Here is a 255,277-nt window from a genome sequence, read left to right on the forward strand (position 1 = left end):
GAGATGCTGGTGCCTGCGGGTCCCCCCCCGTTCCCCCTGCCCTGGCTGAATCTGCTGCTCCAGGCAGTGATCCCTGCTGGGATGAGGAGGATTTAGGGAGGGTTTAATCAATGTTTGATCGATGCCAGCTTTTGCAGTGGCTGGTGGATCCCTTGGCACCCTCACCCACATCTTTATTTGAGAGCAGTGCAAGAGGGGCATGAACCCCCAGCCTTGGAATCCCGTGCAGGATGTGGGCTGAGGTTTGCAGGAATTTTGGCTGATGGTCTTCACTCACAGGGTGGGCAGGCCCTGGCACAGGGTGCCCAGAGCAGCTGGGGCTGCCCCTGGCTCCCTGGCAGTGTCCCAGGCCAGGCTGGGTGGGGATAATGGAAGGTGTCCCTGCCCAGGAAGGGGGTGGCACTGGATGGTGCAGTTCCCTGGAGCTCCCTTCCCACCTGAACCACCCTGGGGTTCTGGGCTGGCAGCATCAGCTGTTTCCCAGGATGCTGCCCCTTGGTGGCTCCAACAGGCACAGAGGCCCCAGGGCTGAGCACAGGTGCCACACTCCAGGTGTGCAGGGCAGGAGCCACATCCTGAATCTTGGCAGAACCCCCTCAAACCACGCCATCAACAGCAACAAAAATCCGAGGGAAAAATCCCCAAGCCTTGAACCAAGGCTTGGCAGTGATAACGAGCTTTGATATCCCTGGGGGCCGGCCCAACAGCTTTTATGACCCCTTTTTTTTTTTTCCTTAGCAATGCAAATCCAATCTGTATTTAGGGCCTCCCACCCAGAGCTGCCTCTCAGACAGTCAGGGGGAGCCCGGCAGCCTCCTGGGGTCCTGCACAGCCAGGCTCTGCCTCCAGCATCCCCAGCCGTGCCCTGGGCTGCCCCGCCCGCTGCAGGACGTGATGGACATCGAGGCCAAGCCCTCGGCGCCGCGGCCGCGCTGGTACGAGCGCCACGCGCAGCCCTGCGTGGCCGAGCTGCTGGGCACTGCCCTCTTCACCTTCATCGGCTGCCTGTCCGTGCTGGACGACTCGGGGGGCACGGGCCGGCTGCAGCCCGCCCTGGCACACGGGCTGGCCCTGGGCGTCACCGTCGCCGTGCTGGGGGACATCAGGTAAGGGACAGCGACCGCACCTGGGCTGCACGAGGGCAGGGGAGACGCTCCCACCCTTCCCTGCCCCAGCCCCGGCGCCCTCGGCGCCCCTGCCTCGCCGTGGAGCCCCTGGTGGGCAGCGTGGCCCATCGGGGGTGGTGGCATGGGTGGTGGCATCGTTGGTGGCACCCGTAACGCCGTGGGTTTGGGGCTGTTCACCTGGCTTTGCGTTGCAGTGCTTCGGTTTTTAGCTCCTTGTAATAAAAATGGTCAAGCTGAAACAGGAGCGTTCTCCTCTGGGAGTTGGAACTAGGAGATATTTAAGGGCCCTTCCAGCCCAAACCATTCCATGGTTTTATGATTCTCTGTGAAGCTGAGATGCTTCCTTTTACAAGGATGTCAGAGCAAAACATTTTGACCCAACTGTGCTCCTCGTCTGGGTATTTTCAGGTTAAAAATTTAAAAAAAAAAAAAAAAAAGGGTTTCAATTACTCAAAAGCAACATTTAAAAAGTCTGCTCATTGAAAAAGCTGTTGTGTGGTGCTGAGATATAGATTTATCCCCAAGGAAGATGCTGAAAGAGTCGCTGGGGAGTTTCATCCCCTTCCCTTGTGCCAGTTCCACACAGCCCAGGGATGGGATTCTCCAGGCTGTCCTGGGTGGCTTGGCCAGGATCATGGGCAAACCCCAGAGTCCAGAGCAAGGTTCACACTGAATCCTGAAATGGTTTGGATTAGAGAGGACCTTAAATCCCACCCAGTGCCACCCCTGCCATGGCAGGGACACCTCCCACTGTCCCAGGCTGCTCCAAGCCCTGCCCAGCCCGGCCTTGGGCACTGCCAGGGATGCAGGGGCAGCCACAGCTGCTCTGGGCACCTGTGCCAGGGCCTGCCCAGGGAAGGATTGAGCCCAGGGAGGCCGGAGAGGAGCCCTGCTCAGGAGAGCTTCCCCAGCCAGGCTGCTCCCCCAGGTGGGGTTTGTGTGCAGCCAGGTCTCCCCTCAGCCCAGGCTCCCTCCCAGCCCGGGGTGCTGGCACTGCAGCCCTGTCCCACCAAGGCCCCACCCTGAGCAGCTCCCCGCTCTCCTGGGGGCTGAGCAGTCAGATGTGGCTCTTGTTCCCAGACTCTCTGACTCATCTCCAGCAATTATCAGGCTGATCAGTTATGAAACCTGTTCATTAACCTGTGTCTCATGGTAATCAGGATTAATTAGAGGGTCTCTCTGTCTGACTTGCTTGTGCTTTTTGAGGTGAAGGATTTAGGTCTGGCACTGAGGGCCCTGCTCTGGTCCCTGCCTGCCTGGGGGACGTGTGTCCTGCCAGGCTGGTGCCAGCCCCACCACTGCGTTCCTGCAGCTCTGTGAGTCCCCTGCTGCCCTGGCAGTGCTGCAGCAGCTCCCGGCAGCACCTCAGTGGCACAGCCCCAAATCCCGTCCCTGAAACCGCCCCGGCTGGCACTGCAGGGGGGGCTGCGTGTCCAGCCTGCTGCTGCTGCTTTGCAGGGAGAGGAAACAGCTGGATCCTGCTGCTCTGCAGCGCGGAAGGACTGGAAAAGCATCTGTGGTTCCAGGCCATGGCGAGAGCCCGGGAGGGAGCCCCGCGCTGGGTGACCCCCCCGCTGATGCTCCTCTCTCCTCGGCAGCGGAGGCCACTTCAACCCCGCCGTGTCCCTGGGCGTGTGGCTGGTCGGGGGGCTCCACCTGACCATGCTCATCCCCTACTGGCTCTCCCAGCTCTGCGGAGGGGTGCTCGGAGCTGGCCTGGCAAAGGTAGGGACCCGGGGGTGTCCCTGGGCACTGGGACTGTCCCTGCCCTGCCGCAGCTGGCCTGGCATCCCCAGCCTGCTGCGGGCTCTGGGGCCGGGCTCTGCTCTCCGGAGCTTTGCTGTGCCCTCTATCTAAGGGGGCACAGCAGGACCGGGGTGCCTCTGCAGCGCTGCCGTGCTCAGCCGGGGCGTTTCCCCGCGCTCGTTCCCCCAGCGCTGCGCCCCGGGGGCCCTTCGGGTTCGGTGCTGCCCGTTCCAGCTCCACCAGCACCGTGTGCTTCGGCCAGCAGGGCAGCCGGGCTCTCACCCTGCCGGGGGCGGCACCTGCCCCGTTACCCCGGAGGTGCCCGGAGCCTCCTCCAGCGGCTCCGCGCTCGCCAGGCGCTCGGGGCTGCCCGTGCTCCCGCAAGTGCCCAGTTTAGCTCCTCTTTAAGCCGCCCGCCGCCCACGCTGCCCCGACGGCGAGCCCATCTGCTGGCACCGGGCACAGCCCGGAGCGCGGCGGGCACCGACGGCTCTCCCCGCAGGCCGTGGCACCGAGCGAGCGCTTCGGCAACGCCAGCGGAGGAGCCTTCGGCGGCATCGCGGCTGCCGAGCAGGTCCCCGCCGTCCTGGCGGCTGAGATTGCCCTGAGCTCCTTCCTGCTCCTGGTGGTCTGCATGGGAGCCATCAACGGCAGGACCAGCACCCCGCTGGCCCCGCTCTGCATCGGCCTCGCCGTCACCGCCGACATCCTGGCGGGGTGAGCTCGCTGTCCCCGCTGTCCCCGCGGGACTGACGGAGCCACCCGGGGCCACCGCTCCGGGGGCTGCTGGCACCGCGCGGGGCTCAGGAGGGACCTGCTGGGGGGCAGCTCCATCGGGGCACCCCAAATCCCACCCCGACCTCTGCACCGGGGAGGAGACAGCGCCCGGGGGAGCGGGATGGGATGGGATGGGATGGGATGGGATGGGATGGGATGGGATGGGATGGGATGGGATGGGATGGGATGGGATGGGAGGGGATGGGATGGGGATGGGACGGACCTGCCCTCCTGCAGCACAGCACGGACCCTGTGGCCCGGGACATGGAGGCAAGCAGAGGAAGGCCATCAGATGAGCCCATGGGCGCTCTGGCAGTTTGGGAGAGCTGATGGGCTGGGGCAGGAGCAGCCCGGGCTCAGCCTGGAGCAGGAGCAGCCTCAGCTCCTCCCTGCACGTGGCACCGCAGCCGGCGCAGCCCCCCGAGCCCCCGCCGTGGGTGATAAACCCCGGGCTGTGTTTGCCGTGGGAAGCCCTGAGCAAACAGCGGGGTTTGTGTCCCTCGTGTCCCCGCGGCTGCTGGCAGCGCTGCCAGGCTCGGCTGCTGGTGCCACCGTGACAGGATAACGAGCAATTAGCAATGTTAATGGAGCGCTGGGCTAAGGCAGCGCCCACCCACTCTGGCAGGACCCCGGGCCGTGTTTACACAGGGCACAAACCCCTCGGCAAATATTTACCCCTAAAGCTGTAATTGCTGCTGCCCCGCTCCCGTGTGTGAGCTGTGTGTGTGTGTGTGAGTGTGTGTGAGCTGTGTGTGAGCTGTGTGTGAGCTGTGTGTGAGCTGTGTCAGTGTGTGTGAGCTGTGTCAGTGTGTGAGCTGTGTCAGTGTGTGTGAGCTGTGTGAGTGTGTGTGAGTGTGTGTGAGCTCTATCAGTGTGTGTGAGCTGTGTGAGGTGTGTGTGAGCTGGGTGTGAGCTGTGTGTGAGCTGGGTGTGAGCTGTGTGAGCTCTATCAGTGTGTATGAGCTGTGTCAGTGTGTATGAGCTGTGTGAGCTGTGTGTGAGCTCTATCAGTGTGTGTGAGCTGTATCAGTGTGTATGAGCTGTGTGAGCTGTGTGTGAGCTCTATCAGTGTGTGTGAGCTGTATCAGTGTGTGTGTGAGCTGGGTGTGAGCTGTATCAGTGTGTATGAGCTGTGTGAGCTGTGTGTGAGCTGTATCAGTGTGTGTGAGCTGTGTCAGTGTGTGAGCTGTGTGAGCTGTGTGTGAGCTGTGTCAGTGTGTATGAGCTGTGTGAGCTGTGTGTGAGCTGTATCAGTGTGTGTGAGCTGTATCAGTGTGTGTGAGCTGTGTCAGTGTGTGTGGGTGGGTGTGAGCCCTGTGTGAGGGCTCGGTGTTCCCCTTGCAGGGGCGGCGTGTCCGGAGCCTGCATGAACCCAGCGCGAGCCTTCGGGCCGGCGCTGGTGGCAAACTGCTGGGACTACCACTGGGTGTACTGGGTGGGGCCCGTGGTGGCTGCGCTCCTCGTCGGGGCTCTGGTCAGGTACGTGACTCCTGCAGTGGCCCCGGGCCTGGCGCCCTGCAGGCTGACCCCCCCTTTGCCCTGTGCTGCTGCCTCCTCCACCGGGCAAGGCTCCAGCAGATGCTTTTCCAGAGGGGTGTCCGAGGGCTGGAGACTCCTTTCCCTTTTCCTTCCCACGAGGACTGGGTGACAGCAAAGGCCCAGCCTGTGTCCACACGTGCCTTTGCCTCACCCGTGTCTTGTGTGGCCTCGGGCCGGTGCTGTCCCCGCGTCCTTGTTGTGTCCTTGCCGCGGCAGAGACGCTGAGCTGAGCGGATTTCTGTCTCTCTTACCTCCCCAAAGGCTCCTGATGGGTGACCAGGCCACCCGCCTGCTCCTGAAGTGACAGCGGGCACAGGGCCCCGTCCGTGGGCAGCGGGCGCAGCCCAGCCCAGCCGGCGTGGAACCTCCTGCCCCTGCTCCTTCCCCTTCATCCCGCCCCCCTCGCATCTCCCTGGCACCCCTGGGCCAGCCACGGTCCCCGTGCTGCTGGAGGGAGGATGGAACCAGGCTCTGCCAGCCCTGCCACGGCAGCAACCCTCCGGGAGCATCCTCCGACAGCGCCGGGCTCTGCCAGGCTGCTCTGGCACCGCCCATGCGCCGTGTCTGACCCCCAGAGCTGTGCCCGGGCACCCACAGAGCCGGGGAGCCCTGTGCCCTCTGGGCGGGCACCACTGCCCCCACTCACACCCGCCAGGATGATGCCGAGCGGCTCCTGCCCCATGGGAGCTGCCTCAGAGGGGGACAGGAGGGAGCTCTGGGGACAGTCCTGTCCCCCGGCCCCTCAGCGGGACACGGGGGTGAGGCGCTCACCCCGCTGCCAGGGCTGGCCATCCCTGCCCTGCCAGGGGAGGAGTGCTGCGGGCCGGGGGGCTGGCGGGGGGCTGCTCGGAGAGGGGGCGCCGCCAGAGGCAGGAGAGTCAGCGGAAGGGGAGGATGGAGCTGTGTGGGCAGGGGGAGAGGAGCCAGCGCAGCAGCTCTGCGTCAGCCGGGCATCCGTCCCCTCCGGCAGCGCTGCCCTGACTCATCCTGCGGCCTCCAGCCTCCCCTGGGGGGGGTTCGTGGGGACCGTGCCCCGCCCGGGGGGCTGCACTGGCACACGGGTGGCACTGAGAGCACCCCCAGTGCCAGACAGGACCCCCCTCCGTGTTCCCTGGGCTGAGTCACTCGGGATTTTGTGAAGTGATACCTTGGGCAATACCTGTTGCTTCCCCAGCCCCAGCGTGGCTCGGAGGTGCCCGGGGCAGGGGCCGTGCTGGGAGAGCTGCGCCCCCGCGCCGGGCAGGAGCCGGGGCTGGGCTCGGGCTGTTCCCCCTCCGGCAGCAGCGGGCGTGGACACCCCCGGGTGAGGCGGCTGCCTCCTCCCTCCCTTCCTCACTGGTGGCTCTCGCAGCTGTGCCAGGGCAGTTCCCAGCTGTCCCCGCAGGGCTGGCAGGGCACTGCCAATGTCACCTCTCTATTTTCAGCTTGTTTTCTACTTTGCCGTGCCGGGAGGTGACCCGCACAGGGGCACAGGCACGCACAGAGATGTGCTTTTAGGGAAGGACAATGCTGCAGGGATGCTGGAGTGAGGGAAGGCCGGGAATGGAGCATCCCTCGGGGGTGAGGGGGGGCCGCGCACCCCTCCCTGGGCAGCTCCCGGGGCTGGGCAGGAGCCGAGAGCCCCGGGAGGCTCCGGGGGCTCCAGGTGAGCCGGGAACCCGGCAGCTGCTCATTCAGCGAGGAAAATGGTGCAACCCCCAGAAGGAGACAAATAGCATGAAGATGTCACCGGGACGGTTGTCATGGCAACGCCACAAAAAAATGCCGAACCAAACATGGAATCGCTGTTTCCTCCCCAAAGGGAGCCCGTGGGGAGCGAGCGGGTGCTGTGGGGACCCCAGCGCGTCCCCGCCCCTGCTCTCGGTGGGAGCGGGGCTGGGGTCCCTGGGGCGTGACGGGCTCCCACCTTCCCCTTTCGAGAGGATGCTCGGCCCCGCAGGAAACGCGCTCGGCTGCGGCTGCCTCTGCACCGGGCAGCCTCCTGCACCGCGGCTGCTGCCGGCATCCCGGAGCCCCTGCACCCCAAACCCATCCCGCACCCCAAACCCATCCCGCACCCCAAACCCATCCTGCACCCCAAACCCATCCCGCACCCCAAACGCATCCCGCACCCCAAACGCATCCCGCACCCCAAACCCATCCCGCACCCCAAACCCATCCCGCACCCCGGCTCCCTCCTGCATCCCCGATCCATCCCACCCCCACCTCCCTGCTGCACCCCGGTTTCAAGGCTCCTCTCCCCGGCGGTGCAGGGCAGGGGGCTCTGCAGGTGCCTCCAGGGCAGAGGTGCCCCTGCCTGTCCCGGGTGCAGGGGACAGCAGGGGACAGCCCGTGCACGGCCTCGTGTGCTGATGTGTTGGGCACATTCATCTTTCATTTGTCGGGGTGACTTCTGATAAAGCATCTGTAACACCACGTTGTTTTTCCTTGAGTATTATTAAAGTGCTTGATTTATGCTAATTAAATACCAATTAACTTCCAAGCACTTAATGTGCTTTAAGGACATAAAATACATCTCATTCCCATTCAATTAAATTTGCATCAGGCCTGGACATGGGTCTGCACCGTGTTTTTATCAGCACATGGATCTGCTGGGATGTTGCCTGGGGTTTTCCAGGTTCTTGGCGCCTGTTGGGATGGAAAGGCTCCCATAGGGGTGGAGATGGTGCTCGGACACGGGGTGGGTGAGGATCCTGCTGCCACGGGGTGGTCATTGCTGAGACGAGGGGCTGGAGAGGCACCGACACTCAGCCCCAGCGTGCTGGAAAGCTGGGATGAGCTCAGGGCACTTGGGAGAGGTGCCAAAGGCTGCGCAGACACCAGGCACATGCTGGCCCAGGTGCCACCAGCTGTGCCTGGTGCCAGCACTTTGGGAACACAGGGAAAACAATCAGCGTGTTGCAGAAGAACACCCAGCTCTTCCCAGTGCTGCTGCTCACCAGCCCTCACCCACAGTCAGGGAAAGGATCGGCTCCCAGTGTTTTCCCTTCCTAATCCTCCCTTCAGCAGGATTGGAGGCAGTGTGCTCCCCCAAAGCCTGGTGCTAAAATAGCAGCCCCTGGGCAAAGGCAGCACACTGAGGGGTGCCAGGAGCGTGTCTGGCGGGGGCAGGACGGATGAACCCTTTCAGAACGTGCCCCATGAGGGCATCTGGGAACTCTCCTGTTGCTCGGCTCCAAAGGTTTTCTGCAGCTGGAGAAATCTCAGCCTGAAAAGAAAGGGGTGAATGAATCCTCTCAGCTCCTTTTGCCCATCGGGCAGACCCGCCGTGGCTGCAGAGGGCGAACCCCGAGCTCCCATCTCTGGTGCCTGTGCCAGCCCTGGCAGCTCCCGGCCCGCGCCCGGTGCCGGTGCCGTGGGGGCTCCCGAGGGTGCTCCTCGGGCCGGGCGGGGCCGGGTGGCAGCGTGGGCACGGCATGGGGGACAGCGGAGGTGGGCGATGACGCGCGGAGCCAGCTCTGCGCGTGAGCTGGCATCTGCATGTAGGAGCTGGGAGCGGGGCGATGGAGGAGTGGGAGTGGGGATGGAATTCTGGGGAAGCTTCGGCAGCCGCGCCGGCGGCGGCCGCTGCGCCGCGGGCTGGGGATGGGCTCCCGCCCGCCCGGGCCCGGCTGTGCCCGCGGGGCTGGCCTGGGCCCCGGGGCTGGGCAGCATCCCCCGCCACTGTGCCACCTCCCCCGGTGATGTGCCATGGCCCTCAACGCCGTGATACGTCCCTCGCTGCTGTGCCACGGCCCTTGCTCCCGTGCCAAACCCCTCAGCACTGCCCTGAGTCCCCCAGCAGTGCCCCGTGTCCCCAGCAGTGCCCCGTGTCCCCCAGCACTGCCCCGTGTCCCCAGCAGTGCCCCGTGTCCCCCAGCAGTGCCCCATGTCCCCAGCACTGCCCAGTGTCCCCAGCAGTGCCCCGTGTCCCCCAGCAGTGCCCCATGTCCCCAGCACTGCCCAGTGTCCCCAGCAGTGCCCCGTGTCCCCAGCAGTGCCCCGTGTCCCCAGCAGTGCCCCGTGTGCCCAGCAATGCCCCATGTCCCCAGCAGTGCCCCGTGTCCCCCAGCACTGCCCCGTGTCCCCCAGCACTGCCCGGTGCCCCCAGCAGTGCCCCATGTCCCCCAGCACTGCCCCGTGTCCCCCAGCACTGTCCAGTGTCCCCAGCAGTGCCCCGTGCCCCCAGCAGTGCCCCGTGTCCCCAGCAGTGCCCCATGTCCCCAGCAGTGCCCCGTGTCCCCTGCAGTGCCCCATGTCCCCAGCAGTGCCCCGTGTCCCCAGCAATGCCCTGTGTCCCCCGGCACTGTCCAGTGTCCCCAGCAGTGCCCCGTGTGCCCAGCAGTGCCCCGTGTCCCCAGCACTGTCCAGTGTCCCCAGCAGTGCCCTGTGTCCCCAGCACTGCCCCGTGTCCCCCAGCACTGCCCAGTGTCCCCAGCAGTGCCCTGTGTCCCCAGCACTGCCCTGTGTCCCCAGCACTGCCCCGTGTCCCCCAGCACTGCCCAGTGTCCCCAGCAGTGCCCGCTGTGCTCCCCAGCAGTGCCCCGTGTCCCCAGCACTGCCCCGTGTCCCCCAGCACTGCCCCGTGTCCCCAGCAGTGCCCCATGTCCCCAGCAATGCCCCGTGTCCCCAGCAGTGCCCCATGTCCCCCAGCACTGCCCAGTGTCCTCCAACAGTGCCCCGTGCCCCCAGCAGTGCCCCATGTCCCCACCACTGTCCAGTGTCCCCAGCAGTGCCCCGTGTCCCCCAGCACTGCCCCGTGTCCTCCAACAGTGCCCCGTGTCCCCCCGCAGTGCCCCATGCCCCCAGCAGTGCCCCGTGTCCCCAGCAGTGCCCCGTGTCCCCAGCACTGTCCAGTGTCCCCCAGCACTGCCCCGTGCCCCCAGCAGTGCCCCGTGCCCCCAGCAGTGCCCCGTGCCCCCAGCACTGCCCCGTGCCCCCAGCAGTGCCCCGTGCCCCCAGCACTGCCCCGTGCCCCCAGCAGTGCCCCGTGTCCCCAGCAGTGCCCCGTGCCCCCAGCAGTGCCCCGTGCCCCCCAGCTCCATGCCCGCTGTGCTCCCCCAGGTCCAAGCCCCGGGCCGGGGCAGCCCCACCAGGCTGTGTCCCTGAGGAGCCTCCCCAGGTGTCTGGCGGTGTCCTGGGGGCGGTGGGGACATTCCCAGCTCAGTGCTGCGGGCCAGGCCGATCGGTGCCACCTGCCGCTCCCTGGGCAGAGCGGGAAGGGCCCTGGAGCCAGGCTGGTGGCAGGGAAATGTGGGAAGAGGGTTTTTCTCCCCCTCGCAACCCGTTCCACCCCACTTCTCCCTCTACTCACTCCATTGATCTTTCATTTCCTCCCATTGGTATCGGCCACCCTCCCTGGAGAGGGGCTGGCACGGAGGTGTCCCCTGGGGACCCCCGGATCCCTGGGGCCCCATTCCCCCCAGTGGAGGGGGAGCAGACCCCCCCTCCTCCCTGCTGACATCCAGCCTGGCTTCCCCCAGCACCGAAGGATTCCAGTGCCCAGCGCTGCTCGAGCTGGAGGATTTACATTTTAAAGGACTTTTAGAATGGATTTGCACAGACATTTATTTGCAAGTGTTATTTTTTTTTTTTTTTTTCAGCTTTTGCCACTTTGAATGTTTGTGGAGAAGAAATAACAGACAGAAACCACGGCAGGGAAAGCCTCAGAGAACTCGTTGGTGCTCATGCAAATGTGGTGAGAGCGGCAGTCCGGGGTCACCGCGGTGATCCTCAGCGACAGCCCGCGCTGCTGCCGCTCCTGGCCGCGTTCCTCAGCCTCGGGAGGGTGTCGGGCTCCCGCAGTTTGCCAGCAGCGAGCAGCGGGGCCGCAGGTGCGGGCAGCTCCGTGGCACGGCTGTGCCAGCGCCGGGGCCGTCTGGGGCCGCGGGCCGGCGGGAGGAGGGCTCGGAAGGGGAATGCTAATCGTGTTCCGTGCTGGCAGCAGCCAGAATGCTGCACAATAAATAGCCATTTTAATTACTGCACAATATTTACAAGATTGCTTCCTCATTTGGGAAATTAAAACAAATGCTCCATCCGAATGATCAACACTGCACGGAGACGCGCGGGGCTGATGGAGGAATCCTCGGGCTGCTGGTGGAGGCGGAGTTGGCACCTCGGCGCTGCCTCTGCTCCCGTGTGACCGCGGTGCCCAGCGGGACCAGCAGGCCCGGCCGAAAGGAGGCCCGGGGGGGCTGTGCGGGGATGCTGAGCTGCCCCCGCTCACCCCGCCCATGGGTCCCGCAGCGGGTGGCGCGGCTGGCGCCGTGCGGTGCCGGGGAGGTGGCTGTCCCCTGCCCCAGCAGCGGTGCTGCCGGTCTGACGGGGTCCCGGGCCCCTCCCGCCCGGGCCGGTGGCCGCAGGGTCCGCGTTAAGTCCCCGCCGTGCTTCACGCACCCTGAGCGTCCCCGGGATGTCCCTGTGGGCGGGGGTGGCCTCTGGGTACTGAACCCTCCAGGGCTGCTCTTCTCCCACCCCCCCCTCCGATTCCGAGCTCATCCCTCAGCTCCTTTCTTCCTTTTTTTGGGTTTTGTTTTTTTTTTTTTTTTTTTTTTTCCAGCCCTCCCGTTGCCATGGGAACGGTGACATCCCGAGCCGGGCGGAGCGGAGGGAGCGCGGCTGCCCGGGGCCACCCCGGACACGGGCGGGGGTCCCACGGGTGCGGGATCCCAGGGACTGGGGGCCCCCACGGGCAGGGAATTCCCCTGGGGCGCTCCTATTCCAGCGGAAAGAGCAGCGGGCTTTAATTACATTCGAGCACCTGCTGCCAGGCCAGCGAGTCCTTCAGGGGAGGGAATTCCATCATGAGTGAGCAGGGGTGGTGAGGGGGGAAAAGCAGGATGGCCCTTGGCATCCGAATGTTCGTTAATAAAGGGGCACGCAGGACGCGATGGATGCGATCCAGGAAAATTTGGGATTACGGAGAATTCACCCTCCTTGCTCCTGGAGCAGGGAGGACGCCAGGGGAGCCCAGGTGACATCTCGCGGGTTGTCCTGGGGGTGCAGGAGCAACTGGGTTTCATGGGGAGACTGGGAGAAGGAGCAGAGAGGGAGAGCAGGGGAGGCGGTGGGCTCCGAGCCCCTGCCGTGTGGCAGCGCCAGCGCGACCCCCGGGTGACAGGGCACAACCTGGGCACGGCTCAGCAGCCCCGGGCCGGGCACAGACAGGGGGTGGCCACGGCCTGATGGCCAAGGAAAACCCCACGGACACCATCACGGGAAAACCCCACGGACACAGGAGCTCCTCGGGGGCTGTGTGCCCCCGCAGGACCGCAGCACGGGCGGGGTCGGGCACTGCCCGCTCCCGGTGCTGCGGATCCCCGGCTCCACCAGGAGCAGGAAGGAGCTGCAGGAGCTGCAGCCGAGAGGGAAAAGCCAGAAAACAATTTACAGCTTCCTGCAGATGGCAACCGGTGCGATCTGGCTGACAAACACAGATGAGCAAGAGTGAGGGAGGGATAAATAAACCTCGCGGCTCGTGGAGTAAAACAACCTGCTGGGATTTGCTGCAGAAAATTCCCACTCGGCCAGCGCCGGGCTCCCCACCCCTGTGCCGGGGCGAGGCGCTGCGGCAGGACCGTGGCAGCCCGGGGACACCGCCAGGGGAGCGGGGACACGGCGTCCGCCCACCTGCTGCCCCGGGGGTGCCCCCGGGGCCAACGAACCCAGGAGCAGCCGAGGCAGGGCTGCAAAACCAACCCGAGCCATTTCATCAGAGACGAGGGAAAGCCTCATGCACATACATGTTTTCCATTCCAAAATTATTTTGGTTCCTAAACTGGTGAAGCCCCAAGTATTTCAGGAGGACTTCCTTTTTTTTTTTTTTTTTTTTTAATGAAACTTTTTCAAAATATTTCTGGAAATTCACGACAGGTAGGTTATCCTCTGCCTGCAGTGTTTTTTTCACAGTTTTTCCTCCCGGTGAGGAGCAGAAGGGAGGAGATGAAGGGACACGATGCGCTGTGGCACCGGGGAGGGTGACCAGGGGGGCACCAGGGGACAGCGAGGCAGGACTCTGGCACTCCCGGCCCGCAGCTCCCGCCTGCCCGCTCACCCTCCAGCCGGAATAATCTGCAGTGGAAAATAACACGAGATAAAGGCGGTGAGAAACAGCGAGCCCCGCCCGGCGCTCCCGGGGGCTGCGCTCCATCCCAGCCCCCTTTGTGCTGGGAAGTGACCGGGGCGGCCGGGCTGGGGAGGGGGAGCAGAGGGGCACAAACCCAGCGAGCCCCGATTTGCTGCGCAGCATCTGCGCGCAGGGATTTAAGCACCCAGGGCAGGCTCCCGGCCAGGCTGGATAAGCTGGGGGTGGCCAAAGGCCAAAGGCATCGCAGGAACATCCATCTGGGATTTCCGTATCCCAGGGCTCCCGAAGAAACGAGCACCCCGGCACATCCCTGCCCCAGAGCTGGACCCGATGGGCTCCGTGAGTGCGGAGCAGCAGAGAGCGGCTGTGAGGGAAGGGATTACTGGCTCGGCTGGGAGGAAAACCCTCCCAGGCAAAGCTTAATGAAGAAATCATTGTGCAGGGATCAGCCCTGCGCCGTTAATGAGCCTCGTTGTTATTTAAATGAGGCTCCTGGAAGGGCTGGGTGAAGAATTCATTATGAGATGATTTTTTCTGAGCAATGTGATGAATGATGGGTATAAAACCAGCCATCCCTCGGGAGAAGGAAGCTGCAGAGAAATTCAGCTCCCGGGGTAGAGCAGCTGGAGTTGGCCATGGCACAAGCAGAATTATCGTGCAGCCCGGAGGGGGCAGGTGCTGCAGCCCGCCCGGGGACAGCAGAGGCTTGGTGGCTCTGCTTTTCTCCTGCTTCCCCTTGGCTCTGCCTCCAGAGCTGGGCTGTGCCACCAGGCTGCTGCAAGCCCCAGTGTCCAACCTGGCCTCGGACAATTCCAGGGATCCAGGGGCAGCCACAGCTGCTCTGGGCACCCTGTGCCAGGGCCTGCCCACCCTGCCAGTCAGGAATTCCTTCCCAATATCCCATCCATCCCTGCCCTCTGGCAGTGGGAGCCATTCCCTGTGTCTGTCCCTCCACGTCTCCAGCTCTCCTGGAAATCCCACAGGCCCTGGAAGGGGCACTGAGGTGTCCCTGGAGCTTTCTCTTCATCTTGCACCAGCTCGACCCCATCACTCAACAACAGCTCGGTCTTGTTGCTGTTGACTTTGACTCTTGCTTTTTAATCCAGCATAAAAATTTAATGCTGTCCTTGACTCTTTGTGCTGTTGCCTGGCTGTCCCAAGCCCGAAGCTCCCCTGTGCACCCTGGTGAGAGGTGTGGAGGTGGCAGGGGCAGAGTGGCACTGCCACCACCCTGCCTCGTCGTGCACTAACCCAGTGTGGAGCACAGGGGGAAATCAAAAAGTTGGATCAACAGCAAGGAATAATCACAACTTCCCGTAGAGTTATAGGACATGGAAGCCAATTATCGATCAGATGGTTTGGGAACCAAGCAACAACACCCCAAGGATTTCACCACAAACTTTGCTTAACCAACTGTGCAGGAAGGCGGTTTGATGTGGGCCGTTTCTGGGTACATAAAACAGAATTAATTTGTTCTCCCTTCAAGCCAGCAGCCAGGAATATGAAATATTTAAATAGCCTAAGCATGTTTGGCATGTGCCGAGCCATGCGAGCACCGGGAGCGCCTGAGCCTGCCGTGCTCAGGGGTCGGAGCAGCTTTGGGCAGGTGCGGCGGCCGCGCCCCTCCCTGCAGGGAGCAGCGGGTGTGCAGCCCCGGGCAGGGAGCAGCGCCGGCTCCTCATCCCATTGATGCACCTGCGGCACGCCCTGCCGCGAGGAGGGATGGAGGAATGCCCTTGGCTCTGAGGAATGAGGATTTATTTACACAAACCCCCAGCACCAGGCGCGGCAGCGCTGAGCCGGGAAGGTTTCACTCCTCTGGCACGGCCCTGCCGCCCCTCACAGCCTGGGAACTGCACCCCCAGGCCACCCCTGCACCCTGGGGGTCCCGGGCAAGCCGCGAGCCTGGGGACGGGCGGGGGGATGGAGGGAGCGCTGTTTAACTCCTTCCTGCAGCCCCTCAGCGTGTGCCAGCTCCCTGCCAGCTGCTGCACCCCCTGCGCTCAGGGCACCCTCAGGGACGGCAGTTCCGTGTTTGCTTTGCCCGGCTTTCCTCCTCTCTGCCCAACACCCCTGGGTGTCTCTGCCCCCCGTGTTTGCCTTCCTGCCGGTGGGCAGAGGTGCTCTGTGCCCCCGGCAGCCCCGTCACCGCCGGCAGTGTCCTGATGTCCTCAGCGACAGCCCTGCCCGAGTCCTGCCCGTCACATCCCTGCATCCCGGAGCAGCCAGACATTCCACATCCGCACTGCCGGGCACGGCGAGGCTGCTGGAGAAGGCGGGAGGAGGCAAAGGAAATGATGGATTTTCACATCCAGGACGGGAGCAGGGGCTGTTCCAGCCGGGCGGCGCTGTGGCCGTGTCCCTGCGGCTGTCCCCGTGTCCCTGCGGCTGTCCCCGTGTCCCTGCGGCTGTCCCCGTGTCCCTGCGACTGTCCCCTCGCTGCGGCCACTCCGGAGCTTTATGTAAGCTCAGGCACCACCAACATTTGGGCTTTTTCTCGCCCAGCGGCGGCTGTGAAGGATCTCCTGCCGCCGGTGCGTGGGGAGCTGGGTCTCTCCTCACATGAACGCAGCATCTCTCTCCCCGCTCCATCCTCGCTGCACGGAGGACGTGGAACACGCGAAAACTGTGAAAGCAGAAAGGGAAAAACCAGAGCAGCTGATGCCACCCCGCTGCGGGGGGTGCCTGTCACCCCGCCCGTCCCCAGTGTCCCCACGGAACCCGGGGCAGTCCCCCCTCCCCAGCGCTGCCCCACCGGGGATGCCCCAGCCTGCGGCTCCAGCTGCGGCTCCAGCTGCGGTTCTGCCCCCGGGCCCTTTGTCCCGTGGGCTTTGACCGCGGCTGTGCTGCCCCCGGGGACCCCCCGAGCAGCCTCTGAGCGGGGGCTGAAGAACCAACTGCTGTGAGCAGCGACAAGATCCTCCAGAGTTTGGAGGGACCGGGATTTTCTGCCTAAGAAGATCCCTGTCCTTGCTCCAGGATCCCTGTCCCTGTTCCAGGATCCCTGTCCCTGCTCCAGGATCCCTGTTCCAAGATCCCTGTCCCTGCTCCAGGATCCCTCCTGGCATGCTGGGTGAGGGCAAGAGGACAAACGGATGTGGAGGCTGCCGAGTGCTGCTCAGGCACCTTTATATCTAATTAGAGCTGGACTTTTCCTCCACCTGTTTCCTGTGGCGGATTTGGGTCCCGAAGAAAAAAGAGATTAAAAAAAAGAGAGAAATGTGTTCTCCAGCTTTTTTTGACTCTTCAGAGGAGGCCGGTGTGGACAGCAGGGCAGCAGCATCCCCGCAGCAGCGCGGGCTGGAGGCTGCAGCGCCGGCAGGGTGCTCCCACGGGAGCTGCTGCTCCAGGACCGCAGCTCCCGCACACCCAGGGGCTCCCGCACGCGTGGGGCAGAGCTTTGGCTTTGGGGATCGTGACTCTGTCGGGATTTGGGGCTGGCTGTGGTGTGGGGTGGGGTGAGGGCTGGAGCTGTCCAGCACAGCGCGTCCCGCGGTGTGACCCGAGCCCCTGAGCCGCGGTGTTTGGGCTGCGGGATTTTCCTGGGAAGGTTCGTGTTCCCGGGCTCCTGGCCCCAGAGCCGCGGAGTTTGGGCTGCGGGATTTTCCTGGGAAGGTTCGTGTTCCCGACCCCGGAACTCACGCCGGGCCCGACCCCGCAGCTCACGCCGGGCTCGCCGCTCCCACATTTCCCAGCACGAGTCCTGTGGCCGCTCCGAGCTCCCCCTTCCCAGAGCAGCTCCTCGGCTGCCCGGGGGGAGGATGAGGAGCGGGAGGATGAGGTCCCTTCCTGAGGATGTGAATCACGGCTCCAGGGGAGGCTGCCTTGCTGTGCCCCGGCAGCCGGGGAGGCCGCGGAGCCGCGGCAGCGGAGCTCGGGCTTGGCAGCTCCATGGAGATCCCCGTGGCAGGCACTGAGACACCTCCTCCCGCAGCGCTGGGTGGCTTTTGGTGCCTTCTCTGCAGCAGGAACTGGTGGAGGGGAAAACAACATTAGAAGCCAGACTTTCATGGGAACAGGAATGAACTGGGCTGATTTCCCCTCTGCTCCACCACTGTGCTCCCCCGAGAGCGGCCGCCCAGGGTTGTTTTTTGTGTGTGAGTCCCTCTGCACACCTGGGCGACTGCATTAATAAATATAACAGTTTCCTCAGAGGAAGGAGCTGCTGGGATGTTCATCCCGGCATCTCAAAGTGCTGGGGGGATCTGGATCCTCAGCTTTTGTGAAAATTAACATGGCCATGTAGATCCTGCCTTTAATATGACGTGACTCAGAGTGCACTAAATAATGAAAAAAGTAAAATTAAGTAGAATTACGTAAACTAAGGAAAGAAGAAAGCAATCCCCTGAGAGCAAGAACTGTACCTGGCTTTTGTACTTCTGTAGCGTGGCCCAGCAGCGACAGAAGTTTGAGCATGATTATCATGATTATCAACACTCGTAGGGGGAAATGAAAGACATATTCTCTGAATTCCACATGCAGCAGTTATGGGGGCTGTCCTTGGAAAATGGGAACATACAGTAAAAAACAACAAGGCAGAAACAGGCAAAGCCCAGAGTTTACAGTTGAAATGAGCAGAATTCAGCCCGGTGTGGCTCCATGGGCAGTGCAGCAGCGCTGAGGGGAACACCCCTCTCCCCTCAAACAGTGCAGAGGGAAGGAGCCAAAATGCCCTGTAATTATTCCCATTATTGCTCCGTTCCTTTCTGAGCAGGAGGAGTTATTTCTGCTTCACAGCTCCCTGTGTGAGCCCGCACTGAGCGGGGCTCCCGGGGCAGGGGGGACCCGCCGCGTGGCCGGTGCTGCTGGGCACAGAAAGCCCCACGTGTGGCCCCCACAAACCCGGGGACGTTCCCTCATCCCCCCCCAGCCTGGCACAGCACGAGCAGGGACGGCTGCAATTGATTTCTCCTTCTTAGCAGGAAAATCAGACGGTGCTGAGAGATGGAACCAGCCTGCTGTTCCTGGGAGGGTGACATCAGCAGGACAGGTCAGCCCTGTTTTATTACTGCAGTGAACCTTTTCAAGCAGCTGCATAATAACAGCCCTGGGCCTATTTCGGGAAAGCCTCCTGGGTGTTTAATTCCATGGAGTGAGCGGGGCTTTCTTCAGAGAAAGAGCATGTAGGATGGAGGGTTGGATCACAGCGGAGCAGGGATGGTCCCGGGCCTCAAAAGGGGAAGGATCACGTGGATGCAGATCCAAAATTAAATCCCAGAAATGAGAATTTAGAAAGACTTGTTTGTGGAAATATGTTTACGTTTCACTTGGAGTTGTCTCATGTTTTGATTTGAATTCTCATCTCCTCAGCACCCAGAGCAGGACAATGCAGCACGAGGCGGGCCCAGGGAGACCTGGATGTCAGAGGAGGAGGCTGATGGATCTGATTTTCCGTGTCCGTGGGTGCTGTCAGGGAGTGAGAGATGAAAGCTGGATGTGGTTGGAAAACTCCTCTGTGCCAGCCAGCTGAGGTGCTCGCAGTGGGTTGGTAAAAGAAGATCATTATTCCAACTGCAAATTCCAAAAATCATTCCCAGAGGCCCACAGAGCTGCTGGTTTGTGCCCCTGTGTCTGTGTGCGAGCCCTGGGCGTGTTGGCCTTGCGTGGGCCACTCGTGGCCACGCTGCTGCTGCCCCAGGCACGGCCACCCCAGCGCCCAGCCTGGCACAGCTGCTGTGCCTGAGCTCCTGCCTGGATCCCCTCTGGACTCGACTCGTGTTCTGCAGAAAATCAGGGTAGAAAAAAAAAAAGATTGTGGTCTTAACAGTGGGAAGTCTGGGACTCACGAGGACCCAGCAGTGTCACTGCCAGCTCTGCCCAGAGCCCCACCTCACATGGGCTGCTGGCCGGGGTCTGTCTCTGCCCGTGCCCAGTGTCCATCCCTGCCTGTGTCCGGTGTCCATCCCTGCCCATTCCCAGTGTCCATCCCTGCCCGTGCCCAGTGTCCATCCCTGCCTGTGTCCGGTGTCCATCGCTGCCCATTCCTTGTGTCCATCCCTGCCCGAGCCCACTGTCCATCCCTGCTTGTGTCCAGTGTCCATCCCTGCCCATTCCCAGTGTCCATCTCTGCCCATTCCTTGTGTCCATCCCTGCCCATTCCCAGTGTCCATCCCTGCCCATTCCTGATGTCCATCCCTGCCCATTCCTGATGCCTATCCCTGCCCATTCCCAGTGTCCATCCCTGCCCATTCCTTGTGTCCATCCCTGCCCATTCCTGATGTCCATCCCTGCCCGTGCCCAGTGTCCATCCTTGTCCATTCCCAGTGTCCATCCCTGCCCATTCCCGATGTCCATCCCTGCCCGTGCCCGGTGGTCCCCGCACATCCCCGCGGGATGCAGCTGCTCTATGCAAATGAAGGGCGGGACAGGGCCCCATGCAAATCAACATGCAAATCGAGGGGGGCGCGGCCGTGTGGAGGCGCGCGGGGGGCGGGGCTTGCGGTGCCGCGAGACGCCGGGGGCGTGGCCGGCGATGCAGATGAGGGCGGGGCGGTGCCGCATGTAAATGAGGGGGCGTGGCCCGGCGGGCGGTGTCGGAGCCTCCCGCCAGCTGCGGGCAGCGGCCCCGAGCGCGGCCCCGGCAGCGCAGCCCGAGCAGCGGCAGCCCCGCCGGAGCAGCGGCACCGGAGCGGGCCGGGCCGGGCCCGCAGCCCCCCGCAGCATGGCCGAGCCGCCGGCGGCAGCGCCGGCCCCCGAGGGCGAGGAGGGCCCGGTGCGCTTCGCCCGCAAGGGCGCCCTGCGGCAGAAGAACGTGCACGAGGTGAAGAACCACAAGTTCACGGCGCGGTTCTTCAAGCAGCCCACCTTCTGCAGCCACTGCACCGACTTCATCTGGTGAGCCTTCCCCCGGACCGCCGCAGCCGCTCCGGGACACCGGCCCGCCGGGACATCCCTCCTGGGGCTCATCTCGCCATCCTCCGGGCCCCCCCCTCTCCTCCTGTCCCGGCTCCCCTCATCCCCCGCATCCCATCCCGGTCCCCCCGGTGCCCGCTCCCCTCCGGCCGGCGGCTCCGGGCAGGGTCGGGGCCGGGGCCGGTGTCTCACTCCGCCTCTCTCTCCGCAGGGGCTTCGGCAAGCAGGGCTTCCAGTGTCAAGGTGAGTGTGGCGCTGCCGGGGGGCTGAGGGGGTCCGCGCTCCGCGTCCGCCCGCCGGGACCGGCCCCGCATCCCCTGCGGGCAGCATCCCCGCGGCACCGGGAAGCAGCTTAGTCATTTTTTTAATCAACCCAGCAACTAGTCGGTGCCTTTAAGCCGGTCGGGTCTCGTTAGCAGAGATAAGCGCCCAGGACTTCAGCTAAATCCCCCGAAAAAGGCCGAGGGGAGTTTGTTTTTGATGTACTTAGCACCAAAACATGTGTTTGCCTGGCGAACGGGCTGGGCGAGGGCTGCTCCGCGGCTGGAACTGCGCAGCCGGCGAGGACTTGAATGGCTTAGTTGTGTTGCTGGGGGAAAAAAAATATGAGGCTTTTTAACCAAATATGTTGCAGTAGCCGGGTTACTACGACCACAATTCTTTGTTCTGATAATGCTGGGATTCTGGAGAGGCTCCTCAGGGGTTCGGGATGTCCCCCCGGGAAATTCGGCTGGATTACCCAGGCGTTATCTGGTTGCTGTTGTAGCCAGCCCAGCTGGGGGCTGCTCCTGCTCACAGCTCGCCCCGGCCTGCGAGTCCCACCTGTGTGGGCTTCAAACGGGGCTGGTGCTCGCAGCTGCTGGCAGCGAAATTTTGCTTCTGTGAATATTTGGGACAGAGTTTTATTTTGGTGGGTGGTTGACTCCCAAGCTGAGGCATTTGGCATGAAAACAAACGTGCTTTAGAGCTCTGAAAGGCTCCTCTTCACAGCTGTCCTTGGGGTTTTGGAGTGGCAGCCTCGGCGTGAGGTGCTGGGGTGGGTCTGGGTCTCGGGAGCATCCCTGCAGCTGCCTGTACGAGCAGTGTGAGGCTAATCCAATGGGAATGATGCTGCTACTCATCCTTAACACTTGCCACACGTATATAACCTTAAAATAACAAAACCATCTCCCAGCCACCTCCCAAACCCCAGCCTGAAGGCCTGGACAGGTGTTGGCAGGCAGAGGGAAGTGGATATGGAGATGAAAATGTATCCTAGGGCTGTTTCTCAAGGTCACAGCTTCCCCTGGTACCTGAGGTTTCACACATGGGCAGTTCAGTCACGTTACTGAGAGGAATTTTGTGCACCTTGGATCTCTGTTTTGGGTCTTCCCAGGCTTTCCTGGCTGTGAATTCCCTGACTTTGCTTACAGTGAGGTGTATTTGTGCAAACACCGTGTCTGTGAAATCCGGAGTGTGTTGTGGAGCAGGTGGGGACCACGTCTGGGCCCGGCAGGGTTTGCCTGCATTATTTCCAGAGCCCTGCTCAGTTCTACCTATAGCATCCAGTGTCGGGTAACTGGCGCCTTTCCAAGTCTCTTCCAGCTGTCAGGAGCTGTTCTCCAAACCTGAAACTGTGCTCTTGCGTCAAGGTTTATCCTCAGGTGTTTTTAGGCAGGGTTAAACCAGCAGGTGAGCCTGTGGAGGTGGGCTCGGAGGGGCTGAGCAGCGCAGCCCTGGCTCGTGGGGCAGGAGCCCTTGTGAGCTGCAGTGACAGCAGCAGCACTGCCAGGGTGTCAGTGCCACCCCCAGGGGTGTGTGACAGCTCTGTGACATCCCTTTCTGCCTTAAGAACCCCCTTTGCAGGTCACCCTGCCGTTACAGACGTGCATGTGCCATTGACTGTGCAACAGGGACTCCTGCAGATTGAGCTCTGCACACCAGCCCAATCTTTACTTTCCTAAAATCAGTGATCTGTGGCTTTTCCCAGAGCCCGCCTGTGAGGTGCTGGCGTGCCCAGGTGAAGGTGCTCCCGTGGGGGAGGCAGCTATGGGGTGATGCCCATCACGGCGAGGGCGCCCCAGCTGTGCCCCGGGGTGGAGGACACGCCGTGTCTCCCTGCAGGGCGCTCCCAGCTCGGGAAGCCAACACAGAGGTGCCACTGCCATCTGCTCGGGAATCACGGCTGCCCCGGGGCTTGTCCTGGTGGGAGGCAGAACGGGGAAGGGGTGCCAGGACTGGCACTGCCCTGCTCCAGCTGTGCCAGGGGAGCTGTGCTTGTGCAAGACTGTGCAGGGACCACCAGCTTTGGGTTTGTGCTGCAGCTGCTGTTGAACTTGGCAAACATTGACACGGAGGCAGAAAATCCCAGGGCTGGCTTTTGTGCTGGGGTTCTTCAGCTCCACAGGGCTGGCAGGAAGCTCTGGAGTGAGGGTCTGCCTCTCCCTTTACTGAGCACAGCTTTAATTCAACTTGAACGACTTCCCCGAGTGTTTCATCCCCTTGTGCTGTGGGATGGCTGGAAATGCAGCTGGGGCACACGCCTGTCTGCTCTCAGCTGCTCCTACTGCTGTGCCCGCTTTAAGTAGGTTTTCACCTGTGCCCTGATTTCTTTCTAGGGCATTTGCAATAATTAGTTTGTTAATTAGCTCATTACTTGTGACTTTTGGCAGGAAGTTAGCAGAAACCGACTCTTTGTAGCTTGAAATACTAATGGATAGCACAAAATGCCACTTAATTGCCTGCTAATCTGCTTCTTATCCTCGCACACAATCTCCTCCTTATCCTTGTGCGCATCTGAAGACTTCCTGGGCCAACGTCTCTCTGGTGAGCCAGAAAGCGTCTGGGTGTGGGCAGGGGAGGGCTGCGCACAGCCGCTCCAGGAGCAGGGCTGCTTCTGGCAGGTGAACAAAGAGAAATCAATATCTTGTGGGTGTTGGAAGCCGAAGGATGTGCCTGGAGCTGCCAGGAAGATGAACTCTTCCCGAGGGAGGCTCGGTGCCCCCTGGCTGCCTCTCAGCCCGTGCTACAGAGGGGCTCTCTGGCCCTGCTGCAGCTGCAAGGTGCAGAAACTTCTCCGGAGCAGAGAGGAAGGGGAGTGCGTGTTCTCCCGTTCCCGGCTGGGGATTCACGCAGGCAGTGCCAGCACCAGGAATGCGATGGGAGGGAGCAGCCCCTCGGTGCCTTCGGCTGGGGAAGGAACATGTGGCCAAGCCTTGGCTCTCCTGACGTAGGAAGTGCTGTAGGATGGTAAAGGAAAGGGAACTGGTTTGAAAGCTTTTGAGAGTGAAGTTCTTGGTCGCCTTCTGGGAATGTGCTGCTGCTGGGAACTGGCAGCTTTCTCCTTCCTGCTCGTGTTTCCCCCGCCTTGGCATCCCCGGGGGCTGTTTCTCCTGTTGTCCAGGCAGCTCGTGGTCCCTGTGTGGGTCAGGGTGCTGAGGGGGACGTGATCTCTGGAGCTGGGCTTGCTCAACCTGGATTCGTTGTGGCTGGGCAGAGGTGAGGAGCAGTGGAACATGATTCACACTTGGGAGCAAAAAATAACCTGCATCTGTCGCTGCTTTCATGTGTACAATGTAGAAAAGATCTTGGAAAGGAGAATCTTGATTCTTCCTGAAGAGAAAGGGGAAAAAAAAGCATATTTTGGTAATGTGTGCTTGGATGCCATGCAGTAACTTTTCTGGGGAGAATGTTTACTTCTTGTCCCTGCTTGTGACTCAGTAAGCAAAGACACTCTTCAGATTAGATCTCCTTCCAAACTTTATACCACACAGAATTCCTCCCTCCAGGTTTTCCCCTCCCCGCCCTCCAAGGCCAGTGCTCTGGTTCTGTTTTGTGTTTTCACGAGTCAACATCTGAGACCAGAAGTGAGCAGCTGGGAAATGTCACCCCGGCCTTACCTCTCGAGCAAGTATTTCTCTCTTGTTCGCAGCCTTCACAAGCCACCCTTCCTCCCCCCAGGCGGAAGTGAAACCCATCACACTTTGCTCTCCACTGCAGCTCAGCCACCCTGCGGGCTGCGCTCACACCGCTCAGTGCCGGCTCTTATTGACTGTATTAAACAAGTAAGAAACAAAAGCAAAACAAACTCCAATCATTCCGAGTTGCCACAAACCCAGTAATTTCGTGTCAACATATTATGCACACTGGAGAAATGTTAGTGTTCAAATAGACTAATTAAAAATGTTACTGCAATTACTTTTGCAACACAAACGATGCTAATTATATAATGCTGCAGAAATTGGAAACATGATTTCGGAGGGCTCTTTGTGCGTGGTAACGCAGCCCTGGGGGCTGGAGCCGTGTCCCCACCCGGGGCTGGGGCAGCAGGACAGCGCTGCAGAGCAGGTACAGCAGAAAAGGGAAGTGGGGCTGGCCCCGCTGCACGGATGGGCTGCGGTCCTGCACAGCCCAGTGCACACGGAGCTGGCGGAGATGGGAACGTGCGCCCCTCGCAGGGTCCTTGCCAGGCTGGCTTTAGAGCTGTCACCTGAGCTGGCCTGGCTAGTCCCGCCCTTCCCTGCGCTGTGTACCTGGGCTGCGAGGGAGCCGCGTTTTGGGGGAGCTGTTCTGGAGGCAGCCGGGCCGGGCAGCCCCGGGGCTGTGGGGCCGGGCAGGGACGGCTCGGTCCCGCACAAGGGCTCGCCCGGCTCTCGCAGTGGAAGTGGTTTCTCCTTCCTTCCCCCTTGCAGCTGCAGGGTGGATTTTTCTTTCTTATCACCGGAGATAGCTGTCATCCTAAAATGATCTGGGGCCCGGCTAATGAGGTGGTCTGTTTCCTTCCCGGGCTATCCGTTGCTGACTGGTGCCAGCCGTAAGATGCTGGCTGTGGGGTTTGGAGCTGGCCCGTGGGCATTTGGGTGCCTTGGGGTGGCAGGAGGCTTTGCAGCACGTCTGCCTGGTGCCTCTTGGCTCTGGCACCACTGCAGAGGTTAAAGCACCCCAGTCCTGAGCCTCTGCCATGATTATTCTCCAGCTATTGAGACTTCCTGGGGGATTTAGTGCCTGGGCTGTCTCTAAGGAGACTTCTCAGCAAACAGTGCTGGCATTTCTGCACGCCTGCTCGCTCACACACGTGTGATCCTACAGATTCCTGCAGCACACGGGGCCCTGGCAGGTGTGTGGGGCATCCTTCCCTGGCAGCGAGGTGTGGGTGGGCACTCGCTGTCTTGGCACCAGCAGAAGATGCTGTGAAACAGGGCAAGACCTTGAGGGTTTGGTGTCTGCTGAGGAACAGGAGGTGGGGTTGAACCTGCTCTCAAAACTTGGTGTGAATTCTGCTAACTGCTGGGCTTTCTGTAGGAACTGGAGGGAGGGGAGTTGTGCAAGCCCTCGCTGTGGGCTGCTGCCCTCCCTCCTTCCCAGGCAGCACAGCTCCTCCTCCTCCTCCTCCTGCAGCTCGACAGGCAAAAACCTGAAAAACGCCAGAGAGGCTCCTCAGTGCCACCCAGGCCCCCGTGGCTCTATCAGCCAATAAGTGGCACGTTCAGAGTGACTGAGAATTTAACTTCTGGCTGTGCCTGTAATCCAGCGAGGGCAGGATTGCCTGAAACACCTCCTTACAGGGGGTGTGATCAGAAGGGGAAGGTGGCAGTGCTCTCCCCTGGACTGCAGGTGTGTGGTAACGAGAGGGGATGTTTGCAGTGCTGCCTGGGGTGGGATTGTGCCCAGGTGAAGTGTTCGGGGGCCTTTTCCTGCAGCAGCCAGCTGTGAGAGGACTGGCTGCACAGGGACACAGCTGGCCAGAGCCCACCCTGGGCTGGTGGCCTTGGTGTGCCTGTGGTCCAGCTCAGGCCCCAGTGGCAGCACAGAGTGTGGTGGAGAGTGCTGGTGAGGTTAATCCCACCAGCTGGCTTCCTGAGTCACTGCTCTGCAAGTCCACGCATTAGAGGCACTCAGGGAAGGGTGAGTAAGGGGCTCCCTGTAGGGGAAGAGCGGCCCCAGGTGCTTGGGCAGCGTGTTCCTTGTGCTCTTGAGGGGCTGGAGATTGTCAAAAACGAGCTCTTTGGGGAAGGCAGTAACACAAAATCAGGAGTTCTGGTGTGGGGGCCCTGGGTGCAGCCCTGTGCTCTGGGGTTGCCCTGGGTGCTGCCCCACAGATGTGGGTGATGGGTGTCCTGTCCCACAGCTGGGTGAGGGCAGGGGACAGAGAGCACAGGGAGCTCCAGAGCCCCTCCAGACCTTCCAGGTGATGCTGTAGGAAATAAAGCCTGGCCAAGGACTTTTCCATTCCCTGGAATGACTCTGTCCCATACTTTGAGATCTAGCAGAAGCCACAGGTCCTGTGCTCCTTGGAGTGGGGCCCTGCAGGGGCTCCCTGGGGTGGCACAGTGCCCTCACACCTGGCACCTGAACAGAGACGTGGGGCTGGGGCATCTGGGCCAGGCTGGCAGAGACAAGGGCTGTCCCTTGGGCTTGCCTTTCTTTAGGGAAAGGACAGCTCTGGGCTGCTGTTCCCCAGCTCTGAGCCCATCCCTCCATCCCTCGCTGGTCTAGGCTGCTGTTGGTGGCCTCTGTGCCGTGGCCAGGAGTCCCTGGAGGCAGAAAGGTGCCATGAACACCAGGGATGTGAAGTGACACAGCAACTGCCTGAGTTTTGCACTGACCCGAGGGATGAAGGTGAAAATCCCTCTGGGTGTCAGGGGCTGCTGCCCAGCAGAGAAGGGGACAGAAGTGGCCCTGGCTGGCCTGTCCTGCCGGAGCCAGCACCAGGCAGTTTTTCCACCAGAGCCACAGAAGGGATGGGGGAGACAGGAAAAAGCTCTGGTGGTGGTTGGTAGCAGCCAAATCCTGCGTTAAGCAGAAGCAATTCCCAGAAGTAGCTGTGCTGGCTGGAGCTCTTCCTGGGAAGGGAAAGCACCTCTCCAATCCCAGCCTGCCCCTGCTGGGCTGCACCAGGGCCGGGCAGGGTGGGCTGGTTTCACCAGGAGATCGGGATCCCCACGGGGAGAAGCTGTGGGGTCTCTCCCAGGGAATGCTCTGCTCCCTCCTCCGTGTCTCATCCCAGGGAGGGCTGGGAAGGAAACGGCTCTGGCTGTGCTGTGGGGCTGCAGCTCCCGGGGTGCCTGTGGGGGGATGGAGCTGTGTCCTGGGAACTGCTTCTCTCAGCACCCCAGATGTGTCTCCCCTTTGGAGAGGCTCAGCTGGCCCAGCCAAAGGGATGGCTCTGGCCAGAGAGCTCCTGCTGGGTGCAGGTGGCTTGTGTGGCTTTGCCGTGGTCAGTCCTGGCCCTTGGGACCGCTTTGCTGCAGGCTCTGAGGGATTGATCCTGGTTTTAGGCTGGCCTCCACTGGAAAAATGAAACAAATGAAATGTTCTCCCTGTGAGAGGCACCTGAACCCTGTGTAATTCATAACTTGCCAGCAACACTCGCTTTTCCCCTGTTGAGGATGACTCCTGGTCATGGGTGGGGAGCTGGCTGAGCCCTCCCAGGGCCCCTCCTGGAGCCCTGGCCACGCTTTCTGACAGCTGAGGCCGGCTCCCTGTGACGGGAAATGCCTTTCATGAGACGTGACAGCTCCGCTCCCAGCGGCAGCATCGCGGGGCAGATGGAGCTCTGCTCCTGCTGCTCCTCCCTGGCAGCTGCCGGGCCCTGCTGGCCACTGGCCACTGTCCCTGGCCACTGTCTCTGGCCACATGCTGCTCCCCAGCACGGGATGGCCCCTGCAGCCGCGTGTCCCACACGGGGACAGGGCTCTGTGTCACCTCCTGCCAGCCAGGCCTCCCCTCTTGTGGCTCTGCTCAAGCTGTTTGCTTTTGAGGGATTTTGGGCTGCCTCCCTCAGCTGTTTGTCGCCATCCTGCTCTTCCCATCATGTGGAAAAACAAAATAAATCCCAGTGCAGCCTGATACTGGAATCAGTAGGCGTTTGGGGTGGGTAACCTCGTTAGCCTCTTGCTTTCAGAATTTAACTCCTGTGGCCCAGAGCAGGAGCCTTCCTGCCCCAGCTGATGGGCACTGACTGCCAGTGCTTAATGCTTGTGAGCTACGTCTTGTCAATTTAAATAATTTGCTTCCATATTTGGTCTTGCTTTTGTGCCAGATTTATACATCTTGTTTAAATCTGACAAGCAGAATATACTTGCTGCTAATCTGAGCTGGACAAGGCAGCGCCTGCCAAAAAATCCAATATTAATAAGCTCCAGTACATGGAAGTTACTGGATTTGCAAACTTGAGGCTTGTTATGGCACAGCTCCCTGAAAACTGGCTTTTTTGCATCTACTTAAATCTGGGTTTTTCCAAGGAGCCAGTCTGTGAGCTTCCCTCTTCGGGTGGGAGCTCCCTCCCCAGCTCAGTCTCCGGAACAAGGGAAGCTTTCCAGCTCTAAGCAGGAGATGAATTGCATATTTTTGGGGTGTGGTTGGGAAAATGGGGGATAACTGGTGTCTGTGCAGGGAGATCTGGGAGCAGCTGGTCTGGAGCAGGAGCTGTGAGCCGTGGCTCTGCCTGTGCTGTCACTCAGGGCTTGTGTTTGGGGACATGGGGCTGCTGGAGCGAGTCCAGGGCTACTCCCAGGGCTGGAGCCCCTCTGGAGCCAGGCTGGGAGAGCTGGGGGTGCTCACCTGGAGAGGAGAAGGTTACAGGGAGAGCTCAGAGCCCCTGGCAGGGCCTGAAGGGGCTCCAGGAGAGCTGGAGAGGGACTGGGGACAAGGCCTGGAGGGACAGGACCCAGGGAATGGCTCCCACTGCCAGAAGGCAGGGATGGATGGGATAATGGGAAGGAATTCCTCCCTGGCAGGGTGGGCAGGCCTGGCACAGGTGCCCAGAGCAGCTGTGGCTGCCCCTGGATCCCTGGCAGTGCCCAAGGCCAGGTTGGACACTGGGGCTTGGAGCAGCCTGGCACAGTGGAAGGTGTCCCTGCCCATGGCAAGGGTTGGAACAAGATGGGCTTTAAGGTCCCTTCCAACCCAAACCATTGCAGGATTCTCTGATTCCATGTTTAAAATCTTCAGTCTCTTGTGGTTCTGCTCTCATCTTCCTACATTTGATATTTAGTCAACAGCAGGGAAGCTAAAAAAGATTCAGATGTCTAAATCTCAGCCTTCAGCTGTTCTTCCTCTTCCTCGTGCTGTGTTGCCAGTGTGTTCCAGCTGATCCTGCTGGTGGATTCCTCCCTGTCTTTTGTTGCCATGTGAAAGGATGCAACAGGAATAGCTTCACCTTTGGGGGGAACAGTTAAATCCCTTTATTCTGACGGTCTGAACAGAGAGCACAAGCACATTGAATAGCTGACACTCGGAGCACATGAACAAATGCATTTTCATGATTTCCAATTATAGCAGAAGAATGAGAAAGTGAGGTGGTGAAGAGGAGTGAAAGTCGTCCTGGCTCCCCTGAAGGCTTCCTGCAGCCGCGGTGACATCGCGATGAAGTCAGGATTGTTTTATAATATCACTGAGGAGCCGGAGTGAGGGGGAAGTGGCCCATGAATTTCATTTGCATCACTGAGTGGATTAGCTCCTGACGCAGTGCAAAGTCATTATTTACTGTGTCTCCGGCTCCGGAGCCCTCCCAGCGCTGCGCTGCTGCCGAGAGGCTGAATCAGAGCGGGGAGCAGCCCTGCCTGCGGGCACAGGGATGATGGAGCCTGGCACGGCTCCGGGCGCTCTGCCTGAGGAGCGGGCATCGGGTCAGCCCGTGCTTTGCCTTCCTTGCACTTCAGTGCTTAACTTGAGCTCGGCTTAGGAGAAATCCCTGGCCGTGCTCCAGAGCCTGGCCTAAACCGAGAGCAGCCAAGAGCGGGGAGGCAGCCTAAGGGACAGAAGTGTGCCTGGGGCAGGTGCACTGTCCCTGTCATGCAGGAGCCGTGCCAGGCTGTGCCGTGCCAGGCTGTGCCATGCTGGCAGGGGCAGCTCTGGAGCCTCTCTGTCCTCAGCTGTTGCTCAGAAGATTTCTGCACAGCTGGAAATAACCCCCCAGTGATGATTTATGGTACCGATTTTGCCGTGGAGATGCCTTTGCTTGGTCGTGATGCTGGAGATGGGCTGTGGGAGAGGCTTTGGAGTTGTGGTGTGCCCCAGGGTTTGTTGGGCTCCTTGGGCAGGCAGCCGTGATGGGGGAGGCATCCACATCTCCATGTTCACTTGCTTTCTGAGGGGTTGGATGGAGTAACTTGCTTTTGGGGGTCTGACTGGAGCCGAGTGCCCTTTCATGCAACATCTGTAATTGCCAGGCGGTTTCTGAGGATGGCAGAGCTGCCAAGAGGGCCGTCCCTGTGTGCAAGGGGCAGGAAGGCTGGGCAGGACCTGTGTGTCCCCTCCCCAGCCTCTCAGGGCAGATTTCTGCCCCAGGGATGGCTCTGAAACTGGACTAATTTGCTTTTGTGCGATCGTGTGTCTGAGGACCGTCTCCAATAGCTCAGTCCATTAATTTCCAAATTTGTCTTGCTCGCTTGTCTTTGATGGAGAGGAGCCTCAGGGCCGGAGCCTTCTGGAAGGGGAGGCTTGTGGGTGTGTATGTGGGTTAACTTAGGACCATCCCCTCGTGAGGAGCAGCAGGGAGAGGAGCAGGGATCAGCCCGTGGTGGCTCTGCCTTCGGCAGGGAGGGCACAGCCACAGCGGTGACAAGGGCAGAGCTGCCGACCTGGTGTCTCCCAGGGCTTCTGAGGTGGAAAAAGTCTCACTTACTGGGTCATTTAGAGACTGAATCTGGGGTTTTGGCAGGAGGAAAGGCTTTAATTAGCTGCTGCTCAGTAGGGCTGCTATTAGATCTTCAGAGCAAGATGCTGCTGGACTGGAAAAAATGCAGCAATAGCTCATTTGCTCAGGAAGCCATGATGGTGATTTGCATTTTGGTCGGGTGCTGAACCCTTGTAGAGAATTCTTCTAAAACCAAACTATAGCTCGGATTCCTTCCCTCTCTGCAGCTGGGTGAATGTCTGCCTTGGTCCCAAACACCTGGGGCGTGAATTCCTTTGTTTGCAGCACTCGGCTCTGCGGGCTGGGCTGTGGACATGTCCTGTCAGCAAACGCTGCATGACAAATGGCTTTTGTCTCTCCACCTTGGAGGAGAATTCAATTGTACCTTATTATGTACCTATAAGGATTTTTTCTGCTCTACCAGCAGCCCCTCTGCTGACCTGAATACCCAAGAGATGTGTAGTAGGGTAGGAAGCTTTGCAGTGCATCTCCTGAAGCTCAGCTCTGCTGCTGCTGGAGGATAAGGGGTTTTGAAATGTGTTCCGAACACTTTGAAGTGTATTTTGGACACTTTTTTTTGTTTCTCCTGTGTTGTCAGCTTGCACAAGTGCAAAATGAGAACCAACCCCACAGCCTTGGGCTGGCTCCTGCCCCAGGCTCTGCCTCAGTGCTGCCCAGGAGTGTCACAGGCCGGGTGTTTGAGGTGACCAGGGTTTGTGCTGGGCAGGAGTGACCACGTCTCCGTGCTGTGCCAGGGCAGGGCCCTCCAGGCTGCCCTGGCCCCTGCTCACCTGGGCTGCCTCTCCTCAGAGCAGCTCCTGGCCCTGCCTGGGCCCTGCCCCTCCTGGTGGGAGGATTGCTGTGCTTTCATCTTTGGTTTGCTGGGAATGCTTGCTGCTCCTTTCCCAGCTGAGAGCTGGAAATTCCCAGCTGGTTTAGCCTCTGTGCCAGGCTTTGGAAGGTGACGTCCCTCTGCTGTCACCTGGCTGCAGTTTGGCCCAAGAGGTTACGAGGCAAGAGGCTGGTTTATCTTTTAGGTCATTTCAGCCATTTCCCCAGGGTGCTGTGGGTGGGAAAAGTGGGATAACGTGGGTGACACAACACAGCACATCCTGCCAGGATCCCTGCACGCTGTGCTGCCTGCTGGGATGGGGACAGGAGCCACAGCACCCCTGGCCAGCAGCAGATCCGATGCTCCCTGCTGCTGTGGAGTTCCCTCCAAAAGCACCTCCCCTCTTCTGGGCTTTGTAAATTTGGAATAAACTTAATTTCTCTGCTGTTACTATTAACTGAGTCCAAGAGGATGAAAATAAATGCCTGTTGGGAAGGGCAGGCTGACTCACTTTCTCATTCTCCTGTAAATTTCCATTTAAGTTTCAGTTTAAGCTCAGGTATGAGGGGAGTGAAAGCCAGTAATTTGTGACAAAAACTTCTATTTTAACTCGCAGTAGAAGAACTCCCTTTTTAATTGCAGAAATTATAAGGCCGGATTCTTGTAAGGCAATGCTGGCTGCAGCGGGTACCTGCTGGCTGCTGTGGGTGCTTCACTGCAGGGCCACCAAAGGGAATGTCACCCTGTGCCTGCACACCCCGGGCAGGGGCACCTGCACGAGGGAGGCTCCCCTGGACCATGCTCTGCTTTGCTCTCACTGCTCCTGCTGTGCCTTGTTGGGCTTGGAAGCAGCACCGTTGTGTGAAGGTCCTCACAACAGCCAATCCCCCCTCCAGCCAGGACTCTGGGGCTTTATGGTGTCCCCCACCATCCGTCCCACCCCCAGGCTGGGCTCTGCAGCCTGCTCCATCACCCTCCATACGCAGCCAACTGCACAGTTTTGGTCGCCTTGCCCTTTGCTGGACCTCTTCCTGCTCTGTGGGGTTTGGAGGCAGCAAACCTTTGCTGCTGTGGGTGGAGGGGCTGCCCTGCGTCCCCCAGGACAGGGGGCCCCTTCCTTGCTGTGGGGCCTGGCCACTTATCTCATTCCTGGATCAGGTGCCTCGGGCTCTGCAGCGAGTCCTTCCCTTATCACTCCTGCCTGGGCTGTGAATTTACTTCCACTGTGTCAGAGCGAAACAAGAAAACTTCTTTAAAAAGCAAGAGCAAAGTCATGTGAGGGAGCAGTGTTGTGTCAGCACTTACAGAGGGTTCAGAAGAACGTGGCCCATCTGGTGCCTTCCAAAAGGGGAAGCAAAGGGCTCCCAGCCAGGGCTGCCCTCCCTGCCCTGTGCTGGGCACTCAGGGAAGCTCTGTGGGACCAGCTGGGTGGTGGTGCTGGCTGGGTTGGAGGGACCTTGAAGCCCATCCAGTGCCACTCATGGCAGGGACACCTTCTCCTGTCCCAGGCTGCTCCAAGCTCCATCTAACCAGGCCTCGGGCACTCCCAGGGATGCAGGGACAGCCCCCTGGCATCCTCCCCTTTTGGAACCCCTTTAGGGAGAGGAAGGTGCTCCAAGTCCAACATCCCCCGGGGGTGGAAGCAGCATCCCCTCCCCGGCAGCCTGTGCCCTAAATTAGAGTTGCAAGATGCTGCAATGGGTCCAGATGGAGACTCCTAAAATAATAGCTGTCAGCTCCCTGCTGACTCGCACGGGGTGCTAAAGCTTTTGGCTTTAGGAGCGACGATTTAGGAAACAGAAATGCGGGTGGGCTGGAGCCAGACCGGAGGTGCCGGGGGCTTGGCCCCACCTGCGTTGGGATGGGCAGGCTCAGGACCATCATCTGCTGCTGTTGGAACATCCCACGGGTTTTGGGGAGCTGTTACCACCCGTCCATTTAGCACAAGGCTAAGGCTGGACTGGCAGGGTGGAGCACTTTGTTTTAGACATGGAACCTGGGCAGGTGTGTGACTGTGATGTGTGGCAGTGCTGCCAGGCACGTGTGGCGATGCTGGAGCTGTGGGATTGCTGCTGTTCCAGCAGCAGAGGTGTGTGTGGATGCTGCTGCTCACGTTCCAGTCCCACTCTGCTGCCCTTTGGCTTTGATGTCCTCCCCTGAAAGGAGCCGGTGGATGTCTAATAACGAGCTCGTATCTCATCTTCCTCCTGCAGGGCCTGTTGGGCTCCTCTAATTGCTCTGCAGTGGCCGTGGGAGGTGGCTGCCTGTCAGGACAGCTGTTCCTTTGATCGGGCTATTGCACATTCAGGTCTTGTCCTGCTCAGGTTTTATTTGCTGTCCGGGCCCTGCCAAGCCATTACCCTGAAACTAGCGGCTTAATTGCGAGGGCTCGTGGCTCAGCATCACCTTGTGGCTCAGCATCCCCGTGCTGGGAGTGGGAGCTGTGCTGCTCCCCCGGCACAGCCAGCTGGGAGCACTGCTGCTGCTGCTGCTGCTGCTGCTGCTGCTGCTGCTGCTCCAGGAGCGACGCTGCTGCCCGGGGACCGAGCACACCTGTGCTGGAAGAGCTCGGGAAAGCGGCGGTTTCTCGTGCCCTGCGTACAAACCTCTGCTTGCTGTTGAAGCTGTTGGGTGTGAGTGAGCAGCCCCTTCCCCGTGGCAGCGTGGGGAAGGGGCTGCTGGAGAGGATGAGCTGCAGGGGGAGTGAGCAGGGCAGCCCCTGGGGACAGCTGGGTCCAGTGGTGGATCTGATGGAATTAGACACAAAAATCCGCGTTTGTACTGGGCGATGGCGAGGTGTGGCAGGAGCCTTCGGCCTCTGCACGGCCCAGCTGCAGCTCCTTGGCAGTGCCAGGGCTGGCCCCAGCTGTGTCCCCTCCCGAGGGGCAGAGCCCAGCTGTGCTCTCTGTAACAGCCCACCAGGAGCACAGGGTGGGCAGGATGATTACCCTGCTCCCTGTGGCGTGCCTGGTGAGGATGCTGCTCCTCTCCTGCAGAGCCTCTGGCTCTGGGCTGCTGCCACGCTCTCTGTCCTTTGGGGACCAGCCCTGGTGTCCCCCAAACCCTGGGGAGATGGACAGGAGGAGGCACCTCCTGGCAGGACACTTCTGGTGGCCTCGGTGCCTTCCTGGGGCACATTGTGGAGTTTTGTAAGCAGGGCTGTGCTGAAATAACACGGAAACCATTCAGGAACTTCCTGTGAGTGACTCTCACTGGCAGAGGAATGGAAATTATACAGCCTTTAAAAAGGCTTAGGTGGAGAATCAAAGGGTGCATTTCAGGTCTTTGTGAAATGTGTGAAAAAGGGTAATTTTTTAAAGTTTATTTGCATCTACGTGCCAGGTGGGGAAGCCTGCTCTGCCAGGACATGGGGTAACTCAGCTGTGTGTCTGGGGGACGTGACACCCAGCCTCCCTGGTGTCACCATACCCAGATAGAAACTTCTCCTGCCTGCTTTAACTCACTGTCATGGGGGGCCCTGCCTTCCCGCAGGAATGCTGCTGGCAGCAGGCTGTGCCAGCTGGGTGTGAGCCTGGGCTGCCTTCACATGGCACTGCAAGGACCCTCCTAGAAGGGTGTAAGGCTGGATGGAGCTCTGGGCAGCCTGGGATAGTGGAAGGTGTCCCGGGGTGACATGGGATGGTCTTACAGGTCCTTTCCCACCCAAGCCCCTGTGTGATTCCTCGGGCTCAGCCTTCCCCTGTTCCCATGGGGCTGGAGGGCAGGTGTGCTGTGGCTGTGTGCAGGATTTGGGGTGAACCCAGGCTCTGTGGGGTTACAGCACCTGGGACGGGAGAGCCCAGGCACAGAACCCTCCTCATGCTCAGCAGCTGAGGCTGCAGCTCCTTGGTGTGAGAACGGGCTCTGGAAAGGGGCTGGGAACCAGCAAAGCCCAGGGGATGTGGGGGAGGCAGAGGGGGGTCCTGGAAGCCCCACGGGGTGCAGGCAGAGCCCCACTCGCCTGCACAGGCAGCCTGTCTGTGCTGCACAGCAGCCCCATGCACTGCAGATCATGGAGAACACCAGCCAGGGACCTTTGGGGGCTTCAGACTCGAATTTCTTCCCAGAGCTCCCCGTGAGCAGGCGGAGCTGCCTGGTGTGGTGTCCCGATGCCCGCTCCCTGCCACTGTGCCACCCCAGCCGGCTGCACCCCGGGCTCGCAGCCTTCCCCCACTGCTGCCGTGTTTGCCATCAATATCTGCCTCTGCTCTGCTGACACGTAGTGATTTTTCTCTCTGTGAAGGTTTCTGAGCAATCTAAATTGAGGAAGGGGAGGATCGCTTACAGACACGGCACTGGCTTGGCTCTATTTTGGGGGAGTATTTTGAGGTTTGACTCAACTGTAGCAGCTTCTCCGCAGGGAGGGCTGGATTGATAGTCAGGAGTGGTAGCAGGTCAGGTAGGCTATTTTTGGAAGGGCTGTTTAATTGTCTGGTGTGATTCTTGCAGAGCTTGTGGCTGGATGGTTACTTATCTCCTGTCAGAGTTTGTTAGCATGAGGCAGCTCTGGTTACACGCTGATATTAAATCAGAAATCCACGAGAGGGGCTCGCATCTGCTCTGTCTTACGTGGCTGGGAGGGTGGCAAGGGACAGAGCGCTCAGCATCTCTGTGCTTTCATGCCAGGAGCTGCTCCAGCATTGTTGTCAGTCTGTCCTCTCACCCACCACGCTGGGTCTGCCACTCAGGGGGCATCGCTGCCCACCCAGGACCTGCCCACAGCCGGGCTCTGCTGCCCTCCCTGCCCGCTGCACCGGCTGCATTTGGCTTCGAGCTCATTTTCCATCCCAGCTGCATGAAGGACACGCTCTCGGGGCAGGCAGGGTTTAACTAAACCCTTGTTAGCCATGTAAGCCAGTGGTTAAAGCGCTTCTGCTCTGCCAGGTTTGGGGTGTGAGGGGGGCAGGCAGAGAGCAGGCGGGTTTGGGGTGTGAGGGGGGCTCAGAGGGCTTTTCCAGCCCCAGGGGTTCTGTGGGTGTGGGGAGGGCTCTCCCTGTTGTGCTTGTCTGCTGGAGGAGGGCCAAGGCAGCCGTGTTCCAGCTGTGCCCGTGGATGCCCACGAACCCTGACACCAGCACCTCTCCTCTTGCAGCCTTCCAGCCCCATCCCCAGGGGTGTCACCCAGCAAATGGATGTCCCAGAATCTCTTGGTGCAGCATTTCCGTGACACCAGCAACAGCAGGCAGTGCCAGGGAAGTGTTTAGGTCCTGCCCAGGCCCTGGGAGTTGCTCAGACCTGGTTAAGGCATTGCTTTTGGATCTGTGGAATGCTGGGAGCTCAGAACCCTGTTTGACCTTGGGGTCTTTTGGTCTTGGTCAGGAAATTCCACTGTTACCCCTGGAAAAGAGAAGGGGAGGATGAGTACAGGGTAAGGGCAGGCAGGGTTTGCCTGACCTGCTCCTGCTGTGTGGCCTGGAGCTGTCCCAGCCCGTTTCTGTCACTGGTTTCACTCGCTGCCTCCAGTCACCAACCACCCCTTGGTGGGCTGGTGTGGCTTCAGGCGCAGCGTGACCTCTGCGGTCATCAGGCTGAAGGAAAGCTCCTCAAAGCCCCCCTGTGTCTGGTGAGGAGCACGTCCCCTGCCCTCTGTGCGATGGGGGAGCCATTCCCTGTGCAGTGTGCTGCGGGAGGTGGGAGCAAGGCTCTGGGGTTGTGTCCTGCCTCCCGCTGGCGCAGCTGGCTCTGTCTGGGGTCCTGGTGGGGTGGAACATGCGGCCTTGAATGAGTACTTTTAATTAGTTTCGTTCTTAGGCTGTCCTTGCTGTGCTGACTCACTTCCAGCTCTCTGGTAACTTTAACACACGACTTCACGTCGAGGCAGAGGGGCAGCAATCCAAAGGAGGGCCGGTGGCAGCGCCTGGGTGTGGGGCAGGCTGTGCTGGCGCCTTGGTTTGGGGGAAGCCAAAGGAAGTCGGAGGTCAGGCTGCACTCAGAGCAGCAAGGACTGGCTGGGGGGTGCAGGAGGTGCAGCAGCATCACCCCCAGCTTTCTCCAGGCTTTCCTGCAGCACTGCTGCTCGGAGGGGCTGTGGGCTCTGCTGCTGGGCCCGTGGGAGAGCAGGAAGGGGCAGCAGCAGAGCAGTGCCAGGCGCTGTGCCCTGAGAAGTCCCCGTGCGTGCCCCGGAGCCTTGTCTGTGGTATCACTTCCCCAAAGCTATTTCTGACACCGGGAGGTTCTCACTACTCAGCCTGAACTTGTCTTGTTTCGTGTCTGGCGGGGCTCGAGCGCCAATTCCTGCTGTGGCAGCCAGGCCTGGGCAGGGTCCTGCTCCTCCTGGCTCCAGGGAGGTTGTGGGGCAGGAGCAGTGGCTGTACTGGGGGTCACCCTCACGGTGCCCTCTGCACCCTCAGGAAGTCTTTGGCTGTCATCTCATGATGCCCAAAGGCCCAAGGCCTCCCAAGGGGGGTTGGCTGCAGGCTCTTGCCAGCGCTGGCAGTTTTGGGGGGCTGTCCCCCGGCGCTGCAGCACCGTGGAGGGGGTGTGAGTGGGAAGGCTGGAAGGGGGAGCAGCTCGTTGCTGTTCCTCCTAATTGCTCTCCCACTTCTGTACTCGAGTGAGCAAGGAGCTGTCTTGAGCTGCGTCCCTGGGGACGCTGCCTGGTTCTGTCATCCCTGGCAGCTGCACCGGCACCGTCCCCGCAGCGGGGCCCTTTCAAAGGAATCCTTCTCTGTTTTGACTCGGTCCATCTTCCCCTTGACGTGAGAATGATCCATCTGCCTCTTGATGTGGTGGAGGATGCAAGGGCTGTGGTGAAGCCTCCCGAGCGTGGGCGAGAGCTCCTGGGACGGTTCCCATGGGCCTGCGAGCCGCGGGAAGGTGTGGGAGCAGGGCTCAATCCCCAGCCTTTGCCTAAAGAATTCCTTGCTCCAGACTTGTTACTAGAAGCCGATAATAAAATTTGTAGGAGGTTTTTTTCTGATGGAAAGTGTGGGGGAGTGCAGGAGGAGCTCCCCTGATCTGCTCAGCATGGTCTGGCATTGTGTAAAGCACCAGCCCCGAGGCCGGGCTCTGGGGTGGGTGCCTGAGTTTGAGGAGATGGAGGTTCAGGGATTTCAGTGTGGGAGCTCCAGCAGGCCCTGCTGGGTTTGAGGAGATGGAGGTTCAGGGATTTCAGTGTGGGAGCCCCGGCAGGCCCTGCTGGGTTTGAGGAGATGGAGGTTCAGGGATTTCAGTGTGGGAGCCCCGGCAGGCCCTGCTGGGTTTGAGGAGATGGAGGTTCAGGGATTTCAGTGTGGGAGCCCCGGCAGGCCCTGCTGGGTTTGAGGAGATGGAGGTTCAGGGATTTCAGTGTGGGAGCTCCAGCAGGCCCTGCTGGGTTTGAGGAGAGGGAGGTTCAGGGATTTCAGTGTGGGAGCTCCAGCAGGCCCTGCTGGGTTTGAGGAGATGGAGGTTCAGGGATTTCAGGCCCTGCTGGGTTTGAGGAGATGGAGGTTCAGGGATTTCAGGCCCTGCTGGGTTTGAGGAGATGGAGGTTCAGGGATTTCAGGCCCTGCTGGGTTTGAGGAGATGGAGGTTCGGGGATTTCAGTGTGGGAGCCCAGGCAGGCCCTGCTGGGTTTGAGGAGATGGAGGTTCAGGGATTTCAGGCCCTGCTGGGTTTGAGGAGATGGAGGTTCAGGGATTTCAGTGTGTGAGCCCTGGCAGGCCCTGCTGGGTTTGAGGAGATGGAGGTTCCGGGATTTCAGGCCCTGCTGGGTTTGAGGAGATGGAGGTTCAGGGATTTCAGGCCCTGCTGGGTTTGAGGAGATGGAGGTTCAGGGATTTCAGTGTGTGAGCCCAGGGAGGCCCTGCTGGGGCTGTGGGGCTGGCAGATGCCAGAGATGGCCCGGGTGAGGCAGGGCTTTCCCCGGGCTGCCGGAGCCAGGGCTGGCCCTCAGCATGGCGCTGCTGCCGGAGGAGCTGCTCTGGAGGCTGTGCCAAATTGCTGTGATGTCCCTGAGGGCGGCTCGGTGCTTTCCAAAGCAGCAGCAGCACTGACCTGCCTGGAGCTCGGGCTGGCTGGCACTTCCCTGCCTCTGTGGGAGCCTGGGGTCTGCTGAGGCTGCTCCTCACAGCCAGCTTTCAGTGCCCTGTGGCAGCTGAAGGTGGGTGCTGAGGTGTTGCTCTCCCCAGGTGCCTTGGCAGAGCTCAGCAGAGCTGTGTTCCTGCCTCTCTGCAGTCAGACGTGCCCAATGACAAAAACTTTGGATCTTTCCATCCACGACTGTGTGGAAAGCGTTTGCAAGGAGCAGGAGTGCTGGGGGAAGGAAAGCTGCCAGCTCATCGAAGGTTTGGGTTGGGAGGGACCTCAAAGCCCATCCAGTGCCACCCAGTGCCACGGCAGGGACGCCTTCCACTGCCCAGGCTGCTCCAAGCCCTGTCCAGCCTGGCCTTGGGCACTGCCAGGGATGCAGGGGCAGCCACAGCTGCTCTGGGTACCTGTGCCAGGGCCTCAGTGTGCCAGCAGCTCTCTGGCCACAGAGAGAGGCACAACTTTGCCAGGCATTGTCCTGGGGAAGGCTGTGAGAAGATCAGAGAAAAGAATTCTTCACTTCTGCAGCTGTTGTTGTGAACTTGTGGAATGTATTGTGGAGATTTGTTTACCAAAGGGTGGTTTCCTAATTAGCCACTAATAATAGTGTTTGGATTCAAGGAGCAGTTGGGCCCAGGTGTATGGTGACTGTCTGTAAGGGCGATGGGTTTCTCAATAAGTGCAGTAAAATAAAGTGATTGATCAGCCTTCTGAGAATCATGGAGTCAGTGCTAATTATCACCTGGCTGGGGGCCTACAGCAACACCTCAGCACCCTCACAGGGAATAATTGAAAAGGAGCTTTTTCTGCTCCAAAATTACTTAGCAAATTTCTCCTGGAAGTTGACTTCAGGCTGATTCTGCTGAAGATTGATTGTAGTTTTTTTGGGGTTTTTCCCCCTGGTTGTTGTATTTGTAGAAATAATGATGTCTAAGCACTGTCTTACCAGCTGGTCAGAAATTCACTGGAGAGTTGCTAATTTCCAAAGGAAACATTCCTACAGCAGCAACTCCCAATTCGTGTGTGGCCACCTGGATGCTTTTTCCCTGGAGGCATTTCTGTTTCAGTGGTGGTTAAATACCTTCTCCTCCTTCCAGATGCCACTGGCCCTTCTGCTCTGAGCCATCAGAGCACATCTTTACAAACCAGCTGGTTTGGGCACTGGAATTCCTGGGATGTGCTTTATGTTGGGGACTTCTACACGGACAGGCAGCGATGGAGCAAGGGGGAACAGCTTCAGACTGCGAGGGGAGACTTAGGTTAGATATTGGGAAGGATTCCTTCCCTGTGAGGGTGCCCAGAGCAGCTGTGGCTGCCCCTGGATCCCTGGCAGTGCCCAAGGCCAGGACAGGGCTTGGAGCACCTGGGACAGTGGAAGGTGTCCCTGCCGTGGCAGGGGTGGCGCTGGTTGGGCTTTAAGGTCTCTCCCAAGCCAAACATTCTGGGATTTGGTGATTTCTGCTGCACCCCACGTGCCGCAGCCCAGGCTGGGGGTTCCTGTGCCTGGGGCCGGGCTGTGGCAGGCTCTGCACAGCATCCCCATCCCACGGCGTTCCCATCCCACCGCGCCAGCGCGGGGCTGCTGTTGCTACGGGAACGGGCGTTCTGGAGTTGGAAACCTCATTTGATTCCCTCTCCCTGCTAGTTAAGACACTCAGAAGGATTTGAAGTCACAAATACAATAGTTTTTGGGGTGGTGCAGGGAGTTCAAGGATCTTTCCCTGCTGAAGGAGCTGCCTGAACTCTCAAGGGGTTGAATGAGATTTTCCCCTCAATACCCACTCAAAAGCCCACTTTGCCAGCTCGGTGTGTGTGGGGCTGCTCGTTCTGCCACCTGCGGGGATAATTAAGACCTTTCAGGTTGCCATAGAGAGTATTTTGCCTTCTAATATTGCATCAATTTATATTTGGGATGTTTTTCTATAAAACTGCCAGTGCAGAGGCTGCTGTCTTTGTCAGGTGCACCAGTGGCAGGTACAGAAGGGGAGGCCTTAACCAGCCTGTAATTTGCAGGGTGGAGGAGATGCTCAGCGCTTGTGGTATTTCTTTACATTTGGTTTTTCTAACAAACACCATCCAGAACATTCCTTCCTCACTGAAGGGACGTCAGCAGCCTGCTGGAGGAATGATGGGATCTTATGTAGGCCAAATCCTGGACGTGGAGCAAGCAGCTCCAGAGGAATTGTTCTGCAGTCACATTAGCCCAGCTGAAATTCATCTTTGTGAGCCCAGCCCTCTTTTTCATTGCAGAATCAGAACAGCACCACGAGAAGTTGTGTCTGCTCCTGGGAGCTTGCTCACCCTCTCCTGCTCCTGGAAACCCCTTCCTGCTTTCCAAACCCCCACGGCAGTGGCTTGTTCAGGTGGGGATGGAACCAGGGGTGTGCTGGGGCCGCAGCTCCAGCCCTTCCTGAGCCCCCTGTGCTCCCCAGGGCCCCACCACTCACCCCTGCTCCTTCGGGAAGCTGCAGCTGAAAAGAGCAGCAAAAAGGTTTGTGTTGAGTTAGAACTTCATAGCAAAGAGCTGCTCTGAAGGGAGATGTGAATGCTTCCCTTGTACCCAGGATGGGAACTGGGACAGCAGTCAGGAGGAGGGGCTGTGGGTCTGCAAACACTCACCCCGGAGAGAAAAAGGCTGGGGCAGCAGCCAAGCCCTGCCTGGTCACCCCCTGACCACTCTGGGCATTTCTGGGTGTGGGTGAGCCTGCAGCTCTCCACAGCTGCAGCCTGCGTGCTGGGGCACCCAGGGGTGCTCTGAGAGCGATCCTGGCATGGCAGGAGGTTGCAGGTTGGGGTGAGAGCCCAGAGTGAGCTGGGCAGGGTGGCAATAGCTGCTCCTGAGCCAAGGCACAGCCCTGGAGCCCTGCAGCTCCTGCAGAGGGGACAGGGACAGGGCAGCTCCAGCAGCTCCTGCAGAGGGGACAGGGACAGGGCAGCTCCAGCAGCTCCCGCAGAGGGGACAGGGACAGGGCAGCTCCAGCAGCTCCTGCAGAGGGGACAGGGCAGCTCCAGCAGCTCCCACAGAGGGGACAGGGACAAGGCAGATCCAGCAGCTCCCACAGAGGGGACAGGGACAAGGCAGATCCAGCAGTTCCTGCAGAGGGGACAGGGACAGGGCAGCTCCAGCAGCTCCTGCAGAGGGGACAGGGACAGGGCAGCTCCAGCAGCTCCCACAGAGGGGACAGGGACAGGGCAGCTCCAGCAGCTCCCACAGAGGGGACAGGGACAGGGCAGCTCCAGCAGCTCCTGCAGAGGGGACAGGGACAGGGCAGCTCCAGCAGCTCCTGCAGAGGGGACAGGGCAGCTGCAGCCTCCCGAGCTGCCGCTCTGCCTCGCTCCCTGCCCGGGGCTGCGGAAGGAGCTGTAATTCCATTAACCAGCTGAATATGCTGGGGTCAGCCTTTGCCACCCAAAATAATACCATAATGAAAGAGAATTACGAGGTAATTGTTATTAATGGCCCCGAAGCTGGAAGAGAGCTGACGCAGGTGGGTGTCACACTGGGCCGTGGCCCAGCAGCGGTGCCCGGTGAGGGTGGGAGGCGAGGAAGGTCCTGGAGCTGCTGAAGGAGGAAGGATGATGTAAGGCAGGAGAAGGTGCAGTCCAGGAGGAGATTCAGCCACGTGAATGTAGTTTATTTGAGAACCAGTTTGCTGTGAATTAGCATCCTGGCAGGGTGCAAAACATGAATTTTTGGGGAGGCACCTTTTGGTGGGTGTTCGATGTTCCAGAGGCCAAAGGGCAGAGAGGGTGGCTGGCAAGTGAGTTTGAGTCCTGGGCTGAACCTGCTTCCTCTCCTTTAGCTCCAGCCTCCATAATTGTCGGGACAAGCTGTCTGTGGTGCAGGCAGTGATTTACAGAGGGACTGAGCTGATTCCAGCTCAGAGCTGCGTGGGGGCTCAGGAGCCTTTGGCAGGTTTGCCAGGCTGAGGGTGCTGGGGATGGCAGCAGCCAGGAGATGCAGGGGGAAGGGAAGATGAGCCCGAGGTTTTCCGTGTTCCAGCAGCCCCGTGGCAAGGGGAGGGCTGGAACAGGCTGCCCAGGCAGGGTGTGGAGTCTCCCTGCTTGGAGGTACTCAAAAGCCAGCTGGGCAGGTGGCCCTGGGTGAGCAGAGGGGTTGGACAAGGTGACCTCCAGAAATCCCTTCCAGCCTCAGCCGTTCTGTGATTTTATGGAAAGGGAGCTGGGAGAGCTGATGGAGCTGTGCTCCTGCAAAACTTTGGTGGGGCCGAGGAGATCCCGAGTGAGGCTCGGGAGGCTCTGCAGGCCGGGAGGAGCTCCCGCAGCCCTCGGAGCTCCCGCAGCCCTCGGAGCTCCCTCTCCGGGTGCCGGGCAGGCGGGAGGGGACAGCGGGGACCCGGGGCCGGCGGGGTCGGAGCAGCGCTCGGCAGCCAGGAGCCGGCTCTTTCCCCAGCCTCGGCAATGTGTTGTGACTGTTTATGTAAAAATAACAGATCTTTCCAAATATTTATTACTCGATCATGTGCTGAGGAGCGGGTGCCGTGCGCTCAGAAATGGAAAACCGCCCCCGAGCAGCTGCCAATCTGGGCTGAGGCTGGCGCTGGGATGCGGCTGCGAGGGAAGGGCAGGAGGCAGCAGCTGGGGGACCCTGGGGACGGTCAGTGGGGCCTGGCTGTGAGGGACAGGCGCCGTGAACCGGGCTGAAACGAGATCCGCTTGAACGGGCACCTCTTTTAGGGGTTGTCTCGCCCCAGACCCTTCCGACAGACACAAGTTTGCGTTGGCAACTTTTGAGTGGCTTTGGGGAAGCTCTGGAGGCAGCGTGGAGGGGGAGCATGCCCTCAGAGGAGCTGGGGTGCTGGGTACCTGCCTCCTTGTGCAAGCCCAGCAGCTCCAGGCAGCCTTTAACCTCCCAGGAGCGTTGTTCCTCCTGCAGGGACGGGCAGGGCAGGGCTGGGGCCATCCCTCAGCATTCCCTGCGCTCTGCAGGCGCTGCCAGGCACTCGGGGTGACTGGGGTGGTGCTGTGGGGATGCTGCCCTGTGACCCCTTCCAAAAGGAAGGGGAAACTCCAGGTGGGAAGATTGCTGGGAGCTGGGGTGGAACTTTTGATCCAGTTGCTGCAGCTGATTTTCCTGCCCTGCTGAGGTGGCCTAGGCCTGTAGTGTGTCACAGGTAAAGGGTGAGCGTCTCTTCTGCCGAAGATCGGGTTTTAATTCCAAAATTCAGACTGGTGGCATGGAAAAACTGGGCACACAGCTGGGGGCTGCTGCCTATGTGAGAGCTGGAGCTGCAGCTTCCGAGGAGTTACCAGGAGCTTCTGCTCCTTCTCATCCTGCCTGAGCTGCAGCTCCTCAGGCTCAGCAGAGAGGTTCCTCTCTTCTCACCTGCTCAGCAAAGGGGATGCGGCAAGAGGCTGGTGAGAACTGCAGACATGGCTGGGGACACCCAACTCAGTATTTCTGAAATCTGCCCTATTTTGTTCCTCTAAAGTGCTGCAGAACAGCTGGGAGACATTTTGGGTAAGCTCACAGATTTTTGTTGTCCCACTTAGTCTCTTATGTATGGAAATCTCCCCTTTATTGCTTTATTAAACCAGACTGGATGTAAAGCTGCCCTTGGGCACGATGGCTGGGGCGGGGTGGGTGCTGTGCCAGCACAGAATTGGGATGGAATGTCCCTTTTTGTGCCCAGGGCCACTCTGGGTGACACCAGGGCTGGCAGGAGCTCCGGGGCTGCGGTCCCTGGGTTTTGAGTGAGGGTTCTGGAGCCTGGCGAGCTGGGGATCTGCAAAATTGCTTATCCAAATTTCATTAAAAATGCAAATGGATTCTTTCAGCGGGACAGAGCCGCATTAAAGAAGTAGGGCATATCGTAAACATTAATAAAGTCGTGCTGGCCAGCAGGGACATGGATGGGCACAGTGAGCCAGGAGAGCCCTTTGCAGAGCTCCATGGAAATAAAGCAGCTCCTCTCTTTTCTCCTGCCCTCCTCCCCCTCGAGCTGCCAGCCCAGATAACGTTCTCCTTGAGCCCAGTGGTGTGTAATGGCACAGGACTGCTCCCCACCAACAGCAAACTCAGTCCCTGGCTTGATGGAGGTTTTTAGGACAGCAGAAGGCAAACGCTGCAGCCACTTTGTTGAAACAAAATTCACCCAAATGATCATTTCTTTTAAAATAAGGTAAAGCATGGAGCAGGTTTGACTTCCTCCTCCCCAGCAATGTTTTAAAACTCTTCCCTGAATGTGATCCTGCAGGTAGTGTCTGATTTCACCTTCCCTGCTGACCTTGGCCGAGGGCTGGTGCTCCTGTGTCCCAGCTCTCCATGGCCATCACCTTGAGCAGGTTGCTGAGCTCGTCCCACGCGCTGCTGCATCCCAGAGCTTCCCTGGGGATAGCTGGGGACAGGGACAGGCAGATCCCTGGGACAGAGCTGCCCACTCCTCCCGTAGCAAGGTGACTCCTCCAGCTCTGCGCTGCCTGTCTGGCAGCATCAACAAAACCCTGTTCTAAACGGCTCTGGCTGGAGCGAGGGGGGAGCAGACACAGTACATCTGCATGTTGGAAATGTTATTTTAATATCTTATCCGTGGAGCATCAAACACGGTGCCAAGTACACGAGCATCGTGCCAGCTGCAGCCCTTTGAATGTCTCCAAGGCAGAGATGTTGCTGTGCAGCAGCACCCGGCGCTGCAGCCTGGCAGGAGCTAAGGGCCCGTTTTCCAGGCGGGAGAGCCACGCGGAGCCGTGAAATTCCCTCCCCTTCCTGCGGCCGCGGGGGCTGGAGCTGGGAAGGGTCAGTGCTGAGGGGCTCTGCTGCTCCCGCTGCTGCTGGCATGGCAAACCTCTCCCGGGAAGTGAGCGTTCCTCTCCTGGCTGGGGCCCAGGAGAGCAGCAAGCATCCTCCCTCCTTCCCTCCCTCCCTCCTCCGTGCCCAGCCAGGTGCCAAAGCCCCCCGAGGTGCAGCCAGGCTGGGCTGGCAGTCAGGGTGAGCTCTGTGCCAGCCCCTTGGCTCGGCCAGGGGCTGCCTCGCGGGCAGGATGAGCACCAGCCCAGCCCGGGAAAGCCAAAGCCTCACCAGGAGTCGGGGCTGAGCATCCTCTGGGTGGCCCAGGGCTTTCTGCCCCAGCAGCGTGTGCTGTGCTGGGGCTGCCCTGCTGCAGCCGCTGTTTCCTGCACGGAAAGCGGCAGCGTTCCTTCTCTTGGCAGCTCCCTCCCTCCCTCCCGAGAGTTTAGGGCTGAGCAGGGCTGGAGGCAGCTGGAAGGCAGGTTATGGATGCCCCAGGCATCACTGGAGTGCTCCTTCCCCCGGGCCCTGTGCAGGGGCTGTGTTTTGGGGAGGTCTGACCGCAGGGAGGGGCCGGAACAAAACTGGGGGGGGATTGCAGCTCTGTGCCCAGCTCTGCCCGTGCCTCATTTGTGCCAGAACTGGGCAGAGCAGTGTCCTGGGGGGCGAGGCTTGTCTGGGAGGCTGCTGGGTGCTGGTGTGACCCCTGAGAGCTCCTGCTGCCCTGAGCTCAGCCTGGCTGTCTGTGCAGGCATCCATCCATCTTCTCCTTGGGCTTTGGCTCTGCCCAGGCTGCCCTTGATCCCCAGCGCTGCTGTTTGTTCTCGTGTGAAAAGGCCCGTGCTCGACAAATGGCTTTTTTCCTCGACTGGAAGTTTTCCAAATCATTGAGATTTTTTTGTGATGTGTTTTTGCCTGCTCTCCTCAGCAGCCTTCGCCTCGTCTCGTGGTGGGAGGCAGCGCTCCGAGGCTTTCCGAGGGATCGGCTGTCCCAGGACAAATCCCGTGGGAGTTCCTTCACAACACAAACGGGGACGGGAGCGCTGCAGGAGGAGGGAGAGGAAGGAGCAGTGAGGAGAGGCTGCGACTTCAGCAAGTGTTGGTTGGGATGCTCTCATTTCCCATTTCTGTGGAAAATTAGACAAGCGTGTGGAATATTTTCCAGTGTGGTGCTTCTGGGAGGATTTCACCTGAGGGATGAGGAGCTGCTTGGAGGCTGGCTGGGATGGGGGTCTTGAAGGTGCTGCTCAGGGGCTGCATCCCTGCTCAGGGGCTGGATCCTGCCAGGTGCATCACCAGGACAAATCTGTGACCGACCTGGCTGCTGTTGTGAACAGGATTTGGAAAATAGGAATAATCCATTCCTAAGGAGCATCCCCTGAACCATTCCCCATCAGGGTCTGTGCCCCTGCTCTCCGTGGGGTCAGGGGTGTCTGGTCAGGCTGGGGCAGCCAAGCTCTGTGCCTTGCTCAGCCGCAGACCTGGTGTGTGCTTGGGACAAAGCCTGGCTCCAGACAGACAGACAGACAGACAGACAGACAGACAGACAGACATCCTCTGGATGTGTGTGCCAGGCCTGGACTGCCACTGGAGCCCCTGGCCGTGGCTCTGCTGTTGTGTTTGCTGATTCTCTGACCCACTGCCCACCCCGGGGTGCCCCACAGAGGGGCTGCTGGTGGCAGGGGGCTCTCCAGTGCCCCAGCCCTTTGCCCTGGGCTGCTGCTGCTTCCCTGGGCACTGCCTGGCTCCTGGAGCTGCCTGATGGGTGTGGTTTTGGGGACTCTGTGCTGGGGGGTGAGAGCTGCTGGTGGCTTTTTGGGGAGGCCCTCTGGTGAGAGCTGGGGGTGGAGAACACCCCTCCCCTGCCTGCAGCAGCCTGGGGTGTTTGATCCTCCCACTGTGGCAGCAGGGAGCTCTTCAAAGCACGGACAGCGAGGACCAAATAATGCTTGGCTTTATTTCTGCTCTAGGTTAAAACAGCCCCAGTGCCCATGGAGCAGCTCCTGGCTGCTCAGCCCCACAGGCTGGGGGCTGTGGGAGGGTGCAGAGCGTGGGGGGCCGGGGGGGAGCGTGGGGACTGTGAGTCAGCACTGCCCGAGCAGATGGAGCTGCTGTGATAACGCTGCTGGGGCTGGTGAGCAGAGCTGGGGGTGCAGGGGGTGCTGGGGAGCAGTCCCCAGCCCCTGTGGCCACTCAGAACCCCCCCTCAGCTGCAGAGCTCTGGGGACACGCTGCTCTTACAGGGGGCCTGGGGGAATCCCAAGCCAAGGGACCCCTGCCCTGTGTCAGGGCCGTGGTGCTGAGGCTGGGCAGCAGCAGCGAGGGGTGGCAATAACGAGTCCAGCAGCAGCAGAGAGAGGCCAGAGATGCACAGAAATCATCTTGAGATGGTCTGAGGGCCCGTTTGCTGGGTGTGTGCACAGGAGCTGTGTTGTGGCACGAGCTGTTTGTGCCTGTGCCCCAAGTGCTGCCAGGGCACGTTTGGACTGGCAGGGATCTTTGAAACCATCTGGTCCAAGCTCGTGCCGTGGGTTCCTGTGCTGGTCACCGGGGAAGTGCGGTGTGGCCGCAGAGGGGACACGGTCAGTTGGTGTTGGAAAGCCAGGGCTGTGCACAGCAACACAACTGCAACAGCAAATAAAAATCCTCTGAAGGCAGCTTCACCTTAGCAGGGCCCTGGCTAATTGAGACTTTCACTTGTGGTTAAATTGAGCTGTTCACGTTCCTGGGTGTTCAAGAAACCCTTTAAACATTGCTTGGTGCATGGAGAGCAAACCCTCCTAAGATGCTGCCAGCTGAAAATAAGCCTGAGGCAGCAGCAGGGAAGTCATTACTCTTCATATCGGACACAAAAAAATATGTTTCTGTTGTATTCATGATTATTTTTGTTTTCTGCGCTTCCTGAAAAGCAAAGGGACCATGCAGTGTTGTGGTTTTTTTTAGAAATGCAGAGGGGAGCAGGATTATAGCCCGTGCTCTTTAGCAGTGTGTAAGTGCCTCCCAGCCCTTGCTGTGCAGTAACTCTGAGTTCATGGTCTGCTCCCGATGGTGTTTTGTTCAAAGAGCTGAAATTGTTCCCATCTGGGGGGTGGTGTTGGACCCCAGCTCTTGGCTCCCTGCTCACACCTCTGGAGGGAAGGTGAGGGCCCTGGCAGAGGAACCCTTTGGAAGGGCTCCCCAACCCCCTCAGCTTGCAGGGTGTCCCTGTCCCCAGGCTGGAGCCACCTCTGTGCTGCTTCACGCTGGCTCTGGCCACCACCAGACACCAGTGACCCCAGTGCTGGGACAACTGGGTGGGCACCAGCTGCAGGCACAGCTGGAACTGGGACCCTTTGAGTGCTGAAAGACTCTTCACCCTGATGTCCCTGCACCTCCTGGCCTGCTGCAGGTGCAGGCAGTGCTCCTGGGCAGTGCCACCTGGGCTCTGCTTTTGGAAATGGGACTGTGCTCAGAATATTCAAAATTAAGGGGGATGGGGGGGGGATGCAAGGAAGAAAATGGGAGTGAAGTTCCCCTCTCTGTCTTGGAGATAAGCTACCAAATCCAGCTTTAACTGAGTTACATTATTAGCACTTTGGGGACTGGGTTTTTATCTGCCTTGAACAGGATTAATACGCTGTGACAAAAAGGAATGGCTTCAAAGCAGGCGAGCAGGCATCTTCTGGGGCTGGGAGCTGCAAGAGCCAAAGCTGGGCTGCTCTGGGGGGTTATCTGTGCTGGGACTGCCCTCTCCCAACGCCTGACCTCTCCTCTGGGCAGCACTGATCCTGCCGGGATACCTTTCCATATTTCTCCCTCCTCTCAAGAGCCTGACCCGGAGTTTCAATTACAATATTAAATTACCAGGTCACCAGAGTCAAAGTAGGCTGCCAAGTTTTTAATGATCTTCTCTTTCTTCTCATGTGGAGTTGTTGGTTTTTTTTTTTTTTTTTTCCGAGCCTCCTTTCCATCTCTGCACTTTTAATTGAGACCATCTGTAATTTAACACATCGCCACAGTTGTGTAACTGGTGCAGGGTTTTAGGAGGACTCGGTGCTCATCCTCAGGGACTGCAGCAGCTTTCCACTGCCTTCCTAAGAAACCCAGAACTAATTGCCAGGACCGTTTAATCTGCTCCCTCGGGGCTTTGATTAATCACAGAGTACTTCTTTTTCATCTCTCGCTGCTGGAGGAGCTGAGGGTGTCGTGGTGGGGCTGGGGCTGGTCCCCAGGCTGCTGCGTGGCTGCTGGTGAGTGGAGCTGGCTGCAGGCACCAGGGATGTCCTCAGGAACGTCCCCAGGGAGCCAGGCCCCCAAATCAGCAGCGTCCCTGCTTGCCCTGGCCATGGTGGCCCCAGGTCTGGGGCTGTCCCCTGCAGCCCAGCGTGTCCCTCTCACCGTGCCACCCTCCTCTCCACAGCGCTCCTAATCCAGGCTTGTAGGGAAGGAGTTAGAAGGGATTGTTAACAAGGGAAGAACCAAGTTCCAACTCCAAAAACTCCCTGGTACTGCTGCTGCAGTGTGTGAGCTGGCTGCCATGAAGGACTGGGGGAAGCTCCTTCCCCTCCCGTTCCTGCAGGGCTCCTGTTGGGGTGGGAGCTGGAGCTGCCCTGCCCCGAGCACGGCTCTGGGCAGGGACACAGGGAAACAGTTCCTGCTGCCTTCTCCAGGCCTGGAGCTTCCCTCCAAAGTCCTGTGCTGCGGGCAGCAGGGTTTGGGGAGTGGGGCATCGTGGTGTCTGCATGCCCTGGGGCCAAAGAGCCCCTCTGAGGGTTCTCCAGGAGCTGCTGATGGTCTCTCTTGTTTCGTGGTGGGACTGGGCCATGCCCCTGCATGGTCTGGGGACAGGCACAGGGCAGGGGAAGAGCTGTTCCCCCACGGTGTCTTTGGATGTTGGTTTGCCCTGCCTGCTGCTCCCAAGCAGCATTTTTGACCCAAGCAATTGGGAGAGGAAGCAGGAGCTGGACTTGTGCCATGCCCTGGGTGGAGGAACTCTGCCTCTGCCACATCCAAATGTGGCACAGGTTCCTGTGCCGGCAAGAGCCACAAAGCCTGGGCCAGCTGCATCGCTCGTGCTGCCCGGGGCAGCCCCTGTGCCTGGGCAGCCCTGTCCCTGGGGCCTGCCGGTGGCTCTGGGTGCTGCAGAATGAAGATCTCTCCCTGATGCCAGCTCTGCTGCTGTCATCGTCCCGTCCCCACCCACTCCCCTTCCCCTGCCGGGGATGATTGATGCTCCTCATCCCGCCTGGCTCCGGCGCATTCATTGTCATGCAGAGGATGTTGTCAGTTCATTATGGTATTTCATGGAAAACTGCGGGCGGTTTGGGGTGTTTTGTTCATGAAGTCCTTCTAAAAGCACGTGGCTGGGCCCGAAATACTCAACCCCTTTCAGTGGAAAAAGAGGGATGTTAAAGATGTGCCTTTGAGAGGCACAGGCAGAGCAGCCTCCCTGCCCCCCGTGCCCAGCTGCTGGGGCTGGTGTGGGGCACTGGGGGCACTGGATTCACAGGAGTTCTGCTGGCCAGGGCTTTCCCGAGAAGCTGCAGGTGCCACTTGTACCCAGCTCCGGTGCAGCCTGGCGTTGGTGGGGACATCCCTGGTGTCCCTGCCTTCGTCCCCCAGCCGAGGAGCGCCCAGGGCAGGAGCCCCACGCCACCCCCATCCCCGGAGCTGTTCCTGGTGCTGCCCAGAAATCCCCGCGGATCACAGCTGGTTTCACTCTGTCTCCCTGGAGCTGACAGTGGAAAACAGCTGAAGTCTGGGGAGCTGAGGATTGCTGTGCTGTAAGAACCCCAGAAAGCTTTTAACCAAAGCTGCGGATTAAATCCAAAGAGCACAAATTTTAGCTCTGCTTCTCTCTCTGTGTGCTCTAAGTGATTAAAAGCTGCAAAGCGCTGTCAGAAATTCAGGACTTCCCCTCCTGGAGCCCTTCTTTCCCCTTATGTTATGATTACCATGCTTCACTGCCTCTGTTTGATGTCGTGAGCGTGATTTTTTTAGCATGGAATGGAAAGTCGTGGGCAGCTCTGGCTGGGGCACATTTTGGTCCCTCCCCAGGGCCAGGCTGGTACCTCTGACCCCAGGGGTTTGCCCAGCGTAGGTGGAGCAACACAAAGCTCCCTTAAAAAGTCTTTTTCTCTTGTTTTTTTGGTGTTATTTTATTTCCTTCAGTTTTGCTAATCTGAATTCCAAGCTGTTTCCTAAAGCTGTTGTTCGTTGGGAAGTGGAGTCGTTATCCAAATGAGAATATCCACAGGTTGGAAGGGAGCAGCTACGCACTGAGATATGCTTGAAATAATCTTTGAGCTCCCCTGATATTGGAGCCATCTGCCAAAGCTCAGCTCCGTCAGCTCCCCGGGGATGCTTGAACTCCTCCCTGGCTTTGATTTTTAGATGAATCTTGCTTGAACCTTCTTCTGTCTCTGTTAACTCTCCATCTGTCTCCCTCACTTGACATGCTGCACCCAGGACTGTTCCCGGTGCTTGCAGACCTCTGCCTGGCCTGACGGGAGGAACAAAGGCTTCCCTCGCTGGGAATGTGTGTTCTGGGAAGGGCTGGCCTCAGGAGGCATCAGAGGTGACGTCCCTGAATTATTCATTTGGCAAAGGACTCGGGAAAATTGATTATTCCCTTCTTCAGAACACCGGGACAAGGAGTTCGTGCAATGAAATTAGAGGAACAAATGGAGCTGGAGTGGAAGGCAGGGCTGCTCGTGGGCTGCCAGGCAGGGTGCCCTCCTGCAGGGAGCTGCTTGGCACAGGCTGGGCTCTGGGGAGGGCTGAGGACGTTCCGTGTGGGAGACGGGGCCGATCCCCCCTCGTGTGCCAGGCTGGCAGCGAGCAGGGCACGAGGGCGTTTGTCACCCCGAGCCAGCCCTGCTCCTCCATGTGCCAGGGATGCCACAGGTCTGGGCTCTTCAGGGTGGGCTCAGGAGTTTGCCAACGAAGCACTGCCTCGAGCCTTTCCTGGGCTGTGCTGGGCTGGCTCCCAGGGCCGCCTGCTGCCTGTATGAGGAGCTTGAAGCTCAAAGGGCTTTTCCCGGGCAGAGCCCCTGGCCTAGGGGGGATTTTGTATTCCGAGAGCAAATCTTGGGGCATCTTTGGGCAAAGTGCCCGAGCGTGTGAGGGGAGGGGTGGCAGGGAACCTCCTGACCCGCTCGCATGGTGCAGACAGGAGAGGAGGGAATATCCTGCAGGAGCAGGGAGTGTGTGCAGGCTGGGCTGGGAATGCTGCAGCTCCTGCTGCTGCAGGAATTTGCAGCACGGCTCCAAAGCAGCAGCAGCCAACTGCCCCTGCCCCACGCTGCTGCTCGGAGCTGCAGCTCTGCAGCCCAGCCCGCTGCACCCCGGGGACACCCTGGGCCTTGGGCAGCTGCAGCTGGGGCTGCTCTGCTGGTCCCTTCCCGGGGACAGCCCTGGCCGGGCTGGAGCTGCAGCCAGATGTGTGTTCTGCAGCCTTCAAACGCCTGGAATGCATTGGGATGTGGTTTTTCTGATTGGCAGCTTCTGGAATCAGTAGGGAATCAGCAGGGAAACTGCTTTGTGGTGTTTCTGGAGGGCTTTTGAGCAGTGGTTGAAGCCAAGTCTGTGTGTATATATATATATTTAAGCAATACCGTGTTAGCATTTTCCAGCATTTTCTCTCTTTTCATCCTCCACAATAAGACATCTCCTAGGGTTTGAGAATGCCCTGCTGCTGTTGTGGTTTCTTAGCTCTCAAACCCAGCCTTCCAGGAGATCTTTCTTCCCAGGACTGGGTCAGGATCCCAGGGAACTGAGGTGTGTGATCTTGCCCTGATGTTTTGGTGCAAATCTTTTCAGATCTGAGACACTGTGCTGGGACTGCTGTGGAAAATGTGCATTCCAGCAGATCTCCTAAGGCTGTGGAGAGTTGCTGGGCTCAGGGCTCTGCCTCTTGCCTTCCACAGGGTTTGTATCCTTCCCTTCTCACAGGACAGGTCTCCCCAGACCCCTGCAATGGAGCTGGCCCTGAAGGAGGGGTTAGGGCCAGGAAACCCTCCTGCATTGTGCAGGAAGGAATGGGAAAGGTTAATCTTTCATTCTTGTTGTGTACAAATGGCTTGGGATGTTTGTAGCCAACCAGTGGGATTTGATAACTTTATTACCCAAATAATAAGATTTACAAATTAACTGTCTAATTAGCAACCTGGGAAAGCTGCTGCTCGTGCTGGGGTTTCTAAACTGACAAAGACATGGGCTGAAACTGCTGAAGTGTGATGACAGCAGGAGGGCACAGCAGTGGAAAGATCTCTGCAGCTCCTCACTTCCATGGGCAGGTCACGTTTAGGAGCCCAGACAGGGTTGCTGGCATGAGATCCTGCTCCTGATCCATTCTGTTGGCCCTGTTTTCCTTGTGCATGGCTGGAGCACTCGCCTAAGCGCTGGGGAGTGTTCCAGTGGATCCCAGCAGGCCTGTGGAGCTCCCTGGGAGGCAGTGGGTGCAGAGCCCCCACTGCTGCTGGGGCACAGAGCTCTGCTTTGCCTTGCGAGGCAGGGAGGTGTTCTGCCTGCCCATCTTCCAGTGGGTCATCCTTGCACAGATTAGTCACAGAATCCCGGAATGCTTTGGGTGGGAAGGACCTTGCAGCCCATCCAGTGCCACCCCTGCCATGGCAGGGACACCTCCCACTGTCCCAGGCTGCTCCAAGCCCTGTCCAGCCTGGCCTGGGACACTGCCAGGGATGGCCTTTAAGGTCCCTTCCCAGCCAAAGCATTCCATGGCAAGTTCAGCCCTCTGGTTTCCCCTGCAGAGCTGCAACGATCCCAGCTCCACTGGGAGCTCCCACCACAGCCCAGCCTCTGGCAGCAGCCCCTGTGCTCGGGGTGTCACGGAGCTCCCCGAGTTTGTACACACACTTTGGGAGAAATCCCTGCTAATAGAGTTCTAATTTCTTCCTTCCTGCTTCCCAGATGCTTCTGTCTCCATATACAAATGACAGAAATGGTGAGCAATGCTTTCAAGAAAATGTTTGTTTGTTTGACTCAGAAAAGCAAGTGAGAGGTCCTGCGAGGAGAGAGCTCTTGGCAGCTGTTCTGCCTCTAAAACCTTCTGGGTTTGTTTTTGTTCACAATGGAAAATGTGAAAAGGAAAATGAATTTACAGCTGGATGTGGCAGGGCACAAAGAGGGAATTGTGAGGTTCATGGCTGATGTCACTTGCCTTTTCCTTGTTCCTTAGGAAAAATCCCATGTTGCTGCAACTGGAACCTGCTCTGTTGTTGCACAGCTCAGTTTGGTTCCTGTGCTCTGTCTCCAAACCTCAGTCCCTGCTCCTCATCGTGCAGAGGCTCTTACTCAGTGTAACCACAGCTCTTGGGAAAGGGATGTGTTAGATGGGAGAGCCCTGAGGCAGAGCAGAGTGTGGTGCCCGGGCTCCCTTCAGGATCAGGGCTTCTTCCCTTTGCTCTGTTCCTGCCTGGGCTCCCTTCGGGCCCCCTGGAGCCGAGGTCTCATCGTGTGGGGCCGGGCATGGCACAGAAACTCACAGCTGGGCATCCCTGGGGCGTGGATGCAGAGTGCAGGTGGCCCAGGCCAGCCCTGGCAGCCAGGAGGTGACAGAGGTGACAGGGCTGCGAGGTGGTGCCTCTGCTCCCCAGCCTGGGCAGCCCCAGCAGTGCTGCCACCCCCAGCTGCAGGGCCAGAGGGGCTGAGACCCTTGCAGGAGGGGCTGGGCCATCAGTGGAAGTTACCTGCAGTGACAGATGATTCTTTAGGGTCTGTCACCGAAGGTGAGGTGCTTATTTGGCATTTGGGGAAAAAAAAAAATCATCCTTGAAATACAGAGCTTTGGCTGCACAAACTGCAGGAACAGTGCTGGCAACTTCAGGTGGGCACGTGCTGAAAGGGGCTGGGGGTTTGGGGGATGGGCTTTAGCTCTGGACTCTTCTGCCTGGGCAGCGGCGTGTCGGGATCAATTCCCTGTGCCGCTCCCAGGAGGGCGAGGCTGGCACTGACGTGTGTGAGGGGAGGAAGACGTGCGTGTCTTCTGGTCTGGCAAACGGAGGCTGGGGAGATGCTGGAGAAAAGCAGAGCTGTGGGAGGAAAATTGCCCACCTGTTCCCTTCGGTACAATCTTCCATTTTTGGCCACATGCACTTTTCAGCTCAGATACCCGCGAACGCCAGATTCTCCCTCTTTTTATTCCCGGCGGTGACCTCAGAGCGTGTGCCACGAGTGACAATGAGCTCAGAGGAACAGAATTGTTCCCAGCCCTCCTCTGACATTCACTCAACACTTTGTTCTGCTGAGTTTTACCAAAATGCCTGGTCTGGCTGGGGATATTCCACGAGGTTTAAAAATCTGCCACGGGTTTGCTTAAAAATCCTGCTGGGACCGCTCAGAAATCCACGTGGCTGTGGTTTGTTTTGCTGCCTCTCGGCTCTCGTGGTGCCAGTCCCGTGCCACGCCCTGACCCTGTCCCTGTGTTCTCTTTGCAGTTTGCTGCTTCGTGGTGCACAAGCGGTGCCATGAATTCGTCACCTTCTCCTGCCCCGGGGCTGACAAGGGCCCTGCCTCGGATGTAAGTACGGCTCCCGTGCTGGGCTGGGGCTCAGGGGGCTCCGCAGCACCTGGAGAAGGTGTTCCTCCAGCCCCCTTGGCTGAGGGCACTCCTGGGTGGCTGTTTCACAAATGGTGTAGGTTGGAAAAGCCTCCAAGAACCATCGAGTCCAACCATTCCCCACCACTACCCCTCATCCCCACGTGCCACATCCACGTGGCTTCTAAAGCCCTTCAGGGATTGGGATTCTGTAGTTGTGGGGACTCTGGCAGGTTTCTGGGATACTTAAAACACTCAAACCAGCCAGTAACTTGTGCTCAGCAGAGCAGAGGGAGCACACGGGGAGGCAGAGATTTCCCTTTGGGGCTGAGCCTGCAGCCTTGCCCCGATGTCCTTCTATCCCTTGTGCCAGAGAAGCATCCCAACAGCTGCTAGCTGAGCCCCACCCTTGTTTCCCCGAGGATTTCTTTCCCAGTGGATCCCCTGGCCTGCGGGCAGTGGAGCCCGGCTCTGCCAGCACCACTCAGGTCTGTCTGGCAGCTTCTGTGTTTTACCGTGGAAACTGGCTAATTTGGGGAACTGCTGGGAGAGAGGAGCTCAAATTGGGGAAACGACAGAGCACCACAGCTCTCACCCTTAAAAATAGAAGTGGTGGGAGCAGGCGGCGTAACAGGCTGCGGAAGGTGGAGGCTAAACACGCGTTGTCTCCCGAAATGGGGCTGTGCCCTGTGCCGGGGAGAGAGGGGCTCTGGGGGATGAGGCTCTCGGGGGGCAGCAGCAGTTGGCGAGGTTTGTTCTGGTGCCCGTTCCCCTCCCGAGCCGTGCTGCCTGCGCAGCCTCCGCGGGAGCAGCTGCGGCGCCCACGGCCCTTCCTCCACCCGTGCAGCCAGCCCAGGAGGAGGTGGCAGGGTGGCACTGCTGTCACCCACGGGACAGAAGCCCCTGAGGGCTTCCTGTGCCAGGGACAAGCAGGGACTGCCGGTGGAGGCGTGGGCAGGAGCTGCTGCCTGCCCGGAGTGAGGCCGAGGCTGGGCTGGGATACCGGGAGCATCCCTGCTCCCTCTCCGGGCACTCCCAGGCTCTGTGCCCGGGAGCAGGGGCTCTGTGGCTGTGTGCACAGCCTCTGTCCAGTGCCCTGGCCCGGAGCAGCTCACTGGAGGAGAGGGGGCTGCAGGAGAGGGAAGCGATGGCTTTGAGCTGCTCACCCTCCCGTTTGCTCCAGGCGGTTCCAGTCCCTGCTGCCGCCGCTGCTGGGACGGGGCAAGGAGAGCTGAGAAGGCTGAGGAAGGAGGGAGTGGTGCTGGGGTGACCCCTCCCTGAGGGCCGTGTCCCTCCGTGGGATGTGGGGATGTGGCAGATGTCCCTGTGTGTGCCGAACTGTATGGAGAGCTGGCAGTGCCAGAGGTCTCAGGGCCCTTAAGGCCTGCACTGTGACAGGAGTGGCACTGTGACACCATGTGGCACCGATGGTCCCCTCTGGCCATGTGGCTGCAGCTCTGCCACTCTCTCTGTCTCTGTTCTGTCACTCACACACACACAGGCAGTGGCAGTGAGTGCCCCGGTGCTGTGACCCACCGTGGGGTCAGTGTCACCCACCCTGGTGCTGTGACCCACCGTGGGGTCAGTGTCACCCACCCCAGCACTGTGACCCACCGTGGGGGTCAGTGTCACCCACCCTGGCACTGTGACCCACTGGGGGGGTCAGTGTCACCCACCCTGGTGCTGTGACCCACTGTGGGGGTCAGTGTCACCCACCCTGGTGCTGTGACCCACCGTGGGGGTCAGTGTCACCCACACCAATCTCTGCTGTGATGGGTCCCTGCTGGGGGATGCAGGCAGGGCAAGCTTCCTTCCTCCTGCACTGTCAGTCTTGCTCTTCCAGCAGCGTAATTATATCTGATATATCATATTTATAATTATATAATCCTTAAGGAGCTTTGAATCAGGAGAGGAAGAACTGCTCCAGCACACACTAATGCCTTGTTGGCCTCGGGACTGAGCCAGGGTCAGGGGCTTTGCTGTGAGTGGTGGAAAGCTGGAGTTTCCCTCTGCTCCATGGTGCTGCCAGCCACGGTGAGAACCCAGAGCCACCTGCACTGCTGGCAGATCTGGTGGCATCAGGCTGTGCTGCTTACAGGGGAGGTTTCTGGCAACCCTTCCACGAATATGAATCTCCAGTGAGCCCCAGCGAAAGAAGGAGTTTGTTTTATTTTCATGGAAGGAAAAAAGAGTTTTATTCTATTTTCATGGCACTTGGTGCTATAGTCTAGTTGAGGTGTTAGGTCACAGGTTGGATTTGATGATCTTAGAGGTCTCTTCCAACCTCATTATTCTGTGATTCTGTGATTTTATTGCAGGTGTCAAACCTCACAGTGGGTTCCTCCCTGCAGAGGGCCGGTGGTTCTGCTGAGCTGGAGAGGGAAGGGAGCAGGGCAGGGATGCTGCAGCCTGGGCTGGGGCTTTGCTGCCAGCTGGGAGCCCAGAGCTGCCCTTTCCTGTGGCCTAGGCCTGGAGCCAAGGATAACAAATGCGTTGAAAGAGAAACATCTTCTAACTGTGCTCCTTGATCTCTGTGTCTTCACAGTGCTGGGGAGCTGAGGAGAAAACCATTTTGTAGCTGCACGGTGCTTCTGGTGCACCTGAGTGTTTGCACTTTTACAGCTGGGCAATTCGAATTGCTGAGCTGGAACTCTGCTCTGGAGGCTCAGGGGGCTGAGGGGATGGAGGTTGGTGTGTGCAGAGAGAACCAGGGGGGAGCTGGTGCTGCACGCCTGGGGAGCAGAGCAGAATCCCTGGAGACCAGTGAAATGTCAGAGTCTCTGTCACTGCTGAGTGCCCCCACTCTGGGGTGTTTCTGTTTGAGCTGGTTGTGTTTGAACCTCCTGGAGGAGAGTGGGAGTGTGGCTGTGTGTTTAACCTTGGCAAGGCTGCCGAGCAGGAGCTTCCATCTGGGAGAGAGGACTAATTACACATGATAGTGTCTCCAAGCAGGGAAAAATGAAAGATTAATTGCTTCTTGCAGCAGGGAATGAGGCTGTGGCTGGAACCACTGGTGCTGCAGACGTGGGGCTGTGTTTGTGCTGCTCAGGTCTGCAGGCAGGGCAGGACTTTGGTTCCTCACTGATGTCCTGTGTTCCTGGGGTCTCTCCTGAAGGGAGAGCTGGTGAGGAGGGGCTGGCAGCCCAAAGCCCCCTCCCAGGGTGTGACTGACCCACAGCCAGGGTCTGTCTGACCCACAGTGAGGTCTCCAGGACCCAGAGTCAGCCTGTGTAATGTATTCCACTTGGCAAACCTAATTATAGCTGCAGCTATTAGTAGAATGCATAATTATTTAAATTGTAGGCAAAATAATCATTAAAATGACCTTCTTTGCATGATCCTGTTAAAGGTCATCTAATCAGGATGTGTTAATAAATATCAGAGCTGCTCTGGGAAGGCAACGGGCCAGTGTAGCTGCATTTCAGTTTTGTGTGTAAATTGTCCCCGTTGGTGGTGTGGGGAGAGGACTTCAGGAAGGATTCCAGGAGGGGTTTCTCCATGGAAAGGGCTCCACGCTGTGCCCCCAGGCCCCCTCTCACCCAGGTGCTGCCCCCGAGCACAGGGCCCTGATCCCTGCTCACAGTTCCCGTCCTTCTGGGCTGCCCTGGCCGGCGCTTTGGCAAATCCTCACAACCTTCCTGCAACTTGCTGCTTTCTGTTGTCCTGCTAATTAACTTCTCCAGCTCCCGTGCTGTGCCATCTGCCCCTGGAGCGAGGGCACCTGCTCGCTGCTCGGGCAGCCGCTGGCACTTCCCGTGGGATGAAGATGTCTCTGCCTTGCTCCCTCCCAGCACCTTCTGCTGCTCGCCCGGCCCCACCAGAGCCCGGCTCTTCCTCCTGCCAGGCTGCCATGGCTTCAGCCCTGCGCCTGAGCAGCTCTTCCCTCCTTGCCTCAGGGCTGGGCAGGGATCGGTTGGGTCCGTGCCCTTCCCGTGGCTCTGCAGGGCCAGGCCTGGGGCTGAGCTGGCTTTGTCCCTCCCTGGGAGGATGAGGAGGGTGATGAGGTGGGTGGTGCAGCCTGTGCCCAGCCGGGTGGCACCAGTCCTGCAGCAGGGAGGTGTCTGGGGGTCTCTGTGCTGTGCCAGCAGCTGGAGGCTGCAGGGAAGGAGCCCCGCTGTCCTGGAGGTGCGATGAAATGCCTCCCAAGGCACGTGTGAGGTAGCAAACATGTCTGAAGGATGTCGAGATGCAAACTGCTCTGGCAGAGCAGCTGGGCTTGGCGTTTTCCTGCTGCTGGGAAAGAGAGAGTGTTCTCTTTGGTGCTGGCAGCCGCAGCCAGAGGAGGACGGCTGTCATCCGTATCCCTGAGCAGCTGGCTGGCAGAGGTGAGATCCTTTGTCACTGGAATGCGTTTACTGCCGGGGGCAGGCTGTGCTTGACACGGGAGCAGCCCCAGCACGGTGCTGCTGCTGCTCCTTCCCCAGGAGCTGCCTCCTCTGCTGCTGCTGCCTCCGTCCTGCAGGGCCCCCGTGCCCTGGGAGCTCAGAGAGAAACGGCAGAGGAGCAGTCCTGCTGTCAGCAATGCCAGAGTGCCGGCAGGCTCCGAGGAGGAGTGGGGGTGGCAGGAAGGATGCTCCAGAATCGTGGGACCACGAGCTGGTTTCACCTGGCAGAGATTTTAAAGGCCACCAAGGGCCTGCTGGAGCCCCAACAGGACCTGTTCTGCTCTGGTGTGGACCCTCCCCTGGGCTCTGTCTGGGATTTACTGTGGCTCTTCTTGCCGACACAAGCACCCATCACCCTCGCTGCCTGCTCCATCACGCTGCTGCTGCTCCTTCCTTGCGTGGTTTTTGCTGGGGCTCGGAGCTTTTTCTCACCAGAGGTGTTTCCCAGCCCCGTGCAGGCAGGTGGGGCGCACGGCCAGGGCAGCACTGCCGGGCAGGGCTGGTCCCTGTCCCTGGTGGCTGCCCCCGAGAACAGCTCACACAGTGGCAGATGCCACCTGGAGCTGTCACCAGCCCTGACCCCCCTCCTGCAATCCGTGCTTTCCCTGGAAGGGGGGCCAGACCACTTCTGTCTGCTGTGGGTTGTGCCCTGCACGCTGAGGGGATTTTCCACACGGGAAATGTGGGGATCAAATGCGAGGTTTTGGGTTTATGTCCCTGCCAGAGTTTGTTGAGTGCAGGCAGTAAGCTGTGGCTGTGTTGTATTTGCTATTATGCTGTTTAAATCACTATGAAATTCACTTTAAAATGGTCTCTTCACATGAACTGTGCTAATTCTTCTTCAGCAGAGATAATTTAAAGCTTTCTCTGCAATGAGTCGGGGAAAGCAGCAGCCCCTAATCTTGAAGGCAAAGCCCTGTGTTCTGTCTAATGCAGCAAATGTGAGTGCAGAGGTTTCAAACACCCTTGGCTGTTGATGTGGGTCCAGCTGCCCCTTCCTGAGGCTCTGCTGCAGATTTGGAGCTCCAGTGCTCTGGGAGACCAGTGGCAGGGACACCTTCCACTGTCCCAAGCCCTGTCCAGCCTGGCCTTGGGCACTGCCAGGGGCAGCCACAGCTGCTCTGGGCACCCTGTGCCAGGGCCTGCCCACCCTCACAGGGAGGAATTTTTTTCTTATTTAGACAAGGAAACAGGAGAAACTCCAGATGTAATTAGTCAGGGATGGGCTATTGCAGGAGGTGCTGGTTCTGCAGAGGGAAGGGAAGGGAAGGGAAGGGAAGGGAAGGGAAGGGAAGGGAAGGGAAGGGAAGGGAAGGGAAGGGAAGGGAAGGGAAGGGAAGGGAAGGGAAGGGAAGGGAAGGGCCTTGCCATGCACTGGCTCTGCTCATGGTGTTTTCCAGCTCTGCTCCAAAGAAAGCTGTTCCTGCCCCGTTCTTCAGGCTGGCTCAGCGCTGGTGGGGGAGGAGAAGAGCCTTTTCTTTTCTTGGCAAACTTCTTTTTAACCATTCTTGTTTTAAGTCTCAGCATCTGCATACGCAGTGTTCTCGTCAGTCCTGTCTCCGTGGTACAAAAATAGTCTCTTTGTACAGCCTTGCTCAGAAATGATCCCCAGAATTGCCAGTTTCTGGCACTTTCTGAGGCGCTGGTCAAGGTGACACAAGCCCCTCTCAGCCAGAGCCCAGCAGCTCTTCCCCTCCAGGCCTGGCTGCTCCATCACTCTGCAGCTTTGGCTCTGCCCCTGTGGGTGTGAGTGCCTCAGAGCAGGGGCTGGGAGCAGAAGGTGAACCCCTGCTCTGGGCTCTGCTGCTCTGGGGAACCCAGCCTGCTTTGACACTTTCCTTTTCCAGCTCCGGCTTCTCGAACTCTGGGTTCCAGTGGGAATTCAACATCCCTCGCACGGAGTGGGAACTGTCTCCTTTCACACAAAGCTTGTGTTTTTTATGAATGACTGACGCTCTGCCTTGCCTGAAGAGGAGTCTGTGCTGCTGGGAGGGATTGCAGCAGCTCGGGGGCGATGCCTCGGGTGTCATACGCTGGCACGTGGCTGCTGCCCCCGTGTCCCCCGCCCCGCCTCGCTGCCGAGGGCACCTGGGGGTGCAGGTGCCGTGCCTGGGGGCTCTGCAGGATGCAGGACCGGGCAGCCAGAGAGCTCCTCTCTCCCAGGCCACTGGCAAGGGAATCAGGATCACAGCATGGTTTGGGTTGGAACTTTCCAGACCATCTCAAGGTTGAGTCCCGGCTGCCTCTTGGCTGCCTGCCCCGGGTTCCATGGGGAGAAACTCCCCCCCACCTCCTGTTCTAGCCTAAAATCCAGGCTTAATTTCTCTGCTCTTCTATAAATGTGTGAGGAATGCAAAAGGCTTTCAGACGTGCAGAGTCACTGACAGAACTGACTGCTTGGGTGTCCAGGGGACAGGTTGATTGTGACCCCTTGTCCCCTCAGCCTCCCGTGCCATGCTGCCAGCTGGAGCCACGCTGGGAGCTGTGTCTGCAAGCAGCTTCCTTGGGGTAAAATGTGAGGTATTTCCAGTTTCAGTGCCTTGGCTGAAGCCTGTGCCCGATCCCTGGCACGGCACAGACCAAGTTAAAGGAAGCTCTGTTGGTTTTCCCCCTCAGGTGCCATTGGGGTGCTGAGCACTAAAGCAGGATGTTGGTGGTTAAGGCAGCTGGAAGCTCCAATGCAACAGTGCTGGGAAATTAATTTCAGGGGGATGGAATGTATTGGCGGTGATGTTATAGCTCGCTTCTGATTCCACTCTTTATTTATTTACTCCGCTCGCAGTGCCCTGAAAAGGTGTCTTTGCTAATGCCTGGGCAGCTTTCCAGGCCATTAAAAAGCTGCTCAGCTCGAATGACAGAGCCAGGAGCTGAGCCTCATCCCTAACCCTTAAACAATTAACGTGAGATGAAACCAAGCTGCTCCTGTGGAACCTTCCCCCTGCCTGTGCTGCCCCTGGGGTGTGAGCCCCAGCAGCTCCCTCTGCCCAGCCCCACTGCTCCAGGCTCTCCTGAGCTCCCAGGATTGTCCTCCCTTGCACAGAACACGCCAAGAAAGGCCAAACCCTTGCTCTGCCTCAGAGCTTTGTTCCAGTGCTGGCTTCTGTCTCACTGTTGAGAAGCTGTTTCTTCTGGAAGTTTTCTCTGGCACAGGTACCCAGAGCAGCTGTGGCTGCCCCTGGATCCCTGGCAGTGTCCCAGGCCAGGCTGGACAGGGCTGGGAGCAGCCTGGGACAGTGGAAGGTGACCCTGCCATGGCAGGGGTGGCACTGGGTGGGATTTAAGGTCCCTCCCAACCCATTCTGTGATTCCACGATTTGGGTTTGTTTGGCTCTAACTCCTGTTGACCCTTGCTGGAGCCCAGGAGTCTGCCCAGTGCCTGCACAAGGGATGAAGGGATAAACTGGGCTCTGCTGGGTCTGCACCCTCTGCTGCTGGGCAAAAATCTGCCCTTGCTTTTAAGAAAGCTTAAAAAAAAGTATCCCCTAAGCAGCTTGAATGCCTGGGAGTGTGAGGGGAGGGCTGGCACCAGAGCACAAGAGATGTTTCCTGGGCAGGCTTCATACAGATGGAATCATGGGTGGTTTTTCCTGCTCTGCGTGGAAGCTGGGCAGTGTCCAGCCCTTCTGTTGGTTCGTGCCTACCAATTTCACCTGGTGTTTTCCATGCTAAGACTGAGTTATTGAAAAACAGTCAATCCCCAGCCAAGCCAGTGCATTGCTTTTCCATTGTTATGGCAACACAGATGAAGAGGAATAAAGCTGGATCCTGGTGGTTGCTGGAAAAGGTCCCCACGAGTCGGTGGCAGTTGACTGAAGTCCATTAGCAGCACCTCCGGAGCCAGCTGGCACTGGGAATGGCAAGAGCAGGGCTGCCTTGCCAACATTTGCTGCAAGTTCATAATCTTTGCCTTTGTTTTCCTCCCAGGATCCCCGGAGCAAACACAAATTTAAAATCCACACGTACTCCAGCCCCACCTTCTGTGACCACTGCGGGTCGTTGCTGTACGGGCTCATTCACCAGGGGATGAAATGTGACAGTAAGTGCCCGACGGGAGCGGGGCTCGGGCAGCCCAGGGTGCGGGGCTGCAGCAAGAGCCCTCTGCCAGCGCTGGGGAGCACGAGTGGGCACGAGTGGGCACCTCCCCACCCGGTGCGGGCAGTCCCCGCGGCTGCTGCAGGGAGAGGGGAGGGAAAGGCGCTGGCTTGGGGGGAACCTCTGCAGCAGCATCCCCCCGCATCCCTTCGTACACATCCCCCGCTGCGGCAGCATCCCCCCAAAAGTCCTCTCCAGAAGCACCCCCACAGCAGCATCGCCTGCAGCGTCCTTGCAGGGTCCGCCCTCCCCTGCATCCCCCGCTCCCCCCGCAGCATCCCCGCAGCCTCGCCCTCCCCGCGCCGTTCTCCAGCGCTGGCTCCGAGTGACACCCCGTGGCCGCGGCCGCGCGGTGCCGCCGCCGCTCCCGGCGCTGCCAGCGGGGGAATCGCTGCGCACGGAGCAGAACACGGGGGCTGGAAGCAGAGGGAAAGGATGGAATCGGTAATTTTCCAAGTTAATCCTGTACCGTTCCTATTTAAGGGGACTGGGACATGCGGCATGTGCTCGGCTGCTCCTTGCTCAGGGATGGGGAAGCTTGGCTGGCTGGGAACAGCTTCTTCCTTAGAACCTTGGGAATCTCGCCAAGGGGAAGTGAGCTGCTTTAAAATGTAAATACGGCTATATGTATCTCTATAGATAGATGGATCTTCATGCCTCTCTATATAGACACACGGGTAATTTTTAATGCCCCTTTTTGGCTCCTGCTGCATCCAGCTGAGCACCCTGGGGGTGGTGGAAGAGAATTTTAACGAGTCAGCAGAACTCAAGCAGTTTAACAAGGGCCCAAAGCCCTGGGGTCTGTCAGGCAGGACCCAGAGCTGCTGGCAGGGGGCTCCTGTGGCTCCCAGGCTCTGCGGAGTCTCCAGCTGCCCTTGAAGCTCCATTTGCTCCGTGTTCATCCCACAGTCCCTCACAAGGTCCCGGTTTAAAAGGAGGGCAGGTTGTCCCCGTGCCCTCCTCAGCCCTGGCAGCGGTGGCAGGGTGCTGAGTGTCCCCTCGTGTCCCACAGCCTGCATGATGAACGTGCACAAGCGCTGCGTGATGAACGTGCCCAGCCTGTGCGGGACGGACCACACGGAGCGCCGGGGCCGCATCTACATCCGGGCCGACATCGACAAGGACGTGCTCACCGTCGTAGGTACGTGGTGCCAGGGGCTGCCCGCCAGCCCAGTGCCCGCTGGCAGTGCCAGGAGCCCCAGCAAGGCAGGACAGGGCTTTGAGCCTCCTCTGGCAAAGCCTGGCTGGGGCTCCAGGGCTCCGTGAGTTGATGGCACTTCCAGGCACGGACTTTTCAAAGTGGTTTTTGATGAAGAATTTCAGCATCTGCAGCACCCTGGGGAGGGTGTGGTTTGTGGCAGTCTCTAGAGGCTTTTGCCACCTGGATTCTGAGTTCCCAGGGGATAATGCTTCCCCATGACCTATAAGCGCCTCGCAAAGCATTGAGCCACGTTCCTGTGGAGTCTCTTGTCCCCAGCGCGGGGCCACCAGAGCGAGCTGTGGCTCTGGGGGCTGCTGGAGCAGTGCCAGCGGGTGGGAGGCAGGGATTGCAGCCTGTGGGCACGGCCGTGCCATCCCCGCGGCTCTGTGCTGCAGCTGAGCCGGTGCCGGGCTGGAAGGAGGCTCCTGCCCACACGGGCACCGGGCAGCCCCGGGCGCTGCGGCTCCGCAGGGGCGGCCGAGCTGTCGCGGTTATTCCCGGATGAGTCAAAGCCAGGGGTGTGAAGTGCCCCTGAGTGGGGGGGGACCCCGGCTGGGACACCCGTGGCGACACCGGATCCTTCTCCGTCGTCCCACCGCCCTCGGCTGGCTCTCCCGCAGGAGTCTGCTTTCCCACATCCTGTCACAGCGGAGGAGCCGTGACATCGCCGGGGTCTGTGGCTGTGGGATGGGGGTGGCTCTGTGCCATCCCGTGGTGCTCCTCACCGCTCTGATGGGTGCTTGCCACCCCGGGAGAGCCGCCAGGAGCGTTCTCAGGAAAAACATCGAGTTGTTGAAAATGTTAATGAAAATTTGAAAGAAGTTGTGGAGGACTTTATAATTTTTTTGTTGTTGTTGTGTTTGTCCTTAAAGGAGAGCCTCAGTGAACCAGGCAGAACTGTTTGCAGGAGTCCTGCTTCCCAGGCACCCTCCTGAAGGTTGGACATAGTGATCTTGGAGATCTTGGTGATCCTGGGGGCCTTTTCCAACCCTAATGATCCTGTGGCTCCCTCCAGCCTCCCTCAGATGCCAGTGGGGTGCAGATCTCACCCTGCTGCTGGCACCACAGGCTCCCTGGTGCCGTGTTCCCACCGCTCCAGGGGCAGGGAGGAGCTCCCCAGCCCCGCTCTGTGCAGCTGGATTTTCATCTCTTCAGCTGGGTTTGAAAGGCTGTTTTATTTCTGGCCCGTTCTGGAGGTGTTGGTGAAAATGTGTCAGCTGTTGGCTTTTCCAGAAAGGAAGGGAAGCGTGCTGAGCTCTCCAGAGTGGAGTGGGAGTGCTTTGGGAGAGGAGAGCTGGGCACTGGGGAGCCCAGATGGCCCCCAGAGCACAGGTGGGCACCCAGCCCTTGGGAGATGGAGCCACCCAAGGCTGTGCTGGCACTGCTGAGGAGCCACCTGGAGTCCTGGGGCAGCTCTGGGCCCTCACAACAGGGACACCGAGGGGCTGGAGGGTGGCCAGGGAAGGGAACGGGGCTGGGGAAGGGGCTGGAGCACCAGAAGAGGCTGAGGGAGCTGGGAAGGGGCTCAGCCTGGAGAAAAGGGGGATCAGGGGGGACCTTGTGGCTCTGCACAGCTCCTGCCAGGAGGGGACAGCCGGGGGGGTCGGGCTGTGCTCCAGGGAACAGGGACAGGAGGAGAGGGAACGGCCTCAGGCTGGGCCAGGGCAGGCTCAGGGTGGATATTTGGGAGAATTTCCTCCTGCAGGGGCTGCCCAGCCCTGGCACGGCTGCCCAGGGCAGGGGTGGAGTCCCCATCCCTGAGGGGATTTAACAGCCCTGTGCATGTGGCACTTGGGGACACGGGACAGTGGTGGCCTTGGCCGTGCTGGAGCAACGGCTGGACTGGGTGGACTTGGAGGAATTCCCGCAGGAGCCGCCCTGGCAGCGCCGGGGGGCACAGGGGGCACGCTGGGGGCAGAGCCAGGCTGCCTGCGAGCAGCTCGCTGCTGGGAAATGCCCTTTGCAGCTTTTCTGCAGGAATCCAGCGCCGGGCGGAGGGGGAGGCAGCGCTGCCCGGGGCGAGCCCGCTCTGCTGCTGCTGCTCGGGAAAACGCGGCTGCTGCCGCTGCTGGGGGAGATCTTCTCGCAGCGGGGATTTGGGAAGCCTTGCGGCGGCCGGAGCATCCCGGCTGTGCCGGGAGAAGCGCCGGGCGCGGCGGGGCCGGTGCCTGCAGGCGGCAGCACGGGCACGGCCAACGCCGCTTTGATTTTCCCTTCCAGCTGACAAATCCAACAGGGATTTGCCATAAGCTCTTCAGCTCTGTGCTTTTCCCCTCCCTTACTCTGAGTTTTTCCCCTTCTCTTTGTAAAGCCAGTCTTCCCCTCCCGATGGGAAACAGATTTTCAGGGAATAACTGAGTCCTGGAATGGCTTGGATTGGACGGGACCTTAAAATTCATCTCCAAAGCTCGTGGGCAGGGAGACCTTCCACTGTCCCAGGCTGCTCCAAGCTCCATCCAGCCTGGCCTGGGACACTGCCAGGGATCCAGGGGCAGCCACAGCTGCTCTGGGCACCTGTGCCAGGGCCTGCCCACCCTCCCAGGGAGGAATTCCTTCCCAATATTTGCAATGTGGGATGAGTCGCTGAGGCCCTGGTGCAGGAGACAGACACCCAGGGCATTGCCTGGCTGCTGTGGGACAGGAGCAAATGCACCTTCACATCCCTGACCTGCTCTGGGCTTTGATCAAGTGTCTTATTAGTGGGAAAAGGCTGTGGAATAAAGTAAGAAATCCAGCAAATGAACGTGGCATGGAGGCCTTGCACAGTTCTGCCTCCGTAGCAGCAAAGCTTGCAGGGCAGATTATGCTGAGCCCGTGGTGTTAAGGGCCCTGGGTATCAGCCTGGGAAAGGGAGGGCTGGGAGCATCTCAGGGGGCTGGGGGTGCACCACAGCCACGGCTGCTCCAGGCTGGAGCTGTCTGCAGGGCTCTGTGCACGCCTCTGAACCTGAGGCAGCTCTTCCCAGCACAGCTGGGGCTGCCCCGTGCCAGAGCATCCCTGCGTCTCAGGGACGTGGGCTCAAGGGAGGGGGCCAGAGAGGGACAGAGGTTAAAAGGGGCGAGGAGGCAGAAGTGCAGGGTCTGTGCTGTGGGCACTGGGGAATCTCCAGCGTGGCCTGTGCCCCGTGTGTGTGTGTGGAGCAGAGAGTGCCCCGTGCTCCTCCTCTCCCTCGGGGATCTCCTTGTGCCGATGTTCCCGGCGGTTCCTGCCCAGCCGAGCCCCCCCCTCCCGCAGCCCTGAGCCTCCCGGTGCTCCTGGGGCACCGGAGCTTCCCTCTTTACCGACCTGATGAGGGAAAACAGTGACCAAAACTGAAACCAATTATGCTGATTAGATAAACGAGCTGGAAGTGCGGTAATTAATAATCACCGGCCCATGCAGATGCAGCTGTAACGAGTCCTGTGCCTTTTCCATTGTATGAGCATGTGCAAATACATTCATAGCAGAGCATTAATTAAATGTTTTCACTCACGAGGGTGTTAATCTGAGTGCGGGGTGCTGATGGGATGGGGCTGCTCCTGCCCAGGGCTGTTGCTGCTGCTGCAGGGGGAAGAGGAGTGCTGCAGGTCAGCCCGAGAGCCCTCCCCTCTCCAAAATCCCATCAAGAGCTGTGGAATCCAGGGCCAGGGGAGGTGATGGGCTGGGATGAGGGCGTGGAGCTCTGACCTTGCAGGGACCCAGGCTTTGGAAGGGTTTTCAGCAGATCCATAGAATCCTGGAATGTTTTTTTTTTAAAAAAAACCCATCCAGCACCAAGCCCTTGCCATGGGCAGGAACACCTTCCCTTGGAGCAGGCTGCTCCAAGCCCTTGAACCCTTCCGGGGCTGTGACAGCCACAGTGTCCCTGGGACAGCTGTGCCAGGGCCTTTTCCCTTTGAGGGCAGTGGGAAGAAGAACTTCCTGCTCTGGAGAGCCTCAGAGAGGAGGGGGCAGGACGTGACAGCCCACGGGAGCTGCTGGAGAGCGGGGCAGGAGTGGGTTTGTTGTGGGCTTGCCTTTAATTTCACATCAAAGAGAACCCCACGTGGCAGATTTAGGAAATCACTTGCTGGGGTTTATTTATCCAGGGTATTTATCTTGCCTTCCCTGGGAGGTGGGGAAAGGTGTGCCCTGCTGCCAGAGCCACAGAGAGCCCCTGGCCTGACCTCGCTCGTGCTTCGGGCTCTGGCAGACTGATCTGCTCCCACGTTCTCCAAGGGACACGTGGCTGTCTCTTCCCAAACTCCGCAGTTACGGCTGCCAGAGTCATTCAGAGATTTGCTCTGAACCATTATTGAGGAGCTACTGCAAACTTTGCAGGATGAATTCAACCATCACTCACCCAGCTCTGCCTGCCCTGGCCCTGCCAGGCAGGGTGGTGACGTCTCCTTCCCGTGGCGGTGCAGCCGTGTCCCCACTCTGTGTGGAGGAGGGGGGCACTGCCAGCACTGCCCCCCTGAACCCCCCACTCCAGACATGCCCAGGACGTGCCAGCACCTCGCCCTGACCATGGCCTGAGCCCACACTGGCAAATCCTTGGCCACACTCGGAACCCAGAGTGATTTAGGGCTTGCTTTAAAAGCGATCATCATATTCTTACTCATCACTGTTAATAATGATGTTATTGCTTCTTAATGATGCACAAAACTGTCAGGATATGAGAGATATAAAACTATTTTACATCAGATTTAACTGTCAAATAACTGCCATAAATGTTGGTGGGGAGCGCTTCTCCCCTGCCGTGAGGTATCGCTGCTGTGCCGCTCCAGGTTTCTATTTTTCCTTCACTTAATTGTTGATTTCTGCTTGAAAAGTCAGGAAGTTTCTTAAGGTCAAGCAGAAGCATTTTGGTTTTTTTTTAAATGAACAGATAAAATTATTCCCATTAATGAAATTCGGAGGTCTGCACGCTGAGATAATAACATGAGGTAATCAAATCTCATGCTTCAGGGCATAAACTGATTAACTGCGAGGGCCAGGGACGGCTTCTCGCGTTCCTTAGGGCAGCGTGATAAACAACAGAGGGCTGTGCATGGGCCTCCAGAGGCTGTGCTGGGACAGCGAGGCAGCAGCGGGGTCCCCGCGGTCCCGTGTGACATCAGTGTCTCCTCCCAGTGAGGGGACACCGAGTGGCAGCCCAGAGCCTCTCGCAGCCCTGGGCTCCTCCTGCTGCTCGCACGATGCTCCTGCTGCCCCTGGGGCAGGAGGAGGGCGAGGTCGGTCCCAGTGCCCTGCCCTGGCGCTGCCATCGCCGTCCCGTCACTGCCCACGGGCTGTCCCTGAGGCTCCCCGTGCTGCGGGCGGGCAGGGGGCACTGAGGACACGTTTTCATGGTGGTTTTAAAGCCAGGAAGGTGATAGGAGGCAGGAGGAGCCCGGGGTGGGGTGTGGAGAGGCCCCGGTTCAGCAGGGCACTGGGAGCATCGTTCCCCATGCCCTGCCAGCACCGGGGGGCACAGGGCGCCCCAGAGGGTGGCACTGGATGGGCTTTAAGGTCCCAGGAGCCGATGACCCTGTGGCAGCATCCCTGGCTGTCGCCCTGGTTATCAAGAGTTTTCTAAAGCCTTCTGAGTTTACGTTCTTGTAGAGAACTTTCTCACACAACTTTCTGTAAACAACCTATTGTTTTGCATTCTTTCATAGAGGCGGAGAAATTTGATGTACAGGTAGTTTGTCCAGTGTCGTTGGAGAGGTGGCACGTTCACCCTCCAATCCACTGGCACCTTTTGAGAACTATAAAAGATTGGAGTCAGAAAAAATAAACGAGTCTCTTCATCGTGACCAAGGCTGTGCTGCGTCGTTTTTGCTTGTGTCCTCTGGTGACACCCGGCTGTCCCTCGTGCCGCGGTCGGGGCAGCTTCCCCCACGCTCACACCCCTCCCGTCCCACAGGCTGCCCTCGGGGCTGTCACGTTTGACAAATGAGCTCGTTTATAAATGCACAGTTGAATTTTGGCTACGAGCTCGATTCCGTGGAGCTGGGAATTGGGCAGTGCTTCGGGAGGACAGCAATAGATGGCAGATTTTGGGGAGTTAATTTGCTTTTCAAAGCTCTCTGGTTCCCAAACCTCATCAGAAATTCCTTACTGGTGACTTGGGCACTGGGCAATTGGTTTCACTGTTCTGGCCCTGAAAGTACCTTGGGCCATCCTGTGGTGCTGCACACGCAGCTGGGGCTCTCTCCTCCTCCTCCTCCTCCTCCTCGTGGGATTAGGGGTGAAGCTGAGCCCCCGTGAGCCTCACAGCAGAGCTGCTGTGGGACCTGCTGGGATTTCAGGCTGCTCCCAACACGGCAGGACCCTCTGTGCCCGATCCCTGGGCTGTGTGTGGGCCTGGGGAGGGGGCTCTGCTCTGGGCTTCCTTGCAAACAGTTTTTCCCCAGGTTATGGCTCAGCTCCATCCTGACCCATCAGACTTCCCATCTCTGATATCTCTGCCCAGCCTGGGGGAAGATAAGATCCCTCTCCTGGCAGACAGACCCTTCTGGACTTAATCTGGGTGAAGAGTCTCAGCTCAGCTTGGCTGTATTTAATTTGTCCAAGCTGCAATCCAATTAGAAGCAGCTGAGTCACCTCAGGTTTGCTCTTCCCACTCTGCTCCTGCTTCCCGGAGGAGATGCTGGCCCCAGAGCCGGGCCATGCTGCCCAGTGGGCAAGTGATGGTGCCCGTGGGCATCCCCAGCGCCCACAGGAGGCCCCAGGGGGCAGCTGGGTGCTGGATTTGGGTGCTGCTGTGGTGCCTTTGGGTTCCTGCTCACACCTCACCTCCCTCACGTCGCTGTTCCCACTCCTCGAGGAAAGCTCCAGCCCCAGGCCCCCACACATCAGTGCAATTCTGCTTCCCAAGGGGCAGGAGGAAACAAATCAGCTTTACGCTGCTTAAAACCGAGAGCAAACAACACATCAGCCTGTCAGAAAGTAAAAATAATCTCCTGAGTCGACCCTGCAGCCTCCCCCATCCACGAGAGCCGCGTGTGCTCGGCGTTAATTATGTTGTTCTTCATGTAATGCCCATGTCTGCACAGATCCAGTTTAATTCTGCTTTTAATCACTATTTTCACACTTACTCTTGGCACACAGGGAAGTTGTCAGTTGTTGGGTATTTTTATAGCTGGAATACTGAATTTAATTCTTTTTCTCTTCCCCAGTAAGAGATGCTAAAAACCTAGTTCCTATGGACCCTAATGGCTTGTCAGATCCCTACGTGAAGCTTAAACTAATCCCTGACCCCAAAAACGAAAGCAAACAGAAGACCAAAACTATCAAGTGCTCCCTGAATCCTGAGTGGAATGAGACATTTAAATTGTAAGTACAAGGAGAACGTTTAAATTTGTAAAGTGAATTTTCTCACCACCAAGAATTAACGGGACTTTATTTGCTCTGATTTAATTATTCAGAGGCATTGAGCTGATTCAACTGAGAAGTGATTCTTTTTGTTCTCTAAGTGACACAGAAGCACTCAAAGCTCTGCCCTGACCCTGCTCAGAGCAGAGTGTGTCCGGGCAGGGGCTCCGTGTGGATGGGGTGTGCCTTGGAAATCAGTGTTGGAGGCCTCAGCAGGCCTTGAGGACCATCCCTTCCCTTTGCACCCGTGTCCTTGTGGAGCAGGGGGGGCACGGTGGTGAGGGAGCAGCTCAGGGTAAACCCCTCCCTTCTCCCTTCCTCTCTTGCAGCCAGCTGAAGGAGGCAGACAAAGACAGGCGGTTGTCTGTGGAGATCTGGGACTGGGATCTGACCAGCAGGAATGATTTCATGGGCTCCCTGTCCTTCGGGATCTCTGAGCTGCAGAAGTCAGGAGTGGATGGATGGTGAGATGTGACTGTTTTATCACCCACACAAAGCAGCCCAGGGCGTTTGTAGAAGGGAGTGTGGCAGCCCCTCAGCCCTCACCAGCGTCCCTCTGCTCCAGCCGCCCGTCCCAGCTCCGTGGAAGGTGCTGCTCCACCTCTGGGGCTGCTGGGGGTCACTGCTGCCATGGGGGGTGTCTGTGTGGCACCAGGGCTGCCCGGGCAGTGGCTGAGTGCCCAGCGTGGACTGGCTTTGGGTGCCCTCCTCCAGGCCTCAGGCTGGGGGTCTTGGGCAATGGAGAGGAGGATTTAGGTGGGCTGGGTGCCCACTCCTGGGCAGAGCTGGGGTGCTCCCACTGCTCCCAGCCCTGTCCTGCCCCCTCTCAGCTGGGCACAGCGCCTGGCACAGTGGCACTGTGCTGGTCACCTGCCAGGCCCTGATGAGGACAGGGCTCCTGCTCTGGAAGCTGTCCCTTGCCGAGTTGCCAGCCTGCTGTGGGGGTGTGTGTGCCACACACTGCCAGCTCCTGACGCAGCCCAGAGCCCGAGCACCTCCCAGCCCGCTAAAAAGCATGGAAGTGGAGATCTGGGCAGTTTTCCTTGTCACAGTGCTGGCTGGAGTAAACTGCAGGAGAAGGAGCCCTGATCCATATTTCAGATCTGAACAACTGCAGTTACTGCAGGACACGAGCTCGAGGGCAGAGCCTGTGCCTGGGCTCTGCTGCTTTGTCCTGGAGCAGCCTCTGGGATCACACCCAGCCAGGATCCAGCCTGGCTGCACATCTGTGCCCCCAGCAGGGTGAAACTCCTGAGATCCGAGTGCCGTTCCCATGGTTTTGGTAATTGCTGCTTAAGCTTTCCTCCTGCTCTGGAGGAGCATCCTGTCTGCGTGCTCGGGGTTGGCAGCGCCAGCCCGGCACTGGCACGTGCCACGTGCTGTCCTCGTGGGGCAGCTGATGGAAGGGGCACTGCCCACGCCTGTGCCCGTGGCTGTCACGAGAAACACGAGCTTGGCTGTGGCTCTGGGCTGCTTTGGCAGCCACACCAGCGCTCTGTGTGCCCTCCACAGCAGGCAGGGCATGCACGCCCCGGGCTCTGGGGTCCCCAGCACAGACAGGGACCCAGAAACATCCCCCCGGCCACTGAGGGACTGGGGCTTGCCCAGGGGGATCTGCTGACCTGGGAAGGGTCCCTGGATGCTGGGCCACGGGGGCAGAGCTGTGCTGGAGCAGGGGGGAGCCCCTGACCCACGTTCTCTCTGTCCCTCCAGGTTCAAGCTGCTCAGCCAGGAGGAGGGCGAGTATTTCAACGTCCCCGTGCCCCCCGAGGGAGAAGAAGGAAACGAGGAGCTGAGGCAGAAGTTTGAGGTGAATTGATTTTCCTTGGACTCAGGGGTTTTCCTCGCTGCCTGCCTGCCTGCTGTGCCCTCGGGAAGGGTTTTCCCTGCCAGCTCTTCCCCTGGCAGGGCAGGGAACGTGGAGAGGGCTCCAACTGCCCAAAGAGGCTCCAAGGAGAAATGTCTATTTACTACTTAATAAGCCATGGAAGTTCTTGCTGAATGATTGATCCAGACATTGCTGAATGAGCAGAAATTTGCCATTTTTCAGTGTAGCTGAAGTCTCCACAGAGCCCCGGGAATGAGCGTGGTGCATCTGGAGACTCACGTGCAATGAGCCATACAGAAATAAGAGAGTTGCCCTTATGGTTCTCAGCATGAACTCTGTAATTGTAGCAGAGACTGGAGAGTTAGCTCCTGTTCTCCCTTCTTTTTTATCTTATTTATACACAACTTTCCTGAATATCCAAGGAAGGACAGTTCTAATACAACAGCTGGCTACAACCGATGGCTTTTGGCTCTACAAAGAACCAGCAGCTGGCTCTTGTTGTGTCTCATGGCGTTCCAGTGGTGTCAGAATGGTCTGGGCAGTCAGATGATGAGTGAGCTGTCCTCAGGTCAGAAAACACATTGTGCAGAGGTGCCAGAGCACAGCTGTGCCCTCACCTTGCTGGGTGTTCCCCACTCCTCCTGTGGAGGCAGTCGGTGTCCCAGGCAGGGAATCCCCTTCCAGCAGCTGCTGGGAGTGAGGAGTGAGGAGTGAGGAGTGAGGAGTGAGGAGCGGAGTGTGCCGGAGCCTGGGACGTGCCGGGGTCACACCAGTGCCTGTGGAAATCCCAGAGACTGCTCTGTCCCTGTTGGGCACAAAATGAGTGCACAGAAGCTTGGGAAGTTCAAAAGAGAAAAAGACACCGTTTTATTTAAACATCTGGTGTTTATAGAATTCCAGAGGTGGCCGTGGATTGGAGGATGGAATTGCCACCTCTCCAACCACACTGGTCCAAAGATCAATCCATCATTTCTCTCCACCCACAGAGAAATATGAAAACTATTCTATTTATACATGACACTGTGTGGGAACTCTGACTCTCAAATCTGTAAACATTATCAGAAGGCTAAAGAAGTTTTATGAGAACTTTAAAAATTTCAATAAAACTATAAAAGAAAACTTAACACTTTTAAAATTCAAGGCAACAGCGCTCCTCAGGTTTGCAGTGCCGGAGCTGCTCCGATGCTCTGAGGTGCTGCAGGTGACCTTGAGTGGGGAATTCTGCAGCCTGGAGAACCTTGTGAGAAGCAATTAGCAGCAGCAGAGGCTTGAGATTCCCCGGGAGGTGCTATCTGCAGGGGCTGCCAGCAGCAGCCAAATTGAGCCGCCGGGATCGGGCTAATGGAATTTCACGCTAGGCTGAGCTCGGCACAGGCCTCACACTGCCACACGTTTCTGCAAATGAAAGGAGAATAAATCCTGAGAGAGCCTTTAGGGGAGGAGGATCAGCACATCACAGCCCCTGGCCTGGGGAGGAGGCACCCGGCCACTGCTGGGCTCTGCTGTTTCAAAATGGGGGCTTTGTGAGGGTCCTCTGTGGCACATTTCTCTCTCTCTGGATTTTTCATTGAAGTACACAGAGAGAAATGAAAGAGAAAACAATTTCTATTACTACTCCTTGTTTTTCTCTTATAAAATATACTTTAAAAATTATTTACCTAAAACAAATACTTAGTTAAATCATAGTAAATTGTTTAACCCTAATAACCAATCAGATATGTCTAAACTCTCGAGAGAGGGTCACAAGTTATAAGTTAATTAAATATAATAGTTAGAAAAAGTAGCATGTAGTTTTTAGTATCCTCTTTTATATAGTATATTCATGCATTATAGCACAATTATAATAAAGAAATCATTCAGCCTTCTGAACTGGAGTTAGACATCATCATTCTTCCCATCAGGTTTGCCGACATCTACAACAGTCCCGAGGGAGCAGCTGTGCTGGCCAGGGGGGCAGGAGGGGCAGGAGGGGCTGTGTGTCTGTCTGTCTGTCTGTCTGGCAGGGCAGGAGGGGCTGTCTGTCTGCTCAGGAGGCTTTCTGCTCTGCACTGTTCCAAATGGATTCGTGGCTTCCTCTGTGGTTCCCTCCAGGATCAGATACAATCACAGAACGTCTCACACGGGAGGGACCACGGGGCAGTAACGGATGCGGAGCTGGATAAAAAGTCCCATGTTTTACCTTAATGTATTTCTATTCACCTCTCTTTTCCTGGAGAGGAAGAGACAGAAGGCAGGTTTTGCCCCAAAAGAGCTTCTTTAGCCTGTTTGCCATGCCATGGACACGGTGTAGGGTAGCATGGCAGGCTGCAGTGTCCCACTGGCACGGGCAGAGGGGTGACCACGGGCACAGGGGATTCCCAGTTGCTCTGGCAGAGGTTAACTGGGAGGCAGCAGAGCAGGACTGGTGACTTCTCCAGTGCCTTCCTTGGTGCTGTCCCCATCACGCCCATGGGAAAGGCTCCCAACGCTCAGGGTTTGTCAGCTGGGAAAGAGCTGCTGAGGTGGGATTTTGGGAGCACCCACTGGGTTTATAATGCCCATTCTCCCTGCTGTCCCCAGTAACGTTTCCCTCCCTGCCCCATCTCCACCTTCGCAGAGAGCCAAGATTGGAGCGGGGTCCAAGGCTGCGGACGAGAAGACAAGAAATGCCATTTCCAAACTGGACAACAACGGCAGCCGGGACCGCATGAAGCTCTCGGATTTCAACTTCCTGATGGTGCTGGGAAAAGGGAGCTTTGGCAAGGTGAGCCTCCCCTCGTGTCTGCACCGGGCACTCCCAGTGGTGACTGGGAGCACTGGTGGCACGGCGCTGGCAGCCCAGCTTGGCTGCCCCCGTGTCCCAGCGGGGAACACCGGAGATGTCTGGTGAGACCAGCACAAATCCATCCTTTTGGGAAGCAGGGGATGAGCTGTGTCTTTAAAGCTCTTTTTCGTTTGGTTGCTGTTTTCTTCTTCTCCAATAATTACAAATATATGGGAACATTTTAATTAACTCCCCAGACCGGTTGTGAGCAGTAACAGAATTTCATTCTCCTGGTAATTATGTGACTTGGAGCCTTCCTTTTTCTTGGGGTCTTGCCAAGTCTCTTGATTTCCTTTCGGGATCCCAGTGCTCCAGGGAACGCTGGGGCTCTGCAGGAGGTGGGTGCAGTGTTTGCAGGTGTGAGGGCTGGCCCAGCCCCACTGCCATTAGTGAATTGCCTTAATTGCAGGGACTATTGCTGTGCCTGCAGGCTCATTCCTCGGGCAGGTAGCAGAGGTGAGGAGGGTGTGCAGGGATGCTCCCCTGAGCACAGGGGCGCGGCAGGAGCATCCCTTCCTTCCCAGGCTGGCACTGGAGCTCTGGGAGGTCCCATCCCTTCCTTCCCAGGCTGGCACTGGAGCTCTGGGAGGTCCCATCCCTTCCATCCCTTCCTTCCCAGCCTGGCATTGGAGCTCTGGGAAGTCCCGGCTTCTCTATGGGCGTGTTCTCCCTCTCCAGAGGTGGCGAGCTCGGAGCTCCAGGGAAGCATTTGTGACAGACAGGGAACGGGGAGGTCCTGGCGGTCCCCAGAGCCTCAGCCCTGAGCTCGGCGTGGTACCTTGAGCTGTGGGCTGGCACTCTGGGGTGCAGGACAGCCCCGTGCCTCGTGGCCGTGCTGCTCTCCCGCAGAAATGTCCCCTGTCCCCTCCCTCCCGGCGCCCCATCCCTTCCGAAGGCAGTGCTGGCAGCTGGAGACTCTGTGCTTGTGCCGTGTCCCCCGCCGCCTTCTTCCCTTCAATTTGACAAACATTAGCAAACTCCTCAGTCGGCTCTGGCTTATATAAGGGAATGTGTGACAGAAACTGTTCCCTGGAACAGAATGTTATAAATATGCTAATTAGCGCTAATTAAAACAGCACGTTGGTTACTCCGGGTAGATGCAGCCTCGCCCTCACGTGTGCCTGCACCTCCCCAGGCATCCCTGCTGCCCCGGCATCCCGGCACGGGGACACCCAGGTGCCTCGGCTCTGTCCCCGCCTCCCGGGCGCGCCAGAGGTGCCAGATGTTCGGGAGGGGCCAGGCAGAGGTGCCTGGAGCAGGGAGAACAGCCCAGCTCCCCAGCCCCTGGTGTGCCCAGCAGCTGGCTGTGTCCGTGGCACTGCCGTCCCTCTCCAGGGCTGGCACCTGCTCCTGTGCCTGGCTGCCTGCTGCCAGCCTCCCTCCCGCCAGGCCCTGCTGGCTGGAAGAGCTCTTGGACTGCAGTCTCAGTGTCTGAGCGAGCCTCTGTCTGTCTCTGTTAACCCTTTGGCATCAGGACCTCAGATTTCCTGCTCAGTGCTTTGCTCTCTCTGCGCTGGGCTAGCCAGGGTCCAGCAGCACGCTGGCCTCGGTGGAGTTGGACAAAGTTGCTTTCTCTGTGTTCAGAATCTCTCCAGCCCTTATGCTGGAGCGTTCCCAAACAAATACTCTATATTACAGGAATAAATCAAGTTAAATACCAGCTTTTTTTTTCTGCACCAATAAAAAGTTAAAAAGGAATGCAATCTGCTTCCCAGCGAGTGCGCTGGCAGATGGAGGTCCCCCGAGCCAGGCCTGGGGGGAGGAAAATGGATCTGCCTTGGAAAAGGGGGGCGTGGGGCTGTGTGCTCCTGCCTTGGCGTGCTCAGCCCCAGCACACAGATGTCCCTGGGGTCCCCGTGGGCTGCCCAGGACCGTGGCTGGTGGCAGCCCCACGAGGCTGGCACCGGCAGGGAGACGCTCCCACGGAGGGAGGCAGCGCTTGGCACAGCCCACCCTGGGTTTGCTTTGCTGTATTATAAATAGAGGAAAGTGAAATTAGGTGGCTTGCTCATATTTTTGCAGCTGATCAATCTGTGGTGCTCTGGAGCTGTCAGGCTTTTCGGGGTTTGTGTTGTGTTGCTGAGCAGGGCGGAGCCTTTGGCCGCTGCAGCTGTGGGCTCCAGAGCAGGGAGAGTTCTGGGCTGTGAAAACCTTCCAGCTGTGCTCTGCCCTGCTCTGCTCTGGCTGTGAAAGCTGGCAGGAGGGCAGGGCATGGGCGAGGCTGGGTGCCTGCTCCCCCTGTCACCCATCCCCGCCCTGGGCTCTGGGCTGTGCCAGGGGCACCAGGAAAGGCTGGTCACTGAAGGGGCTGCCCAGGGGGGTTGGGAATGCCCATCCCTGGAGGTGTCCAAGGAGTGCCTGGATGTGGCACTCAGTGCTCTGGGCTGGGGACAAGGTGGGCATCAGGCACAGCTGGGACTCCATGGGCAGCCAGAGGGCTGGGACACCAGAGGGTTAATTCTGCTGTCCTTGGTGTCTCCAAAGTCACCCTGAGACCCACTCATGTGTCCTCTGCCCGTCTGCCCCAGCCTGAAGCACATTTAAGTTCCACCCTATCGATGTTGACTTCACATAATTTACTTCCCAAACCCCCGAGCTGCTGCTCCTGACGCGACTGCAGGATTTCTGCCAGCTCCTTCAGATGAAGAGCAATTCATTTCCACCCAGCGCTCATGAGGCCGTGAGAGAGGGAGAACGGGAACCCAAGTGAGCTTTCAGAGTCACTTTGTTTGCTGGCAGCCCAGGGAGCAGCTTAGGCTGATGGAGCGTGGTGGGTCGGGCAGGAGACCCTCGCTGGGCTGACGGGATTAACCCGAGGGATTTGCACCAGCAGAAGCAGTGAATCCCATTAACTGCAATAAATAAACGTGGACGTGGTGGGACTGGCTGGAAAGGGGAGGTTGGGTGGATTCTCCTGCTGAGAGGGGCCTTGGCTGGGTGGTGAGCCAGCAGGTGACGGGGTTTGCTCGCTGCTGTGGAGGGAGGCGCTGAGGCAGAGAAAATCATCTGGGTTTTTTCTTACTATTCACTAGAGACTTGATTTATTAAAGAAATCTGGATATTGATCTAGCACCGATATCCAACTGTGACGGACAAAAGCTCTCTGACAGTTTAAAGTTAGAAATGTATGTTTATTGCGGCGCCGGGCAGCGTGCGGGATGGCTCCCAAATACACACTGCACCTTTCCAATGATTACAGAGTCCTTTTATCCACACCAGAATTGAATACCCAAAATACAAAGACATATTCATCATTTGGTCCATCCCATTCCTTGCTCCGTATGCTAATCATTCCCAGAGCTATTAGGCAAGTGTGGTTTGTTCCTTGAAATGGGTCGGTGGTCCCTTCCATGGGGAGGGGTCCCAAAATGAGGAAGTAAATGAAGTCTTCCTCATTCTGCCCTTTCTACCTTTTCAATGCAAATGTGACAAATGAACCTTGGTAGAACTCCCATCCCTTGTCTTCAATTGGTTTCAGAGCAGAGGAGGCCCACAATTGTCTTATGTTCCTAAAAGCTATTTGTCAGTTTCTGTATTCTTCATTATAAACCCAGCTAACTAAACATCGTGCTGACAAGCAATCAATTATTAGTTAACTACTAACTCTTAACTTCATCAAGGCCTACTTACAGAATCCCTTTATTTTAATTAACTCTAGTAAGGCTTATCTCTAACTAAAATCTTAGCTCCTCTAAAATCTCTAAATCTCTTAAAGTTTATGTTTCAGACTAACTCTTCTCCACTTCAAATATTTACCACCTTGTAATCTGATGGACTCTGTCTTCAGTCTCTTGCCACCCTCCCCGATGCTGGTGACATTCTGAGGGTGCCAAACCAGGCCCTGACTCCGGGGTGAGGGGTGCTGGAGGGTGAGCTGGGCTCAGATACCATCACAGCCCTTGGGCTCGAGGGCAATGAGGCAGTGAGGAGGAGATGTGCAAGCCCTTGGATTTAGAGTCCCTAAATGCTTTTGGGAACAGCCCTGGCAGCTGTGTGCGGTTTGGCACCTGCAGCTCTCCTGGAGGCTGCAAGGGGAGCCGCAGGGTGACGAGCCACCAGCTGGAGCCATTTCGGCTCCAGGCTCTGTAGCTCCACGTTCCCGGGGTTCCACACGTGTCCTGTGCCTCGTGCAGGTGATGCTGGCGGAGAGGAAGGGCACGGACGAGCTGTATGCTGTGAAGATCCTGAAGAAGGACGTGGTTATCCAGGACGATGACGTGGAGTGCACCATGGTGGAGAAGCGCGTGCTGGCGCTCTCGGGGAAGCCTCCGTTCCTGACCCAGCTCCACTCCTGCTTCCAGACCATGGTAAGGGCTGCTGCCACAGCTGGGCCCACCAAGGGGCGTGGTGGGCTGGGGACCCCGAGCGCTGGGAGCCTGGCACCTTGGGAAATGGATTGGAATGGTGTCCAAGGCCAGGCTGGAAGGGGCTTGGAGCAACCTGGGGCACTGGAAGGTGTCCCTGCCCATGGCAGGGGGTGGGACTGGCTGGGATTTAAGGTCCCTTCCACCCCAAACCACTCCAGGATTTTATGTTCTCTGTATACATCACTGCACTTGCCAAAGCAATTGTGTGTTCTCTGCCTTGGCAGCCTCACTCCTTCCCCAGTTCACTGGCAAAAGTGCCTCCAGGGCCAAACTGTGGGTGTGTGACATGAAAGTGTCATGCACAGCAGCTGCACCATGAGATGTGCTCACCAGGAGCTGCTGGTGACATTAGAGGTGATTTCCCAGCCCCCTCAGGTGCCCTAAGCCCACAGCATCCCTTATGGCTCAGTAGCAAAGTGCTGCACTTTTTCCCAGGACTCATTCCTCTGATCAAAGCCCTGAGCAAAGGCAGAAACCTAATCCAAACTGCGGGAAATCCACTTTTCCATGGCTGTGTGACTGGGTTTGTATGAGCCAGGAGTGGAGAGGAGGACAGGGGACCTTTAACACAATCCCTGCCCGCCCTCGAGCAGCCTGTGAATGAGAATGTCCAGGTGCACATCAGTGAGAGCCAGCAGAGGGAATCAGCAGAGTCCTTTAGAACGATGACAATGCTTTCCAGGAGGATTACATTTTAATATTGTCCCAGAAATTTCATTTACCAAACACATTGAGTGTATTTAAAGCCTGCGGCCCGGCTTTGCAGCACAGCAATCAGAATGTGGCAGGAGCAGCTATTTCCCACAGCATCTCCCTGGCATCTGAAGTGAGTCAGCGCGGGATTATTCCTGGCAGACCTGTAGTAGCTTAATAGTAATCGTATTTGTAATGTAATCAAAATGTATAGCAGGGTGTATTATCAAACGCTGGCACAAAGCACTTTGATTTCTGGGAGCACAGTCCAGAGCACAATTCTCCACTGGGGCTGTTGGCTCAGCGGCTCCAGGAGAGAGAAAAGCCCTAAATCTGCCTTCTAAAGAAAAAGGCAAGATGAGCAAGGGGAGAGCTCCTGCCTGGGGCTGGAGGGTGAGAGGTGCCTGCGCTGGGGGATCTGGGGTGCTCTGACAGGCCCCAGGGCTCTGGGAGGGGGCTGAGCTGGGGTCCCTGGGTGTCCCCAGGTGAGCTGTGCCTCTGCTGTGACCTCGGGGGCACGGCAGTGAAGGGCACAGCAGCCACAGCCACGCTGAGATGATAAATCACAGAATCCTGGAATGGTTTGTGTTGGAAGGGACCTTGAAGATCATCCATGGGCAGGGACACCTCCCACCATCCCAGGCTGCTCCAAGCCCTGTCCTTGGGCACTGCCAGGGATCCAGGGGCAGCCACAGCTGCTCTGGGCACCTGTGCCAGGGCCTGCCCACCCTCACAGGGAGGAATTTCTCCCTAATACCTAGTAAGGGGTGGATGGGGAGCGTGGCTGTTGTCCTGGCTCTGCCTCTTGTTCCCAGCGTGCAGTCAGGCAGGGGATGGAGCAGTTAATCAGAAGGGCACTGAAAGGAGCCCTGGGAGTGCCATCCTGGCTGCCCAGGGACGGGGGAGCGTCACCAGCTCCGTGCCAGGCTCTGCAGTGGGTTTCCATCTGCGTGCTGTGCTGCTGCTGAGGGTTTGGAAGCTCCAGCCTTGGCCAGACGCCGTCCTTGGTGGCATGGGCAGAGCCAGGAGAGCTCCGTGCCCGTCCCTGCGGGCAGCCCGTGGGCAGCCCTGCCATCTGCCTGCCTTGGTCACGGCACGGCTCTGCGGGGCACCAGCGCTCCCCTCCCCAGCCAGGGGAGGAGAGCTCAGCTCCTGCTTTTAGAGCTCAGCTGGCTGCTTCAAGAGCCCGTCCTTTTAATATTCTTCCTCCCTGAAGCAGATCGATATATTTAGGAGGCAGCTGCAGCCGAGCCTGTCGCGGGCTGGCTGCCGTGGCGGTGCCTGCTCAAGGTGACATTGCCACACGTGGCTCCCCGCGGGGCTGGCTGGCCCTGCCAGGGCTGTCCTCCACTCCGGGGGTGCTCCCGAATCCCCAGGCAGCTGAAAAGCCAAATTCCCTTCTCCATCCCGTCAGTGCCACGTGTTTTACACAGCCCCACTGCCCCTGTGCTGCTGCGTTCCATCCCCTGGGGCTGCCCCACAGCTGGGGGGGGCTGTGCTGGGGCAGCGGCTGCTGAACCTAAATCCTCTGGGTGGGCACTGCCAGGCTGGGAAATGTCCTGTGGGTGCTGAGCCCATTCCTCTGGGTGGGCACTGTGAAGCTGGGAAATGTCCTGTGCATCCCATTCCTCTGGGTGGGCACTGCCAGGCTGGGAAATGTCCTGTGCATCCCATTCCTCTGGGTGGGCACTGCCAGGCTGGGAAATGCCCCAAGGGTGCTGCACCCCATTCCTCTGGGTGGGCACTGTGAAGCTGGGAAATGTCCTGTGCATCCCATTCCTCTGGGTGGGCACTGCCAGGCTGGGCAATGGCCTGTGGGTGCTGCCCCCCAGTTTCCCCTCAGCCCTGGTTATGGCAGTGCTCCAGCTGCACCTCTCGTGGGCTCCCTGCCCTTCTGCAGAGCAGGGCAAGGCTTATTTAAGGAGAAAATGAGCAGTGGGAAATGTTTTATTATGTGGAAATGTTTTATTATGTGATGCTGCCAACCTGCAGCTCCCGCCGTGCTCCAGCCTCTGTGTCCTTCCTTCCCTCTGTGGGTGGGATGGGGCAGCCTGGGCTTGTCACTGGGCTCTCATGCATGGAGGGCCCATGGCACTGCAGGCCTTGTCCCCAGTCCCTCTGCAGCTCTCCTGGAGCCCCTTCAGGCCCTGGCAGGGGCTCTGAGCTCTCCCTGGAGCCTCCTCTTGTCCAGGTGAACATTCCCAGCTCTCCCAGCAGAGGGGCTCCAGCCCTGGGAGCAGCTCCATGGCCTCCTCTGGACTCCCTTAACCCCATGTGAACATGGCCAGACCCCCCAGCCCAGGCTGGAAGGAGTGAGGAGAGGGCTGCAGCTCCCTCTGCCCCCCCAGCTTGACCAGGGGTCCCCTGCAGAGCTGGGCACCCCTGGCACTGCCATCCTGGGAGAGGGCTGGAGTGTCACACACCCCTCCTGGGGCACGGCCGAGTCCTGGTGGCCGTGGATGGACTTTGGTCCCCATGGGAACTGCTCGTGTCTCCCTTGACTGAAGCCATGGAGTGCCTGGGGAAAGGCCAGCAGGGACCTGCAGAACAACGCTCTGAAAATGGCTTCTGCCAAGAAGAGCAAATGTGTTCCCGGGGAGTGAAAAACCTCTGGTTTAGGGATTCTTCCACTTGCCTTCTCCAGTGGAGCTGTCTGCAGAGGGGCAGAGCTCCAGTCCTGAGCATTCCCAAGGAATTGGTGCTCATGGGCTCTGTATGGACAGCAGCCCATGGGGGGGACAGGGATGGTGACTGTGCTTCCCTGGAATTACAGACTGGAGCAGTCACCCGGGTTGCTGTTTCTGACCCCTGTGGGTTCCCTGCTCTGATAATCCTGTTGCTAATTGCTCTTTTTTCCCTTCAGGATCGCTTGTATTTTGTGATGGAATACGTGAATGGTGGGGACTTGATGTACCAGATCCAGCAGGTCGGGAGGTTCAAGGAGCCCCACGCTGTGTGAGTGCAGTGCTTTGGCACCTCTGGGGTGGGTATAGAATGTACCTGTGTCACAGGGCTGGAAACAGAGTCCAAGGCTTTGCAGTGCAGCTCCTGGGCAGAAATCAGGAACGGGAAGATGCAGAAGAGCTCTTTGGCTGATGCTGGTGCCTCCACCTCACCCTTGGGGTACACTGTACTTGTAAGCAATTGAGCTAAATAGATAAATGTAGGTACATAAAGGCACAAGGCAGGGAGGTGTGGAGGCTTCCTGGGAGACTCCAGGCCTCTGCTCTGCCTGGTCCTTCCCCAGGGGATGAGGCAGGGTTTGGCTCCTCTGCCACGGTGGCCAACCCGAGTGTTAACTGGGGGCTCCTGGCTCCTGTTCCTTGAGAGCTGGGCAGAGCAGGATGTGTTCCTGAGAGCCTTCAGATGCTCACAGAAAACCCACAAACGCTGAGCAGAGCCTGGTGGGCTGTCTGGTCTCTGGCAGAGCCCTCAGACCCGGAATGTGCCCAAGGGCAGCGTGGCAGTACCTGCTGGCTCCGGGAGCAGGGACGACTGTCTGAGCCACGCTGCCAGCGCGTCGGGAGGAGCAGCCCTGGCTCCAGCTCTTGCTTAATTTGTGCAACCAGAAGTGACAGCCCCCAGCAGCCCGGTGGCATCACTGCCAGCTCCAGCTGCCTCGGATCATGCCCGTGTGATCCTCCTCGGGAATTTCCCTGCCGTGGCTGCCTTGTCCTTTGGTCACATCTGCCTGACGCGCTTCCTTCGCTGCCATCCGATTGGGAGGGTGTTCATTTATCTCCTTTAATTATCAGTCTTCCTTTTAAACCTCCTCTTTCAGATTCTACGCAGCAGAAATAGCCATTGGGCTCTTCTTCCTGCAGAGCAAAGGCATCATTTATCGGTAGGTGAGCGCGCTCCTCTCCCTCCCTTCCCCTGAGCTCCACCAGAGCCGGAGCCATGGGCAGAGCAGCTCCGGGCTCCTGCTCTGCCCCCAGCCCGGGGCTCTCCCTGCCCGTGCCATGGATGGGAGCTGGCAGCTGCCCACAGGCAGAATGACAGGATCCTAAAGGCTGGAAAAGACCTGTGGGATCACTGAGTCCAACCATCGGCACGTGGTGTGTCCCAAAAGGGAGCTGGGAGCCGCGGGGCGCCCCTGGTTTGGGGGAGGTTCCTGCTTCACCCTGGTTCTCTCCTGCCCCTGTTCCATGTGCTCCTCTCCACACAGCACAAATGCTCCCTGGCAGCCTGGACCAGCTCCCAGCCCCGGATTTGGCTGCAGGGCGCTGCTCCCTTACCATTGCCACTGGAGTCAGCGCTTGCCACTGGCTTGTTCCGAGCTCTGCGCTGCCACTCTGTCACTTCTGCTTCAGCCACTGAGGCTTCTTTGCCATTCCCAGCATGATTCCAGCACCCAGAGGTAGCTGGGTCATTGCCGTGTGTGGGACCAGGCTCACAGGCTGCTGGTTTAGCTCTGAAACCAGCGTTCACTGCTCTTCCCTGCTTGGGAGAGTTCCCAGAGCCCAGGGTGGAGCAGAGCATCCTAATGAGTGTCAGATCCCATTAAGTGCTCTGGAAAGGGAGATGCCAACAGTGCTGCTGGAGTCAAGAGATGCTAAAGATGAAAGAAATGGAACAAACTTGACGTGAGGGCTGGTTTTTGCCATCAGCTGCTACGGAGAGATTCTAGGTCTGTTGGTCCCCAGTGGCTCCGCTTCCTTCCTTCCTCCGGATCCGAATCCCAGCTCATGTCCGTCTGCTTCAGGCCTGTCAGGGTTCTGAGCACTGACATGATAATTAGAAAATACAGCCTTGAACCCAGCAAGAATGTATAAACTGCACCAAAATACCCAGTGTTTGCTACAGAAGTGTCCTTGAGGCTGGAGCATCCACCTCTGGAGTGGTGGCTCCAGGCTGGGATTCGGATCCGGGGATCTGCGGTTGGATCCACCTCTACAGTTTGGGCAAAGGAGCAGAGCTCCAGGGGGTTGGGTACCACAAACAGGTATTCTGGGGCTGAGGATCAGAGGGAAACACAGCTGGTTTGTATTTCGGGGGGGCAGAGCACAGGTGAGGCAGGGACTTGTGCTGAGTAGGTGCTTCTCCATCACGAGAGCTCTAAGTGCACTTTGATTTTCACAGGAGTGAAAGGAAAAAATCAATTAAATCGGTCTCCTGCCAGATGAGTGCTTTCCATCACACACTTCAAAGCGCTGTGCCCAGCACAGCATTCCTCTGGGTTAAAAGTAAAATCAACACTCCATCCTGACAGATCTCTGACTTATTTTCACTCGTTTCCCCAAACATTTTCCTACGAAGGGTGTGGGTGTGAGACGCGGGCGCGGCTCAGCCGCAGCAGGGCTCTCGCGCGGTGCGCTGTGTCACGGGTCTGCTCTCGCCCTGCAGAGACCTGAAGCTGGACAATGTGATGCTGGACAGCGAGGGGCACATAAAGATCGCCGACTTTGGCATGTGCAAGGAGAACATCTGGGACGGGGTGACCACCAAGACCTTCTGTGGCACCCCGGACTACATCGCGCCCGAGGTACGGACGGAACGGCGGCCGATGATCCCGGTGCTCCCTGCTGCTCCCGCCCTTTGTGGGGTGACCTTGCTCTGGGCAGCTTTGCAGCTGAAACAGGGGCATTCAGGAATTCACCATCAGCCCGCAGAGTTCGTGCCCCCGGCACTGTGCATCCCCACATCCCCCTAAGGGAACAGGGATGCTGGATCTGCCTCCCTGTCGTGCTGTGTCCTGCTTCCACCTCAAGAAGCAGCACGTCCTCATGCTGCTCTCCCTGCAGTGTGTTTTCCCTCACTGGGGGTTTTCCCACGTCCGTCCTGCTGGCAGCTCTGTGCCTCTTCTGTCCTTGGCATGCTCAGACCCACTGCAGGTTGCTCCTCACTTGCTCCCTTGCTCCTGGAAAGGACAAAGCCAGGAGTTCAGCTCTGCCCCTCACTCTGTGTGACAGAAGCTTCCAGCACACCATGACCAGTGAGAAACAGGGAAGTATCAGTGGATAGTATTTTCCTGTGGAGTGGAAATCCTTAAATCTCTCCAGCTCACTGTTTGCAGTGAGGGGCCATTTGTCTGAGGGGGAGAGGCTCCCCATCCATGGCTCTAGATCCCCACAAAATGACTTTGCATTTGGTTATTACTGATGTGATAGAGTCACACATGACACTTCCATGAAGTGCTGTATGGGCACGGTTTAATGTCAGACTTGTGAAATTCAGAGGAGTAATTATTCTCAAGTGTTTGTACCCTTCACTTAGAAGTATCCCTCTAAACTCTTGTCACTCTGCTGAATTTGCAATGATGAAGTTAATATTTATTCATTTAAATGTTTTAGAGAAAGATTCTCTTTGCTAGGACATAATGCACTTGTGTCCTAAACCACGTTGTGTTTGTTGCACCCAGTGAGGTTTCCCATTGTTGGATCCAACGTGTTTTCCATCCCTCATCCCACCAGGATTAATTCTGCTGGTCTTGGTGCAGAGCTTGTGACTGTGGGTGATTAATGCTCCTTCAAAGCAGGACAAATGACCAGTCCTCCGTGTGCTTGCCCAAGTGCTTAGACTTTAACTCTTATTTTCTTCTCCTTCCTGTAATTCTTTTTCCAAAAGAAGAACAGCAAATGGGAAATTAGGATGCAAATCACTTTGGCACCCAGAAAGGCATTACAGCCTGCTGCCCGTGGGTCCCAGAGGGGTGATCCCGCTGCATTTGGGAGCAGCAGTAAGGCTGGTGCTTGTGGTGCCATGGCCACGCTGCAGCCTGGGCCCTTCTGCTGCTCTGTGCCTCCTCCTTCAGCGAGCTGAGTGTGCTCAGGCCGGTGTGGCTGCAGGGTGAAACTGTCCTGTGCTTTGCCTGACCCATTTCTGGGCTTCCTGCTATTCCAGGCAGGGCTCTGCGTGCCCAGGTGACAGGGACAGCCTGCCCAGGTGACAGGGTCAGCCTGCACAGGTGACAGGGTCAGCCTGCACAGGTGACAGGGACAGCCTGCACAGGGCCCTGTGTGTGATTCCCTCTGAACAGAGCTGCTCGTCACCTGTGGGGCTGTGTCACCTCTGGGGCTGTGTCACCTACAGAGCTCTGTCACCTGCTGGGCTCTGTCACCTGCAGGGCTGTGTCACCTCTGGGGCTGTGTGACCTTCCCAAGCCTGCCATGGGGGACAGCACAGGACAGGGGATTTCTTTCAAGTGCTCTTCCCTTTTAAAGGCTTTATGGTGTGAACTGCTCCCACCCGAATTTCCCAGGGCTCTGGTAAAGAGCAGGGGGAAGGCTCGGGGTCCCTCAGGGGAGGGATTTCAGTGCTGAAGTGTGTCCCAGGGATTAACCCCGTCCCTGTGACGTGCTGCAGCTCGGAGTGGCTTTGCCCTGTGTCAGAGCTGGGCTGTAATGCTGCTGCTGCTGGTATGACACTGGTGTTTTTGCCGTTGCTCTTGTTTGCAGATCATTGCCTACCAGCCCTACGGGAAGTCGGTGGATTGGTGGGCCTTCGGAGTCCTGCTCTATGAGATGTTGGCTGGCCAGGTGACTGAGTTTGAGTTGACTCCTCTGGGCTGGGTCCTGCTCCACGGTGAGCACAGGCTGCCGTGGGATTTGGCACGTGGGTGTGGCAGCTCCTGGAGCTGGGGGTGGCACTGGCGGCACAGCCCCGGGACTGCGGTGACAGGACTCGTGTGGCACGCCCGGGGCTGGCTCCGTGGCCAAGGACCAGAGCAGCCCCCGGGAGCTGTGGGCTCCAGGAACGCCCCTGAAGCTGTGCCTGCTTGGCTCTAGGCCCCCTTTGAGGGAGAAGATGAAGATGAGCTCTTCCAGTCCATCATGGAGCACAACGTCGCCTACCCCAAGTCCATGTCCAAGGAGGCAGTGGCCATCTGCAAAGGGGTAAGGGCTGGGCTGGGTCCTCTGCTGGGCTGGGGGAGTGTGGGGAGCGAGAGCCTGCCCCCCTGGGCTCCCAGCCCACCCCCCTGCTCCCAGCGTGGCCAGGGTCTGACACTCCTGGGTTCTGGTGCCTGCGCCCTCCAGTGCTAAAGCCAAAGCTTGTGCTGCTGTGTGTGTACTAGACCCAGGTTAAAATAACACCTGCGTCCTCCCCCTGCCCCTGCACCCAGCAGAAATACAGCTGGGGCTGGGGCTGGGGCTGGGGCTGGGGCTGGGGCTGGGGCTGGGGCTGGCCTGGGGGCAGGGGAGGGCCAGGAGAGAGCTGGGGTGTTGGCTGGAGGGTGGGAAGGGAGGGCTCCTGCCCAGACACCCTGTGCCCCACCAGGTGAGGGCAGGGCAGCTCCGTGAACCTTTGCCTGGAATGAAAAATGATGCTCAGGGAAAATGGATGTGATTCCCAAACAGTTTTGCTAAGATCAGATACAAAACCTTCATCCTTCCACTTAGCTGTGATAAGTTGCCCTTCAGGACAACCTGAAGCTCTGCTGGTGTCTCCAGGAGGTCAGGGCAGCATTTTCATTATCCTGTCTCTTAATTTGCAGCAAAGCTCTGCCTTGCCCAGCACACCAAGCTGGGCTCTCCATGGACTGGGCCTAGGCCTGACTTAATTGCAGCCTGAGTTAATTTGGGATGTGATGGATAAAGGCTGGCGAGGTCCTGATGTTGTTCTGTGCGCTTGGGACTGAGCCTCATCTCACCCCCCAGTGCCACACACTGCTATAAATAAGTGTTTGTGTAGGAATTTAAGAAATGTTTGCTTATAATAGTTAATATTGAAAATATCTGAATGTTCTCTATCTCAAAATAGTGTTTCTATCTACAAATGACACATCCTGCGCTTCACGCTCCCACTGCGGCATTTCAGAGCCTCTTCCTGGCGTTGCCAGGATTCTGAGCTGGTGTTAAAGAGGAATAGTCACTCGTCCCGTGGGGAAAAGCTGCTGCAGGAGTTCCCACCTGGAATGGGCACAGGGAGGGGGTGCAGCCCTGCCACGGTCAGCAGGGTGCAGGAAAATCAAGCCCTTAATTCAGAAACCACCGGGTGGTTGGAGGGGGATTCCCACAGAGGCTGCCAGCATCTCCCATCCCCTTGCTGGCGTTGTTTGGGATGTAAAGGGAAAATCCAGCGTGTTCCTGGTCAGGCAGGGGCTGGGGGACACTGAGAGCTGCTGAGCATCCCCAGGGGCTGGAGCAGGGCCCAGGCTCAGGGCTGGCTGTGGTTGCTGCTGCACCAGGCACAACGTGCTGCTGTAAATCAACGAGCAGGGACGGCCACTGCAGCGGCTGCTGGGCGTAGCTGCCACGGCTCTTCTCCCTCTGGAGATGGGAGCCTGCATGGGAGGATATCTGGGCAGGCACCGAGGGTTGGTTCTCCTTAAATTCCCCTGGGTTTTTCTAGCAGAGTGGTGGTCCCCTCTGTTATTGTTGTTTCAAAACATCCTGACATTTTTTGCCACCACCAAACTGCCACACCAGAAACTTTAATTAACACTCTGTGTGGGATTTATGAAATGTTTAGTAGGCTGGGATCTGTGTTTACATCTTCCCCTGGAATACAGGGGATCATGTCTTGATGAGCTGCACCGAGCTGTTTGTGTTGGGTGTGGCAGGGCTGCCAGCAGGGCACAAACCCAGTCGGGAGCTGGAGAAAGCCCTGCCCTGAGCTGTGAGGGGTTTGGGGTTTCACCACCGCGTTCCCCAAACCCATTCTGTTGTTCCCCTGCGGTTTCACTCCGATGTGCTGGTGCCAGTCACCCCTTCCTGCTGCCCTGCTGGGAGGTGGAATGTGTTTGCTCCTGACCTCTGGGCCCCAGCAGAGCCCAGAGCCAGGTGCAGGTCAGGGATCCCCAGCTGGGCAGCAAACGGGAGCGTTCCCCAGGCTCGGGGACTCGCCGGGCAGCAGCAATTACCGGGCCAAGGGCAGCAGTGCCCTGCCCTGCTGGCAGCTGGGGTTTGTCTGCAGGCTCACCTCAGAGCTGTGTCCGTGCCCAGGGCGGCTCTCCTGAGCCCCGGGTTGGCTCCCAGGAGCCTTTCCCACCCCACAGGAGGGGTTTGGTGCTGCCTGGGCAGAGCAGCCCTTGCCAGGGCAGCAGCTCGTCTGTGGCTGCCAGCTCCCTCTTTCATCTCTGCCTGATAGCAAAGGCACGGGAAGTTTTCCACAGTGCTTTGGGAATACTTACAGGTGTTTTGGGTGGCATTTCCCCTGGTGCTGCTGCCACAGTGTTCGAGAGGCCAGGACGTGTCACCTCTGCCACCTTCCCAGGCTTCTGGGATTTGTTCTTGGGTTTTTATTTTATAGAGGGCTGTGTGCTGCAGTGCCAAGGGAAACTCAATTATTAATGACAAACAAGTTGGAAAAACATTCTTGCTTTTGTTTTTGGTGGCCCCTGGCCCCTCCCTCCCTGGCCCTCCAGCCTGGCTCCCTGCTGGAGGACGGGCTCTGCAAGGCTGATGCTGATGCCAGTCACATCCTCGCCCTGAGCAGAGGCTGGAAAATCCCTGGCCCAGCCTGCAGAGCCTGCCAGGCCCTTGCTGTTTGTAGAAGGGCTTTCCAGGGAGATGCTGCCTCATGGAAGCTGCTCTCCATCACTCTTCCAGCTGCAGATGCTGCCACAGCTGGAGCCAGGGATGTAGAGGCGTTTGCTCACAGAGCAGTTGGTGGCTCTGCTTTAACCTTGTATTTGTTGGAGTTTTTTTGTCTTTTCAGGGTTTTAGGTTTGGGGTTTTTTTCCCCAGGGTTTCCCTTGCTTTCAGTGCCCTGTTGCAGCTGTTAAAGATGGGCTTTCCTGAGCAAGTTTGCTTTGTGCCCTGGGGGTGGCAGGGCTGCTGGGAGGTGCCTCAGCTCCCCAGTGTGAGCACTGGCACCTCCTGTCCCTCCCGGGGCTCTCACAGCCCCCCAGCCCTGGGACACAGAGCCAGGCTTGCTGCACAGCCCTGGCATCAGGATGAACTGCCCTGCTCTTAATAAAGCAGTGCTTTTGTTACAAGTATAAAGCTCATATTCTCCATCCTTATCAGCGTCTTGTGAATCTCTGGGATCTCCATCTGATCTCGGAACGCGGCTCAAACCTTGCCCCAGGATATTAATGATATTAATGTTGTACAGCTGCCCGCAGTTCCTGGGGCCCCTTTCCCTTCTCGAGCCAGTGAAGAGGAGAAGTTTAGATGATAAACAACATTAATGGACTGTTTGTGCAATTTTTCCTCCAAACTGACTCTCTCATTAGAAATCCACCTCGTGTCCGTGCTGCCACAGCTCCGGAGGCGAGGGGGTTCTGCTCCCAGGGCTGATGGAAGTTTTGGAGGGCAGACTGTCCATCTTGAAGGGGCAGTGGGGTTTACAGTTAACTCTGCAGATGCTGAGAGGTTTGTGCCAAGCAAAGGGACCGCTGGGCAGCTCCCCTGCTGCAGCCAGGTGCTGAGGGAGCCCTGCCAGCACCCCGGGGTTGTTCCTTGGCAAACCAGTTTCATTCCCAGATGGAAAGGGGGTGTGCCCATGCCACCGGTGCTCATGTGCCTGCCATCTGCACAGTCTGCTCTTGTAAAGCATTGTCAACCTTCCCTGTCCCTGAGTCACTCCAGCTTCTTCCTCAGTGCCCTGTCCTTGGAGCCCCAAAGGCATCTCTGACAGAACAAGAGGACACAGCCTCAAGCTGCGTCAGGGAAGGCACAGGTTGGATATTAGGAAAAAAATTTTCACCGAAAGAATAATAAAGTACTGGAATTGTCTTCCCAGGGAGGTGGTGGAGTCACCATCTCTGGATGTGTTCAAAGAAAGGCTGGACGTGGCACTTGGTGCTACAGTCTAGTTGAGGTGTCAGGGCACAGGTTGGACTTGGTGATCTTGGAGGTCTCTTCCAACCTCATTGTTCTGTGGTTCTGAGGAGGTGGGACTCTGAGATGAGGTGTCCAGCCGGGAAACGCAGCTCCCTGGGGACCTCTCAGAGGGGGCATTCTGGGGAGCAGTGGGACATGCCGTGACTGTCTCCTGCCTCCTGTCCCCAGCTGATGACCAAGCACCCTGCCAAGCGCCTGGGCTGCGGCCCCGAGGGGGAGCGGGACATCAAGGAGCACGCCTTCTTCCGCTACATCGACTGGGACAAGCTGGAGCGCAAGGAGATCCAGCCCCCCTTCAAGCCAAAGGCTGTAAGTGTGCCAGGGCCGTGTCCCACTGCCAGGGCTGTGTCCCACTGCCAGGGCTGTGTCCCACTGCCAGGGCCCAGTGTCCCACTGCCAGGGCTGTGTCCCACTGCCAGGGCTGTGTCCCACTGCCAGGGCCCAGTGTCCCACTGCCAGGGCTGTGTCCCACTGCCAGCTCCCCCAGTGTCCCACTGCCAGGGCCCCAGTGTCCCACTGCCAGCTCCTCCAGTGTCCCACTGCCAGGGCTGTGTCCCACTGCCAGGGCCGTGTCCCACTGCCAGGGCTGTGTCCCACTGCCAGGGCCGTGTCCCACTGCCAGGGCCATGTCCCACTGCCAGAGCCCAGTGTCCCACTGCCAGGGCCGTGTCCCACTGCCAGGGCTGTGTCCCACTGCCAGGGCCGTGTCCCACTGCCAGAGCCCAGTGTCCCACTGCCAGGGCCCAGTGTCCCACTGCCAGGGCTGTGTCCCACTGCCAGCTCCCCCAGTGTCCCACTGCCAGGCCCAGTGTCCCACTGCCAGGGCCCCAGTGTCCCACTGCCAGGTCCCCCAGTGTCCCACTGCCAGGGCACCTCAGTGTCCCACTGCCAGGGCCCAGTGTCCCACTGCCAGCTCCCCTCAGTGTCCCACTGCCAGGGCACCTCAGTGTCCCACTGCCAGGTCCCCCCTGTCCCACTGCCAGGGCCCCCCAGTGTCCCACTGCCAGCTCCCCTCAGTGTCCCACTGCCAGCTCCCCTCAGTGTCCCACTGCCAGGTCCCCCCTGTCCCACTGCCAGGGCCCCCCTGTCCCACTGCCAGGGCACCTCCAGGGCTCTCCCAGCCTGGCTGGGTGCTGCTGGTCCCTGTTTCCTTGGAAGGCCGTGTTCCCTGGGACCTGGCAGCTCTGCTGGGGCAGGAGCAGTCCGTGATGCTCTGGCTTGCAGAGGTGGGAGCTCCCCACTTGCAGTTCCTGGACCCCTTTGAGTTGCAGCCTGTCATGCTGGCTCTGTCGGTCTGTTGGGTTTTTCCTCCCTTTTCCTCCGCTCTTTCTTGTCTTTAATCCCAGCTTTATTTCACCGCCCAGCTCAGCTCTGTGCCTGGGTGGGCAGTGGAGCTGGGGCTCACCACAGCTCCTCTCCAGGGTGGAGAGGCTGGAGCCTGGCTCCAGGATCCCCTGGCTGCTCCTCCTCAGCCCTGCCCGGCTCTGCTGAGAGAAGAGCTGGGAGTGCAGCCTGGGGGAGTGGGCAAACCCCGGCGGAGGCAGCAGCAACGGGAAAACTCAGAAGAGACAGGAGTGCTCGAGTGCTCCTTGCCCAGCTGTATTTGCAGTGACATCTGTCCCTGTGACACCAGTGCAGCGGTGCAGCCTGAACCCCGGTGTGGGTGTCCCTGCCCACGGAGCTGCTCTGTGTCCCCAAACTCTGCATGACCCCGTGGTGTCCCTGCTCTCCCTGCCCTTATGTACACACAGGAGCAGGGGTGTCCCTCCCTGGATTTGTCCATTTTTCTCTCTTTGTCCCTGGGGGACTGGCAGGCTCACAGCAGCCTCTCTGTGGTGCTCCAAGTCCTTAAGGCTTGGATTGTTCTCGTGCTTCCCCCCGGGTGCCTGCTGGCTGCAGTGCCCCAGATGGGCACTGGTGTTTCACAGAGAGCTGAATCCACACCGAGTCTGCTCCCGTGGCTGACATTTGGGATCAGTGTGGGGACATTCCTTAATCCATCCTCCCAGGCCAGCTCAGAGTCCAGGAATGCTCCGTGTGTTTGCCTGCAGCCTCCCTGTCCCTCTGCCCATAACAACCTTCCTTTTCCTCTGCTTTACAGATGCCCTGCTCGTTTGGGGGGCCCCCTTTGGTGCTTGGAAAAACTCTGCTTCCAGGGAAAACATGGAGGGGGACTTCCTTTGGTGGAGGGTGCTCGGTGCCTTTAGCTCTGCTCTCTCTCTTGCCTCTCTGCTCCAGCAGGATTTTTCCTCCCACAGCTCCTTTCCTGGCTGATCAAAGTGCAGTGAAACACCCCTGTGGTGGCTGGCAGAGCCTCCACAACCCCAGGGATGGAGCAGGGATGCTGCCTGGGGAGCTGCCCCTGGCCCCGGGGCTGCCCTGCCTGTGGGTGGGGCTGATGCCCGAATTTTGGGCAGATGTTTTTTGGCAGGTTCTCTGCTGGCAGCGCTGCTGTCCTTGCTGAGAGGACAGCCTGGGCTGTGCCCACGCCTCGGAGGGGCAGTGGCCTGCTCTCCCTCCTGCCCAGGAGTGGGCAGACACGGGATGGGCAGCACAGGAGCCCGGGTTGCTGCCTGCTTGCCTTTCCCTGCGAGGGCAGGGAACCTTCAGGGCCCTGGAACAGCATCACTGGGAGAGCTGTAACTTTGCTATCAAAGTGCAGCGTGTGGAACTGTTTGGGGCTGTTTGTGCCCCCCCTGATTTGTTGTCTGGGGGGGTGGGATCTGACCCTTGTGCCAGGGATGCTGAGGTACAAGGGGGGATCCAGGAGCTCCAGCTGTGGAGGGATCCTGCTCCACACCCGGAGTCACTGAAGGGGCACCATTGGGTTATTCTGCACAAGTCCCTGTCTCCTGAATCTGCAGCTTCTGCCATCTCCCACCTCTGTGTGCATGTTGCAGTGAAGCTGCTGCTGCTGTGTCCCCTGCACCCATCACTCTCTTCCTGAGCAGGTCCCCAGTGCCACTGCCTGCCCTGGGCAGGGCATTGGTGTTTGGTGCTTTACAGTGAAGAACAACGGAATTCCATCAAAAGCACTTTCTTACTGCTCTGCTGCTTTAAACTGTGCAAATTTTGTCCTCTTTTAAATGTCTCCTTTCTTTAGAAATGCCTCTGACACCAGCCCTGGGAGGGGAGGGGGACTGTAAGCTGCTGGCTGTCGCTGGCGCCCGGAAAATTCCCTGTTTGATAGGACAGGGAGATTAAGAGCAGCTGATTTGGGATTTAGGGAGGATTAAGACAACTCAGGTACCTGCTGATAGCTGATATTTCTCCAGCAGTGCCTCTGTGCTGGGAAAAGCTGTTTCTTTGGTGCCAGCCGTGCGTGCAGGACGGAGCAGCAGGGATGGGAACAGGGCTTGGACACTGCTCGGGGTGTTTGGGGGTGACAGGGGAGATGTGGCCCGGTGTTTGTGACCTGTGATTGCCCTGGTGGCCACAGCAGGGCCAAGTGCTGCGGCACAGGGGATTGGTGCTGGCCTGGCTCTTTTTGTTTTGTTTTCCTTTTATTTTTTTATAGTTGGCATCTGTAAAGGTCAGGCTGCAGTAATTGTCTGTATCCAGAGCTTCAAAATAAGGAATAAGATGCAAATGAGGGCTGGGAGTCAGCCCCCACCTGTCCCCAGCCTTCCCCTCCTGCAGTCCATGCTCAGCCCTGGGGACAGCAGCCAAGGGGAGCAGAGCCCCACCCAAATTGTCTCCAGGCTCACTTTGCTTCTCAGAGGCACCATGAGTTCATGTTTGCTGTGAGCTCAGCTGGTCCCACAGAGCCCCCTCTGCCCCCTCTGCCCCCTGCCCCACAGATCTTCTGGCCACCTTCCTGTGTTCTGTGGCCCCTCTGCAGTTTGGGGTGGGGGCACAGGGGGGTGCAGGGGTTCCTGGGGCGTTCTCAGTGCCTGCCCAGCCCTGCTGCTGGGGAGGGATCCACAGCCCTCCCCAGAGCTCCATCATTTCCCACCGACAGGCAGCGGAGGCTCCAGCCTGCGCCTGGCCCGAGCTCCGAGCCAATTCCTCAATTCCCAGGAGCTCCTGTGCTGCTTTGTGCTTGATTAACCTTTATCACAGAGTCAGGAACAAGACAGATCAGGGGCTGGCTTGTCTTTGGTGCTTCTGACGTGGGGCTCTGCTTGGCTGCTCCCTGCTCTGGCTGGTGCATAACAATTCCTTTCCTGGGTCTGCAGTTACCCTGGGAGTGTATTTACACTCCCCTGCTCTCCCTGTCTCTCGTTGAGATAATTATTGTTTTTGGTATCTAATTACTCCTTTACTTTACATAAAGCCTAGTGATTTGAAAAGTCTCATTTTGAAAGCACTGAAATCACACAGCAGAGCCCAGGATTATTCACAACAGCATGGGGGGGGGGTTAAAAATGGCTTTTCATCTAATAATTTTTAATTGCATAAATTAATTTCCCCCTAACTTCTCGGAGTTAATTAATATTGAAAGGCCACTTACAGACCTGGATGTGTAAAAGCACCAGTTCCATGCATAGGGGGTTTTGTAGCCTTAGTTCAGCCTGTACAGGGCGAGTTCTAATGTTTGCATAAGTAATTTCCTAATTAGATGGGATTTAAGGATTGAGGGGCTGACACTGGGCAGGTGGATGTGCTGAGGTTAAACACCTCTGGTAATCCAGGCAGAGTTTGCTCTGGGAGAGCCAGAGTAAAGACTTTGGGATTTCCCAGACTATTCAGCCTCTGTGTAGAGTGTATTAGGCAGGAGCTTGGCTTTTTCCCTGGGCGAGGGAGGGTCCTACACTGAGCCCTCGCAGTGGATGCTCCCTTTGGCAGCAGCAGGGATAAGGGGTGTGCTGCAGCACCCCAGCCTGGAGCCAGGCACAGGTGAAAGGCACCACTGTCCCCCCTGGCCAGCACAGGCACCCCCAAGGTCGTGCTGTGACCCAAATGCCCCTAAATGAGATTGCCAGAAGAGCCCTGATCCTCCCCAGGCTGCAAGGAGCCAATTTCCTGGCCCAGGGCAGCACCAGGAAGGTCAGACTTGCCCAGGAGATGCCTGCAAGGCTGGTGGGATTGTGGCTGTGCCACTGGTTTGGGACAAAACCCTGGGAAATCGAGGGTGTCCAGCACCTCCCCTTGGCACTGGGAACGAGGCTGGGTGGCAGCAGCATCCTCAGCTTCTTATGGTCCTTGATTGCATCCCAGGGATCAATGGCAAATATTTTATTGGGCCTTTTGTCTCTATTTGAAATCAAGCAGGGAGGTGATTAAATACAAGGCCATCTTTGGAGCTGACAGGTTTATTTCTGCAGCTCAGGAGGAAAAGCCATTCTGTGCTGGCTATAAATATTAGACAGGACACCCTGGGATTTATGTGAGATAAATTCCCACCCTCCCCCTTTCTCCAGTCAGGATGGAGGGATGCCTGCACATTAATATCAGACTAAAATGAGGACAATTTTTCACTAGATGGCTTTAGATAAATGTAAAAATTCATATGGCATCTGTGTCCATTAAGCAGGAGCTCAGTTTGGGAAGCTGTAAAGAAGGTGCCCGTGCAGACAGTGACCTTTGCTGCCTGGAGCAGCAGGATCCTCCCTGCTTCCCTCATCCAGGGCTGGGCCAAACCTGGAGCCTGGGACTCCCCTCCTCCAGGCCTTGGGGTTGGGCTGGGATGTGCCCTCTATGAACTCAAAGATAGTTTTCAACTTTAAAGTACTGATTTTACCCATCCATTTTATCTGCATCCAAACAGGAAGTCCATAAATTCCACCCAGCAGGGCAGGAAATACCACGGATAGATGCAACTTTTCAAAATTTCCATCCACATATTCTTACCTCACTGTGTGATAGTGGGAAATCCTTGCTTGCCAATTTCATATTAAAATATATTTGTGCTTCCTATTCCAATAACTGGCAGCCTCTCATCAGGATTAATTTTCCAATCCTTCTGAGGGGGTTGCTGGTTTGATTTTTTGGTTTGATTTTTTTCCTAAGACAGCACGTTTCCCTGCAGCCACAAGGCAGGCAGTGCTGTCAGACACGGCACGTGGGCTGCCCCGAGGTCTGCTGAGGCTGCCAGGGGATGGCAGCGGGGCTGGGGGCTTTGGGGGGCTCTGGGTGTGCCCTGGGAGCTGCTGGGCTCGGCAGGGGAGCCCTGCCAGGGCTGGCACAGCCCGGATGAGCCGCAGCACTGCAGCCTCCCCACCATCCTGCCCCCAGGCTGTGCCACCCTGGCCAGCCCAGCCTGGCTCCTGTGCCCTGCCTTTGGCTGCCGGGCTCTGTGGAGCCCAGCTCCCCTTGGCAGGCTGCACTTGCTGCTTTGGTGTCGATGCCATGGCTTGGGGAAGGCATTGCTGGGCTGTGGCTGACTCTGACATCTCAAACATCTCCTGCTCAGCCCTCGGGCTGGGCCTGATCTGTGCTGTGCTGTAGAGCCCAGGAGAGGGGCAGGGCTGGAGCCAGCCCTGCTGAGCTCAGGCCTTGGGGAGCACAGACCACAAACGTGATGACGTGGCCTTAGCAAGGCAAGGGTAGCACGGTGCCCACGCTGGAGGGGCTGGAGCTGGACTTAAATCCACTCAAGCTTTGCTCCTTGAGTTTGTGTAGAGGTTTGAGGAGGGCAAGTGTCTCACGTGGTGCTATGAGGACGTACAAGAGCTGCCAAAGGAGCAGCCCGTCAGAGGCTGATGGATATTCACGTTGTCTTCCCTGAAAGCTCTGAGCAGAGGAGGGAGCTGGGAAACATGGACTTCTGCATGTGTTTGTCATTAATATTTTATTATGTTTAGTTTGATGTTTATTAAAAATGCAAATCTGTTTACTTAACAAATGAAAGTTAAATGCCCAGGAAAAACTGTGGCAGCGCTTGGAGCGTGTTCTCCCTGGGGCAGTGGGAGAGAGGCCCGGGGGCCTGGGAGGTGCTGCCTGGGCAGCTCCTCTGAGGAAGCAGAGCCTGCAGAGCTCTGGCTGGGTGTGACAGGAGGGACAGTGGCCAGCCCTTGTGGCAGAGTCCCCGGTGCCAGCCGTGGGGATGTGACACGTGGGTGACAGGCAGGGATGGAGCCTGGTCTGTGGCTGTGCAGTGACCTGGCATCCACCTGATCCCAGCTGCTGCTGGTATTGCCTTAAATCAGGGTTTGCAGCCTGGGATGCTACAGGAGCCTTGTCTCGCTTGCTGAGAAATTAAATCATGTTTTTGGCACCACTGGGGACTGTGAGGCCGTGGGCCATCGTGGTCTGACTGGACTGTAGGGGAGGGACAGCCCTGGGAATCAGAACCATGGAATCCCAGACTGGTTTGGCCTGGAAGGGACCTTAAATCCCATCCAGTGCCACCTCTGCCATGGCAGGGACACCTCCCACTGCCCCAGGCCCTGTCCAGCCTGGCCTTGGGCACTGCCAGGGGTGGGTCCTCTCCTCTCCTCGAGCAGGAGGAAACCTCTGAGCAGCCCAGCCACGATGGAAACCCCCTGCTCCTGGACACCTCCTGGCAAGGGGGGATGCCCTGCGAGCAGGTGCCAGGTGTGTGTGTGGGCGAGCCATCGCAGCCCATCTCATTCCTGCTGCATTCCGTGGCACAGCCGGGGTTTGCCATGCCATGCCGTGCCATGCCATGCCATGCCGTGCCCTCGTGACTAACAAAGTGTGTTCTGCACCTTGCCCCGTGGTGCAGCCCCATCCCACGCTTCCTGCCCCACCCACCACCGCTCTTTTCTCCTCTCATAGTGCGGACGCAATGCTGAAAACTTCGACCGCTTTTTCACCCGCCACCCGCCCGTGCTAACGCCTCCCGACCAGGAAGTCGTCGGGAACATTGACCAGTCAGAATTCGAAGGATTTTCCTTTGTTAACTCTGAGTTTTTTAAGCCTCAAGCCAAGAGCTAAGTTGCTGTGCGGATCTCATCCCTGCGTCTGTCATCGGTTCCAGCTGCTGTTGTGGTGACACATTCCACTTGCATCCATGGGCTTGCTTTAGTGACCATATTTCAAGTGTCTTCCTGGTGTTTGGGGTGTCGCTGGAGGGGAGTGATGTGCAAGAAATGCTGCAAATGGGCTTTTGTAACATTTTGTTTGTAGAAAATGGGAACAGCTCAGTGGGTGACAGAACGAAAACGGTGACACGGTGACAGCTGGGAGGAATCCCTTCGTCATGTGCTTTAATTCGTGCTCTTTCCTTTTTCTAGTGTTTTAAATAATATTAATGTTTAGCCTTCTTAGCCTTCGTGGCAAAGTAAGTGTTTTTAATGAGACCATTCCCCAGAGTCTCTCTCCTCCCAAAAGCTCTGGAGAGCCAAGGTGCTGTTCTGGCTCCTTTTCTGGCCGTGTCCTGCTGTGTGTCCAGCCCCACCACAGCTCCCCTTCCCTGCACCAAGGCTTTGGGCCGGCTGGGTCCCCAGCAGTGGGAGAAGTTATTCAGGAAGGCAGAGCTGCCGTTGGCAAAGATTTCTCCTGATTGTGCAGTTTCTAAGTAGCATTTTTTAAAATCAAAGCAAACATCCTGTGGTAAAAGGGAAATTTGGAAGAGCTGGTTCTGAATCCATGGTCATCCTAGTAAACACCACCAACATCCATTCTGTAGTGAAGCTTTTTCTTCTTTTCAAATGCCAAAGCCATTGATGGAGTTTGTTACCTGTGCTTTAAATGTGTCAAAAATGGTATTGACCCAAAGGGGAGATACTTAACTCTGACCAGTATTGTGAATTCTGATATGAAGCGTGTAAAGACGCTTGTTTCAACGGATACTTCTTAAAAATTGCCCAAGTTTTGTTTCTGGCATCAAAGGAAACATTTCAGGAAGGGTGAATTTCTCTTGAAAGGACAACAATCACGCTGCTTCCTTTTATACCCTTGCAGATGTTCGTGGGCTGTCACTGTATCAACCTGCTTGATTTGTAATGTGCCAATTAATTTTTTTTTTTTCTGATACCGATTATAAAATAAAAGGTGAGAAAACCCGCCCCAGAAACCTGCATGTGTTTGGCAATAATGAGTTTCTGCAGTTCAGCGAGGTGATTCCTGCCGACAGCCGGGGCTGGAAGCTGCCCCGGCTGCTGGGGGATGCTGGCTCAATCGCGGCGGTGGAGCCGCGGCTCCTTCTTGCTCTGCGTTTCTCCCAAAAAATCCGAGGTGGGATGTACTGGAAGCATCAGCCGGGAGGGAGCGACTGCCCGCAGCCTCCTGCAGCAGCCCACGCTGCGCAGCGCCCGCCCGGGCTCCAGCACGGCCAGGGAAGGAGAAGTTTGTGTGGATGAGGCCGGCAGGAAGGACACAGTGAGGTGAGGACACGGCTGAGGCCGGCAGGAAGGACACAGCGAGGTGAGGACACGGCTGAGGCCGGCAGGAAGGACACACCGAGGTGAGGACACGGCTGAGGCCGGCAGGAAGGACACACCGAGGTGAGGACACGGTGGAGGCTGGCACAGCGCTGGGGATCTCTGGCAGAGCCTTGAGCAGAGCCGACTGCGGCATCGCCTCGCACTCCCCGAGCTGCAGAGCCCGGCGTGACTCATCCATCCCTGCCCGCTCTCCCAGCAGCACTTGTTAGAAGCGATTGGCACTTGCAGCTAAAGAGGGATTACGGGCTCCTGTTCACCTCCCTCCTGCCTCTGGGGATCTGCCTCTGCCAAGCTCCGCGGGTCCGGGCGCTGCAAGGTTGTTCCGAGAGGTCCCGAACGTCGGCGGGAGCCGATCCCGGCAGCCCTGGAGCTGTGCCGCGGGGAGGGGGCTCAGGGCAGCGCTCAGGGAGGATCCCCATCCCTGGGGCCAGGCAGAAATGCTGCTCGGGCCAGCCGTACCTGGGCACAGTGCCACGGGCACTGGGGCCACGCCGTGCCACCACCACACCGTGCCACCGGCACACCACCCCGCTGTGCTCCTCGTCACCTCCCAGAGTCAATTCGCCCATCGCTGGAGGCACTTTCAGCCCTGATTGTCCCCTGCGCTCCCCTCTCTCCGTGAGACCCACACAGCCGTTCCCTGCCTGTTCCCGGACTGTTCATCATCTTGACAGAGGCCAAATTGCCACCAGTTCCGGCAGAATTCAAGGTAAGACACCAGCAACCCGCACTTTGCCGTGCTCAGCTTCCAGCCAAGGCCCCAAGGAGTGGGGGGCTGCTGGAGAGGGCAGTGCAGGGGAGTGGGCTGCTCTGAGCCCCCTCCCGGGCACATGGCAGCCTCTCCCAGAGCCTTCTGCTGCCAAAAAGCAGCAGCAGCAGGATTTTCCCACTCCAGGGCTCCCAGGCTGATCATTCCCAAGGGCTGGGGACCACGGTGGCAACTTGCAGCAGTCACATGTGGATGTGTCATTCCCTTTGCAGCACCCCAAAGCTTTCCTGCTCAGGAGAAGCTCCTGGCTTGGTGGGACAGTGCTGTCCTGGCCCACGTTGGTTTGGATGGATGTGGCCTTCAGGAGCCACGTGGTCGTCTCAGAACTCTCCAGGAGCCTGGGGCCACTTTCCACAGAGAGACCCCGAGCACAGCCACGGCCGCTCAGCCCCGGAGCACCTGGGGGACCCTGCTGCCATCGAGGTGGGCTTGTCCTCGCATCCCGACTGCTTCACCCTTTGCCTGCAGAGCTCTGCACCTGAAGTTGACCCTGCCACCCTGCCTGCCCTTCCCTGCTCCTGCTCTGTGCCCCCAGATCCACATCTCCTTCCTTCTCTGTGCTGGAGAGAGGAGCCCTGCAGGGCCTCTGGTGCCCAGGGCCCGGCTGGGAGCCGCAGGCGCCGGGGCCCTGCCGAGCATCGCCGCGTGCTCACGGCCTGACAGCACAGCCACGGCCTGCCTCTTCTCCTGCCTCCTCTCTCGGCTCCTTGAGCTTCAGCCAGACCTGTTTTCTTCCCACCTCGTCTCTTCTCCATCATCCTTGGCTTTTCCTGATCTTCCTCCCCAAGGCTAAAGCCATCCTGATGGGATGTCTGCTGTGGCAAGTGGAATCTGCAAGCATCCCCAGAGATCCTGATGCACTGCTGGCTCATGTCCCAGGGCTCAATCCAGCTGCAGCTGGATTGGTGTGGTGCTCCTGGACTGTCCAGGCTGGCAGGAAAACCTGGCTCTGTGTCCTGGCCATGCTCCTGCTCAAGGCATGAAGGTGCCCCAGTGTCCCACTGGGCCAGGAGGGGCTGCAGGGAGGACACAGCATCTCTCCTGCCAGGTCCTGCAGCAGTGGGAGCTCAGCCATGGGGGGTGGGGTGCAGGACCTGCGGGCCCCCACAGTTGCTTTCCTCAGTTCAAGCTGGCAGATTAATCCAGGGTTGGAAATCCTGGTGCAGCAGAGCACAGCGAGGACCTGGCATGGCAGTGCCACACTTCAAAGGCAGAGTCTGGGAAAAATGGAAAACAAAGACAGGTTTCTGCCAGGCTGACAGGGCCCTACCTGTGTCACGGCAGGGGAAGGTCAGCTCCAGCAGGGAGCGGGGGTCTCTCCTGTGTAGGGACATGGAAGAAGGGGTGGAGAAGCCTTTTGTCCCTGTTGGCTTTAGTAACGAGGCAGAGCAGAGCCAGTTCCTGGCTGCCAGAGTCCCTCCAGCCCAGTCACTGTGGATGAAGGGCCTGGGGTGCTTGTGCTGTACCTTCAGTGCTCAGTCACCCCTCCAGCCGTGGCTCTGTCACCTCCCACAGCAGGACAGCCCTGAGCCAGGCGCTCTCTGATCTGCAGGGTTTAGAAGAGCAGCCCACGCGCTCCCGGCGCTGGCTCCGCAGTGCTGATAGCAGGTTCCCAGTGCTAATCCTGACACTAACGTCCTTTTTTTCCCTTTTTTGGCTTGGGTGTAGCTGCAAAGTTGTTCTTCTTAAGAAACTGCAAGGAGAAAATGTTGCATATGTGGAATTTTCCTTCTCAGAGGTTTTGAAGTGCTGTGTGTTTTCTCTCTGTACAACCCTGGAGCAAATCACATCCTCCATCAATGAGCCAGTGCTGGTTAACACCATATCACGGCATCATTCAAAAATCAAGCTTAAAGCAGAAAGAGCTCTTACAGCTGATTATTTTGTGCAAATTTTGACATGGTAGTGACTGTTGCTGCCATTTCAAGGCATGTTGCTTCCTCCAGGCTCCTTCCTCCTGTGCAGTGCCGAGCTCTGGTTGCGGTGAGGTTTCTGCATGCTGAGAACTGCTCCGCGCTCTCTCTCTCCCGCAGCAAACAGGACAGGAGGGATGCTCCCTCCCCAGCACGGCTCTCACCTGTCCCTCTGTGTCCTGGTCCCGTGTTTCAGGCGTGTTAAACTGGTGTTCTCTTCCTGCTGGTGGTGCGGGGCTGCTTCTGTTCTACAGGGCTGGGAGTTGCTGCTCAGAGGCAGGAGTGTGGAGCGCTGGGACAGCGCGGCTCCCCGGGGACAGCGCGGCTCCCCGAGCCCTGCTGCCACCGCCCCGGGTGCTGTCACCTCTGGTGCCTCGCCCCTTCCCCAGTTTAACTCTGTGCTTTCCGTTTAACAGAAAGACAAACGCGACACTTCCAACTTCGACAAAGAGTTCACCCGGCAGCCGGTGGAGCTCACGCCCACGGACAAACTCTTCATCATGAACTTGGACCAGAACGAGTTTGCTGGATTCTCCTACACTAACCCCGAGTTTGTCATTAACGTGTAGTCGCGGCGCAGCCCTGTCCTCGCTGGCCCACGCCAGGTCGCCCTGTACATACGACACTAGTCTTCCGGGATTAGCAGTGCAGACACACATCCCCTCCCGCCAAACTCGCCGACCGCTTCTCCTCGGAGCCTCTCCGTGTCCGTGCCACTCGCTAGCTTGGTTTCCCTAGCCGGAGGTGTCCGGGGTGCCAGTTACCGGTCAGTGATACTTCTAGGAGCTATAGTTGGTGGTGACTAATAGAGTTTTTAAACAGAAATATACCAAACTGCTACGGTCTCTGTAATTCTCGCAGTGGGACGCTGAGATCCCAGTGACCCAGCTACCCCCAAAGCGTTGCTGTGGAATGCTAAGCATGGTTGATCGCTTAAAGCGTTGTGCTGAAGCTTGCGATGAGTGTGAGCTTGTCTTAGAGGAGCCTTTTGTTCAAGACATGGATATATTTGATCAGTGTGGAAAAATCTGCTTCTAGACCTCTATTTCCCAATGCATTGTCCATAGGGTCAGCCTGGCCCCCAGCATCCGCCTTCCCTGCCTCGGGCGTTGCGACTCCGAACCACTCCCATGCCAGTTCTTGTAAATCAGAGCAAACCTTTTTCTAAGTGAAAGGTGGGGGGTTTTTGTAACATCTGGAACAGTTTGCAGTTTTGATACGCTCTGTCAGCACTCGCATAAATCTTTCACAGACACTGTCGAGATGTAACAGCTCTGTAAAGGATATTAATATTCTACCAAAACAAAACACATTTATATTCTTGGTTTACAATTTACCAACTGAAAACACGCCCAAGACCAAAGGGCTGCACTGAGGGCTATTTATAATGGAAACTTTTCTACTTTCCACCCTCTGCTATTCTCTTCCAGGCTCCAAACCCATGAATTTCACAGACATCTTGATTTCCCTGATTTCCACCAAATTCCTGGGGGTTTTAGTCAGTAATCATTTTTACAAAATTCTGAGTGAGAAGAGACAATTCCAGCAGCTGCTTGTGAGGCAGAGCCGTGGCGTGCGGGAGGGCAGGGGCAGGCAGGAACGGGCAGGGGCAGGAAGGAGGGAGCAAGGACAGGAAGGAGAGGACAGGGGTGGGCAGGTGAGGGCAGGAACAGGCAGGAGAGGACAGCAGGGAGGACGGGGGTAGGGGCAGGAGAGACAGGGCAGGGGCAGGGAGAGGTGGGCAGGAGCTGGCAGGAGCAGGGAGACGAGGGCAGGAGCAGGCAGGAGCAGAGAGGAACAGGCAGGAGCAGGGAGAAGAGGGAAGGAGCAGGCAGGAGCAGAGAGGAACAGGCAGGAGCAGGCAGATGAGGGCAGGAGAGACAGGGCAGGGGCAGGCAGAGGTGGGCAGGAGCAGGAGAGAAGGGCAGGAACAGGCAGGAACAGGCAGGAGGAGGGCAGGAGCAGGCAGGAGCAGAGAGGAACAGGCAGGAGCAGGCAGAGGAGGGCAGGAACAGGCAGGAACAGGCAGGAGCAGGCAGAGGAGGACAAGAGCAGGCAGGAACAGGCAGGAGCAGGCAGAGGAGGGCAGGAGCAGGGAGAAGAGGGCAGGAGCAGGGAGAGGAGGGCAGGAACAGGCAGGAGCAGGCAGAGGAGGACAAGAGCAGGCAGGCACTGCCCAGCTGGTGGGTGACCCTGGCTGACTGTTGGGTTGGCAGAGGCCGAGCCCCAGGTGAGCATCCCCCAGTCCCTGTCACCCCGCTCCCGTCCCAGCCCAGAGTGGCTGGTTTGCAGGACCCGGGTGTGTTTTCTGAGCCAGCACTGCTTCTGCTGGATGCAGCCATTCCTCCAGGCCCCAGGGAAATGGGAGGGATTTTATCAATCATGGGGAATTCTATAGAGGAAATTCTAATTTGTAGCTCTTTTATAAACATGAAACTCTACCTTTGGAAATTATTTTTTTTTCTTTCAATGATTCCTTGAGAACTAGAGGCTGCCAGCAGCTAAGGCACTGTCCCAGTGCTGGGGCCAGCCGAGTGTCCCCTCCCTGTCACCCAGCCACGGGCACTGTCCTGTGCCTGCCGGGGCGAGAGCTGAGCCCGTGGCCTCGGGTGCTGCCCTGGGCTGGAGGAAGCCAAACCAAACCCAGAAAAACTGCAAATTGTGCCAGATCGAGGAGGGGCTTTACGAGGGGCTCTGCACCAGGCGAGGCCCAGGGCTCAGGGGCTGGTGGCTGCTGGGGGCTCCCCTGAGCCCGGCAGCCCCGGAGCCATCGCGCCGTCCCCTGCAGACCAGAGCATGTGCGTTCCTGTGACCTTCAAACCTGTTGCTGCAGAATTAGTGTTACTTCAGTGGTGAATGTTTTTCATTTCCGTATCTTCGGCTCTGAAGGCGCTCCCAGGTCTGTCCAGGATGCTGCTGGAAGGTCTCGGGGCTGAGGGGCACCCCGGGGCCGTGGCACAATGCAGGAGCTGCTGCCGGGGGAGTCACACCTTTTCTGTTTGGAACGTCTGTGTCTGTGGTGGGGTGACACTTGAGCATGGAGCAGGCGCTGCTGGACGCTGAGCAAACCGGGGGCCTTGGAGGGGACCTGCAGGGAAGCTGGGATGTGGCACCAGGCAGCCTTGGAGGCAGTTTGGGATTGAGATCCACGCTCCAGGGCGAGCTTGGCCAATGCCAGGTCCTCTTCTCAGGACTCAGACCTTGAGCATTCCTGACGCTGTCCATTCTGCTGCTTGCCAAACTCTTATTCCAAGGCTTACTTCCAGATGACCTGTTTCTTCTGTGGAGGAGCATACAGGGATGTGCCTGGCCCTGCACAGACACTCAGGTCTGTGTGGACTCCTCCAAGGAAGGGCAGAGTGACAGGGGTTGAGTCACAGTTTATGTCATTTGATGATTTCATCTTCAGTGTTGGATGGGGACAGCAGAGCTTTGGGAGGATGCTCAGAGCTGAGCCTCAGGAGAGCCCTGGAGCCCAGGCCCCAGGTGCTCCACAGATGTGTGGAGAAAGCCCAGGAAATCCTTACCTGGGGATGCAGAGGGAGGGGGCCCTCAGCTCTGGTGTCCCACCTGGATTCAGTGGGACTGGCAGGGGTGTCCCCTGTGGCAGAGGGGGACCCAGAGCCCCGGGGGAGGGCAGAGGAGGGGCTGAGGAGGCAGGACATGCACAGGATGGCACATCCTCACTTTGTCCCACTTGGGTTACACCCCAGTGCTACAGGTAAGTGGGTTCAGGCTCTCAGCTGGTTTCCCCGGGACAGGGTGGATCAGACAGCTGCCCCCGGGGCTGTGCTGAGCCCTTGGCTGCTGGTCTGTGGCAGCTCCAGAACCTGCCCTGCTCCCGCTGCAGTTCCTGGCTGGGAGCTGCTGCTGTGCCTGTGTCCCCTGGCTGGGGCTCTGAGCAGCTCTCTCGTCATGAGACCCATCACCAAAGGAGCTGTCGATCGATTGAATCCATTTAATAAATAAATGGGAGTCCGTGCAGTGGCCAGCCCGTGTAGACAGAGGGAAGGAGAGTGCAGGGCAGTCGATGTGCTCTGATGGTTGTGAGTCCCAGAGCTGTAACCCCAGGGAGGAACCGAGGGGATTGGAGCACAGGACACAAGGATCCCGCTGTTCCCCAAGGCTGGGATTGCACCTGGAGGGTGCACCCTGCTCACACTGCCAAGTGCTGCAGCTTCTCTGCTGTGGCAGGAGCAGCTGGGGCTGTGTGACCACACGCCTCTGGCTCCATGCATGGGAGTGTCACCTGAGCTGTTTATTTCTGATCACATTCAAAGTGGCAATTAAAACAAGGAGGGAAAAAAAATAGAAAAAAAAAAAAAAAAAAGAGAAAATGTTTATTGTTGAACAGTTTGTGTTTGTGAATTTGATTTCACCTGCAAGTATTTGATGACTTTTCTACATCCTAGACTACCTGCTGTGTGTTGTCAAACGGTTCTCATGAAGACCTTTTAGATGGGCATATACTCTTGATTCAATTTGCTGCATGTATGAAAAAAAAATAAAATATTTAATTTTAAAGAAACCCTGAGAGCTTGGTTTCCTCTGCCCACGAGACTGGGGACGAGCCGGGGTCCGGGCATGGGGGGCGGGGGTCCCCCGGAGGGGCCGCACGGAGCAGGAAATGCTGGGAAATTCCAGGGGTTTGGTGAAAAAGCGGCACAGCTGTGCGGCCGGAGCTGGGCAGGGAGCGCAGCTGCCCGGGGAGAGAGAGAGGGGGTGAATTGTCAGTGAATTGCTCGCTGCCCAGTTCCCGAAAGCTGCCCGAGAGGCGCTGCCCACCCCCCCAGCAGCAGCTCCGGCCTCTGGGACCGTGCGGGGCTGCGGCACGGGGGGGGCGCAGCGGCGGGCGCTGGGCAGGGGGGTCGGGACCCTCTGGGATCCCCCAGCGCCCGCAGGGGCTCCGGGGGCTGTGGGGGCTCCTGGGCCAGGGCACCCTCAGCCGCTGCTCCGCACGTCCCTGCCTTTCTCCGTCCAGGAGCTCCGCTGGGGTGGGAAGTGCCCGCGTGAAACCGGGTGAGTGTGTCGGGAAGCGCTTCTCCCCCTGTCTTTTTGGGGACGTCAGCTAAGCTTTCCGCAAAATATCCTCGTCTCTGCCACCCCTGCGGCTGATGCTCGCCAGGAACACCTCAGCTCGCCTGGGGGTGGGAAAACTGCCCGGCTCAGCCAGCCCTGGCGCTGCGGGCACACCCTGGCATCTCCTCCAGGCTGGGCAGGCCTGGGGGTGCCCCCGAGCCCCAGCCCCTGCTCTGCCCCCAGCTCCCAGCCGTTCCAGGAAGGCCCCCCCAGCCCAGGAGCGGGGTTTGGGGTGCGTGGCTGAGCCCCTGCCCAGCCTCGCTGCTGTGCCCGTTCCCAGCACGCCGGAACGCTCCTGAGCTTTGCCTCTCCTGGCTTGTGTAAGTGAAACATTTGGTTTTGTGACACTTTCCTTAATTATGGGAGCTAATGACAAAACCATTGTGACAAATGACTCAGCTTTTGATAGTGAAGTTAATTAATTCTGAAGTTAGAGCCTCCATTGGAGTATCTGGAGAAGCCCGATTAGGAAGTGTGCTCACCCAGCGTGACACGGGCAGCAGGAGCCCGGGTCCCCGGGACAGCCAGGTAAAACCCTCCCCACGGCTGGCAAGGATCATCTGCCCGGAGCGAGGGGATTAAAGGCCAGGCATCCTGGTGCCTCCCTCCTGATCCATCCCTCCATCCATCAAAGCATCCAGGGAACGCTGCCTCATTAATGTTGGACTGAGTGACCAGGAGCAGCTCTGCATTGGGCGCTGACCTTCAAGAGCGTCTCCCTGAAGCCATCTTTCATCTCTTTCATTTGCATTACAATCCTGTTTGCCTCATTATTCCTTATCCACTTCTTCTTCAAAGGATTTAAATCAAATCAATTAAATTGTGGCAGGCTGGAGCAGCAGTGAACCTTTCCTTGTGGCTCAGCATGGTCCGGCTGGACCTGACTACAGAATGGGTTTAATCTTCTGCTATTTGTTCTTTTATTGCCTCTGGGCTACCACTGCCCACAGATGCCTTTGTTCCCTGTCCATCCTTCCACCCATCCCAGGCAGACACGCTCCATGTACAGGCTGGTCCTTGCCTGACCTTGGGGAAGGGATTCTCTTCAGGAGGATGGGGAGCTGCTGGCCAAGGAACAGCTGTGGGAGCCCCGGGCACTGCCGTGATGCTCGCTGTCCTGTGCCATCCCTTTCCATCTCCTCTGCTTGTTTTGTCTGCCCAGGGATTCAAGGGATCATGGAATCATTCAGGCTGGAAACGCTCTCTAAGCCCATCGTGTTCAACTCCAGCACTGCCGAGGCCACCACTAACCCACGGTCCTATGTGCCACATCTGCACGGCTTTTAACCCCCTCCAGCTGTGGGGACTCCACCACTTGGCAACCCTTTCAGTGAAGAAATTTCCCCAAATTTCCAATTTAAACCTCCCCTGGTGCAAATCGAGCCTGTCCCTTGTTCCCCGGGAGGAGACTGACCCCCACCTGGCTGCGCCCTCCTGTCAGGGAGCCAAAGTGTCAGCACAGAGGGGAAAAACGCTGCAGGAACGTCACAAGTGTGGGCAAAATACCCCGGATCTGGGCACCAGCTGCTGCGAGAGTGGTCGCCCGGGCTCCGGAAGATGCGTGGTGCTGGCCCACACACGGCCACCCCTGCTCCCTCAGCATCTCTCAGAATAAAGAGGCTTAATCAGAATGGATTTCTGTTCCTCCCCTGCTATTTTTATTGCTGCTCAACTGTCGGAAATCCAGCAGGGAGAGCAGAGCTGGTAGGGAATTGCACCGGCTCGCACCGAGCCAGCCAGCTCGTGCCGTGGGCCCCGCGGCTGTGGCACGCGTGGCATCGCTGGCACCCCTGGCAGCTCAGCACACAGGGACAGCCCAGCCTCACCACTGGAGTCCTGCTGGAGCCAGGGGATCGCAGCCAGCGCCTCCAAAGTGGTGCAGATATAAATAATCCCCTCGTAGGAGTGGGGAAGGATGAACACATGTGCCGGAGGCTCTGGAGTCCTTATCCCCTCGCAGCCCCCGGGAGCAGGAAAATGAAGTGAAGGCTAGGCAGGGCTGGAGCATCTCCCTGCATCGCTAATGACCCAAACTCGCCTTGTATCAGCCTCTCTTCCTTCAAGGAAAAACCTAATCCAGCTAGGGATTATTTCTGACTACTTACTTCCTGTCACTTTGCCAATTTAAATGCAGCAGAGCTTTCATCGCTGGATTTGGGAGGACAAAGCCTAACAGATCTCGGGTTAGGACATTTTTGCCTGCAAGGACAGCTTTTTTCTTGCAAGAGTTGTACCATCCTTGCAGCGTGGGCTGGATTTTTTTATTTGTTTCTACTTTGCCCAGAGCAGTAGGGTCCAGGTCCAGGAGCAGGAAGATGAGGATGGACAGGGCAGGAACAGGAAGAGGTGATGGAGCTGGAGTGGAGGTGGAGGAGCCCAGGCTGCCCTGGTCAGGGTGCCAGGCTGTGACCCTGCAGTTTGAGTTGCGGAGCAGGATACCAAGGTCACCAAATTCTCGTTGGTCCCAAATCTTAGTGAACCCCTGGCAAGGCCAGAGCTCCGAGCTCGCTCCTGGAGCTGACACCCCATTCATGGAGCGCTGAGAGGGGTGCAGGGGTGTCCCCAGCTCCAGCCCCACAGGGGCCAACACGATCTGACATGGACTTTGCTTCTGTTTGAGCTCGCTTTGTTCAAAGCCTAGGAAACGGTACATGTGCACTCTGCTCACACCTACACACGCTGTGTTAAAATAACACAATTAAGGCTGCAAAATCCCCCACTCACAACGCAATTTGCAGCCCCTCAGCTGTGGGTGGGAGATATCTTTGCTGCCTCTGCGCAGGCCGGGGGCCGGGCAGGGTGCTGCCGTCAGGCGCTGCCCCACGCGCTGTGACAGGCGGGGGCACGGGCAGGGCTGGCAGGGCTGGCAGCGTCAGGGGCGTCGTGAGGCACACGTCCCACGGAAACTTGGCCTTTCCCTGCGCCGTGCTCCGAGCCACCTTCATGGTGCCCACGGGATTGCTCAGCACCAGCGGCTTAGGAAAACCACGAAGAGCAACTTTTTACACAGGCAGGTAGTGACAGGACAAGAGGGAACGGTTGTAAATTAAAAGAGGGGAGATTCGTATTGGATATCAGGAGGAAGTTCTTCCCTGTGAGGGTGGCACAGGGTGCCCAGAGCAGCTGTGGCTGTCCCTGGATCCCTGGAAGTGTCCAAGGCCAGGTTGGATGGGGCTTGGAGCAGCCTGGGATGGTGGAAAATGTCCCTGGCCATGGTGGGGTGGGACTGGATGGGCTTTAGGATTCCTTCCAGCCCAAACCATTCCGGGTTCTGTGATTCTGTGACCAGTGCAGCCATGCCCCAGGCTCATCCCAGTGTCCGGTCTGTGACACCGAGGTGTGACCTGGCAACCAACGTGTGCCTCTGCCAGTGCCACTCCCCAAAACTGAGAAGCGATAACCCCTCCTCAAAAAATGCCCAGGAAGACCCCTGTGGTGCAGGGTGGGTGCTGCTGACCCCAACCCCTGCGTCCCCATCCTCGCGCTCCTCAGAGGGCTGTGTCCCCTCCCAGCTCCGAGCTCTGCCACTCTCCAGATGGAAGCGCTGGGAAGCAGGAGCTGGTGCTGTGCGCCCAGAGAGCCTGGGCAGAGCTGCACCGCCTCCAGCCTGAGCTGGGAACCAGGCACGGGGCCCGTGGGGAAGCAGGGAATGAACCAGGGGGATCCAGAGCCAGGAGCCAGCGGGAAGCTGGGGAGGGAGCACGGCGGGGCAGCAATCAGCGCGCCCTGCCTGGGGAGCAGCACAAACGGTGATTGCAGGTTGAGGAGCTACTTAATTTTCGCATTCTTAATTTCTCACTACCTTCATAATTCTCTGTTTGCCTTTTTGGAGTAAATAACTAGTATTTCCATGTGAGTGCATGCAGATGAGGGCTGGGGAAGCACACGGCACCGTGTAAATCACTCGCTTTCCCGTCTCACCGTGGCCCTTACAGGACCGTGAATTCCAGAGGTAAGTGTATTCTAGGGCTTGTTGGAAAGGTCGCATGAGTCATGGGCTCATCACCCGGCTGAGGGATGTTTCAGGGAGATGAGGAGGCAGCGGAGAGGGAGAGGGCAGGGGGATTAACTGCTGGGAATGGTGCAGGAGTGGCTTGTGGGTACGAGGGATGTTCAGGCTGAGCCAGCTCCTGCGCAAGGGATAAACACCGGGTTGCCGGGGCAGGGAGAGCTCCGTGTCAGCGTGAGCAGGTGCTGTGCCCTCCCTGGGGTCCGCTGTGTGGGTGTGTGGCCCCCAGCCCCTTGTCCCAGCGCCACCGGTGCCCGGTAGCGGTGCAGCAGCTCAGGCACCGAGCAGACTGAGCTGGGGGGACTCAGGGAACCGAGCGGCCCCATGCCGGGGCTGGTGCGGGTGGGTGACTGTCCCTGGGCGGTACTGGCACTTCGAGGGGACTTCCACCCGCTCCATGTCCCAGGACAGCCCCGGTCCGGTCCCAGAATCCCGGTGATCCCCGAGGCGGTCTCGGTCCCCCGGTCCCCGCTCAGTCCCGGCACCCAGCGGAGGGATCCCCCCGCCCAGTCCGGGTTTTCTTGTAGGGTCTCTCGCCCCTTCTCCCGTGGCAGTCCCGATCCCAGCATCCCGGGGTGGGGTTCCCGGGGCAGTCACGGTCCCGGTCCCCGCCCAGTCCCGGCACCCCGCGGTGGGTTTCCCGTCCCGGTCCCCGTCCCCCCGGTGCCGGTCGCCGTCCCCGCCGCCGGCCGGTCGGAGCGGGCGGGGGGCGGTGTCCCGGCGGCGCAGCCCCCCGCGGGTCCCGCCCCCCGCTGCCCCCCGCCCCCGCCGCCCCCCGCCGCTGCCTTGGCCGGGCGGCGCGGGGGAGGCGCCGGGAGAGGCGGCGGGAGCGCACGGCGGAGCCGCTCCGCCGGGCTGGGCTGCTGCGCTCCGCGGGCTGCGCTCGGGCCATGCCTGCCGGGCTCCCCGGGGCCGGGCCGCCCCGCTCCGCGCCGCCGCGGGGGCCCGGCTCTCCGCCGGCCGCGGGGGCATGAGGCGGCGGGCGGCGGGCGGCGGCGCCGGCCCTTCCCCTGCGAGCCGCCGCCGGAGGATGAAGCAGCATGAGGATGTGTGACAGAGGCGTCCAGATGCTCGTCACCACGGTGGGAGCCTTCGCAGCCTTCAGCCTGATGACCATCGCCGTGGGCACTGACTACTGGCTCTACTCGCGCGGCGTGTGCAGGACTAAGTCCATGAGCGACAACGACACGAGCCGCAAGAACGAGGAGGTGATGACCCACTCGGGGCTCTGGAGGACGTGCTGCCTGGAAGGTACCGACCCCCGCGGCCCCAAAACTTCGGGGGAAGGGTTGCATCGCGGGACCCCCCACCCCAGATCCGGGCCCCCGGCGAGCGGCGCATCCCCCGGCCATCCGAGCATCCCCCGGCCCGGCGGCCCCGCCGCTCCCCGCTGCCGCCTTCCGCACCCCTCCCCGGGCACTCGCGGCGGCACCGAGGTGGAAGCTCGGGGGGGCCGCTCCTGGCGGGGCGCGGGGGCCGGGGGGAGCGGGTCTGCGGCTCCCCCCGTGCTGGGGACCGGCGCTGGCGGCGGCAGACGCGCTGTGTCCTCCCGGGGAGCTCCGGGCTGAGGGGCCACAGGTCCCTCTCCTGATCAGGAATGCGGGAGTGAGAGGCCCGCGGCTGCTGCCCCTCTCCGAGGCTCCGCCGGCCCCTCGTCCCTGTCACCGGGGGGCACTCACCGCGCCCGGCGGTTTCATCACCGAGCCCCAGCTCCAGCGCCAGCCCTTTCCCTGTGGGCAGCACAGCGGGGCAGGCTGGGCTGCCGCTGCCCCGGCGCAGCTCGTCCCCACGGCTGGGCAGTCCCACAGCGGGGCTGCCCCACCACGGCTGCCCCACGGCCGAGCTCCCGCCTGCCCGGCCTCGCCGCTTCGCCCCGCTGCTTCCCTCCCGCAGCAGCGCCTGCCTGGCGAGGCCCCAGCAGCTGCCGCCCTCCTGCAGCACAGGCCACAATTTGGGGCAGGTCTGCCCCAGAGCTGCTGGTCGAGGTGTCTCTGAGCACCCACAGGCTGTGGTTAAAGATGAGCTTGAACAGAGCCAGGTGCTGGTACCTGCGCAGCTAAAAATGGCCGATGGCATCACCCTGGGCCCTAACTTTGGCAGCGAGTGGCAGCAGCGGGTGTCCTGTGTGCTCAGGAGAACCTGCCCCACTGCCCTGTGGGGCCCTGGCCGTGTCAGACCGCCCCAGCCCCGGAGCGACCCCTCCATGGCGGGGGCAGGCGAGGCACGGCGCTGAGCTGCTCCTCCACGTTGGAAAGTTCTCGGTGAGTCACGGCCACGGATGCAGAAATACCCTGTCTGCTCCTGGTGCTCGGTCCTAAACCCCGTGAAGTCAGTCAGAGCTTTCTTATTGATTCGAGGAGGGTTTGGATCATGCTCTAATTTCATAATAAATAATTTGAGATAATCTGTCTCCCCTCTTGGGCTAAGGGGGCCAAGGAGCCAGGGATGTGCAAGATGGGATCACTGGAGGCATGAGTAATATCCAAAATTCTTTGGTTTGCTACCTGTATTTTTTTCCCAGCCAATGTTTTATGTTTCCCTCACTGTGATCAATCACTGCTTTGGAAGGAGCCAGAGAGGCCCCGCTGCCCTGGGCACAGCTCACTCGGGAAAGGGCCTGGCAGTGCCATGGCAGAGCTCGGAGCTGGATCCCAGCCCTCCACCCTGTGCCTGGGCACGGGGCTGGGCACGGATGGGCTCAGCACTCCCTGTTCCACATCCTACCCCGCGAAGGTGCCCCGAGAGCTGCGGGAGTGGGAGTGGGGGTGGGAGTGGAGCCGTGCGGGCTCGGTCCGTACCTGCGGCACCCCCGGGGCCTCGTGCGGGGCGCGGGCTCCGTCACCCCGGCGTGGCTGCGGGTGGCAGCGGGGCTGCGGCGCCCCGCCAGGGACAGGGAGGGTCCCAGCCGGTGCCCGGGGGGAGCATACGGGGCTGTGACGGTGCTGGGGGACGTGCTGGGGCTGCTTATCACCTTCCTGAATTCTGCAGGAGAAGGCGCCTGGCAGGCTGTTAACCAGCGCGGCGCTGGCGAAGGAAAACTTCCCCCCGCCGAGCTGCGCAGGGCTCAGGAGCCGGTGCGGGGGAAGGACCGTGCTGGGGCGGGGGCTGAGCAGCCCCGCAGCCGGGGCAGCGCTGGGGGCAGAGCCCCGCTGCCGTTCCGTGGCAGGTGCAGCGTGATTCCCGCTGCAGGGCCTTGCTGCGCGCCGCTTTCTGTGCGCTCGCTGCGTCGGGCTTGAAGCGGGGACAGAGGCTTCATCCCCGCGCCGGGACCGAGCACGGTCTGTCGCAGGGGCCGCTTTCTCCTGCCGCGCACAAACGCTCTCAGCACCCAGCAGAGCTCCCTGCCCCTCGGGAGCCGCCTCAGCCGCGCACTTTCCGCCGCCAGCGGGGGCCGGACGCGTGTGACGGGGGAGGAATCGCGCGTGGAGCCCCCGCGGCTCCGGCCGGGCGAGCGGGGCTCAGCGCGGAGCTGCCCGACGTGAGCGCCGGCTCCGAGCATCCCCGGCGGCCCCGGCGCAGCGCCTGCGTGGGAGCCACGCACCACGTGAGCGTCACAAGCCCTTCGGCGAGAGCGGATAAACGCTGAATGGAGCCGCCGCAGACCCGCGGAGAGCCACCCACACTGGGAAACACAAATTAGCGGTTGACTCAATAGCTGGAGCCCAGGCAGGTGTTTCCAGCCTGCTGGGCCGCGAGAGTCTGCTTGGAATCGCTGCCTTTGGATCCTTGGTTATCGCTTTTATGTGAACGCTCGGCAGGTGTCCCCTGTGTGTCCAGCTCAGGTGTGACCGGCGCTGGTCGGTGTGTGTCCCCTGTGGCCGTTCCAGTGTCACTCGTTGTCCCGTGTGCCTGCTGTGTCGGCTCAGAAGGGAGGGAAGCACACGGTGCCTTGGGGAGAGAGCTGAAGTTGAGAAATAGCTGCTTAGGCTAGTGGTGTTTTCAAGAAAGTAACAGAACTTTGGTTTTCATCAAACTTAATTAAATGCAGCATCATTAAACGCAGCATCATTAAATGCAGGGAGGCTCCGTGTCCTCCCCGCTGCGTGGTGTAGATTGGGACTGGCTCCATGGCATCATGCGGATCTGAACAGGCAGAAGGAGCAGGAGGATCTGGCCAAGGCTGCTCAAAATACCATATTTTAAGGCGATGTGGTACTTTTCCTTTCCTCCTTCATTTCCCTCATCAGAATAAAGTGCTCTGTCATTTCTGGAGGAGGCCAAGCGTTGCTCTGCCTGCCTCCCTCACAGAGGATGCTCAGCATCCTGCATTCCTCTGGGGTGGGATGTGGGGTGTTTTGCAGGGGACACAGACATCTTGTGTCTCAGAGCTGTCCTTCGGCTGAGCTCTCCCCCTTGGGCCCATCCTGGCCCCTCCAGTGTCCCCCACAGCAGCTCCAGCACAGCCTTTGCCAGCCAGCAGTCCCTCCCTGCGGAGCCTGGGGAGCTTTCAGGGCTGCTCTTTTGGGATGATCCTGTCTGGATTTACATGCAACATTGCAGGTACTACCAGCTGACCCCACAGCCCTCAGGACCCTGCCCAGTCCTTTCTGCACCTGACCTGCAGCTCCTGCAGCTCAGTGGTGGGTGGATGGTCACTCCTGGAGGCTGCGCCCATCACGAGGGTGATCAGCTGTGCCCCTGGGCCGGGGGTTCCACTGGAGAGCTCAGGAGCTCCTCCAACTCCCCTTGAGCAGAAGAAATAATCTCTGCTACCCGGCTCTCCTGTAGCCACGTGGGCTGTCTGTCCATGTTCCGCCTGCTGTGAGTCTGGCTGCACACTGAGGTCACTGAGCCCCTCACAGGGAGTCCCCAGGGGGGTGGGACCCCCAGCCCATCCAGTGGGACTGAGCAGCCTCTCCTACCCCCAGCTGGAACTTGCTCTCCTGGTTCCTCACTCCTAATCCTTGGAGCTGGCTCTATGGAGATGGCCATGGCTGAATGAGCCCAAGGTACCGAGCTGCCCAAATCTGCCTGACCCACCTCCCTCATCCATCAATATTCCCATCATTCTTTTCTCTGCCGTTTCCCTGGTTTACTCCCAATTATTTCATGTTTTATTCAATACTCTCAATGAAGCTGTTGCCGTAGCTCAGCGCTGTCCTTGTCACAGGTGATCCCGTGCAGGAGCATCCCTTGGATGGAGGGACTGTCCCTGTGAGCTCCCAGCCCCGTTCATAAAGCACTGCTGGTTCTGCATAATACGGGTCTTGAACTTCTTCAGGAGAGCTAAATCAAATACCCTGTGGAACCCTTAAATGTATTATGCTACTGATTTCCTTTATCAACTGAATTTGTAACTATATCAGGAAAAAATTTTGAAGTTTGATAAATCTGTTTTCCAAGAGGCTGTTTGACATTTGCCTCCTCCTCTGTTCCCACCTCTGCTAACCCATGGGCAGTGCTGGGGACACAGCTCCTGCCACTGCCCGTCGCATCACTCCTGGCACTAAACCAGCTTCTCCCTTCTTCTAGAAATTCAACAGAATGCCAAGGTTTATTAAAATCCATTTTAGATCTTCAGAAGCCTTCTCAGCCCATTCTCTGAATGCTCCTGGGAGGAAGTTCTCTAGTCCTCCCCATTCCATGTTTACACTTTGCAGTCACTGTTCAGCATCCCCCCAGCTCCTGCCAGAATCCGGGAGCCTGTTTGTCTCCAAGTACAGAACAGAAGTATCTGATGAATAAATAAGCATGTGTCACTTCTGCTCCGTGACTGACAGTTACACTGTCATGATCCAGTCATGGTTTACACCGTCAGGGAAGCTCCTTCCAACACAATGACAGAACTCCTCCTTGTTTTGCCTTGACCTTTCAGTTGCAGATTTATTTTATCTGATCCCATCAGCTTGTGCCATCAGCCACTTGTGTGTGGCCTGCTACTTCCCATATCAAAGTCCCCGATGTTTAATTCTTTAATTCAGTTTCCCATTCCCCCTTTCCAGTGGGCCCGGCAGGGGTGTGAGGTGCAGGAAAGGACCTGCCCTTGCTCCTGAGTTTCCATTTTCCCTGCTGGCCTTGTCCGTGGCTGGTTTTGGCTCTGCTGAGCTGAGCTGGGTCGCAGTGAAGGCGTTAAATCGGGCTGGAAGGCGCTGCCCTGGCTGGGCACCAGCTCTTCCCCCGCCTCCAGCTCCTCTCAGCCCTCTGAGTGAGGCCAAGCAGAGAATTTCCCCAAGGTGACAGCAAGATTGTTTCTGTTAGAAAGTTATTATCTTTAATTTTTAAAAGCGCCAAGCAAATGTCCCTGAGATTGCAATCACCCATGATGGAGCACTTTTTCTCGCTACTCATTACGGGCAGGTATTTAAGGAGCTGCTCATCCTGTTCCTCTGTCTGGTCAGTGTCTGTGATAGATTCTCATCACCACCCCAACGTGCCACTTCTCAGCAGTGCCCGGTCCAGCTCGGTGCCAGTGCTGGTGGTGGGGCTGCCAGGCTGCCCCACGACCACGCTGACCACCCTGCCCAGCAGCCCAGCACCCCTGGCACGGCTCCCCACAATGACCCCAGCCGTGGCTCTGCCCGGGGGTGCCACAAGGAGACCCCAGGGATGGCAGCTGTGGGGCAGGGGGGCACAGATGGGGACTGGCAGCGTGGGCTGGAGGGGGTGGAGGGGGGCAGGGCTGGTCTGTGCAGCCAGGCAGGTTTGGGGGTGGTGGGAAGGGTGTTTGCTCTTTGTTTCCTGAGGGCTGGGACGTGCTGCGATTTCCTGTGCGATGGAGATAAAGGATGTGGTGGAGGCACCTAAGGAGAGGTGAGGGATGAAGGTGGAGAGGGACAGTTACCTGTTTGAGACTGCCTGATGGGATTACCAGCGAGACTCCCCATCAGGACAGCCTGGAGCAGGGACAGCCCAGCCCTGGCACTGCTGTCACACAGCCCTGGGCACGGGGCTCTGCGAGGGGTCACGTCCAACACCCAGGCACAGCCTTGGGTTTAGGGAATCCCTGAGCCTCGCCTTGGTGGAGGATGTGTTGGATAAAAGTGAATTACTGTCCTCTAATGGAGATGGAAATGAGGCCGGCTGGACCCTCAGGCTGCTCCAGAGCCATGTTCTTGTGGCACATGGCCAAATGCCACGAGTCATAAGAATCCTTCTGGGCACAGAGGGTCTCGTGCCCCTGCCAGCTGGCACCGTGGCTCCGAGCAGCCGTGCCTGCAGCTCCAGGGCTGGCTGGAGAGTGTCCGGGGAGGAGCTGTGCCTCAGCTCGCTGCCACCAGCTCTGCTTCGAGCAGAGGGTGCAAAATTCACCCTGCTGGGATGCTGCGGTGTTTTCTGGGCAAAAAATCCTGACTTGTGGGGCGGGTTAAAGAGCCGGTTCCCTCACTGCCTGCGAGCAGCACGTGATGAGTAAAACGCTGTGAACAGCTCAGAAACAGGCATTTTACTGCTGCATAGGCGTGGTGCAGAGCCTGTCATCGCCGGAGCTGTTCCCGTGTAATAGAGGTGGAAGGCTGAATTTGAATGAGGCTCAAGTGGTTTTTTTCCCATGCAAGGTCACTGGCTCCACGCCGGCTGTAAATAATTAGGGATGGCTGCCGAAGGCTGCGAGCCCCGGCGCTGGGGGCTGCGGGCAGCTGTGGTGTGGGGAGGGTGCCCCACGGACGGGTGCGGGATCCTCGCGTTCCCAGCGAGGTGGGGACTGGCCGGGAGGCGCCCGCGATGACGTTTGCTGGAGCAGCCGGGGAGCGATGCCCGGCTCCACTGCCAAGAGCTGCGTGGCCTTTGGTAAATCCCCTCTCTCAGCATGAGTGTTGCCTTTTGAAAGGTGAAGCCAGGTGGATTCAGCAGTGCTCGCCTCCCAGGCTTCGGGGAAGTCCCCCCGCAGCGTGCCCGCTGGCCCGCTGGCACAGCCCCCTGGCACAGCCCCAGGCACTGCTCAGGGGACAGGCCAGGTGTGAGGACAGACCCTCTGCTGAGGTGAGGCAGCCGAGCATTAATCTCGCTCAGTGCTCCTCGCCTCTCCGTGGTTCCTGTTCACATGGGTTTCACCATGGATTTTTAATGAACACAGTGTGCGCTTCACAAATAGACGGTAACCTCCTTTTTCGGGAAAATCAAAACTGCTCTGAAATGTATATAAATGCACTGATCCGTAGGTGGGGGGGGGTTGCCGGGTTGCTGCCGAGGGTCCCACTCGGCAGGGGGGCTCTCCGTGCCTCACCTGCTGACAGGTGCGGCTGGCAGCTGCCGGGCATCCGCTGCCCTTAACGGCGGCGCCGGCCGCGGCCGGGGCTGGGGCAGCTCCAGGGGAAAGGTGCCCCCCGTGCCTGAGCGCCTGCAAAGTGCCCGCGGGGAGGTGGGGAGGACGTGAGGAGGGGTCCTGCCCGCCGCCCACTCCCTTTCCAGAAAGGCTGCCCAGCTTTCCAGCTGGGCTCCGGCACCTCCAGCCCGCTTCACTCTTGGGAGTGGCCCTCGGAAGGAGATGCCCTGAAGCTGCTGGACGCATTTTGGGTCAGTGCTCGGTGTGGAGTTGGGGAGGGGGGCTTTCACGCCTCTCCTGAGGGCTCCCGGCTGGGTTTGCTGTGGCTGATGGGCTCCGCTCCGGAGGTTTTGGGAAGCTTCCCTCGGGGTGAGGAGCCGGGAGCCGCTTGCCCCGCGCAGTCCCACGCGGGCCGTGAGGAGCCGCGGCTCGCTGGGGGAGTGCAGCAGCTCCAGATAAGGGCTCTGATTAAGAAGACATCCGCTGTGATAAGGAATGACAGTGCCGGGGTGACAGCGGGTGGCTCTCCCTCGGCGTGTGCGTGCTGACAGCTCTGCGGCGGGGAGGAGGCTCCGCAGGCTGTGCGGGGAGGGGCAGGGGCTGCGTCCCGCACCGGGACCTGTTACACAAGCCCTGGGAAACACCGCCTGGCCCGGCTCTGGGCCAGCCCGGGGCTGCTGCGGAACGTTCTCATTCCACACTGCTGGGATTTCCCAGCCTTCCACCTGCAACAGGTATTGAAGTGTCTCCGGGATGAATCGTCCAGGCCAGGCCATGCTGCGTGCTTTGAGCTGTCCTGTGTCTTTGGGTCCCTTCCAAACAATTCAGGGGTCCTAGGATCCTGTGATCCCTTGCCCGGAGGAGGAGAAGTGGAGGGGCCTCTTGCAGAAGGCTCTTGGTCCCTTTTGGATGTGTCAGGACCCCTGGGCTCGCTCAGCCCCTGGGCATTGCAGGGATCCCTCACTCTGAGGTGAGAGGCTGGGCACATCAGGGTTTTTCACAGTCATGGCAGGAGGAGGGATGGTGCCTGCTGAGCAGGCGATAGGGTGTGATGATTTCCTCAGACAGTGCCTGTTTCTTATCTCCTGACACCACAGCGTAAAGACAAATCTCGTGCTGCTGGGCAGCAGAGGGAGGCTGAGCTGCTCCTGAGCCAGGTCCCTGGGAATGGTGCTGTTTAATCATACGGCCCCGTGGGAATGCCAGGGTGGCAGGAAGGGCAGTGGGCAGGTTTGGGAGCAGGTCAGTCCCTGGTGCCATCCTGTCACCCTCCCTGGGGCTCTGTGTGTTTGCTGCTTGCCAAGTGCTTTGTATTGAAGGAGGAGAATTGAGGTGGTCAGGAGCCAGGGGGTGGGGACAGGGACAAGGGGGGACATGTGACCTCCCAGCCTTTCTGGGGGATGCTGGGCACTCATGGGGATGCTGGCATGGGTGATACATCCTGAGGGACTTGGGCAGTAGTGAGCAGTGACAAAGGTGGCGTTTGAGGTTGACATTTGTGTTCATGCCTGTTGAATGGTCACATTTCCAATTTCACTGGTGTTTTGGTAATTGTCCCCTAATTATACCTTTAATCTCAGTTTGTGCCTGGAATCACAAGGGGAAGGGAGAGCACCCCAGAGAGACTACTGACAAACAATGGCCCTTTTGAGGTGTGCCTGATTTAATTTACTAAAATCAGCCTTGGCTTGTGCTGCTGGCATTGTCATCAAGCAGCTCGTGTCCTGAACTTGCCTGGTCCCAGAGACGGCACCTCCAGCCCCTCTGGGCTCCCTCCTAACACGGAACAGGAACACCTCAGGCCAGGCCAGTGATGCTCAGCTGGGTGTTCAACACCAGCTTCTTGCAGCTGTGTGTGACACCTCAGCATCCCTGAGAACATCGCACAGCGCCATCGAGAGCATTGCGAGGGGCTGCGCCTTCCCTGGGCTGCTGCCCGCCTGGGAAAGGTCACTGTCACCTGCCGAGGCACACTGTGACCTCCCGGCAGCTGTCCCCGCTGCCAGCCCGGCTGTGTGTCCCGGCCAGCTGGGACAGTCGTTCCTGCCGGGATGCTCGGCATCCGTGCCAAATCCTCCATTTGCCGGAGCAGCCTGGCTCAGCCCCGCAGCCTTTTCGCGGCGCAGCAGCTGTGCCACCCGGCCGGGCCGCTCCAGATGGGCACGGGCTGATGCCCTGCCCGCCCCGCCTGCTCCGGGGGCTGCGACCGGCCCAGGGGCTCCTTCTCCCGTGCTGGGAGAATCTCTTGTCGCTCCTCAGCACGCTCCAGCCAGGGATGAACGTGCTCTCTGCGCGTCAGCCTCCGGCCTTCTCTGCAGCGTGAGAGGCTGAAGGATCGGAGCGATCGCGCTTGCACAGGAAGCAGGAGGGCTGCAGCGGGGTGTGAGACCCCAGCCGGGGAGCAGCGGGAGCCGGGGCTGCTGCTTCTGTCCCCCGTCAGCGGCACAGGGACCCCGCGAGGGCAGCGGGGCTGGGGGAGGTGGTGTGCGCATGGAAATATTATGGGCGTATGGTAACATTAAATCTACTCTGCCTCTTGCTCCAGCCTGCCTCAATTCCCACTGCTGCCGCCCCCCATTAGCCTGCAGCAGCTCCCGGGAGCTCAGCCCGTCCCCGCGGGGCCGATGCCGCCGGCTGAGCTCCGGTGCATCCCCGCAGCCGGGGCCGTGCGGCTGCGCTGCCAGCCCCGGCTCACCGCGGCTGAGGTGCGAGACGGCCGCGCCTCCGCCTCCCCCCGGAGCCCCGTCTGCCGGCACCGCGCTCGGCGGGGCCCCGGGGGACACCGGGCTGCGGGACTGCGGTGACGGAACGGCCCCGTGCCCGCTGCAGCGTGCGGGGCCGCGGTCGTGGTGCCATCGGGTCTGCGGGAGCTGCTGTCCATGGCGCAGCCCGCATGCTGCGGTGCGTGTGACACCGTCCGTGCCGCCCACTGAGGGCCTCGGGGACAGCTCTGTGCCTTAGGCAGGGGCTGCTCAGGGCACACGAGCTCAGTCACTCTCTAGAGATCACTTGCGACGTCAGTTCGAGCCGATCTCCCCTTCGGGATGAAGGGAAGCCTTCCACGGAGCAGGAGAAGCAGAAGGTCCCAGCAGCAGGCAGGAGCGGCTCTGGGCGGGGGCTCGGCCCCGCTGTGACAGCAGCGTCACCTCCCGCGCAGAGCCTGTTCCAGGGCTGCGAAATCCCCGGCTCCAGCTGAGCACCCAAAGCGAGCAGATGCTCGCGATCTGCATCTCTCCAGTGCTCCCCTACCCGTCCCTAAGTTGGGGAGAGCAGAATCATGGAACTGTGGGATGGTTTGGGTTGGAAGGGGCCTTCAAGATATTCAGTGCCACCCTCTGCGGTGGGCAGGGACACTCCCACTGTCCCAGGCTGCTCCGAGCCCTGTCCAGCCTGGCCTTGGGCACTCCCAGGATCCAGGGGCAGCCACAGCTGCTCTGGGCTCCCTGTGCCAGGGCCTGCCCGCCCTCCCAGGGAAGGATTTCTTCCATAAATCTAATCTAAGCCTCCCCTCTGTCAGTGTGAAACCATTCCCCCTGTCCTGTCATTCCTTGCCCTTGTCCATAGTCCCTCTCCAGCTCTCCTCAGGGCTGCTCTCCATCCATCCATCCATCCATCCATCCATCCATCCATCCATCCATCCTCCATCCATCCACCCATCCATCCATCCAGGGAATTCTCCAGCTGCTGGAGCATCATCCCGAGAGCAGGAGGGTGCCCTCAGTGATAAGCAGGTGGAGCTGCTGGGCTGCAGCTGGGGCAGAGCCATCAAGGGCTGCTGCAGGCACGGCCCTCCCTGCAGGGATGTGTGCTGTGGGCTGAGGGCAACGCCGCGGGCCCTGGGCTCGACCCAGAGCTGAAAACAGGGGAGCAAAGCCACAGGGGCAGCCCCAGGTAAGTGCCAGGGCCGGTGGAATTCCTGCTGTCCTCGGGACTGCTGGCAGAGCAACATCTGGCTGCAGAGCAGTGGGATGGGCTCTCTCTGTGATTTAATGCAGAAGAGGAGGATGGAAAGCCTTGGGTGAGTTTCACATCTTCCTCCTCTTCCCCTCAGAGCTCTCGTTGGCTCCTGAAGGGCAGAGCCATGGGGAGCTGGGGCTGTTTGGTGTTTGGAATGGCAGGGCCACATGGACCTGGGGTTGTTTAAAAGCTCAAATTTTTTCTAGCAAAGGATTTTGTGCTTTGAGGTTTGGGAAGCTGGGGAAGGTGAGGCTGTTTAATGGCCAAGGTGATGGTGTCAGTGGCTCAGGGACCACGAAGCAGCTTGCCCAGCTCTGAGCCGAGTGGAGCAGCTTTGTAGCCAGGAGCAGGGTCCTGCTGCCTGGGCCGGAGGGTGCAGCGTGGGCAGGGACATCACAGCCTCAGACAGAGGAGTCCCATGGGCTGCCTGAGGCAGGGCAGTGTTTCAGGGGCCTGGAGCAGCTGGCTGCTGTGTGCTGGGGGCTTTTGGTGCTCTGAAATCCCAAAGTGGCGTGTGAGGGACGAGATGCACCCTCCCCTGTCACTGCCCAGGCAGGGAGGCTGCTGCCGGTGCAGTAGTGCCAAGGTGTTCCCAAACAGGGAACAGGGAGAATATGGAATGCCATGGGAGTGGCTCTGGGTCTCTGGGCAGCTCAAAAGGGCAGCTTTTGTTTCTTGGACGGAGGAGACGAGGTTGGCGTCGCTCACTGGTTCACCAGCAAAGTTCTCTCCTGATGCTCCGTCTGCAGGAGAGTTCCTTCTTGTTCTCCAAAAAAAGCCAGGAGTGAAACTATGGTGCTACTCCTGAATATCGCTTTCCCCATCTGGGCCGTTGGAGCCGCTCCCCGGGGCTGCTTCCCTCCCGCAGATGGTGAGGAGGCGGCGCTGCCTCCGGCAGGCAGGAGCTAAATCCGGCCGGGCTGGCTGCGCTCGGAGCCGCCGGGGCCGGACCCGAGCCGCAGCCCCGGCCAGGGGAGCCGGGAGAGCCGGGAGGAGGGCGGGGAGCTGCGGGATGCCAGCACCTCCCTCCCACACCGGCAGCACAATGCCCACTGCATTCCCTGCAGTAAATAGGCCGTGATGGATCGAGGCCCTTTTAACACATCAGCTGAAAACTTCAAATATTTATACCAGGAAGATGTGACAGAAGTATAGATATATTTTAAAAAAGGCAGGTGCTGGAGTGGCAGTCATGTATTTGAACTTCAAATACTTGCCTTCAAATCTATGCTATAAAAGAGGAAGAACGTAATAAATTTAATATCACTTTTTCAGGGAAAACAACCTGCCGAGCCTCCTCCCAGGCTAAATGTGCTTTAAAGATTGACTGTGCAGCTGTAATAACTATTGATGAACTGTAAACATGAAAAGATCTCCCTGCTCCCGGCCTGTCAGGAGCATTAGGGTGGAAATGCTCTGTGCTCCGCTCTGGCATGACTCACCGAGGCCTCGGCAAATGTGTTTATTTGTAAAGATCCTTATTTCAGAAATAGTGACCTTTTTAATGCCTCGTGCAGCGAGCTCAGAAATTCGAAATTGCCTTCTGGCGACTGGCTCGTTGCGCTGCAGCTCTGACAGTGCTTTTCATGGCCATTTACATATTTTTAGCCTGGATATTCTGCACTGTGGGGCTCCTTTGCAGAAGGATTTTCTGTTTGCAGCCCTGGGCCTGCAGTGCTGGGCTGAGGTCAGGCTGTGCTGAGGGCATGGAGGGGCTCACTGCCCACCGGGCTCCTCCAGCACCTCCCGAGCCTCTGCCCAGAGCCCCCTCTCTATGGGATGGAGTTGGTAACATCTCCTTCAAACAGGGACTGTGGTGTTGATCGTGAATTTAAGCAGCTGCTTCTCCTTGAAATAGGGAATATTAAGGGTGGGCAGGCCCTGGCACAGGTGCCCAGAGCAGGTGTGGCTGCCCCTGGATCCCTGGCAGTGCCAAGGCCTGGCTGGACAGGGTTTGGACTGGGACAGTGGGAGGTGTCCCTGCCATGGCAGGGGTGGCACTGGGTGGGCTGTGAGGTCCCTTCCAGCCCAGGCCACTCTGGAATCCTGTGATGATGCCATGAACCAGGCTGCTGTGCACCAGGATGTCCCTGCTGGCCCTCGCTCTGACCCTCACCTGCCGTCTCTGCTGTCACTGTCACTGCCCCAGCCTGTGACAGTGTGCCCACGCACCAAAGCGAGTGTGAGCAGTGGCCGTGTCGCCCTGTGCCCGTGGCCTGCCCCTCGTTCCGAGTCCCTGCCTGTGCCCCCAGCGCCGGGCCAGGGGCTGCGGGGTGGGCAGAGCGGCGCCTCAGCCCCTCCGCCCTGCCCGGAGCAGCATTCCACACGGCTGGCACGGCTCAGCCCGGCCCTCCCGCCCTCGCCGGGCCCGGGATGAGAGTGAGCTGCGTGCGAAACGCCGTGCTGGGATCAGTTATTTAACATTTCTGGCCTGTGACTAACGCTGCCGCGTTGTTTGGCGGCGGGCGGTGGCACTGCTCCTTTCTGCTGCTGCTGCTCATCCCAGTGTGCTGGGGAAGGACGTTCTGAGGCTTTTCTGCTGCTTCTTCGAGCCTCTATCAGCGCCCTACAATTCCAACTTGCTGATTTATATTCAGAGTTATGAATATCTCCTTTCTTCTCTTTGTTGGGCCTGTTTTTATTTTTATAGCTGTTTGCTTATTAGCCAGGCAGTTTCTAAACCAATGCAAACTCCCGTCATGGTGATGAGTTTTCGGGCAAAACACTCTTAAATCATTCTCTGTACACAGTTGTGCTTTTATGCTTAAATCCATTCTCCTAAGTGATTTGGCTTATAATTGTTTTCTGCTCTGTGAACTGACCTCTCAAAGCACCAGGAGTCCGTGCTGGTGCCTCGGACTTGCCTCTGTGTGCCCATAAGAAGCATAATCAAGCCATGATTGCTTGGACCTGAGCAGCAACTAGTTTTTAATTCTGTGATCCATTCCCCTTCAGCTGTCAACACGGAGTCGAAAATAGCACTCCCCTGTGCTGGATGCCACGCTTCACAGCTATGAAATTGTCATTTATAGGTTTTTAGAAATTCAGAGGACATTTTAATACCGGTGAAGTGAAACCTCCAGCTCCCCATCACAATGCAGCTTCTCTCCTCCTTGGTATAAATAGGTGCTTAAGCAGCCTGGGGATGATCCAGCCTCTGCCGAGCTCGGGCTGGGAGCAGACACCCGAGCACCCACACCCACAGATTCCCTTTGTCTGGATTTCTGGCAGCTTGTTGCATCAGAGGATCCAGGTTTTACACCCCTGACTCTTGGTTTTCCCCCTGGTCCTGGCTGGGCAGATTTTGTCCCCAGTGTTCTGGACGTGGAACTTGTGCGTCAAACTCGCTCCTACAAACGAGTGTCTGGATCTGTCTGTTAATTATCCAGCTGGATAATGGGATCATGGAATCATCAATGGTTTGGGTTGGAAGAGACCCTGAAGACCAGGCACTCATACCAGGGTTGGGCTGGGAGCTTCTTCCAGCTCTAGCCAGCCCTCGGAGGGTGGAAAGGGGAGGAGGGGGATGAGCCCAAGCCCCCTTTGCCAAACGGGCACAGAGCTCCCACCCTGCAGGACAGACCCCCTTCCCCACACCCTGCTAGAGAAGGATGTGGGATCAGGAATCTCCCAGAGCTGAGCTGACCACCCCTGTTACCTTCAGCCAGAGGAGAGGCTGGAGGGCAAACCCTTCCCAGAAGTCATCCATCAACCCAAGTAAATCTAAAATGTTCATTAAACAGGGAGAGCGGGATCCTGCTCTGGCTGCACGGGGGGAGGTCCTGGTGCCCCGGGCTCTGGGAGGCTCAGCTGGGCCAGGCCTCCTGCCCTGCCCCATCTCTTACCATCAATGTCTCCAAGCAGGCAAACAAACCAAAGATTTTTTTTTTCAAAGATTTTTTTTTTTTAATAATTGCCAGAATTGTATTAATTTAAACAGATAAACTCAATCAGTGAAGCTCATTAATTTCTAGCACACGGCTTATTTACGCCAATTCCGGCTGCTCCAGCACTCATTGCGCTCTCATAGGAATGTCAATTACCTTTTAAAATAAAAATCAATGTTTATCCACTGTTAAAGATAAAACATGAAATGATTTCCTTAGACATGCTGATGAGTGCTCTCCTCCCCAGCACGATGCCAGCACTCCTGGCATTGGCAGCTGCTGCCCATTGCCACGTGCCACGGCGGGGACAGCAGAGAAGGGGCCACCAGAAGCCCTGCACTCACCTCAGCCCCTGCTCCTGCCTACCCCACCCCAGCATCTTCCCAGGAGTGTGGTGTTTTCCTGCCATGAGCTCCAGCAGTGTGGAAGGACAGAGGGAGGAAGGTTGGGAGGATACAGGGAGGAAGGAAGCTCAGGAGAGCGTGGGGGGAGCCCCTGGAAGCAGCTCCAGAGTGTTACCTGATTACTTTTCTAATGAGGAAAAATGAGAAAACCCTCAGAGCAAAGGGCTGGAAATTACCCATCAGCTGCAAACTTTTTTTTTTTCCCTCCTCTATTATTCAGAATTGTTTTGCTTTTCTGAACTGCCTTGTGTAGGTTGCACCAACCCCACAGATTCCAGAATGGGAGATGATGAGTCACTGTCAAAATGTAGATTTTTTTTCCCCCTTTTTTTTTCCCGTTTAGCACTGCTGAGGCAGTGAAGTCCCTGAGCCACGCGCCGATCACTGGCACCTCGCGGGCTGGCGCTGGCAGGAGCTCCCAGCCCACCCGTGGTGTGAGTGCCAAGCTGTGCTCGCCGTGTCCCCCGTGGGGATGCCCATCCCGGGCATCTCCTGCTCTCCACACGCCACCAGCCCCGGGGGCTCTCAGGCTCTGTCCCCCTGCCAGGGGTGTGCTCGCGCTGGCCTCCGCTCGGCCGCCGCAGCCACCTCTGCTGCCTCCTCGCTCCCACGTTCCTTTCATCTGACTTGGGTTTTTTCCACTGGTGGGGGTTTTTTTAATACATAAAACCGGGAAAAAATGTCCTTCGGAACAGGCGTATCTGTGTAGGTGCCTCTGCTCAGGCACAAGCCACCACCGCAGAGAGGGGGAGAGGGTGTGAAATGCAGACGGAGCCAGATCCCACCCGAAGCGCCGGGGGAGCTGGTGTGGGGCTGCTGGGCCGACGGGATGTGCTGCGGGACAGCTCAGTCCTGCCGAGGAGGAGGAGGAGGATTCCTCCCACTGCCAGGTGTTGAGGAGCCCAGCACCCACCCCAGCAGCAGCGGGGCTGGGGGCTCGGGGTCTCGCCTTCCTTCGGCCGCTCGCCGGCGGGCTCGGGGCCAGCACGTGTGTGTGAGGTGGCGGTGGCAGTAACGGTCTGAGGGGTCACAGAGCTGCTGGGATGGCAAGGACAGGTCCCCTGGCTCCCCAGGGCTTCCCTGGCCTGGTGGAGAGCAGCCCTGGTCCTCAGCTCCAGCAGCAGCTGCAGGGGGGCTGCTCAGCACTGCGGATCAGGGGCTGTAGCCACCCCACCAGCCTTCTCTGATGCTCTTCTAAGCTGCTGTGTGTCTCTGAACTCAGTGTTGAAAATCTGGTGATGCAGGAGGCAAACAATGTGCTGGGGGGTGGCTGAGACCCCCCCCCCCCCAGCCTTCCCCAGGGCCACAGGAGCTGCTCGGTGCCACCCACTGAGCCCTGTGCAGTGGCCACTGAGTGCTGGCCATGGCTAACACAGACCCAAAACCCCGGAGCTCTGCAGTCTCACACCAGGGACCTTGTGCAAAGAGCCTCAGGATGCCTTGCAGAGCCTGGAGCTGGGGAAGGGAAGGAATATGGATGAATTTCTCTCCATCTCTCCAAGCATCTGGGAGGTGGGTGGGAGGTAAAAAAAGATGAGCCCTGAAGTTTTAATTCCTTGGAGATATTTAGGTATCTTGCTCTTGTTACTCAGGGAGTGCAGAGCCTGAGCATCTCTGGGATGGTGCAGCAGGCTCCTTCCTACCCCAGCACTCCCCAGCTCAGCGCCGACCTCTGGTTCTCCAAAATATTAATTTTCAGAGAACTTAGACCATAATGACCCGTCACTGCCCTCAGATGGATTCAGTGTAACACAGTGGCTTTAGGAAGGCCATTACTGGAAACCACAACCTGGGAGATAACTCACTTGGATTTATCAGGAGGAGCAGAGAGCTGAGGGCTGGAATGTGACCTTGGCTCCTGGCTGAGCCACTACGAGGGCAGCAAGGAATTTTGTTCTCATTTAAGAGTGGTCTCAGCTCATCCTCCTCCTTTGCACACACCAGTAGCACCCAGAATGGTCCCTGGAAAACCATTCCACCAGATGAAAAGTAATGAGATTTTAACACCCTAACTGGAGCTCTTTAGTCTTCTGGCTCGTCGGGCTGGGATCGATATTCTTGGCTGTATTTCCACCACCACAACCGTATTTCCCTCACAGGCCCCTCCCCGTCCCCCCAGGCCTCCCTGGGGAGAGGGGCTCTGAGAGGAAAACAACCTGAGATCAAATCAATTAATTGCCTCTGCGTGCGCCGATGAAGGCGGTGCGGGAGCTCAGCGGCACCGCGGAGAGCAGGAGCCTGCCCGGGGCTGGGGGCTGCTCTGGGGCTCTCCCGGCGCGGGGCTGAGCGGATCGAAGGATAACGCGGGGTGCAAGCGGCCCTGCGGGACGGGAGGGAGGGCAGGGCAGGGCAGGGGTGCCCGCACGGACCTGCGGCCGCTGAGTGTGGAGTACGAGCTCATCGCTGCTCAGCGAAGCCCCGTGCCACCCAGCCAAAGGCAGGGCTCGCTGCGCAGCCTGGGGCCGCCGCGCAGGGACAGCGACAGCGACAGGGACAGCGACAGGGACAGGGACAGGGACAGCCTGCGGGCGCCCCGCGGCCCCATTGCTGCGAGACACAGAAAGCCCTGGAAGGTTTCCCAGCTGGAGGGGATTCCCTGGATTGAGTGAGACCATCACATGGAGAGTTTGAGCTGCAGCTGGGGGAGGCTGGGGCACAGCGTGGCTGGACCTGCTCTGCTCCTGCCGGGGTGTGCGGCAGGGCGGAGGGTGAGCAGAGAGTGAGCAGAGAGTGAGCAGGGAGGTGGCAGCTGCCTGATGGCACCGACTGGTGGCAGAGCCGGGGCTGCCGACGCTGACCCCTCCTGCTGAAGGAGGGGAGAGGCAGCTCTGGTTCCTGCCCGGGGGGCTCAGGGCCGGCTCTCGGGGCTCCCAGCACAGCCCTGCTGCCCAGAACCAGCTGCTGCCGGGCTGGGCTCTGGCAGGGAGCTGTGGCGATGAGCCAAGCTGGCTAACTGGGATTCACACCAATAGGGAGAGGAAATGACTGAGATCCACCACCGAGACAGCGAGTGGGGAGCGGGTACCAACCCGGGGATGAGTCCAGCCCGGGGCTGTGACTCAGGCTCCCAGCACGCAGCCAGGCGCAGGCACGGCCAGCGGCTGGGAAAGGGCTCGGGAGGAGGCTGCGATGCGCTGGAAGCAGCAGCCTGGCGTTCTCCGGGCCGGGGAGGAGCCCGACTGCGGCAGCAGCCCCCAGCCCAGCCCGTCCGCGGAGCACGGGCCGTGCCCGGGGCTGTGCCAGCTCTCGGTGCCCAGCTGGGTGCTGGGGAGGCGTTAGCAGGGGCTGCGAGTGCCCAGAGCCGGTTCCAGAGCCAGGGCACGTCCCCCGGTGTCCCTTAGCCAGGCCCGGCGGAGCCGCCCCGGCCGTCCCTGGGGACGGGGACCTGGTGGCTGAGGATGGGACACGCGGCCCCGCTGCCGCGGCGGCTGCGTCCCCAGCCAGGACCCTGAGCGGCTCCCCCATCCGTCCCTGGAGCCATTTCCAGCCGCAGCTCCCAGGGGCAGGGCTCCCTCCCTGGGGGGCTCCTTGGAGGTCAGAGGGGCCTTTTTGGGATCGCAGCCCTGTTGTGGTGCGCGCTCGGAGGCTGAAGTTGTGTGTCAGGTGGCTCAGCATTGCCATGACGACGAGCATCAGCTGGTGAACAGGGGGAGTAAAGGAGACAAAACAGATGTCAGAGTGTGAGTGGGTGCTGTGGGGCCGGGGCTGCCCCCTGCCCCGGGCTGCGGGCGTGTTGCTCTGCCCGTGCCTGCCGTGCCGGGGCTCCGTGGCTGCAGCCCCGCTCTGGCAGTGCCTGGTGCCTGCAGAGCGAAGGGACACTCTGCGGGGGCAGCTCTGGGGCAGAGCCTGCTGGCTCTGGCTACCGGGAGCAGGTGGGCGGAGGCCCAGAGCTAGGAGGAGGAGGAGGAGGAGGCTGGGGGCTGTGCTGTGGAGCTGGTGTCCTCACCGTGCCCAGTGCATCCCCTTCTCCCACAGTTCCCAAAGCAACGGGATTGTCCCTCGGATGCTGCGTCTCCCTCTGGATGACAGCTTGCCTCCTCCAGAGCTTCACCTTCAGGCTTTAGCTGATGCCTGTCGTGCTGCTCAGCGCCCCCAGCACAGCCTGGGAGCGTGCAGGACACCCTGGGGGTTGGCTCGTGCTGTCTGGAGCCCTGGTCCCTGGTGACATGTCCTCCAGGTGCCATGGCAGAGGGGACAGAGCCAGCATGACCCGAGCACGTGCTCTAGAGCCGGGATGCTGAGGGGGCTGCCCTTCTTCTGGGGAGATGCTGCAGTTCCTGCCACCCTCCCTGCCCCTTGCTGCTCCCGAGCAGTCCCACACTGTGCCTCAGTGTCCCCACTTAGAGCATGAAGGCCCTCGGGCTGCTGCACACCCTGGCCTCAGAACCCAGCACAGGGTTCTGAGCATTTCCTGGCTTGTGTCTCCCCAGGAACCTTCCGAGGAGTGTGCAAGAAAATCGACCACTTCCCTGAGGATGCAGACTACGAGCAAGACACGGCCGAGTATCTCCTCCGTGAGTCTGCTCCCCCGTGGCACACATCCCCTGGGCCCCTCACCCAGCAGGGCAGCCCCTCCCTGTCCCCTGGCATCCCCCAGCAGCAGGCTGAGGGCTCACGGCCCCCCAGGCTCCCCGTGCAGCCTCGGGGACCCTCTGGGTTACCCGAGCGTGGCCGTGGCACGCCGCAGTGCCACATGGCACACTGGCCTGGCTCCTGCCGTCCCCACGGCCAGTCCCAGCAGCTGCTGCCCAGCCTGAGTGTCCTGGTGCCCCCGTGGGGGACTGGGAGCCGCAGGTCCCAGGTGCAGCCCCACAGGGACACGTCTCCACCTCCGTGCTGGTGTCCCTCTCCCCGAGCCTCCAGCCGGGCTTGCTGGGAGGTGCCAGGTGCTCTGCCCTGGCAGCCAAGCACAGGGACACAGAGGGAGCTGAACTGGCAGATTTCCTGGGAAAAGAGTGTCCTCCTGTCTCAGGGGCCAGCAGCGCTCCGGGGCAGAACCCCAGGCTTTCACACAGCATCGCAGAATGGCCCAGGTTGGAAGGGACCTTAAAGCCCAGCCCAATCCACTTTCCTACATGGATCAGCTTCCAAAATGACAGTAGAGAGTAATGAATGCAGCAGATCACTACCTGCTGCACCAAAAACACTCTGTGCCTTGGCTTGGGCTCTCATCCCTCAAATAGGGCCGCTATTAAAGCAGAGGAATACAGAGAAGCTCCATTAAAATTCCACTCCTGGGGCTTTAAAATAGACTTTTTACTTTAAATGTGAGAGGGGGTGGGAGAACTTCAGCACTAATCTACTAAAACTGCAAAGCCATTTCATTAAACTCCCTCTCCTCTCCACTGGGTGAGCAGAGATGTGGAAATTTGAGAGTTCAGAGCAACAACTGGAGGAGCAGCAGCTGGGTCAGTCGGGGGGCTGGGGCTGAGCACCAGGCCCTGGGCACAGGGCCCTTCTCCCAGGATCCCTTCCAGCCCCAGCAGCTGAGGGAAGGCCCGGGGCTGCTGCGTGCCCCTGCTGCCTCTGTTGTTGTTTGGAAATGCAGAGCTTGGGGTGAGCCCTCAGCAGTCTGGCACACACGTGTGGCTCTGCATGTCGGGGGTGTCATTTGTGTCCAGCCTCTGTCACGGTGCCTGGCACATGCTCACACTGAGGGGACAGTGTCCCTTGTCTGCAGGGCCACCCTCACCAGCCTTGGGACTGCCCATGTTTTCCTTGAAAGAGGGGAAATTTAGGTGAGGTATAAAGAAGGAATCCCTTCCCTGGGAGGAGCAGGCCCTGGCACAGGTTCCCAGAGAAGCTGTGGCTGCCCCTGGATCCCTGGAAATGTCCAAGGCCAGGCTGGACGGGTCTTGGATCCAGCTGGGACAGTGGAAGGTGTCCCTGCCCATGGCAGGAGGTGGGACTGGATGGTTTGAAGGTCCTTTCCAACCCAAACCATTCCAGAGTTCCATGACAAGCAGAGGATGCCTGGTGGGGACCAGTGCTGGGTCTCCCCATCCATCCTGGCAGCACAGGGGGTGCCCTTGCACGGGTCCCTCCCAGGTGCTGGTGCCGGGGGTGCCGGGGGCTGATGCTGCCCCTCTCCCGGTCCCACAGGTGCCGTGAGGGCGTCCAGCATCTTCCCCATCCTCAGCGTGGGGCTGCTGTTCTTCGGGGGCCTGTGCGTGGCCGCCAGCGAGTTCTACAAGAGCAAACACAACGTCATCCTCAGCGCCGGCATCTTCTTCGTCTCTGCAGGTAGGAGCTGCCCGGGGGGCTCCTCCAGCCTGGGGGCACACGGGGGAGCAGGGCTGGCGTGTGGCTCCCCCCAGGCTGCCAGCACAGAGAGATTCTGAGGTTTGAGAGCTGTTCCAGCCCTCTGGGACAACCCCCACAGAAGGGAAAAACCATCAGGGGTCTCTGGCCGTGGTCCCTATGCCAGACAGGGCTTCAGGTGCCCCCCTGCCCTGCCTCGAGCAGAGCCCTCGTGGGGGCATGGCCCAGGATGGCTCCCCAAGTGCAGCCATTCCCCTGGGGGTTGCCAAACCCTGGGACAGGGACTGGGGGCTCTGCCCTCCAGTCACTGGGCACTGTGCCAGCAGCAGCAGGACCAGGCAGAGGGGCTGCCACATGGAAATCACTCTCTGGAGAGGCTGTTCCTGCTGGATTACTCATTTCTCTGTGCTGTTCCCCAACGCTTCCCCTGATTATCGCGTGACAATGTCTTTGTCTCAAGGAACCGCTCTATTTTGTGTTTTTCTTCTCCCCACAAAAAGACAAATGACTCTTCCTCCTTGGCTGGCAGGAGCTGCTGATGCAGATGAGAAAACAGCAGAGAGAACATAATCGATTCATTAAGTAAATCTGGGAATGCACCAGCCTCTCCCCAGCCTGCAGCACAGCCCCACTGGCTGCTGGCAGGGCACAGGCTACCCCTGTCCCAAACAAAGCCTCAGAACTCCACCAGAAATGGAAAGAGACAGAGCCATTCCAGCTTCCCTGTGCTCCCAGGGCCATTGCGACCTGACTTCATGCTGGGGGGATCCCCCTGTACCCCTCAGGCTGGCTCTGCTGCTGCATGACACCAGCCAGGCTCCTCATTCACTGCTCAGCAAAGCAAAGCACAAGCGGCTCCTGAAATGTCCCTCTTCTAGAGAAAACAGTGGTTATTCCTCCTTCCTGGGAATATACAGGAATAAGGGATTGTAAGGGAATATCAGGGTGTCCTGGGAGATCGGCAGAGGTCTGCAAGGGGGTTTGGTCCAAGCGTGCTGGCAGAGGGTTGGTGCCCCGTGGGGACACGTCCCCCCCATCCACTCCTGCCACTCAGGTGAGCGCCTGTCCCGCTTGTCCCCCCTGCAGGTCTCAGCAACATCATCGGGATCATAGTCTACATCTCGGCCAACGCGGGGGACCCGGGCCAGAGCGACTCCAAGAAGAGCTACTCCTACGGCTGGTCCTTCTACTTCGGGGCGCTGTCCTTCATCATCGCCGAGATGGTGGGGGTGATCGCCGTGCACATGTACATCGAGAAGCACCGCCAGATCCGCGCCAGGTCCCACTCGGAGCTGCTGAAGAGGTCGGCCTTCACCCGCCTGCCCCCCTACAGGTACCGCTTCCGCCGGCGGTCCAGCTCCCGCTCCACCGAGCCCCGCTCCCGGGACATGTCGCCCATCAGCAAAGGGTTCAGCACCATCCCCTCCACCGACATCTCCATGTTCACCCTCTCCAGGGATCCCTCCAAGGTTACCATGGGGACGCTGCTCAACTCGGAGCGGGACCACGGTTTTTTACAGGTCCATAACTCCATCCCCAAAGAGTTCAAGGAGTCTTTGCACAACAACCCGGCCAACAGACGAACCACGCCGGTCTGAGGCGGGCTGGGCCGTGGGCAGGCTGCATGGCATCACCCTCGTGACGGTGTAACCTGTGAAACCCCGTTTTTAAGGACAAACCCGGAGGCTCCCCGTGCCCCTGCCCGTGGGGCTGGTTTTTCACTCCTGAAATGCCACTGGCCGGGCCAGGCCGCTGCGCCTGCGGTGGGAGCGGGACCCCGGCGGGGAGGGGACAGGGCCGTGCTGGGACCCCGGCCCCGGCGCCCTGCGGACTGAGCGGGCTCCAACCCCCCGGGACAGCGGCTTCCCGAGGTCTCCATCGTTCGTGTGATCATAACCGCAGTGTTCCCATAGCTGTGTGTCCATGGAAATGCTGGCGATAGCCCTGTCCGTGAGAACCCTTAACCCGGTAGTTACATTTCGGTGGAATCGCCTGGAAGTCCGGAGCTGGAAGCACTGAGCTAGTGCCGGAGCGATGCTTGTGTTCCGAACCCCTTTCCCTGTCGTGCTGGATGGAGTGCTCGGGCTGGGTTCCTCTATGGCGTTTCGTGCATGCATTAAATAGCTTGGAATTCAATTTTGTCATGTCGGGTTGGAAGAAACATCCTTTTGCAATTTTCTGTGGTCTCGAAAGGGCTTATTTCCTTCCCCCCTTCCCCCTTTCCCTCCTTCCCTCCCTCCCTCCTTCCCTCCTTCCTTCGAAAGGACTCAGGAGCAGAATTACTCCAGTGACTGGTAGCAAGTATCCAGCGTTCAATTCACCTCTAACGTTGCAAGAAAATGAATTACTTCCCTGCAGTTGGTACACACGCAGTCAGAGATGACTGTCTGGGCACAGCCGAGGGGCAACGCGCGACCGTGGCGCTGCGGGAGCGGCTGCAGCCGCGCCGATGGGGCGTGATTCCCTCATGGCTGGGAGATCCACGAGAAAAACAATAAAATGGTCCAGTTTGGCAAGTTCCTTGGCTGAGTAGGTCACACTGACCCTGCAGCGGGCACTGGAGAGCGGCGCAGCGTGGCCGGCAGGGAGGAGGGAGGTCAGGCTGGGACTGCCAGGGAGCGCGGAGCAGGCGGGGTTCGGCTCTGAACTCCCCCACTGGAGCAGAGCTCGTCGAAGCGGAGGCAGTTTTGAAGCAGTTGGTCCGCGGTGATGTGTCACTTATTGAAATCTTATTTAACCTTCTGACGGCAGTGGCAGATTCCCACAGGGTCCCCGGGGCTGCTCGGGGCCGGCGGGGCTCTCGTTCACTCGGCTCTCGCAGAAGAGGAACATCTGGTGTGCAGAGTGCGAGCCTGAGCAGCCTCGGCCTGGGTCTGCTGCCCAAAGTCAGCACAGCCTAGTCCTGCCTGGGAATAATGGACAGGCCGCTGCGAAACCTGGCACGGGAGCTCTGCTGGAGTGAAACCCTCCCCACAAACAGCCTCAGCCAGGGCTGCACTTTCTTCACAGAATCACAGAATGCTTTGGGGTGGAAGGGACCTTAAAGCTCATATCATTCCATGGGCAGAAATGACACCTTCCACCATCCCAGGCTGCTCCAAGCCCCGTCCAGCCTGGCCTTGGGCACTGCCAGGGATCCAGGGGCAGCCACAGCTGCTCTGGGCACCCTGTGCCAGGGCCTGCCCGCCCTCACAGGCAGAATTTCAACTCCCTCGCCCTTATTTGCTACTGTTGCAAAGGGGGTTTGTTCGAGAAGGCTGATTCAGATGCTAATTAAGCCTCTTAATTGCCGTAGTTGCTGATTGCATGTGTTAAAAACAGTCAAAGGAGAGTTGCACCCCCATCTTAGGGCAATATTTAAAAGTAAAGCAGTGAAAGGGCTGGCAGTGCTAAACACGGAGTAGAATGGAGTGGAATAGCTCAGTTGGAAGGGACCTACGATGCCCGTCTCCAACTTCCCGAGCAATGGGTTTTGATTGTGGCTGACCAAAAGCTAAACCAGGGCCTTTAGGGCACAGCCCAAATCCCCTTTCAGCCCAGCCCGGGGCTCTGAGCACCCTGGGGGCACGGGAAGGCTGCGGTGCCGCGCCGGAGCCGCAGTGCCGGGCTGTTTGTTTGCCTTGATGGAGGCAGGGCGGGCAGTGATTGAAGGTGTTTACTGCCACGTGTAATATCTTCCCTTTGTGCCGATGTCTTTCCCCTGGAAGAGAAAATCAATACCCAGGCTAAATCTGGAGGCTTCAATATTTCTCAGAGAAGTGCAAATCAATATGGATCTCTTAACAAGTTTAATTTCAATACCTGAAAGTGCACATTCTACCCATTTCCTGACCTTTCCAATCCCCGGGGGAGGAGGATTAAAAAGATTTGTTCAAATTCAACGAATTGAATCAGCAAATGCCCCATTAGCTTGTTTTCTTTCCGCCAGACCTTGATAAACAGTATGATAGCCCATCGTCTACGCGCGGCTGCCAGCGCGGCTCCGACGCCAGCCACGCCGACCCGCCGGGCACGGCAGTGCCCGTGGTCACCTCCATCGCGGGCAGAGCAGCCCAGGGAGGTGACAAAGGGGCCGGGTGTCCCGTGGAGAGGCACCCGCTCCCCCTTCCCCGAGTGCCAGCGGACCCACATCCCACCGAGAGCCCGATCCTGCCGTGCTGCCGAGCCGGCTGATTTATGGTGCTGCAGTGCTCTATATTTATCCTACAATGGCTTTGTGCAGCGTTAGATCATCGTGGGAGCCCTGTAAACACTGCCAAAGGAGGCGAGCGTGCGGGCTCGGCCGGCCGGAGCGGGAGACTCGCCGCGATTCGGTCTTTGCCCTTGGAACGATCCCACGGGCCGGAGAGCCGGGAGCGCACGTCCCGAAGGAAGGACACCTCGGGCAGCCGCTGGTGTCGGTGGCTGCCACTCGGGGTCACTCAGAGCTCCCCGCAGGGGGGACAGCGGGCACGGTGGGCACTCGGGGCCGGTGCAGCCCTGCAGACACGGAGGGCTCCGGCTGCGGGCTCCGGAGATGGCTCCGAGTCCCGGCTGCGGCGTTGCTGTGCCGGTCCCGGGGCTGACGTTCCCGTTTGCCTCCCAAGGGAGGGGTTTAATCGCTCTGTTGGTGCTGTGATGACAAACCCGGCGGCGAAGCGCTGTCAGCCTGCGGGAGCTGGTGCTGGCACGGAGCCCGCGGAGGGGAAATGGCAGCTGGGTCCTGGCTGCAGCACAGAGCTTTGCGTTTCGCCTCTTTTCCCTGATTCCACATCCACACCAGGACAAATGCACTGCCCTCTCTGCTGTTTCCTGCAAGGAAATCTCCCTAGTCCCTATTCCTGCAGGCTGTTCCTTCCTCAAAAGCATCCTTTGTCCTTTCTGGGTTTGATTTTTTTGGGGATTTTTACTGTTTGCCATAGCTCATGAGAGTCTGGGTAAGGCCAAACCGTTTATATCGTGTGTTGATTGTTTACTTGATGGACAGTAATGGTTTCTGTGGTGCCATTACCACCTGTCATCTAAATCCAAACGCTGAGGTGCTGTAAAGGGCAGCCTTTCACTGGGGGCTGGAATCGCTTCTCCAGCATCGTTATCCTGCACATCAGTAAATCTCCGGCCGGCCGCAGCCACTAAACACAGCTCTCAAAAGTTCCCCAGAAAATTTTCAACAAATAAGACTTTCACCTGCTCTTCGGTAATAAACTCCTGTCCCTCTGCCATTCTCCTCCCTCCAGCCACAGAGGAGAAATCCTCCTTCAGCACCTGAGCTGGTGTTGGAGGTCAGCAGGAGCTGGGGGTGTTTGGGGACGGGAGCTCTGTGCCTGCAGCTCTGGGGCTGCTCCACATTGGGGAACCCTGACAGGTGCCCTGGCAACACCAAGGGAAACAATGATACAGGTACATGCAATTAGGAGTTAATGACCACAGCTTCTCATTGCCTGCTCCTGGTGTTCCAGCACCCAAAGGGAGCCTACAGGAAAGATGGAGGGAGGCTATTTAGCAGAGCAGGTAGTGACAGGACAGGGAGGAATGGCTTCACCCTGTCAGGGAGTAGGTTGAGATTAGATATTGGGAAAAAGCTCTTCCTCGGGGTGCTGAGGCCCTGGCACAGGTTGCCCAGAGAAGCTGTGGCTGCCACATCCCTGGCAGTGTCCTAGGCCGGTCTTGGAGCAGCCTGGGATAGTGGAAGGTGTCCCTGCCCGTGGCAGGGAGTTGGATGAGGTGCTGCTCTCACTTTGCTGAATTAAAGTTTCAGCTTCTTTAATAACCTGCAGGTCCACTGGAAAATTGTGACGAGTGGCATCAAGAAGCAACCTGGTAAGTTTATTTTGATGAAATACAATAATTATCATGCTTAGCAGCTGTTGCTATTTAAAATAAGAAAAAACGGGGCTTGCATTGAAAATGTTTTGTAAACCATGTGCACCAACAATCTGTTCCAATGAAACCAGCCATTATGGAAACGGTATAATAGCAGGAGCTCATTATGGAAAGTTAAATTGCAAATCATATTTTGTTTCAAATGAGCTGGATGAATGCATAATTTGCCTCAAAGAAATAGTTTTGTAGTTCTGATCCTCCTGCCAAGAGCTGAAGCTCTTGGGCTGCAGCTGCCGGGGCAGCCTGATTGTCCATTTCAAACTGCAGGAAGTTTGGGTTTCAAAGGAAGATTTGAAAAGAGAAAAGGGGGAAAAAAAAAAGTGAAGGAATAAAAGGCAGAGCAGTGGGAGCTCTCAGTTGGTTCCCTGTGTGAGATTCTGGTGGTGCAGGGTGGGTTTCAAACACACCAAGGGCCTGTGTGGGGCTGATCACAGTCCCTGTGCTGGAGCCAGACCCCACACCCTGGGCAGGGACGGCTCCCCAGAGCTGTGGTGACAGCCGAGGTGACAGCGAGGTGACAGCCACAGTCACAGCCGTGCCTGGGAAGGGTGGCATGCGCAGTGCCACTCAGGCTGGGGCTGGCAGCTGAACACACGTGCCAGAGCATGGTCCTGGGGCCACGCCGAGCCCCCCCATGGCACAGCACCGGGATGTGCAGATGTTCCCTGAGCTCTGCCAGCTCTGGCTTCAGCCAGGCTGTCACTGGAGGAGCCACACAGCCACCGCCCAGGTGACAAACCCCCAGCCCCGTGGGACCTGCTGCCGTGGCCCAGCTCTGGTGGCTCAGTGCTGTGGGGCTAACACGTGGTGCCCCGTGCCCGGAGACCTGACCCACGAGCGGTGGCACGCGAGGCGCCACACCAACAGCGAATGGCATTTCCTCGTCGCGGGGTGGCTCCGGGGACGGGCAGCGGTGGCACAGGGCACACAGAGCCCCCGCTCGTGGCTGATGGGAAGCGATGGGCAGGAGCCACAGCAGGACCCTCTGCCATGGGGGCCAAGCCCAGGAACTGCCCCCGCCGGCCGGGCTGCGCTCACCACAGGTGCCTCTGTCCCTTTTGGCAGGGGCACGTGTCACGGCTGCTGAGCTCCGAGCACGAGGCCCTTGTGCCAGGGTCACCCCCAGCTCTGGTGGCTGCCCCTCTCCTGCACCCCAGGCTGTCCCTGTGCCTCACTCCAGGCACTCTCGGGGTGCTCCAGTGTCCCCCAGCCCCGCTGCCGCATCCTGCCCAGCCTGGAGGCAGTTTCATTAAATATTAAATCCAGCAGCTGCTGGCAGTGTTGGGGGGGTGGGGGGTGGGTAAAGACAGCAGAAGCAATTTGCAATTAAAATGTGTTTATCTTAGGAAAGAAGTCCCGGAAACTTGTAATTAAAATGTTTATACCAAGGGCAGGATTTCACAGCCTTGAACCTTCAGAAATCATAGTGGAGCAGCAGTGGCACGGGTGAGGCTGGCACAGGGCAGATGGGAGCTGAGCTCCAGGCAGTGCTGGGCACCCGGGATGGTGGGGGCATGGTGGGAACCATGTCCAGCACGCCTGGAGCAGCCCCATGAGCTTTGTAGAACAAAAGCCCCCATCCAGGCACTGTGCCCAGTGCATGCAGGAGGGCAGCAGCAGTGCATGCAGGAGAGCAGCAGCAGTGCATGCAGGAGAGCAGCAGCAGTGCATGCAGGAGAGCAGCAGCAGTGCATGCAGGAGTGCAGCGGTGCATGCAGGAGGGCAGCAGCAGCAGTGCAGGCAGGAGGGCAGCAGTGCAGGCAGGAGGGCAGCAGTGCATGCAGGAGAGCAGCAGTGCATGCAGGAGTGCAGCGGTGCATGCAGGAGGGCAGCAGCAGCAGCAGTGCATGCAGGAGGGCAGCAGTGCATGCAGCTCCTCCCCTGGTGATCTTGGCCACATCACTGCCAGGCACAACCAGGGTGGCCTCTGGCAAGTACCTGTTGGGCTGCTGCCTTCCCCAGCACCCCCCAGCCCTCTAGGGGTGTTTTTGTGCATTTCCAAGCTTGTTTTTCCTCCAGTTATGGCAGGTAGAAACTACCCATGCAGAGCAGGTGCTATAAAAACATCTCCTGATTTGGGAGTTGTACAATCACAACCCCAAACTCCCCCTTTGCTGGTCCTGCAGCAGCAAAGTCTGGGTTGAGAGTCTGAATTTAGATCCTCTTCATATTTATTTCACAGTGTTAAGAAGAAAAATAAATAGAAGAAGGGTATTGAGCTGGCTCTGTGTGAGTGGAGAAGCCATAAATCACTCTCAGAGTGTGTCCCAGAGGCTCTCACCTTGGTTAATAGGTGCCTTTTAACCTCCCAGATCATGGAAACCCTGCAGCCAGTGCTGCTGGGTCCAAAGGAAGCCTTTGGGGCGGTTTATCTCAGCTGAGCTGCCCCTCTCCCAGCCAGCCCCTTCAGCAGCCTCAGCTGCAGCCTCCCCTGGCTCTTCTCCCATTGCTCCCTCCTGATCCAGCTGGCAGGGAACTCTCTGGAGTGCTGGAGCTGCCCCTGCCCTGGGTTAACTGAGACTGCCAGAATGCCAGGCCATAAAACCCAGAACAGAGAAAATTGTATTAAACAACTGTGAAAGAAATCATTTATTTCCATATTGTCTGTGGTTTGGACTGAAGGAAAAAGCCCATGACTTTTCCTGCCAAGCCACAAAGTGGCAGGCGGTTGGTTAGCTTGGATCATCACTGCTCAGAATGTAATCATCTTTAAAATGAACAAAAGTGTAAAGCCCGCTGGTCAGAGGCTGCCGAGGGCTCTACACATGCAGCACTCCCCCTCCAGTGGTCCCTGGTGTGCCCAGCCGGGGGCATTATGGGGTGAGTGCCTCCTGCCTGGGTGTTGGGGACGTCACCATCACCGAGCATTCCCTGTCCTGGTGTCCCGACCCTTCCCCTGTCCCGGTGTCCCGACCCTTCCCCTGTCCCGGTGTCCCGACCCTTCCCTGTCCCGGTGTCCCGACCCTTCCCCTGTCCCCGTGTCCCGACCCTTCCCCTGTCCCGGTGTCCCGACCCTTCCCCTGTCCCGGTGTCCCGACCCTTCCCCTATCCCGGTGTCCCGACCCTTCCCCTGTCCCGGTGTCCCGACCCTTCCCTGTCCTGGTGTCCCGACCCTTCCCCTGTCCCCGTGTCCCGACCCTTCCCTGTCCCCGTGTCCCGACCCTTCCCTGTCCCCGTGTCCCGACCCTTCCCCTGCCTTCTCCTGCCCTCTGCAGAGCAGCAGCTGGAAGCTGGAGCCTTTCCTTGTAGCACAGCAAGGAGCACAGCATTGCGCTGGGAGCTGAAGGAGCAGTCACTGCCAGGATTTTGCAGGGTCTTCAGAGAAAGAATCAGAGAATCCCAAACCGATTTGTGTTGCAGGGGACCTTAAAGACCATCTCATTCCACCCCCTGCCACGGCAGGGGCACCTTCCCTGTCCCAGGCTGCTCCAAGCCCTGTCCAGCCTGGCCTTGGGCACTGCCAGGGATGCAGGGGCAGCCACAGCTGCTCTGGGCACCTGTGCCAGTGAAGTGTTGGTCAAGAGCGTGGGTGAGTGCCAAAGGCACGGGGTGAGCCAGGCGCTGGAGCCTCCTGCTCTCAGCAATGCTGTGACCCCACGATGGGGCCCACGGGGAGCCCACAGGCTGGGCTGGGATGCCAGGAGAGGCTGCGGTCATGGGATGGAAAGGTCTGGATGGAGAGGAGAGCTCAGCACTGCACCCACAAAGCTGCAAGCCCAGCAGTGCCCTGCACCACTCCGAGCCCTTAGTGCATCCCATGAGATCGGGTGCTGGAAGCAGGAGGGAATGGAGTGTGAAATCAAGGAGTGTGAAATCTGCCTGCGGGGCTGGGCACGGCCACTGGGACAGGCCCCGGAGGGGGCTCTGGCTGGAGCTGCCAGGCTCTGCCAGGGCTTTGTTTGAATATTCATCTGTAGGAAATGGTTATTCATGAGCACAAGGAAGATGATCGTTCTGAATTCCGAACTACTGAGCCCAGCTCCCGTTTGATGTGGTGAGGCTCTCGCAGTGCATTTGCATTAGAGAAAGCATTACTACTTTTGATGAGGAGAAGGATTACAGGAGAAATCTGCATACATTTATTGGTAAATGTCATTTAGCATGTGTCCAAGTGTAATTCATCACAGGGCTGTAGTGCAGCCCGGTGACTCATACAGGGCTGGGGTTTTTCAATAGATAAATAACCCTTGGGACAAAATTACCTCATTGATATTAAATCACTGTAGTTGCAGGTGAGCAGAGCCTGCTTGGGACAAGCTCCTCGGGGAATGCCAGTCCTGGGGGAATGAGTGATGGGAAATACCAGTCCTGGGGATGCTCACTGCTCTTCCTGTGCCTGCTGAGCCTCACCCAGTTCTGCTCGTGTGCCACCAGCCTGCCCAGCCCCAGAGCCCTCTCCATCTGCCTCGGGCCTCCCTGCTCCCTCCCGGCACAGAAATGTGCTGAGGACTTTCCCAGCTGCTGCTCCAGCTGCCGGGGACATCCCTGCGCTCCTGGCTTCCCTCCTGGCAGCCCCCACAAGCCCAGCCACTGCCAGGGGCACTGAGGGACCTGCAGCAACCTCCTCGGGAAGGGCTTCCTTGCAAATCACCAGCTGGGTGCCCACTCCAGGCTCTGTCGAGGTTCATTCCACAGCTGCAGGGGTTGCTGTGTCCTTGATTAGCTCTCCCAAGGGAAGTGCTTATCCACAGCGTGCGTCCAGCTGCCTCGCTTTGATCTCCTCGGATTTCCCGTGTGATGTAAGGAGGTTGTACGAGCTGGCTCTGACAGGGCGAGGATTTCTGACAGCCAGCACCTGCCACGGCGTCTGTGACGAGCTGAGAGCGGGTCCTGCCAAACCAGAATGTCAGTCCCAGGGCTCAGCTGGAGCTGGATGGCCTTGCCCATCCCCACAGTTCCAGTGTGGTTTTAGTCATGATTCCAGCCTGGCAGAGGTGAAGGTCACTATGGCAGTTTCATGGAATGGGATAAACATGATGGCATTGGGTCTCCTACTCCATGCCCTTCTCGCCACCTGCCCCTCTCCAGAGGAGGAACATCCCAGGGGTATTGGGAGAGCAGCTCTAGGCAGGGATTAGGGAGCTGTCTCTCAAGGACCAACCAGTCACTGGCTTTTTTTATTGAATTTTCCACAAATGCAACACGGCACACCCAAACTCCCTGAGCTGAGGAAGGAGCAGGCACATCTGCATCACACTTTCCCTGTGGCTCAGGTGCCCTTGACAGTGGCCCTTCCTGAGGAAGCCAGCCTGAGCACTGGCAGTTCCAGCCTGCTCTGAGCTCCAGCCCTGGCAAGGCTGGAGCCTGAATCCAAACCTCAGTGCCCCCAGCCCAGGAGCCTCTCCCTGCTGTGGGACACCCATGTCTGCAGTGATTTCTGCTTCCACACATCTCTCCAGGCAAGCAAACTCCTGCTCCTTCCTCACTGCCTGATACGCCTTATCATCGTGTTAGCAATTAATATTAGCACGGTAGAAATTGCTAATTTGCGATATACAATAATTAGAATTCAATTTAATTGCTCTCAAATGCTGCATACAAATGTGGCTTCCACTGCCTGGGTCAGGGAGAAGAACAGAGGAGAACATCATCCCTGGTGACACGGGTGAGGCCAGCGCAGCAGGGTGTCCCACCCTGGGGGTGGGTGGAAAAGCTGGGAAGAGCAGAGCAGCGCTGCTGGGTGCTGAGCTCATTGCCAAGGTGGGTTCTGTGGGAGTGTGGGTGGGCTGGATCAGGGCAGGCAGCACCCAACACTCACCTGTGCCTCATTGCAGGAGAGGATGGGGCCTTTCCTCCTGCTCCTGGGGCGTAGGTGAGCCTGGGAACAGGGATGCTGCTTCTGGAAACAGCAGAGGCTTCATGAATCACTGCAGGTACCAAAAGGAAATAAAAAAGTGGGAATCAAAGAGGGTTTCCCAGGGGTTGATGCCCCTCAGAGCCATGCTGGGCCCTGCCTTGCAGGCTGAGATGGCAGTGGGTGCAGCAGAGGGTGAGGGCATGGCCAGGAAAGAGCAGGGGCAAAGGGGAGCACATCCCAGAGATGGGGAACACTGGACAGGCTCGAGGGACGGGGTAGGTACCAGCACACACGAGCCCAGTGTGATGCTGTGGCTCATGCTGCTCTGGAACACCCACAGGGAAATGCCAAAGCAATTCTCAGAGAGGAAGTTTTCCCTGCACAGCACCAGTCAGACCAGCAACGTCCTGGGGGCAGCACTGGGATCTCTGCTCCCAGCAAGGCTGAGAAGCTGCAGAGTCCTGGCAGGAGCTGTGAGAGCTGCTTGAGGGCTGGAAATCTGCCCTGGGTTGAAAGATTAAAGAGGTGAGTCAAGGGGGTTAAAGATCACTCAATTGTGGTCTCCACTTGCCATGTGGGAAGTTTCTGGTGATGGATGGCACAAGCAGCTGTGTAACTGAGAGAGATTTGGGTGGGATAGAACACATCTTAACAAAGGGAGAAATTAAAGGCAACAATTTACTGATGGACACAAAGAAGGTGTTGGAATGGAGGACACAAATGATGCTGGATTTCAGCTCACCCTTGCTGAGGGAGCTGTACCAGGCACAGGAGGGTCCTGCTGGGGGTGCAGAGCTGTGCTGGGGAACGGAGGGGATCCCAGGGCCTTGGAGGAGAGGAGGAACAGGAGGTGTTTGCCCACGGGGTGAATGGTTCTGGGAAGGCAGGAGCCCCCAGGGCTGCTGAGCAGGAGCGGCTGCGAGCCCTGGCTCTGGGGAGGCTGGCTCCCAAGGTGGCACGGAGCTGGCATGACAAGCCACCCCACAAGCGTGTCCTGGAGTGCTCCCACCACAACCTCAGCTCACACGGATTTATTGCTGTTTTGAAGAGCAGGCAGAGGCAGCAGTACCTGCATGGGGAGAGCTGGATGAGGCCGTTATCTCCAAGGGATTAGCGGCTGCTGTGACTCACAGCGAAGATGACTCAAAGACAGACAGGATCCAGGGATAAAGTCAACCCCGGTCCCATCACCAGCCAATTCCACAAACTCAGCACCGTCTGCTGAGCGATTAGTGCAGCCACGCAGGGAGCTGCAGAGGAGCAGTGCTCGGGTTTGGCCCTCCCTCTCCTGATCCTCGGCATCTGCAGCCGGTGATAGCGGCTGTGTGCAGCCAGCCGGGCACGGCCGGGCTGGGAAGGGAAGGGAGGGCTCCAGGGGACAGCGAGAAGGGCCCTTTGATCCCTCTAATTAATTCTGCTTTAAAACCAGAGGAGTTGAGTTCAAAATTGAGGAGTTAAGAATGAGGAGGGAAGCTGGGGCTGCTTTGATGTGTGTGAGTGGATGGATGCAGACAAGAGGCTGCACAGAGGGCAGAGATCCGGGAAGCAGGAAAGGTTGGAGGCAAGGAGCTTGGGCAGAAGGGGTGAGAGTGCTGACAGGGATGGACACACTGGTGCTGCCACAGGAGCTGGTGGCACTGGGAGCAGCGCAGGGGCTGCCAAGCGCCCGGGCAGTGGTGCCCAGAGGTGCCCAGAGGTGTTTGCTCTGTGCAGAGGGCTCGGACAGCACAGCACAGCCCTGGCTGCTCCGAGCCCGTGGGAGCCTCTGGGGCCACTCGAGCCAGGACACTGGGGCCAGCCACGTGCGTGGGGCTGTGCTGGGCATGAGCCATTGCCGATTTTGCTACTGGACATGACGGAGTTGTATGTCCATGACTGGACATTTCCTGCCCTTCTGAACAGAAACAACCATCCAAAACAGGCACCAGAGCTTCTTTTAGCTGTAAGGTTGCTCGGCCTGGAGAAGTCCCTGTGCCTAAAGGGACTCCAAGAGAGCTGAAAAGGACTTTTTACATGACAAGGGAGAATGGCTCCAAACTGTTAGATTAGATATTAGGAAAAAATTCCTCCCTGTGAAGGTGGAGAAGCCTGGCACAGGTGCCCAGAGCTGCCCCTGGATCCCTGGCAGTGCCCAAGGCCAGGTTGGACGGGCTTGGAGCAGCCCGGGACAGTGGGATGTGTCCGTGCCCAGGGCAGGAGCCGCCGCCGCCGGTCCCTCTCCCGGTGCTCAAATGACCTCTAGTGGCAGGCGGGGACGGGGGCGGCGGCTTCGCTTTCCTTGGGAAAAAAAAAAAAACTAAGCTAAAATAAAAAGCAAATTGCGTCGGGCTCCTTCTCTCCCGAGATAGCAATGGTCAGTTAATTTTCTCTTTTCTTTCGCCGAGCAGCTTAATTAGTCACTCGAAATTAATCAAGCACCCTGGTGCTCTCCCAGCGAGGGGGATCAGGTCGGGAGGTGATGCCCGGCAGTGTCGGTGACGGCGAGATAACGAGCCGGCTCTTCCCAGAGCCTCCGGATTCCCGGCAGGAAGGCGAGATGTGCCCACCAGCAGCGTAATCCCCCTCTGCGCCCAGAATTCGGGCACAAGGAGCGGCAGGAGAGGGATGCTGTGGGCTCTGCTCCCAGCCCCAGCCCTCCCTGCCAGGGCACAGGGCTCCGTGGGCAGTGCCAGAGCTGAGCTGAGCTCATCTCCTGGCATCCTTGGGGGGTGGGAGCAAAGGAAAGCCCTCTGCAGAGGAGATCTTGCTCTAATGTGGGGTCACCACCCAGGGAGGGCCCTGGCCCCGGGAGGATGGGCTCGCTGTGGGGTGCTGGAGCCCGCATCCTCAGGTGGGAGCAGCCCTGCTCTGCCACGGGGACACTGCTGGAGCTCTCTGCATGGCTTTTAGGGCCTTCCGAGTAAATTAGCCCTGACTATCATGGAAGAAGTCCCTTTTTCTCTGATAAACTCTTACACTGTTCACGCAGGGAGGAGTTTATACCTCTCCTGATTCATTCTGTGATGAGGAACAAGCTCTCATCGTCTTTCTGACTCATTGACAGGGTAAATATTTTCCTTAGTCCAGAGGGTATTAAAGTCAGGTTGCAGTGGGGCTGTCCAGGGTTGGGACCCTCTGAAAACGGGGTCAGCACCTTCCAGCAGCCCACACAGGTGAGCAGGGTCAGTGCTGGAGGGTGTAAGCAAAGCCAAGGAGGGAGCAGCTCCCTGCACTCTGGGTAATTACAGACTGGGTTTGCTTGTTTGCATCCTTGTTTGTTCCTTTCCTATGACCTAAAAGCAGGCTTCAGGATTTGTTTCAGCGCAACTCTTTCAGTTTCCCTCAATTCTGAGTCCCTGGAGCCTCGGGGAGATGGATTGCAAACTGGTAGGAACTCTGGGAAGCCATCAGTCACTCTTAAACAAAGCTGAGCTTTAGGCAGTGCCTGCTCCCAGGAGCTGGGGTGGAGTGATGACACGGGCTGGGGCTGAGGGAGCAGTGTGGCTGTTCCAGCAGAACTGGCCCCGTGGGCTCAGCCTCGGCAGCTGCTGAGCTGGGCTGGGATCTTGGGTCACCCAAGCCCCGAGTGCTCAGAGCAAGGTGAGCTCCTCTCCTCTCGCAGAGCTCGCAGCTGAAGTCACAAAGTGAAAACAAGAAGAGTCATTGCTGCTGACAGAACAAACTGGAGGAGGAAACACAATTCCACACCCTGCCACCTTGTCAGCCTGCTCGTCCAGGAGAGCTGCCCGTGTGGCTGCGAAGGTGCCAGACCTGATTTGTCCTGCTCGGCTTTGAAGTTCTGTCTGTTCCTTCCTCTTTGTACTGTTCAGTTGTACAACAGGGACAGTTCTGTGTCAGCCCCAGCCCAAGGCTTGAGAACGAATGTCACAGCCTCGGATGGCAGGGATGGATGGGATTTTGGGAAGGAATTGTTCCCTGGGAGGGTGGGCAGGCCCTGGATCCCTGGAATTGTCAAGCTGAATGGGGCTTGCAGCACCCTGGGATAGTGGAAGGTGTCCCTGCCCATAGCAGGGGGTGGGAAAGGGTGATTTTAAAGTCCTTTCCCAACCAAACCATCCTATTCTCCTACGATTCTACAATTCAAGCACTTGTGTATTTGACAATTAAACCAGCAAAGACCAAAGCTCAGCTGAAGGTGCTCTGAGAAGCAGAACTATGCTCAGATAAAACTGCTTATAAATCAGCAAATTACTAAATAAGATGAAATTCCCACACAGCTCCCAGTAATCCGTCATGGTAAACACTGAAACTCCATGTTACAGCAAATAGTTTCTGTTTATTGCTCCTTTTTTTTTAACTAATGTATAAGCATGACCTAGAAAGTGCCAACACATTTTATATTGTTTTGCAGAAATTAGAGAACATTTTACTGCTGGATGTATTTGAAGTGAAAGAGTTCAAAGTTTCAGAACTAATTTAAAGCTACAAGAACAGCCCTGGTGCCCACAGGTGTGCAGAGACCACCAAGCTTCAACACTGCTCTGATGTTTAATGGCTTTCAGAGTAACCCAGCCCCTCCGAAAGCCTCATCGGGAAGTTCACAGTTTGTTTTTTAAAGTTGTGAATGTGGGTGGCTGAGAACACTTGATGTGACATGAGCATTTCTGTCGCGTGCAGGAAACAGCCTGGAACAGGCACATCAGGCCTTTCCTTCAGCTCTGACAGGTTTGTCCAGGGCACGGCAGCATTCCCTGAATCAGGAGCTGGTGACACATCCTGGAGTCATGGAATGGTTTGGGTGGGAAGGGACCTTAAAGGACATCCATCCCCTGCTATGGCAGGGACACCTCCCACCATCCCAGGCTGCTCCAAGCCCTGTCCAGCCTGGCCTTGGGCACTGCCAGGGATCCAGGGGCAGCCACGGCTGCTCTGGGCACCCTGTGCCAGGGCCTGCCCGCCCTCCCAGGGAAGGATTTCTCCCCAGTATCCCATCCAGCCCTGCCCTCTGGCAGTGGGAACTCCCCACCCTGCTGCCCGAGGTTCCTGCTCTGATCTCACAGCTCAGCTGCTCATGGGAGCACCCCTTGTCCAGCTGTGTCCAAAGCCTCCATTGTCCAGCTGTGTCCAAAGCCTCCATTGTCCAGCTGTGTCCCAATCCCCTGTCTCTCCCTGTCCCAGTCCCCTCTTTGTCCATGTCCCAAGCCTCTGTCCGGCCATGTCCCAATCCCCTGTCTGTCTCTGTCCCTGTCCCTCTCTGTCCCTGTCCCTGTCCCTCTCTGTCCCTGTCCCTCTCTGTCCCTGTCCCAGATCCCTCTCGGTCCCTGTCTCTGTCCCTCTGTCCCTGTCCCTCTGTCTCTGTCCCTGTCCCTGTCCCTGTCCCAATCCCCTCTCTGTCCCTGTCCCTCTCTGTCCCTGTCCCTCTGTCCCTGTCCCTGTCCCAATCCCCTCTCTGTCTCAATCCCCTCTCTGTCCCTGTCCCTCTCTGTCCCTGTCCCTCTGTCCCTGTCTGTCCCTGTCCCTGTCCCTGTCCCCTCTCTGTCCCAATCCCCTCTCTGTCCCAATCCCCTCTCTGTCCCAATCCCCTCTCTGTCCCAGGTCCCTGTCCCTGTCTGTCCCTGTCCCTCTGTCCCTGTCCCTGTGTCCCTGTCCCTGTCCCTCTGTCCCTGTCCCTGTGTCCCTGTCCCTGTGTCCCTGTCCCTGTGTCCCTGTCCCTATCCCTGTGTCCCTGTCCCTCTGTCCCTGTCCCTGTGTCCCTGTCCCTGTCCCTCTGTCCCTGTCCCTATGTCCCTGTCCCTCTCTGTCCCTCTCTGTCCCTGTCCCTGTCCCTGTCTGTCCCTGTCCCTGTGTCCCTGTCCCTGTCTGTCCCTGTCCCTGTCCCTGTGTCCCTGTTCCTGTCCCTGTGTCCCTGTCCCTGTGTCCCTGTCCCTGTGTCCCTGTCCCTGTCTGTCCCTGTCCCTGTGTCCCTGTCCCTGTCTGTCCCTGTCCCTGTCCCTGTCCCTCTGTCCCTGTCCCTGTGTCCCTGTCCCTGTCCCTCTGTCCCTGTCCCTCCCTGTCCCTGTGTCCCTGTCCCTGTGTCCCTGTCCCTGTGTCCCTGTCCCTGTCTGTCCCTGTCCCTGTGTCCCTGTCCCTGTGTCCCTGTCCCAAGCCGCAGCCGTGCCGCACAGCCCGGGCCGAGGCCAGCCCAGCTGGGGCCCTTTGGGCCGAATGTCCCACGGAGCAGCCAGGCAGGTTCTGCTGGACACGGCGCCCGAGCCCCCACAGGGATCCACGAGCCCCCACAGGGATCCGCGATCGCAAGCTTAGACTAAAGCTTTACAGTGGAAGAGTTTCTTCCAAGGCTTCGCTATTTTTATTGGAAAAACTAACGTGTCTTTGGATTGATTTCCTTGAGACGGCCACGCAGTAACTGGCAGACAGAAGGTCTTCTGCGTAAAGACTTGTGAATTAGAGAAGAAATACTGGTAAAGCGGACTGTTGTTAGTAATTTCAGTAGGCGGGCTGAACGCGACAGCAGTGCCGAAGTTGCAGGAGGCAGGGGCTGGAGCCCGGCCCGATGGCGATCGGAGGCCCCGGGGCCGGCCGCTGGCTCTTTGGGGCTATAAAGTCAATGCTCACCTCGGCCCGTGCCCGCCTCCCCTGCCGCGCCTCCGTGAGGGGAGCCGGCCGCGCGCTCCGCTAGGGGGCGCCCGGCGCAGGGGGGCGGGGCCGCCGCGCCCACGTGACGCCGTGTCACGCGCGGCGCCGGGTCACGTGCGACGTGGTGGACGCTCTTCATCTGCGCATGCTCGCGCGGCCCGTGCGGTGTCGGCCGGGAAACCCCTCGGCGCAGCGCTGAGGGCAGGGGCGGCCGCGGGAGCCGCCATCGGGGCCGAGCGCGGCCGAACCGGGCCGAGCCGGGCCGAGCCGGGCCGATCCTGAAACGAGCGGGGCGGCGCCGGGCCGAGTGGGCCCGAACCCGAACCGAGCAGGGCCGGGCAGAGCCGAGCGGGGCCGAGTCCTAGTCGAGCCCAAAGCAAGCGAGGCCGAAGCCGAGCCGAGCCCGAGCCGAGCGGGGCCCGGCCCGGGTCGAGCGGGGCCGAGAGCAGCAGCCGGGCGGGCGCGCCGCGCTCGCCGAGGGCCGCGGTCGTTGCGGGGCGGGGGCCGCGGGCTCGCCACGATGGAGACCTGAGGCCTCCCCAGCCCCGAGCCCTGAGGCCGCGGCCCGGCCATGGCGCAGCGCCGCGGGCTCTGAGCGCCGCTCGCCGCCCCAGCGCCGCCGCCCCGGCCCCCGCGGGCCCTGCCCGACCCCCGCGGCCCCGCCGCGCCAGAGCGGGCGCCGCCCGCGCCCCGCCATGTCGTGCGTGCACTACAAGTTCTCCTCCAAGCTCAACTATGACACGGTCACCTTCGACGGGCTGCACATCTCCCTGAGCGACCTCAAGCGCCAGATCATGGGCCGGGAGAAGCTGAAGGCGGCCGACTGCGACCTGCAGATCACCAACGCGCAGACCAAAGAAGGTGCGTGGGGCTGGGGGCAGCGGTGATGGAGCGGTGGCTGCTGTGCGCTCGGAGCTGCTCCTTTGTAGCTGCTGCTCTCACGGCGCCGTCCGAGCAGCTCTGCGTGCCGAGCTCGGGTTCGTGCGCGGCGGTGCCGCGGAAGTTTGGGTTTTCCCTGGAGTTGTCGGTAAAATGGGGGAGGTGGGGGGCAGGATGCCTGACCATAACCTGCCAGCTTTCTTTGAAGTCTGGCAGAGAAATCTGAAGGTGATGGGAATATAGCACATGGCTAATTGGAATGAGGGGAAAAAAAAGTCTGTTTGTTGACTGAACTTTGTCGTCAATTTCTTTTCGCCCCCCTTCATTGGAAGGTGCTTTGCTGCTTTTTTACCCGCCTTTCATTGAAAGCAAGTGCCCCTTGCAGTAATTGCTTAAAGCAACAATTTGTATCGAGGGTATCACCGAGTTAAAATTTCTACAGATCCTGAAAGCCTCTTGCACAATCAGCGTTCTGTGTAGCAAAATTTCTCTTGGGAATTCCTGTTAATGTAAGTTTTCCAAACAAAAGACACCGTAGTTTGGGTACTGCTGAGCATCATTTCATCATTCTTGTCTAATTTTTTTTTTTTTCTTTCTTCCTGGCACTTAGTGTTTGCTGTATCAGGGCAGTCCTGAAGTTTTATGACAGAACATTTACAGTGAATATATGTAAGAAATGTTCTTCGGGGAGTCATAAATTCGCTTAAATCTAATAAATAGTGCTTGATTCTGTGGTGTGAATATGGGCTTGTGTCACTACGATGCCTCAATTTGGTAATCTGCCATCCTGATAAGTTTGAATGTGATTAAAGACTTCGGAGTGTGACTTTTCAGAAATAAAAAGAATTGTATTTTCATTCCTGCAACGTTAAACCTTTTTCTTTTTCCCCCTGTGATTCTGTGTCTCAGAAGTTCTTTTCTTTAAAATGTGCACTGGCGGTTTTGTTTGGTTTTTTTTTTTCTTTCAGTGTTATGTTGAAGTTTGAACAGAATGCTCTGTAACTTCAGCCCGGGCCTTCAGAGGGGTTGGAGTTAAAGCATCTCTTTATCTACAGATATGTAAATTATTTCCAGGAGAGTCTGAAGAGACTTCCCAGCGCAGCGTTAGGGGCGCAGGGGATGCTGTTGTGTTGCATGACAAACACAGGTGGAGACACAGCCCAGAAGTCTTGGGTTTTCTAACAGCATTGAATAAAGCTGTGGAAAGCGTTTGAACCCTGGGTTGGAGTTGCCGCAGGGCTGTGCTGAGGAGGTCCCTGCGCTGTGCCCGGAGTTCGGGGCCCTTTGGGCTCCCCGAAGCGGGGCCGGTGTCGCCCGGGGCCGGTGTCACCCGAGCCCAGGGCTGGGCTGGGCTGGGCTGGAGCCCACCGGAACAGCTGCTTTGAAACAGACCACACACACGGAGTTTGTTGTAGCAGGTGAACAGAAAGCAAAGCTGTAAGAGAAAAAAAGATGTAAATGTCACCTCATGAAGTATTACTGCAGCATCCGCGGTACCAGATTTACCAGGGTGTTACTTTTGTTTTCATATGTAACCAGAGTCCAGGGAAGGAAAGGGGTTTGCCTCGCTAGCAGCTGGTGCTGCCTCAAGGTGAGATTAAAAAAAGATTGTCCTGGGTTCTCTAGGCAGGTCGTGTTGCACTTTAACCTCTGCAAAATGACTATCAAATCATGAATATATAACTGTGTAAAATACATAATTTAAAATGCTATATTAGTGACACCGATGCTTATTGAAGCTTTCCTGAGGGCGTTTTCCATGTGAAAAGGCAAAAATCCCTCCGTGGTTTGCAGAGCACAGCTAGAAAATGTATTTCCAAAATCTATGTCTGTCAAATCTTTGGTTCATATGCATAAATGTGAATCTCAGTTTTTATTAATCAGATGTAGATGCTTAAATTAACCTGCAGAAATTAAAGTAACAACTGGACTGGGATATTCTACCTAAGTGGGATGTTAGTTAGGAATTCTTATGTGTGGACATAAATATTGGGTTTTTATAACTTTGTCTGTTCAGGAGTCCTGAGTAAATGTTAAAATGATCTTTGGAAAGAACAAAGTGAGCCGTGAGTGGAGATGCACTGCGTATTCACATTGGTCCAAGATCCTGGAAGCTTTTACAGTTCTGGAGCTGTTACTTTTCCTAATGGAAAGCTAGTAATAGGAGAACTGCTCTTGTAGGCCAGAAGTACACAGGATTTTAAATATTGGTGCGGAAAAAGGATCTGAGGCACCGTGTAAGATTCTGGGAATGCAGAGTGAGCGAGTGGGACCTGTTGTATGCAGGGGGTTCCTCTTCCATACTTGCTATCAAGGCACGTTCTCTAAAGTCTGTGCTCAAGAGTGGTGCCTTTACTCTTGCCTCCATTTCATTGGATCTGGATTTTTTTACCTGTCTTCTATAACAGGTATTCCTAGAATATTGTGGAAGAGCTGCAGGTTCCACAACTGAGGTTTCTTGAGTGCTCTTTCCTGTGCTGTGACGTTCTGAAACAGAACACTTGGAAAATGTGCCATACAAATGGCAAAATACCAGAAACATAAACCCAAAGCTTTGCTCTGAACTGGTGTGGGATGGCTGAATGGTTTTAAGGCAGAGTAGTGCTCTGGCACTTCAGCCCCACGCTGACACCACACCAGAGCCAAGAGGGCCTTACAGCAGGGGCCGGGTGCTGTAATGCGATTAATGACTGGGAGCTGGGTGGATGGGATTGGCTCATCCCTTCACAGCAGGGCAGGGGCTCTTGTGGGGCACAGTGCTGTGTGGAAACAGTGCCGTGGAGATGCCCTGGGCTGGCTGACCTCCTGAGCTGGCTTGTTCCAGATCAGGGATTCCCGCTCTGGGGGAAGCAGAAAATCCAACAGGACTGGCCCAGTCTGGTGCTCAAAAGTTTCAAGGCTGCTTTCATAGCCAGCTGCAGCAATGGCTTGTCCCAAAGTGAGCAAGTGGTGGTGATGAGAACAGAGTTAAACCCTGTCTAGGGAGCAGATGTGTTCCAGGGAATTCCCTGTGTTCTGGCATGTGGGCAGGCATTGCACACATGATCTGCACTCATCTGATCTGCACATCCTTCCCCCAGCAGCTGCTTAGCAAGGCTTTTCCCTGCCCTGGCACACCTTGGCTTGCTTTCCAAGGACTCCTGGTGAGTTCTGTACTTCACCTGAGTGAAAGACCTCTCAGAGTGCTCTGAGCTGCTTGGGCAATGCTGGCAGATGAAAGCAGGCCAGAAAATAACACGGCAACTTTTGTCAGTAACTTGTTTATAGCATACATAAACACAAATTATTAAAACTAGCAGAAATTCTTATAACAGATAAATTAAAAAGTGTTTTAAATCGCTCATTCAATGTGAAGCAGCCTAAACTTGCCAGCAAATCTTAGCTGTAAGAAGGTTGTGGACACTAAGGCAGTAGTTGATGTCAGATTTCTGTGTCAGTGTGAGGCAGCAGTCAGCTGACTAACTAGTTTGCCTCCATTCATGCCTTGAAATACTTCTTTCTCTGGACTCTTTCAAGCTACTATTTTCTTGTAGGATAAACAGCAAGTTTTAGACTGTTGTGTCTCTTCTTCTCTAACCTTTAATATCCAGATCTTTCTTTGTTTTTACAGGCATTTTGGGTTAGTTGGGTACTTTTAATCACAGCTCAGATTGAGAAAATCCAGTAGCCACTTCCCAGCCATCACTGGTGGTAAAACGAGTTTGTGCTCTATGGGAGTGGGAATGAACAGTGTTGCTGCCTCTGGCTTTGAGTGTTTCTGTTGGAGCTCTGCTTGGACAAGTGTGAGCAGTAGCTGTGTGGAGTTGGCCTCACTGCTCACCTTGAGGTGTGGAGTCATGGAGAGACAGTGACAGGCACAAGTAGAAACAGCTGCTCTGGGCTTCCAGAACTGCAGCTGGCACCATCTCCCAGGTGTTTGTCTCGGCCTGAGCACTGCTTGAGCTCCTTCTCCATCAGAAAGTCCCGGTGTGGCCTCTTTGACAGGTGGCTGTGTGAGGAGCAGGGCTGCAGGGCTTGTGCCAGGATGTGACTTCTGTAAGAGCTGCTGTTTCTGTCACTGCTAGTCCTTTCACCCACAGCTTTAAGCTGCTCTGCAGTCCAGAGGAGTCTCACTGTTTGGTTCCCTGGGGGGACGATCAGGAATTAGTTTCAGCTAAATGATTTCTCAGTTTTCTGAAGAAATGTTCTGTTAGTTGGAAGTAGAAGTAAAATTTTAATTTCATGGTTGAAGTGATGTCTTCTGCTAGGTATGCTTTGGTCTAAGGGAGGTTCCTGCCTGTAGGAATAATACACTGAAAAATGGAGCATAAATTGTGAGATATTCGTATTTTGTGTGTGATCACTGAGCAAACTCATCCTGACAAAGCTTGACTAGATACATAACAGCTCTGGGTTTCAGACCAGTGCTCTGATTCAGTCTGCAAAGGTAAGGGATTGGAATAACTAACACTGCAGGCACATCACAGGGAAGGATTTCTCATGGTGCTTTACAATATTTAGTCATATCCAGCCTGTGTAAGTTCCATATAAAAACCATTCTTCTGGAGAGGGCTTTGCATTTGAAGTTTATTCAAAGCGTGTCTGAGAATTGGATTTTTGTTTGGGCCTTATGTAAAAGGTCAGGAGGCTTTTCTTCTTTTTGGACAACCAGCACAGTGCAGGCCAAGGCAGAGCAGGGATGGCTCCAGGCACAAGCTATTTTCCAAAGGCTTTTCAAGGCTGCCTTCAGAAGTCATTTCGTTTGAGTCTCTCTTCTCTACAGAAAGTGAGTGGAAAGAACTTGTATCCCTTTGGTTAATTCAGACTGGACGGTGAGCTTAAGGGGGGAGGTACCTCTTTACCACTTCTGTCCGACTTGTGAAAGCAGGCTCAGAAAGCCCCACGTGTTTGTGCTCCTAACTCCAGTGCTGTCAGTTGCAGTTGCATTTCTCTGTCAGGCCCTGAGCAGCTGCCCAGCCTGCTTGGGGATGGTGCAGCTCCAAGCACGGAGCTGGTGGGCTCTGCTGTTCTGCCAGGCCTGAGCAGGGCAGCAGAGGGGACTCGGGTGTACTTAACACACTGAAAGCACTGCTGCAGAGTTTCCCTGCTTTAGCTGGTGCCTGGTTTGTTCAGGACAAGCAGTCACAGACTTTAGAATCTGTTTTATGCAGGTGAGGCTTGGCTTTGGTTTGGTTTTCTCCAGAGATCTCTTGTTTTCATAGCCAGACAGAAGCAAAACAAGCTTAAAACAGATCAGGGGAAAACCTCGTGCATTATCAGACTCTGCTTTAGTGCAATTTGAAACCATTTTGCTCCTGGCATTCAAACTAACTTTAAAAACTGAAAATTATTGTGCTGCTTGTGCTTGATAATCAAACCTGAAGATTCCTTGACAGGTGCTGCTGGTGTGTTGAGAGGATGAAAGCCTGATGTTATGTACAAAATTTTGCTTTTAGATCTGTGAAGGGATTCTCAAAAGTGCTCTGTAATTACCTATTAAATACATTCTTAGAAATTGACTAATGTTTTTTTCTGTGTTGATGTTGTTTCCAGAATACACCGATGATAGTGCTCTGATTCCCAAGAACTCATCGGTGATTGTGAGGAGAATCCCCATTGGAGGAGTTAAAGCTACCAGTAAAACATACGTTATGTAAGTACTGCAAGCATTCTCTTTTTGGGAGCGCTCAGTGTGCCCACCCTGTTACTGACACCACTTGCAGAGGCACTCGGGTTGTAACTTGCTTGTTAAAACTGCTGCTGGTGTTTGTTGTCATGGGGTAGATTTCAATGTGTCTGTCCCAAAGGAGACTTAGATTTTGGTGTTCAGATGCCAACAGTGGTAACTTTTGAGATGATTCTATTGAGTTTGGTTTGGAGTTGATTTTTCTGAGATTCAAATTTTCTGAGTTTCCTGTTTCCTCTACATGGGGAGATTCCTCAGAATATGTGTCTGCCTTTTTTACAAAGACAGGTACACATTGTAGTGTGAACTTAGCATTTGTTCATGTCTCAGAAGGGTTTGATTCTGGGTGTCAGACTGTCACCTGCTTTTGGGGGAGGTGGGGCAGGATATGACAGGTATTCTTCTGCCTCAGATCAGGGGGGTTGTATAGTAGTTGTAGAGGAAAGACCAAGGGTTGCCAGCTGGTCAGCTATGCAAACAAGGAGTTTCATCCCTAAGTGATTCCTGTGTGTTTCCTAAACACACAGCATCTGTTTGAGGCAGGAGAAAAAGAACCATACCCTAAAGGGTACTGGCTCTTGTGCAAGTACCATGAAGAAACAGTTAATCCTGTCCAAACTCAAATCTCAGAAGCAATTTAGCACATTACCAAATGTACTGGTTACCTTTCTGAATCTGTCTGTACCCAAGCTGGGATCTGTGCTCCATGTTTTAATTCTGTATTTCTAAGGTTTACACCAGATTCTCTGTCCTCAGTATTGATTAAAATCACAGATACTCAAATGCAATCCTGACTACAGGATTATGGCTGCATTGATGTTTTCATACAGTGCAGATCTGTAATAGCTACATCAGCTCTGTTGGAATGGGCATGTTTTTCAACCTCCTTAAAGCCATGCCTCTTCACCAGCAGGAGATATTATTAGCTTGTGTTTTTGCCATGTCTTTATAGTGTTGGTTCTCAGTAAAGTACCCTGAGGAGTTACAGTGTGTCTTGAACAAACAATACAGCAACATCCTGGTACCCATGAACCATTTGCAAGCAAAAACCCCCAATGGATGTGGCTCTGCATGTAACTCTGGGGCATGTTACTGCAGGAGTTGGTGCAGTGCTTCCTGGCTCTCCCTGGGGATTCTGCACCCACAGCTTTGTGCCTGTAAGCACAGCCTTGCTCTGGGGCTCATTTAGCTGAGTGCTGTCCTGCCAGTGCACCTTGCCTGGTGCTGTAAAGCCCTCCAGAGAATCAAAGCTGGCATCAAAGATTCTGTCAGTACTGGTGTGGGGGGATCAGGAAAGAACAGCACTGCTGTGGTAGAGTTGAAAATTAACCAGGCAGATGAGCCTTCTGTTTTCCCCAGCTGGAAACACTGCAGAAACCACTGGTAGGGTGGTTAATGTTTGGGGATGGGGAATGTCTGCTGGAATGGTGAGAGGCCTTCAGAAAGGCATTACTCACCTTGCAGCAAATGGCTGAAGCAACTATTGTGTGGTAATCCAAAGTATTTCCATGTACTTCCTCATCTCCAGGAGGTGTAATTGGGAGCCTGGGGGTGTTTAGCAGTGGCAGGAAGCTGAGCCTCTCCATTGGCATGCAAATTCCCCAGCAGCCTTTGCATTGCTTCTGCTCATGGGCCTCTTTGGATGATGCAGTGGATTGTTTGTTAGCTCTCTCAGTGGCTGCATGTGTGGTTCATGATGAGGAGCATGCAGGTCCAGACCACCAAGTATGTGGAATCTCAGCAAGTTTTCAAATGTAATACATATTTCCTAAAATATTGTAACGTATTCAAGATTATCTTATAGCAAATTCTGGCAATTAAGACCTTTTTTTTTGTCACAGGACTCCTAAATCGCACAAAATCCTAGAAACTACTTTCAGGTGACATTTCTACTACTACTTTTAGTCAATATAGCATATGTAACATGTTTAATATTTTGGCACTTTGATGGCTCAATACAGTAGATCTCTGAACACAGTGCTTGGGCTTCCACAAAGAAACACTGTTCTAGCACTGCTCAGTGCTGCTGACACTGTTATGTTGCCCCTTTGTCACGTGACTGTGTTTTTCACTTGAGCAAACTTGCACTTGTAGATTATCACTGCTCTTTCACAGAAACTGAAGCCCTGTACCTGGTACCTGTGTGCCATGCCAGGGATGTACATGGTGGCCAAAGCTGCCCCATGCTTTGGTGATTGATTATTTGAGAACACAGAACTCTAGTACAGACTTTTCATGGATTTGATACTTAGAGAGCAGAGACAAAATGTCTCATGACTTCCTCTTGCACTGTTGTGTTCTAGATCTGTAAGTCTTGAGTAATTTGTGACAATGTAGAAATGTGATTTTGGGAAGTATTTTATTTGCACCGAATGTACCAATAGAGAACAATTTATGTTACAAATAAATGTCTAAGTTCACTAGAGTATTGGAGCATAATGTGATGTTCAGGTTCTGGAATCTTTGTGTCGGGTACAAGTGATTTGTTTTAAATTCTGATCACCTTTATTTCTTCTTCTAGAAGTCGAAGTGAGCCAGTGAGTGGAACATCAAAAGCAGTATGTAAAAACACAATCTCACACTTTTTTTCCTACACACTGCACTTAGCTCTAAACAATGCAGCCTTTTATTAATTTGCTAAACGTTAACTTAATATATTTTCCAGTAAAACCTAGTGTATGTTGTAAATACATTGTATTTGATTCAGCATAGTAAAAACTGGGTAATGCCATCATTTGCAGAGTTCTAATGTGAATATTGGTATTTGTGCCTAGTAATGCATTGTATTTCATATTGAATATGCCAGAATCTCTCCTGTATGACTCTGTGTTGTACAGATAATGTATGATCGTTTCCAGATCCTGTAGGCTCGAGGTTTGCACACTGAACATGGTGCCATGTTCTACATCTGTCTGTCTATAGCTAGTGATATGTATGTTTGTATAGGTTGTTGTGTGCTTTTTGTTTCTTGCAATAAAAACTGTTTGGAGTGTATTTTTTGCCATTTTCACATTGTATCACTTAGCTTTTGTTTTTAAATACCTTTTTTTTGCCTAATGGTTTTTGAAAATGTTATCAAAAACCACTGAGAAATCATTATTGTGAAATTTGGTGCTGTTCCTTACTTTTGACTTGGGGGTTTAAACAAATACCAATCCCAGCATATCCCAGATGTTTTCAGGACAGTTCTGTGCAGCTAAATGATTCCTTCTTGTGTCCTTAAATACTTGGGTATTTGTTCCTGAAACTGTGTAATTGAAGTGATATTGTTTGGGCCCCCCTGAGTACAGAAATGTCTTTAATAGCCTGACGTGAATTTCAGTATCGCTGCTACACAGAGTGGTATTCTAAAGTTCTGCATTTGATCTCTCCCCTTTATCTGGTAAAGCAGTTTAGTTCAACAGTTTGTCCACAAATGACAAAATGTAACACAAATTTTGGCACCAAGTTAGAGCCTGGGGCATTTGGGAGTGAAATCCCTGTCACTTTTCTTAACTTCTGCCTGCAGCACATTTTTGGGTCTGGGTGACTCCAGGGTTGGCTGCTGCTGTAATTCCCAAAGGTTAAGCCTTTCTTTAGTATACCACCACTTGGAATTCACATTTGGAAAAGGGGCAGCATTTTCTTTCAGGTTTGCAAACACTTGTACTGCTGCTAACATATAATCCCACACAGAAACCCGTGCCTGGTGATGGGCTAGATCTTGGTGTGCCACTTGGGTCAGTACTGTGTGCAACTGTGCTTTTCCAATAGTCCTTAGAGTATCAAAGTACTATTTGGTGGGGTTTATTTTTTATCTTTATTTTAACTATAACTGCTTCTCCTTCACTAGACTGGTGTGAGGCATTACACTAACCCTGGATCATTGGTTCTGATCACTTGATCAGCTATTAGGATAACTTAATCTAGAAATTCCTGAACTCTGGGGCTGTGTTCTGGGAAGAATACAGCCTCTGGTTCCCATGGAAACAACCAACTTCAAATTGCAAACTTACTGCGTGTAGGTCTAAAACCACTAAATGTAACATCCATGATTCTGTTGCTGATTGATTGCAATTCCTTTTGGAGATGAATGCCTCTCATTGTGAATGGAGTTAGTTGCACTGGCCCAGTGACCCTAGCAGTTAATGTAATGCATTTATGTAAACCACGTTTATAGTATTTGATCTAATTCAGATGGGTTTTTATTTCTTGAAAACAGTTCTTTTTCTTTTTGTTTACTAGCATGTGTATAAACACAAACCACATGTTCATAAATAAAGTTAACATTCTTTTAGCCTCGTGTGTTCCCTGGCATGTCTGTATTACATTGCTCAGTAGCATCTTACCATAAGCTATTGTAGATGTGTCAAAAAGAAAAAAGGAAAAATCCCAGAGTGGGAGGGAAAACAGTGTGAGTGAGAGCTAACAGCAGGAGAGGAAAAGCAAAGCCATGCCCTGGTATGGGAGGGTGGAAGCCTTGCATCCCTCTGTACAGGCCCTCTGTCACTGGAAAAGCCCTGCAGCCTCAGCAGCTTCTGGGGCTAGAGACACAAATAGTTCATTCTTCACGCTAACTCAGGTCTTGGTGTGGGGGGATTGTTTGCCCCTTTTTTTTTTTTTTAAACACAAATATTTCTGTATGTATTTCAGAGCAGAAGTTGGGTCTTGTGAGGTTGGAGTAAATCACTAGGAATCTTGTCAGTTATTGATGGAGAGTAAAGCTGCAAAATTAAATCAGTTTTCTTTTTTTAAAGGATGCGCAAAAGCTTCTTCTTTTTAGTATTTTTTTCATTGTCGTGCTGTTGTGCCAGCTGCCATCCCAGCCTTGGCCCAGCCAAAGCCGGGCCGTGGGGCCGGTGTCGCTGCCCTGGGGCTCCTTGGAGGCTGCGGAGGGGCCGAGCTGTGCTCGGGGTTCAGCGCCGTGGGCACAGCTGGAGCTCCCTGGCTGACCCTTCTGTGTAGCCAAGCTCCAGCTTTGGGGAAAGCCCTGTCATCTCAGTGTAGCACCCCAGCAGTGAGATCAGCCTTTCCCTCCTCTTTTCTGTCCTCTTGCCCACTTGGCTTCCTGTTAGTTTCTGTTCAGTCTGCTGCGCAACATGGGAGTTAAAACATTGGCTGTTGAGTTTAGGGTCTGGGGGTTACTTTTTCTGGGTTGTGTTTTGGATTTTTTTTACAATACTTCTGCAGTGTTATCTTAGGGTTGCCTGTAAATTCACGGAGATGTTGTTTCTACTTGACCGTTTTGAGGGACTGCGAGGAAATACTTCAGTAGAAATCTAAAAGGAAAAAAATTGGCAAAAATGTAGGATGGTTGAAGGATGGCCATGGGCAAATGCACTGAAGAGTGCATTAATTATCTGTTTGCTGCTTTTGGTAACTGTTGAGTATCACCTCCTTTAAGAAATTAAACTGTTGCCTGCAGGCTGTATAATAGCAGCTTCCTGAAAAAACAGAGGGAAGAATTAATGGTTTATTAACTGTCTGTGTTTCAGTTCCTGGTCACTGGTAGACTATTTAACACTAGAGCTTTCCTAATTACTTGTTTGTTTCTGAAAAAACACAAAATTATAGCTGTGCTTGCCCTGAGAGAACACTGGTCTGCTTTTTCATGTGTAAAAGAGTGGCATATGGAGCATGAAGCTTCAAAGTGCTTGTGCAGACCTCCTTTTGAACAGAGCTAGGTACAAAGCATTCTGGAAGGAAGGAAAGGTGAATCTCGTGGTATGGCTTGCAGTGGAATGAAGGTCTTTTTGTCTAGATCTCTGTGTTCCTCTTCAAAGACACTTTAGTCTCAAAGCCTCGAGAGCTCTTTAGTCAGCAGTGCAGGAATGCTGTGTGTACTTTCCTGAAAACACAGAAGAGGAACAACTTAGTGGTGTAAGGAATCATCTTGTGCATGGGAATACTTTTTCCCAGTCTGCTAAAATTGTTCCATCGAATTCTTCACTGCATTAGGGAGTAAAGGACCAGACCTTTTTTAAGGAAAGGTTTTAGTCTCTTTGCTGACCTGTTTAGTGACTTCTTGAAGAGATGTTCAGTTCACATTGTGAAATTTTATTCTACATTTTTGAGCAAGTTAGATGTAATAAGCAGTGATTCAGGTATCTTCCGGGTACTGTTGTGCTAGCTCAAGTGCTGCTCATGGCATGATGAAATTCAATATACTGCAGAAGGAACTAGATTGAGTTAAGCTTTATACTTGTGGCAAAACTGCTCTTCAGCACTAGTTCTCTGGCTTCTAGCCTGAGGATTTCATTCCTGAGAGCTGTTCCATGGGCTCAGCTGGGAGGAGAAAAATGGAGACAAAAATTCCAGGCTTGTGCTCTGAATCCATGTTTTTATCATCAAGAGTATGCTTTGCACTTTCCTTTGTTCATTTAGCACTGGGCTGCTATTAAAGATCAGGTTTGGTCTGATTGCAAGGAATCATCCAAATTCTCACTGATTTGGGTGGTAGGGCCTATGGTCTAGTAATGTACAAGAAATCAGTTTTTCAATTTTTATAGTGTACTCTGTCATTACAAACACTTTTATATAAATGATTTAAGCAGTTGGTTTTTCTCCAGACCCAGTGTCAGGTTGTGGCTGCTGTTCTAGATTGGCTTTTATTTGGGTTTATTTGGGTACTGACAGGAGGGGCAGAGTGTGTGTTTCAGGGCTGCTATCAGGCAGATGTGGGTTCACAAAATCATCACTGTGTGCATATAGAAATGATGAGACATTCACTGATTCATTTGCAAACTACACCAGTACTATGTTACCTGGAGTGATACTTCTTCCTCAATTAAACTTGAACATTTTTTTAATCCTTTTTAGCTGAAAATTGACAGCTTCCCATTACCGTTTTGAAAGAGGTCCCTCTCTGAGATATTCTGAGCAATAAGTAGATCTCCAGTGGGGTTGGTTATTTTAATTTCTTCTCATAAGCACGTAGATGCTCTTAAGCCATCATAGATTTGGACTTTGTTTTGAATAAATACAAATTACACTGGGTTGGGATTTCCTTTGGGTGACACTCAGGGGGATGTAGTGCAGGCATTCAGACTATAGTAGAGGTTAACTATTGTTGTGTTTTGACTGTAGAACTTGAATATGTGTTTAATTTTTTGTGAACAGATTGATGACTCTTCTGCATCTATTTCTCTGGCCCAGCTTACTAAGGTATATATATATATATATATTCTTGTCAAATACTTAAAAAAGTGTTTGCTTCCTATTTTTAAATTGATACTGTGATCTATAGGTGAATTAACTATTGTAATTGGAAAGCCCACTTTAATTTTTATTAACTTAAAGTATTTATTTTAACTTTAAAATGTGTGTATATTTTGATACTATCCTGTAAAGAGTAGTTCCCAGTTTGGGAAGATAGAAGGGGAGTACCTTATCAGCCTCAGCATAATGTTGCAGTATTACTCATCCTCAAGACACAAAGAAGAAGCTCTTCAGAAGCTGTTTTACCGTTTTTCATACGTTTCATTAATTTTGCGTTGGAAACTAACCCAGTTTGTACAGAAGAATTTAATTGGCTGTAAGTTACGGACATTGCAGGGGGGTGTGACCAGCCACAAGAGAAGCGGTTCTGTACCATGGACAATTGCATGGCTATTTTTGAATCCCTAGTCATAGTTACAGACCCATTCTCTGAACGCTGCACAATTCCATAAATTGTGGGATCTATACAGTGGACAACCCGATCTAATTTGTTTGAACGCAGACTGTGTAAGTTGTGTAAATGTACCTCATTGTTTATAGGAATATACCAATGTGTATGTGTGGCATCTGAGCAGCTGTGACCTTTTGAAACTGTTGTAATGCCATGTTTTGCTCGGGAACTGCTTGCATTTTTGCTCACCAATGTGTAATTTGTCTGGGAAAGCACTAGTGACTGCACTGTGTGGACAGCCGAGTGCTCAACCACCAGTCCCTAAAGCTATAGGCAGTAGAGTAGGCAGGGCCTGAGGCAGAGCAGCTAGTTCTTTGGCATCAAGATAAAGGCTGAAGTTCATTTCTAATAAAAAGAAACCTCTTCCCACTGGTAACTTTTCCCCTCTTCACTACAGAAATTAAATTGTATACATTTGGCAAAAAAAAAAAAAAAAAACATTCTATTTATAAATATCTCTAGTTTGGAAGGTAGCCACCCAAAGAATTGGTCCCCATTAGTGCTGTCCCTAAATGTGTCCTCGGGTCTGTAACCTCATGTGAAGTTTTACTCTAAAGTGTGCAAAGCTGTCCAAGGGGTGGGAGTAGACATTTAAGCTTTTGAAGATATTTAAGTAGTTCAGAAAAATGCAGGAAGATGACACCAAGTGGCTCAGCACTGTTACTCCCTCTAATGGCTCTAGTGCAGCCTGGCTCAGCACAGAGGCAATGTGTTAACAGTTCTCTGGTGATTATTATTATGTATGAAATGCCATATTTGAATTTTGGTCTATTCCTACTAATGTTTTGTGGATTTTGGATGTGTTTTGTAAACCGTTTGGGTTCAAACAAATTAGTCAAGTATTATCTGTAAAGCTTTCTGTAACTGTTAATGGAAATGATTTCATAGTTGGCGATCCGGATTCTGTTACTGTGGAGAAACTGTGTATATGAAACAACCATTTAATAAAATGTTGAAACTAGTTGGTTGCTTTTGTGAATGAATGCATACCAAACCAAACCATGAGTGCTTGAGCTGAGTGATAGGTGCTTGAAGGCCCAAGTCATTTACAGTCACTCCCTTAGACCCTGCTTGTATCTGGACTAGTGTGTAATAAAAACATTTGAACAAATACAACTTAAAAACCAGCTGACTTCAGTAATTCGAAGATCTAGTTGTGCAGAAGGTTTATATTACAATTTGTGTGTTAAAAGGACATAGTCAACTAAAAAAAACCCTGATATAGTCTTTGTGGTTAAATCACTTCACAGGAAGATGTTAGGAGGGGGTTTGCATTACCTGCAGCTCCTGCTGGGCAAATCTCTGCTGAAGAGAATTTTGCCTTGCTGGGGGATTATAAAATCCTTTGGTCCTTGTGTGTCTGAAGCTGAGTTTCAGCAAACAAACCTAACTGCCCCACCTCTGCAGTTCTGTGTCCTTTTAATACTGCAAAATGTAAATAATGCTGCTTGTATCCATCTTAATTCTTTGTCCAGTGGAGAGCTTCTCCTGCATATAGTCTGGAGCTTAAAAATCAGCGTAAAAATACTGGATGTTGTTGTTTATCTACACATAGCTTCAGTCCTCTGAAGGAAATTGGATTGGTTACACAAGTCTTGCTGTAAGGTACAAACAGAGCCTAAGGTTTGAGTGCCCAAGAGTGCTCTTTTCTAGTAGGTTCTCAGGCACATAAACATCATGTCATGGCATAAGGACTCCCCAGACCATCTTCAGCACAAATCTGTTTGGTATAAGCAGCTGCTCTCATGCAAGCTCAGCTAGTGTAGTGCTGCTCTTTACAGGATTGGATGAGTGGTGTTGTCTTGGGCTGCGTGGGCTTAAATGTGTTTCTAATGTGTGTGTCAAATAATTACCTGTTGCACAGACTGCCAATCTGGCTGAAGCCAATGCTTCCGAGGAGGATAAAATAAAAGCTATGATGACACAGTCTGGCCATGAATATGATCCCGTCAAGTAAGTGTTGCTAACGTGAAACTTGTTCTTTGAAGTTGATGTAAAAATTGTAGAGATGCTTTGTTTTAAACAAGAGAGACACATGAATCTCTTTTCCTTTTTCTCCCCAAAAACTTGTAGTTACATGAAGAAACCCGTGGGGCCACCTCCACCCTCCTACACCTGTTTTCGCTGTGGCAAACCTGGGCACTACATAAAGAACTGTCCAACGAATGGGGTAAGACCTGGGGGTCTTGGGAGGGCCTCAGTTTTTAATTTTTATCTGGAGAGTTACATAACAAACATGAATACTCACAGTAAGAATTGTGTCTTTTGGTGTGAAATACAGAGGTTGCACGGCAGTGTTGCAAAACCCTTTGGATTCAAGAAAAACCTGAAACAGTAAAATTTTCTTTTTGCTAGGTTAGAGGCACTAAATATTCCCATAGATCTTTCTCTGTGGACCCCTGTGCTTGATATATCTCAAAATAAGTTTCTCCAAGCCCTGAGTCCAGCTCCCTCTAAATTGCCCTTTGGAGTAGGAAGTGGTTTGGGGGATTTCTCCCTTAAGGAACCTGTAGTTAAGCTAGAGAATGTCAGTGAGTTCAAAACATTGCTCCAGCCTCTGGAACACCCTGGCTGCATTCGTTTAGGGAAAGGAATGTTTTAGTCCCACAGTCCTTACCCTAGGTAAGAGGAAAGAGTTAAAGATTTTTGTGCTTAAAATAGTCACCAAAATCTCATTTCCAGTGTGGGTCTTGAGATACATCTGCATTTTTTAACAGGACAAAAATTTCGAGTCTGTTCCCAGAATTAAGAAAAGCACAGGAATTCCAAGAAGTTTTATGATGGAGGTGAAGGACCCCAACACAAAGGGTGCCATGCTGACCAACACTGGGAAATATGCAATTCCAACCATAGATGCGTAAGTATGGGATTGGTTGGAGTGATCCCAAAAGGGAATGAGGGAAAGCAGGCGGAAATGCGCGAGTGGCGCTGCGGCCACTTTGGCCAGCATCTGGAATTGTGGGGAGGAAGCACTGGCACGGGATCTCAACTTCAAAATCCATGCTGCTGCCTAACATTAACGTGGGGGTCCTGCTGCTCACGTTCCTGGGAGCTGGTTAAACGCGGGGTGTGCTGAGACTATTTCTGCAGAACATTTCAGCAGCATTTGTAATTGGGGTTGTTCTCTCTGGGAGCTCCTGTTGCTTCTCGTTTGTTTTTCAAAGGTTTAATGTAAAATGTAATAAAGCAGCTGTTGGACTGTGATTCCCTCCCTCAGATGTGAAGCAGGCTTAAGTTTTCCTGTTGCTATGAACTAGGAAGACACTTGTGTGTGCTGGACACAGTGGCTGTTCTAAAATACTCTTGGTAGCCCTTCTGATTTTCTCTCCTGGATGTCCTTTTTTGGAAGCTCTAATACAGACTTCTTTCAGTTGGAAAATGTCATTACTGGGAGACCAGCTTTATCCTGAGCCTCCAATTTACATTTAGCCTCTGGCAAAGGAGAGCTGGGATTCATGTCACCTGATACGAGCTGTCAAATGTTTTTCTAGTCTGAACTGATTTCTTAGTTGATCCAATGAACTGGATAGTTCTGCAGGAGAATTCCTCCCTCCTTCTTCTTGTGTTAGGGCTATGGAAAAGTAGTTCAAACTAAACAGCTGTGTTTAGGAAGGCCAGTGGACAGGGAGAAGAATTCCACATATTATCTTTCCTTGATAAAATTCAAAGCTTAGAAGAGTGTTCCCTTTAATTTCTTTCTTTTGCTTTCCCCCCTCTACTTCCAGGGAAGCTTATGCTATAGGAAAGAAGGAGAAGCCTCCCTTCCTACCTGAGGAGCCATCCTCCTCATCAGAAGAAGATGATCCTATTCCAGATGAGCTGTTGTGTCTCATTTGTAAGGATATAATGACGGATGCGGTTGTTATTCCCTGCTGTGGAAACAGTTACTGTGATGAATGTAAGTGTTACTGACAAATTTGTTAATTCCAGACGTCAAATTTGATCTTCTGAGGTCAGAAATAAGAGATAAGGAGATTGCTGTGTTAGTTCTGTTGAATACTTCAGCATGTCGTGAACAGGGAAAGACTCTTCTTGTGTAGATGGTGAAAAAAGGGCAGAAAGCTTTTTTCCCTCCTTAAGTTTCTAGTTAAATCCTCTTTACTTGCAGAAGGAAGAGGATGAGGGGAGTGCATATTAGTGCAGATGGTTACAATATTAGATATAGAATGCATTTATTTTGTCCACAGCCCTTTCCCTCACACAGAATTATGTCTCCAACTTTGGGCACTTACTGCGGACTACAAAGAACTGATATTGAAGCATTTCATCCACGTGCTTCCCTAGAGCTGATTAAAAGCTTCAGAAATCAAACCTCCTCACGGTTTTTTGAAATGTGTTTTATTCATTAACATGGAACGATTTTGTTGTACTAGAGTGGAAAATGACCAGTTGAGCTGTGCCAGTCTGCTCTGCATCTTTACATATTAGCACAGTGAAATATTGACTCTCTGCTGTATGCTAGAAATTGTTGTAGAATTTTTGAGTGGTTTTGGGTTGTCCTTCTGCTAGCCCAGGTTGCTCCAAGCCCCGTCCAAACTGGTCTTGAACACTTCCAGGGATGCCACAGCTTCTCTTGGCAACCTGTTCCTCTGCCAGTTTTTTCCACTATAGAACATTAACAGCTTCATGCTTTCCATTCAAGACCATATTTCCCTCTTAATCATATGCTTGTTTTTGTAATTAATGAGAACTAAGACAGTTTACTTAGTTTGGCTATAAACTACTTTAATATTCTAATTATTCCCAGGTATTAGAACAGCACTGCTGGAGTCCGAGGAACACACATGCCCTACCTGCCATCAGACTGATGTTTCTCCTGATGCTTTAATCGCCAACAAGTTTCTGCGCCAGGTAATGTGGTGACTTTAGCCTGAACTCTTTGTTAGAAAAATCTATTTATAAAGAGCTGAAAGGGATGAAAATATTAATTTAGATCTGCTCAAGCATGGCTGAACTCAAATAAACTAAGTTTACTTTTCAAATACATTATCTGTTTTTACAGAAGCCTGTGGCTCATTAGAGACAATGTGGCAAATTCAGGACACACTTGTGTTTAATGGGATGTCCTTACTTTCAAATTGGGTGTTAACAGCAAAGTACTTTTAATCCAGAGACTCTGAGGTACCAGTCATTGATACCGGAGTTCCATGGGATGTGTTCACAGCTCTGTGTTGGTTGGTTTAGGATTAATAGCACTTACAGGAACACACAGTGATTTTCCTGTAGAAATGCTTTTGTTCATATGTCTACTGAAGTTTATTATCGCCTTTTCAAACATGTGTCCCTACCTCTAGGCTGTCAACAACTTCAAAAACGAAACCGGTTACACAAAAAGGCTCCGTAAGATTCAGCAGCAGCAGCAGCAGCAACAGCAGCAGCAGCTGCCGCCGCCGCCGCCGCCGCCGCCGCCGCTGATGCGGCAGACGATAACGCGCACCCTGCAGCCGCTGATGCGGCCGGCCATGGCCCGGCAGCAGGAGCCGCTCATGATCCCGCTGGCCTCCCTGGCCTCCCGCTCCGCCCTCTCCTCCCTGGGCCCCGGGCCGTCCATGGCAGCTGGGCTGCCAGTCAATCCGTCTTCTGTGGTTGTCTCTGATCTCCCTCCAGCAGTGTCCCTCTCTCTCCGTGGGGAAAAGCCAGATGGACCTTTCCGGTAAGGAGATCTGGAGAGCAACAGCAATACAAAAGAAATCAAAATGCTTAGGTTAGATTTTTCTTGAGCTTTGCAGCTAGGACCCTATGCATCGTTAGTGACAGCTGCAGGTCGTTGTGGAACTTGTGGTTCTGTTTTTACCTGGAATGAGGACACTTCAGTAAGTAGAACATGTACCTCATGCAAGAATTTCCTTGGCAGTATTTCTGTTTGGTTACCCAGATTTGCCCTGAAGGAGGGACTGGTTTTGATTTGAAGTGGCCAGCCATTCCTAGGGTAGCCATTTATTTCCATCAGACCTTAGTGTCTCATTCATTTATCTTTATTACTGAGGAAATAATATTTTCATGCAAAAATCTCTTACCAGTGTTTAGGGTTACATCCTTTAACCTTGCTGCCTTGGATGCACAGAAGCAGTGTGTCCAGAGGGCTGCCAGGCTCAGCTGTGCCATCAGTACAAGGATCACGATTCAAAGGAGCACAGAAACATTTTCTAATGGAATTTCAGTTCTTGCATCTTCCAAAGCTGAGGTTCAGTGCACAGGTTATATGGATTCTCATCCTTTCAAGTGCTGCTTAATAAATGCTTTTCCAGAGAGCTTCCTCTCTAAATGCCGCATCCAGACAGACTCCTCAGCAGTGCTTCCTCGGGAGCCTGCCAACTTCACAGGTGTAAATCTGGTGAAGACTCTTTTAAAATATTTTTTTCATTTAGTGAAATCAGCCTTTTCTCACTTTGGACTTTATATTTAAAAATATGTATTATATTTCACTTCAGAGCAGTGTTTCAATAATAAAAATGTGTTGTTTTTGTAGTGATGCTGATGCTGTTTTGCCTCCTGCTCTGATGACTGCTGCTGAGCTTTCCAAATCTTCCCCTTTGTCAATCAGCAGTTTGTTGGAAGAGAAGGTAAATTTTATTTCAACACATACAATGATTCTTATGTTCTAGTAGAGCTTATTTTGTGACTGTTTGCATTTATTCCCAAGGGCTATCAGGTTCCTGTACTGAGACAACCAGCGATACCAAGTCTTCTGGGCCCTCAAGGACAATCAATACCTACAACTGGTAAGAAACTAGAACTTCAGAATTTAGTCAAAAAATTGTCTTCAGATAAACTTACTGGGATTTTTTTTCATGTTCCTGCTGCAAAAGGTCATCCAATGAGAGCTGGTGCACTTCGCAGGCCAGGCTGGGAGCTGTAAGTATTCAACAGAAATTTAATGTATTACTAGTTGTAACTGGTTGTAAATTAATCTGTAGCACATCACTTAGACAACAGCTGATTTATAATGAAATAATAGTTGTGGAGAATTCAAGTGGTAATTAATTTTCAAGTGGCTTCCTTGAAATTAACTTTAACAAAGGGGACCTGTGCTTACAGTAAGATTATTGAAAAATGAAACTCCAGTACATAATTAAAAAGAAGATTCTGAACAGTGAACACTTTTTGGGAAGCCTAAATTACATATAAAAATTAAATGTAATTAAAAGATCAAATGGAAAAGCACCCTTTTGATTGCTGACTGAATAGGGCTGAAGAAATTGATTTCCCAGTAGAAATCACCCTCCAACATTCTTTCTTTAACTGAGTTGATACTGATTGAGCAAATTATTGAAAAATTAGAGGCTGTTATTTTTATGAGCGTTTTCTATTTCTGCAGTTTAGTCATCTCAAAAGTGCCAAGCTGCTTTTTCTCATTAGAGAGAGGAGCCTGTTTATCTGTTATCATAGTGTCAAATTAGTCCTTCATTTCTTAGAGATTTGTTACAGCCAGGCTGTAAGAGTGATTGTTTTTATAAAGTCTGAAAGATAAATCAAAACAAAACCCAGCATCCGTCCCCGAGATGATCTAAAATCTCAAATCCAGTAAACAAGAAAAAAAAAGCAATTCAGGGACAAGAACAGGCCAAATACATCGTGAGGCAGGAGCTCAGGAAACAAGTGTGGGAGAGGTTAGGAGAGTTCTGAGAGGTGAGTTAATTCCTGCGCAGTGCTTGGAAGCTCGGGAGCGTGGAGCTCAAGCTGTGTCCAGGAGGGGCAGAGGAGCAGTGGGTGCTTGGCTCGTGGGAGATGGGGGTCTCATGGCAGCCTCCCCCACAGCCCCAAAGCTGAGTGTAAGGAGAGAAGGCTGAGGGAGCTGCTGGGGCGAGGATGTGCAAGGCAAGTACGAGGCTCCAGGACTGAGTGTAGTCTCGAGTGAACAGAAAGCCGGAGACCAGTGAGAACCAGGAGTGCTCCCGCCGTGCTGCCGCTTCGCTTTCCTCTGTACGCTCAGGGCAGGCTGTGACAAACAGTGACACGTGTTTTTGGGTTTCTTTAAAGTTCAAATCGAGGACGCCCGCACAGTGACCGTGCCCAAAGGACTCAGGCCCCATCACTGCCAGCATCAGCACCAGTCTTTGTGCCTGTGCCTCCACCTCCCTTGTATCCTCCACCACCCCATGCTCTTCCTCTTCCTCCGGGGGTACCACCACCACAGTTTCCTCCTCAGTTTCCACCTGGGCAGCCTCCATCCGCTGGGTACACTGTCCCCCCTCCCGGATATCCCCCAGCTCCTGCAAACATGTCATCAGCTTGGGTCCCAACAGCAGTGCCAGCGGCTCATTCAAACACCATCCCAACGACACAAGCACCTCCTCTCTCTAGGGAGGAGTTTTACAGAGAGCAACGGAGGCTTAAAGAGGAGTAAGTATTTGGCTCACTAACGTTGCGTTGTTTTCATGTCTGTATCGGGGGAGCGTATTGGACTGCAGTTACACTAAAGTGCATCTGACCTAGCAAAAGTGACATAGTGTTTCTTCCAATATACTTTTTCATCGCAGATGGTAAATATGCAAAGCTAAACCAAGACAAATGTAATTCTAGAACTTTTCCTAAAAGTTGCAGGAACTGTTTTTGCTTAAATAGGATGTTCACCTTTTGCATTGCATGCAGTAAACATTTTCTCATATTGGCCATGTTTTGTTTCTTGATGTCTTTTGTAATAAAGGTCAAACTATAATTGTAATAAAGGTCAAACTTATTTTAACAGGGAAAAGAAAAAGTCCAAACTTGATGAGTTTACAAATGATTTTGCTAAGGAATTGATGGAATATAAAAAGATTCAAAAGGAGCGTAGGCGTTCGTTTTCCAGGTAACTGCTTTACATGTCCGTAATGGAGAAGCAGATTGTCTAGAGGAATCAGGAGGAGTTCCACTCCACCTCCCTGTCGTTAGATGGATTGGATGATTGAGGGATGAGCAGTGACAGGAGTGTCATATGCAAGCTATTGGCTCCAGTGTAGCAGAGATTGCAGGTGACTGAATTAGCGCTGGGCAGCAGGCACGAAGGAGCACTAAGGGTCTGTCTTGCTAAGGTGTCTCTGCAGTGGTGTCCTTCTCTGCCTGACAGCCCTGAGGAGGCCAGGAACAGAATAGCTGTAAGGGCTGGATTTTCAGCATCTCGCTATTCTGATTGTAACTGAGCAGTCCAAGCAGCTTGGAGGAAATAGGTGAGAGAAATTGTCCTCATTTCTGCTTTTGTCCATCTCATGTGGATAGATGAGATGTTTGAATCTGGACTGCAGACTGGGGGCTTTCACTTGTTGGGTGACGTTGTTAAATTTTTCTTGGGAAGTAAAAGCTCAGACTTGTTTGTAAGGAAATCTGAAATTGGTGAGGGACTTGGAGAGGAGGAATGATGCTAATGAACATATGAATCATGTGAAATGATCAATTAATAAATAGTAGAAGAAAACCTGAGGGTAGCTGCTATTTTCTGTCCCCAAAAATCCCTTGGGTAGGAGTAGTTGTTAGCAGTGCTGTCAGGAACTTTCCCAGAGTCTGGCACTGGGGCATGTGACTAGAGACTGAGGTTAGAAGCTTTTAGATGGGATTTTTCTTGCAATGCCGTCACTTGCCTTGGTTAGAGCTGGAGGGACGTGCAGGATGCTTTTGGGACACCTGCCTGGCAGTGTGGATGCCACAGGCCTGTCTGTAGATCTTTTGCAGTATTGGGATTGTGCATCCTGTCCAAATTCCCAAAAAAGGGTGTAGTTAACTAGACCAAGCTGGCATTTTAACATTGGGCTTTGCTGTCTTCAGGCTACCTGGTGTTTTCTCGGTGTGATTCTGCACTGTAGCCACTCAGATTTGCTCTTTTTGCATCTTACTGCAACAAAAATGATTTGCACTGCATGTGGTTGCTGCGTAGTGACAAATGTGTGTGTTCCCGTACCAGTAGAGGCCAGTGTAACCACCTGAAATCCGTCCGTAGCTCTGGTAGCTCATGTGATAGAGTGAGTGGAAGTAGACTGACCCTTCTGTGTGTTCTGACACTAACAAAGCAGCAGCTGTTCTGTCTTGTGAGCAGAAACCTTTACGTGTTATCAAGTTCTTCAATTTGCAGTAGCTTTATGTCAGCAGCTGAAAGAAGCTTTGACATAAGCATGTGGAGAGGAAAGAAAAAATAAATGTGGGAGGAAAAGATTTGAGGAGAAAGACTGTTTGGAATTAACTTCATCTATTTTTTTTTTTGTGTTGTGTTTTTTTAAGGTCCAAGTCTCCCTATAGTGCTTCATCTTACTCTAGAAGCTCATACACCTACTCCAAGTCACGCTCAGGTTCGTCGCGCTCCCGCTCCTACTCGCGCTCCTTCAGCCGCTCCCATTCCCGCTCCTACTCGCGGTCGCCGCCCTATCAGAGACGAGGCAAAGGGAAGAGTCGGAACTACCGCTCGCGCTCCCGCTCCCACGGCTATCACCGCTCCCGCTCCCGCTCGCCCCCCTACAGGCGCTACCACTCCCGCTCCAGGTCTCCGGTGTTCCGGGGCCAGTCCCCCACCAAACGGACGGTCCCGCAGGGCGAGGCCGAGCGCGAGTACTTCAACCGCTACAGAGAGGTGCCCCCGTACGACATGAAGGCTTACTATGGCCGCTCGGTGGACTTCAGAGACCCCTTTGAGAAGGAGAGATACAGAGAGTGGGAGAGGAACTACAGAGAGTGGTACGAGAAGTTTTACAAGGGCTATGCCGTGGGCGCTCAGCCACGGCCTCCAGTGAACAGAGAGAACTTCTCTCCAGAACGGTTTGGCCCACCTGGGACCAGACGAGAGAATTCACCGTATGCTCGGGGACGGAGGGAGGAGTATCCTGCCGGGCAGAGCCACAGGAATCGTAATGTAGCTGGAAACTACCCTGAAAAGCCTGGGAGAGAGAGCCATGGCATCAAAGATCCTACAAAATCAAAAGAGAAGGAGGTGGAAAATCCATTGGGAGATGGCAAAGGCAATAAACATAAAAAACACCGGAAGAGAAGAAAAGGGGATGAGAATGAAGCATTTCCCAACGTTGAGCTGTTAGAAGGGGCAAGAAAACCAAGAGAGCCAGTTCCAACAGAAGATGCTAAAACAGACTCTCTGTTCATGCTGCCAAGCAGGGATGATGCCACCCCTGTAAGGGATGAGCCCATGGAAGCAGATTCCATTGCTTTCAAGCCAGTGTCTGAAAAGGAGAAAAAAGAGAAGGATAAGCCAAAAGCAAAGGCTGAGAAAACAAAGCGGAAAGTAGAAGTGGCGGCTGCTCCAAAGAAAGACAGCGTAGCAAAACCAGCTAAAGCTTCCCAGGAAAAGGTGGACCCCGATCGCGAAAAATCTCCTCGAACGGAGCCTCCTGTGAAAAAAGTCAAGGAAGAGCTGCCAAAGACAGACAGTGTTAAAACCTCTTCCTCTCAGAAAGATGAGAAGGCTCTTGGTACACCACGGAAGGCTCATCCCAAAGTGACGAAGGATCACCCAGAAACCAGACCAGCCAAGGAGGAGAAGGCAAAGAAAGAGCATCCTAAAGAAGCCAAGGCAGAGAAGCCCTCCAGCAAGGAGGAGAAGTCAAAGAAACCTGCTGAGAAAGGCAAACTTTCCGATGCCAAACTTGAGAAAAGGAAAAGAAAAGCAGAGGAAAAGGCTGATAAAGAGCATGAGGGTGCTTCTGCAAAGGCCTATAAACTCGAAACTGCAGAATTGAAAACATCACCCAAGGGGAAGGCTGAGCCCGAGGGGGAGAAAGGAGAGCGGACCCCGGAAAAGGATAAAGCTGCTTTTCTTAACAACCCGTCCAAAAAGATTAAACTTAACCGAGAAACTGGAAAAAAGATTGTGAGCGGAGAAAACGTGCCACCTGGAAAAGAAGCTGTGGAGAAACCTGAGCCCAGCAGCAGCAAAGTTAAAGCGGAAAAGACAAAGGGGAAAGCCAGAAGGAAAGTGACAGCAGCTGACAGCGCTAGCTCGACTCTTGTGGATTACACCAGGTACCTCAGGCAGTTCTTTTCCTTTTCTTTCTTTCTTCCTCCCCCCCTCCAACTCTTTATGGTGCTTAAGGAAAGGAACAGCTAAATTGGTGCTAAACAAGGGAATAATCCATGATCTTCCTTATGAAACAATACTTGGGTCAAACTCAGACGTTTTTAAGGAAAACAAGCAGTTTGTCCTGCACAGGAAGCTGGTAGGGTTCATTTGTTGGTGATGCAAACTCAAAACATTTAAGATATTTGTTGAAGACTTAAGATAGTGTTTTGGTAATCTAAAAAGCTTTTAAAAGGTCAGTTTTTCAAAGGAAGAACTGAGGCATAAGGATAAAACTTTGCCTGTCTGTACCTCTCCATAATTGCTTGCTTTCATGTTGAAAGAAGAATGGATATCTAATTTATCTGCCATTGGGAGAAATAGGACATGAAGGAATTACCAGATCAGACAGTCCCCAATCTGATAATCTTGTGTCTTTGTTAATTAAATGTATAGTAGCAAGATACTAAATTAATTGATTGCTCATAATCTCAGCCAGTGGACTCAGCCTTTCTCTTGTCTGTTCCCTTAATTGAACATCTTTGAGGAAAATGCTGAGAATTTAGAATTGAAACACAAGCCATTTTATAAAATGTTCCCAAAGTTGGCTGTGTGTGCATCCCATTACTAATGTCCATGTTTTTCCTCCCAGCACGAGTTCCACTGGGGGAAGCCCTGTCAGGAAGCCTGAGGAGAAGCCAGACACCAAACGAACTGTCATTAAGACCCTGGAGGAGTATAACAACGACATAACAGCCCCTGCTGAGGATGTCATTATCATGATCCAGGTCCCTCAGTCCAAGTGGGATAAAGATGACTTTGAGTCTGAAGAGGAAGACATCAAATCCACCACCCAGGTGCCCCCAACTGTAGGAAAACCCGCCAGTGTTATCAAACCTGTGAGTGCAAAGGCACCAAACCTCCTCAAACACACTGAAAAGGAGACAGAGCCTCTGGAGAAAATACAGAAAGCTGCAAAAGAGGCAAGTTATGAAAGCACCCAACATGATGCCAAGAGTTCAAAAAGTTCTGTGTCGAGTGAAAAAGGTAAAACCAAAGACCGGGATCATTCTTTGTCAGAGAAGGACAGTTCTGAGAAGAGGAAGAGCAGTGTTCAGCCAGAAAAAGAGCACTCAGAACGTGCAGCTGAACAAGGAAATGGAAAAACTGTATCTCAGTCTTCTAAAGATGGCAGATCTTCAGAGAAGCATGACAGTGGCCGTGGCTCTGCCACGAAGGACTTCACTCCCAACCGAGACAAGAAGTCTGACCATGATGGCAGCAGGGAGCATTCGAGTTCCAAGCGCAGAGATGAGAAGAGCGAATCGGCACGGAGGAAAGACTCCCCATCCCGGATCAGAGACTCCACAGCAGTGCAGAAGAGCAAGCCAAGAGAGGAGCGTGTGGAGCCACCCAAAAAGGGCCCTGCGGAGGCCAAGCGGAGCAGCTACAGCCCCCCGCGGGAGCGCAAGCCCACCGAGCACAAAGCTGCGCACGACCCCAAGCGCCCCGCTGAGGAACACAAACCCCCGGATAAAAACCCAGGCAAAGAGAAGGAGAAAGAGAAGGAAAAGGAGAAGCATGTACCAGAAGTCAAGAGCAATAAGGAGAAAGAGCCAGGTGGGAATAAACCCCCAGTGAAACAGGACTCGCCAGAAGTTAAAGTGGAGAAGGAGAACGTGGCGGGTCAGGGCGATAAAGGCGCGGCAAAGCCGAAGGCGCCGGTGAGCAGCGCCGCGCGCCTCTCGTCCGACCTCGCCCGCGAGACCGACGAGGCCGCCTTCGTGCCAGACTACAACGAGAGCGACAGCGAGAGCAACGTGTCTGCAAAGGACGAGGAGGCTGCAGGGAAAACGCCCAAAGAGGCGAAGGAAAAGGCTGTGGATAAGGTGAAAGAGGAGGCGGCGGCCCCGGCTCCCGCCGAGCAGCCAGAGGTGGGCAGGAGCCAGAGCCAGAGCAGCCCTAGCGTCAGCCGCAGCCGCAGCCACAGCCCCTCCGAGAGCCAGACACGGAGCCACAGCAGCAGTGCCAGCTCAGGGGAGAGTCAGGACAGCAAGAAAAAGAAAAAGAAGAAAGAGAAGAAGAAGCACAAGAAGCACAAGAAACATAAGAAGCATAAGAAACATGTGGGAAATGAAACAGAATTGGAAAAGAGCCAAAAACACAAACACAAGAAGAAAAAATCGAAGAAGAGCAAAGATAAAGAGAAAGATGACCAAAAAGTGAAATCTGTCACGACATAAGCCGACAGATAATGAAAAAATGACTTAATTACTAAGTCATCTGTATGATCTTTGTTAAAATGTAAACGACTTCAAGCGTTGTATATAATGACATGAAAGACCCTGTGCTGCACTTAAAATATTGCTGCTTGATTATTTGATTTTTACATCAGAGCTTTATAAAAGTGAACATTTTGTACAGAATTGTGAGTTGTGACCATGTAACATGAAAGGTTTTGCTGGGGCATCTTCTTTTTAACCACCGTTAATTATTTTGGGTGGAGTTTACTGTACTGTGAAGATTTTCACATTCGGGTTTTTTTTAATTGCCTGGCAGAAGCAGCTGGTACCAGTTACCAAATACCAGCAGATAAAATGCAGAATACATTACAGCCCTGTTATGTCACTTTTTGATTACAATAAAAAAGTTTTCAGTAAATGACCCAACGTGAGATTTCCAGTGGGAGTTGCACGTGAGCAGGGAGCATCCCAACCCTTCCTGGAAGTGTCCAAGGCCAGGTTGGTCAGGGCTTGGAGCAGCCTGGTGTAGTGGAAGGTGTCCCTGCCTGTGGCAGAGAGGTGGGACTGGGTGGGCTTTGTGGTGCTTCAACCCGAACCATTCCAGGATTCTAACAGTAGTGCCAGAGAAAAAAAGCTTGCTGGGGACTGTTGTGTGGGAAGAATAACTTACAAAGGGGTTTCATTTGGGGAGAACTGGCAGGACCTGCCCTGGTGGAGGGTGCTGGGGGTGGTGTGTGCTGCTCCACGTGCCAAGGAGCTAGGGGTTTGTAGGGTAGAACGTGGGGTGTGCCCCAAAGCTGCAGCCCCTCTCGGCGCTGGCACTGGCTGCTTCAGGTAGCATTACACACGAAGCTGCCACGTGGCTGCTTTGTTCTGGGTTTGGAAAGCTGTTGTCCATTGGGCTTGGAGCTCTGTGGTCATTAAGGTCCCTTCCAGCCAAAACCAGTCTGGAATCTGGCAGCACATGTTTGCACACAGGGTTAAACTCCCTGTAATTTGCATTTTGTGTCCCAGTGCTGCTCACCAGGTGCTGGTGTTTTAAACAGAACTGTTAGGTCGGTGTTGGACATGGCAGTGACACCTGAGAGCCCTGACTCCTCTGTGATGTGTGGGGCTCAGAAGGGACAGGAGAGGGAAGCCTGGAAGGGCAGGATCCTGCTCTGAGCAGTGGCAGGAGATAGAAAATGGAAATCATTCGCTGGACAATTTTAAGATGTAATTTTAACAAGGAGGTGGCAGTGGAGGTGTTGCTCAGCCACCAAAGCCAGCACGGGGGGAATGGGCATCACTAAGGGCACGATGCCCCCGTGACCATGGGATCAAGCAGTGACAGCCCTTGACCGTGGGGTTTGCCCAGAGTTTGGGTGGAAATGCTGTGTGGGGAAGCAGCATTTCCTGCTGGCAGAAAGTGTCACCATGCAGAGGGGCCGTCCTGAGGGCTGGGCAGCACAGAAATGGTAACACAGGGACATTCATCCTGGTTCTGGGGCTGAGCCGGCACCTTGGACATCCTGGGTCAGAGACGGAGCATCCTGAAAGGGGAAACAAGAGCACACCAGGATCACTGCTGGATTTCACCCCAGGACTTCATGCCTTTTCATGTCAGGCCTTCCTAGTGAATCCCAGGTGTTTTCTGCCCAAGAAAAAGCAGGTTTCCCGTTCACGTGCTCCCGTTTTTGCTTTCCAGCATGAGAAAGCACAGCATGGTGACGCTCCAGGCGTTTACTTGCAGCCCATCCCCGGGGTTACACGGGCCCCGGCCTGCCGGCAGCGCGGGTGCCGAGCGAGCCGCGGTGCCCCTGGGGACAGCCCCGGCCCCGCGGCGAGTGGTGGCACCTTGGCAGACCCGTCACGGCTGTGTGGGTGCGCACGGCAACGGAGCAACGCCCGCCGGGCCGTGCCGGGCTCCTCTGGGCAGCGGCGGGAGGGCTCTGGAGGAGGAGGAGGATGGTGATGGAGAGGAAGGCGCCGTGCGGAGCCCGGGCAGCGCTGGCCCGGGGCTGCCCCGCTCGCCGGGCTGACGTCAGCGCCGGGCACGAGGGGACAGCGTCGCTGCCGAGCCCGTGACCCGCTTTCCCTTCCCACGGAGCGAGGGCTTCGCTCGCCAGTTCCAAGCTCTAATCCAGCGCCGCTCCGCGCCAGGCTGCTGCCAGAGCCCGCCCCGGCGGGTCCCCCCAGACGGGCTCTCCTCCTCCTCCTCGTCCTCCGTGGAAATGCCCCCGCGAGCTCTGCCAACGCCCGTGCCTTTGAGAGGTAAATGAGAGTTGAGTCATTAGCGGTGGTGCGCTGAGGGGCGAAATTCCTCGGGTTTCTTTTCCGTCAGCTCCGCTATGGCTGTCGCGCGTCCCGGGCTGGGGATGGGGCTGGGGCAGCTCGGGCCGGGCGCCCTCCGCCCCGGCACCCTCCGAGGGGCCGGGACAGGACGAGGCTTCGCCGGCGTTTGTCCATCCACTCTGTGTCTGTGTGTGCGTGTGCACACGCCGGGGCTGCTGTCACCCTTTTGTGAGCGAAATGGCTGTTTGGTAGCAGCGAGCGAGGGCTCCTTGCCAAGCTGCCTAATTAAGACTAAGCATATGCAGATTCGCCTTGTTTTCAGCTAATGACAGCTGCAAACAGTTATTTGTCGGGCTCGCTGGCGCTGGGTTGGCGACACGAGGCCAGCGACGACTGGGTGATCTGGCCGTGCACAGCAGCACCACGGGGCGAGGGTGTGGGAGGCACCGGCCTCCGGGGGGCTGCTGGGGCCCAGCCCGTGCCCAGCCCGTGCCCAGCCCGTGCCCAGCCCGTGCCCTCGGTGTCCCCAAGGGACCGCGCAGGCCAGCCCCGCCTCGGCATCCTTGGCATCGCCCCCAACCCTTGAGTTGGGAGCTGCCAGCGAGGGGATGTTTTGTTTTGCTTTGCTTTGCTTTGTTTTGCTTTGTTTGGTTTTGAGCGTTGCCAGCAGCACAGACATATCACGGTGTTTCACAGGAAAACATAAACATGTGTGCAAACGTGGGTGACGTTTGTGGTTCCCCAGCCAGCGGCCTTCAGCAGTGCTCTGCCAGCTGAGAACCGAAGCAGAGACCGAGGCGGGAGCTCCCTCCCGGCAGCCCTGCCCCGAGGGCAGCTGGCAGCTCTCCAGAATCCCGGCGTACTGAGGATGCTCTCGAGAGGAGCGCGTTCTCATTGGTGTTACCATTGTTGAGGTGGTGCTGATGGAAGGAGAGAGCCTTGCCCAGCACGGGAGGCCTGAGCTGGTGGAACGCTCTGCACCACAGACAGAGACACTCCACGCTGTTCTAAGGATGCAGGGAAATGAGGGCATGGGGGAGAAGTCACCGTGGAGATATAATTAAGTCCTGTTTGACACACATGCTGCTGGTGAGCTGTGCCTCGGGGCTGGGATGCTTCTGTGTCCCCTGTCCCCACAGCTCGCCAGGAGTGGATGTGCTCGGCTCTGGAATCAGAGGATTTGGGGATCCCTCTCTGGCTCTTTGGCCAAGACCTGTGCATCTATTCCAGCTGTCTCTAACCCAGGGCACAGGGCAGGGGTGAGGGACAAGGACAGCTCTACTCTGCCCCATGGGCATGGGGTAGCCCAAAAGCTGGGAGCCAGGCCTGGCCCTGTTTGTCTGCCATTACGTGCCCTTGACCCTGAGGACCAGGAGCAGACTGCACTGGGAAGATGAGCTGGGCTGACACCAGCAGCCCGAGGTGGGGAGGATGCAGAGGCACCCCCATCCCATCCCATCCCATCCCATCCCATCCCATCCCATCCCATCCCATCCCACCCCACCCCACCCCACCACTGCTGGTGGTTACTGGCCACATTCCCAGCCCACCAAGCCCTCCAGCCCTGAAATGAGCCCATGTTCCTCCCACGAGGAGCTAAGTGCTCAGAAGCTTCTGAGAATATTTTGGAGCATTCCTGGTTTTAATTTGGTTTATTTAATTGTTATTTACTTTGACTGAATAAACTGTTGTGTTTAAATAACACTGGTTTTGCCAAAATGCTGTCAGGGAGAAGCTGCTTTCCCTTCAGGAGCCCTCAGACGTGGGCTGCCTTCCAAGCCCCTCACAGGGCAGCGTGTGGAGCATCCTCCTGCCCTGGCCAGGAGCACACTCCGTGCTGAGGGGTGGCACAGGGAGGGACACAGGAGCTCTGGGGGTGTTTCCAAACAAACCTCCAGCATCACCTGTGGGATCTGGCAGGGCTGAAAGGCTTGGCTGTGACTGTCCTGCAGCCAGGCAGAGCCCAGCTCCTTGAGAGGTTTGTGAGGCAGAGGGAGAACAGATCCCAAGAACATCTGAATCATGGGCAGGATGAACGGCTGAGCTGGGAAAACTGGGGAGAAAAGGGAGCTGAACTGCAGGGCTGGAAGCATTTGGTGAATATTGACAGCACCAACCAACAGTGGTGCAGCCTCAGTCCAAATCCACCCGTGGGGTTGGTTCTTGTTCTTTTATTTCCTTCTTTTTTTACTTTTTAGATCACAGTTAAATCCCATAGAGACAGTTTGGGAGAGCTGGGGGTGTTCAGCCTGTGTTGGGTGAAGGAACAGCCTTTCCTTGGAAGCAAGGGGCCCAGGATGGGCTCAGGGCTCTCCCCCTGCCCAGCAGGGTTTGAGGGTCCCACCAGGACAGAGACACCCTTGGGACACGCTGCCCTTCCAGCACGGGGGGGGTGATCTCTGCACCAGCAGCAACTTTTCCATCACTTGGTTTCCTTATTTGGTGTTTCTTTAATAATTAGTGGCAGATTTTGTAGTTATGTTTGCAATTATCTGGACACCTCTGGGACATGTTCTGCTGGATAATTGAATCTCCTGGTCTGTGACTGCAGGGATGGCTGGGGAGAGAAGGCTGGAGCCCAGCAATGCTGTGCTGCCTGTTGGTGTCATGTTAAGACAAATTGAGATTTTAATTTTAAAAAATTACTGGAAACAAAGAATTTTGCTTTGCTGTCCTCAGCACAAGCTTTGCCAGAGCCTGGACTAGAGAGAAAAATGCATGATTATCAGTAATTAACTGCATAAATGCTTTAATTAGATGCAGAGGATCCTCCATGTGCCCAGCTCCAGTGACTGACACTGGGGAGATGTGGGGCAGTGGGGGTGGTGTCACCACAGGTCCCCAGCCAGGTGATAATTAGCACTGACTCCATGATTCTCAGAAGGCTGATCAATCACTTTATTTTACTGCACTTATTGAGAAACCCATCGCCCTTACAGACAGTCACCATACACCTGGGCCCAACTGCTCCTTGAATCCAAACACTATTATTATTAGTGGCTAATTAGGAAACCACCCTTTGGTAAACAAATCTCCACAACACATTCCACAGGTTCACAACAACAGCTGCAGAAGTGAAGAATTGCTCATCATTCTTTTCTCTGATCTTCTCACAGCCTTCCCCAGGACAATGCCTGGCAAAGTTGTGCCTCTCTCTGTGGCCAGAGAGCTGCTGGCACAGATGGGGGACAGACAGACAGACAGACAGAAGGATGCTGCATGCAGCCTTTGCTGGGCAAGCAGGAGAGGGGCCGTGCCCGGCACCCTCTGCTGGTGCCAGCACCCAGCTCTGTGTAGGGCGTGTCCCTGTCCCCGGAGGGATCCCAACCTGTCACTCCTGTCACAGCATGTGACATTGGCATGTAACGTGCCAAGAGAGGGAAAAGGAACCTCCATGTCAGAGCTGCTCTCGAGGCTAAGTGCAAAACTGCTTGGCTTCTAAACCTTTCTAATTTAGGGAGAGTCAGCGAGATCCATTCCACTAGCTTTGCTAATTCTTGTAGGGCCTGGCAGGGGATCAGAGAATCACAAACTGGTTGGGGTTGGAAGAAACCTTACAGACCACCCAGTTCCACTCCCCTGCCATGGGCAGGGACACCCTCTACTAGAACAGGGTGCTCCAAGCCTCATCCAGCCTGGCCTTGGACACCAGGGGCAAGGGGGTCCGTGTGTCCGAGCCCAGGGGCAGCCACTGGGGCTGGGAGCTCTGCTCCCCCGTGAGCCCCTCCAGCTCTGCAGGCTGCAGAGCAAGGAGAGACCCACCAAGTGCACCTGTGCTGCTTTTCCATGTGGGTAATGGAAGAATTGGCAAACCATGCCCAGGAAAATGTAACCGGGGATCTTGGGAGCAGAGAGGAACAGCTGAGAGGTGCTTGAAGTGTGATTTTAAAGGTGGTCTTGGTCCCACACGAAGGGAGCCAGGCTGGGTGTCTGGCACAAGAAATGGAACCATTTCAGTTTCAGGTCCAGGTCTGTCAGGAGTTCAGGGGCTGGCATCACTCCCATGGGCACCCCCATGCTGGTTTGGGGTACCGAGGTGACCTGGGGTGCAGGACAGCAGCTCTGACCCCCCCGTCCTTGGGGCTGGGCACTCGGCCAGGCTGGCACCGCGGCCCAAGGGCAGCCAGAGCTGCAGGCTGCCCGATCCCGGTACTTTTCCTCCCTTTTGGCTCTCCAGAGCAGGATGTTGCTGGCGTTGACCCCTCCTCCCCCCGGCTGTGCCGCTGCCTCTGGCCCCAGAGCCCCGGGGATGCTGCGGGAGCCGCGAGCGCGTTCGGCAGCGGCGCCTCCCGAAGTGACGCAGAGCCCCCACGACGGGGGCGAGGCACCAGCGCTGACACCCCGAGCACAGCGAGGCGCTGGCACGGCCACCACTGCTCTAGCAAACCCGGTGCCAGGAGCTGCCGGTGCCAGGAGCTGCCCAGCACCCTGGGCGGGACCCCCGCTCCCCGCCGTGCACGGGCTGATGGAGCACCAGCTGAAAACTGGGTTTGGTCGCTCTCTCTCCCCCTTCTCCCCGGCCTGTGGCCCGTGGGGTGTTCCCTCGCCGCAGCTCGGGAGCTGGAGCTGCAGCCAGCCCCCTCTCCCGCGGCTCCGTGTGCCGGGAATGCCAATGAAGGCCCGGCTCAGCACGGGCGCTGCAGCGCGCATCCACCCGGAATGCAGAGCAGCGGCGGTGGAGGAATGCGGGGAGCTGCGCTGGAGCTGCTCTCCAATTAGTCAAACTAATTGTGAGTGAGGAGGGCTGGCAGGTACCCACGGCCGGACCTCCACCAGAGCTCTCCACGGAGCCGGGGGCTCTGATTCTGCTGCACTGCTGGATTTCCAGAGGGAAGATGTTCCTCTTCATTTCCCTGATCTGTACAGCAGATCTGTGCAGGCAGAGCTGGGGTGGAATCACAGCCAGTGGGGCCCTGGCAGGTTTGTGACCCTGTCCTTGTACCGAGTCTCACATCCCTGTGCCCTGCCCGCCTGCACCCGGGATGTTGGGACAATCCTGCTGCTGCCAGCAGCGTGAGCAGCCCCTGTGGTCCCACCCAGGAGGGTCGGTCAGGTGGGGAGGGGGGAGATACTTGTTTGTGGAATTGCAGAAATGTACGTGCCTTGCTATTTTCTGCTTGAAATTAAGAAATAATGCAAAATTCTGCTCTTGATATGGCAGGAACGAGCCTTTGGACGTATCCTCAGCTGTTTCTGGCTGGGAAAACAAGACATGCATAGACATTTTAAAATATAAGTGTGTGCATGTGGGTGTACCAGGGTTCTGTGGGGGCGGCAGGGTGGGGCCCAGCCCGGTGAGCTCCTCGTCCCTCCCGACCTGCTGTGACAGATTCCAGCTTGACTGAGGCACAAACACCACCCCACAACAGCAGTGTGGATTTGGTTATTAACAAAGGACGGATTCAGACGGTGCTGGCGCCGCTCCAAGCGCGGGAGCTGCTGAGGAGCGTGGAGGGTGTATTAAATATTCATCAAAACCTTGGCACTTCATTCCCACCTCTTGCTCTCCTGCCCCCTCCCCTCGAAATTATTTGGTCCTAAATGTTAGAAGCCTGATTCGAAAATTAATTATTTCATTAACCCCTTTATAAATTAGGTTTTTACAACTAAGTTTTGTAGGGCCGACGCAAAATGGGTCGTGGTGGCATCTCATCAGGTTTGCTCACCACGTGAGCCCTGACCCCAGCACGTGATGGTGCCACCGATGCTCGCGGCAGCATGTGACCCTAAATGCTACGTGAGCACAAAAAAAAAAAAAAAAAAGAAAAAAAAAAAATTAAATACAAAAGTACCAGCAGGTTTGTCTCCTGCCTTCACCTGCCCGGCGTGGCGGAGCCGTGCCTGCTCCGTGCGGCGCTGCCAAGCCCTGCCCTCCGCGCCGGCACCACGGCTCCCCATTCGGTGAGTGAACAGATCCTTCCAGCAATTAATTGGCGCTGCCGCGTGCTTCATTATCATGCGGGGCACGCGTGGGCTCCGCCGCCCGCGGCCTCGCGCCACCGGAGCGGCCCCGGCCCCGCGGGGGCTCGGCCGGGGTCAGGCGTGAGGGCGGGGTGGCTTCTCCGGGTGGCGAGTGTCCGAGCGTCCGTCCCCAGGACGTCCTGATGCTCCGCAAAGGGCACCTCGGGGCGGGGGCCAGGGCGGTCCGCGGCCGCCGCCTTTGCTGCCCCGTGCCGGGGTTTAAAGCGCGGCGTGTCCTGCGTGGGTGGCCTCGGGGGCCGCTTCCTCTTCCTCCGCCTCCAAGGGCGCTCGGCGCTCGCTGCTCAGCGACGATGCCGGGCTGCCAGTCGTGAGGCGGCAGCTCTCGGACAATGCAGGTTTTGTTTCAGTGCTCACCCGATGCCTTGTGGCTCCCCGGTGATGTCCCCAGCGATGCCCTGCTGATGCCCCCGCTGGCGTGGGGCCACCCCCTCTCCCGCGGTGGCTGCTGTGCGGGAGCTGGGGCTGAATCCGTAATGCGGGAGCCGGGAAGGGGCCGGAGCGAGCCGCTGCGGGCGCTGCCCATCATTAGGATGCAGGTCCATCGCCATCTCCCTGGAGACCATGGGAACAGAGGCCGGCTGAATCGTGTCTGGGGCGGCTGGCAGCCGCGCTGGGACAGGGCAGCTGCGTGCCGGGCTGGGGGTGAATTACTGCCCTGTGCCGGCTCGGCCTTTGTTCCCCCGCTGTCGGCGCAGGGCCGGGGGAGCGGGGCAGAGCGCCCGGGGCACGGCGGGCAGTGCCCGGCCCCGCGCACCGCTCGCACCCGCCGCAGGCTGAACCGCCGGGAGCAATTTCGTATTTTCTGTCCTTGAACTGATTATTCGCAAAAGCTCTTCGGGGCTGACACCGATAGGAGCTGCCGTTCCGGTGCGGCGCTGCCGCGGCTGTGATCCCGTATTTAACACTCGGAGCATTCCTGGGCCACTGCGAGCCCTTTATGCCACCGAAGGCAGCCATATGTTGCAGAGGCATCTCTGAGGATCTCGCTGGAGCAGCAGAGAAAGAGATTTCTGGGTGCTGCTGAATGCGGCTGCCAACCTGGAGCGCGCGGCGGCGGCTTCGGCAATCGCGGGCTCGTGTTTGGAGTCGGGATTTGCCATCTGGGGGAATGAGCTCCACAGGCTTTTAATTGGCACCAGCGTCCGCCCTGCCCTGCTCTCGCATTTGCTGCCGCTCCCAAATCCGGCTCCCGTTTAATTCCATCGGAGGGACCGCGGTGGCGCTGCTGGAGGATGATTTTCCCTGCTGCTCGCACAGATTCTCTGCCTGGCAGGCGGCTGTCCCTGAGCTCACCAGCCAGCCCCCAGCCCCTGCCCGCTCTCCCGCTCTCCAGCAGCACTTTGCTCACATTCTGGATTTTTATTGGGTTTAATTGGCTCTGTAATAGTTCCATGGCAGGAATTCTGCTCCTGTCAAAACCTGCTCCGTTGAATGCTCCCCTGTGGTAGGAGTGAGATCAGTATGAGGGAGAGGATGTGGTGGAAACCCCGGTGCCAGCTCGGCGTCCCCGCCTGCTGCGCAGCCCCGTGTGGCTCCTCCAGCCCGTGGGGTCTCACCTGCAGCCGCGGGCTCAGCTCCTGGCAGGTGCCAGCTGTGCCAAACCCCACTGCAGCAGCTCCTCAAGCCACAAAGCCAGAGCCCCCCCATGCAGGGAGCTTTCCTCCCCTCTCCTCCTCCTCACTCCCATTACTCCCTCGCAGCTCTGGGCCCAGCCCTGCCACCCTGTGCTCTGCTCCCATTGCTCCCTGCGGAGCTTCGGGGCTGCCCTCAGGTGCTTCTCCTCCCGGCCCTATTGCTGCTTCCAGTGCCGTTCATGTGCTGATCTCTCCTAAGGGACTGGGAGCTGCAGAAGATACCTGATGCAAAGAGAGGGGGCAGCCACCCTCCAGCAGCCAGCTGGGTGCCACCACCAGGACCTCCCTCCAGGACCAGGGACCTTCCACCAGGACCTTCCTCCAGGACCAGGAACCAGATCTTTCCTCAAAATCTTCCCATGGGAGCTTCCTGAGTGTCCCACTGCAGCTCTCCCCGGTGCTCCAGCCCCACAGACCTTGTGCTGCGTGGCTCCCACAGCCATTTCTGCTTCTGAGTTTGCTCCAGAGCTGCACGTGCTGCCAACACTAAACCTTCAAATGAGAGCTGAACTCTGCAGGACACCAGGACTCTGCTGACAGACCTGCCCAGGACCCTGAATTTCCCAGCCCTTGCTAAACCCAGAGTCAAGGAAGCAGAGGAGAGCCCCCATGGACAGCTGAGAGAATTAAGAACGAGTTCATCAGAGGCTGTGAACAAATGATCAGTAATTAAGACCCCCAGCAGATACCAAGTTTGCTGCATGCAGCCCAGGGAGGCCGGAGGGGACGGGGCTGGGCTGAGCAGGCTGTCCCTGCCATGTGCATTCCTCTGTGGCTGACACTGTGCAGACACCTTCGGGCTGCTGCCAGCAGGGGAAGGAGCCCACGGGAGGCAGCCTCACCCTGACTCCTGCCTCAGGCAGATGGACCACGAGGGACTTCCAGGTTTGGCACAGCCCATCCTGCTAAAGCTGTGTCCTCACAGGGACCCACACCAGCTGCTTCCTGACCTGTCCACAGTGGGCACGGAGAGCAGCTTCCTCCTTCCCCCTTGGCAGCAGCTCTCTGTCCATGGCAGAGGGGACAGCAGCTGGGTCTGGGGACAGTTCATGCAGCCTTTGACCCGGTGTGGGACAGGGATGGATGGGCCCCAGCTGGAGGGACTGTGCAAGAGGAGTGGGGTGAGCTGCTGGGGTCTGCCCAGCACTCCTTGCACTGTGGTTTTCTGTCTGCCCAGCGCTCCTTGCACTGCGGTTTTATTCCTTCTCCTGCTCCTCTCACCCAGCCGGGCAGGGCTGGGGCACCCACTCCCCTCTCACCAAGCTAGAGGACAACTGGGTCCAGACACCCCTCTCCAGGCACCCCCAGCCACTCCACCGAGTCTCTGGGATCCTCAGCACACAAAGCAGAGCTCTCCCTTCTGATTTAATAAGGATCTGGAAATGTCATAAAAGACGTGATAATAAAATATCAGATGCAGGAAAATGAGTGGCCAAAGGCATTGAAAAAAGGGACGAGCGTAAACGCAGTAGATTAACACCCTAATTCCTGTTCCTTGTATGTTCTCCATCCTTCCTGTGTCTTGACAGACAGAAATAAATGCCCCCACCTCCCGGGAAGCACTATCTGCCTCTCCCTGCTGGATTGTCACCACGGGGTGCCCACAGCCACAACAGCCCATTTGTCCTCCAGATTCGGTGCTTTATCACTTTCAGAGGAGAGGCTGCGCTGGCTCATCCCCGCTCCCACCCCAGCACTCGCTTAAAGGGCGGGCCAGATTCCAATGGTAATGGCTACATTTGATTTTTACTGCTCTAAGGTATTTCTGCAAACTAAAGCAACAGTTGTTGCTTTAGTTCCAAATTGTGCCTTTGTTTAGACCACGCAACAAAGCAGCAGGAGCAAAAACAGAACCAGAAGGGAAAATAGTCTCAGGGATTTTGGAGAAGCCAGCATGTCCTGCTATAATTCTGACACAGTGAGAGCCGGGCCTGGGGATTTTCTTCCAAATGCAGCTTTGGAGCAAATCAGCTGCCAGTAAATTCCCAAGCCCAGCACAGAGCTGTGAAGGCGGGAGCAGGATCAGCAGCAAGGTGATGGATGTGTTAATGTTTTAACAGGCCAACCACCTCATAAATAATTTGCTGGGTTCTGGAGAAACTGACCTGGTCACAATGGCAATAAAGGGCTGTCCCCTGGGCTCTGCTCCAGGGGTCCACAATCCTCCCATGGAAAGGCTTAAGTGGCTTTTAACAATATCTATTTTATGTTGTCAGAGCCCAGTGCCGCACGAGTGCCGCTGTCTGCGCAAACACCATCGCTTCAGCTGCAGGCACATTGCAGTTAAAAGCCCCAGAAATGATCCCTGAGTGTGGCGGTCACGGCTGAGCTCTGTGTTTGCTCTGGGGGGAGCAGGGCCCGCGCGTGGAGCGTCCCTGGAGCTGGAGCTCAGCTGGGTGGGGAGGCAGGGAACCTCAGCAGTGCCCGGCCGGGGGGAGCAGTGGAGGGTGACCAGCCCGGGGGGGCTTCACAGGAACCCACCAGGGATGGGTCCACAGCCACCAGCAGCTCTTCTGGGCAGCAGGGGCAGATGGAGCCCAGCCTGCAGCCAGGAGACCGGGCTGTCCTGGCGGATTCATCTGTGTGCTGGTTATTCTGCTTCTGCGCTGAGTGTTCCCCTCGTGTTCTGGATGTCCTGCTTAGGTTTTGGGTGCTCCTGGGGGATGCTGGGTGTTCCTGTCATTTACCAGGTCATTCTCTTCTATGCTGGGTATTCCTCTCCTGTCCTAGACGTCCTCATCCTGCGCTGTGTCCCACTGTCCAGGGCTGGCACTGGGAGCAGGGCAGGGCTGCTGCTGTGCTCTTTGGGCTCCTGAGCCTTGCCCTTGTGTCAGGCTGCTCGTGGCCTCTGCAGCTCTACCCACGGCCACAGTGGGATGCTTTTAGGTTTCTCTGTGCTGCTCGTTGGTCAGTTCCCAGGTTTTCCCCGGGTTGCAGCAGTGTTCAGTTCTGAACGTGTGGAGCTGGGGCGTTTGTCCCACCAGACGCTTTGCTGTGGGGTGGCTCCGTTTCTGTAGCTGCAAATGAGGGACATTCCAAGCACTGGAGTCATTTGTCAAGAAAAATAGGTGGCAAATGTCTCCAGCGTGGCACCTCCAGCACAAGGATGGAATTAAATGGGAGACAATGAGGAAACCGTTTCGGAGGACAGATCAGCATGGGCAGCCCCACTCCCTGCTCCAGCAGCACAGGGACAGCCTGGAGTGCCCATCCTCATCCCTGGCTCATCCCTGGCTCCCAGCTGTTCCTGCACTCCCACAGGACGATGTAGCTGAGGAGGAGGAGGGTGGCAGTGCCCACCTTGGCAAAGGCACTGGTGCCCACAAGGGGCCAAGGTGGGGACAGGTGTTGGTGGTGGGTTTGTGTGTTCAGTCTGCTTTGTCTGGGCTCTCGTGCTGGTGGTGGTGGCAGAGCAGTTCCCTCCCCGGCAGCAGGGGCTGAAATCCCACCTGGGCAGTGACTGGCACCAGGTCTTGCCCTCTGCCTCTCTGTGGGCACTGCTGAGCCTGACCCGTCGCTGCTGGGGCTCCCTGCCATGGCACACCCTCACCAGAGCACCCTCCCCTCGGAGCATCCCCTCTCCCCGCCGGCCCCTTGCACACACAGCTTCGTCCCAGCCACCAGAGGCAAGCGTGGCTGCAGTGAAAAGTAAATTTTATATCCTTGCCCCTATTTTTGCAAATGAGTGTAACTGTCAGCTGCAGAATAAATGACACCTAATTACTGTTGGGGGCAGCTCTGGCAGGAGGGCTTGGCTGGGAGGGGATCACGGGGAAGCTCCAGCACTGATGGAAAATGAACAAGATGCCGGCTGTAAGGAACCATAATTACAGAGGACTGACACACTGTGAGCTGTTTATGTTAATGAAGTGGTGCATCAAATCAAATTAACCTTAGTTATTTAGCACAGAATGCACCGAGGACTTGGCTCAGTAGATGCTAAATCCAAATCCGGAGCCGTGCCCAAGCCGAGGAAGCGGCTCCAGCGCTGCACGGGCGTCGCTTTGATTTAGGATTCGCTCAGGGAGCGGCCGCAGCGCCGGGACGGCGATGGCGAGGGCGAGCGCGGGCGGAGCGGCGGCACGGGCGCTGCCGGCAGCTCGGGGGGCCGCGGGGCTGCCGGGGGGCCCCGCCGCCGCCGAGCCCCCCGGCATGCGGCCCGCCGGAGCGGAGCCCAGGCCAGGTCAGTGTCCGGCCCCGGGGCGAGGGGAGAGGCCGGGGGGTCTCTCCGTGCGGCGGGTCCGGCCCCGGGATGCCCCCAGCCCCGGGCAGAGGATGCGGGCGCGCTGCGCTCCCGCAGAGCTTTCATTTCTGCTCTCTCCTCGCCACCGAGGCTGCGGCGCGCGCAGGAGGAGCGCTCCCGTCGGGATCCCCCCGCGCTGACGGGTGAGTAACCTTCCAAACGAGCCCGAACGCTCCGTTAAGGATTGATGAGCTCCCGGAACGAGGGTCCCGGCGTGCCGGCTGCCGCAGCGCTGCGCGTTGCCGGGAGGGATTGCCGCCGCAGCCGGGCAGCCGTGCGGGCCGTGCCGCCGCAGCTCAGCTGGGGCTGGCGAGTCCCGAGGGCGCCGTGGCGAGGGGCAGAGGGGCCGAGGCACTTCCCGGCAGCGGTTCTGTGAACAGCGTTAAAGGGCTGTCGTGTCAGCGGTGTGTCCTTGGACAGCGGGGCAGGCAGGAGGGATGCGGCGGGCTCAGGTCAGGGGTGCGGGGGCTCTGGGGTCGCCCTGGGGTCGCTCAGGTGCCGGCAGAGCCGGGCTGGCTTTGCGAGGCAGGAATGGGTGCTGCTGGCAGCGGGCAGAGCCGGCGCGCCCGGCACGGAGCGCCGTGGGGAGCTGCCAGCTGCTGGCACTGCCCAACAGGTGGTTTTGAATTGGTTTGGATTAGGAAATGTTTATTCAGTGCCCTGCGTGCCGGCGGGGGCCTCTGGGGAGCCGAGTCGCTCCTCGGGGAGAGGATTCCTCCGCAGGACTTCCCACTTGTTGGAACAAGACCAATTGCATCTCCAGCCAAAGCTGTCCTCTGTGTATTTCACGGAGTTTGATGATTTTGGAGTGCCTGTGGTCAGGTCTATCCTGGATTAATTTTTTTCCAGGAACCTGGTGGTTCCCCTCCCAGCGTGCCAGATCTTACCCAACAGCATTTAGAGCGCTGAACCGCCCTGTGGCTCCTCCCGGCCTCTCATCCTCAGCCCTGCGTACAGATGAGCACCCCAGGTGTCATCCCAGCAATTCCTCCCCCAGCACAGGCTCTGAGTCCTGCTCCATGGTGGAGGAATTGGATTTTGTGGTTATGAGTTCATTCCATCAATATGAAAATGCTGTGTGAATCCAGAGAGTTAATCACTATTGTAGGGGAATAAAGAGCAAAGATTTCCTCTAATCCCCGTTAAATGGCCTCCAAATGAGGACTCAACAAAGATGACTAATGACAGACATGATTAAACTGATTCAGTAGGTGAAGCCTCAATGGAAGCCCCGAAGCCCAGGTGCAGCCTTGGGGCCCAGCTCCTCGAGCTCACCCACAGCCTCTGTGCCCTCACAGCTGAGTAAAACAAACTCGTTCAGTTTTGTTTTGTTTTGACCAGAGGATTCCCTTTCTCTATTGAAAATATCTTTGTCTCTTTCAGCTAACCTTTTCCTTGCTGCTGGCAAATACCATCTCCCTAATGGGATGCTAAATCCAGTTTCAGTTAATAGCCAGCTGCATCCTCATCCCTCACCTGATCCTGCCCCTCGAAGGGTTCCCACTGAACACACATCAGTCTCTCACCAGCTGACAACAGTAATGAAAGAGAAGGGCAATGGAATTTCTCTGGGGCTCTCTGGAATGTCTGGGGACCTTCGTGAAGGACTCTGGGGACCTCTCTGAAGAAGTTCCCCTTCCAGGCCCATAACATACCAAACCCATGCAGAGACAAGGGCAAAACTGGGGGTCCCATCCCCACAACATTGGGAGTGATTAATGGGGCACCAGTGCTGTCCATCTTGCTTTTGTTTAATTATCTTTTTTGTATCTCTCGTGTCTCCCCAGACCCAAGCGGGCAGGGATGGTTTGATGGATTATTTATGATATCCAGGGCAACACGTCCAAGTGTTGCTGCCTCATGATTTGCTGCGCCGCAGAGGCCAATAGAGATGCCTTGTGTTATTAATTATGCCAATACATTTTCCTGAGCAATGTGATTAATTAGACTGTGCACGGCAGGGCCGCGGGCTGTGCTGTGGCTGTTTGTTCTCAGGTGGAGGTGGCTGGAATGGGGAGCAGGCAGCAAAATCTGCAATCGGTCTCGGTCCTTCTCTTCCAGAGCGTTCGGGGGAGATACAGTTCCTGACATTGCATTTTGCATGCCAGGGAGCCACAGGGAGCTGCCTCTGGCTGGGCAGCTGGTCCAGGGGAATGGGCAATGCCAGAGGGACCACAAGTTGCCACCCAGCACCTCGTGTTTAGCACTGCAGGGGTGGATTACACTTAAATTGCAGAGACTCATCTGTTCTCACTGAACTTCTGAAAAGTGGACCCACAGAGTTGTTCCTGTAACTCATCTCATTTTCTTTTGCAAGCCCACAGTGCAGAGTCTGTGCTGTGCTGAGCGTGGTCCTGCAGCCAGGGAACAGCACCCACAGGGCACAGGAGGGCTGGACCCCATCCCAGGTGGTATCCCAATACCTGCTACCAGCCTGCAGGGTGGAGACAGAACACAGCGTTTGCAGCTTAGCCACAGTGTGAAAATATTCACAGAAAACTGTTCTTTTGGCAGAAGCCTCCTCAACTTGGCAGGCAGGTTTACCCAGCCTCAGGGCCTCAGCCTCCCCGGCAGGGCAGCCCTGACCTGCGTGCTCACCGTGCCACAGCCAGCAGCAGGGCCTGGGCAGCGTGTGCTCCCCAGCCCAGCATCCCCAGAGCCTGGCAGACGTGCTGCTGTCTGCAGAGCTCAGCTCTGCTGGGCTTCCTGTGGGGAGATGATCCTGTCCTTGTCCCTGCCCCGGCCCCCAGAGCGCTGCTCCCGCCCTGCAGGGAGCTGAACCCTCTCTGTCTTTTGTCTCCATAAAGGTCAGAGAAGAGCCGTCACTCTTTAAGTGCCAAGACGAGGTCTCCCACCCTCCGGTGCCAGAAGACTGGGAACAGTAAGGCAGCTGCTCACTCTTCCAAATGGTTGCTCTGTGGTTGCATGTGCACTGGGTTTACTCCGGCTGTTTTGCCCCTCCTTGTCGTGTGATTTTGATGGTTTGTGTCTTCCACGCCACTCAGGCCTGGCAGTCACACAAACCACTGTGCTGGTGCTGGGAGCTGCCCTGTCCTCCCACTGATCTCACAGACCTTGAGCTGCAATTTCCCCACCACCAAGTTATCCCTGCGGCAGGAAGAGCAGAACGTGGGGTGAGGAGCAGTCCTGGCTTCCCCAGGCATCAGAGCCCCTCTGAGTGCACCCAGCAGTCCTCTGGGCTGTTGGAAGCTCCGGTCCCACTCAAAAACCCCTCAGATCAGGAGCTGGTACTGCAGAGACTCGGAGCTGTGTGGGATTTATGTGCTCTGGGCAGCAGGAGTGCCCCGTGCCGTACCTGGGGAAGCGCCGTGCACACCGTGACCGCTGCCAGTTTCACACCGCTGTGAGCTCGCCCTCCCTGCACTCGGGAGATGAAAAATGTCTTTATTAAGGCAAGTCCCAGGCCCCTGGCTGGGAGCTCAATGTTGCTTTAATGTGTGCAGGGAGGGAGCCACGGTGGTCCCTGGGCTACCCTGTGAGTCTGGCAAGGCAGGGCACCTCCCAAGGGCTTGCTCCTTGGTTTTCCTGCTGCTGTGACCCTCTGGAGAAGGCTGCTGGCGCTCACTTTGGCCACTGAGGTGCTGTGCTCACCTCGCCGTTGCCCCGTGTTTCCGCGGGGGTGGGGGGAGGTGACCCCGCTCCCCAGCCCCCGCTGGGCCCAAAGCAGGGCTGTAAAGCACTGGCATTTCGGGAAGGGCCCGGGGCTCGCGGGTCCCCGCGCCAGGGCTCAGGTGCGTAGCCCCTCACCCGCGTGGTGCTGCGGGGGTGCCTCTCCCCTTCTGTGGGGCTCTGTCCCTCACCGTGAGTCCGTGTCAGTGCCAGGGCAGCACCTCCTCCCGTTCCCCGGTCCCAGCACCGTTCTGCAGCTCTGCAGCGATGCCCCCCGGGCCAAGATCACCCTTGGCTGCAGGGCCAGCAGAGAACCTCCGGAGCGCTCCCTTTCCTCCTTATCCCCCGGGCCCCCTTGGCGGTGGCCGCGGGCTCACCCCAGCCTCCTGTGGCTGCCGGTGGAGCCTCACGAGTGGCCGTCGGTCCCCGGACACCCGTGTGCCCTCCACCCGAGCGCGGTGCGTGAGCGGCTGCGGGGCCGTGCGGGGCCGTGCGGGGCCGTGCGGGGTCTGCGCTCCTGCTGCCCCGGCAGACCCGCGCTGTTCCCTCCCGAGTGGCCTTCCACTCTCGCGGCTGTGTCTTTGCTGCAGGAGCAGGCACGAACCCTGGAGCTGAGTCAAGCCCAGACCCTCCTCCCGGCTCATCCAGCCCCACGGTTTGCCCAGGGCTCTGTTATTATCCCGCATCCCTGTAATTAGCTGCTTAGGCTGTGATTGCCCCATTGTCCGCTGGATGGGTTTAATCATTCTTTTCTCCTACAGTGGCAATTTTGTTCCAATTAATTATTTCGGTTTGAACAGCAATAGCTGGTTGAGTTTAGAGAGAAATTAAAAGGGTAGGGAAGGATAATGAGGAATGAGCTAACTAGGGAGAGGTTGCAGACAGGGCTGCACGGGTCCCTGCTTCTCTTCCAGCCTCTTGCTTGCTTCCCAGAGAGCTTTATAGGGCTGGGAAACGCTCATGGGAGGGAGCTCAGAGACCTCTCACCCTGCCGGGCTGGCCCAAGCACTGCCATAAAACACTGACACATCACCACATGTCCCTCACTAGCACGACGGGATCACCCAGCAGTGTAGGTGACGTTCTCAAGGGGATTTTGGACAAGATTGATCTGGATTTCTAAAAAGTGAAAAAGAAATAAATTTAGGGTTAATCAAGGTTTTGAAGGAAGTGAAAAAAAAAACATTAATGCCTTTCAAGATTTACGGAAATGCTGCCTGTGAAATTCATGTATAATTCAATGAATTCCAGAGTAGTTTGAATATTTAAATTATGCATGGTCAAAGCAATAAAAAAATCTGCATTTCCTCACTCTGAGCACCCCAGACACAGCTCTCCCCGGTGCCCCCTCCCCAAAAGGCAGCTCCTGCCTCTGCACTCCCAGAGCTATTGAGCCTCATCGCTCTAGGAAATTGAGTTCGACTGGAAAAACACCGGCAAGCGCGGCTGCCGCTCCCTCCCAGCCCGGGCGCAGCCAGCGCGTTGCCAGGGCGATGGGCACGGCTGCCCCCGGCCCTGGGGAGGGGGCACCGGCCCCCACACTGCCCGCGCCCCCGCCCGAGCCCGGGGAAGCCGAGCCGGGCAGGGAGGATGGAGGGGCCGAGCTGACACAGGGGGTGGAGGGGTCTCATCCCCTGCTGCCGCCCCTCCCGGGGTCTCAGGGGCGGCAGGAGGGCTGCTCTGGCCTCACTGCACCTTCCCCCACGTGGGTCGTGGGTCCCATCCTTCAAACCCCCTGGATGTGCCCGTCTCCTCTCAGCTCCAGGGCTGGGCCGTGGCAGCTCCCACTTCTGGCTGCAGCCAGGAAAAAAAAGGGAAAATACCGACAAACTGCTCGCCCTGCCCCTCCCTCCACCCTCTCTCCGGATGCTGTAAATTTTCATTAGTATTCTGTAATTTAATGATCTGTTCCCAAGAGAAAATTAGTCTTCAATTTACCAAAACTTCCCTGTTAATTTAAGCATTATAGCGGGGAGCGCTGCTCGTGCCGGAGCCCCGCTGCCCCTCCCGCCCGGGGAAGGACGAGTGAGAGGGACAATTCCAATGGTGCACTGAAATCCCTCGGAAACCTTCCCTCCGGGACTGCAAACGTGTTCTGAGAGCAAGGAGAGCAATTTCCTCCTGAAACAAGAGTTTGCTTTGAACCCGGCCAGCTCCAGTTCAGCTGGAGGTTGATGCTGGAGGACTGGGAGAGGCAGAATGTGCTGGGCTGGCTGGGAATGTGCCGGGCGTGCCAGAGGAGCCACGGGTGCTCACCCAGGAGCTGCCACCAAACCCTCGGGGATTTAAACCACCGGGCCCCGGAGCATCCTCGGCGGAGCTCCGGGTCCTGGGCAGACCCCTCCCCGGATTAGGGAGGACCACGGCTGCTCCGTCTGGGGCTGCTGCCGGTCCCGGGGGCAGGGCCAGGGCTCCAGGCTCTCTGCCTGCCCGCCCCGGCTGCCGCCCTGCCCAGGCGGGCTCGGGTTCATCGCTGCCCCGGCTGCTCAGCGCCCACCGGGACGGGCGGGGGTGGCTCTGCTCATTAGAAACTGTGGCAAAGAGAAGGTGCTGGGAGTCTCCGTGCAGGGAAAGTGCTGCAAGAGGAGCTCATTAACTTGAAAAATTGGGTCCAGAGGGCTCATTTGTCTGAGATCAGTTCACTGTTTTTTCTAGTAATGTGGAAAATGAGGGAGGGGGATCTGGGCCTCTCCTCAGTGACTGGCTCTGTGATGTACCCCTTTCTCATTCACGTTCTCTTCTCACTCCAATTGCCTTTAATACTATTTCTTTTCCATGGGCCTCAAGCCCACCCATGCGGAAGGTCTGTGACCCTTCCCTGCCGTGGTCCTGCAGCTGTGGGACGGAGCAGGCGCCGGGACGAGCCGCTCCAGCCCGGCACTGCAGGGTGTTTCCAGTGCCCCCTGCTCAGGCCCGGGTGGTCCCTGCACGCACTGCCAGGTGCTGCCGTTCTCAGACCCCGGTCCCCTGCAGCAGCAGGGCTGTGTCCCCCGTTGTCCCCTCGCCGTGTGGGGCCGTGGTGGGTGGCTGCTGGGCAGAGCCTGCTCCAGGTGTCAGGAGGGGCTGACCCCGGCCTGGCACAGCCACTAACGCAAGGAGGTGCCGGGTGCTGCAGTGTGGAGAGGCTGCAGTGTCAGCTGAAGCTTTACTCGACGATTTCCCTTGGTTTTCTGAGCAGGTTTAGGGCAGAGGTGGCTGAGGGACACTTGTGCCCAGGACGGCTGCAGCCCCACCCTGCCCGCAGCCGCTCAGTCCCAGCCAGGGCTGGCAGCAATCTCGCCCTTTGCCTCGCTCTGTTAGTGAAGGCAGAGCTGTCAAATCACAGCAAGCATTGGAGGGGAAGCCTGGAGCCATCCCCTGGAGCCAGCACGCTCCCCTGGCCCCGGCCGTGGCAGGGAACGAGGCTGAGTTCTCTCCATGGACCTGGGAGGAGGATGAGGAGGAGAGGACCTGGGAGGAGGATGAGGAGGAGAGGACCTGGGAGGAGGATGAGGAGAAGTGGACCTGGGAGGATGATGAGGAGAAGTGGACCTGGGAGGAGGATGAGGAGGAGAGACCTGGGAGGAGGATGAGGAGAAGTGGACCTGGGAGGAGGACGAGGAGAAGAGGACCTGGGAGGAGGATGAGGAGGAGAGGACCTGGGAGGAGGATGAGGAAGAGAGGACCTGGGAGGAGGATGAGGAGGAGAGACCTGGGAGGAGGATGAGGAGAGGAGGACCTGGGAGGAGAATGAGGAAGAGAGGACCTGGGAGGAGGATGAGGAGGAGAGGACCTGGGAGGAGGATGAGGAGGAGAGGACCTGGGAGGAGGATGAGGAGGAGAGGACCTGGGAGGAGGCCACACTTTGAGCTCCCTGGAGCTGATGGAGGCGAGGGCTTGGCCGTGGGCTGCCCCTGCCCGCGCTGCTGCTCCCACCAAAGGAGACCTCAGCACCCCTCCAGCCCCCACTGCACCTCCTGATCCCCCCAGCCAGCCCCAGACGTGGGTAAATGAGAGGGGAAATCTATTTCCTGTTTAAAAAAAGCAAACCAGGGGAGCAAAGTCAGTGTTAAATATAGATATATGATATGTAAATGAATCTGACAACTGAGTGAATAAAAAATGAAGGTTTAAATTATTGAAGGGTGGGAGGAGATGGCGCATGCAAATAGCATTAATGTGGAAAGAGGCAGCGCTCAGAACAGGGAAAGGAGGTTTTGAAACGTAATTATTTCTTTTAAGAAAAGGGCTACACATAAAATAAAAGCCAACAGAGCTGGTGCATATTTGTCTCAAAGCCTTTTCTCTCCTGCCTGTCCCTTTAGCCTTCTGCTTTTTTTTTTTTTCCCTGCAAAGCAAAAAGAGAAATCAAAGGCTACAGCATTTTTTTGGGCTTTAATTAAAACAAGATAAATTAAGTTTTAGTTGCTCAGAAGAACAAGGATGGCTGATCACAAGCTGCTGCTGAGAGGGCAGGAGCAGGTGTTTGGTAATTGATTTGGTGGGGACAGGGCGCTGTGGCTGTCAGAGCCAGAGCAGTCACAGCCACCCCCTGGAATGGGTGGGGACCTCCAGCACTTTGCAGAGGAAGCAGGGCTTAACTTTCATGGAAGAACCCCCAGCTGAGGGTGCCAGCCTGCCGGCAGGATTTCAGTGCAGCTCTGCTGTGCACACACTCTGCTGGGCTTTGTTCCTGTTCCTCCCTGTGCTGCAGGGCCCGTGGGGCAGCGTCAGCCAGAGCGTGGGGCTGGCTGTGGGAGCATTAGCAACTCAGTACTGAAAACAGGAAACTCACTGGTGATTTTTATCAGTGGTAAAGCCGACAAGGAGTTCCATCAGTCAATCTGCAAGCACAGAAATGTCCCCATCACCTTCCTTACAGCTGTATTTCTGCCTCCCTGACCCTCTTCAGGACTGACGGGGCAGGTTATGGGTTCCCTTTCCCTAATTCAGAATGTGATAGCTTGGGACTAGTTGTTAAAGCTATAGATCTAAATGTCATTTATTAGAAATGTGCCTCCCTGGGGATCCTTACCCTGTGTTCATTATTTGTCGTGTGCTGACAGTGAGCTCTGCTGTGTCTAATCTGTCTTTCTGGCTGTTTACACAGCCCTCACTGTGGCAGCACCTGAGTGTCTCCCTTGGCTTAAAAAATGATGCTTTGCTTCCCGCTCCCTCTCGTGCTCTGCAAAGCCACCAGGGCTCCGGGCTTTATGGCAGCATGTGGGACAGAGTCTCCTGTTCCTTCCCAGACACCAGAGGTGGAGGGGCCTCCCCAGGGGTCTGCACACCCTGCTCACCCCCTGCCTGGGACGCTGCTGTCACAGGTGCTCCGGTGGTGGCTGCTGCCACGGAGCTGTCTGTGAGCCCAGGCTGGCCCTGGCGTGCCCCACATCACGTCAGACTGCCCTGGCATGAGCTCCTGCCTGGTGTGAGCCGTGGGCAGGCAGAAGGTGAGGGCAAGGTGGTCTTCCAGCCCACCCAGCCCACGCTGGGAAGCCCAGGTGTTCCCTGGCTGGCCTCAGCCTGCATCCTGGCAGGACACGAGAGCCATTTGGACAGGACCCAGGAGCAGTTCCTGCTCTCTAGGTGATGAATGACCCTGCACCACAATCAGGCACACAAATCTTGTTCACCACCACCAGCCTTTCATGCCATAATTCTGCACAGAGACTGTTACATCCTTCTGCAGGTGATCTGAGAGCTCGGGGATGTGTGGGATGGTTTGTTCTGTCTGTGTCATTGCCCAGGCCAGCCCAGAGGTTTGTGCCCCCTGCATGAACTCATTAAAGCAGTATTTCCCCCCTAGACACCTTTTGCATCGATGAAATAAGGAGGAAAGAGAATTCCTCCATGGGTGGAGGAATTTGCACTGTCTGCTTGACAGATGCCATTCATGCCACTTGTCAGGCCAGGTCCCGGGCCCGGGGTGAGGCAGAGCCAGCGCTGCTCCAGCCCCTGTGCAGGGCTCAGGGCACTCGCCCTGTGGCGTCCCTCAGCCCCGCGGCTCCCGTGGCTCCTGCGGCTCCCAGTCCGTCCCAGCGCGGGTGCTCTCCTCCCCGCTTTGGCCGCCGTGTCTCCATGGCGACGCGCTCTCCCCGCCGCAGAGCATCCTCGGCTCGCCGCTTCCAGCGCTGCGTTTGTGCTCCCAGCCTTTGTCTCCCGCCTGGCGCTGGCAGCCGGCCAGGCCAGGCATCCATTTCAAAGCAGCCTTTGTTTTATCGGTGCAGTAGCTGCTCAGAAATCCATGGGATTCAGTCAGGGTGAGAACACTGTGTTTCCTCGCTCTGCTCCCCCGGCCGCGCCGCCTGAGCGGAGCTGGTGTGACCACAGCGCCTGGCAGAGGGCGGCAGCATGGGCAGGGGCAAGCGGGGACAGGCGTTTTCCTCCTCTCCCCCTGCCAGGCACAGCTGACATTTCCTTGCACAGTCAGATGTGCCATTTTCAGCACAGCCCTGTCCCCGAGGCTCAGGAGGAGCCAGACCTGAGGCAGTAGTTAAGATTCCAGCCCCCGGCAGAGGAAAAAAGTGCTTGGAGTGAACTGGAAGCCCAAAGCTGGGATCCTGCCCAGCTTGCTGCCCGCTCCCCTCTGTGACTGCCAGCTCTGCCAGAGGCAGGGCAGAGCCAGCTTGCTGGACGGTGCAATCCATTGATTGTAACATCCATCCTTGCTTCCAGGGATTCCAAAGGCTTCAGAGGAGGGATGATGTTACACATCTGCTCAGGTGTGCTGAGATGGATGCAAAAGTATGTGCATGCATCCACAGGTGTATTGTAGGGTTTGTGGGGACTCTGGTTTGCAGGCACTCCAGTCCCTGTGGATCTTCCCCAGGGCGCAGGGAGGCAGCCAGGAGGGGACACAAAAGGGGGCTGAGAAGTGTCATTGCTGAGGTCCTGGTGCTCCCCAGGGCATCCCCACAACCCTCAGAGCACGGAGTGAGGCAGGAGGGAAATGAGAGGATAGCAGGAGAACAGGGAATACTTTGTTGAGGGCGGAAGCAGCAGCTGTGTGTCAGCCTTGCCCAGAACACAAAGGTCTCCAGGAGAAGCTGTCCTCTGAAACGGGCGTCTGGGAGGGCAGCAGGAGCTGGGCAGCCAGTCCTGGGGCAGCAGCTGAGGGCAGCTTATCCAGCAGTTTGTCCTACCCTGCTGCTGGGGGCCTACCCTTCAGCCTTGGGCCACATCACTCAGAGCCCGAGTGTGCCAAGCAGGGCTGCAGCTGGAGCGGGCACGAGGAGCTGGTCTCCAGGGTCTCTCTGGAAGGACCTTTCGTGGTGCTGAACCTCAGACACGTTCCTCAGCGACTCGCTGCATCGTTGTGGTGAGATGTAACCACCTCAGCACTACAGTGCCTGCAGCTGGGGCCACGGGGAGAATCGGGAGCACAGGGAGTGCTGGGGCCACTGGGAGAATTGGGAGCACAGGGAGTGCTGGGACCACTGGGAGAACTGGGAGCACAGGGAGTGCTGGGGCCACGGGGAGAATTGGGAGCACAGGGAGTGCTGGGGCCACGGGGAGATTCAGGAGCACAGGGAGTGCTGGGGCCACGGGGAGAACTGGGAGCACAGGGAGTGCTGGGGCCACGGGGAGAATTGGGAGCACAGGGAGTGCTGGGACCACTGGGAGAATCGGGAGCTCAGGAGTTCAGGGTCCCACAGAAAGACCATGGCAGGTGCCAGCTGTGGCTCAGGCACGACAGTGGCTGGAAGAGCCGCCCTGGTAGGACTGACATGACTTTGCATGAGGACACTTCCCCACCTGGAGACAGTCCCAGGAGGTAAAAAGTGCCAGAGCTCTTGCTGTGGTCTGTGGTGCTGCTCAATAAAGTGTGTCCTGGCCCCATTTTATTCTCCATAATTAGGAAACTCAGCAGACTAATCGCTCTCTGAAGCCTAAACCAGAGCATATTGCTGGCACGAAAAGAGCTGGTCTGCGACAGAGCAGGGATTGTTTGTGCCATTTCAGTGAGAAGTGCAAAGGAAACAGGTGAAATCTGTTAATCGGGGGCTGTGCTGAGAAAGGGCAGGTGCGAGTGAGGTGATTGATGAGCATTGATCAGGAAGGGCTCAGTGCTGTCAGGCACGGTGCAGGACAGGGCACAGAGCAGGGTGTGCAGCCCGGGGCAGGTGAGCACTGCCCGGGGCAGGTGAGCACTGCCCGGCTGCAGTCCCTGCCCAGCCCTGCAGAGCCGGCCCCTCCCGGGCTCCCGGCGCTGCCGCTCCTCTCCCGGGGCTCTGGCATTTTCTCTGGAGAAGCGGCTCACGTCTCTCTCACCAATTCACCAGTCGAGATTAGTCCCAGAGGATGGGAGAGCTCTGCCGGGGGTGTAGCTGGGCTGAAGGCAGGGGAAGCTGTTTCCTCTGTGAGCATCAGTGCTTGCATGAGGCCATGGCAAACTGCTGAGACTGGGGGGCACGAACAGGAGGGGAAGCACTTCTCCCTGCATGCATCATCTGTATCTTCTTGCTGGTGGCTTGTAGCTCTGTGGGCTCTCCATAAATGCCCCACTGTTTTTTGAAATCGTATTTTTGATTAGCAAAAACCTAGAAACAAGCTAGAAAGAGCCATGGCTGTGGAAGGGAGTCCAGCACGTGCAGAGCCAGCAGACTTCATGTGGGCAAATCGGCTGAGCCACCCACAGGGAAAGTGATGGCCAGGGTGGCTGCACCCACTGCTGTGGCAGCATCTCGAGGGGAGCCTTTGGGGCTGGGGGACTCCCCCGCCAGCCCCACGAGGGGTTTGGACTGGGCCGTCTTCACTGGCACCTGAGCAGTGCGGAGCCTGGGACCTGGGGAGGGCTGCAGTAAGCCCAGCACTGCGATTCCCTTTGGAAGTGCAATGCAGCCCTGGTAAATAAATAAAGATTGGATCTTGTCAGTCTCTTGTACTGCACCACTTCCAAGCGCGGGGACGCGAGGCTGCCGTAATTGGCTGGATGCAGAGTGAAATCCAGGCTCAGCGATTCCATTTTGCAGTTGGCAGCCTTCCCAAAGGCAGATCAGGGAATGCAAGTTGGACTGGCTTTAAAACACAGGGAAATCCTTCATCTTTGATAATTTTTTTGCTGATTTAAAGGGCAGGATTAAATCCTCATTTAATAACCCCAAGTGCCTGCTCTGCCCTGCTCTGATCGCTCTGAGTGCTGCCAAGGCGCCGGGCCCGGAGGAAAGGCAGGGAATGTTCTCCCAGGCACAGAGCTCGTGGCTGCTGCTGCTGCTGCTGCTGCAGCCCGTGAAACGACACCGACTGTGTAAGCCCCAGCCTCAGCACGGGGTGCTGGTCCTTGCTTTCCAGGTCTGTTTCCAGCTGCTTGCAGGGCTGATCGGAAGGCAAGCCCAACACTTTCTGCTACCAACTTCCAGTTATGTCATTTGTGGGTTTTTCTCCTAATTAAGGATCCTCGGAGTCCCGGCTGTTCCTCTCTAACACACAGCCCAGCTGACTGCACTGACAGGCTCTGGGGCAGGGATTGTTTTATCAGTAAGTGCTGCCTCTTCAGTACCTTTATATTGCCACCACTTGCCATCACCTGGGCTATTTTTAAATCCTTAAATAAAGCGTCTACAATGAAAAAGAGAGAAGCCTCTTTGCAGAGGAACACAGAGCCACCGTATTGATGAGGAGACTGTTTTCCCTTGTCTGTCAAATCAGCTCATTCAGATTATTTAAGTCAAGAGCAATTTTGAAAACAATCTGTTTTGCCGGTGATAGCGGCTCGGCTCTGTGTGCCGATGCTGAATGGAGCGAGCGGCTGCAAGTTATTGACAGCAAATTCTCCACGTCCCCAGGCCCCAGCTTCTCCTGAGACAGCCCCAGCTCTGTTTTCCCCAGACATGAAGCAGAAAGTATTTTCTAACATGTCGGCTTCCTTTGCCTTGAGAGCAAACTGCAGCTGAAGGGGAAGGGCGGAGGGGATGGGAGCGCTGAAATGGCGCCAGCTCCTCTTTAACTGTTTTCAGGCAGTGCATTTCTCTGCCTCCTGCAGCTCATTCTCTTGCTCTGATGATATGAAAATCCTAATTAAAAAGTGAATGGGGATGTGACGATGGGAGGACGTGTGTGCGTGTGCCAGGCTGGCAGGGTGCAGGTGGTGGCTGCTGTTGCTGGGAGAGGATATTTGGGGATCAGAGCCCAGGAGGGCATGTTTGCCGAGTGGTGAAAGTGTAACCGCACGGGTCCAGCCCTGGCAGCTGCCTGAGCGCGGGCCGGTTGTTTGCCCTTGAAGAGTTGCTTCCATGATTTCTGATTTCTAATGCCAGGTGTGACCAGAGTGCTGCAGAGCCGTGCAAACCCACATCAGGGGAGGACAGCAGTGCCAGGGCGAGGAGGGAGCGTGGTGGGGGGCACGAGCTGGTTCCTCCCTGCACACACTGCCCGGAGTGCTCCTTCCCATCCAGGAGCACAGGGCGTCCTGGGGCAGGGATCCCACGAGGAGGAGAAGCACTGACTTTACACAGATGGGGGCTAAGGATTGCTCTATCCTTCAGGCTGAAAGCAGCTCCCAAGCCAGGTGGTTACGAACATCATTTTAAGCACAGAGGTGTTTTGCTGTCCCTTTGCTGGCAGAATCAGAATCTGGGTCCTTGGCAAAGAAGTCCAGAGGTCCAAGCTTCAGAGAGCACCAAGGGACAAAGAACGAACCAAAGAACTGCAGTAAGCAGGAGAGAAGGTCCTCCAGAGCCCCAGTTCCCAAATAACTCTGTGCTCAGCACATATTAAGGCTAAGACCAGGAGTGGTTAATGCCCGAGTGCTGCTTCCAGCCAGCACCCAGTACCACTGCTTCGGATGATGGGCTTTTGCATGGGTGAAGCTCAATGTGCTGCTTCTTCTAGAAGAAAACATTCTTCCTATTTGAGGATTCCTGAATTTCCCTGGTCTATCCAGGAATTCACCAGTTTCATACGTGTCAGAACTCAGCTGAGCAAAGAGCTACTCGTGAGGGTGAGAGGTAAGATCACGAGGCTGATGCAAGGAGGAGATGACGGGGTAAGTGATGGAGGGTTGGTTCCTGCAGAGGCTTTGCTGATGGTGTAGACCCAGCTGCAGCACTTACATGCAGAAAGAAAGCCACTGCTGCAGCAGCCTAGTTGCTAGGAGCACGTGCATAAATAACTTCAGAGAACAATCTAAAACAATAAAGAAAGCTGCAGACCTTGACTATGAATTTTATTGACAGTGGCACAATACAGTTAACAAACTGACATAACAGGAGTATATAATGAATTCATCAGCCTTCCCAGCTAAGGACAGACTTAACAGCAGCCCTCCTACACCACGTGTAGTGCCTCCAAAGAGACACGAAACAGGGCTGCTGTGAATGCAACAGGGAGAGAGAGCTGAGTCACACTTGAGGAAATAATGGTTTTCAGTTACACACAATTACATGACAGTACAAACTTTTCCATATGAAGAAAAATAAACAAGACCAAATTAACTCACAAGTTATTACAAGACACTGAGAAACCGATTTCGAACTGCCACTTTACGGCTGCGCCTGTTCAGCTCACAGCGATGCACTCTGCATTACTGAGCCTCTAAGGACAAAAATACACTCACTGCCCACTCTGCATTGTCATAAACCTTGCCTCTAATACGGCAGGATCTTCTTCAGCTGAAAAACACTGTACTTCATTCATGCTGGCAGAAGGACAGTGGATGCTGCAGCAGATGTCCAGGGACAATGGCTCATGTGCCCAGGGCATCCGTTTGTCCAACAGAGGAATCACAGTTTTCTCACCAGCATTGGCAAGAACAGTAAAGGCCAAAAACTGGGCTGGAAAATGCTGGTGCCAATGTGCAGCTGGAGTCTAGGAGAGAGCAAGAACTTCCCCATGGCAACAAAACCTTGGTTGGGAGTGCTTGTCAGCTGCAGAACCATTTACTGGGAATTCTCGTCCACTCTCAGTTTTGTGTTTTCCTGACATTACCGCTCTCAATTCCAATCCATTATCAGTCCTTTGACTGGTTTGATTTTCCTGATTTCTGAAGCCTAGTCCAGTAACAGTGTGGCTCACATACTCCTCATATTCATTTGCTGTATTTGAAGTATCTCTGTGTTTTGGATTAAGCTCCATGTTCACATACATCAACCTCTCACTAAGTTTGCCAGTGCTTTTCTATTCCCTCCCTCAACCCAACAGAGTCAGTGGAAGGTTCAGAGAAATGTCTGTGTGGTTATTTAGACATTAACTCCTCTTATGTGCCAGTTACTGATGTCCCAAGCTCGGCAGGGAGCTGGCACAGCAGCAGTACCCCGGGGGAGCTGCCCACACAGGGAGCACACGGGTGGAAATGGATGTTCTGTCCATCTGTGCCCTGTCCTGCCTCGCTTGGGGAACGACTGTGTTCTGCTGAGGGCGCTTGGTGAGACAGTGCCTGGAATTCCTGCGTGTGACTGGGATAAATAAAGACTATATCGGTGTGTGGGACCTCATTGCTCCCCCCAAGTCCCCAACCAGGAGGGTGTAGTGAGGTGGGGCTCATCTCCTCTACCATGCTGCGGAGGGAGGACAAAAGGACACGGCCTTAAGCTGACACACGGGCGGTTCAGACTAGATATTAAATTTTTTTTTCCACTTTTCAGGTGGTCAGGCTTTGGAAGGGGCTGCCCAGGGAGGTGGTGAAGTTCCCATCCCTGGGAGTGTTTGAGAGGTGTCTGATCTGGCACTGGGTGATGTAGTTTTGGGGTTTAGGGGTTACGGTGGCAGTGCTGCTGGAAGCTGGACTGGATGATTGTAAAGGTCTCTTCCAACCTTGAACACAAATAAACACAGTCTCCTGAGCTGGAAGGGACCGACAGGGATCATGCAGTCCAACTCCTGGCTGTGCAGAGGACCCCCCAACAACCCCACCCTGGGCATCCCTGGCAGTGCTGTCCAAAGGCTCCCGGAGCTCTGGCAGCCTCGGGCCGTGCCCATTCCCTGGGGAGCCTGGGCAGTGCCAGCACCCTCTGGGGAAGCGCCTTTCCCTGATCTCCAACCCAAACCCCCCTGCACAGCCGCAGGCGAAGAGATGATTCCGTCACTCTGTGACCCGGACGGAGCCGGCCCGAGGCTCCCGGGCTCCCAGCCCCGAGGAGCGGCCCGGGCCAGGCTCGGGTCCCGCTCCCTGCATGCCGGGGAGCCCCGTTCCTGCCCCGCTTCCCCCCGTGCCGGGATCCTGTTCCTGCCCCGCTCCCCCCGTTCCTGCCCCGCTCCCCCGTGCCGGGATCCCGTTCCTGCCCCGCTCCCCCGTGCCGGGATCCCGTTCCCGCCCCGCTCCCCCCGTTCCTGCCCCGTTCCCCCGTTCCTGTCCCGCTCCCCTGTTCCCTCTCTCGCTCTCCCCGTTCCCTCTCTCGTTCCCCCCGTTCCTGTCCCATTCCCCCGTTCCCCTCCCGTTCCCATCCCGTTCCCCCCGTTCATGTCCGATTCCCTCGTTCCCGTCCCGTTCCCTCTCTCGTTCCCCCGTTCCCTCTCTCGTTCCCGTCCCGTTCCCTCTCCCGCTCCCCCGCTCCCGCCCCGCTCCCCCGTTCCCTCTCTCGTTCCCCCGTTCCCGTCCCGTTCCCTCTTTCGTTCCCCCGTTCCTGTCCCGTTCCCTCTCTCGTTCTCCCGTTCCCGTCCCGTTCCCTCTTTCGTTCCCCCGTTCCCGTCCCGCTCCCCCCGTTCCTGTCCCGTTCCCTCTCTCGTTCCCCCGTTCCCGCCCCGCTCCCCCGTTCCCTCTCTCGTTCCCCCGTTCCCGTCCCGTTCCCTCTCTCGTTCCCCCGTTCCCGTCCCGTTCCCTCTCTCGTTCCCCCGTTCCCGTCCCGCTCCCCCGCTCCCGCCCCGCTCCCCCCGTTCCTGTCCCGTTCCCTCTCTCGTTCCCCCGTTCCCGTCCCGTTCCCCCGCTCCCGCCCCGCTCCCCCCGTTCCCGTCCCGTTCCCTCTTTCGTTCCCCCGTTCCTGTCCCGTTCCCTCTCTCGTTCCCCCGTTCCCGTCCCGCTCCCCCGCTCCCGCCCCGCTCCCCCGTGCCGGCGCCCCGGAAGCGCGGCCGGGGCGGGTTCGCTTCCTGCGCGCGGGGCGGGCGGCGGCGGCGGCAGGAAATGGCGGCGGAGCTGCGGCTGCAGCTGCCGGGCCCTCCCGCTCCGCAGCGCCGGGCTCAGCCCGCCTAGAGCCGCCGGCCGCGCCGGGCCCGCGCCGCAGCCTCCGGGACGGACTCCGAGCACTTTACATACATGAGGTAGCGGGGGCGGGCGGGCGGCGCCGGGCCGGGCCGGGCGGGAGGAGGGCCGGGCGGCGGAGCCGCAGCGGGCGGGATCGGGCTCCCCGCGGGGGCCGCCCGGAGGGGTCGCGGCGCCCGCCCGGAGCGGTGCGTCCCGTTCCCCCCCGCCCCGGGCCGAGCCGTGCCCTCCCCAGCTCGGAGTTCGCCCTGCGGGGCCGGCAGCGCCCGGGGCCGCCGGTGCGGCGCGGAGCGGAGCGTCCCGGTGCCGCGCTCGAAGCGCGCCGGCGGCTGAAGTGATGCAGCAGAATCGTTTTCCTGCAAGTCCTTGAGGCGGGGGAGTGCAGGGAGGGCACAGGGCTGGGTGGGGGCGCGGGCAGCGCGCGGCGATGGGGACGGGGATGCTGCCGGGGCGCACGGCCGTGGCAGGGACGGGTCGTGCCCGCTGCCCTCGCCCGCCGCCGGTCCCTGGCGACCCGGGCTCTCCCTCCCTCTGACCAACCCCGCCTGGAGCTCCCTGTGCATCCTGACCCGCACCCGTTTTATTTTCCTGCTGCATTGCTGTTGACATGGAAACCAATACCACTTTCTGTTGCAGAGAATTGGAAGCTAAAGCTACCAAAGAAGTCGAAAGAAAACTAAGCAGGTAAGAGACTCATCTAAATTCCCTCCCACAATTTAGATGGAAAGGTGGCCTAGGGCTAGGAGTAGTTGTGGGCTTTATCGGGAGCTTTAATCTCTTGTTAATTGTAAGGATAAAAAAAACCCTCTGAATTTGAAAACGTTCTCTATTGCATGGGGAAATGTCTGCAAGTTTAGTTAATTCTGTAGACTAAGCACCTTTTTAGCTGGTTTTTTTTTTTTTTGTTTAACACCTTCAGATGTTTAATACAGTTTCTTGAATAGGGGAGGTTTTTGAAGAGAAAAATAACTTGTGGTACCTAACAATAACTGAAAAATGAATGAAGGTTTTGGGGTTCTTTTATACACTTCAGCCAAATATTGTTTGGAGGCAGGACAGTTGTGGCAAGACCTCAAATAAAATCTATATATGATCTAGTTATCATATAACTACTGGCTCTGCCTCTTTTGCCGTGAAGAGTTAGCTGGTGAATTTCCTGTTTACGTGTAGTTTTTAGAATGAGAGCTTACCAGAACGGGCTCGGGAATCAACTCCTTGACTTGGGAGTTCGGAGTCACGCTGAAGGAGGAATTCTGTGTTGGAAGGTGTATTGCTTTTGTGTTTAAGTAGTTGTTTCTTCTGCACCGTTTGCTTTTGGTCAGGTGACTTTCTCAAAGTATCTGCTCTCTCGGTTACATTCTTTGTTTTCAACTTCTGTCCTGCTTCCTTTTTGGGTTCTTTTTCAGTTAGACCTTTAAAGGCCTTTAGCGAGTGATCTGTTAAAGGGATTTCCACTGGGGCCGTTTGAGATGTGCCCGAACCCTGAGTACAGCTGATAGAATCTCAGGCTTGGTGCCCTGCTTTTTTCCTTCTTTCCTGTGCCCGAGCAGGCTCCAGCTTCCAGGGTGAGCTGTGGTTGTACTGTGAAAACTGCTCTGCTTCCCCCTGCTCTCAGTGCTTGTCTTCCTTTCCTGTTTTCTTGGTAATACCCTTAGGCGTGAATGATTTTCCCCACGTTGTTGATGAAATACAGGGAATGATGGGGGTACCTGGGAACCTCTAGGATACCTTTGGCACGTTGCTGTTAATTTGTTAACCCATCAGCGTTCAGGGGCTCGCTGCAGTCACAGTGCCACAAGTGAGCCCAGAGCTGTGTTATTCAGAGTGACAGAGTGCTGAGTTCAGAGCAGTACTTGGTGCCAGCCGTAGTAAGTCAGGAGATCTTCACATTTTTATGACCTTAGCAGAGATCTTGTCATGCTGGCAGGCAGTGCCGAGAGTGAGAGGAAGTGAAAGAAAACTACAGCGCTTCCAAAATTCGGTGTTTGGAGAGTAAATTCTCATATGGAACGGGTCTCCGTGTCTCTCTGACGCAGAGGAGTGTGTTTTATTCATTTGAAAGATTCAGAACTGGTTTGAAGTTCACATTAATGCCCTGGCTGGTTTATGTTTAGCCAGGGAGCTCTCGCTGTGTGAGCACACAGCAGATAAACCATGGCATGCCTGCGCTGGATAGACCTGATTAATTGTTTTACTGGGGTAGAGCTCAGCAGATAGCCCTCGTTCTTCCTCCAATGTCATTATTTACAGTCTTATTAAATTTACAGTGACCTAGTCAAACTGTAAAAGAGCAAATATCCTCTCCTGAGAAGGTACAGGAAGGTACTAGACCTGTGCTAGAGTTTATGTTAATCTCAGATTTCACAGTGTGGATGTAGACTGTGAACTCCACGGGATGTTGGCTTTATTTTGTGTGTGTTCTGAAGTAACTTCTGGAGTTTATGCTTAGAAATTAATGGGTAGCAAATACACTTTTTAATCTTACTGGGAATATTGGCCTAGACTGTGGGTTTGTGATAGGAAAAGTATGACAGCTTTCAGTGCAGCTTGCTTATCCCGTTGGAGTGATTCCTGTTTTACACTCAGGATTAGCATCTGGCTTGTCTGGCCTTTTGGAAGAGAACCCTCATTTGGTCTGTGTTCTCTCTAAAATTCATACATGCCTGGTGCAGTGCAAATATTCCAGGTCTCAAAAACAAGCTTAGTGCATGCCTGGCGACAGTGATTCAAATGAATCCACTGCACGCTCTGTTGTGGCATCATGTTACAAAGCAAATGTCACCTGATCAGCCACAGTAGGAGCTGTCTGCTGTTAACTGGGGAAATCTAGGAGTTAAATTTGGTTAAAATCAGGACTGCTAAAAATCACCATTTAGTTCTTCTGATTTAAGGAATAACTTTTCAATTCTGTTTGGTAAACAGGGCTTTCCTGCCTCATTTATGTGGAACTGAGAGAAGGTAAATATCTGAAATACGTTGACAATCATGCTCCCAAACCCAGGGGTTTGAGTGTTGCTTCACAAGCATGCAAACCATAGGGAGGAGTCTCCATTGCTTCCATTCACCTGTGCTTCTGCCCACCTTGGTTGCAGACTGGCCATGTTTTGGGAGAGCAAGCTTCTCACCTCTAGCTTTCATCCATGTGCTCTGTGAAGTTATTGCTGTACAACTGATTTTTATGCTTTCATGCAATAATAACCGCCGTATTTCTGTGATATTTTTCTCATCTGCTGCAGGGAAAACATAAGAGCTGGCCCAGTGATAGAGACATATAAACCAGGGAGAAACGTAGTTGTTTCTGTTGATGTTTAAGCATTTGATTTTCTGTTGGGTTTCTGGGGATGGGTCTTTTCCCTGATAAACTTCTTATGGAGAGATACCTGCTGTGAAATGGGAAGAGTTCACTGCAGAGAAAACATTCTGTTCATGCTTTCAAGACCTTTACAGACACTTGGGTAAAAGGACACCCCCCTTTCTCCTCCACAGACCCCTTTGGAGGCTGTGCAGGGTTGCCAGGTGGTCCCCATGGGTCCCTTTGGTGTTCCAGGGTCGCAGCAGCCCCTGTGCAGGCTGAGCTGCCTCTGCAGCAGCAGCACTGCAGCAGCCTGGAGCGGGGCAGCATTGCTGCTGGGCCTGAGCAGTTGATTATGGAGGAGCAGTTTAATCTGCCTGCCTGGTTCCTCATTTGTTGCAGGAAGATAGGCATTGTTTATGGCTGCTGCTGGAGTCCTGTGTACTTGGATGATAAACTTCTTGGGAAAGAGATCTGGCTTTTGTCTGCTTGTGTAGCAGCGAGCATCTTGGGTGAAACTCGAGGACAAAGCTAGCACAAGCATTCCAGAAGGAATATTTGTGTCCATTATTTGTGTCCAATAGAATTAGGGTCCGTTTGTAGCCCTTGTATTTGGGGGCATCATCCTGATGAGCCAGCTTCTTTCTGAATGAGGGAAACGGGAAAGCTGAGTGGATTCCAGGTGATGGGCAGTGGCAGACATGGGAGTAGAATTCTGTCGCTTCTCTTTTAGGGTGGAAATTTAAAGACCTGAGGTATTTAAAAGCAAAAAAGAAAGTAGCTGATACACATTTTCTAATTAATTATTCATTGAAGTATTTTTTTCCCCAGTTTTTAGCTTGGCAGCACCTCTCCTCTCTGTTAATAGCTGGAAAGAACACACACACACACACACGTCTGGAAATGAGTGGGTTTGTTTTGTTCTCACTGCCTGAGGCTCTCAGTGCTCCAGGAACACGCTGGGTGGGTTCAGGTGCCAGAGCCTTTCCATCTGAGGCACTGGCAGGGGTTGTTGGGATTATTTTGTTAACTTCAAAGTACTGGTGTCTATTCCATAAACTCCAAGTGCTCCTTTGGTGTAGTGTGCTCTTTTGTGGATGGCATTGATAAAGGAATTGTAGGATCCCATTTTAATCAAAATACACATTTTATAATTGATTTTTGTAGAATGCTGGTGAGTAGGAAAGCTAGCTGTTGGTTTCTACAGAGCTCTACAGCCACTTTCATTGGCAATTTTATGGAATTACATCATTTCAAAAAATTGAGAGATGAAGGAACTTGTAGGTCAGAATACAGAAGATTTATCAGTCTCAGCAACATTTGAAAGTCTGTGTAGAAGATCAGCTGTAGGTTGAACATGTGGAGCTGTCTTTGCAGAATTGTTAAAGATCTTTCAATCCCTGATACTTACCTGTAGCTGCCTGGCAGTGTTCCACCTGTAGCACTGCAAGTTAATTTATAACTAGAAGAAGAGCAAATGGTAGAAAGGTTTTATTTATTTATTTATTTGTAAAAAATTAATATGTCCATCACTGGAAATTTTACCTTGATTCTTACTTGTGTGTTTGCTCTATACCTCTGTTCATCCCTCCAGTGATGGGAGCTCACAATTCCTGCAACCATCATTTCCTCAGTGTTTTTTAGAATTTTGATTTTATTGTGGCAAAACATGTTGCACTTTGATAAATTGTAGCAGCAAAGATAGCAAAGCTGCACAAACATTAATTACTGCATCCTCAGCCTTTCTGCCAGGGGAAATATGGGTGAACTTGATTTTGCTCTTCTGCAACGTAAGAATAAAGGTTAACTATGTCTGTTTCAGCCCAGGTATTTTTACAATGCTAAGCTGGAGCTTTAGTAATTAAAGATTAATAGCACTCTTTTTTTTCAAGAAGTAGAGTAATAAGTGAAGCATGTTTTGATACAAATATTATCTAAAATGTTTGCAGTTAGAGCATGACAGCTTTTTCCATTCAGAAGCCAAATAACAAATCAGGCCATACAAAAATAAAATGCCTTGTGCTGTCTTGAGAACATATCTTAGAAGACTAAAAAGTTAGTTTTGTTTGTTTTGGGTTTTTTTAATAGCTTAATTGAGGAAAGCATTTTAGTAGTTTGTTGGTTTTTTTCCCTCTGTATACAAAGAAGAATTGTATTGGGGTACACAACTGGAACAAAAATTTACTGTTAAATAAATAACAGTAAATATTTATCTGACCCTCCGTCTGCTTAAATTTATGCAGATAACAGCAGCTTCTCCTTGCCCATCTTCAGAGGCATTAGATGTGCAGTCTCTCCTGAGATCAAGATCCATTTTCATTTTGCCTCACATGAAAATGAAGCACCTTTCAAGTTAAGCTGTTGAAACCGGAGGCCTTTGTTCTGTCTCCGATGTGGATTTCCTATTGCCGGGGTGTTTTATTTTCACTTGATCTAAATTGAAAAATACGGTTTGCATTTCTGCTAAGGCCATTTAACCTTGAGCGAGCTGATCCCGTGACACAGGAGGAGGAGGACATTGCCTGTGCCTGTGTGACAGGGGAAAGCACGGAGAGCTGTTGATGATTCACCTTTTCCCCCGGAGTGCTCCGTCCTTTCCCTCGGCCAGCTGCCGGACCAGCGTGCTGCTGCGAGCCCTGTGCCCACACAAGGTCCATGCTGGGGTCTCCCAGGCGTAGGGGAAAGCCCAGCAGAGGACCTGGTTCCTCTTCTGCCTCTGTGTTGTTAGCACGAGCCCGACTCCTGTGGTGGTGCCCGTGGAGCTGCTGCTCCAGGAGCAGGAGGCTGCGAGTCCCGGGTGATGGATGGGGAATGCCACGTTCCACTTCTGCTCCTCAAGGAGCAGCATCAGAAATGGAGCTTGTTATGTGTTCTAACAGAGCTTGGAGTCAGAGGCATCAATCCCATCGCTTGCTGGCTGGTGAGAGGGCCGTGGATTCGTGGGCTGGGAAGAATAAAGGAGACTCATGCTGTCAGAAATGGAAATCCACATGTTCTGTGTGAGACTCCGGTGGCTGTGGAGGCAAATGTGAATTTTTGTCTCAGGTTTAAGTTTGTGTATGAGGATGATGAATAGGCCTGTCTTACTTGAAGGGTTAAGTTTTTAGGGAAGGGCAGGGACAGGAAGGGCTTTGCCTTTGCTGCTTAGCTGTACCAGTTGGGTTAGTTTTGCTCTGAGATTTGGTGTTATAATGGTAATTAATACTCTTAAAAACTTATAATGAACGATAGGTGGATGATTTTATCTAGGGAATACCTAGAGTTCTGATCCTAATCGTAGGGAGATTTTATGTCTCCTAAGTTTGCTTTGTAATCTAAAATCTGTTTGTCTTGAAAAGATAGAAATTGAATGAACACAGTGTCAGAATTTAGGAGTTCTGTTGTTCCTGTGTGACAAAAACCCAGTGATGCTGTGGGAGAATATTCCAGAGATATTGGTATGTTAGTTGTTAGCATCTGTATTCCCAAAGTGAAATGTAATTGTGTTGATTTAACTGTAGCAGGACTGATGAGTTTTTTTTTTTTCCTGCGAAAACACTACTTTGCATTCTGCTTGCTCTTGAATGTGCTACAGCTTTCTTCTAAAAGCAGAATGATTTTTCAGTTAATGCAGTTTTGGCATGTGACAGACTGAAATTTGTTGTACAAAAACAAGTGCTGGTGGCTGTCTTAGCTCCTGGAACTCTGCTCAGGTTGTTCCAGACGCTGTAACTCAGCAGGCAGGCAGAGGTGAGGCCCAGCCCAGCCCTGAGCCCCCAAGGAGCAAACCAGGGGTTCTGCTCCGAGTGGAAGGAGCTGTGCCTGAGCTGGGTGTTGGCAGGAGGGAGCTGGGATCTCTAGGAGCTGTTTCCTCTGCACTGGTTCCAGACCTGGTACTGTTCTCCAGTTCAAATTGCCTGTTAAGGTCTGGACTGCACCAAATCAACCCAAACTGAGGGTCAGGATCTCCAACATCCCCGTGGTCCCAAATGCTCAGGGTGTGACAGCGAGGGGCAGAACTGGCTGAAGTGTCACCTTTGTAATGCATGGATGTCATTGCAGGTTAATCATTGCCTCAGATTTGCACAGGGGCAGGGATTGCTCTCAATGGAGCTGGGCCAGCTGGAATTGTTTCTGTAGTTAGCTGTCTGACCTCTTAGATGTCCATGAAATCATTTTTGAGACCCAATTGTAAGTGCAAGGTTGCTTTTGCAGTGAGACCGCCCTGGGTGGATCTTGCAGGCAGCTGCTGAAGCTGTGACAAAATGCAGAATAGCCACATTGTGTGTGATGGGCTGTGGTTCCTCTGGCAGGGCGCACGGGGGTCTCAGAAATAACACTCTTGGCTGATTATTTTGCATAACTTAGCACATCAGAAGCCCTTCTTTCTTAAAACAAGTAACTGATGCTTGCTTTCTGTTATTAGAAAATCTTAAAAGCCAGAATTTGGTCAGTGGAAGCTGATGCCTGCACTTGCTTTGAAAGGGACTTGAGCTGAGTTAAAAGTAGAATTAACTGGTTGTTTATATATCTAGAAAAGTAGTGAAAGTTTTAGTACCTGTGGACTATCTTGTGGTCTAATACATTCAATTTGCATTGCTTCTGACAGACTATCAAACTATGTTATTTAAAAGTGGAGGTTTATGGGTGGTTTGGGGTTAAAACAGAGCCAGCTCAGTGTTTCCAGGCGGATACAAACCATGTAGTCACTGCCCCATACTGACATTGTTAGTTCTTTTTCTCCAAAAAGCTTTGCAAGTCTGTTTTTAAGCAGCATGAGCTGGCCAGTGCTGCTCCTGCTCAGCTTTGAGCAGAAACGCTGTGTGTCAAGTGCCGTTAATTACCGCTCCAAGTTTTGGTTTCACTTTTGGCAAGGTAGGGTTTTGTTTCTCGGTTCGGGAGCTCTGGAAGGGCCCAGCTGTGCCAGCTGTGGCGGGGCCCTGCCCACGCTGGGGTGTTTGTGGCAGAGGTGCTGCGGGGTGAGGAGCTGGGGCAGAGGCACGCCGTGTGTGTGGCTTAGTGCAGGAGCACTCCGGGCTCAGCCACAGCAGTTCAGGGAGAGATTAAATAACATCTGAATTTGCTGGCTTGTGAACCAAACTCAAGTCTAAGTCTTCACTGGAAGCTTTGCTAAGGAGGAACTCCTTACATGTAGCTTGACACCACGTCTGCACTTGAAGCCCTGTCGCTGGTGGCTTGCCCTGACAGTGACAGTCCCTGTAGAAACAGGATCCAATTAGAAGCAGAATTCCCCAGTTCCTTTATGTCACTGTGAAATAATTGCTCTAAACTGAATCTAAGTGTGTACAGATTGTATTTTGGGAGAGTTAATTACAAACTGTGTGGTTCAGGGATTTAGTGCAAGAAGAGGAAGAACAGTTGATGGAAGAAAGGAAAAAGAGAAAAGAAGACAAGAAGAAGAAGGAAGCTGCTCAAAAAAAGGTATGTGGAGCACTGAGAATAAACCCCTGTGCTTAGAGGTGACTTGTTTCATCACTAGTAAAAACAAGTGTTTTCTTATTAATTTAATGTTTTAAATTTAGCTGTACTGTCAGTTGTTTAGAGGTAACTGACATGTTGAACATTGTAATTGGCTCTGTGTAGTTTCTTACAAAACTAAATTTTCATCTGGGATGACCCTTCTTTTTCCTGGTGGTCAGTTGAGGCAGTCTCAGGTTTGAAGCACCTCAGTGTTAGTGTACTTACTAGTAGAGTAAAAGTGCCATTCTAAGGCAGTGGCTATCAGCTGCATCCTTATTTTAATGTATCTTCTTATTCTTCAGTATGGAAACATGCCATGAGAGAATCTGTAGTAGGGAATAAAAATTTCATAAAAAGGAAAATATTGACAGCAAAGATGTTTAGGAATGGAAACGTCACAGAAATGCTTGTGAATACTTCAGAATTCCTGTTTGCTGACAAGATCCTCATCATGGCCATTAATTCTAAATATTGACCCTGAGTTTGAGAGGAGCTCGTAAATGCAGTTTTTAAACATTTCAGCAGGAGCAGAGTGAAGCTGCTCAGCAGTTCTGATTCCATTGCCTGGTGCTGGGTATGGCTCCAGGAGCAGACTGGTTCATTTTACAGCCACAGGCTTGCCAGGAAAACCTCCCAGGCCCTGGTGGAGTCTGCAAGAGCCCAGCCTAAACACATTCATTGTGTTCTCTTGGGCACCTTGGCACAGAAGGCAGCCAGGAGCCCTGGCTGTGCCCCTGCCTCTCCAGGATCTCTTCAGGTGCTGTAGGTCATCACAAACAGCAAAAAAAAGTTCTGAGTTCTCATTCTCTGGCCATGAGCTGGGTCCAGCTGGGCAGGGCAGAGTACAAACTCTCCAGAGGAAGCTCTGAGTGTGCACAGGCACGGCCAGGGCCAGGGAGGCAGCACACACCCGTGCTGGGAAGGACAAACCAGTGCTGGGGGTTAGTGCCCTGGGTGTTTCAGTAGCTGGGACTGAAGGGAGGAGTGCAGCAGGCCCAGAGGTGACCCCTGGGCTGTGGAGGGGCTGGCTGTGCCCCATGCTGGTGCTGAGCAGCGTTCTGGGGTATCCATTGGCCTTTTTGTGCAGGTGAGCACGAGAACACCTGGCTCAGCCAGGTGCTGGAACACAGAACCCTGGGCTTCTCAGGGCACAGAGCCAGCCAAGGCTTCCAAGGAGATGTTCTAACCGTGTTTGGTGAGCAAAAAGCATCAGAGGAGTGGTGGCCCCACGGGCAGTGCCTTTCTTTGGGAGGCTGGGGAAGAGGGGGAGCAGCCCTGGAGCTCAGAGCAGGAGCTGGTGCTTTTGGGAGGCCCTTCCTGAGCAGTCTCACTGTGGTGTACAGCTAAAACCACACCACTGAGGTGCACTTCCATACAAGAAATGTTTCTCTGCCATTTTATCCTGTGATAAACTTTTATTCAAATAGCTCTCTCATCTTGGCCATATTACAGGTGTAACCCATTTGAATCTTGCAAATGAAAGACTTGAAGCTTTGGCATTTGCTCTCTTGTTCTTTTCCAGGTCACTCCCCCTTCCCTGCCCTGTTCTGCAGTAAAAGTGGTGGCAGCTCTTTGCTTCCAGGCACAGTTTTTAATTCACTTAAAACATCTTAATTTGCAAGTTTAATTTGGTCTGTTTCATGTAGTTATCTTTCAAATTAATTTTGTCTTCTATAACATTTAAACAGCTTTTTAAACATAAGGAATAATAGGCCTGGGTTGGTTGGAGAGAGGCTTCTGAAGTAGATAATTAAATAAATTGAAACCATTTAAAAAGAGGAAAGTCAAAAGCTAATGTTGCTTTATGAAGTGGCGTGTGTACATGTGATTTCTCTCTTATCTGCAAAAATCACTGACACTTCTTTTTTCTTGTTCTAGGCCATTGAACAAAAAATCAAAGGTAAGTTACTTTACAGTTAGTTCTACTCTGTGTATTATTTCTGAGGTTTTAAATATGTTGAATCAAATGTTTCACCTGAAATCTCCTCCCAAAAGTGGCAGACGGGACCCTTGAGACTTCAGCTGCACTTTTTCAAAGTGACCACAAAAGTCTAGAAGAGTAACAGCAAAGGGTTTATCCAGGGATTGGAGTTGCTGATCTTCCTGTTTTCCATTATTATTTGCTTACAGAGCACCAGGCATAGACATAATACCTGAAGTTCCTTTCCTTGCTTGCTTTTTCCCTTCCCCTTTTTTGCTTCATTTGAAAAGTGCACCAACACTTCAGAATAACTGTGTGTAGGATGGATCTGTTTGAAGCTTAATTTACAAATATTCTAAGTGCAGCTGGGACTGGGGACACGTGATGGACAAGTAATTAATATGTCCAGTTTTAACTCCTGCATGTGGAGGGCTCACCCTGCAAAATGATCAGGATGCCAGTACCCAAAAGCTCTAATTTCAATATTCATGGCAGGTGGGAGCACTGCGGTTTTCTGAGTGTCTGTGGGGTTTGTATGGATCTCCATCCCAACCAGCTTCTAAAAAGGGGAAAAAAGATTCTTGTCACTTTCTCTTGAGTTGTAGCTCCTCACCTGTTAGTTGGGAAGTGCACAGTAAGTGCTGAAGTGACCATGTGGAGTGCTTGCTGAAGCCCTGTTTCCTGGGAGCGCTGGTTTGGTTTAATCTGGGGCAGTGACAGACACTCTCTGCTTAGCAGACAGGGAATTCCTGCTGGAAAAATGAAAAAGGGCTTGAAGGCTGATGGGGCTGGCAGAGGATGCACTGTGCTGGGAAGAGGCAGGGACACAGGTGCCCGTCCCCAGGGTGGGTGACAGAGGAAGCTCCCAGGCAGGCTGAGCTGGCAGGGCAGCAGGCAGCTTGGGCACCACTGCCAGCTCTCAGGAGAGACTCAGAGCTGATCTGGCAGTTCGAAGTGCAGTGGGTACTCTGGTGGGTGTGTGTGCAAAACCCCTGGATTTTGTGATGGATTTTTAGTGTGGGGAGGCAGCCAGGGCTGCCGTGCTGCTGGGAGTGGGAAGTTGTCCTGCCTGCTGCCTGGGTTGGTTTGGAGCAGGGATTGCTGGAGGCAGAGGGAGCTGCAGGAGGCTGTGCAGCATTCCTGGAGCTGCTGGCAGCGATGGAAGCTGCTCTGAGTGTGTCCCACCATCCTCTGAGCTGCATCTGGCTGAGCAGGGATCCCACCCTGAAACCCACTGGGAGTTCCGGGTTTCTCTTTGGGCACAGGACAGCAATTTAAAATAAAACAAATTAAACAAAATTGTTTAAAGACTATTATAATTAATAAATATTCTTCATTTATTTTTTTAGCATGCCCTTTTTGAAGCAGTGCATGGAATTGTGTTTGAATACAGGTTAAGGGTTGGTTTTCTTGTGTACACTCCTGCCATAAGGCTTCCAGGATAATAGACCAGATTTAAAGAATTATGAAAGTGTCTGGGTTTATTCTGAAGTGATAAGACATGTCTGAAAAGACAGTGAGGAAGGGAAATGGTAGAATACTTTGCTGTATAATAATGAGCACTTGGAGTGCCCATTTGACCCGTGAGCTTGGGCTGCACTGGCATCACATCAGGGCCAAGCTGCACAAGGAAATGGCTAAAAATAGCATGAACCAGGAGGGCAGGAATTCTGCTTGGGAGGCTACCCGGTGGGAATCTTCACATGCAATGAAAATAGTTTGTTTTTTTTTTTCCTGAAGGACAGAGTAATTAATTTTTTAAAATTATTATTATTATTTATGCTTTGAGGCTTAACATTCGCTGATGGAAATGTTAAGTTCCAACTTAATGATGTTATTATTTAAAGGGTGCTTTATAAAGTTCAGCAGGAATTTAGAGTTGTCAGAGAAACATAAACTGTGGAAGAAAAGACATCATGAGATGCAGATACACAACTTTTTGCTACAGTTTCTATAGGAACAAAATCCAGAGCTTGTGTTGCACATGGCTCTTGCCTTGTTTCACCAGTTTTGCCTCCTTGTGTTCAGGATGCAAATTAATGTTTCATTAGTTTCCAAGTTTCCATCACGTTAATGTCTTAAATAATTTATTCTGTGCATGAGCTGAAGATAAAATACAAGAGTATAGGATCTCTAAATAATTCAGAATTATGTGCCTCTTTCAGAAAAGAAGCTGGTTAAGTGCTGGGGGTGGGAAGGGATGGTATTTCTTGGTTTTAAGTGTAGTTTGGACAGCTCCAAACTGTTGTTTTAGCCAAGGAAGAAATTGCTGTTGTACCAGCTGAAGCAGCTCCCAGTGTTCATCAAAATGACAAGAACCTTCCAAGGAAGTTCGTGGAGCTGGGGGTTTTCCTGTTCAGGATTGGGAACTAAAGTAATGAAAAAGATGCTAACAAAAATGTTTCTGCTACCAGCAGCATTTTAATACCACAATATTGCAGTTTAAAATGCACGTGTGGCATTCCTGCAGATTTCAGGGATTCTGACCTGCCTGGTTTGATCCAGCTGGTGTTATTAGAGGAGGGAAGAGGAGGCTGGGAGGGTTAGAGGTGAGTCTATTAGTTAGTTGCTAAGTGGAAAGTTCATCTGTTTGTGCAGCAGCTGGCACATCATGTGCCTTCCCAGTTCTCTTGTACCAGGTATTCTAGGAAAAAATAAGTAAAATTTGAGTTCCCATTTGCTGAAAACAGAAAAGTTTGTAGAACTGTCCGTTGTGGTGCTCCTTCTAGCGTGGCACAATACGTCCTTCTGCTGAGTTTGAAGTCAGTGCTGTTAGAGACAGACGAGCCAGTCCATTATCCTGAATTTCCCCGGGCCAGAGCTCTGCAGGCAGCGCTGTGAGACCCACTCTGAAGGAAAGGCTGCTGCAGGAGCAGCTTTGGGCTGGGCTCTGCCCGCTGCTGCAGGGTGGGAGCTCAGCGGGGCTGCAGTGCCCTTGGCACACAGCTGGATGTGTGGATGGGGTAAGTGATGAGGAGCGCCCGGGGCCGGGCTGGCTCTGGCTCGGGGGGCTCTGGCTGCAGCCCCGAAAGTGCCACTCTCACTGCAGGGCAGAGCCCACTGAATTGCCCGCTGAAATGGAGAGTGCTCTAAAAATAGCTGGGCGTGGAATTGAAATCTTTGACTCATATTTCCCACCTTGGAAACTTCTTACGCTTGTTCTTCTCCGCGAAGCGGAATGGCCCGACGGCGCAAACCCTGCTGGGCTCTGTCGGGGCTCTCGCCTGCCTGCCTGTGCTGTTCCCGGCTGGAAAAGCTCTCCTGCTAGCCTTTAAATCCCGGGGGTGAGCGGAGGAATGCGGGGGACGGGCCCGTGGCCGCGCAGTGCCGCGGGGAGGGCGCGCTCAGCCCCGCGCGGATCTGCAGGGGTTAAAGTTAAAGCCTTGGCAAACACGAGATATTTTCCAGAGCAGCTCCGAGCTCGCAGCTGCGGCCATTTTTTTTCCACCACGAAAATTCTAGCACCGCGTCTTAACGTGTGCGAGCCCGAAGGGCAGGCTCGGCTCCGCTCGCAGCCCTGCCAGCCCGGGCCATGGCGTGCAGGGCGTTTTTGGGGGCGCAGCCGCGGGGAGCAGCGCTTCCCTGCCGGCCTGGCGCCGCTCTTTGTGCGCCTCAGCAGAGCGTTTGATCTCCCTGCTCCGCTTTTCGCAGCCGTTTTCCCTCTGCCTTAAAGTTCCTCGAGCAGCAGCTGCCATTTTTTTTTTATTGGAGGGGGAGCGCGAGTCCCTGGGCCCCTGCTCCAGGAGGAGTTGGCAGGCAGCTCCTGGAGCAGTAAAATGACACCATGCTTCTCCTCCATTTTCTAATGAAATCTGCAGAGTGGGAAAGCAACACAAGTTGGAAGCGTCTTTCTTTGGAATCTCTCTGTAAACTGTAACTCCACCATCCCCTGCTCTGAGGGTTTGCAGCAGGTTTGTTCTTTACGAAAGTCTGTCATTTTTAATACTAGTTTCTGTAAACTTGCTAGTCAATTGACTGTGATAAACTCTAAGTCTGTTAATATTATATTTCTGCCTTAATAGAATTCAAAATAAAATGCTGGTGTGTAGAACAAACTTTTATTAACAAGCAACTAGTCTAGAGCAAATTAAGATATTAAACTAATGATTTAGGGGTGCTGGAATTTGTAGTAGCCATATTGGACTATTAATGTGTTATTTAGCCTTCTGAGAAGTTGTGGAGCAGAAAATGTTGGACAGGGTGAATTTTATAGCTTAAAACTTACTCTGTGGTTCTGAGGGAAGCAAAGGCAAGGGAATTCGGTCACACTTTGGATAATTTCAGTTGAAAATTAGCATATAATTGTGGACTCTGCATATACTATAGCCTAGCCCTGGGACCTGGCAAATGTGTTTTACAATTTGCTGATATCGTAGTAGATGGACTTGCCATGTTTGCTAAGGAAACAAATGCTTAGAATATATGTGAAATATAATATTCATAAGCTGTTAGAGAGGTGCTGTGCCTCAGGGCTGGCTGGGCAGCGATTACCTTGTTTATTTGTTGCACTCCTTGATAATCAAAAGTGATTTGAGTTCCTGCCGGTCCGATGGGGTCGGTTCTAACGCGCTTGGTCTTAAAGTAGCTTTAATTAAGACAGTGAAGCGTCAGGGGTGCCCTGGGCATGCTGTTGGCAGCTCTGTCTGGTGGCTGGGGGCTCTCAGATGGAAATGATTGCACTTTAGCCCCAGCAGCAGTGCTGCAGCAGTGGAAGTGGCAGGGAAGGAGAAGCGACTCGGTGTTACGGGGTGCTGGATGTTGTATTAAAGTCTCTTCAGGCAAGTGTTTGTGTTTTCTGCCTACGGTGGCAGTGGAAGGAAAAGGAGCTCGAGCAGTCTGTGCCAGAGGAGTGTGTGTGTGTGGCCCCAGGGCTGCTCTGAGGGCTGCAGGAGGGTTTCTGTGTGCCACGCTCAGCTCAGCGTGCTCCAGGCTCTAAAGGGTCATCCTTGGAATCAGCTGGGGCAGGAGGCACGGGGAGGGCACCAGAAGTTATGGTTTGGGCACTGGTTACACAGGTTGTGGAGTGTGAGCAAACGTGTTTTAATTTCAGAGCTTGTTGCAGTACCTGGACCACAGAAAAGTGCAAAGTCCTTCTGCATGCAATTGTCAACAAATTGTCAGCAATTTGCTTAAGTAGCACCTCTCCCACTCTTTGGGGCTTAGTCACTCTCAGTTACTTTATTTATAATGCAAGAAATTTTGGAAGCACCAAATGAAATAGATTTGTTTAATATTATTTCCTATTTGTGAAGTTCAGTTTTGAACCAGAAGTCAGAATCACAATTTGTTGTCTCATCATGTGCATCAAAATATTTTGCAAGGAATCAGTTGCCTTCCCTTAATATAGGGAACAGATTAAACTGAGGAAATCTGAAGTGGTGGTTGTGATCTTTATCAACTTCCCAGTTTATCTAATAGCCTTTCAATACCTTCTATTCCCTGTGCTCTGTGCAATAAATTGAGTTGTGTCCTGGCCCTTCTTCTCCTTAATTCTGTCCCCCTGCAGTCAGCTGTGCACTGGGAGAGCTGGGGGCCCTGGGAGGGGCAGCTGAACTTGGGTGTCCTCACCCTGAGACGTCTGCTTGCCTATTTGTCAAACAAGGAGGTCTCCAAAGTTTTTCTTTTCTGCTTCCCTTAAGCAGCCAAAATGCAATATTCCATTAAAACACAATTCAGATGCTGATTCTTCAGTGGCTTTTTATTCTAAAGGCTTCTATTTCATGTTTTTCAGAATACATAAAGTAGAAATAAACAGAGATTATATCATAAGTAGCACTGACAACATTCAAATTGATTCCTTAAACAAAAGCTGAAGTTTGTTTTTATTTTTTATTGTATTCCCATGACTCGGTTCCTGAAAGTGAATGATAAAATGGTCTTTAAACATATTTAAAAGGTTTTAAAAGCCCCTGAAAACTACATTCTCAGTCCTGTAGTAACATTATTCCTGGTGCTGAGGGAGGTCATGGTCGAGTATTGAGGTACCTTGGGAAGTTGCAGAATAAATATTGGCACTTAATGGGTATCTCATCCAAGGAATGTGAAAAGTACATTACCATATCAATAGAGTGAGAGGGACAGAGCTGACCTGCAGCAGCAGCAGAGTCCCACAGCAGGAGCTCAGAGCTCCCTGCCCTGGCTGCCTCCCCTGCCCCACACCTGCCCCGGGCTGGGCTGGCTCTGGGGCTCAGTCTGGCTTTGCTGTGTTCCCTCTGCCCGTGGCCTGGCCTTCCCCTCGCCTCGCTGGGGCCGTGCTGTTGGGACTGGGATCATCTGGAGCTGCAGTTGCACATTTGGCATTTCCCCAGTGCCAGCACTGTCCTGCCGGGCTGCGTGCAGCGTGCCCTGTGCTGGCAGCACTCACTTGAGGGCATGAATAACTGTCCCTTTGCATGCTGGGCTCCTTAAAGCAGGGAAGCCTTAGCAGCATGTCCTGTTTGCCCCTTGTTGTTTTTGGGCCAGGCCAGAGCAGTTTTCTGTAGGTAATACCCAAATGGGAAACTTAATTTTTTAATACTTAAACATTTTCTAAAAAAAGGTTCAGTGCTGGAGTAAACTGCGTAGTGCTGGTTTGTGTTGTAGATGTTAATGTGCTTGCCACTGATTTGTTGGCAGAAGGCTGTAGAAAGCTGGTTAGTAGCATCCTGTAAGTGAGATAACTTGGTTAGGAGTGATAGCAAGGCGTATTCCTGCTTCCAGGTCTGTGCCATGAAAGTGTGCCATTGAGGGGTAACAGAGCTTTTCCTCAGGGATGACTTACAGCTTGAATCAGAAGAAATGCTGCCATTACCTCATAGATAAACACCTCTGATAATATTGACTTAGTCTTCCATTTTTAAAGTTGCTGCTCACATGAATAACTTTGTCCCACTTTCTTTTTCCTGGGGGTGGGGGTAGTGCCAGAACAAACCAAGACCAGTGTAAGCCAGCCCCAGCCTGTCACCTCCAACGGCACTTCCACAGGAACCAGCACTCCTAATAATGCCAAGCGGGCCCCAGCCAGCAGCCAGCAGCAGCCCTTGCCTCGATACCCTCCTCGGGAAGTACCACCGCGATTCCGACACCAGGAACAGAAACAGCTTCTGAAACGGGGGCAGCAGTTACCAGGGATAGCTGCAAACCTGGGATCCACTCCCAAAGTGGCAAACGGCCAGTCAGGAGGCAGCACTGGCACCAATAACCAGCCCGTGACCAACGGAGAAGTGCCCAACAGCAGCAAAAAACAGCCAGGTGAGGGCAGGTACCTTGTTTTCCTTCAGCTAAAGTCGAGTCGCTTAAATTCAGTTATCAGGGGAATACTTCAGGCAGCATGATTTGAACTTGCACTGTAAGCTGTAGCACGAGGAGGTCCTTTCCTGTGTCAGAGCTCGCTGGTGAATGCTGCAGGGTGGTTTTGCCTCTCTGGCAGGCTGCACACTGAAGCTGCAGCCCTGGTCTCAGGGGTGGCTGTTGGCAGGGTTGGAGCAGGTGGTGATTCCAGTGTGACCTCTGCTGTGCTCACATTCCCAGTCTTTGTCCTCAGCATTGATCCCAGCATGGTACAAAGCACCTTTGTTGCGTCCAGTTTTGGTAGACACATCCCAGAAAGAAGGGTCTTTAGGACCCACAGAGATGGGCTGATCCCATCCCACAGCCTGGGCAGCAGGGGAGGGGGAATTCTGCCCCACTCAGGTGAGACCCCACCTGCAGAGCTGCCCCAGCCCTGGGGCCAGCACAGGGAGGACATGGAGCTGCTGGAGCCAGTGCAGAGGAGACACCAGGGTGAGCAGAGGGATGGAGCAGCTCTGCTGGGAGGAAAGCTGAGGGAGCTGGGATTGTACAGCCTGAAGAGACCAGGGGTGACCTAATTTTGGCCTTCCAGTACCTGAAGGGAGCCTACAGGAGGGATGGAGAGAGACTACAAGGAATGGAGTGACAGGACACAGGGGATCCCTTCCCACTGCCAGAGGGCAGGGATGGATGGGATATTGGGAAGGAATCCTTCCCTGGCAGGGTGGGCAGGCCCTGGCACAGGTGCCCAGAGCAGCTGGGGCTGCCCCTGGATCCCTGGCAGTGCCCAAGGCCAGGCTGGACAGGGCTTGGAGCAGCCTGGGACGGTGGGAGGTGTCCCTGCCATGGCAGTGGAGCTGAGTGATCTTCAAAGGTGATTCCAGCACATTTCTTTATGTGATTGAGCAGCACCTTGAGACTTGGCTTTCATTTTTAACTTCATACCTGGAGATCTAGCCAGGGTACAGCTTGTTCAGAATTGTCTTTTATTGTCAGGTCAGAGTTTTTCTCAGTTTTTTTCACCCGAAGTTTGGTTGTATTACAGAATGAATCCACTTTTCTGCTACTTAAGTTCAATCATCTTTTGTTATTTTGGTTTGATATGCATTTCTTCAAATAGCCTTTTAATTCAGGTGAACCTGCCTGTTTCATGTGTAGGATGTGCTGTTCAGTGACTGCACAATATGCAGCTCAGTTAATTTTACAGGACATTAATGTAATTTATTTTTGTCTGGAAAAAAAAAATCTTTCTGTGAGGGATCTAGCTTTTCAAAGGGATTTGGTATTAATGCATGCCAATGCTTAATACTTCCTTATTTTTATACTTGTATTTACATTTTGATGTGCACGTGGCAGTGATGATGTAACTTTTCCCCACAAATAGTTTCTTCTGTGACTTTACTGAATTCCCAGTGTTTCTCAAAATTAGTGTTTTATAGACTACAAAGGATGTGACTCTCAGCCCCTCTAGCAAAAAAAAAAAAAAAAAAAGGAAAATCAGCTGTTCTGATTACTGCATCTTGAAGAAGCAGGATTTAAAATGAAAGTAAACAAAGCACTGGAAGCAGTTTATCCATGAGTCCTTGAGGAATGTTCCCCATATTATTTTTTATGCTTTCCAGTATTATTTCTGTAACATACTGATAGAACTCTTTACCATTGCAGCAGGTAATTTTTAAGTAGCTTATTTTCTTTGCTTCACCTGTATGATGTTGTTCCTGTCCATAGTGATGTTTAAAGTTACCTCTCATTAAGGTGAAGCTTTTCCTGCAGCATGAATACTTTGCTGGTCAAGGTGTGTAGCAAGGTGATTTACATAAGAGTGGTGATTTAGATAAAAATTCACACGTAAACTGATTTAAGAAGTATTACTGCTTATACAGCCTAATGAGTCTCCCAGCTGTATCCAGAGGATTTGTGTGCTGTTCTCCCTTGTACTTTTCTGTGAACAGCAGCCCAGTATTTAACTAGCTGGATTCCCATTTGTGTGCTGCATTTGTCCCGGGGTTGCTCAGTTTTCTGTGGCTGGGGCAGTGGCAGCATGTCCCAGTGCTGTGCTGGGGCTGGGGCTGCCTCCCTGGCTGTGCTCTGAGCAATACCCTGCCTGATGGGTGGTGTGTCTGCAAACAGCGAGGTTCAGGATCCTGCAGGGAGAGGAGGCTTGGCCAGATCACTTTGTCACCTGAGGAAGGTGTCTGTGTTGGCTGTAGCCCCTGCCAGAGCTCTGTCCCTGCCAGAGCTCTGTTCCTGGCGTTCCGTGGCTCCCGGCAGAGCTCGGAGCTGCCAGCTGAGGCTGGGCACTCAGCTCTGCTCTCTGGTGCTGTGTGTGTGCCTGGGAGGTCTCCCTCCTTCCCTGGGATGACCAGGATCAGCGGCTGGTTTGGATGTGTGGTCATGTTCTTTCCCAAACACAGACGAGATGATAATGCAAAGGCAGGTGATGTTTCTGTGCTGGGTTTCTGTGCTGGTTTCAAGCTCTGGTCTGACACGGTGCTGGTGAGGTGGGGGAGGCCCCATCCAGCAGGGCCTGATGTCTTCTGCCACCTTTGCATCTGAAAGGAAATGCTGCTGTCATTTGCCTGTCTCAGTTTCACTCACTCTCCCTACTTCCTCTTTCAGCCTCCACCAGCAGCCCCGGGTACTGTCCGTGTTACCTCTGGAATCCAAAATCTCATGAAATTTGACAGATCTGTAGGTCACTTGCATTGACAGGATATCCATGGACACTGGGCTTACACCAGTGGCTGCTGGGATGGGTCTGTATTTTAGGGCTAAAATAAAAACTGTGGCTTCAAGTGTTGGAAGTCAGAATTGCTGGAATTGGGAGTGGCTGTGGGTTTGTGTGTAATTCCTGGAAGGTTCTCTCCCCAGTTCCAGCTGTGGTTGGGATGGTTTGGTAGGTGCTTTGTAAAAGCCAGGTAATGCAGGCAGATACTGCTGAATTTAAAGTCTTTAATTGCCCTGAGCACACTAAGATTTTAAGTTGTTGGTATTGGAGAATTTTTTAATTGTATCAGTGGTTTAAACCCCATCTCTTGTGTTTTGTGTGAACAGTTGTCTCCTGTTTGGAAAATCAACATGCTTTGTCTAGAAGTAAAGCTGAGGAAGGGACAGGCCCTTGGGCTGGGTTTTTTCCTGCTGTTTTTAGGACATTTGGCATATTGTTTTAGTAGAGACACATAAATGAAGCTCATGTAGTGCTTCTGAAACAGATCCAGGCCAGTGCCAAGATGGTTATTTTAAGAAGTCTCCCTAAGTAGCTCTTTATCAGGACACTTTCATACCCAGTTTAGTTGTCTTCACTGACACACCCCATGTGCAAACTTGACATGAAAGGCAGGGTTGATTGCTGCCCTGGTGTTTGCTCACCTCTGCTCTGGAGCACCTTGGAGTAAGCAGGTGGTTGTTCCACGAGGGAATGATTTACCACCGTGAGCTGAAGTGTTTCCAGCAGTAACTGCTTTGGCCAGAGCAGAACAGGAGAGCAGGAGCGGGCTCCTGGCAGGGCTCCACTTTGGATTCCTCCCATCTGCCTTTGTCCTGGTGCATCTCACAGCACAGCCACACAGTCGTGTCCCAGCCCTTGGGAGCAAAAGGTGCCTCCTGTAACCTGGGGGTGGTTCTCAGCTGTTGGAGGGGTCAGGGAGGAAGGGAGCAGCTGGGATCTGCAGTTAGAAGTGATGAAGGCTGGATTCATTTGGGGAACGTTGCCTTTGGTGTAGCAGTTATGGTGTCCAGCTGTGAAATCTGTGGGTGTGAAAGGTGGAGTTTGATTCTGTCCAGTGCCTGTGTGGCACAGGGCAGGAGCAGGATGTGAAAGGGGGCAGGTGATGGATTGTTATGCACGTGCTTAGGTTCAAGCAGCATCGGGCCATACTCAGATGTTGCTGTTTGCTCAGTCAGGCAGCAGAGTCCTGACTTGGAGCAAATGTGCTGTTCAGAGAGGGGAGAGGAACTTGCTGAAGTTTCAGGGCTGACTGCTCAACTTCTTAGTCAGTACAGTCCAAAATGATCTGGTTTTGGTTTCACTGACTGTAAATTCTTCCTCTTTTTTGTATAAATCAAGCTTTTAAGGACACGTTAAATTGGTTCATTAAATGCCAAATGTGTAACAAGTAGGTTGTAATTGGAATGTGTCATAGAAGCAGCAGAATTGCTGATTCTCACATCCCCAGGCTGAGTTTGTTGCCGTGTCCCTGCTCCCTGTGTGGGGAACGTGGTTCAGAGCAGACAGTGAGACTGAGCTGGCTCTGAGAGAAACCTGTCCTGAAAAAGGGGTCTAAGGACTGGGTTTACAGCAGTGAGTGCTTTGAGGACTGTTCTCTCATTTGCTGAAGTAACACTTCTGTGATTTTCTTGCTTTTTTTTTTGTAGGCATGCCTCCCATTCGGGACTTGGTGAGCCACTCCCCTAACCAGTCAGGTTAGCTACTTCCATCTCACCTGCTTTTGCACTACGTGTTTGTGGTAGTTACATGTTTCACACAATTTTGTCTGATTTTTTAATTATTATTTTTATTTTTATTCTTTGGCTTATGCTTTTCATTGGCATGGGTGTGTGAATGATTGCAGTATACTTTCTCTGTGCCACTGCATACTAATTTGATTTAACATTTTTAATTTTCTAATTAAGTCAGAATTCATACTAAGAGTTTTTGTCACCTTAGCATTAAAATATTGGGGTTTTTTTTTACGTTTATGCTTCCATGCTGACTTGCCTCTTTATGGTTTTGAATAATCTGTGCAAGCTTGTGCTTCCTATCAGAGATGTGTCACTCTGTGGAGGAAATCATGTCTTGATTGTTTGCTAAAAGCTCAGGACTGTATTTACTAAAATGCATTTGTTCATAAGGCCCAAAGGTGCAGTGATTGGCAAGGTATGGTATTGACACTCTGGGGTGCCAGGTGTGCTGGAGCAGGAAAAGGAGGCAGAGGGTGCAAGATCCAGGTATTTCTTAATTTACACTTCTCAATCCTGTTTATTTTAGCCCATGTGATGACAAACTGCTTTTTAAAATACATACATTTTTTTTGCAAATGTTTCCTGCAGGATAACTCATAGCTAGAAAGCATTGCATTAAAAATTACTGAAAGCAATCTTAGCAGATTACAGAATGTTAAGAAACTCAGGTTTGTGTAAATGTTTTTTTGTCAAGGATTTAAGCAGCAAAAGTTCAGTTGCAACTTTAAATAGTTTTGGGAAGAAAAGCAAGAGTAGGCTGTTCTGGCTCCTTGTGCTGTGCACCAAATGCAGGGTGTTGTCACATGTCATTTTTCAGTTTTGAGGGTGTTCTGTGGTCTCTGCCAGATACAATAAGTCAGAGCTGGTATCTGCTTGTTCAGTGTTTGTGTCCTTAGTCGCTGGAGTTCATGGGCTGGGGAGGTTCAGGTAGGAATGTTCCAGAGCAGTGGCTCATACTAGACATCACTAACACGTTTATGTCCAGGAGAAAGACTGTTGGTCTGAGTAGTTTTGTGTGTAATGGGAGAAAATCAGCTGGGTGGAAGTTAATCACTGCGTGCTGTTGGTGGACTGGCTCTGCACAAACTGCTCCGCAGCTAAATTAGGGTAACAGAATTTTAACAAATACAAGCTTTCCTTATGTATTCTGCTGCTGTGCAAATTAGAGTTTGTTTTACCATTTCCCTCTGACTTGTAGTGCTAACCTGTGTCTCTCAGAGCTGAATTCAGGCTGTTTGCCATCTGTGTGCCTTTGTGTTGCTTTTACAAGGGACGCTGTTACTGGGATGGTGTTTGTGTGATCAGGATCTTGTTCTCTGCCGTTGGTTCTCTCGCTCCCAGGAGTGCACACAGCTCTTTGATCACTCCCTCAGTACAGGTTGAATGTCCCTTTTTAAAACACCAAGTTGAAACCTTGAAGTTTAGTTGTTGAGGCACGGCGGCGCTCTTGTGGTGCCGCCCGAGTCGGCGGCTCTGGGTCACGCTCGGCCGAGCCCCGGCCCTGCCAAGGCTGGTGCTGGCTCTCCAGGGCTGTGCAGCTGCCACACACCATCACAGCACTCTGTCTGCCTGCCAGGGCGCCACTCCTCCCGTTCCAAACTGCTGGAACCATCCCTGTTCTCTCCTCGGTGCAGCAGGTGAGGCTCAGCTGAGTGCCAGGGGCCGAGGAGCAGTGGGTGATCCCTGCTCTCTGCTGCTCCAGCTCTGGGAGACAGCGCCTTGCACTCAGTTCTGTTTCACTGTAGGATGAGTAATACTGATATTGATTAGAAATTAATTAAAAATAGACTTGTTCTAAAGGCAGAACTTCAGATGGGTCTCGTGCTTTTTGTGCCAAGCTGTTGTATAAAAGAAAATACCTTGAATAACTTGTACTGAAGACTCTTACACAACGTCTGTATCAGGGGTGGGAAGGTGTGTGTTCTCTGGCTGCTGTCACACAGCACTTGGTACTGCTGAGCCAGGGCCATGTCCTCTTGGAATTACTGCCTAATTTTCGGTGTGTTTTCAGGTTTTATTTAGTATTGTGGTTTTTAATACCTATATGTGTTTTAGAAAATACTTTGTATGTGGTGATACAGAGTATCCTTTAAAAAATGTTTCTCTGGAATAAAGACCTTTAGGAGTCTGAAGTTTTCTGAGGTTTTTGTGAGAGCAGCTCTGCATGCTGGGAGGTGTTCTGGGTTGTGCGTGGCAGCTTTGGGCAGCTGTACTTAGAGCTTTCTCTGTCACTTTCCATGACTGTAGTTTTAACAGAAGCAAAATAATAAGCAAAATAATTCCTGGCTTAATATCTTCATACTTTTTTTTTTTTTTTTTCCTCTTCTGCTTAATGAAGTAATAATACTAAACTCATAATAATGCTCTTGGGCTTTCCTTCTTCATTTTAGATCTGAACCACAGTGGTCTAGGATCCCATTATGAAAATTCTCACTGGGGACCAGTCTCTTCAAATAGTGACTCCAGCACAAACTGGGATAAAGTTATCGTAGACGGCTCTGACAAAGAAGCATGGCCATCAATCACTGGCAGTGACCCAGAGCTGACTTCAGAATGTATGGACACTGACTCTGCCTCCAGCTCTGGGTCGGAGCGGAACCTCGTTATCATGGCTTCAGGGAGCACAGGAGGAGAAGGCGATGGCATTCGCAATGGCATCGGACATGGGTCTCAGAATAAGTTTGTGGTTGGTAGCAACAGCAATAATGTGGGCAATGGAAGTATTAATGGGCCCTGGGGGTTATCCCACGGGTCCATAATAAGCACATGTCAAGTTTCTGTGGATGCTCCTGACAGCAAATCTGAAAGTAGCAACAATAGAATGAATGCTTGGGGCACCATAAGCTCTTCATCAAATGGAGGGTTAAATCCGAGCACTTTGAATTCAAATGGCAACCATGGTGCCTGGTCCGTGTTGGAGAACAGTGGACATGCCCTGAAAGGGTCCGTGGGGAGTGGGAGTCCTGGCACAAGCATTCAGTGCAGTACCATAGGTCAGATGGCCAACAGCCAGAGTATTAACTCGAAAGTGGGTGGCTCGGCCCACGGTTCCTGGGGAAGCCTTCAGGAAAGTTGTGATTCTGAAGTAAATGGTACAAGGAATGTTTCATTCAGTGGGCAACCTCAAAACCTTAACACTGAAATGAATGGACCAAATAACACTACTAACTTTATGACCTCTAGTTTACCAAACTCTGCTGGTTCGGTGCAGATGAACGAGCTGCCCAACACTGCAGGGCCCGGGGCCTGGCGCGTGAGCACAATGAATCATTCTCAGATTCAGGCCTCTCCAGTGGCAAACGGCACTTCCATCTCTCACCTGAGCAACGGTGAGGCCAAAACTGGCGGCTCTTATGGTACTACCTGGGGTGCCTATGGTTCTAGTTACTCTGGAGACAAATGTCCAGGCCCAAACAGCCAAGCTAATGGTGACACTGTGAATGCAACTCTAATGCAGCCGGGCGGGAGCGGGCCTGGCAGCACTAACTTTCAAATCAACGGGAATAAAGGCGGAGGGGTGTGGGAGGCAGGGACGCTGAGCTCCCAGAACGTGCCCTGGGGAAACGGGAACGGTGCGAGTGCTGGCGGGAGCAGAAGAGGATGGGGCAACCCCGCACAAAACACTGGCACCAACATTTCCAACGGGGAGTGGAGCAAACTGCCCAGCAATCAGCATTCCAATGAAGGCATGAACGGAAACAGCAGGAAGTTTACAAACGGATGGAAGTCTGCTGAGGAGGACGATCTCAACAGCCAGAGTTCTGCTGCCTCCCAGGCGGCTGAGCAGAGCAGCACGTGGGCCAAAACAGGTACGGGGGACAGCGAGGGGAGCTCGGAGAGCGCCGGGTGCCACGAGGACAGAGCAGCTGCGGAAGGCCAGGGCCGAGAGAGGAGGAAAGTTGACCAGCACACGTTACTCCAAAGCATAGTGAACAGAACTGACTTAGATCCGCGTGTCCTTTCCAACTCTGGTTGGGGACAGACTCCAATCAAACAGAACACTGCCTGGGATACCGAAACATCACCGAGGGGTGAAAGAAAAACTGACAATGGGACAGAGGCCTGGGGGGGCTCTGTGACACAGACTTCCAGCTCAGGGGGGTGTGTGGATAGACCTAGCCCTAATAATAACGATACCTCATCTGTATCGGGGTGGGGAGATCCAAAGTCTGCTACAAGGTGGGGAGACTCCAAAGGGTCAAACAGCCAAGGGGGGTGGGAAGAAGATTCTGCTGCTACAGTAATGGTCAAGAGCAATCAATCATGGGGAAGTGGCAAAGAAGAAAAGTCATCCTGGAATGACACACCGAAGATGAAGCAGGGATGGGGAGATGGACAGAAGGCCAGCCAGGGTTGGGCAGTGTCTGCTGGTGATAGCTGGGGTGAAAACTCTAGAAGTAACCACTGGGGCGAGGCAAAGAAATCCAGTTCTGGAGGCAGCAACAGCGACAGGTCGGTGTCTGGTTGGAATGAGCCAGGTAAATCAAATTCTGTTGCCTGGGGAGGCAACAATGCAACCCCAAACAACTCTTCAGGATGGGATGAGCCTGCGAAGTCTAATCAGAGCCAGGGCTGGGGAGAGCCTCCGAAATCCAATCAGCCTCAAGTCTGGGGGGACTCATCAAAGCCAGTCAACTCTCCTGAGTGGAACAAGCAAGATGTTGGCTCTTGGGGAGCCCCTTCTGCCACGAACAAACCCCCGGGGTCCGGCTGGCTGGGGGGGCCAATGCCAGCCCCAGCAAAGGAGGAAGAGCCCACGGGCTGGGAGGAGCCATCCCCCGAATCCATACGCCGGAAGATGGAGATTGATGATGGAACTTCTGCTTGGGGTGATCCGAGCAAATACAACTACAAAAATGTGAATATGTGGAATAAAAACGTCCCTAACAGTAGCAGCAGTTCAGACCAGCAAGCACAGGTACATCCGCAGCTACTGTCTTCAAGTGCCATGTCTAGCAAGGAGAGCAGTTCGGGTTCTGGTAAGCCTGGCTTTTACCCAAATTTGTGTTTTCTCTTGACTATAAAGCACTTTTTTAGTCTTGCTTCTTAGAACAATATTTCAGTTTCAAAGTGGAAAGGGCAAAGTGGCAGTGAAGTACAGTTTCTGTGTATTAAAGAAATGAACAGCATTGTCCTGGAGCATTGATGTGTTTGTACAGATTGGGAGATCTGCTCTAGTTTTAAATAACTGCAGCAATAAGGACTAAACAGCTCTGCTTGAGTTCTGGGGAGTGGGAACACAGAGAAAATACTTAAAATAGTGTCTGAGGATGGAAATATTTTCCTAAATTATTCTAAACCAGATTAAATTTAATTTTGTCAATGAGCCTTCAAAAAAAAAAAAAAAGCATGTTGAGCTTCTGCAGGACAGAATGAAGGGTGATGGGTTTATAAGGACTTGGTATCAGACTTTGTGGTCTTGTAGCTTCATGAGCAGTGAATAATGATTTTGGAGAGAACTAAGTGAGATGTAGGAAGTATTTTGTGCTGTGTCTCTTTTTGAAGTGCCAGATGGGGTCAGTTACATGTAACAAGCAGCTCTTAGCTTAATATCTTAGAAATTTGTATTATCAGAATGTAATTCTGTAAATACGAAATTTGTATTTTTGCGATTACTTTTATTACTGGAACAGCTTGCAGTTGTAACAATGACCCTCACACAAAATGAAGATACGTGCTCACGAGCTTTTTACTGTATGTTAAGCATACAGAAAAGGCAAAACACCTGAGTCTCTTTAGGTAGCTTTAAAATCCTGTTCAGAACGATGCCAATAACCCCCCCTGCTTTGCAAAGGTTGGGGAGAGCCTCCTGCTCCAGCCACTACTGTAGATAACGGGACTGCGGCGTGGGGCAAGCCCATGGACACTGGTGCGAGCTGGGGAGAGCCTGTCAGCGATGCAGGAGGCACCTCTGGCTGGGGAAACGCTTCTCTTGGGCAGCAGCCTCCAAACAAGCCTGGTGAGTGCTCTCAGCCTGCCTGAGAAGGGTGGGATTGCTCTCCAGAAGCTTCGTGTTTCTCAGGGGCTTTTACCTTGCCGTCGGCATCGAGCTGTTTGGTGGAGCTGCTGCTGGAATGTTCACTGCCGGGTTTTTTCACCACCAGGGCCTAAATCTATGCAAGATAGTTGGTGTGGAGATGATATGCCATTGACTGGCAGTCGTCAGACCAGCTGGGAGGAAGAGGAGGATGTCGAGATTGGAATGTGGAACAGCAGTTCCTCACAAGAAGCTAACCCATCGTTAAACTGGCCACCCTACATGAAGAAAATGCCCACAAAGGTGAGGAGCAGCTCAGGGCAAGGCTTGCTGTCATTTCTGAAAGCTAAGTCAGAAGGGATTGCTGCACTTACACATTACACTTGAATTTTCATTCTTAACACTTGGTGATGTAATTAAAGTCGGATCTGAGTATCACAGGAATTCCTTTCTGTTTTTAAGGGAATAATGAAAGGTGGAAATAAGCAAGATGAAACATGGATCAATCCATTCATTAAGCAATTCACAAATCTCAGTTTTTCAGTAAGTATTTGTCTCTGTGTGGCTTTGCTGCCTTTCCACAGGGCTTGTTACAATGTGCAGACATTGCAATGCTCGATTGCCAAGTGTTCATTTTCATCGTGGTTTTCTTTTTACTTGTGTTTGTCTCCCCTGTCACTCATCCCTTTTCTGTACATTCTCATTACAAAAAGACCTCTTTATTTATGAAAAGTGGTTTTGTAACCACTACCCAGGTATTCATCCCATAGCCTGATGCTTTACTGCATTTACTAGGAGTTCTGGTGAGGGAACCTATTCTCGACTGGATAGCAACTGAAGGGAAGAAATGCTTCAAAATAGCATCTGATTGTCTTGATATTTCTTTCTTGCAGTTTTGAATTGTAATAGTGTGCAGGAACCTCTTTGTTTCATCTTTAAAATATTATTATTAAATAACTGTGATTTATTTTATTACTTCAGAGAGAATCACCAGAAGAAACCATACAGAGCAATAAGATGGACATGTCTGGAGGTAAGAACAGTAGAACCGAGCTGGGCTTTATTGCTTTTTCTTCCATACTCTCTTTTACCTTATATCCTTCTGTAAATTACATTTTTGAAATGATATGTAGTGTATATATAGCTACATATAGTTAAGTGTATGTTTCCCTAAAGAAAAGGAATGTCCTTGTAGAGAAAAGTATTTGTGTGTGTGAGTAATGCTGCACACAGAATCACCTGGTTGCTATAGGAATATTGGCCACGTATCAAACTAAGCTCATTCATATTTATATATGTTAAACTGACAGGAGAGAATGTTTTCAGGGCGTGGTGGGTTTGTTTCTTGTAATATAAATATCTTGATTGCCCTCTGGGCACCTGCACTGAGTATAAACAGAAACATACCAACTCCCACACTGGCTCATTGGGTTCATTCTTGGAAACACGTGTTCAGTTCTAAGAACTTAATTAATACTGAACGATTATTTTAGAAATGTTTAAACCTGAGTGTAAAATACTTGGGAGCAGTTACAGTTTATTTGATTCCATTCACTGTTATGATTTCTTTAGCACATGAAAGATAATTCTTAGTATATTAATAACAGTATAGTATGATGATAGAATGTTTAGCTAAAACTAATTGCAGCATTGTAGGTTTTAGTGTAGTTACTCTCTCCTTATTCCACTTCAAAATTGGGTATTTTCACTTTGGGGCTAATAGTCTTTTGGGTAAAGGAATTGTTCCTTGACTTTTAGATTTCAGTATTAACGGCAAGCCTGATATTTAAATTATTGCAAGTTTAAACAATTACACATTCTTGCAAAGCCTTGCAAAGTCTGGTGGTGGTGATTCCACACCTCGGCTGTCTGCAGGCTTTGGTACTCAGGGTTCCTTTCCCTTTACCTTCCCTTTCCCTTTCCCAAGGTCTGCAGGCATTGCTTCTCGGGCTCCTTTCCCTTCTCAGTAAAGCCCAGCGAGTCCCAAGCTGGGGTGTGTTTGTTCCAGGGCTGTCCTGCCCAGCTCAGCCCAGCTCAGCTCTCGCAGGCACGCTGGGTTGGTGTGGCTGGGGCTGGAGAGCCCAGGGTGTGCAGCCCCCTCTGTGTCCCCAGGCTTACTGCAGGACAAGCGGATGGAGATGGACAAGCACGGCCTGGGCGTGGGAGATTACAATCGTGTGGTTGGAAAAGGCCCCGGTTCTCGTCCCCAAATTCCCAAAGAGTCTTCCATGGATCGCGGTCCTTACTTCGATAAGGTCAGTCAGTGCTTCCCTGAGCTGAGCTCCCCCCACCTGCAGCCTGAGCAGGGAGCTGTGTGCTCCTGAGCCTTGTGCAGGTGGTGCAGGGGGCAGAGGGCTGGCTGCTTACCCAGGAGTTGGATCTGTTCTTGGTAACTCACTGATACTTAGCACTAAGCACCTTCTGTAGCCCTTCGGTGCCGATGACTAACCTGATCTCTTTTGTTTTCTGCCTATTTCCTGCTGGTGCTGGACTGTCCTGTGACTCTTCCCTTCTGCTCCTGCCATGGTTTCTCCCTTCTGCTTGCTTGCTGGCTGGGTGTTGCGCCTCGGTTTGTCTGTCCCATCAGGATGGCATTGTAGCAGACGAGTCCCAAAACATGCAGTTTATGTCCAATCAAAACATGAAGCTTCCCCCTTCAAATAATGCACTACCTAACCAAGCCCTGGGCTCCCTAGCAGGGCTGGGTATGCAAAGCTTGAATTCTGTTAGACAGGTAAGGCTGTGTGCATATCCTTGGTGTGTTACTTACAGTATTTAATGCCTTTTGATATAACGTTGTAGCTGCTTGTGTAATTGATACGTGTTTAACTTGTGGTGGAAATGTGTGGGGTGGGAGAAGCAGCAGAAGAGGTTTTCTGTCACTGACTGCCCATCCTTTCCCCAGAATGGCAATCCCAGTGTGTTTGGTGTTGGGAATATAGCAGCACAGCCCAGGAGCATGCAGCAGCCTCCAGCACAACCTCTTAATTCATCTCAGCCTAATCCACGTGCTCAAGTGCCTCCTCCATTACTATCCCCTCAGGTAAGTGATACAGAAAACACTCTGTGTATAAACTATCTAAATGCTGCTTCAGAAAATTGTTCCTTGTTTATTGGTGTTGCTGATATTTATTCTGTAAATATTTGGGAGCATATTTGGCTTGATGAACCCAGGCATCTGTTGACCAGAGGCTACAGTATTCTGCATATTCTGGACTAAGTCAAGCAGCTACAGTCGCCTTTGGCCCTGGTGTGTGTTGCAGGTTCCAGTATCATTACTGAAGTATGCACCAAACAGCGGTGGCCTGAGCCCACTTTTTGGCCCACAACAGGTAGCCATGTTGAATCAACTGTCCCAGTTAAACCAGCTTTCTCAGATCTCCCAGTTACAGGTGAGCTGGCTGCTGGCTGTGGCGTGTCAGTGCGCAGAGCCTGGTGCCCTGTGCTGCTCTAACCCTCTCCCTGTCTCGCAGCGGCTCTTGGCTCAGCAGCAGAAGGCGCAGCCCCCGAGGAGTGTGCCTTCTGGGGCTCGGCAGCAGCAGGAGCAGCAGGTAAAGAAACCTCTGCCTTCTCACTTCTCACACTCTCCTGATAGCTGCTGTTCCTCCTGAGCTGCTTTCTTGCTGGGACTCGTACTCAAGCGTGCAGGGGGGGACAGTTTGACAGGCTTTAGAGGAGGGACTGGGTGCTGGGGTTTGGCTGTGCAGGATGCACAGGGTACAAAGGTGCATTTCATCTTCTTTCTCAAAACGTGGAAAAGCTTTTGCTCATTGATGTTGTAACTGCTCTGTGTGTTTTTTTAAGGGTCGATCTCTTAGTATGCAGCAACAGATGATGCAACAGTCCCGTCAGCTTGATCCAAACCTGTTAATGAAGCAGCAAACTCCACCCTCTCAACAGCAGTCACTCCATCAGCCCTCCATGAAATCCTTCCTTGAGAATGTCATGCCCCACACTTCTCCTGAGCTGCAGAAAGGGCCCTCACCAATCAATGCATTCAGCAGCTTCCCTATAGGTGGGTGCCCTGCAGTCAGCCAGTGTTTGTGTGGCACACAGCCCCGCTTTTCCCCTTGCCTCCTCCTGGAAAATGACTGTAACCCTGTCAGTACTTCCCATTTTAGTGGAAGTAGGAGTTCTGTGTGGGAGCACCCTTGTTCACCAAATAACTTTTCCCAAGTACACTCATTTGCAGTGAGTGTCCCTGTGTCAGTGCAGAATACAGTCCTGAGGAATGACAGGCTCCTTTTAGTGCTCCTTTTGTCCCCTGGATCCCCAGGTGATACAAAGTCCTGGTTCCTAGAGCTAAGGGACTTTAAGAAGTAGAATCCATGCAAAGAATCCATTGATGTAGACACATTTCTTGGGATTTCAAAAATGCCTTCAATGGCTCTGGAATTGCAAAGGTAGAACAGTCACTTTGCCTGTTAGTGGTTCTGTCCAGGAAAGAAAGCTTTTGGCTTTGCATTTTTAAAGAATTGTTGTCTTATTAGGCAAAATATCTGAACATTTATAAATACAAACATCTCCTGTCTCTTTTTCCCTACATTTTCAGGCTTCTGTCCAATTTCTACTTCAGAAATTCCAGGCTTGTATATTTTCTTCTTACTTTAGGTCCCTTTTAAATGCTATCTTACTACAGCTGTTTACATTTACCTCTGTTCCTTACCCCCATTTTTTTCCTCCCACCCATTTTTGCTTTTCTTCTCTTTTATTCTATTTGGGTCATTTCTGTTGGGCTGATTGCATTCTCATTGGCCTCTGCAGAGAAGTTTGTTTCCTGGACATGCAGCTGAGGTCCCTGTGCTTGCAGGCAGAGTGGCACTGGCCAGGACAGTGCCACGCTGGGGGTGGCTTGTGGCCAGCCTCAAGTCCAGGCTGCTGCTTCAGAGCTGCTGGTGATGATTGGCATCAATGTCCAGTTCTGCTTTCATTCAAAGGGCAAGGCAGACAAAGGAAGTTCTTCAGCTACTGGAGACACTGTGTTAGTTCTAAGGAAATATTTCACTTTCTCACCAAACTCTGCTGAGGGATTGCATCCTGCCCAGGTCAGGCTCCTTTGTGTTTCATTCCTTGGGCTGGAATTGTTGTATGCTGCTCCACAGCTGCTCTCTCACACGAATCATGGCCATGTCTCAGGAGCCTGCAGGATGTGTGAGGTTGCTTTGAGATCCCTCAGTTGTCTGCCATAGGATACACAGGAATTATCTGGGGTCCCTCTGCTCAGCACACAGAGCCACCCTCAGTCCTCACGTAAAGGCTTAAGGGTAGGAAAAGCATGTTGCTGGAATTTCTTCCTGCTGTAGTGAAGAACTGAGTGCAGAGGAAAGCTGGTGTCACACCCAGAGCAGTGTGGTGGTGTGAGAGGGAGCTCACTTTGCCCAGCTGTCTCCTGGAAAACCCTGTAGGTTTGTTGTTTCCTCTGTGTTCCCATAACAGTGTCAGGAGACCCAGCAAGGAGAGCAAGGAGGTTCTGTTTCCATTTCAGGGGAGGGATTTGTCAGGATTCACTAGATACTCACCCAAAGCAGAGACTGGGGCCAGAGCATCCTTTTCTCTCCCTGACCAGTTCTGCAGTCACATCCCAATTCCTTATAGAATTAAGTATTTCTATTAGTAAAAACAACCTTTATAGTGAGTATAACTGATATAACTAATAACTAGCACTGAGTATACTATAACTAATAGTATAACTGTATAATATAAAGTCTTCCACAGTAGGATATGAAAAATTACTTCTGGGAAGAGTGTTTGAATTGTGGATTATGTCCAGGGACTGGTGTCCATCACTCAGCCCATGCATGGCCCATGCAGAGCTGTGACAGAGCTGTGCCTGCTGGGGGCTGGCATTGGTCACAGATGTGCCCCTCTCCAGCCTGGGGTCTTTCTCACCCTTCTCTCTGAGGTCTGGTCTCTGCAGCTTCTGCAAAGGCAGAAGGAAGGTTCCTGTGGTGCAGAGTTACTGCTCTGACAGCAGCAAAATGCCAGAGGGAGGTGTCAGAAACAGGATCAGCTGGGCTTCCCCTTTTTTTCTGTTTGAGCTATTGGTAGTTGTTACATTTCTTAAAACTCCATCCTGTCCCAAGCATTTTCATGAGGCATTTCAAGAGGAGGCTTTTCTGGCACCAGCTCTTGCTCATGCCTTTAAGAAAAACAAACAAAAACCCCTCAAAAAGTAAAGCAGCTTCTTTATGGCTGTGAATGTGCACTGGGGAGCCAGAGGAAGCCCTTGTTTCCAGTGCTGAAGGAAGGTGTTTCTAGGAGACATTTGAGAAGTTCCCTGTATGTCTCTGACCTCAAGTTAAACTGCTGTAGTGGTTTGTTTTCAGAAGAGAAGTAAATAGATCTGAAGGGCTGGAAGGGTACCAGGTAGAGCTGTGAGTTCAGGATTCTTACAGACTTGGAAAGGGAGCAGGCATGCCAAGGTCAAAAATGTGGGCACATTGTCCAAGCCCAGAAGGGCCTGGTTCCTCCAGGTGTTTGAGTTTATTTGGGTTGGCATTGTCTTGATTCTTTGGCAGAGAAACATCTGGAAGTACAGACCACAGCTACAGCAGGTCAAGACCAGTTCTGTTTGCCCCATATTTTAGGTATTTACATTTTAGTTTCTCTTAACTTCCTAATGTCTTCTTCCACTGACATTTTTGCATGAGGACATGAGCTGAGAACTTGGGAGTGCTTTGCATTGCTCAGCTTAGCTTCTGTGTGCAGAGAGTCCCCTGGTTTAAGTGCTAGAATGTTCCTCAGAAGCAGAGACTTGGAAGCATGACATAACTATGGTAACGTGCTCTTGAGTGCTTTCTGGGGCAGCAGTGGTGATGAGCAGAAGGAGAAGTTTGGTCTGTATCTCATAAGCTGTGTGTGCTTTCAGGAATGAACTCAAACTTGAATGTAAACCTGGATATGAGCAGTATTAAAGAGCCACAATCTCGGCTGAGGAAATGGACTACAGTCGACAGCATTTCTATGAACTCATCCTTGGATCAGAACTCCAGCAAACATGGTATGTTCAGCATTCCCTGAGTGGCACATCAGCCTCTGGGCTTCTGGGTGCCAGTGCAGGTTTGCAGGGTTTGTTTGGGCTGTGGTTGTGACTCCTGTGTCACAGTTTCTGTTGTGTTGTCTGTGCCAACTGGCTGCTTGTCTACCACAGCAGCCACAGCTCTGCTGACTGTGCTCACAGAATGATCTTGTGATGAGATTAGTAGAAACATTCTACAGGATTCATTTTTAAACCAGACTTTTCTGTAAGTGTGACTGTTGCTGCTAGCTTTACCTTAATCCCCAGTGGAATGTTTCATATATTTTTAAGCCAAAAGCTTTGTTTTCAAGTTTTCTCTCCCACCACCCTTCTGTCCTAAGGTGATTTTGGGGGATTTACCACATTCTGGGCATGGCTGACATTTTTACTGACAGGTTTTGGTTATGAATGTCTATGTTTGCATTCTAAAATTGGGGAGAACTTAGAAGGGCTAGACTTGGTACCATTGCTGTCCTTAGTTTTAGAGGAGGTGAACTTGGTTGCTTCGTGTTTCATTCCAGTAATCAAGATTCATGTGACATTTCAGCTGTTTCAGTTGCTTGAAATCATCCAGTTAAAATTCGAGTCTATAGCCCAAGAATCTGTGTCTAAAGATAGTTACAAATGTCCCCAGTCTCCTGTTACTGTTCAGTCTCGGATTGTCGGGGTATTTTTAGGTGCCTCAGCTGCTTTGCTGCTCTGAGCTGCCTCTGGTAGCCTGTAGTGGCCATTCCCTGCAGCTGCCCTGCCGAGCCCTTCCCACTGTTGCCACAGGCAGTGGTGGTGCTGCTTTACCTGTGGGTGATGTTTTCTGACCAGGAATTTCTGTATCTCATGCAATCCCTGGTTCCTCAGAACTGTAGCAGAACTGGCTTTGCTGCCTGATAACTTTTAAACCATTCCTTTCTCTATCTCCAGGGATTTTTAATTATTTTTTTTGCCTCCCAAGAACAGGAATAGAATCTGCAGAGCTTTGCAGTAGCTAAAGATCCTTCACATGCTGTAGCTGTTTCTTTCACAAGCTCTCCCACTACAGAACCCTGTTAGTCAAGTGGGGTCCCACAAAATGCCCTTACCACCTGGAATTGATACTTTACTTGAGTTGAACACATGCTACTTTGAATATATGTATTGTTTTAGTGAAGGGCTTTCAAGGGAGATTATTCTTACCGTTTTCTCCTGAATTACTGAGACATATTTCATTTTGAGTTGTACACTCCTGTATGATCTCCAATATAACTTGCCATCACAAGAGGACAGTGTGCTGCTATATATTTCATGACCGATTTACAAGGGCATGATTTTATGTGTATTTATATAGGGATATAAAAACCAGCCGTGAGAAATATTTGACTGCTTTTTTTTTTTCCTTTTTCCCTTTAATCAGGTGCTATTTCAAGTGGTTTCAGGCTGGAAGATTCTCCGTTTGTTCCGTACGACTTTCTGAACAGCAGTAATTCCCCAGCCAGTCCTCCCGGCTCCATTGGGGACGGCTGGCCCCGTGCCAAATCGCCTAATGGCTCTAGCAGTGTTAACTGGCCCCCAGGTACAGCCCTGCCCTCCCTGCCTGCCCTGCGCTGTTGCCCTGGTTTCTACAAGTGTTACGTTTTCTTTCCTAGTTCTTCTGAAAGTTTTAAAAGTTCTCATGGAACTTCTTTAGCCTTCTGATAATGTTTACGTATTTGAGAGTCAGAATTCCCACACAATGTCATGTATAAATAGAATAGTTTTCATATTTCTCTGTGGGTGGAGAGAAATGATGGATTGATCTTTGGACCAGTGTGGTTGGAGAGGTGGCAATTCCATCCTCCAATCCACGGCCACCTCTGGAATTCTATAAACACCAGATGTTTGAATAAAACCAGGTCTTCTTCTCTTTCAAACTTCCCAAGCTTCTGTAAACTCATTTCTTGTCCAGCAGGGACACTGGGCAGCTGGTCCTGGGCTCCTGGAGTGCTGCCTGTGCAGGGGCAGCAGCCAGCCTGCAGAAGGGCACCAAGGGTGTCCTTAGCTGATGGAAATGGAGAATGGCAGTTTTATTGCACAGAGAGAAGAGTATCTGCCAGAGAAACCAGAAATTAAATGAATAAAGTGAAGGCTACATCAAGTCAATTAAATGCTTAAAAGGTTTTGGATTTTCAGTCATTAGGAGATGTATTGTTTAGACAGCTGTTTCCTTTTTAAAAGTATAGTGAAAATAAGCTTCTTTCCTGCATCTGTGTTCCTAGAGTTTCGCCCTGGTGAGCCATGGAAAGGTTATCCAAACATCGACCCCGAAACTGACCCTTACGTCACTCCTGGCAGTGTCATAAACAATC

General features: G+C 55.2%; 6 protein-coding genes across 20 annotated transcripts in view; all 6 read left to right on the forward strand.

Annotated features, from left to right (window-relative positions):
• The first annotated feature begins 894 nt into the window (after window positions 1–894).
• On the forward strand, window positions 895–5,493 carry AQP8 (aquaporin 8). Its single transcript, XM_053992342.1, has 5 exons — window positions 895–1,106; window positions 2,726–2,852; window positions 3,376–3,590; window positions 4,995–5,129; window positions 5,451–5,493. Exons 1-5 carry the CDS (start codon window positions 895–897, stop codon window positions 5,491–5,493), a joined length of 732 nt encoding a protein of 243 aa, XP_053848317.1.
• A 14,379-nt stretch (window positions 5,494–19,872) lies between these two features.
• On the forward strand, window positions 19,873–108,907 carry PRKCB (protein kinase C beta). 2 transcript variants are annotated; one of them, XR_008439666.1, is made up of 19 exons: window positions 19,873–20,091; window positions 20,321–20,352; window positions 56,754–56,836; window positions 65,164–65,275; window positions 66,344–66,472; window positions 73,657–73,813; window positions 74,182–74,316; window positions 75,566–75,662; window positions 78,277–78,423; window positions 82,617–82,790; window positions 86,407–86,498; window positions 87,325–87,387; window positions 88,890–89,028; window positions 90,941–91,021; window positions 91,271–91,378; window positions 95,441–95,581; window positions 102,956–105,274; window positions 105,547–105,757; window positions 107,664–107,752. XR_008439666.1 is itself a non-coding variant. In XM_053992326.1 (17 exons), exons 1-17 carry the CDS (start codon window positions 19,919–19,921, stop codon window positions 107,814–107,816), a joined length of 2,016 nt encoding a protein of 671 aa, XP_053848301.1. In that variant the 5' UTR covers window positions 19,873–19,918; the 3' UTR covers window positions 107,817–108,907. The 2 variants fall into 2 exon arrangements, 1 of the variants encoding a protein (XP_053848301.1); XM_053992326.1 differs by lacking the exons at window positions 102,956–105,274; window positions 105,547–105,757 and having other exon boundaries at window positions 107,664–108,907.
• A 7,098-nt stretch (window positions 108,908–116,005) lies between these two features.
• On the forward strand, window positions 116,006–141,564 carry CACNG3 (calcium voltage-gated channel auxiliary subunit gamma 3). 2 transcript variants are annotated; one of them, XM_053992470.1, is made up of 6 exons: window positions 116,006–116,085; window positions 116,193–116,278; window positions 117,393–117,586; window positions 137,214–137,297; window positions 138,886–139,026; window positions 140,131–141,564. In XM_053992470.1, the coding sequence occupies exons 3-6, from the start codon at window positions 117,403–117,405 to the stop codon at window positions 140,640–140,642; spliced, it is 921 nt and encodes a 306-aa protein (XP_053848445.1). In that variant the 5' UTR covers window positions 116,006–116,085; window positions 116,193–116,278; window positions 117,393–117,402; the 3' UTR covers window positions 140,643–141,564. The 2 variants fall into 2 exon arrangements, with proteins under 2 accessions (XP_053848445.1, XP_053848444.1); XM_053992469.1 differs by lacking the exons at window positions 116,006–116,085; window positions 116,193–116,278 and having other exon boundaries at window positions 117,259–117,586.
• A 16,315-nt stretch (window positions 141,565–157,879) lies between these two features.
• RBBP6 (RB binding protein 6, ubiquitin ligase) lies at window positions 157,880–186,111 on the forward strand. Of its 10 annotated transcripts, XM_053992542.1 has the most exons (18): window positions 157,881–158,140; window positions 163,691–163,790; window positions 165,665–165,703; window positions 166,345–166,381; window positions 170,922–170,966; window positions 173,336–173,424; window positions 173,545–173,641; window positions 174,189–174,328; window positions 175,197–175,369; window positions 176,219–176,322; window positions 176,766–177,124; window positions 177,941–178,034; window positions 178,115–178,193; window positions 178,281–178,326; window positions 179,452–179,814; window positions 180,161–180,262; window positions 181,663–183,408; window positions 184,095–186,111. In XM_053992542.1, exons 1-18 carry the CDS (start codon window positions 157,975–157,977, stop codon window positions 185,683–185,685), a joined length of 5,370 nt encoding a protein of 1,789 aa, XP_053848517.1. In that variant the 5' UTR covers window positions 157,881–157,974; the 3' UTR covers window positions 185,686–186,111. The 10 variants fall into 10 exon arrangements, with proteins under 10 accessions (XP_053848515.1, XP_053848517.1, XP_053848518.1 ...); XM_053992540.1 differs by having other exon boundaries at window positions 157,880–158,140; window positions 178,115–178,326; XM_053992546.1 differs by lacking the exon at window positions 179,452–179,814 and having other exon boundaries at window positions 157,882–158,140.
• A 31,414-nt stretch (window positions 186,112–217,525) lies between these two features.
• The window catches only part of TNRC6A (trinucleotide repeat containing adaptor 6A), a 43,395-nt gene continuing 5,643 nt past the window's right edge, over window positions 217,526–255,277 (forward strand). Inside the window, exons 1-21 of one of the 4 annotated variants that reach the window (XM_053992378.1) lie at window positions 217,526–217,620; window positions 218,198–218,245; window positions 220,484–220,519; window positions 226,184–226,274; window positions 228,192–228,213; window positions 235,132–235,464; window positions 239,878–239,925; window positions 242,355–244,943; window positions 245,759–245,923; window positions 246,069–246,244; window positions 246,404–246,484; window positions 246,923–246,974; window positions 248,054–248,196; window positions 248,529–248,675; window positions 248,847–248,984; window positions 249,205–249,333; window positions 249,415–249,492; window positions 249,746–249,956; window positions 252,810–252,941; window positions 254,347–254,505; window positions 255,188–255,277. The exon at window positions 255,188–255,277 is cut by the window's right edge and continues 51 nt beyond it. In XM_053992378.1, coding sequence (XP_053848353.1) covers window positions 217,616–217,620; window positions 218,198–218,245; window positions 220,484–220,519; window positions 226,184–226,274; window positions 228,192–228,213; window positions 235,132–235,464; window positions 239,878–239,925; window positions 242,355–244,943; window positions 245,759–245,923; window positions 246,069–246,244; window positions 246,404–246,484; window positions 246,923–246,974; window positions 248,054–248,196; window positions 248,529–248,675; window positions 248,847–248,984; window positions 249,205–249,333; window positions 249,415–249,492; window positions 249,746–249,956; window positions 252,810–252,941; window positions 254,347–254,505; window positions 255,188–255,277 — 4,873 coding nt within the window. In that variant the 5' untranslated portion in view covers window positions 217,526–217,615. Of the gene's footprint in view, window positions 217,621–218,144; window positions 218,246–220,483; window positions 220,520–226,183; window positions 226,275–228,191; window positions 228,214–235,131; window positions 235,465–239,877; window positions 239,926–242,354; window positions 244,944–245,758; window positions 245,924–246,068; window positions 246,245–246,403; window positions 246,485–246,922; window positions 246,975–248,053; window positions 248,197–248,528; window positions 248,676–248,846; window positions 248,985–249,204; window positions 249,334–249,414; window positions 249,493–249,745; window positions 249,957–252,809; window positions 252,942–254,346; window positions 254,506–255,187 lie in introns of those variants that run through there. The other 3 variants (XM_053992380.1, XM_053992379.1, XM_053992377.1) reach the window with 3 other exon arrangements.
• DCTN5 (dynactin subunit 5) overlaps window positions 217,673–255,277 on the forward strand; it is a 69,059-nt gene continuing 31,454 nt past the window's right edge. Inside the window, exon 1 of the mRNA XM_053992388.1 lies at window positions 217,673–217,678. The gene's annotated coding sequence lies outside the window, so the exon portion shown is untranslated. The remainder of the gene's footprint in view (window positions 217,679–255,277) is intronic.

This window comes from Vidua macroura, chromosome 16 (genome assembly GCF_024509145.1).
Source record: "Vidua macroura isolate BioBank_ID:100142 chromosome 16, ASM2450914v1, whole genome shotgun sequence".
Classification (NCBI taxonomy): domain Eukaryota; kingdom Metazoa; phylum Chordata; class Aves; order Passeriformes; family Viduidae; genus Vidua; species Vidua macroura.

Coding starts and splice junctions, on each gene's coding strand:
- RBBP6 (XM_053992540.1), top strand. CDS start 157,975: ATGTCGTGCGTGCACTACAAGTTCTCCTCCAAGCTCAACTATGACACG. Junction 179,815..180,160: donor CAACGGAGGCTTAAAGAGGA/GTAAGTATTTGG, acceptor TTATTTTAACAG/GGAAAAGAAAAAGTCCAAAC. Junction 180,263..181,662: donor CGTAGGCGTTCGTTTTCCAG/GTAACTGCTTTA, acceptor TGTTTTTTTAAG/GTCCAAGTCTCCCTATAGTG.
- PRKCB (XM_053992326.1), top strand. CDS start 19,919: ATGGCCGAGCCGCCGGCGGCAGCGCCGGCCCCCGAGGGCGAGGAGGGC. Junction 56,837..65,163: donor ACAAGGGCCCTGCCTCGGAT/GTAAGTACGGCT, acceptor TTTTCCTCCCAG/GATCCCCGGAGCAAACACAA. Junction 73,814..74,181: donor TGGAATGAGACATTTAAATT/GTAAGTACAAGG, acceptor CCTCTCTTGCAG/CCAGCTGAAGGAGGCAGACA.
- CACNG3 (XM_053992469.1), top strand. CDS start 117,376: ATGAGGATGTGTGACAGAGGCGTCCAGATGCTCGTCACCACGGTGGGA. Junction 117,587..137,213: donor GAGGACGTGCTGCCTGGAAG/GTACCGACCCCC, acceptor GTGTCTCCCCAG/GAACCTTCCGAGGAGTGTGC. Junction 137,298..138,885: donor CACGGCCGAGTATCTCCTCC/GTGAGTCTGCTC, acceptor CCGGTCCCACAG/GTGCCGTGAGGGCGTCCAGC.
- AQP8 (XM_053992342.1), top strand. CDS start 895: ATGGACATCGAGGCCAAGCCCTCGGCGCCGCGGCCGCGCTGGTACGAG. Junction 2,853..3,375: donor TCGGAGCTGGCCTGGCAAAG/GTAGGGACCCGG, acceptor CTCTCCCCGCAG/GCCGTGGCACCGAGCGAGCG. Junction 3,591..4,994: donor ACCGCCGACATCCTGGCGGG/GTGAGCTCGCTG, acceptor TTCCCCTTGCAG/GGGCGGCGTGTCCGGAGCCT.